The sequence below is a fragment of the Mesoplodon bidens genome (genome assembly GCF_964165515.1).
Source record: "Mesoplodon bidens genome assembly, chromosome: 6".
Taxonomy (NCBI): Eukaryota; Metazoa; Chordata; class Mammalia; order Artiodactyla; family Ziphiidae; genus Mesoplodon; species Mesoplodon bidens.
In genome coordinates, this window is record NC_138162.1 from 429978 (window position 1) to 677820 (window position 247843).

Here is a 247843-nt window from a genome sequence, read left to right on the forward strand (position 1 = left end):
CCCGAGGACATTGAGGGACAACTGTAATCATCTTCAGGAATAAGAACAAAGTTGGAGGCCTTACACTACACGTGATTCTAATATTTAAAATGAAGCTACAGTAATAAAGACAGTATGATGCTGGCATAAAGATAGGCAAACAGATCTATGGAAAAGAAGAGCCCGGAAATAAAGATGCACACAGCAGGTAATGGTCTACAAAGGAGCCAACACAACTCAACGGGAGAAGGAAATCTTCTCAAAAAATCAACAGCTGAAGCTGAAACAAATAGATACCCACATCGGAAAAAACAAATATTTATCTCTATCTACCTCACTCTACTGATGAAAATTAGTTTAAGATGGGTCATATGCCAAAATATTAAACCTAAAACTATCATGCTTTAGAAGCAAGAGAATATCTTCTCAGCGTTGGGGTAGGCAAAGACACTTGCTGATAGAGAGAATACTAATCAAGGAGGAAAAAATGTAAACTGGACGTGCTCACAATTTTAAACTGTTCCTAAGAAAATGAACGAAAGGTTACAGATGAGAGAAAATATTTAAGTACTTCTATGTGACAAAGGATGTACGTGCACTAGAACATATAAAGAACTCCTACACTCATTAACGGAAAGATAGGCCAATTAAAAAACGCACAAGGGCTTCCCTGGTGGCGCAGTGGTTGAGAGTCCGCCTGCCGATGCAGGGGACATGGGTTCGTGCCGCGGTCCGGGAAGATCCCACATGCCGTGGAGCAGCTAGGCCCGTGAGCCATGGCCGCTGAGTCTGTGCTCCACAACGGGAGAGGCCACAACAGTGAGAGGCCCGCGTACCGCAAAACAAAACAAAACAAAACAAAACAAAAAACGCACAAAAGACTTAACAGGCACTTGGCCAAGGAAGACACACAGGTGGACAACAAGTTTCTAAAAGGTGCCCAGCACGAGTCACCAAGGGATGCAAATTCAAACCACAGTGAGATGCCACCAGGACAGGCAGATTAAAAAGACCAACATTCGGGCTTCCCTGGTGGCGCAGTGGTTGAGAGTCCGCCTGCCGATGCAGGGGACACAGGTTCGTGCCCCGGTCCAGGAGGATCCCACATGCTGAGGAGTGGCTGGGCCCGTGAGCCATGGCCGCTGAGCCTGCGCATCCGGAGCCTGTGCTCCGCAACGGGAAAGGCCACAACAGTGAGAGGCCCGCGTACAGCAAAAAAAAAGACCAACCTGACCCAGCAAGTCCATTTCTAGGAATTTACCTGAGACAAACAGACTGGTACAAGGATGCTTGCAGCAGCTTTATTAATAATAGCTCCAAACTGGAAACAACACATATGTGCATGCCCAGGAGAATGGATAAACAAATTTGGTACATTCCTACTGTGGAATGCTCCTCAGCAATAAAAAGGATGGATGAACCGGCGCTTTATGAAATGTGAACAAAAAAACAGCTAAGCAAGAGATACTGGGCAGAAAGAGTAACCTACATGTCCCGCATACATGAGGTTTAGAACAGGGAATGCGTCTCGGAGGCAGGGACCAGCTGGGAAGGACGGGAAGAGATTTCCCGGGGGGATGGGAAGAGTCTGTGTCTCGATAAGGAATGGGTTACACAGGCAAAGGCATTGGTCAAAACTCACTGAGTTGTACGCAAAAGAGCCACCCATCTCACGGTATATAAACTATTCCTCAATTAAAAAATCTTATATTTATTATTTCAAACTATATACCAAATAAATTCCACCTGGATTCAAGAGCTAAACTTTCAAATCAAATACTAGGAAATTGTACTGGAGAATATTTTTATAATTTGGAGGTGGAGGTCTTTCTAAATACAGTACAAAATCAGAAATCACAAGACAGATTTTACCACATAAAAATTTAGGTTCAGCATGGGTAAAAGGCTACAATATACAAAGAGCCCATACAAATCAATAAGAGAAATATGAACAACACAATAAAATTTTACAAGGCAATTCACACAGGAGGAAAGCCCCACCTGTAATAAATAAGACAGACATTCGTGTTTATCAGTAACCAAACAAGTGTGAAGTAGCACATTGATCATTTTTCCTCTAGACATTACAAAAAGAAGTCTGACAGTGCTCAGTGCTGGACGTGGGGAAATTCACCCTCTTCGAAAAGGCAGAAATCAGCGCACGTCTTAGGAATGGGGTTTTGGCGACAGATTCCAAAATGTGGCTCTGCAGTGCCCTTTGGTCTCTTCTCTAAGAGGGTAATCGCACAAGTAGAAAAAGATGACGCTCAGAATTCTTCTTTCTGGCCCCATGGAAACGGATGCAGCTGTCAGGGAAGAGTGGGTGGGAGGGGCCCACTGTCTAAAGTTGGCGGGGCGGGGGACACCCCCAGGCAGGCGGGAGGAGGTGACAGGTTTGCCTTTGAGGAGTTAAGTGCAGCCGGGTGAGACCCTCACACTCCAGCCACGTGTGCCCCGCCACCGTGGATGGGAGTTCCCTGGCCTGCCTCCCACCCACCGGCCAGCCCTCCAGAGCCTCATATCTGCAGTCAGTGTCCCATGGAGCAGAGACCCAGGCCTATCCCCCAGGCCTGCCAGCAGGATTGGTGGGGGAGCATCTTGCCAGCGCTGAGGGGCACCACACAGCCCCCAGGACAGGCTGACAAAGGAAGCAGCCCAGCACCCACTGCCAAGACGGCACCTCGTGGGGGCCCCTCATCCCACAGACCTCCCCAGCACCCTAAAGGTTTGCACCTAGACTGTCTTGATTCAACAGACAGCTGTTTGGACACCAGCACTGGCCCAGCACATAACAGGTGGACCGCCAACACACAAGGCCCTTCGTCCCCTGCAGTCCCCTGGGCTTGGAGCCCGAGGGCTGAGCTAGTGGAAGGCACACAGGGCTGGCAGGTCTCAGGGCCTGAAAACCAGCTGCAGATGGGCCCTCCCCGCCAGCACAGCCCCTCCTGTGGTCCTGCTGCCCTCAGAAGAGAAAGGCAGCGAGCCCTGAGGACCCAGCCCAAGTCCTCCGGGAAGGAAGGGCTCTTCGGGCACACCGGTCACAGCTCAGGCTCCTGGCTCCGCACATCGGGCCTTATCCGCGTCCACAGGGAAGGCGCCCTGTTTGCGCTGTTTGCAAAATGCAGGTTCTGGATAAATGTCTGAAAATGTCTAACTGAATGACGTCTGTGTATAAAAAATAGAGCATTCAAGCTGCTTCTTGTGTTCAGAGGCTCCCGATGAGTTTTGGGACTGGAGGTTCTGGCAGGAGGAGAGGGCCCAGCCTCACCACGTCCAGACACAGATCTGATTCCAGACCTCCGTCAGCCTCCAGAGAGCTTGGCACACACAGACGCGCCCCCCACGCACACGCACAGGCACACACACAGGCACACGCACGCACAGGCTGCCTGGGGAGGGGCGGGCCGCGTCCTCTCCGCAGGGATGAGCGGGGGTGTCAGGTCCACCTTCTCAGACTCGGCACAGGGCTGGGCCTGCCCACTGGTCCCCGGGGCCGTGTGGGGACCCCACGAGCACCGCATCCCATGGGAAACACGGGTGTTTTGCAGAAACCAGTTGAAACATGATACCATGATGAAACCTCATTTAAAGTACTTCTTTTTTTTTTTTTATTGATTTCATTGAAAACAGAACAAGAAATGGTCTGAGCCAAAAGACTGCTCTTAGAACTGTCAAAAACATTTTAACAGAAAAAATAAACATGACTGCATTATGAATGTTTTAGAAGAGTCGCACAAAAAAACCCACTGTTACTGCACTAATTACAGTATTTAAAAAAGTATATGCCAAAAAAAAGTATATGACCTGGCAGGCCATCACACAAAAGGTGATGGCAAATTTATTCACACTACAAGACTAACATTTTAAAAAAAGTTTTCTCCTGCATTTTATTCTAAAATCACTTTGTTCTCTTTATACAGTTGATAGTTTATTTTCACATGGTGAGTAGAAACCACACCAGAATCAGCACCGTTGTCTGTGTTTTCTGTTTTTTATTTTTTGTTTGTCCTAATGTCCAATAATGGTAGAAAATAAATCAGTTTATTCATCATCAGAGCGTGTGGCTTAGAAATCAACAGAAGGTGCCGGCCTCACGGCACTCGCAGGGCAGGTGTGGGTCCTCTGTGGGCCGTGGCCCTCCTGCACCCCCAGACCGCTTCCTCGAAAAGAAACACGTTAGAGGTCTGGTATATAGGACTAGATATAGGATTTCTTTAAAAAGCAAACCCACGTTTTCTCCAAGGTCAGTGGCGGCTCGGCCCTGACCTCTCAGGAGCGGTGGGGACAGGGTCTGCGCGGCCCCAGGAGCCGGCACCAGCCCCTCGGGCCGTGGGTGGGTGACGGTGGCTTTGGCGGGGCCACACGGAGGGGTCTGGGTCGACAGGACACTGCCCACAAGCCCAGCGGTGGGACGGGAACGACGGTGAGCAGAGGGGAAACGAGAAACGTGGAAACGACAAAATCACCATCAGAAACTCACGGGCGACACCAGTGCAGAGTCCCAGAGCGCCCACCGCGCAGCCCGGTCCCGCCGGCACCAGGCTGGGGCCGCAGACGTCGTCGTGGAGCTTCTCCTTTTCTCCCCGAACCGCAGCGTGAACGGCATCCGCTTGGGCGCCCGGGCCGCGGCTCTCAGAGCGGGTCGGCGGGGGAGGAGCTGGTGTCGGGCAGCCCGTCCTCCTGCGTGGCCTGGGCGCCGGCCTGCCGCTGGGCCAGGGCGGCGCTGGAGTGCCGGCACTTGGGGGAGCCACAGCGGCAGCTGAACAGCTTGCCTTTGATGTCCCAGAAGCGCTCCCCGTAGTCAAACCTGGGGGGAGAGCAGAGCTGGGCGGGGGTCCGGGCCCACCAGCACCTCCCGGGAGCCGGGCCCACCTAGCCCCGCCCGAGCCGTCCAGTCTGGGGCAGGTAGCGCGTGCGCCTGGTGGGCACCTACCCCAGCTGCTCCCCAGCCTCTATCAGGCGGGTGCTGAAGAAGGCGATCCTGGGGAAGCGCAGGTCCTGATGGGACATGAAGACGCGCACGGGCACCAGGTTGGGCTCGCAGTGGTGGTTGATGAAGCGGCTGACGTTGCCATAGAAACGCGCATCGATGCAGTACAGCTCTCCGTCCTGGGGGAGACACGCACTGAGCGTCCCAGGAGGGCAGGCGTGGGCACCGCCACTGCCACCCAGCAGACGCTACCCTCTCCTCCCCCTCCCTCCTGGGGCTTCAACTCGGGGGGTGAAAACGAGCGCAAACATGGATAATCTATGTGGCCGGCACCGTCCCATCCGACGCTCTGATGCTGTCTGCAGCAGGACAGAGGAGGACAGCGTTATGGGAACCACGTGGGGTGGCTATGGGGCCACATGGTCCTGTAAGGACCACTGGGCAGCACAACTCCCCAGAGACCTGATGATGGAGGGGCAGGAGTACAACTCAGCAGGAGTGGGAGACGCAGGGGGCACTGGGCAGAGGGACACGGGGACGGGGGGCAGAGGGACGGGGGCAGAGAGGCAGGGGGTCACAGGGGCAGGGGTCACAGGGGCAGAGGGGCAGAGCTGCTTGGGGGCTGAGGGGCAGTGGGGCAGCGGGAGGGAAGCTGCCAGGTCGCTCACGAGGGCACTCAGAAAACCACAGACCCTTCAGGGCAGAGAGGAGCCCCAGGACTGGGGTCCCAACCGTGCCTCTGGCATTGTTGCCGTGGTAACAACACAGGGCAGAAGGGGCTGAGGTGACCGTGAGAAAGTGGCCTGGTCTAACCATCCGAGCCCTGAGAAAGAGTCTTCTCTGGAAAGATCCAGAGCGCAAGATGGACCCAAAGTCAGAGGGGCCACACGGCGAGGACACCCACCCAGAACCGAACCCCTGAGTGAGCAGCAAGCAGATCCCCCGGAGCGCCGCCGTGCCATCGGCCACTGCGGTGACCCTCACGCCACGCCAGGGACCAGGGGGGCCAGGGAAGGGCCTCAACTACACTGATTTTCTCCCCTTTTCTGTGTCTTTATCCATAAAGGCAAGAGTAAGAAATCCTGGAGGAAGTGAAACACGTTTTCACTTTTTCTCTTTTCTTTTTTCCTAAGCTGAACAAGAGACTAAAGCAGCAGCAGAAAGGGGCGGGTGAGAAGCAGGTTCCCGTGTGACGAAGGAAGGAGGCCCTGGGCTGGACCCCAAGCAGCGAAGGGCCCTGCGGACGCCTCCTCTACCACCCAGGGGCACAAAGCGGCCCGGACGCCCCCTCCCCCCTGGGTCCCTAAGGGGAGCCCCTGTAAGGGTCCCACGTGGAGACCCCACCCAGAGCCTGCAGGACCCACAGGTGGCCCCTCAGGGACACCAAGGCTTCCTGGGGGACAAGTGGGGGTTCTTCCCACACTGGTCCCTGGCCCTAGGCCCCCGCCACACCGCCCACACTTCCCACAAGTTATGTCCTGAGCCCTTGGTCACCGGCCTGCACCAAGTGGGGGCCACCCATCCTGAAGACCTGACCACCGCTTGGCCTGGTCCCAAGAATTCCCTCTATGAGAACACTGCGTCCCTCCTGCAACAAACGGCCTTTCTCGGGTCTTTAAGATGTGTCCTTTCAGATGTATGTGCTGCTTTTTTAAAGCTTCTCTGATCCAGAAACCACCCACACCTGGTTCTGAGGCAAAAATACTGTGGGGAGGGAGCCCCATGCCCACACGAGCCACCCACATGCCACCCACATGATGACTCTGAGACGCTGAGGGCGTGAGGGCGCCCAGGTCAACCACGGGACTCGAGCAGAGGCTTGAAGCGGGAGGAGATGGGGACAGAGCAGGTGTTTGGAAGGTTCCAGAACAGCAAGGAGAGGGACAGACTCAGCAGCATGAGGACAGGTGATCAGACCCAGTAAACACCTGGAAGGCAGAGCCGGAAAGTTGCCTGATACCTCAAATGGTGGGTGGGGGAGCGAGGCATGGCCAGATGGCCCAGTGGGTATGGGCACTCTGACACGCCAACACTCGGGGACACACAGGCCTGAGCTGGAACGGCCGGGGGACGCGCTGCATCCATGGCTTTTTACATGCCCAGAATGAATGACCCACGAGGCAAGACTGAAGAGGGCTACCTGCTCGGGCCCAGGAGGAGTGGACCAGAGCAAGCAGGAGACCCACACGGCTGGGGGCCAGGGCTGAGGGCCCAGAGTCAGCGGCACTCGGGTTGCCAGGACCCTCCCGGGGGCACAGCCCGGTGTGCGGGGCTGAAGAGACGGAAAGGCCAGGGGTCAAAGGCAGCGGTCGCAGCAATGGGAAGAGAGAGGGTGGCCACTGGAGGGATGTCCCTATGGGGACCGGGGGCTGGCAGGGGTCCAGGAGCTGCTCAGGGGAGGAGCCGAGAGACAAGCACAGCAATCAGACAGGGTAACTGCATGTCTTAGACTCTGATAATTAAGAAACGGACTTGGAATCTGCAGTGTTTTTACAGAAGCACCAGCCAGAGCAGTCTGGAGACAGAAAGCTCCTCCCAGACAGGTAAGCGGGGAGCGTGGAGAGACCTGTGTGGGGCCCCCTCAGGGCACCCAGGAACGCCCCCTCCGCCCCTCCCCGGATGGCGTCCGCACGTGCCCCATCTGTCAAAGGATGTTGGTGAGAATCAGGGTGCTGACCTGTGGTCAGGCAAACTGCCTGGTCTGCGGAGACTCGAGACAGCCTGACAGAGCATTTCAGAAAAAGCAACAAAGAAAACACCTCGTGAAGGAGTGGACGCTCCGGGAAGGCTCCTCCACGGGGGTCGAGCTCAGCGGCTGGCATTCCTAGCTGTGCTGCACAGTGGGCACGAGGCCGGGGGTCTAGGGCCCTGCGAACCTTCCTTGCTGCAGGTGGGACCCTGAGGGCTGCACCCCAGGGCGAGGGTCACTGCAGGGGAGGCTGGGCTAGACTAGGAGAGGCTGGCGGCTGCAGCTCAGCCCCGAACCACCCTCGTTCCCACAAATGGACAAAGTGATTCCAGATGAGGGCTCCGAAGCCTCAATGCATTTTCTTCAGGCAGGTTTGCAAATACAGAGTTTGGAACCCAAACAAAAACTAATCAGGAACAAGGGGCAATGGGCAAACAGAATGAAAATAAGCAGGAAACCCCCAGACACTAGACACAGACCCACAGGGCACAGATGCTAGCGGTGCCAGATGGTCGGGGGCAGGCTCTGGGGACACACGCAGGCCAGCCTATGGGCCAGTGCAGGCCGACCACCGGCAGCACAACGCCCCATGTTCAAGCAGGCATGGGATTACAAACCAGTAATGATGGCCCAACAATGGCCCATAAAATCAGCTTATCCACCATGTTACTACAATAAGTACAAGAGAGATTGCGGGGGCATTTCAACAGATGCAGAAAAACACTGAACACAGCCTAACGTCAATCCAGGTCACTCTTGGTGGACTAGGGACGGAGCTCTGAGCACCAGCACCCGTGGGAGCCTGGGTTCTGGAAGCTTCCTCCACCAAGGCAGGCACAGCGGCCCGGCCGGGAGGGGACTGTCTGCTGATGACACGATCGTGTCCACTGAGAAGAGAACTCACAAATAAATGCTACATCTAGTCAGTGAGTTTAACAGGTCACAGAGTTAAAAAGAATAAATATTTCTATGTATCAAGCAACTAAATCAGGGGAAAAAATGCCATTTACAAGAGCACTGAAATGGTCCAACACCAGGACCCTGTTCCCCACCACGAAGGAGCAGCCAGCACCGGACCTGCCCTCCTGCCAGGACTCTCCAGACGCGACACGTGTGCCCGGGACACGGCCGAGCCTCCCATGAAGCTGCCAGTCACCACCACGTGGCCCCAGGGGATGAGGACACATCCACCCAAAGCCTGACATGAATGCTCTCGAAAGCTGCGCTAACCGCCAACACCTGGAAACAGCCCAAGTGTGTCTGCTGTGGATGGAGGAGCAGCCTGAGGGGCGTCCACACGATGGAGCAGTGATGACCCAACCAACACAAACACGTGACGCCGCAGATGAGCCCCCAGAGGTTCCCTCCACCAGGGAGAGGGCCAGACCCAGAGGCCACGTGCCGTGGGAAACCACCCGTACGACATTCTGGAAAAGGCAAACGGCAGCGACAGAGGGGCCGGGTGTCCCCGAGCTGGTCTGCATAACTCGGTGCAGTGGTGCTCACCCCAGTGCAGAACTGGAAGAAGACCCCAGCCTCGCTCGCTCACAGAGCACCCCCCCCCGGGCAACCTGTGACTTGCTTCTCACGAAAGCCACTCCCGCGATCACGTCACACCGTGCATGGTTCTCCTGCTGGCCTTCAAGAAGGGGGCTGTGTGCTTGGGGCCCCTGGGAGCAGACAGAGCCCTGGCTGGACCTCAGTCCTGCAGCCAAGAACTGCGTTCTGACAACCAGCATGTGAGCCCGAGGACTCTGAGGTCCAAGGTCCAGAAAAGACGCAGCCGTACCATGCCTGAGTGACCCTGAGCAGAGGACCCTGAGATCACTGATGGGGCAGGAACCAGGAGGCACCTGTCAAAACCAACAGAGTTGGACACATAAATGGGTGAATTTCCTGCATATAAATTAGGCCTCAGTAAACAAATCAGCACCAGAACACTTCTACGAGGGCATCTACAAAAAGCTCACATCACACTTAGTGGTCAAAGAATGAATGCTTTTCCCTTGACAGAGACGGGCAAGGATGTCCCCTCCCACTGCTGAGACCCCAGCCAGGCTCTCAGGACAGACTTAGACAGGCAAGGAAGAAGGAGAGCTGTCTTCACTCACACAACACAGTTATGTACACAGAAAATCCTAGAGGATCGGCAAAAAAGCTACTGGAATTAATAAGTGGATTTAGCAAGGTCGATATACAAAAAACCAACTATTTCCATATCCTAGCAACAATTAGAAAGCGAAGTAAACAGCAACATTGTTCATGAAAGCATAAGAGCATGGAATACTTGGGAATAAACTTAAGGGAACATGTGTAGGATCTACACCCTGAAAGCCTGAAAGCTCTGCGGAGACCTGGAGGCGACACCAGGGGCCAGAAGGAGACCTAACACTGCAGACGCCGAGGCCCTAAACTCAGCAACAAACGGGAGGCAACCCCAGCAGGGCTCTGGCCGCGGCATCCCATACTGATGCCCTGATTCCAGAACCTACAGGGAAACGCAAAGGACACAGAAAAGGTGAAACGGCTTTAGGAGGAAACACAGGGTCTGAGCACAACGTGACCTGGTTTCAGGGTTTAGTCTCACGGCCTTACCGGCGTACCTTGGTTTGCTGAACTTTGCAGACACCACGTCCAGTGGGTCTGCGGGCTCCATTCTTCCAACAGTATCTGCTTACTTCCTGTCTCCGTCACATTCTGAAAATTCTCGTAGTATTTTAAACGTTTTCAGTACTACTGTATTTGTTACGGTATCTGTGGTCAGTGACCCTTGATATTACTACTATGACCCGCTGAAGGCTCAGATGATGGTTAGCAATTTTTAGCAATAAAGCATCCTTTGATTAATGTATCTACATTATTTTTTAAGACAATGTTATTGTACACTTAATAGCCTATAGTATAAACATGACTTTTAGATGCACTGGGACCAAAAAAAAAAAAAAAAAAAAAGTGTGTACTGTAATACGCTCTACTGTGATATGCACTATGTTGCTGCTCTGGAACCGAACCCGCAGCGTCTCCGAGGTGCGCCTGTGATCAGGACAGTGATGCAGGTTACGGACTGGCAAATAAATCAAAGGAACAAAACACAGTCCAGACAGACCTACTTTCAATGGTGCAAGTAGAGACTTTACATTCACATGGACAAAAGGGAACCTCAACCCCTATCTTACACCAAAAACAAAAATCAATGCAAAACGTGAGACCTGAAACCGTAAAACTTCTAGAAGAAAACAGAGGTGGGAAGCCCTTTGATATTGGTCTTGAATGATTTTTTGGATTTGACACCAAAAGCAAAAACAACAAAAGCAAAAGTAAACAAGTGGACTACACTGAACTAAAAAGCTTCTGCACAGCAAAGGAAACCATCAACAAAATGAAAAAGCAGGTACCAGGTGTTCCCTGGTGGTCCACGGGTTAGGACTCAGTGCTTTCACTGCCATAGGCCCAGGTTCACTCCCTGGTCGGGGAACTAAGATCCTGCAAGCCGAGAGGTGAGGCAAAAAAAAAAAAAAAAAAAGGCAGATACCGAATGGGAGAAGATATTTGCAAACCATGTGTCTGATAAGGGGTTATTATCCAAACTATATAAAGAACTCACACAACTCAGTAGCCAAAAAAAAAAAAAAAAGCCAATTTAAAAAATGGGCAGAGGAACTGAATAATCATCTTTCCAAAGAAGACACACAGATGGCCAACAGGTACATGAAAAGATGCTCAACATCACTAATCATCAGAGAAATGCACATCAAAACCACAATGATTAATCACCTCACACCTGTCAGAATGACCGTCATCAAAAAGACAAGAAGCACTGGCGAGGGTGTGGAGAAAAGGGAGCCCTCGGTGCACTGCTGGGGGGAAGGTAAATTGGTGCGGCCACTGTGGACAACAGTGTGGATGGAGCTTCCTCAAGAAGGTGCAAACAGAACTACCATGTGATCCAGCAATCCCACTCCAGGATATTTATGAAGGAAACAAAACCACAACCTTGAAGAGACATCTGCTCCCCCATGTCCACTGCAGCACTATTCACAACAGCCAAGATATGGAAATAACCAAGTGTCCACTAATGGATAAGAAAATGTGGCACACACACACACAGTGGAACACTATTCAGCCTTTAAAAAAAAAAAAAAAAAGGAAATCCTGCCATTTGGGACAATATGGATGAACCTCAAGGGCATCATCTGAGATAAGCCAGCAAATGACAAAGACGGCATGGTGTCACTTTAGGTGGCATCTTACTTTTTTTTTAAGGCAAAAACTTTCATGGAAACCGAGTAGAATAGTGGTTGCCAGGGGGTGAGGAGTGGGGGAAACAGGGAGACAGTAAATTTATAAAATGAAAAAGGTCTGAGGATCAAATGTGTAACATGGTGACTACAGTTGATGACACCTTTGTACAGCCGAAACTTGCTAAGAGAATAGAACTTAAGTGATCTCACCAAAAAAAAATGTGTTAAGTGAAAAAAACACACCATACACAAAAGTTCTTGAAACAGATCTTAGATCTAAATGTAATTTTGCTAAAATATAAAAATTCTAGAGAAAGGAGAAAATCTTCACAACCTTGCAGCAAAGATTTCTTAGGACACATAAAGCACTAAACAATTTAAAACGTTTTCTGTTCTGTGAAGAGGAAGGAAAGGCAGGAGGGAAATACTCACAACACACGTTGGACAAAGGGTACCATTCAGGGCTTGTGAAGAGCTCTTACAACAAGCGGCCCGACGGAACAACCCGCAATAATTTTTTTTTTTAATTTTTAAAACTTCTCCACAAACGATGATGTAAGGAAGCCACTAAGCCATGAAAAGACGCTGCCATAGAGTGAAGATGTGGTACATACAGTGGACTATTACTCAGCCATAAAAAGGAACGAAATAGTGTCATTTGCAGAGATGTGGATGGACCTAAAGACTCATACAGAGTGCAGTAGGTCAGGAAAACAAATATCATATAGTACTGCTTATATGTGGAATCTAGAAAAATGGTACAGATGAACTTATTTGCAGAGCAGAAATAGAGACACAGATGTAGAGAACAAACATATGGACCCCAAGGTGGGGAAGGGAGGGTGGGATGAATTGGGAGATTGGGATTGACATATATACACTACTATGTGTAAGATAGATAACTAATGAGAACCTACTGTATAGCACAGGGAGCTCTACTCAATGCTCTGTGGTGACCTAAATGGGAAGGAAATCCAAAAAAAGGGGATATATGTATATGTATAGCTGATTCACTTTGCTGTACAGCAGAAACACAACATGGTAAAGCAACTATACTCCAATAAAAATCACTAAAAAAAAAAAAAAAAAAAAAAGATGCCGCCATCATGGGGCATCAGAATTAGTGTCTGAGCTGCCCTTTGCTGCTGGCGAGTGTGTGGGGGAACAAGCCCTCCGGAAACTGTTTGCCGTTTCTTCTAAAGTCAGTAAGTGAACCCTCACCAGACGGCAGTAATTCCACCCCCAAGAATTAACTGAAACAAAGACTCACATCCACAGAAGTCAAGTCTGAAAATCCACTGCAGGTGCACTCCTGGCCATAAAAGCCAGAACCAGTGGGTCCACCCGCAGGTCAGCACACAGCCCCACACAGCGATCTGGGTCACCACTCCCAACGTGAAGGAGCGGATGGCCCAGCAAACCATCACAGGTCAACGCTATGACCCTAACCGGATTCACAGGTCAGTGCTCTGACCCTAACTGGTTCACAGGCCAGTGCTCTGACCCTAACTGGGTTCACAGGTTCAATGCTCTGACCCTAACCTGGTTCACGGGTCAATGCTCTGACCCTAACTGGATTCACAGGTTCAAAGCTCTGCCCCTAACCTGGTTCATCTGTCAATGCTCTGACCCTAACTGGATTCACAGGTCAATGCTCTGACCCTAACTGGATTCACAGGTTCAAAGCTCTGCCCCTATCCTGGTTTACAGGTCAGTGCTCTGACCCTAACTGGATTCACAGGTTCAATGCTCTGACCCTAACCTGGTTCATCTGTCAATGCTCTGACCCTAACTGGGTTCACAGGTCAATGCTCTGACCCTAAATGGATTCACAGGTTCAAAGCTCTGCCCCTATACTGGTTTACAGGTCAATGCTCTGACCCTAACCTGGTTCACAGGTCATTGCTATGGCCCTAACCTGGTTCACGGGTCAATACTATGGTCCCTAATGAGGTTTACAGGTTCGATGCCATGATCTAATCTGGCTCACAAGTTCAATGCTATGCAATCAAATCCCTACAGGAGTTTTGTGGAACTTGTCAAGCTGATTTTAAAACTTATATGGGAACTTCGAGAGACCAAGAAGAGCAGACACTCCCAAGAACCCCAAGGTAAGCAGAGGTAAACTAGGATAATCAATACAGTACAGGCTGCCCAAGGCCGTCAGCAGACAGAGGGCAATCCAAGCTCTCGTGGACACCTGATTTATGACAAAATCTGCACTGCTGAGGGGTGGGGAAAGGACAATCTTTTCAACAAACGGTGCTCAGTCACACAGATGTCAATACAGGGAAGAACATAAAGCTTGACCCCCTTCAGCAAAAAAGCAATCTGGGAAATAATATAAATGTGTATCTTTGTGACCTAGGTTTTAGAAAACTTATCTTGGACATGATAGAAACCCACCTGTATACATAAAAAGACTGCCAAGTTGGAGGATAATAAAAATAAGAACTTCTGGGCTTCCCTGGTGGCGCAGTGGTTGAGAGTCCGCCTGCCGATGCAGGGGACACGGGTTCGCGCCCCGATCCCGGAAGATCCCACGTGCCGCGGAGCGGCTGGGCCCGCGAGCTATGGCCGCGGAGCCTGTGTGTCCGGAGCCTGTGCTCCGCAACGGGAGAGGCCACAGCAGTGAGAGGCCCGCGTACAGCAAAAAAAAAAAAAAAAAAAAATAAGAACTTCTGTTCATTAAAAGACATCGTCAGGAAGTAAGCCACAGAGGGAAGATATCTGCAAGTCAAACGTCAGGAAAGAGCACTGATCCAGAACATGGAAAGAACTGCTGCAAACCAGTAAGAGGCAAACTGCTCAGCAGATGCGGGTGGGCAGGAAACCCAGCCCGGCTGCAGCGCCACACACAGGCACACACGCATGCACGCACGCACGCGCACAAACGAGCAGGCCTGTCGGGTGGCTGCCCACGGCCCTGGGCTAGAGCCGCGCCCCAGGCTGCAACCTCCAGGAACACAGGCTGCTCTTCCAGACACTTGTCTCACTAATGCTGACCCCTTAGGGTGTGGCTGCAGGGGCAGGGCGGGGGTCAGGCGATGAGCAGGGCGCTCTGAAGACACAGCCAAGAGTGGCAGGCACGGGAAGGTGAGTGCCTGGCTTCACCCGACCTACAGGTGGCTGTTCAGGGGTCTCGCAGCTGCTGCGGGGGGACACAGTACTTGTTTCCCCGCCTCCACCTGAACTCCCTCCCACTGGCAGCGACAGCGAGTTCTTAGAAGGTCTGAAGTCAGCAATTTATGAATTAAGGAGCAACCCTGGGAGCCAGGACAAGGCAGGACAGGGCAGCCTGCGATGGCTCAGAAACTGCCCTGGAAACCAGGGCCCGGAGCGGACGAAGCCAGGGTCCAGCTCTTCTACCCGCACCTGGGAGGGCACCAGGGTCACAGAGAGACGCACCCACCCTGTTCACAAGTGTGACCCTCACTCCACACGAAGGCTCGCCCCCGTGCACATGGCCCCCGAGCCTCTTGGCGGCCCTCACCCTCGCTGAGAAGGAAGGTGGGGCTCAGAGGCTGGAGAGACGTGTCCGAGGTCCCACACTCTCACACGAGGCTCGCTGGGCAAGCTCAGGACCTCTGGGATCAGGGACCCAGCGCCAGTCTGGCGGGTGAGCCTCCTTACCAGCCCGGGCCCCGCCAGCAGGCCCCTCCACGCAGCACAGTCCCTTCAGCTCTACGCCCAACCCCTCAGGACGCATTACCTTGTTGTCAAGGTCAAAGAGGTAAGAATCTTCCTCACGCACGTCAGCTTCCGAGTCAGAGATGAGCTCCCCGACATACCTGCGGGGGCAGAGGTAGACGAAACCGTGACAGGTGCATGTCACCCAGGACCCAGACGCAGGGCACAGGGGCCCTGATGGAGCCCACGTGACTGAGAATTCTGCCTGTGACTGAACAGGGACTTCATCCGGGTCCCACCCTCTATCTGCCCAGGGATCCGAACGGATCATCCCTACACGTCACAGAGTGCTGACAGGTCCTCTGAAATAAGCCATGAGCTGGTGAGAAAGTGCAGGCAGAAACGCGGAGGTGGGTGGGGGCTGCCCGCAGCGAGAACGCAAGCCAGGCCCAGGCAGCCCCTCCCCGGTGTGCACTCCTAGTCCCTCCCCGACGGCTGCACCCTCCCCCATGACAGCAGCAGCCCTGGGCTGACCGGGCCCTCACTTACTCGCAAACAAAGGTGCCCAGCGGGATGTCCTGCAGGGACCGCACGCCCCAGCCCATGTTCTGCGTCCGATAGAGCTGCAGCCTCGTCCTGGAAAATAGGACCAGCCACTCACGGCCACGTTCCACCACACTCAGCTCACACTCATGTTACCACACGAGTGACAGGAGTAAACAACACAGAAGATACAACTTTCATGTCTGGAGATGCGTTAGAACTTCGCATGCAATGCAGCGGTGACTCCTAGAGTTACCCCCCCCCAACCCCCCTCCCTGCACCAAGGTGCCCCTCACAGCGCCTTTCACACCCTCAGGAGGCAGGGCAACCTCAGAAACCGGCCTGAGGGTCAGCGCGTGGAACACGGCCCGCGGCCCTCCCTGTGCCTCAGCGTCCTCATCTCCAACGTGCGATGAGGACCAAGGGGGTTATGAGCAGGCCCGCTGGCCCCAGGCTGCAATGCAGGTGAGCTCGGGCAGCATGCCAACCACAGAGCTGAGCTGGCCCCTGGGGGCAGCTGCGGGGCCCCTCCCAGGCCCCGAGAGCTAGGGCATCCCGCCAGCCATTTGTGTGTCCAGTGGCGTGTCTGTCCTCACCCACAAGGACTTTCTGCCACACGCCAGGACACAGAGGTATGGGCTGGTCACAAGTGCTGTAAGGTTACTGATATTAATAGACCCCAAAATACCATAACGTTCATGTTGAGCTAAACTTACATAGGATACGAATCTTCCCTCATAACCTTTGATTTTCCAACTCTCGAGCATGTTCACGGAGGGAAGGTTCATGACCAGAACCCCAGGGTCTGGCTCTCTGGGTGGTCAGTGAACCAAGCGCCCGAGCACCAAGGGGCAACATGTTTTACATGAGACTCAGGACGTGGGTATGAGGGAACCACATGAGTGTTCACACCAGACCAGGACCTCGTGAGCTTGGACCACGCAGCTCTTGGCAAGCCTGCCTCTTGCCTTCGGGCCGTCTGACCTGAACCCAGGTCTGAGCGGGTAGGAAACACGGAAGGCTTCCACTCTTTTTTTTTTTTTTTTTTTTTTTGCGGTACGCGGGCCTCTCATTGTTGTAGCCTCTCCCATTGCGGAGCACAGGCTCCGGACGCGCAGGCTCAGTGGCCATGGCTCACGGGCCCAGCCGCTCCACGGCATGTGGGATCTTCCCGGACCGGGGCACGAACCCGTGTCCCCTGCATCGGCAGGCGGACTCTCAACCACTGCGCCACCAGGGAAGCCCAAGGCTTCCACTCTTTACGTCAGCCTCTAACATCGGTAGAGGTCAAGGGCTCCGAGGAAGCCACCTCCACGTGCAAACACACATACGCTAAACACACGCTGCTCCCGTTTGTGGACACACACGTGAAACTAGAGAGCTGCCCAAGGGACTTGACTGCTTTCAAACTTTACCACAGAGGCCCTGGCGCAGCCCGCGGCACCTCACCTGAGGCCGTTTTGCACGACGCGGTTCCGGCAGGTCCTCCAGCAGGAGCAGGCATGGTTGCACTCAAAGAGCAGGGGCGGCTCCGCCATGTTGAACTCGGGCAGGAGCCGGCCATCCTGCGGACAGACGCGCAGCGAGGGCTAAGTAACTGACACCAACATGCCTCCTCAGACCAAAACACTGCCCCAGAAAGCATGGTTTCTGGCCAAACTCTACACCTGGGAGGACAGGGTAAGGCCACACACTCACGCTTTGTCCGAGGCCACGCGAAGCCTCTGGCCAGCAATCTGCATGGCTTTTGGAAACCTCTGGGACAGCTCTCCTTGGTCCCTGACTGTGGCCAGCCTCTCTGCCCCAGTCGACCTCCCCCCATCCCCGTCATCCTCTCTCAGCCTCCCTGAGGCCATCAGCTCGTGGGCCCCTGGACTCCTGCTCTGCAGCCTCCAGCCTGGACCACCTGCCAGCACTACCTGCCACTCTGCAAACCCCTAAGGCAGGTCCCAGAGGGACCTGCCACCGCTTTTCTGTCCGACACCCGGAACGCAGCAGAGCCGTTGGGCTGAGCCCAGGCTATGCAGCTGAGTCTGAACAGTTAAGAACTTGCCCCCTCTCAGCACGGCCAGGCTTTGCAGGAAACACCAGGAGACCTGAGCCCCGCCAGTCCTGCCCACGACACCTGAGCCTCGCCTCGTTTGGACAACACTCTTGACGCCCCCTTTGCTGTAATGTTGACGCTGTGCCAGTGGCCTCCACGCCGGGCCTGTGTGCCCTCTCCACCCCAGGACACCCTGGCTCCTCCCCCAACAATGACCTCTGAACTCCCCAAACCAAAGCCAGGGAGGGCTCTCGTCTCAGAAACTGGCCTTGGGAGCCCTTCTCTCGGCTCCCTCCAGGCCAGGCTCAGGGATGGCCACCTCTGCCGCCCAGTCAGTTCCGTCTGGCCATCCCCAGGGCCCACAGAGAACGGTGGCTCCGTCCCCAGTACCCGGCCTCGGTCCCGCCCCCGTCCCCTGGCCTCTGTCGCTCCTCCCCAGCCAGGCCCCCACGCAGGCTCACCTTGTCGTACCAGCAGCGCATGCTCAGCTGGCCGCACATGCAGTTGCTGGAGGAGCAGTCGTCGATGCACACGCAGTACTGGGGGGAGGGGCGTGTCAGATGGAGCCCCGCCCCGCCCCCCAGTGCTGTTCACAACTCCAGTGACAATCCTCAAAATTCTGACTCTTGAGGACACCGGGGGCGTGCAGCCCCTCAGGAAGGAGGGTGTGGAGAGAACGCTCAGGCACGAGGCCTTGGGGGCTCGCAGGAGGGGCTGGGGAGGGACCCAAAGGAGGAAAGGAGGCTCAGACACCGGGCGGGCACAGCCCCAGGAGGGGAAAGACCGGGGCAGAGCCACTGCGGCCGAGGGCACCCCTCCCCGCTGCCCAGGCTGCTCTGGGGGCCGCAGAGGCAACACCCCACAGCAGGGCCCCCCCACCGCTGACCTGCAGGTGGGTAATGTTCCTGTCGATGTTCATGGGGGACGTCACACAGTTCTGAGACACGTACTTATAGCTGCTGGGGCACGGCTCGCCGTCCACACCGTTGACACACGGGATGGGGATTCGCTCATAGCCCCGAGCGATGTCTCTGCCGCAGGAAGGGGGCGTCAGCTTTCCCGCTGAGCCCTGGCCCAGCCAGAGAGGCTTCCGTTCCAAGCCTCAACCCTGCCCGGAGGCAAGCCCTGGTCTCCTCACCTGCTCACTGTCTTCTCCACCAGGGCGGGCCTGTCGGGGGCCGCGTCGCGCAGCGCCTGGCTCATCTGCAGGGCGCTCCACACCTGCGAGTTGAGGCTGGCGCACTGCAGGGGCGTCTCCCCCTCCTTGTTCTTTAGTGTGACATCGGAGTCCCGGGACAGGAAGAGGCTGGAGGGAAACACAAGTCCACAGAACATTCAGATCTTAAGTCAAAAGGTACAAGGATGAGATTCGCACGATGACAACAATCAGTAAAAATAAGGAGGAAACAGCATCCGCTTTCAGATGAACCAGCTGACCGGCCGGTGCTTCCGCTCACATCATTACTCTTCTCCCCCGTTTACTGTCAAAAGTCCTCTTTTTCCTTGAAGGGAAGAGCATGTAAATAACTAGGGATGGTATTTGATTTTTCTTGGCTTTTCCATTCAAAGTCACCCTCAGGATGAAAAGGGCAGCAATGCCTAGCCGGCCATGTACTCAGTCCACGCCCAGCAGGCAATCCGAGGCCTGACCCAGTCAGGGCCAGACGGTGCGCCAGAGCCCTGTGCCCCCAAGGTCCCGATCTGAGAGGCCGAGGGCCCCACCGCAGGGGCATCCCCTAGTCCCAGGCCCCTGTGAGATGAGAAGTGGGGGCCACACCTCCCTGAGCTACCGCCAGGGGCAGAGCAAAGGCTCCGGACCTGATGGCAAAAGTGACGCAGGAGGGGCTTCCGGTGGTGGTGGGGGGGGGCTCCCAGCTGGCCCTCCAGCCCTCCCGTGGGTGCCGCTCCTCTGGCCCCGAGCGGAGGTGTTAGGACAGGGCTCCTCTCCACGTGTGACCTGGGTATTTGGGGATTTTCACCACGATCCTCCTGGAGCCACGCTGACCGCAGGCGTGAACAGGAGAGCCTAGTCCGCCGCAGGAAGTCCCCAGAGCACCCGGAGCCACTCACACAACACAGGCGTAGCGGTCCTCCCTGGCGGCAATGTGCAGGGGCGAGTCTCCATGGATGTTCACGGCGTGGAGGTCACACCTGGCGGCCAGCAGGATCTCAGCGATGTCCACACAGCCCGAGAAGGCCGCCCAGTGCAGGCAGATGTTCTCCTCCTGCATGGAAGACACGAGCGTGTGAGGCCGAGGGGGCGACGCGGCCCACCTGACAGAGGCTTCCTTTCCATTTTGTCTTGTTTTCGTTATAAAAGTACATTATCACAGTACAGAACACGTTAGAAATAGAAGGAAACATCAACTTCAATTAGACCACTCTAAACCCGACACGTAAGTAATATAACATCTAGGGGTAGTTTATTTTTTAAATTATATTGGCTTTGGAACACAGTTATGATTGCAGGATAGAGTAATACTTGTACAAGATTTGAAAAAGACAAATTTGATTAATTAAAATTTTATTTCATGAAAAACTAAAAACTTTAAATGACGCAAGAAAAATTAGAAAAATATTTGCCATATGTAAAATATATGATTTACCAGGTATAGATTATATACGTGATAACAAAACTTTCACATTGTTTATTAGAAGACTACAATTTTTCTTTTTAATAAGACTACAATTTTGAACAAATAAATGTGGAAAGAGAAGGAAAATAAAAAACAACTTACATAAGGTAACAGTGAAGAATAACCCTAAAAACAAGAAAATGTCTGCACGAGAACCACCATACATTCGACCTGCCACACTGGGGACACAGCGTGAGGAGACCCACGCCCACCCACGCGGCCGGCTGGACAGCCCAGGCGGCCGGCTGGACAGCCCAGGAGCCCGGCCGCCCAAGGAGCAGCACCCAACCCCCCCACCCCCGCTCCCTTGCTCACCAGCCCCCTGTCTCCCTTCCTCCCTCAGGGACGTAACCAGTGACACTGTAGCAGTTCTCTTCCTCTGAGTTATTAGCCTCAGAGATGGGGCTGCTGCCTGTTCTTTCTGCTCTGCGGACAGGTCGTATGCTTGGCTCACACAGCCGATCCCTTGGGAACCACCGGGACCAAAGCGCAGCCTGGGTCCCGGGGCGCCGCCCACACCACCAAGGGGTGCAGCACGGCCGGGCGGCCGGGGCACCCCCTGCACTGCCAAGCGCCCCATCCCAACACCCATGTACATCCCACGCCTCCAGCTCAACCAACTTCAGGAAAGACAGGAGCACAGCAGGAGCTAAGTGGTCTGTGTCTGTCACCCTCGACATCATCGGTGTGTTTCCAACAGAGAAAACTAAGGGCTGGCCCTGCCGTCAGCCCCGGGTGTCCTGAAAAGCCGGGGCTTGTCTGGCCTCCCCTCCTGGGCGTCACTCTCAGAAGCTCTCTACCCTCTGCTTCCACCTTCTGCACATCTGCGAGCTCCCAGGTGAAGCCGCAGAGTCTCCTGAGGGGCCTCTTTCTCTTTCCTTCATCAGAACGGTTTGTGACTTTATCACCAGAATTAGGTTCTGAGAACTTCCCAGGCCCCTAAGCCCTCCTGCCGGGGGGACTGTGCCGTCTCCCAGCCTCTCTGAGGTCCACCAGCTACGTTACGACAGGCCTACACGTCTGATGGGGCTTCCAGCAAAGACAGGGCAAGAGGGACCACACTGGGTTTACCCCCCTCCACACCTGAAAGAACCAGAGTAAGACCAAACAGTCAAAATGTGTGAAATAACAATTTTCAAGAACTGGACATCAGGCAGTGAAAGGCTGTGCCCCCGAGAGAGGAGCAAGGGGGCCTGTGGCCACCTGCTCACTGTCCCTCTCGGGCTCCAGGCCAGGGCAGCCAGGGCTGCAGAGCAGGCTGTGGGGCTGGGAAAGAGGCCTCTGGAGGGCTGTACGTTCCAAACCTGGACCTCCAGGAGGACACACCCCCGAGGCCAGGTGTAGAGGGCTCAGCACTGGCCCCACACAGGAGGGATGAGCGGCCTCGGGCCGAGACCTGCTCTGACCACCTAACAAACCTCGAAAGTGAAACGCAAAGTGACCAGACCACTTCTAGGTCACTTTGCTGCACCCAGAGTAAGGCTCACGAGAGTTCCAGGAACACAGAAGTTCCCAGCAAGGTAGATCCGCAACGTCTCGTGTCCAGCACAAGGCCACCAGGAGTGCAAAGACGCAGGAAATGACCCACAATGAGGAGCAAGACCAACGAATCAAACCCAGAAGTGACACAGACCAGCAACGAGGGCGTCAGAGCAGCTGGAATAACTGCGCTCAGGAGAGACACATTTCAGAAAATACCAAGAAGACCCGAGCAGAATGTTCAGAACTGAAAACCATGACGACTGACGTGGAAGCACGCTGGATGGAATTAACAGCATAACTGACGCTGTGGAGGAAAAGGCTAGTGAGCTTGAACACAGAGCAATAAAACCAGCTGAGCAGAAATCCAGAGTGTAAAAATAATTTTAGAAAATGAAAAGAGCTTCCGTGAGCCATGGAACAACTTCAAGCCCCCTGGCACACGTGGAACTGGGGCCTCGAGAAGTGGGGTGGGGGCAGAAGCAGCACTGGAAAAAATGACTAGGGAATTTCCAGCTTGATAAAACCCCACACGCACAGACCCAGGGAGCTCCATGAAGCCTAAGTGCACATGTGCACACACACAGCACCAGCCACCTCATAATCAAACTGCTAAACTCCAGTGATAAAGAGACAATCTTAAAAGCACCTGAAAGAAAAAAGACGTGGTACGTACAGAGAAATGAAGACAAGGATGCCACCAAGACTTTCTCACTAGAAATGCATCGAGTGAGAACGCAGGGAAGCAGAATGTTTCAGGTTCTGACATTAAAAACTGTCATGCAACAATTCTATACCCAGCAAAATATCTTTCAAAAGTGAGGGAAAAGGGCTTCCCTGGTGGAGCAGTGGTTGAGAGTCCGCCTGCCAATGCAGGGGACACGCGTTCGAGCCCTGGTCCGGGAAGATCCCACATGCCGCGGAGCAACTAAGCCCGTGCGCCACAACTACTGAGTCTGTGCTCTAGAGCCCGTGCGCCACAACTACTGAGCCCACATGCCACAGCTACTGAAGCCCATGCGTCTAGAGCCCGTGCTCCGCAACAAGAGAAGCACCACAATGAGAAGCCCGCGCACCGTAACAAAGAGTAGCCCCCGCTCTCCACAACTAGAGGAAGCCCGCGCACAGCAACAAAGACCCAACGCAGCCAAAAATAAATAAATTTAAAAAAAAAAAAAAGGTGAAGGAAAATAAGGACTTCGCAGGCATTAAAAAGCTGAAAGAATCCATCACAAGCTGCCCAGCACAGCAGGAAATGCTAACGGACATGAGACGCACAGAAGCAAACAGCAGTGGATGGACGGACCTGAGGAAGAGGTGACCACGGGAGCTGACACGCCAGGATTATTATAGCCTTTTCCAAAGTCACCGTTGTTTAAACAAACAACACTGTACTGTGGTGTTTATTTAGTAAAATGCACGAGAGGAACAGCATAAAGTTGGGGAGGGAGAAATGGAAGCTAATACTGTAAGGTTCTCCTTACAGGTCCTGAAGCTGCACTCAACAAGAGAGTACAACCCCAGCACTAAGACAGACCCCAGGTCAAGGCCCAGAAGACTGAGTCCGGCCACAGGGCAAAGCCAATCTAGGGAGAAAGGCTGCTTTCTAAACAACACTGCTGGAGCAGCTAGAGGTCCACACACCAGAAGAAAGAGCCTGATCCCTACCTCACACCACGTATGAACATTAACACCTAGACCTAAGGAACTGCGATCAAAAACACAGAGAGTCTCCAGGGTCATGGGTTTGGCAGTGATTTCACATGATTCATACAAAAAATAACTGATAAACTGGACTTCACCAAAATTAGAAACATGTGCTCCTCCAAAGACAATGGTTAGGATTTATGAAACACATTATCTGGTAAAGGACTTGTATCCAGAATACACAAAAACTCTCCAAGCTAGAGAGTAAGAAAATAAACAATCCAGTAAAAAAATGAGCAAAAGACCTGAACAGATCCTTCACCAAAGACGATAAAGACCGACTACATTAAGTGCTGGGGAGACCGTAAAGGAACCAGACTCTCCTACCCTGGAAACGGCTGCACCCACAGGAGTGGCAGCACTTGAGCAGGAAGGTCACAGCCCCACCAGGGAGCCCGGCCATGGTCCACAGGCATAGGACAAGCAAGCGGACGGCCTCTCACAGCAACAGAAAGGGAGGGGGGCCCAAGCTCAGATGGGACTACAAGAAGCGAGGCGGCGACAGGAAGCAGGTGGGCTGGTCACGTCTCGTTAAGGGGGGCTGGTTAGGAGGCACAGGAGGAAACCTAGGGGTAAGTGACATCCACTGTCCTGGTTGTGTGATGGTGGCTGGGGTTAGAATTTATCTAACTGTACACTTTAAATAGCACAGTCTGCCAGTCATACTTCAATGAAGCTACTGAAATAAAACAATGACGCTGTTTCATCATATAAATAAAAAACACACGACTCCATCAGTTCTTCCAATCCCTCAGAACAACCAGAACCTACACTGCTGGATGCTGCAAGGCCATGCGCTGCCCACGTGCCCAGACGGTCCAGTCCCACCCAAGCACCCAGGGCCGAGGCTGCTCCAAACCACGACCCCATCCCTCGAGGAACAAGGCAGAGTGTGACTGCCGTGTGCTGTAGCTTCCCCGGACCTTGTCGCCTCCCTCCGCACCACCCTCACCTGAAGCCCCCAGGGTTTCCCGGCCCTCAGCTGCTCTCATGTCCCAGGGCCCAGCTCTGTGGAGTTGGCAAAGACGTCCCCAACCAGCTGTGCCCGGCCCTCGGCTGGGAGCTGCTGCTCCTGTTTTCTGGGTGTGGGAGGGTCCTCACGCGGAGCACCCAGGAGGACTGACCAGTCACTGCTCCCATCCTTTCTTCAAACAGTCCAGTAAGGGCTCCGAACTGAGGGGTGGGCATGCCTTCCTGCCTCATTCCATTATCAGTTTAACGAGTGTGTGGCTAGACTTCCTACTTATGGCTTGGGTAACGCTGTAAAGGTGGACACAGCTCCACAGGCCACACCCTGTCTGTGTCCCAGGAGCCCTGTCCCTCCACCTGGGAAGCAGCACAGGGGCTTGTGCCAGAGCAGCCCCCCAACTCTGCCAGCCCTACCACCGCACCGGTTCTGAGGGTCTCTGAAGCCCGCCCGAGAAATTCCCCTTTGAGTTCATCAGATGCGCCTGGTGCTGCCTGTGACCAAACAGCCCCACTGATACACAGCGGAGGGCTGTTCCCAGAGGGACTGGTGAGTCCCCTGACCTTGGCCCAGGTGTGGGGTGGGCCCTGGGGCCTCGGACGTCACCACAGACATGGCAGGCAGTGTCTCTAAAGGCCTCTAAAAATGCAGCTCTGCCCGAGGAGCAGGTCTCAGGGACCTGTGCCCCTCGGTTCACATCCAGCAGCTGGCTGACACACAAAATAACCACTGGAAACCGCACTGGGTCAACACGTGGCTGGCGACTCAATGGGAAGAGGTCAGAGCCACAGGCAGGTGCTAGGACACTGCCACCCGACACACCCGTCCCCAGTCCTCCAGGGTCCGCCTCCCCGGGGGGAGACTCACGTTGTCCCGGATGTTGATGTCAGACCCCTTGGACAGCAGCAGTTTCACAAGGTCCACGTGCTTATACTCAGTGGCCCAAATCATGGGCGTCCAGCCGCCATCATCCTAATTTCAAAAGAAAGAAACAAACATCCATCACAGCTCCTAGAGACACAAGACGTGAGGCACCTCATCACTCAGGACCTGCAAGGAGGCCCCGGGGGGCGGGAGCCAGCCTGAGTCCCCATTTTGTTGGAGGAAACTGAGGCTCAGAGCGCTGCATGGGGATCTCGGGGATCTCAGCGAGCAGGCAGGGCCCACCGGGCAACTCGACACACCTGTGCGCATGTGACAGAGCCACCTAAGAAAAAGGCCAGAAGGCCACAGAGCAGACCCAGCTGCAGAGTCCGTGCCCGGCTGGCGGGAAGCACTGACCGGGACGCGCCTGCCCACCCTTCTGATCCCAGGACAGACTCCACGCACGAAGCAGGAGCAACAGCCAAGAACTACAGACAGACAGACGGATGAACATCAGGCCCAGAGATGAATGGAGGCCATGAAAAGTCCCAGCCCCTTCTTTAAGGGCCGGAGCAGAAGCTCACCGGGGCTGAACCCCCTGCAGGCTGGACCATGGCTGTGATGAGCTGGCTGTGTGCCGCTCTACCCCGGAGGCGACTCTTAGGAAATGAGTATTACGGTGCCAGTTCCTACTCTGCAAACACTCCAGCACAACATTCTCCACTTTCCAGTCGCCACATTTTCCTGATGGATGCACACGGCCTCCATGACTAAAGCGAGATGGTCCCTGCAGGCCTACCACGGGCACTGGGGACACGGCAGGGGCAACACAGCCCAGCCTGGGGGGAGAAACTCACAAAACCCGACCGAGTGGGAGATAAAAACCCAAAACAGGGGAAGGAGGCCCATGGACCCCACTAGAACAGAGGTTGGACAAACCACAATGCAGGGAGCTGCATTTCTGGTCCGTCTGGGAGGGTCTCACAGTCAGGGTGGTGGGCACGGGAGCTGGATTAGCAGCAATGGCTGGGCCAGAAGATGGGGGTGCCCTGTGATGGGAGATGGTCATCCCAGAGCTTCAAGTCATGTGCGGGCGGGGTCCTGGGGAGCGGAAGGGGGTCTCGGAGAACAGGAGGGGTCCCCGGTGAGTTAGAAGGCCCCACCCTCACTGGCTCTCCCCAGGCACTCACTCGCTCAGCAGACATGCACAGGACCTGCTCTGTAACCAGGCACTGCAGGTCACACAAACACCACGCCGGGGTCCTGACAGCAGGTGGACAAGAAGCAAACACACAGGGAAAGAGGTGGAATGTCCAACAGTGGCCAGTGCTGGGAGGGACGATGAGGTGCCACGGGGGTGGCATGGCACACAGGCCAGAGACCTTGCTCAAGTAGCAGCATCTGAACACAGGACACAAGGAGACCAGGGCAGCCCAGGTGGACACCTCAGGACAAGCCTGCAGCTGGGCAGCGGCACAGAGCTTGGCGAGCGGCCAGTGGGCAGGCCAGGAGGGAGGTGGACGGGGGCAGAGGATGAGGCCAGGCCTTCCAGGACCTGGCAGGGGTGGGGGGGTGGGGTGCCTCGGAGGGTGGAAGGGGCCAGGATCACCACGAAGGAGGACCACGCCTCTGGCCAGCCCGTCAGGTGCCATCACGAGTGGAGGAGGTGGTTTACCTGACAGTTGATGTCCATCTGCCCATTGGACAGCAGGTACTGAACCACATCATAGTGGCCTTTCTTGGCAGCCAGGTGCAAACAGGTGGAGCCCTCTGCGTCCTGCAACACAAATGCATTTAGGTCCCAAGAAATCACAGCGTGACGGGGCAAGCTCGCCGTGCAGCCTGACACTCGTCACGGCGGCTGACCACCTCCAGGTTGCGTCCGCTGGCCGCCGGGCACACCTCCTAGATGGCTTTTAGCTCCATCTTCTCAAGGACACTAAGGGTGCCACGTTAACTGAACCGTCTCAACAAAAAGGCTCCTTCCGGATCGCCGGTCTGAATGCAACGGCTATTATGCTGACACCGCTCTTGATACTTTTGCTACATGTGTACGTATCCACAAATGACGGTTTTATGTTTTTAAATTGTCTATAAATAACATATCATATACCTGTCTGCAATTCATATTTAGTTCAACATTATGGTCTGGAGATTTCACTTTGTAGAGAACACATAGCACTAGTTCACTTATGTCAACTGATGTAAAACTAGCCCAGTTTGTGCATTTGGTCGAGGAAGACTTGTTGTTTTTCACCAATATTCACCAAACATTGCAATACGTTTCCCGGATTCCTCGTGCAAGAGTTGCCCACGGGGTCCCCCAACACCGAGACCTCCCCCCAACAATGACATGCGTGTGCTGCTCCCCCAGGTGGGCTCAGCTGTGGGCTTCACGGGATTCTACGGCCAGGGAATGGGGCGTCTCGGGTGCTTGAAAGGCAGGCGCCTTCCCGGCACATCCCGGTCACACATCTCCTCTGCAGGGAACTGCCTGGTCACCTTCCTCACCCACTGCTTCCGGTTACTTTCCTTCATCTGTAGGAGGCCCTGACGCCCTCTGGCTGCAAAACCCTCTCCCGGCTGTAGCTGCCCTTCATGTACCTTGTGACACCTTTTGTGGATCAGAAATTCTGAATTCTAATGCATTTGACTTTATCAATCATTTTTGTACTTTTGTCTTGTTGAAGAAATCTTTCCCGATGCTGTAATCACAAAGCTAATCTTCCCTCTTAACCTCCAAAAGTTCTGTAATTTTGCCTCTTGTGTTTGATTCTTCTGTTTGCCACGTGCCTGACGTGTGCCCTGACCCTGCTCACTCAAGCCTGGTCCGTGTGTTAGCGTGTGTTCTCCAGGGAAGCAGAGCTGGTTCTCGCCTGCTCACTGGCTCAGACAAACGTCTGCCCTTGGCTGGAGGGCTTCGTCCTCTGACACTGGATGTAATTACGACATGGTTTTAGGGTTAGATGACCACCTTCCTATTTGTCCTACCTGCTTCTATTCCTCTTTTCCTGCTTTTTTAGTTACACAAGTATTTTTTAACATTCCGTTTTACTTCTTCTACTAGCTTTTTAAAAAGTTTTCCTTAAAGCTATACTCCTTTGAAATTATTGCCTTAATGTTCTGTAGGGATCACAATCTTCACCTTTCCCATCCACTTAGGTCAGTACTTATTCCCTCCCAGGAAAGAACTAAAACCCGAGGACCCTGCTCACATCCACCACTGGCTCCCCCTGTGCTCCTGCTGTCCTGTCTTACTTCCAAGTTTGTGTAAACTCCATCTTACAATATTCTTCTTGCTTTAAGCAGCCTTTGTCTTTTAAGAAATTTAAAGAAAACAAGTATTTACCATTTCTAGTATTTTAATTCCCCAAGAACGGGATTTTCCTCCCACAAACTTTAGTGTAAACCTGCTGGTAAGTCCTATCAGCTTTTGTGTACCTGAAAATGTTTTATTTCACAAGTGCTTTCTGAAGGACGCTTTTACTGGCTGTAGCATTCTGGGCTGACAATTTTTTTGAGTTTTTTTTCTTCCCTTTTAGCACAATAAGAATATCACTCCATTGGCTCCTGGCCTCCGTCGTTTCAAATGCAAAGTTGGCAAATTTTCGTAATGTTCACTTACACGTATTGTGTTTTTTTTCTGGGGCTGTGTTAAGGTTTTCAACAGTTTAACATGATGTATTTAGGTGTGGCAGCCTTAGTATTTATCCAGCTTGGGGTTTGTTGAGTTTCTTGAATCTGTAGGTTATTTTTCACCAAATTTGGGAAATTTATGACCATTTTTCCTTCAATAAATTTTTTTCCACTGGGTTTTCTCTCCTTTCTGGGACTCCAATTACACATCAGACAGCTCAATGTTGTCCTACAGTCTGCTTTTCAGACAGAATGGTTTCTCTGATTGGTCTTGGATTTCAAGGACCCTTTCTTCTACAGCACCCAGAGTGCTGCTAACAAGCTCATCGGTGAACTGTCTACTCCAGACCTCCTCCAATCACTTGTCCTGCAGGCTCCAGCTGCTTCTGTAAAGCCCTGAACACTGACCTCTTGCCTCTTCAGTGGTGCTTTGCTTGGGCGCTGGCTCCTGTGACGAGGCTGGGAAATCGTCCCCTGGCCGAGAACTGGGCAGAACTCACCCACCCATCCTAACGGAGAGGATTAATAACAGTTATCTATAAATAGTCATAGAAAAACTAAAGGTTTCCAGATCTCAAAAACCACCAAAAGCAAAGGACTAAATACCAGCTTGAAAAAATATTCACAACAAATGTAAATAACTATACACAAAAAAAGTTCACTTTGAGAGAAGCAAATTAAAATAGTAAAAAACAAATAAATAATCATTTTTGCATATCAAATTGTTAATTTTTTTTTTAACTGTAACGATCGGCACTTGTAAGAGTACAGGGAAATGAGTGCTCAGACACTCCCGGATGCAATTCAGAGAGAGGGATCAAAAGCCTTAGAAATGATTATATATTTTGATCTAGCAATTCCACACACACACCCAGAAATCTGTCTTAAAGAAATCAAACGTGCAAAGATTTAGCTATGAAATGTCTGTTGAAGCACTGTGTACAATAAAAACTGAAAATAACATAAATATTAAACAATCAGCAAATCTAAAAAAATGATACAAATTATATCATGAAATACAACACAGCCACTTGAAATAATGTTATAGAATATTTAATGACATAGAAAAAAGAGTGAGAAGTTAATTTGATGGGAACAAGGAGTTAATAAATTAGTATGAACAGAACGATCATTTTTTTGTTGGAAAAAATGTGTATTAATTTGAAGGGCTGTAGGATTTAGCATTTTTATTGTTATTGCGTGTGTGTGTATATGACATAAAACTTGCCCTTTTAACCATTTTAGAGCGATTCAGTGGCAACATGAATTGCTTTCACAGACCTGTACCATCACCACACTCTATCCTCAAAGCCTGTCCACCAGCCCAGGCAGAAGCTCGGTCACCACTCAGCAACAGTATCCCCCCCTCACCCCGGGTAACCTCCAATCTACTTTCAGTCTCTAAATCTGCCTGTCCCAGGTTCCGCACATAAGTGGAATCATACAATATTCGTCCTCCTGTGTCTGGCTTCTTTCACTCAGCATGACGTTCTCAAGTTCACCCGTGTTGCAGCCTTTGTCAGAGCTTCCTTCCTTTTTGAAGTAAGGCTGAATAACACTCCATCGTATGGATGGACCACATCCGGCTTATCCATCGCCCGTCAATGGACACTGGGTTGCTTCCACCTTTTAGTTACTGTAAACAATGCTGTGAACAAGGTGTGTACATACCTGTCCGTGTCCTTGCTTCCTGTTTCTTTGGGTACATACCCTGGATTGGAATTGCTGGATCATACAGTAATTCTATGTTTAACTGTTTGAGGAGCCACCAAACTGCTTTCCACAGTTAACTGCATCATGTTACGTTTCCACCAGCAACATATAAGAATTCCAATTTCTCCACATCTTTGCTAGCACTTATTTTCTGATTCTTAGATGACAGTTGTCCTAAGGGTCTCACCATGGTTTTGATTGCGTTTCCCTAATGACTAATGATGTTGAACATCTTTTCACGTGCTAACTGGCCATTCACATATCTTCTCTGGAGAAATGTCTACTCACAGTCTGCCCATTTCTGAGCTGGGCTGGAGTTTGTTATTGAGTGGTAGGACTTGTCAATATATTCTGGATAGTAAAGCCCTATCAGAGCATAATTTATGAATATCTTCTCCTTCTGTGGGTTGCCTCTTCACTCTCTTGAATAGTGTCCTTTGATGGACAAAAGTTTATTAATTTTGATGAAGTTTAAGTTACCTAGTTTTTCCTTTTATTGTCTGTGCTTTTGGTGTCATTACCCAAGAAATCATTGCCAAATCCAATGTCATATAGATTTTCCTGTCTTCTTCCAAGAGTTTTACGATTTTAACTCTTAAGTTTAGGTCTTTGATCCCCTTTGAGATTATTTCTGAATACATTGTAACCTCAGCCTTCTGCATGTGGAACAGTTTTCCCAGCACTTGTGAAAAGACACCCTCTCCTGCCATTGGATGCTCTGGGCCCCCTTAACAGTAATCACTTGATTGTATCTGCAAGGGTTTATTTCTGGGCACTCTATTCACTGTTCTATACGTCTGTCTCTAGGCCGGTACCACATGGTTTTGATTACTGTAGCTCTGTCATAAGTTTAAGTCAGGAAGTGTGAGGCCTCCAGCTTTGTTCTTTTGCAAGATTGTTTTGGTTGTTCAGGGTCCCTTAAGGTTCCCTATGAATTTTAGGATGGGTTTTTCTATAAGCTGTAAACAAAAAATAAGGCATTGGGATTCTGATAGGGATTGCACTGAATCTGGAGATCGGTCTCGGTAGCAATGACATTTTAACAATACACTCGGCACTCAGTATCCACGGATGCAGAACCCACGGATATGGAGGGCTGACTGTACTATTAAGGGACTCAAGCATCAGCGGGTTGTTATCTGCAGGGCTCCTGCAATCAACCCCCCGCAGATACTGAGGGATGAATGTACTGTCTTCTTCCAATCCATGAACACCATATAATTTCCATTTATCTGTGTCTTCTTTAATTTCTTTCAGCATTTTTTAGTGCACAAATCTTTCGCTTCCTTGGTTAAGTTTATTCCTAAGTATTTTATTCTTCTCAGTGCTATTGTAAATGGAATTGTTTTCTTAATTTCCTTTTCGGATAGTTCATCACAAGTGTACAGAAATACAACTGACATTTCTGTACTGATTTGGTATCTTACAACTTTCCTGAATGTATTTATTAGTACTAACAATTTTTTGTGTGGACTCTATGATTTTTTACATATAAGACCATGTCATCTGTGAACAGAGATCATTTTTCTTCCCCCTTTCCAATCTGGATGACTTCTATTTCTCTTTCTTGCCAGAAGAGAGAAGGTGTGCCTATCCAAAGAAGGAAGCTGAACACCTCTGCACACAAACTCCTTATCAGATGCCTGACTACCGTCAGGCATAGTGGATCCCGTGCTCACTAGTATTTTCCACAAATAAACCGGTAACCAAGTAAGGTGAACTACCTACTTCCAGACAACCCGGTGGATGCCTGGTGGCTACCAATTTCTGAAGACGTTCCAGCAGGAACCGGCCCTGCTCCTCTTCACGAGGAGCTTCTACATGTGCTTCTGAGCAGTGAGTACCTTCGGATCCACGAGGGCCCCGGCCTTGATGAGGTACTTCACCGCGTCTAAGTGGTTGTTTTCTGCCGCCTCCATCAGCGGGGTCCTCTGGTCCTCTGAGCAGGTGTCGATGTTGGCGCCCGCCTGGTGAAAGGAGGGACAGCTCAGGTGTGACAGCTGCCACCGTAGCCACACCCAGTGAGGAAACGTTTCCCAGGCTCAGCACTTGGAAACAGAGGGGTCTCAGGGGCTACATTAAGTCTTTCTATCGACTAAGCCTGAATCTTCCAAAGCAGAATTCAGAGACATGATTATTCTATAACTATCAAACCTTTAGTTCAAGAAGAGCATTTCATTTCTAAGCTAATTGGGTAAAAATGCTTACAGTAACGTTAGTGACAGCACCTTTAGAAATAAGAAAGAAGGTGAGACCCCAGAGCAGGCAAAGAAAGGGTGCGGAGGGGGACTCAGCAAGGCAGGGCCAGGAGGCAGGCAGTGGCCCAGCCTGCAGTGACCGTGGGGCCCTAGCTCAGGGGCCTCAGAGACCTCTGTCTCGGGCTGTTCTAAACACTTGCCAAAATAAACTGAACAAAAACTCATTTCCAGGATGTATTTTCCAATGGAGTATGTACTTGAAAACCAATGAGCCAGGAGGTATACTTGGGTAAATCGTCTGTTTGAAACTGAAACGCCCAACCTTAAAGTGGGTTTTCCACTAACAGCAAAGCAAGTGTTTGGCAGTTGAACATTTTAAAAGAGCTAGTACTTATAAGGCTGAAAATAGTATTGTTTTTACTACTAGCAAGTAAAAAACAAAAGTAACCCAGTTTAGTAAGAAATTTAAAAATAGACCTAGAATGGTACACATGGAAAGCCAGGGGAACTGAGGTGGTCAGGGATGGAGAAGGAGACTCAGCTGTTCCCATGGAGCAGAGCTGATGTCGGAGAGCAGGGACGTCCAGGTAGGAGACGAGTGGGGGACACAGGCCAGATGGCCCAACCTGAGGGCGAGGTAGAGCCAGGACTCCACAGCAGCTAACTTTAACAACGAAACTTGGAAAACCACACAAGATAAAGGTGCGGGGTGGGGGTCTGCGTAGCGCTAACAAGGCCAGCGTGGGGTCGGCCACGCTCCGCCAGGCTGCACAGGCCAGGATGTGCCCTCTGCCGGTGAGAGGCCAGGCGCCGCCTGTAACTGGGTGCACACACTTAGCAAGACCCCCCCACCCCCAAACCACCCTGAACACCCAGGGGTGCGAGAGCCCGGGCCACAAGCCTGCCTGGGGGACGGTCTGGAAGGGAGGAGCCCACAGGCCGGGCAGCCCCCGACAGGGCCCACGTCTGAGAGGCCCAGACGGGCGGATGACCAAGAGCAGAGCCATGGGCCGCACGGTGCAGAGGGTCGGGGTTGGGGGGCCAGGCCCCGCCACCCGACACCCAGGTAGAGTGTGAGGACGGCTGCTCGGTGTGCTTGTCTGAAATCTGCACCGGCCAGTGACGGCCCCAACCACCAGCACGGAGGCCCCGCACAGGGCCATGTGGGCAACCCAGGACCACACCAGGGAAGTCAGCCCAAAGGCTAGTGATCATCACCAGGAAGAGGCAGGGGTGGCCAGGAGACAACGTGGAGAGATCTGAGACACGGAAGGAGGCGGGAGGAGGGCCTCCACCCAGAGGGAACAGAGGGCCCAGGAGGTGCGGGGCGAGCACAGCCCACGGCACGTCCTGGGCTCTCAGGGGGCAGGGCAGCGGTTGTCGCTCTGTCCCTCCGCTCTGGGCCCATGACTGCTAGAAAACACACCTTTTCCTATTAGAAGATGCCTCCTGGGCTCACGGCCTGCAGAGCAGGTAAAAGCAAAGCTGGCGAGATGGACCCCAGATGCAAGCAAACACTAACACAGAGGGACAGGACGGCGACAGAGCCGGGGAGCAGATGGAGGCCCAGGTAGGAGAAGTCAAAGCAGTGACCACAAGTGGGGACACACCCAGGCCCAGGCCCGGAGAGCTGCGCGGCAGGTCACTCTGACCACGGGCATGCCCGGTGCTGGCCAAAGGTTGGGGCTGGCCAAGGGTACCGGAGGGTGTCAGTGGCAGCGACCAGCACAGCTGCCCCTGACCTCGTGCTCCCACACACCGGACGTGCACCCGAGCGCCCCAGAATGCGTCCTGCTGGGGTTTCGTTTAATGTTGTTATTTAAATTAAGTGTCCACCTGTGGCAGGGCCACTGTGCCGCAGTTGCCTGGATGGAGCTGTTTCCAGCGAGACCTCGGCATGAAAATTAAACAGGCTGGGAAATACCCGAACCGCTCCTCACAGGGGCTCCTCCACTGACCCCAAGTGTAAGCGAGGGTGCCTGCTGCCTGGGGCCAGGGCCAGAGCCCAGCCGGAGGAGGGCACGTGAGGTGGGCACCCACCAAAGCTGCGCCTCCAAGAAACAATACCCTCGGATTCGGGGCAAAGCAGAGGAAATCCGTCCAACATCGGATGGGTTCTAGGGGAGAAGAGGACACAAGAGCACAGCCCCCAAGTCAGGAAGTCTGCAGCCTGGGTCACCAAGTTAACCACCAGGCTGACAATCCAATCTGAAGTGGTGTCACACGGTCGCGCCTCCAGGCTCCGGGTAGACGGGACAGAGTCATAAAGATCGCTGATGTATAAAGCGTCGGTTTTTTCCAAAATACGTAACATTTTATTCTGCAATAGCTTACAACTCACAAGAAGCTGCAAAACAGAACACAGAGCTCCTGTGTTCTTTGCCCCAGACAGTCATCCACTATCACGGCCAGTGGGGAGAAGCAGGAAATGGGGCAGCGGATCAGTGAATGACTCTTAGGCTTTTGCTCTTTGAATGAAAGAGGCAGACAAAGAATTCACACTGTGTGAGGTTTAGAAGTGGACAGAGCTGAGCCATGGGGTTGAGGATCTCTGTGGGGCTGTGAGCGCACAGAAACACACACACCTGATCGTCACAACACAGGCTAGGAGAGCTGCCACAGGGGAGGGACACACGGTGCTTCTGGGGGGCAAGCAGATCAGGCCAGGTCCTTTAGAACCATTCATTAACCAAGATGTTTACGTTTCAGTGATTTTTCTGTATGTATCTCACACACGTTTTTGTGTTAAAAAAAAAAAAAAGTTGGGGGGTGGGGGGAATAGATTCTTTCAAAGGAGTGTGAAACTACCTTTTCCAAAGGAAGAATAAAGTCAGAAGACCATCAATTGTTCCCCCTCCCCCTCCTCCTCCCTGTCTCAAGACTGGGCAAGAAACGGCCACTTGTTAGAACCACAGAGTGACCTCTGGAGGCAAGAAAGCAAAGACTATAACTTCCAAGCAAATAAAGAGAAAGGAAATGAGACAAAACAAAAGTCAACCCAAAAGAAGGCAGCAAAGGAGAGGAAAAAAAAAAAAGAAATATTTGTTTTAAGAGGCTGAGAATCAAACTACAATATAAGAAATCAGAAATAAATTTTAAATGTCAAAAGTTACAGTAAGCATACGTATATTGAAGATTCCTATGAAAATACCAAGGCTCTCAGAGCTTTTTAGAAGCTGGCTATATGCTATTTAAAGAGATCTGTCCAGGGCTTCCCTGGTGGCGCAGTGGTTGGGAGTCCGCCTGCCGATGCAGGGGACGCGGGTTCGTGCCCCGGTCTGGGAGGATCCCACATGCCGCGGAGCGGCTGGGCCCGTGAGCCATGGCCGCTGAACCTGCGCGTCCAGAGCCTGTGCTCCGCAATGGGAGAGGCCACAACAGTGAGAGGCCCGCGTACCACAAAATAATAATAATAATAAATAAATAAAGAGATCTGTCCAAACAGAGCCTCTGGCGTGAGCCAAAGTTGGGAGGGGTCTGACAAATGGGCCTCGGGTGTTAGAAATCTAAACCAACAGGTAACCCCACTGTAAAACACCAGTGCAAAAGCAGGCTCCACACTTCATACAATCCCATCTTAGTCTGTGCATACAGCACAGGTGAGAAGAGGATGAAGCAGACACTCCAGGCCGACAGTGACACAGAGCAGCTGTGACTAGACAAGAGACCTGGGGGAGGGGGGTGTCCGCCCAGGGTCCCAACAGAGATGCCCAGAGGACGGCTCTCTCCAGACACAGCCATCCTGAAACCCACCCGACACAAAAACCTCCAGCTGACGGGCCCCAGCCAAGAGCCCACAACCGGCATTTCAGTCCCTTCCTTTACAAACAAACAGGATCCACCAGGCATTTGAGGGAAACCTGAAATAAGAAAGACCAGAATGAACAGACCAGTATAAAGCTTCCAAACACTGTGGGAAGACCCAGAGGCTACAGAAAAACGTGGCAGCACAGGCGAGACCCCGAGAGGAGCCGAGGGTGATGCCAAGAGCGCCGCCCAGAAAAGCGGGACAGAGTGCGAGTCCAGAAGCTGCAGCAGGTAAACACAGGTGCTTGCAGAGGGACCTGGAGCCCAGACAGAAAATCTCCCAGACCTGAACCTGGGCTGTGGGGAAACCCCAGACCCGCGGGTGAAAGGAAATTTCCTGAAGGGTCCAGAGATAAACACCTGGCTTAAACGTGGCCTCCGAGAAACAGAGGCCCCAACACAGGCCAGGGGAGGGATGTCCCAGAGCAGCGGCACCGAGAGTGGGGGATGTGCTTCCCAGATGACACAGGGCCAGTCTGTCTGCTCGGGGTGGATTGGGGGGCGGGGTGTCCAGGACACATTTACACGACCACGGAACGCAAGCTCTCAGTGCAGGGCGGGGGGCAGGAGGAGGCATGTGCGCATGCCTGAGCTAACCCCTCCCACGCCAAGAAGTCGGTGACACTAAAAACCCAAACAAACTAAAACAAGTCAAACAACGAATCGGCAGTGCGTCATCACCAGAGGCGGCGTAACTGGCAGGAGAGGCAGCGGAGGGGCTGAGGGCACTGGTCAGAGCCAGGGCGGGTGGGCCTGGGAGCCTCTGGCACTACTGGGCTGCCCGGCTCTCTGGACCCAGGCCAGGCTGTCTTGCTTTGGTGGCCCCAAGAAGACCGCGTCTGACCTGAATCAGCATGTGACAGATGTCCACATGGCCGGCCTCCGCCGCAGCATGCAGGGGTGAGCGCTTGTTCTGGTGCTCCATCTTGAAGTTGGGGTCGATCCCGTCAACTGCAAACAAACAGGAGGTGCCAGTTACTGCAGGTGCAGCCCCCAGAGCCCGGGATGGCTCAAGGGCTGGCAAGGCTCCAGGCAGAACCGACAGGCAGGCCTGTGGTCAGAGACCCCCAGCACCTGCGCTCCTCCTAGACACCTTCATTTAACTCTGGGCTCCCCCGTCTCTCCCGTCCCCAGGCCCGGGACCAAGCGTGAGAGTGGAGGGGCCCCAGGATGGATGCTCCACAGGGAGCAGGACCCCCAGGACAGGCCCAAAGGGAAGGCGGTTGCTGAGCACAGCTCCCAGCCTGGAATGGAGACGGGCTACAAGGCCAACGACGGAGCGGCGAGGCGAACTCAGCATCGCACAAGGTCCACGAGGAAAATGATTAAAATCGCCATTTCGGTCAACATAAAATAAAACCTTTGTTTTTTTCAGAGCAAACCGTTAAGCTTCTTTCTTGACTTACCGTCAAGTAAAAGGATTCTTTTTTTTTTTTTTTTTTTTTTGCGGTACGCGGGCCTCTCACTGTTGTGGCCTCTCCCATTGCGGAGCACAGGCTCCAGACGCGCAGGCCTAGCAGCCATGGCCCACGGGCCCAGCCGCTCCGCGGCACATGGGATCCTCCCAGACGGGGGCACGAACCCACGTCCCCTGCATCGGCAGGCGGACTCTCAACCACTGCACCACCAGGGAAGCCCAGTAAAAGGATTCTTAATCAGCCTTTTCTTTTCTTTTTTTTTTTTTCTTTTTTTTTTTTTTTAGAAGATGTTGGGGGCAGGAGTTTATTAATTAATTTATTTATTTTTGCTGTGTTGGGTCTTCATTTCTGTGCGAGGGTTTTCTCCAGTTGTGGCAAGCGGGGGCCACTCTTCATTGCAGTGCGCGGGCCTCTCACTATTGCGGCCTCTCTTGTTGTGGAGCACAGGCTCCAGACACGCAGGCTCAGTAGTTGTGGCTCACAGGCCTAGCCACTCCGCGGCATGTGGGATCCTCCCAGCCCAGGGTTCGAACCCGTGTCTCCTGCATTAGCAGGCAGATTCTCAACCACTGCGCCACCAGGGAAGGCCCTTAATCAGCCTTTTCAAGCCAGAGAAATCATACCTACGCTGTGAGCTCAGAATCAAAGCGCTGTCCCTTGCTCAGCAGGAGACGGAGCTGGGAAGGACCCGACCAGTACGTTTTCAGGTGTTAAAAACCCACAAAGGGGCTTCCCTGGTGGCACAGTGGTTGAGAGTCTGCCTGCTGATGCAGGGGACATGGGTTCGTGCCCCGGTCCGGGAAGATCCCACATGCTGCGGAGCGGCTGGGCCCGTGAGCCATGGCCGCTGAGCCTGCGTGTCCGGAGCCTGTGCTCCGCAAGGGGAGAGGCCATAGCAGTGAGAGGCCCGCGAACCGCAAAAAAAAGAACCAAAAAAAAAAAAAAAACCACAAAGGCAGGTACACACTGAAAACACAAGTGCCAGGTGGGCTGTACCCTGAACACAAGGGCGCCAACTCCATCCACACGTCACAACAGCCCAGCTGGCTAACTCTGCTTTCATGGAGTCGACATATCTTCTTAATCTAATAATCACATACTTAATTCCTGTTTAAAAACGGGGAATTCCTGGGACTTCCTTGGTGTTCCAGTGGTTAAGACTCTGCACTCCCAGTGCAGGGGGCCCAGGTTCGATGCCTGGTCAGGGAACTAAATCCCGCATGCCACAACTAAGAGCCCGCATGCAACAAAGATCCCATGTGCCACAAGTAAGACCCGTACCAAAACAAAAAACAAAAAACAAAACGAGGAATTCCTAGAGAATACTTCCACTGCCGTGACTGAGCATGAACACTGTGAACGGGCTGAACACCAGGGGCGGCCTGTGTGCACCAACCAGAGAAACCAGACAGAGCAGGACATGGTGGACAGTCACCGAGAGGGGCTGACAGATGCGGCCACCTACCCAGCATGAGCAGCACCTTCTGTAGCTCCCCTTGCCGGGCCGAGAAGTACAGCTGCTTCGGGTGGAAGCGGAGCTTCTTGGGTCTGCGGAGAGAGCACGAGACAGCAGTGAGCACAGTCTACACACACACACGCATGCACCATACACACACGCGTGTGCGCACACGCACGTACACACACACACACACACACGGCACCTGCAGGCTGGGAAGGCCTGGGTTGGGCCCACCTGCCCAGCCTCAAGGTCAAGGACGCCATACCCACCAGGCATCTCACAGTAAAAATAACCAAAATTAGTGACCATCTCCTTCAGCCACAGCACGGGAATGGTTCCTGAGGTTCTGCATTCTGTGCAGGGCACAGAGTGAGCTGCTTCTCTATAGCATGAGGTCAAGGGACCCCCCAAGGTGGTGGAGGCAGCGTGTCACACTCAGCTACACCCACCCTCTTCACAGTACAGAGTCTGGACCCGGTGAGTAGGGCAGGGGACCGGACAGTCACCATAAGACCAGGGCCAGAGACCAGGCTGGAGGCGGACAAAGAGAGAGCCGTGGGGACTCAGGAACGTGTCCCAAACACTACAACTTCCCGAGAAGCAAGACAGGAAGGTGAAGCTCTGAGGGAGGGAGCCGCGCGGCCTGTCCGGAGCCCTGACCGTGGAACCCCATGACCAGTAGACACCTGTGGGGTCATGGGTCAGGGCACCAGGCCCTCCTACAGAGCCACAGGTGGGCTGCAGTAATGGGAGCCGCAGGGACAACCGAGGGGCCACCTGCTCCAAACTCCCCTTTCACAGACGAGGAGCCACAGAGTGGCACTGGCTCTAACGTCCTGAGGTCAGAGCCACGGTCAACATGTCCAGGGAAACGTGTGCCAGAGCCTCCCAGGACTGTCCTCGCTATGCCTTCAGAGGATCACTTTGCTCTTAGTGTAACGGACAACAACCTGCCATCGTTTCCCAAAATAATGGAAAAGAAGGTGCACGGTCCTGATGACCAATGTTAGCAGGAGACCTAAGGAAGGCCTCCGCAACCTCCTGGGAATGCCATGGCCCTGGGGGCACAGACAGCTGGGACCTGTGGCCCTGGCCAGCACCGGACGCTGCAGGGGGACAAGGACGCGTGCGGAAGTGCCGGCAGCTGACTCATGCAGGAGGACACGGAGGGGAGGAGTCTGCAGGAAGGGAGCGCCAGGCCAGGGCACGGCTGGGCCAGGCCTTACTTCTCCGAGTCCAGGGCGATGAGCGCGCTCTCCAGGGTTTCCTTCCCGGGTCCCTGGGAGAGGCCGGGCGCTGGCTTCCCCAGCCCGGCTGGCCCCATGGGGTCAAAGGCCTCGGGCACCTGGGGGGCTGTACTCTGCGGCTTGTCATCCTCTGAGAGCGGGGGTCCAGCAGTGCTTTGGGGAGGAAGAAATAAGTGGAATTCTGAGTTTTAGAGACGTGGAACTCTCCCTTCTTGTGGAAACCAATGAAAACACAAAACATGATTCACTCGGACCCTCCAACTGCGCTGCTCTTCTGAGAGTGAAAATGGCCTCAGGTTCACTGACCATCTGTCTGCTCAGCCCCTGGAGGGAAGAGCCCAGACTCAGAATCAAATCCGAGAGAAAAAGGGCATTCAGAAGTGAGGGCGGCTTTCCCAGGACTTTTGGCCAAATGTTCAAATATGCTTTAGTGAATGAACTTCAGGTTGAATCTAAAGTCCACTGCCCTCCCAACGCAAGGGACACCTTGGAATTTTGACTCAAAAATCATTAAATTTAGGGCTTCCCTGGTGGCGCAGTGGTTGAGAGTCTGCCTGCTGATGCAGGGGACACGGGTTCGTGCCCCGGTCCGGGAAGATCCCACATGCCACGGAGCGGCTGGGCCCGTGAGCCATGGCCACTGAGCCTGCGCGTCCGGAGCCTGTGCTCCGCAACGGGAGAGGCCACAACAGTGAGAGGTCCGCATACCGCAAAAAGAAAAAGTCATTTAATTTATAGATTAATACGATTAATACAGAATAATATGAAGGAGTCGACACCATTCCAATATTCAGTTTTGAATGTCTACAATTCGAGTCTCTTAAATGACCTTCAGTGAAGTTTTATAGTTTCCTTTTTTATCAGTGTGGTATCGCTTGCTTCTTCCTAGGTAGGTTACGGGTTTTGCTGCTGTTTTGAAAGGCTCTCTCTCCATCACCCTGGCTTCTAGCTGGACACGCTGGTGGGGACGAGGCTTCTGACACCTTTTCTTACCTGATCCTCTGGCTGACTGACTCCATTTAGCTTTATGAGTTCTTCAGCTATTTCTACTGAATACTTTTGAGAAGAAAATTATATGTTTCCAATATCAATCCTTCTCTTTTAAAAACTGTTTTTCCTGTGTTCAGCTAGGGCATCCAAAACATGAAGCAGTAAAAGCAGACTACAGCAGCTGACGCTCATGTCTCATATCATACACCACACACAGGTACAGATGTGTAGGGACAGTTACAGACGTGTAGGGACAGGCACACACAGGTACAGATGTTACAACAGCTGACACTAATGTTTCATATCATACACTACACACAGGTATAGATGTGTAGGGACAGGTACACACAGGTACAGATGTTTAGGAACAGGCATACACAGGTACAGATGTGTAGGGACAGGTACAGATGGGTAGGGACAGGCACGCACAGGTACAGATGTTACAACAGCTGACACTAATGTTTCATATCATACACTACACACAGGTATAGATGTGTAGGGACAGGTACACACAGGTACAGATGTTTAGGGACAGGCATACACAGGTACAGATGTGTAGGGACAGGTACAGATGGGTAGGGACAGGCACGCACAGGTACAGATGTTACAACAGCTGACACTAATGTTTCATATCATACACTACACACAGGTACAGATGGGTAGGGACAGGTACACAGAGGTACAGATGTGTAGGGACAGGCACGCACAGGTACACGTGGGTAGGGACAAGTACGCACAGGGACCGATGTTTCAGGTGTATACTAACAGTTACCCATGGGAGTACTATGCTTCGACCGAAAATACTGTGATACCTCATCAATTAGGATGGTGTGATACTGGTTCAGAAACAGGCAAAGAAATGTACAAAACTACACTGAGTGCAGAAGAGACGTGTGCACAGTGGCAGTGAGCAAACGGAAGTCAGCGTGCCTCATAGCCTCACGTGTCAGAGATCACAGCGAGCATGGGCCAGCTGGGAGACAGACGCTGGCAAGTCGGACGACGTCAGCAACAATTAAAGACGGGCATCGTCAGGTGAACCCTGAGGGCTCGGGGGACGCCGTACCTGCCTGTGGTGGTGTCGGCCCTGCCCTCCACTGTGGAGCTCTTCTCCTGCCCGGGGGCCAGCGTCACGGTGGAGGTCGTGTCTGCTTTTGCGATAGTCACCTCTTTGGCCTTGGAGGTCTCCTCCCCACAGTGGGGACAGTAACTGGCATTATTGACGCGAGAGGCACAGGCTTTGTGGAAACGGTGAGAGATGCTGCTCTCGGGCTGACATTCCATAAAGTTACCCTAAAAACAGGAAGGCGAGAAATCTTCTTTTAATTGGGGCTAATATGCATAAGAGCAAGCAAAGCCCAGAACTGAGCTCTGTGTGGGGGCAGGAAGCCAGAGCCCGGGGGACTCCCAGCCCCTCTCCGGGTGAGAAGAAATCATGCCCTGTGTCCACGGGGCCCCTCCCAAGGCATGTCCACACACGTGCTATTTGAAGGAGAGAAAATCCCCATCCCCACGCCCCGAGGAGGCCAAGGCCTCACTCTCCAGCTGCTCTGACCAGGGGACGGGCTGCATATAAGTCCAAAGACGGACCCACGGAAGACACACTCGGGAAGAGACTCCCAGAAGCAAAAGCCCAAGGAGGGAGGTCCCGCCAACAGCCCTTGGCAGAGAGCGCCCGACAACACGCCCTTCAGGCAACCCGACCTCAGGCCAGGGCTCTGGGGTGAGGAACAGCCAGAGCAGCACTCTCCCCGGGAACCTCTTTTCAGCAGAAGCAGAAATGGATGATGAGGATGGGGAGGGCACACAGGCGTGACGTCCGGAGAAGCCCCTGGGGGAGAGGCTCTGGGCCCAGGAGCACAAAGGGCCACACAGAGACCAAGTAAGGGCCGTGTGAGCCACGTGAGCATCTGCGGATGAAGTCACTGATGGAGAAGATCCCGGAGGCACTGGCGAGCAGGACGCAGTGGAGGGCCAGACGGCCCTGCCTAGGTAGACACGTGAGCGGCAGGAAGGGAGCCGGGGGCCCAGGTGCCCCCAGAGGCCAACTGCAGGAGAGAGGGAGCCGGGCACTCACGGCGGTGCAGAAGTAGCCGCAGCCAGGACAGCACTGGTGCTTCACCATCCGGCCCCGGTGGTCTTCACACAGCACCAGGAGCGGCGCCTTGCTGGATGGGCGCATCAGCTCATGCTTGACCACGCTGTTCGTGCACCTGCCCAGCTGCAATCAGACGAGACCGGGTCAGCCGCTGCCATGCCACAGGGCGGGGGGCGGGGCGGGGGGGCGGTGTCAGGAAATCAAAGCAGGAAGGCAGCCGGCTCCTCCGTGACGTGATGAGGGGCTGTGCCGCCAGTTCACAGACCAGGGGGTCACGGCGGCCGCATGAGGAGAACAGCCTGGGCTGGGGGCTGGGGCATCGAAGGGAACAGGACACATGCCAGGCGGCACGGCCAGCAGTAGAGAGCGCAGAGAATCCGCAGGACCCACCAGCACTCGGGCGGCCCGCCCGTGCCCGCTGTCGCCCTGGCGCCTTCCAACAAGGACCCTCGCCTCCTGGCAGCTGGTGTGGGCGACGCGCCCCCAGCCCCGGCTTCCTCCTCGCCTGTTCCTCAAGGGAGCCCATTCTCAGAGACTCCATGGAGCCCAGAGATGGGGGGGGATGGGGCCAATGCCCCCAGGAAAGGGGCCCAGGCGGCTCTGAGGCTGGAACAGGAGGCCACAAGGAGGGGAACAAAAACAAGCTCTCAGAACCAGAAATAGGAGGGAGAAGTGAAATTTCCATGGAAGCGCTGGGAGACAGAGGGAATTTTCTAAAGTAAAGCAAAAAGTCAAAAATGTGGAAAGTGGAGAAGAGGTGAGAAGGCTGGAGGCTCCACAGAGAGGACCCAGAGCGGGGGCCGGGGCTCCCGAGACGCGGACGGCCCAAAGCAGACGGGGATGTGACCAGGACCTGAGAGGAAACTGCGCCCGTGAAGCCGCAGCGACAGGAGAGGATCGGCCCAGACCTTCCCCCCAGGAACCTCCCTCAAGGAGCTGCTGAGGCAACGCGCCCCCTGCTGAGAGGGACCGATGTGTCCGAAAACCCTACAAAGTGAGCAAGTCCATCAGTTTGGGGTGGAATCGGTAACAGGCACAAAGAAAACAATGAGAAACGAGGTAATTACTAAGTCTGAGAAAAAGGAAAGGTTGCTCAGGAGAGGAAACCCCTGGCTCAGCTGTGGGCGCTTCCACGAAAACAGCAAAGAGGCTCCCACCTCGATCGACGGAGGGAGGGACAGACAGATGCAGACCGCGGTGCGGGGGGTGGGCGGGGGCACCCTTCCCACAGTAAGAGCCCTCAGACAACACCTCAAAGGAGAGGTCAGGAAAGGAGGATAGAAAGCAGGTATTTGAGAACATGGAGAAAATCCCAGGAGGAAAAGTAAAAGGAGCCAAACGGGCTTCCCTGGTGGCGCAGTGGTTGAGAGTCCGCCTGCCGATGCAGGGGACACGGGTTCATGCCCCGGTCCGGGAAGATCCCACGTGCCGTGGAGCGGCTGGGCCCATGAGCCATGGCCGCTGAGCCTGCGCGTCTGGAGCCTGTGCTCCGCAACGGGAGAGGCCACAACAGTGAGAGGCCCGCGTATCGGAAAAGAAAAAAAAAAGAGCCAAGGGTTGCTTGCGGGGAGGGACCCTGAGACCCACCCGCAGCCCACGTCGTGGACATTCAGGATCTCCAGCAGCGGGTGGGGGGAAACAAACAGCCACCAGGACGCCCACCACCACCACCAGGACCCGCGAGGCCGTCAGGAGACACAGGTGGAGGCCTCTGACTGGCTCAAGTACACTCAGCAAGGAGGAAGGTCAACAGAAACCGTCGGACCCCAAAATGGGAAGGGAATGCAAGTGTGGAGCCCCCATCAGTTGTGAGATGACATCCTATGAGCCCACGTCGAGTGACTGGTTTTGGAAAGAGAAAAAATAAAGAGCCGCCGGGCAGGAACTGATTTTCTAGGAGAACAGAGACATCAGGTACAAGTCCAAGAAGCTCAGAGAAACCTAAAGAGGACAAACACCAAGAGAGAGCAGCACAACCCCACACCTCAGCCTCAGAGGTCAGCGCAGAGGACCACAGCGACAAGGGCCGTGGCCTCTCCTCGGGACTTTTGGACGGCAACACCGACCAATGTCTCTAAGTGCCCAGAATTCTGTACCCATCAAAGTGTCTCTCAAAATTGGAAGCGAAACAGGACTTTTTCAAACAAACAAAAGAGAATTCATTATGAGCAGACTTGTGCTACGGGGGGAAGGGTCCTCGAGCACAGGGACTGTGGTATCAGAGAGAAATCAGATCGGAACAGAGAAAGAACGCTCTGGATGCAGTTTAAATAAAGGGAAACAAGAGACGATTACGGTTACTCAGTCTAAAAGATGAGTATGTACAAAAATAATAGCATATATGAAACTGAAACATATGACAAAAGATGGGAGACAGGATTTGGGCCCACGCATGTAAGAGTCTTACATTACATGTTAAGTGGTATGATATCAATTCAAGCAAGACCGTGATAAACTAAGGATGTATGTTACAAACTCCAGAGCAACTGCTGAAAACGTGAGGAAAATACGTAAAAAATAAAGCCAACAGTGGAATAAATTGGAATCATAAAAAATTTCAACCTGGGACTTCCCCGGTGGTCCAGTGGTTAAGAATCCACCTTCCAATGCAGGGAACACGAGTCCGATCCCTGTCCGGGGAACTAAGATCCCACATGCCTCGGGGCAACTAAGCCCACGTGCTCCTGTGAGCCACAACAAAGACCCAGCACAGCGGGGGGGCGGGGGGTGGAATTCAATCCAAGAGGCAGAAAATGAAGAAAAAGGAAGAACAGATGGCATAATTCTTAGCACTATTAAGATGTCAGACTGTAACCCAACTACCCTGATAAGTGCAATGGGGATGCTCCAAACACACCACTGGGAAGACGGAGACTATCAGGCCCTGTGCAGGACATGCTGTCTAAAGAGACCTCCAAACATACAGGCAGCACAGGTCCAGCGGCGGGGGGGTGGGGGGTGGGTGGGGGGTGTCCTGTGTCAGCACCAGACACCCCGAATCCCCAAGGGCACAGTGGACCCCCAAGAAGACAGGAGTCACATAAAAACGGCCCGAGCTGAAGAGTCGACACCCCTCCCTCGCACAGAAATCAGAGGAGCGTGTTGGTCACACGATCGTGTGCATCTGTCACACGTGTCACTCGTGTGATGAGTCACTCATGTGACTCAGAGACACACACGCAGAAAGGTGACCTCAAGTGTGTGAATTATGCCTCAATAAAGCTGATGGGAAGGAGACACAGGATGAAGGAGCTATTAGCTCTGAGGGGCCGTTGCCAGCTAAGGCCGAGGCAACCTGAGCATCGAAAGAGAAAAAATATTTTTGGGAAAATAGCAGCAGCTTAAGAATTTCCTGGAATCCCACAAAAAAACAGAACAACTAGACAGCAAAACCAAAACCCAGAGACAACACTTAATTCAAAACCAAAGCCCACAGGATGCAAATGGGTAAGGGTGGGCCTGCTAGACGCTGGTGCCTGGGCAGGAGGAGGGGGGAGGATGGGGGAAGAGGGACACAGCGAGGCAGTGTCTTGTGGACCCAAGGACAGGTGGGAACCAAGATACCAAAAGGTCCTCCCTGGGGCTGAGAAGAGCAGGCGACCTGGGAGAGACCCTGCCTAATCCCAGCAAGTCTGGGGCTGCCTAAGACCTGGGGCCAGTGCGGGCCAGCCGCCAGGAACCCTTAAATCCAACCTGCCTGGACCCCTTCTAGTTTGGGGCACAAGGACACCAGGACAAAGCTGAGTTGAAAGTGAGCAGGACAGGGACAAGAGAAATGAAGAAAAGAGAAAATCAAGAACAGTGGTTCTCAAAATCTCCGGGTTCAGTGTTCTTTTATATTCTTAAAAATTACCAAAGGTCCCAAAGAGCTTTTGTCCAAATGGGGTACGTCTATTAATATTTACCATGTTAGAAATTAAGAGAGAAAATTTTAAAATATTAATTTATTTAAAAATAGCAATAAACCTATCATGTAAAGAATGTATTTTAATTAAAAAGTACTTTTAAAAAAGTTAATGAGGGCTTCCCTGGTGGTGCAGTGGTTGAGAGTCTGCCTGCCGATGCAGGCGACACGGGTTCGTGCCCCGGTCCGGGAAGATCCTACATGCTACGGAGCAGCTAGGCCCGTAAGCCAGTGTGTCTGGAGCCTGTGCTCCACAATGGGAGAGGCCACAACAGTGAGAGGCCCACATACCGCAAAAAAAAAAAAAAAAAAGTTAATGAGAAATGTCATTGTTTTATATTGTTCACAAAACTCTTTAATATCTGGTTTAATAAGACAGATGAACCTCATATCTGCTTCTGCATTCAGAGCAGACAAATGTGGACGTTCTTCTCTGACACCACAGCAAAACTCTACAAGGGGTAGTTTCTCGAAAGATTTGCTGCAATGTAAAAATCTCAATCCACTGTCCACAAGTTTAGTACCTTTAAACTAAAATCCATCCATGTGTCTTGCACTGTGAACGATTTTGTAACACCATGAAAATCACTCATTCCCTGAGTTATACAGGTCTTGCAAACGTACAAAATGCCACTGTACACTCTGTGAAAGAGTAAGTGAAAAGGCACTTAACTTTTTAGTATCGTTATAAAAATAGTTTTGACCATGCATATCCCCTAAAAGAGTCCAATATGAAGAGGGTCCTGCAGGCCAGGGGGTGGGGGTGGGGGTGGGGTGAAGCTTCAAAAAAAAAAATAATAATAATAGTAATAATAACAACAACAACAATACAAAGATTAGAACCCGTCAAATCTGTTCAAACACATGAGTTCATAATGATATTTTAAAAGTAAGAGCTGGCCAACCTCAGAAGATGACAAAGAACAAATTCATTACCTGAACAACTGGGAAATAAAGAGAAAGGCTCAAGCACCAGCGAGGTCCTTCCTCTGAGATGTTCTGCTGGGTAACAAAAGAGCAGACGAGATGACGAGGCTCTTAATGAAGCCACCCAGCTAGTAAATGAGCAGTAAGCGACACAACATCACCGTTTTGGAACCTCTGATGAATTAATAAATACAGGCATGAAGACTCAACAGCTGCCAACATCAGAAAAAGAGAGGCAACCAGATATCACGAGCCTTTATCTTGGACTAAACTCCCCTCGGCTGAGCCAGGTCCACCTCTGTATGAACTGCAGACAGAGGCGCTGGAGGCCCCGTGAGCATGGGAGCCACTGCTCAGACCACGGGGTCAAATGGCCCGGCTGTTCCACACATAAAGGGAAAGGAAGACAAAGGACAAATGGGCAACAGCGTCTAGGGACACCTGTACGGCTGGTGAAACCATTTAGAAAGCAGAAGCCAGGCGGCAGCTATTTGGGGACAATCCCATTTCCTGACCCTGGGAAATGGTTACCAGAGTGCCCACCCTAGACAGACTCATCAGGCCAAACATTTGTCTTGTATTGTTTTCTGGGTTTGTATTTCATTTTACAACAAAAAATTTTATATGTAACAGGTTGAAAAGAGAGAAGACCGTGAGTTCCTAAGATGAACCTTGGGGAGCGGGTGGGAGGGGCCCCGGACGGCGTCAAGGCACCAACTAGTTACTCGGAAGAGCAGCAAAAGAGACCACGAAGTCACTGGTTGTTCTGCGAATGCAGGATGAAGCGTGTTTCAGGGGCACAAACAGCCCCAGATGGTGAGGAAGTTCTGTTCCAGAGACACCGGAGAGTCACTGCAGGAGGAACAAGAGAACCGTGGAGCCGCCACCCCGCAACCTCTCACCGGACGATGGACCGAGGGCAGGAACTCGACCTCACAGTGCCCCCACCAAGGCCGGCCGGAACGCAGTGACAATCTCAGCACCTGGACGAGCTCCGACCTCCAGTCCTAAGATTCGGGAACTAAAGGGAATGACCGGCCCCGGGCCAGTGGCGGGGCCGCAGGAGGGTGGGCAGAACCCACCCGGATTCAGCCAGAGCAGAGAACACAGACGTCTGACCACCAGCTAGGCGTCACGTGATAGTGGGAATTACTGTTACTTCTGTTACAGGAGACAAGCGCTCAACGCTGGCTCAAAGCCAAGCGAGCAGAGCGGGACGGACCCAGGTGCTGGCGGCTCGGACGCCGAGCAGCAGGTTCAGAGGTCAACTGTAACGCTTTCATCACGGACAGCCCTTCTAAAGAAGGGGACGGGGCCTGTGGAGGGGCTGCGAGCAACCTCAGGTGCAGCTCTGCCTCTCACCCATCCACGTCCGAGTTCACAGCAAAGTAGAAAAGCCTTTGGGAAAGCGTGACCTCAGCGGAGCAGCGCCTGCAGCCGTGTCGGCTCCCAACCACCACTCCTGCCCGGCCGCGCACACAGCACCGTCCTCCTGAGCAGCACCGGTGCTGCCGGCCGGGGCCCCCCTCGCACAGGAACGCAAACCCGCTCACCTGGTGGTCCACGCTCTCTGTGGCCATGCACTGGTTGTTGGCCAGGGTGGTGATCTCCCGGCTCTTCGGGGTCTCCATCCGGCAGCTGCAGAGGGGCACCTCCTGAAGGCCGTCCGTCTCGCCTACGTCGGGACCGTTGGCCAGCCCTGCGGTCACACACAATGCGTGTCGCCGCCACAGCCCAGAGAGCTTTGCTACACTCGGCCCCGCCCCCGCCCCCCCCCCCCCGCCTCCGCAGGGCAAGAAAGCACGGACACAGTCCCTGCAGACATGCCCGCAGGCAGCCGCCCAGAAGCCGAGGTCCAGGAGCCAGACCGCCTGGGACTTCGTTTCCCACATGCTTCCCATCCAGAAAGCGCTTGTCTTCGTCACTTGGTTTTAGAATTGCAGCCACGAAGCAAACGTTCGGTTCAAGCTGAAAGGGTTTGGAGGCAGCCTGTCTCCTGATCACCTAGAGCGTTCCTCACCCACTACAACAGCGCAAAGAGCCTGCTCATTAGGCCGAAGGAGGAAAGAAGTGGGGAACACGAAGAAGAAAACCAGGATCATGAAGAAAGTGTTGGGCGCAGCACATCACCGCCTGACCCGACTTACAGGCCGGGCAAGGCAGGCAGCACTGGGAGGAAGGCAGCCCGTGGCTAGGCCGGCTTGCAGTAGGGACAGAGGCCAGTGGCCAGAAAGACCCCCTGACCCAGCCACGGCTTCCAAAGGAAGGCGCGTTTCATGTTCCTTCTCGTGCAACGAAGTAGGGGTGTAGGGTAAGCGGGGGTCCCTACAGACATGGCAGGCCGGCTCGCCTGGACCCCCACAAACCAGGACCCGTCCCCACCCTCTGCACCCATCCAGGTCACATGGCCCTTCTCCAAGGAGCCCCAGGCCCCCTGCCCTCCTGCCCAGCCTCAGGCCCCACAGCTGCCCCCCTAGAGGGTCTGGAACCCTAGCACTAAATGCACACAAAACTGGGGGACCTGACTCGTCCTTCCAAAGCGCTGACACCCCAGGCCCTGCGTGACTGGACACATCCACGGGTCCCTCCAACGGTGGCTGTCAATCCAGGGAACACCCTCAGGGAAGCACCTTACATGGCGCCCCACAGCCTCTCCTCCTCCTCCAAGGGGCTCCCCCCAGCGTGGCCCTTACTTTTACCAGAAGCTGAACATACACATTAAAGGCAGAGGCCACCTCCCTCACCCTCCGGGGCTCAGCTCAGACAACAGACAGGGGCAGCAGGCGCCCCTGCTGTGCTGCCCTCTCACCTCTGACCCCAGGCAATGTGGCAAAACGAGCACTACTTCCTGCTGGCGTCCAAGTCGGCACCTTCCTGAGACAAAGCTAAGAGCAGGTTTAGAAACAGTAAACACAGACGTCACTTCATCGGGAAGGAAGGCATGAGGTGATGACTGGAGAGGGTTTCTGCTGTGTGCAGCAAGAAGAGCGGCTACTTCTCCGACACACAAGCCTACGATTTTCGTCTTAAGCTAAAGATGTGATTTCCTAAACTAAACAAGTAAACCAAAAGTCCTCTAGTGTTCAAAACGCTAAAAGCCGGTTATTTGTCCTTTAAAGAATGATTGGTTAAACCCCGACAGCAGCAAAATCCATGGTGTGTAAGTAACAGGGATTTTACATTTTCCGCATGTTTCATTTCAAAGAAATTTTTCAAAAGAGCCAAACAGCTATTAATTAATATCCACTGGTAAAGATTTTCAGATAGCGAGGAGTGTGTGGCCCCAGCCCCAGAGCCAAGGACCCCCAGAGCTTCAGTGCCAGGGACTTCAAGGCCCGGCTCCAGATATGCCACCATGGGGCACCACCAGCTCAACACCGACGAGAAGACACATTTCCACCAACATTGTTGGAATCAGGGATCGTAAAAAAGCCACGTTGTGCAGAACGACGCCACTTGCATGCAGCCAGGGCACAGGGTCACCTCCCACGGGGAGCCCCATATAAACACGCATGGCTCGCAGGACTCCTGACCTTGGTGGGCAACTGCACCCGACCCCTGGGGCCGCCTTACTAGAGCGCCACAGGGACACAGCACACTGGCCCGGTGTCCTGCCCACTCGACACCAAACGCGCCCTCCCCCACCCCCGCCAGCTGGCCCTGGCCACGCGTGCACTCACCTTCTGTGTCGGAGGCCAGCGTGCCCTTGACTCGGAGATCCAGGGAGTCCAGCGAAACCTCCATGTACCCCGTGCCGTCGCTGGGTGCCATCTGCTCTGCGCTTCCTGAAGACGATGCATACGCTTCGGAACCTGCGTTCAAAGGCACACACGTCAAACACAGTGTGCAGGGGCCTCGCAACCCATGGGAGGCGCCATGGGATGCTCACGAGCCACTCAGACAACAAACACACATAGCACCCGGGCCCCCATCCTGCACTTCTGCTGGTTCCCATTTCCGCACGACCTCCCTGGGGAGAGGGCAGCCATGTCGAGGAAAGCAAAGGTGTGGGCACGTGGAAACACCTTTCTCTACAAACACACCAGCTAGATAAAAGCTGATCAAATAATCAAGGACACATAAAAAGGTCGTGCACATACGTTCTGTGAATACAAGAGTAAAATCTGAATGGCGGCTTTGAAAGACCAGCTGATGTACAGCAGCTAAAGAAGCCCCAGACGTGCAGCGTTGCTGTGGAACCAGCCCAGCCTCAGACACCTGGGCTGCAGGATCCACAAGGAAAGGCTGCAGGGCCGCAGGGAGCGTCCTCCTGTGAGAAAGGGGTTTACGAAGCACATCACCCACCAAAGGGCAACACAATCTGAACAGGCCAAGGAGAGGAATGTGTGTAAGTGAGGAGCCCGTCAAGGGAGGGGGCTCCTGTCCACAAGTCCCAGGAGGCCCACACGGGTAACTGCCATTCTAAGGGCATTTCACTGAGGAAGCCTGTGAAAACATCCATTTACACAGGATAATAACACCACCAGCAAAGGGCAAATGCCCATAGTTCAGAGCCAAGTTTTAAATACTTGTCATCGACATTATTCAAAGATGGGAAATGAACGAGCCATAACACAGAGAGGTTTGGTGCCCAAAGACTCTGAATTCAGGCCACAGTCTCAACCTAGATCTCAGACAGGAAGGAGCCAACCACCAGCGAGAAATCATCACCTATCTGAGGAACTGAGTAGCCTTTGTGCGATTTTAAACACTTTACAGGAGGAAATAAAATTCAAACTCCCATTTAAATAATTACTTAGGGCTTCCCTGGTGGCGCAGTGGTTGAGAGTCCACCTGCCGATGCAGGGGACACAGGTTCGTGCCCCGGTCCGGGAGGATCCCGCATGCCGTGGAGCGGCTGGGCCCGTGAGCCATGGCCGCTGAGCCTGCGCGTCCGTCCGGAGCCTGTGCTCCGCAACAGGAGAGGCCACAACATTGAGAGGCCTGCGTACCGCAAAAATAAATAAATAAATAAAATTTAAAAAATTAATTATTTAGGCAGGCATCCTACACATTACACACAAGATGGTGAAGATGAAGCCTCTACCCAAAACAACTTTTAGTCTTGGATCTACAAAGGCTTTTGTCAGCCGACAGCAGAAACCACATGGGGTATTCTGATTTTGGCTGATGATTCCTGGTTGAGAGACAAGGAAACATGAGCGAACGGGACACACACGTGTGCCTGGTGGGTCAACAAACCCCACCAGCCACCTGACTCCAGTCTGAAACTGACTGCCTCACATGGGTCTCCAGCAGCCCTTTGCATTTCAGGGACAGCTCTGTAAACCTGCTTTTCTATCAGGGGAATCTAGAAGAACGCTAAAATAACTGTGTAAGACAGAAAGAAGTCCTGCAGCTTTGCGGTGCTGGTATAGAGAAAAATCAATCAATAAAACAGACTAGAAAGTGTAGAAACAGCCATACAGTGACTGTCAACAAAGTTTCGAAAGGTTAAGTGAAGAAAGAAAAGTCAATGCAACTAATGGTGCTGGAACAGCTGGAAATGCACAGGCAAAAAAGTGAGCTGCCCGACAACACACACACACACTCACACACACAAAGTGGATCAGAGACCCACATGTACGGGCTAACTATAAAACTTCAAGAAGAAAACATGGGACAAAATCTTTGTGTCGTGGGTTGGTTAAGTCGAAGATTTCTGAGATCATGAAAAGCATGAATTTTAAAAGAAAACAATCCATAAATTAGACTTCAGCAAACATTTTTTAAAACTTTTAGTAGGTGCACATACTTGCAAACATCTATCTCGCAAAAGACTTGTATCCAGAACACTGAAAGGAGTCACAACTCAGTGAGAAGATATACGTTCGGATTTTAGAGTGAGCAAAAGGTATGAGCGCATTACGAGGAGATAAAGGCTAAGCTGTGCAGCCTCATTCTCGGGTAGGTGACCGCAGTGAGACAGCTCCACACACTAGCCAGCCCCACTGGAATCAGAGACCGACCGCGCAAACGCTGCGGGGGCCAGTGCGGGGCTGGGCCGCTCCCGTGCTGCGGCGGGAATGCAGAGCAGGACACGCACTTCGGGAAACAGCTGGCAGCACTAAGAGGGGAGACACACAGCATGACCCAGCCACTCTCCACTCCTAAACGTTTACCCCAGGTAAACGGAGCATTTGCTCTAGAAACACATGTACATAAACTCCGCAGCAGTTTATCTGTAAGGGCCAAAAACTGGAATGAGACCAAATGTCCAACAGGTGAGGGATAAACAAACCACAGATAGCTGCGCGTGGAACACCTCCCGCCAACAACATGGACGACCCTCCGTTACTCTCGGAGAAGCCAGAGAGAAGGATCCACCCGTAAGCATTCTCCACAGCGCTAACCCATCTGCAGAGACGACGTGGAGCAGAGGTGCCCGGGCCGGGGGAGGGCTGGCTGCGGAGGGAAGGTCTCCATCGCGCAGCGAAGGTGGCAGGGGTCTCCTGTCACACGCACGTGGTGAGGGCCACCAACCGAACACCTCAGCAACACACACTTCATGCTACGCCAAGTCCTCCATGGCAAAGCTGCAAAGACGGGGCCCCTGGGCCACTAACTTGGACATCATGCCCTTCCCAGCTGTCCCTTTAACAAGGCTACCTCCACATCAAGGGAATCTGAGCAAAGGGCTGAGAGCCACTGTGTGGACCAGGGGCCGGCCCGCACAGGACAATGAGGGCGGGACGCAGGGAAGGTGGGGGCGGTCAGCGTGTGGCCATACCACGGGGGCCTGCTGGAAGGAGACCCCCTGGCATCACCTGGGGGTCTCTAATAAAGCTGTTTCTGATGTTTTTAGTTTTTTAAACAGTGGAGTCTTCCGTTCAAATGAAGTCCTACACAGAACCCCAGCCCCAAGCCCCCCACGGCCCGCTTCTCCCCGGGGTCCTGCATGTGGCTCCGTGTTTACCTAGCACGGAGCAGGGCTTCTTTTTACTTCTCCGCCTCCTCTTCCTCGCTGGCTTGATCCAGGGGCTGTCAGGCTTCCCTTTCCTCTTGAGAAACTTCTTCTTGATGCTGGATTCAGAACTCTGAGAACCAAGGGAAAGGAACAGAAAGAGCAAAGCATGGGCGCTCTGGAAGCAGAAGTTCTGTTTTCTTGCTGTATCGTGATAATTCAACTAGAAGATTAATTTCACTTTTAGACATTTTTCTAGGTCACATTCTTAAAGACACTCCTGCTTTTCCCTAAATATCACTCTAAGCTCAGTTACTTGAGTTTGGCACAAGAAAGAATAAGTGAAAAAGTCCTACCAGTAACTAAGCAAGTTCAGTAAGAGAATCCCCCCTTTAATTACATGCACCCATTCATCTCGCTCATGAGAAAAGGAACCATCAAAGCCTCAATGTGCTTCAAATCTATGTCCAAATTAGCCGTTACATGGAGCACAAGGAAAGAAATTATCATTAATTTACAACATTTCAAGATTCCTGTGAGTACATGTGTCTCAAATCTAGACGCAGAAAGGGCATCTAACTGCCACGAGTTACAGGAGATGCAGAGCATGAACCACTAGCCTTTCTTAACGACTCCACCACCAGGATCTCACAACCCCTGTTAACTATGGATAGAAAAAGAAAATTTAAAATGTGTGTTCATGAGATAAAAAGATACACCAAGGGCGGCTCACTGGCCTTTCCAACAGTTACCCTGGAGCCCGAGCCCTCGTGCTGGGCCCCCTGAGGTGCCCAGATGCCCTGTGCTCCCTCCAGCACCTTGTTCCTGTGCCCCCTTCAGAGCAAAGCTCCGGGAAAAAAGTCTGCCAAGAACAGCACCACAGCTCCCTGCGTTTCAGTCTACGACCCCAAAGGAACGCGTTTATCGCCAGACACAACAGCCCCTCCCAGTGCTCATCTCCGCCACCCACGTGGCCACTTTCTCCTTCTCCCGGCACAGACTCCCTTCCCTGCCCTGCCCTATGGCCTGGGCGGCCCGCAGGCTCGCCAGGCTCCGCCCTCCCCCCACAGCCCCGCCCTCTGACCCTGCCCCCACAAGGTCGCCTCGCTCGCACCCCTCAGCTCTGAGCCACATCCAGCCCGCGGAGGGCCTGAGAGTCCACCTTGGACGCCTCGATCTTCCCTCGCCCAGTCCACCCGGCGGCTCCTCCCTGGCTCTCTGCTCGGGCCGCTTTCTCTGCGGCTCCCATGTGGCTCCTCTCTGCCAGGAGCCCCGCGTCACCCGTGCACAGGTTACCAGATCGGACTCGTCTCCGTCCTCCTCCTCCTCCCCGGTGCCGGCCGACTCCTGCTCCTCTTCAGATTCGCCCTCCATCTGAGCAGCCCCGCCAGGAGCCAAAAAGAAAACAAACCAATGAGACCCGCTGGTGGCAGGCGATCTGACCCGACACACCTTGGAGATGCCCCCGCTCCCCAAGGGCCCGGCCCGGAAGGGCTGCCCCCATGCCAGGCTCCAGCGCTGACCTGGAGCACCGATCCGACGTGACTCGGACGTATGCAGATCAGTGCGCATGAGAGACTGCGCTCACCGCAAAAAGGTTTTCAGAGGCCACAGACTAATATAAAACACAAAATTTACCCCCCCGTGACCCGCGAGCCCGCCCAGCCCCAGGGCCTCGACCTACTGCCAATGCTGGGCACCCGTGGGCGAGCACGGGAGTGTCTGCCTGCAGGGGCAGAGCGCCCAGCACGCTTCTGCGTCTTACTCTCTTCTAATGAACAGTACGCCGTGGGATCTTTCCGTAACAGAACAGCAGAGGCACCTGGGTTCACCTTCTCTACCTACACAGGAGCCGCGCGCCCCCTCCGCCCCTCCCCGCGCACCAGGCTGCGGCTCCTCGAGGGGCCACGCGGTGACCGCACCCTCACGATCTCACAGGAAGGGTTAGACCCTCCCACCCGTGCAGGACGCTCCGGGTGTGGGGCGCCCACAGGGCACCCCCAGGCCCTCTGAGGGGCCACACCACCCTCCGAGTGTCTCCCACGCGTGCTCCTCCGTTTCTCCCACTGCATATTGCGTGACCATAGCCCCAGCCCGTATTTCCACTGGGTCCTTGCTTTCTTAGTAACTGTGGAAGCTACACACACACTGTCTGTTAAATATGTTATAAACATTCTCCTATCAAGCTCTATAGGCTCTGCTTCTGCTATTTCTTTTTAAAGTAAAACTTCTGGGGTTTTCATCTGGACAAGTCGAACCTCCCAGTCTCTCCCTTCGTGGCTTCTAGGTTTGTGTCTTACAACAGAAGGCCTTCATTTGAGATTAGAAAAACGGTTTCCAACACTTTTTCCCACAGTTAAATATTTTGTGTTGACACTTTAAATCTTCTGGAGTTTGCTTTTTTAAATAACAGCTTTACTGATTTATAATTCACCTACCCTTAAATTCACCCTTTTAAAGTACACAATTCAGTGGTCTTGCGTGTATTCAGAGTTGTGCACCCATCACCCCCACCTATTCCAGAATGAAGTGTACATTTGTTGTGCACCTTGATCTAAGGGTCGGCCTTCACTTTGCCCCCAATTTTCCCAATAACATTTATTGAAAGTTCATGATCCCTTGCGAACAAACTGAAAACCCAACCCTTACAACAAACTGTATCTCTGCAGACAGACAGGTGCACCGTGGCCACCCTGCTCCGCTCTCTCACGGCTCTGCCGTGCCTGCACGAATCCCCGCTTGAACCCCCTCCATATCTGTCCTGCTAACCTCTCCCCCACCCCCCAGCCCGTTCTCGCCGTGAACGACTCCCATTTCAGCTGGTCCCACAGAAAATCCTGTGGGAATTTTGATGAGAACAGTTCTGAATTCATGGGGAAAGGGAGATGAAAGAATGGATCTTCTCAATCAGACAAATAATGGGTCATTCCATGAACTTACTCTTTTTTTTAACCTCTTTCAGTAAAGTTTTACTATTTTTCCTTATAGATAACACACATTTCTTGTTAAATGTATTGCTAAGCACTGTGGTGACATTAAAGACTTACAGCTAATTTCTAGGTGTGATATTGTGGTTTTGTTGTTCAAACAACCCTTACCTTCTAAGGACCCACACTGATACACCGGCCTCAAGACCGTCCAGGTGGAGCAGGGACTCTGACAAGCACCAGTGGCTGTGCATATGCACAGCCTGACGCTTTCCATTCAGGAGGTTAACAAGTGTTGTCAGGTGTTTACTGATACTATGGACAAGCTGTCCTTATATTTTCTGACTGGCAGGACCACACAAGCTCAGCTCACTGGCTACAGCAGCCGCTCAGCTGGTTTCCCTAGATTTTTTTAGATGGATGATTATATTCCCAGCAAACTCCCTTGTCCTTTAAAATATTAATGTTTCCTTCCGGTTTTCACCTTAGAGCATCACAGCAAGAATGACCAATGTGGCATGCTCGTGTGAGGGAAGGAAGTGGCAACCCGCACTTTTTTCTTTCTTTTTTTTTTTTTTGGCTGCATCAGGTCTTACTTGCAGCACGTGGGACCTTTCGTTGTGGCATGCGGGCTTCTCTCTAGTTGTGGCGTGCAGGTTTTCTCTCTCTAGTTGTGGTACATGGGCTCTGTAGTTTGTGGCACGCGGGCGCTCTCGTCGAGTCGTGCGGGCTCAGTAGTTGTGGTGCACGGGCTTAGTTGCCCCGTGGTATGTGGGATCTTAGTTCCCCGACCAGGGATCGAACCCACATCCCATGCACTGGAAGGTGGATTCTTTACCACTGGACCACCAGGGAAGTCCCAACCCGCACTCTTTTTATCACTGGTATTAGCAATGGTTTAAAACTTTCACCATTAAATACAACCTTTTTTTGTAGGATTCTGATATCTTTATAATAAGCTTTATTTAAATGTTATCTTTAAATTTCATTGGGTAGTTTCTTATTTTAAAAATACTGAGCAGTGAAACTACCCATCAATGTGGGCAGATTAACAACTTCCGAAACTCCTGTGACCGTAAAGGGAGGAATAAGGAATAACTCCTTATAAGGAGTAAGTACTTGAAAACTGCACACACAGCAGCTACAGGAACAGGCATAAGGCGCTTGGGGAGAGAAGGGAGGGGAACACCACAGCTGGCATCTGAGTGGACAGACGGTGTAGTACTAAGCCAGGCAGAGGCCACACAGGGTGGGGGACCCGAGCCAGCAGGCCCCGTGAGCGCCCAAGACAACCCACACGCACATGCCCCATCCACACCAGTGCTGAGACAAGGACACCGGTCATCAGTGAGGGGTCAGCCCCCTACACGGAGAAGGAGGCACCGTGCTGGCCGCGTACACACAGGGCCTCGCTTCCTACAAATCGACTTTTTAAAAGGACAAATAACTACACAGATAAACAGCTGAGTCCCAAACAGGCACTACACAAGAAAAGGCATCCAAACAGCAAATAAACATACAAAAAAGTACCCAAGCTTCTCAGAAACCCGGGAAACGCAAATCAGAACTGCAGTGTGAGAGCGCTCAGCCGCGCCAGGAGGGCATCCCACCAGGTTCACAAGCCCGTGATGCACACGCAGGACGTGCAGCTCCCCTCGCAGATGTGCCAGACATGGGCAACAGCCCCACTGGAGCCCCGCACACACCCGTCCAGAGGGGTGCGGCCCCGCTTGGCTCCCAGCACTCTGGCCTCAGGGCCCCTCCCTCTCGTAGAAACTACCGAGAACAGCCAAGGGCCGTGGGGGCCCGTGAGTCCGTGAACATGCGCCGCTGCAGACACTTACACCTGCGGCGTGGCTCCCTCAAAGGAGAGTGAGAAAGGCAGGTAACATCCCAGCATTATTATAACCCTGGAGGGTCTCAGAGACCCTGGGCCACCTTAAAAACCACTGTCACACAACAGCGAAAATGAACTAACAGCATAAATCAATCGCACAAACACAACACAGAGTAAAACGAGCCACACTCAGAAAAAGAAGTGCCTCCTGTGTGACTGCACCGAAGCCCAGACCAAGAGCAGAGGCAACTCTGCCACGGGGACCGGAGGGGGTCGCCACCTGCACACTCCTGCCCTGGGCACTGCTGACCTGTGCCCCGTCCCCAAGTCCACACGGCAGGGAGCTGGACCCAGTGACATGCCTTCCAGTCTCTCTCCTTGGCTCCGTTATCTCAGCAGGTCCTGTGAAGAGCTTTCCTGGAGGCCGCAGCCTCCCCTGCCCTCGTCCCCTGATACACGGTTGTGTCTGGCTGACTTTAAGGCAGGTTTAGCCTCAGAACCGGCTGGCGTATCTCCCATCTTTCTTGTCTCCGGAACAGGTCACATAACAAATCCAAGACTATTTGTTACTATCACTGATCTGTTTAGATCTGCTCCTGCCATCTTATTTTGTTTTCCACATTTTCTTCTTGATTCTGCTTTTATTTATTTCCTGATTCATTTGTTAGCTTGATACCCATTTAATTTTCTTCCTTTGTATCAGTATCTAGACTAACTCAGTGTTATTCAGTGTCTAGATTCTTTCCGGAAGACGAGGACCTCCATCAAAATAGAGAATCCAGAGATAGACTCACATTCAAATGCCGCGTGGTATGTGACAGAGGTGGCATTTTAAATCAGCAAGGAAGCAAATGTCAGTCAATAAACAGTGCTGGCACACACGGCTCACCATGTGAGGGAGGCCACACAACCCTGACCTCACATTTTGTTCCAAAAGCTTTACTGAGGTATAATTTATATAACATAAAATTCACCCGCTTTGACTGTCTCTACCTCACATTTCATCAAAAATTCTCTATGAATCAAATGTTTATACATAGAGAATGAAGACCATGAAGAATTAGAAGATAGCTTACGTCAATATATTCAAAATCGTCACAGGGAAAGGTCTGTGTATTGTAATTAGAACCCCGAACCCAGAAATCATACAGAAACAGACTAGTATCCATGAGCTCTGACATTGCAGCCAAGGCTGGACAGCACACACCTTCGAGCAACAGGTCAGCTCTGCGCTCACATAAGGCTGCCCAGACCACATGACCCAGTGGAAACGGGGTCGCTAGACAACAAATCCTGACAGCCAGTCGTGTGAGAAGCTGCTCGGCACATTCAGACCTGCAGCAAAACACTGAGTTGCAGGGATACGCAGATGAAAACCTGTCCTTCCCAACTCACTGCAGCAGGGGCCTGGAGATGCCCACATTCCACCTCTCAACAAAGTGCACACTACGAGCCCCGAGTGTCGCCTCTAACAACAGGAAATGGCTTTACGGGGGGGGGGGGGCACGCACACCCACTGAGGGGCCCGGCCAAGAGCAGCTTGTGGAGCCACAGGCAAAGCTCCTCAAGGAGACTGGACATCCAGAGTCAAGTCCCCACTGCAGGCAGCGGGGAGTACAGGTCTGTAAAAATCACCATTCAAAATACCACCGCAAGAATTAGGAGACTGCTTCCTTCCTACACGAAAGGGAAAAAATAATAAAAGATGGAAGAGAAAAAAATAGCAAATGATATCTTAAATCATTTCAAAATTTCCTTTAAATCTCTAATGTTAGCGTTTTCTACCAATTTATTTTTGAAAAATTATATCTTAATATCTGGGCCAACATTTAAAATTTTGCCCCAAAACCTGCTAAAAAATAGAACTGGCATAAATGGCTAATATGAATCTGAAATTTAAGCAACACTAAGAAAAAACACGGCCCAAACTCCAGAAGCTGAAAGAAAATGCTTTACACATGTCAAAGGCTGTACCCACAGGGCTGATGCAAAGTGCAAAAAGCTAATCAACAAAATCATACACTTCAAACAAGTCACTGTTGCAGCAAACTCACTGGAACGTCTCTGCCCACCCTTAGTTTCAGAATAACTCGTAAGGTGTAATGGTCCATCTTAAAGATGCTCCAACGCTTTCTCAGACAAGTCTGATACGTGGACAGCAAACCCACAGCTCCACACGTCTGCCTGACTCTCAGCCACAGTTTCGCCTCCGTGTCTAACTCACCCCTCCCCCAACCAGAAGGGCCCCAACAGCAACAGCTGCTCTGCTCAGGTCTGCGCCCGGCACCCCTGGGCCCCCTGAATCACTGAAACCGTACAAGCCCCGTGTCCCTGTCATGTTGCGGCAAAGATAGAAATGAGGGTCTTTTCTTTTCTGACAAACAAGGAAAATAAGGGAGCCATGGGCAGGCTATGGAAACAACATAAACTGGCCTGAAAGAGTTAATCAATCCTAGCTTTTCTCTTTTTTTTTTTTTCCCCTTGGCTGCATTGGGTCTATCATTGCTGCACGCAGGCTTTCTCTAGATGTGGCGAGCGGGGGCTACTCTTCGTTGCGGTGCGCGGGCTTCTCATTGCGGTGGCTTCTCTTGTTGTGGAGCACGGGCTCTAGGGCATGCGGACTTCAGGAGTTGTGGTTCATGGGCTTCAGTAGTTGTGGCTCACGGGCTCTAGAGTGCAGGCTCAGTAGTTGTGGCGCACGGGCTTAGTTGCTCCGCGGCACATGGGATCTTCCCAGACCAGGGCTCGAACCCGTGTCCCCTACACTGGCAGGCAGATTCTTAAGCACTGAGCCACCAGGGAAATCCCAACGCTAGTTTTATTTTAACTGTTACTAATCTGTAGTGTCTGTAACTAGACTTATCCTTCACAAAGCTAACCTCTAACACTCTTGACACTATGTGAATTACATCCTGTACTCCCCTGTAGGAAATCAGCCCTTGTAGCGTTCTGCATTTTAGAAAGAAGGTCACAGCCAATAACCCAGCCGATAACAAACGGACCCAATTACCGGGCTGCCTGACACCAGTGGTGACTGTTTTGAAATAATGCAAGAAGAAGAAAAATTCAAGACCTTCATTACTTTGATCCTTATCACCTATCCCCAGACTGCAAGCTCCATCTATAAGACCTCTCCTGATTCCCCGGGGAGGGGAGGCACAGTTCTTGAGGCACTAGCCTGCTGTGTTCCCTTTTTGCCTGGTAAAGAATAAAGCTATTATTTCTTTTCCTCCAAAACTCTGTCTCCGTATTTCTGTTCGGCACCGGTGCACAGAGAACCAAGATAAGGTATCACCACCCCCAGACGGTGCCAAGCCTTCAGGGCCAGCACACCGCCAACCCCGAGCTCGTCCTGGGTGGACCCGGATGAAGCGTCCATAACGAGGACACGCCAGCACATGTACCACCCCACAGGCCTGTCAGCAGCCCTGGGCGCTCACCCCACCGGGAGGACAGAGGCCTCGCCTGCAGAAGGACCACACCAGTGCCGGGTGACTGGGACACCGTGCCAAGGCCAAGGGCAAGCCGTACTGGCACCTGGTCAGCCACGGTTAGCAGTTTGGGTTATTAATGGTATTATTCCCGTCACTCCCAAGCCTAAAAATGCTCAAGCCGTTTACTTCCATGAACGCTGCACAGGAAGACAAACACTTCTCTGATGAAAATAAACTACCTAAAAATTCAAGAGAAATAAAATACAAGAATCCCAGCCAGAAGTAAACAGGGGGCTTTATTAAGGCCCAGAAGCGCCCAGCCACCACCCCCACCCCCGCCAGGACCGAGGTCTGCAGTGTGCGTCCCGCCCACCTTCTGGCTGCGGTCAGGCTCCAGCGCACCGTCCTTGGAGGCCCTGCTGCCCTCGGCAGGGAACGCGGTGGCTGGCTGGGCGCCCTGGTCCTCGTCCTCCTCCAGCTCCTCCGAGTCGTCCTCCTCAGAGTCCATGTCCAGGCTCTCCCCGTTCACATGGAGGGAGCCGTCACCCAGGTCCTTCTCACCCTGGAACACGGCAGAAGCCCACGTCAGGACCCCGCCAACTCCTCCGGGCAAGGCCCACGGGGCGGGGCGGGGGAGGGGGGTGGCTACTGTGCCGGAAGATGAGAGCCCGGGGCAGGGGTGGGGCCCCCCCCCCGGAGCAGAGATGGAGGGCAGCCCCCGCAGCCCGGCCCGCAGCCTTACCTTGGAGCCCACCGTGGAATGAGTTATGCTCTTAAACATCTCAATCACCGTCCTCTGTTTTAACACTTTGGTCTTTTTCTTAGGAACCAGGCTATAGGTTCCCATTCTTCGTTTTTTCTTCCGAGATACTGCAGCTGCTAAAACAAAAGGCAAGCAAGCTAAAAAAAAAAAAAAAAGTCAAAAGGGACGAGAGAAGAAAAGAAATGCCATTCAAATGTTTTTAGAGGTAGGTGACAGTTCACAAACTCTGATCACCAAAATCATTTGCACTCACGACAGTGTCTTAAGTTGCACAGAGAAAGCTGAACACCCATCACGGATACAGGATTTGTTCACAAGGAGACACCGAGCTGTACGGAGGGCAAACGTGAGCACCCCCTCCCAAGCAGGCAGCACGACACCGGGAGACCCACAAGCCATCAGGAGCGGGCCCTGGAGCACCTGGACAGCCTCTGAGCAGGGCTCTCCGAGGCACTGAGAAGGAAGGGCCTCCTCCAGACGCCCTCCTACTCATGTGTCCAGAGGGTCCACCGCTGACGTGCGGCCACTGAAGAGTGGCCTTACACCACTGTCACCTGGACCCTCCATCCTCACTCAGCACTTCACGGACCAAGGGGAAGAATACTGGAAACAACGGCCCAGCGAGCTATCCCTGCACCCAAGGGCCAGGGAGGGAGAGGCCTGGGAGCAAGGTCTCCTGACAAGCGCAGCAGTGGAGGGGTTACCGAGCAGGGGCTTGGGGGCTCGTGGCCCCTGACGCCATTCTGGGCAAAGCAGCCCCAGGTTTACTGCTTTGACAGAATGAGGATCTCTGTAATGTTTTATTTTTGTAAAAAGTTCCAGGGTATTAAAAAAAAATCTGAAAACCACTGCTTTAACACGGAGGAACTCCACGAAAGGGCTGAAAGAAATACCTTACGTTTTATTTCTACAAAATGCAGAGAAGGGATATGGGGAGAAAGGACGCACGTCGGCCATGGGCGCCGGGGGTCAGGATGACACCCCCTCGCAGGTGCGTGGTGACGCCAGGACACTGAGGACAATCGCCACGCGGGCCACATGCGTTTACGTGGAAATGCCGTCCGTCCACGCGCTGAATGGAGCACAGGTGAGCTGGCGGAGGTGCCCCCCCAGGAGGAGGCGGGTGGGTTGTGAGCTCCATGCAAACCTGCCATCTCGTCTCCACCCTCGCCGCAGCAGGACGGCAAGAGCAGGCCCTCCGGGGTGGGGTTGTCACCACAGTGACAAGAAGAGATGGCCCGAAAGCGTGCACTTCCTGTGATAGCCTAATGCACCGGCCGGGGGGAAGTGCGGAGGAGGAAGGTTTCAAGAACGAGGCAGGCCGTTCCCGGTCCACAGGGACGCTGTCACACAGGGCCACGTCCCCACGGGCGGGCCCCTGCTCCCCCCGGGGTGGGGACGCTGCAGGCACAGCGAGAGGGGCCTGCCGCCTCCCTGGGGAGCGAGCCGGGCAGCTGCTGCAGGAGCACCAGGCCATTCACGCTGCCCTGAGCCCGCAGGCCCGTCTCCGCCTCCGGCCCTCAGATAAGGAAACAGAGGCAGAGAAGGACCCATGTGGGAAACTGCTAAACACACTCAGCATTTCTGTTTAGAAAACTTGGATTGAACAGATAAGGAAATAATAAAGCTAAAATAGGAACAATCTTAACTTTTATTAAGATAAAAGATCCTTGCGGCTTGCAGGATCTTAGTTTCCTGACAAGGGACTGAACCCACACCCATGGAGTCCTAACCACCGGACTGCCAGGGAATTCCCCAACCTTAACGTTTTAACAGAAGTACCGACTCCTGACATTCCTCGCCAAGCCCTACACACAAGGGTTTAATTCCACAGAGACATGAAACTCTGTCCAGCTTTAACTCTTTGAGACAAGTAATACTGAGTTGAAATAGACCAAAAGTTGGAGGTGGTGGGGAGACAGACTGACCCTGTTTTCTAACCAACCACAGCGCTCCAACAAACAGAACAAGGACTCCCTGGAGACACAGCTGGTCCCAGGACTGGGGAAGGACAAGACGGGCTGGGTCCACCTGGTGTAGCCAGGAAGTCCTCACAAAGTGATGGGGTCACATCGGAGGACTCAGGAGCCAGCCTAAAGGGCAAACTTGGGACAATCTGAACATGACGGTGATGGACTGGAGCCCAGAGACTCACAGAAGGATCCATGAGTTGAGACAGAGGCAAGGCTGAAAAGGGGAGGGCCTTCATTCCAGCAGAAGCTCCACTGGGAAGTAAGGACGGGGCGATGGAACTGGAAGCCATCCTGGGACGACCAGTCTGGGAGTGGGTCCCTAGATGCTCAAGCTGCCAGGTGGGGCTGTGCAACCCTCTAAGCCCCGCCTCCAAAGACACCAAGGACGAGGACCCAAGGACCTGCAGACCCAGCCCTGCCGCAGCAGGACCAACACCCACACCCCACTCCCAGGGGACGCAGCAAGGACACACGGCCCTCGGGGACGGCAGTGACCCGAGCCTGACCCGGGAAGACAGCAGTGCCCCCAGGGGGACGCTCCAGATGTCAAGACGCACACTAAGGGACTGCAGGAAGCCGGCCAGAAATGCCTCCTGCGACGACTGACTGGCAAAGGCGAGTGGGGCCTGAGGCCTGGACGACACGTCACATGGGGGGCCCTTCCAGGCTCTGACACTACAGCGACTGCCCGAGAGGGCGCCACGCATGACAGGGACGCGCCCAGGGCCCCATGTCTGCAACTTCCACGCACGTTCAGAAGTAAACGTTACACGCTGGGCGGGAGAAGGATATGCGACTGTGCACGGGGTGGAATGGGGGGAGGGGGACGGGGGACGCCACAGGCATCCTCTGCAGAACCTCTGGTCTGAAATTACTGAGAAGCAACAAGAGTTCTGAAAGTCCTGAGGAAGACAGGCCCCAACCAGCACATTACCACCCCAGAGCAGCCCCTCAGGGGGCCGCCTCCCCCTCGTCTGCGAGTGCTCAGCGATGTGAGCCGGGCCTGGCGGAGAGACCTGTCTGCACTGGAGGGGTCTGCAGCAGAAGCAAGCTCTACGGGCGCGCCTGCCACGGCAGGCTCCCTGGGGGCCGCTCACCAGCTCCCCCCGCTGCGAAAGGCCCCACAAGGCACCCGATGCTCCTCCACGCCCCCAGGTGAGCGTGAGGAGAGGTGGCTCCGGGTGGGAGGGGGCCGCCCCACGGCCACCCGCACCTGAACCACGGTGCCCCTGCAGCACTGAATCCATGAGCTGGGAGGCTCCTCAAATCCAGAGCCCTCCACCCAATCAGACCAAGGCCGCGGACTGTCGGAATGAAAACGATCTTCATCTGGAAGCTGAAAACAAGCGGAGGACCGACACAGCACCGGGTGAGGGTGGAGCGGGGCCCGCGTCCTCTGCCGTGCAGGCTCGGGACACACCCGAGAGCGAGGCGGCGGCAGGTTCCCTTTACCTGTCTGTGCCTTCGTGGTGGCCACGTAGCACTGGTTTTGAGGTAGCGACTGGTGAAGGGGCGGGAAGGGGGGTAAAAGCTGCTGTCGTCCAAAATCCGAGGCGTTTCTGCTCAACTCCTCTTTCGGCTCCTCAGGGTCGCGGGCGTCCCGGCCTTCCCTGGGGTCCTTACTGGCCGCGTGCTTCAAAACAAAGACAACGTGACAATGACGCACAGGCAGGCGGCAATGAAACAGCGTGCCTCTCCCACCAAACCCCTCCCCCGAGAGATGTGCGCCGAGGAGAGCGCGGAAACCCGCTGCCACCAGAGCGCCTGTGACAGGCGCAGGTCGGCGTCAGAGGCCAAGAACAGAGTCTGCATTTCTGCAGGGAAGTAGCAGCGGCTGTGACACGTGCGGCACCCAGAACCAGGACCGTCTCCCACCTGGACCTTTACAGAAAGCCAGCCAGCCTGTGATTTAGGTAATAAGCTATGACGACGTTTGCAAATACCCAGATGGAGCACATTCCAGGTGATCACGGCTACACCGTGCACATCCCCCAAGTGGTTTTCACGCCACAACAGATCATCATGTTACACCTTTAAGACGCTTTTGCTCAGTTTTACCCATTTCCTCAGGGTCTCGGCCTTAGCCTTCTGAGACCACAACAGCCTGTGATGTGGACGTCAAGCCCCTGGCACTGACCAACAGCCCTGTCTTTGCTCCAGACACCACTCAGCACCCCCCACCACTTGCTTCCCCAGAGTCACCTACAGCCTGAGACAGTCTGATCTCAAACCCGACTCCACTGAACCACATTTCGCTGTGCACAAAGTAGGTGTGAGATCCTTCAGTGTACGGGGCAGGGAAGCTGGACAGCCACCTGCAAAAGGAGGGAGGTGGACCTTCACCTTATACCACTGACAGAGATTAACTCAGAACAGATCAAAGACCTAAAATTGTGAAACTCTTAGAAGAAAACAGTGGGAAACTTCATGACATTGGATTTGGCAATGAATCCTTGGATATTACAACAAAAGCACAGGCAACAAAAGAAAAAAGGTAAATTAGACTTTATTAAAATTAAAAATTTCTTATAGGGACTCCCCTGGTGGTGCAGTGGTTAAAAATCCACCTGCCAATGCAGGGGACACAGGTTCGAGCCCTGGTCCGGGAAGATCCCACATGCCGCAGAGCAACTAAGCCCATGCACCACAACTACTGAACCTGCGTTCCAGAGCCCGCAAGCTACAACTACTGAAGCCCGCGCGCCTAGAGCCCGTGCTCCACAACAAGAGAAGCCACCGCAGTGAGAAGCCCGTGCACTGCAACAAAGAGTAGCCCCGGCTCACTGCAACTAGAGAAAGCCCGCGCGCAACAACGAAGACTCAACACAGCCAAAAATAAAAAAATTAAAAATTTCTTATAAATCAAAACCACAATAAAATATCACCTCACACCTGTAAGAATGGCTATCATCAAAAAGACCACAAATAACAAATGTTGGAGAGGGTGTGGAGAAAATAGAACCCTAGTGCACTGCTGGTGGGAATGCAAACTGGTGCAGCCACTATGGAGGTTCCTCAAAAAGTTAAAAATAGAACTACTATATGATCCAGCAATTCCACTCCTGGGTATTTATCCAAAGAATACAAAAACAATAGTTCAAAAAGATAAATGCACCCCTATGTTTACAGTAGCACTATTTATGATAGCCAAGATGTGGAAGCAACCTAAATGCCCGTCAACAGACAAATGGATAAAGAAGATGTGGTGTATTTATACACACACACAATGGAATATTACTCAGCCATAAAAAAGAATGAAACCTTGCTGTTTGTGACAATACGGATGGATCCAGAGGTACTACACTAAATGAAGTAAGTCAGAGAAAAAGACGAATACCATGATTTCACTTATATGTGGAATCTACAAAGCAAATGAACAAACATAACAAAACAGAAACACTCATACATACACAGAATAAACAGTGGGTAGAGAGGTGGGGGAGGACAGACAAAACAGGTGAAGGGGATTAAAAAGTACAAACCATCAGTTATATAACAAGTAAGTCATGGGGATGTAATACAGCATGAAGAATATAGTCAACAATACTGTAATAACTTTGAATGAATGGTGACAGATGGTAACTAGACTATCCCTTTTGTAATATATAAAGATATTGAATCACTATGCTGTATACCTGAAACTAATATATTGTAAGTCTATTAGACGTCCATTAAAAATTTTTTTAATTTCTATGCATCAAAGGACAAAATCAATAGAATGAAACGGCAACCTATAGAATGGGAGACAATATTTGCAAATTATATATCCGATAAAGGAATCATACATAGAATATATAAAGAACTCTACAGCTCAACAACAACAAAAAAGCCCAATTTAAAAATGGGTAAAGCATCTGAATAGATATTTCTCCAAAGAAGACATACAAATGGCCAAAAAGCACATGAAAAGATGCTTAACATCACTGATCATCAGGAAAATGCAACTCAAAACCGCAATGAGACCACCTCACACTCCTGGGATGGCTACTATCAAACCAACAGAAAACAAGTGCTGGTGAAGGTATGGAGACACTGGGGCCTCGGTGCACTGCTGGGGGGAAGGTAAAATGGCGCAGATTCTGTGGACAAGAGTGTGGAGCTTCCTCAAGAAGTAAACAGAATTATCCTATGGGCCTGCAATCCCACTTCCGGGTACACTCTGAAGAATCAAAAGCAGGGACTCCAAGAGCTCTTTGTACAACTGTGTTCACAGCAGCATCATTCACGACAGACAAGGGGTGGAGGCAAGTGCCCACTGATGGATGATGGATAAACCAAATGTACATGTGTGTGTACGAACACGCATGCAATGGAATATTATCCGGCCTTAAAAAGGAAGGAAGTTTTGACACAGGCTACATTGTCTCGAGGACACTGTGCTGAGTTAAACAGGCCAGACACAAAAGGACAAATCCTCGTATGAGGGGCCAAGCGTAGGCAATCTGAGACAGAAAGGAGAAGTTGGGGCCCGGGGCTGGGAGTGGGGAAGGGGAGTGAGTGTTTAATGGGGACAGAGCGTCAGTCTGGGGAGACGGGAAAGTCCTGGGGAGAATGGTGGCGACGGCCGTACAACAATGTGAATGTGCTTAATGCCCCTGAGCTGGATACTCAAAAATGGTTAGAATGGTAAATTCTACGTTATGCATATTTTAATACAGTGTCCGCATCTCCGGGAGTCGACATCGGGGAGATGCCAACAGGCCTGCCAGGGGCAGCCCTGGACTCGGCTTCTCCCAGCAGGACCCATGCTCAGCCCTTTGGCTCCTCTGCCAGGCTCCCTGCCTGGGCCCCACACGCAGCTCCTCCTCACAGCGCAGGCCGAGGCCTCCTCCGTGGTGTCCACCGCTAACGTGCCCCGGCACAGACAGCCCTGGTAAAGGTAACCTGTTAGCTGGGTCAATTCTCCAGTCCTTCTCAAATACGCGGGCTTTGTCTCAAGGAGGTCACTGCTTTGGCACGATCGCTCCCTCACTCCTCCCACGAACGACCTCAGAGACCACGCAGCTACCACCTCCACCAGCGCTTGCAAGACAGACGTGACACAGGAGTTTAAAGGATACATGGATGAAGGCAGAAGCTAAATCTGAGAAGGAAACAGCCACATGAGGCTCGTCCTCACTCGGGCACAAAATCCATTCTTTGATTCAAGTTATTGTTTTTGAAAATCTAAAAAACAAAATTAAGAACTGCTGAACTTGAGTGAAGACCCTAAACTCTGTTAGGGCCTTATCATCTGACAAAGCAAACCCCCGAGGCGGAGCGGCTGGCGCCTGACCTCCCGGCGGGGCACCGCAGAGCCCCAGCCGGTCCCCCACGTGGAGAGAGGACCCGCGCCAACACCTACCTGCCACGCGCCCAGGTCACAGCGTGTGACCCAGACGCCCGAGGGCAACCGCGCCTGGCCCCCGCTGGCCTCCCCACGCCAGCGCTCGCTCTGCTCAGTGGCTCTCCCTTCCTCGCCCCAGCCACCGTCGGGCCTGGCCCAACCGGGGCGAGTCCTCACACCCGGTGCCCCCGCTTCTGGGTGCAGCAAACACCCACCTGCACCCCAGCTGCAGGAGGACCCGCCCCACCCAGACTGAGAGTACCCAGCCAGGCCCGCATCTTCTCTCCATCTTCTCTCCAGAACCCAGGGACTACTGGGGGGCCGTGTGGAAGGAGCCAGGGAGAGCGCAGGGACACAGCCACCCAAGGAGAAGCCGGAGGTCCCCGTGAGGCACCTCCAGGAATGAGCACAATTCAGTTAGGGAGACGGGTCTACACTGGCGTGCCAATGCGGGATAAAAGGGTCTCCTTCCAGAGGTTCTCACTTCCTTTGCGTGAACAGTGGCTGAGTCTAACCCTGTGTCGGCACCTTCTGACGGCACAGGCACTGGGTCCGAGAGGCAAACTGGCTCTGCCCTGCCTGGGGACGCGAGGCCACCAGGCTGTGAAAACCCCTGCATTTTTAAACTCTTAAAGGACAATGGATTTCTTGCCATAAGCGTGTAACATTCTTTCTATCATGGGGATGACTGTTATCAAAACGCAATTTTCAATAAAACATGCTTTCCTAAGAAAACTAAATAAGACTAAACTGGGTCTGGGGAGAAGAGAAGCCAGAGGGCAGGAGAGGCCAGGTCTGGACCTGGGCCGGGAGCCAGGAGGGCACCCAATCTCCACGTCTCCAATCCCCTCTTCCGGCAGGGGTCCCAGGAGCAGATGAAGTTTCCAGGGTGTGGAGCAGATGGGCTTGGTCTTCAGGAAATCAGGTTCCAAAGCCTCAAAATCCTTCCCTTTTCTTTCGCTACAAATGACCAGCCTGGGAGTGCTCAGTAATTTCCAACAAAATATGTGTTGCAATTGACTGCATGCTACTACTAATTACGATAACTCCATCCAGAACAAAGCTAACCCTGGGATAAACCTTATGGTCAGAGATATTTCTTGAAACTAAATTTCAGATTGCTTCTTTTTTTTACTCCCTAGAGGGATATAAAAAAATGTTTGAGAATAAAATTCCAGAAGTGGGGATGGAATAAGAGTATAATTTCGAGGAGATAAATAAATAATGTTGTCTGACATGCATTTTAAAATCAATAATGCTGGGCCAAAAAATGGTAGGTAAATAAATAAATGAGCTTCCCCCTAAGCCTCAAATCTAATACAAAAATTAATTCACAACAGGTCATACATTTAAAGTTCACATAAAACTAAAAAACTATGAAAATTAGAGAAAATCTTCAGGATCTAGGGCTGGGTGAAGAGTTCTTAGGCATAACACCAAAAGCACAGTCTTAAAAGAAATAAACTGTGTAAGCTGGACTGCATCAAAATGAAGAACTTCTGCTTTAAGAAAAGCCATAGGGTCTGCAGTAGCGAAAAGATGAAGACCAGCTACAGACCAAGTGAAAATATCTGCAAACCAACACTTGACAACGGTCCATATCCAAAACTCTCAAAGCTCCCAAAATATTTAATTGTAAAGTGGGCAAAAGATATGAAAGACATTTCACCAAAAAGGACATACAGATGGCAAATAAGCACATGAAAAGTTGTTCAACACCATCAGTCTTTAGGCAGGTTCAAACTAAAACCACGACGAGGAATCACAGCTACGACAGAGAAGAGGCAACACCAAACACCCCTCTCGAGGACGCAGAGACAGAAAATGTAGCAGTCTGTGCAGTGCAGTTTGGCAGTTACTTATAAAACTAAATATCCAATTACCACATAACCCTGCAATTGGGCTCCTGGATATTTTACCCAGAGAAACGAGAACTTTCATCCAAACAAAAATGTGTACGTGAACGTCCAGAGTAGCTTTAATGGAACACCCCAAAGATGAAAACCCCCAAATGTCCCTCGATGGGCGAGCGGTTACACACGCAAAACCTGTCGACATGCAAAGGAGGGCCCTGCAGACATAGCCTGGGTGGGGTCAGAGGTGCGGAGTGAGGGAAGAAAGCCCCCGAACTCTGCCATCCCGCGTTTCAGAACACCTGAAACAACACACTTCCAGAGATGGGGGACAGGGTCAGGGACGGCCAGGGTGACCACAGAGGGAGGCTCGCAGTGCTGGGTGGGCACGTAAACCCACACTGTGGTACCCTGGGAGAAACCGGCTGGAGGGGACATGGGCTCTCTCTGTACTATCTGTGCAGCTTCCTGTGAACAATTATTAAAAAGTTTAAGTTTCGGCACGTACATAAAAATACTACGAAAGGCAGAAGTCAGGCCAGGGCTGGCCAGGCCAGGGGCATCAGGGGTCCCACGCTGCGTGGGTAGTGGGCCGCGGCCCAGCTTCCAGCACCCGCCCCGGCTCCACAGTCACAGCAGGCAGGCGACAGCCAGGCAACAGGGAAGCACAGAAACAAAGATGAGCACGCTCCTGGCGGAAAGTCATTTCAGGGGAAAAATCACCCGAACAAGAGGTGCCAAGGCCAGACAGAACCCCCACATGAGGAGACAGGAGCTATAACCAAGACCATGCAAGGGTTATAACTGTCTTTTGAAGGATAAGACAAAGATGTAACTAAGAACACAGGTATTCTTAAAAAACTAATCCGAGACACTGGATATGAAAAATATAACTGTCAAACTGAAAACATCAACATGTGGAATGACCAGCAAGACCTAAGTGCTGGGTCTTAAGGGACAAATGAGGGAGCTGGAGCAGAGGGGAGCTCCAGGGAGCGAAGCCGTGCAGATCCTTCTAGAGCTGGAGAAACACACGGGTTAGGCCGCGGGGCCCCTGGGGAAGGGTCCGACCCGCACCAGCAGCACCAGCACAAGCAATGCCAGGCATCTGACTGCACACCCGGACTTCGTGCAGGAAGCGGGGAGCAAACCACGCCCTGTGTCTGCAGCGCGTCACTCCCAGGCCCCAGCCGCCCTCCCGCCTACTCACTCCCCAGAGAGACAGGCGGGTGCTGTCTCCCAAGCCAGTAACTCCCCAAAGCAGACGAGGAGCTCCCGGTGAGCCCAGGCACCTGTGAGGAGAAGCCCAGAAAGCAGGCTGCCGGGTCACGCTCGGGAACCCTACAAGGCCCGCAGGCAACCGTGGCTGACGACCCCACCACTTCCCGGCCTCTCCCATCCACGCACAGAAGTCCACTTGCCATCCACACACGAAACAAAAGAGGAGACAGACAGGAGAGTGGCCCCACCCCGACAGGGACGCGTTACCAGGCCCGGGATGGACTTCGGCATGGTCTTCCGAGCCCTGTGGACCTTGACATCAGCGCCCGGGGCCTTCTTGTCCTCTGTGTCCTTGCTGCCCTCCCCGGGCTTGGCTGGCATGGCAGCCGGCGGCTGGGGAAAAGCGCCAGGAGTCCTCCCTTTGCCAGCCCCGCCAGGGAGGGTCTTCGCAGCATGACCGGGCAGGGAGGAGGCCAGGGCGCCAGCCACCCGCAGCGGTGGCTCAGACAGGGGGGCCTTGCCGAGGAAGTAGCCGTTGCTCCCGACAACGGGAGTCTGAGTGAAGCCGTCGGCTCGGATGTGGTTCTGCTTCCCCACCTCAGTGTCTCTGTCCAAAATCCCATTTTCCGCTATCCGGGCCACCGGCCCGGCTCCTTCCTGCGGGCTGACTCTCGTGCTCTCCTGAGTGTGCTTCACAGCGGCCGGGTGGCCGTTGGCATCGCTCTTGTCGCAGGACCCGTTGGTTTCCCCGTCTGCAGCCACATGGGCCTCCCCTCCCTGCTGCTCTGCCGAGCCTTCATCAGCAGCCATAGGTGACCCTGCGGACAGAGGAGAAGAGTCAGTGGCTGCCCCGCCTGCAACCCCAACACGAGAGCCCCCACTGCCCTGCTTACACAAAACTGTCTGAAGAAAAACCACTTTATTTCATAGACAAACATTTGAGTTCAGACGGATTAAATACAAAGTATGTCGCAGACACTATCTCAACAGTGAGTCAGTTAAGGGGGGAATGACCCCATCCCCAGCAGGGCGGTCTGCACCCCGCCCCTAGCGAGGTGTGGGCGGGACGTGGTCCTTGAAACAAACACCCGGCTCCTCCAGTGAATTCTTAAAAGACTTCCAACACATTATGCAGGATTTACATACCCTCCAGGAACAAATTCACCGCAGGAAAACAAGACTGGGTAGGATTCAGAGACGGGAAGCAAGGCCTCGGGAGCAGCTTCCCAAAAACAGACGTAAAAAAAACAGGGCGAGTTCTCAGTCTGTCAGCCAGAAGCCTCCTTACAAACCCCTGGTCTCTGAAGCGCGTCTCCTCCACAACTTGATAAACAAGAAACACACTTCCCACCAGCAGATCGACACACGCGGAGCCTCACTACAGACCCCAGCAGAAAGCTCACAGTTACAGAGCTGGGTGCAGAGGGGCTGTGGTCACGTCCAAGACCCCACCACCCATCGCCCCTGTACCCCTGTTTACAGCACATCACCTGCCATGACTCCATCACTACTGTACTGGCCCCTGGAAGGAGAGGTCCATGTTCACTACTGTACCCTGAGCACAGAAACACGAGTGCAGTAAGTACTGTCTGAATGAATAAACAGCTATTAATTTTTTTTAAAACCCTTGGCAAAACAGAATAGGTGAAAACCTACTCAACTTGGACAAGGCCGCATGCCAATCTGCAGCAAAGATACACTTATTCAGAAATGTTGCATGAATTCCACGTAAGATCAGAAACATCAGGACAACCATTAACACCACAAAGGTTCACACAAGAGTGGGGTCCCAGAGGACCCCACGGGAGAGAGAAACGAGGAGCAAGGCCTGGCGACAAGGGTTGGGCTCTCCTGCACACCTGGTCCGTCAGCAAGTCAAACACGAGTGCAGCAAGGCTGCCAAATCTGAAATCAAGTACAAACACCAAAGGCATTTTTCTACGTTGCCCTTAACTTTTGAGAAAACATAAGAAAAAAAAAAAAGATAGTATTCACAAAAAAGCAGGGAAACTATAAAGGATATAAGACTTCAACCAAGATCATGCAAAGTCTCTGCAGAGAAAAAAAATTTTAATAGAAGTATCTCACGACCTTGAATGTGATGGCAAAAATACAAGATGCAAGTCGCCTCAAACTGACTCTCTAAGTTCAATGATACCCTAATCAAAATTCCAATCAGTGTATTGAGGAACTCCATAACCTTATTCTAAAATGTGCAGGGAAAATAAATTTTCACAAACAGCAAAGTAAATAGTGAAAAAGCACAGCAAAGGAAGGGGAAATGGGCCTCTCCCAACACAAAGGAGGACGGGGATGCGGACAGTCACAGGGCGTCGAGCACAGCCACCCGGGGGTGGCTCAGAAAGGCAAGCTCCTAGGACAAATGCATCTCAACTTGCAAAAGAATAAAGTTGGACCCTTACCTCACACCATATACAAAAAATAACTGAAAACGTTTCCAAGATCTAACTATAAGAAGAAAACATAGGCATAAATCTTTATGATCTTCTATGAAGCAATGGTTTCTTAGATGCTGTAACAAAACCACAAGCAACCAAAGAAAAACAGATAAGTTGGACTTTATTTTGTGCTTCAAAGGATACCATCAAGAAAGTGACAAGACAACCCATAGATTGGAAGAGAGTATTTGCAAATCACGCATCTGATAAGGAACTTGTACCTAAAATATATTTTTAAAAACCTCTGACAATGCATTAATAAAAATCAACAACCAATTTTAAAAACGGGCAAAGGATGTGAATTGACACTTCTCCAAAGAAGATACAAAAATGGCTAATAAGCACATGAAAAAAAATGCTCAGCATCGCCTGCCAGTAAGGAAATACACATCAAAACCACAACAAGATACCACTTTGCACCCACTAGGACAGCTGTAAGCAAAAAGAAGGTGCCCACGAGTGTTGCCGGGAGCCACCCTTGCTGACGGTGGCCGTGGACGTGGTGCAGCTGCTGCAGGAATCAGTCTGGAGTTTCCTTGAAAGGAGGGCCCAGGCCTGGGCTCAGGGGCCATGTGCAGAGGAGACTGGCACCTGGCATCACTCATCCACAACTTCTTTTAGAAAAGGGCCCAGGAGGGCAGACAGGGTGGGAGCCCAAGGAAGGGAACATTTCAAGGAACAGGGAGGAGGACAGCGCCAGAAGGAAAACGCTGAGGCAGGTCTTCAGAGGTCCCACCACTGTGAGCAAAGAGACAGGCAGGACAGCGTGCGGGGCAGCTCCGGGAGGGAAGCGCCCCAGGGCCAGCCGGGGTGCAGCAGAGAGGGGCCGGTGGGCCGGATGAGGCACCCTGAGGTGCAGGGTGAGGGCAGAAAGCAGGGCAGGGCCACGGCCTTCGGTCCAAGCTGGGCCGTCTGGAGAAGATGCCCCAGGGAGAGAGAGGGTGAGGCTGGAAACAGCCCTGGGAAGCCAGGCAGGCAGCTGCCCAACCCCCACCCCACCCAGCTCCCTGAGCCCCAACAGCTCTACTAGAACCTGAAGCATTTTGGTCACATGCTAAGTGACACACTCACAGGTAAGACGGTCCTGCCCTGTGGACTGGGCTGCTGGGTCCCTTATCTCAAGCAAGGCTGCCCTGCCACCAGCCCCAAGCCGGGGGCCCATACTCTGCCTTCACCCACCGTCATCCTCGGGTGTGCACGGGGCGGTCACAAAAGCAGAGGACCCCGTGGATGTGAAAAGGTGTCAGAGCAGCATGTGGGCGCACCAGGGAGGCAGGGCCGCGGCAGTTCCCGTCGTGGGGGCCGCACCACAGCTCGGGGAAGACACAAAAATTGGCTGCCGGCCTAGGGCACAAGGTAGTCCCTGCCACCAGGCTACTCGAGGTCTCGTCCTGGGAGGCTCAGGGCCGCCCGCACCGAGCTCACAGGTCTACCCAGAACACTGGGGCACAGGCCTCCGTCTCCCTGCAGCACCTGGAAAGGCGGGGCCCTCGCCTCCCACTGCTGCACACATGGCAACCTCTCCAGACTGGCCTCCGCCACCCATGGGCCACTGTATGTGTGTCTTCAGAGGATGCAGGGCCGGATGGGCGTCTGACAGCCCGGGTAAGCTTGCCTGACCTAGGCCCCGAGCCAGCCTCTTCCCCACCCAGCTGAGAAGCGGGTAGACATCGTCCAGGGACCAGGCTGGGGCGGTGGCGCGGGTGTGCGGCCGGGACCAGGCGGCAATCGCCGTCACAAGGGGCAGGAGCGCGGTGCGGGCGGGTTTCCTCCCATGTCAGTGGGGACAGCGCCACACCACCGGCCAGCAGGACGACACTGAGACACGCTTCTCGTCCGCACGGTCCTGCTGCTCGCACAGGAGGCCCCGAACAGACACGGCCAGGCGGACACCAGCATCTGAGGCTCCCAGGCGCCGGCCTCATGGTATCCAGCCAGGACGCTGCTCTCCAAAGGGGCCTGGCTGGCACCCCCAGGCAGCTTGGGTGGGACAGTGGGGTTTACCTGTCATGGTCTGTCCCAGAGCCAGCACCTCCCAGCCCGACTCCGGGCCCGCCCCTCCAAAAGCTCCCCTATGTACCAGCCCCTTGCCAGCCTCCCTCTACCTCCTGGCACCTCCGCGGCAGCTTCCACACCCCAAGACCTGGTGCGGCCGCCCCCCTGCTGGCCTCACGGCGCCCTGAGGACCAGGACGCACAGGGCCTTCACCCTCCCAGAGGACCATGAGCCCGGGACCCCACAGGAGGAGGCCACATGGCAGGCCTGGCCGAGGAGGGGTGGCCAGGCAAGGGGCCCCGGGCGCCCTTACCTTCACTCGGCAGCTCGGCTCCCAGGCCACAGTCCTGCTTGGTCTCCCCCTTCGCCGGAACCGCCTGCTAAAGAGAAATAAACGTCAGCCGGGCGCCGCCAGCAGGACTCCTGTCCGTGGGCATCGCATCCAAACCAAAACTAAACCACCAAGGACAGGACGGACAGGGAACCTCAAGCCAGTGGAAAATGCTCTTGACACCGTCTCTTCGGGAGGAGGACCAGTCAACCACAGTCCCAGGAAACCTCTACTTCAACTGTATTGGGGGGATAGTCTTTTAATAACAAGAATGCATGGCTTACATAACTAAAATTGCAAATGTTTTCTCTATTATAGGAATGCTACAATTTATTTCAAAGTGCATTCTGCTGCTGACAACAATTCATCTAAGTATTTCCAATGTCCAACAACCTACAGAAAAGTTAGAGAAATGGCTAAATCAAGAAAATTCAATAAAAACCTGAATCACTAAATATTTGAGTCTACCATACAGAGACATGAATTACACGATGCCTCCTGCAATGGTTTTAAGACAAAGATCTTGCCTTCGGGAATGTGAGAGTCCGGTTAGAGAACGAACAGAAACACACAACACACCCTTAAGTTAGCGGGGTCTCTGCAGGCGTCCGGTCCACAGGGGGAGCAGCTGACGCAGACCCTCTAGGCATCTCGCTTGGACATCCAGAGTCTAGGGGCATAGCTCCCATAACACTTGCGTAACGTTCTGGAATGTCTTCTTCAAGAGACACCACAACATATTCCCGGAACCCTCCTCCTGAGCCTGGCTCCCACTGCTAATTTCACTGGGGTCAGGCAGCTCCCTGGAGCAGTGCCCACCCCCACCCAGACCCCCACCCCCACGGCGCCCTCCTTCCTTGGCACCTCCAGAAGTCCCCACCCACTGACTCCACCACCCCAGGCCTGCGGGCCAAGAAGGGGCACAAGCACAGCCAGCTCCCTCCGGCCACTTCCAGGCTCCACTCTCCTACCTTCCCAGGGCTCCACGTCTGGCCTGACCACTGGTTTGAAACCCAGTGGTTTTCAAAGTGTAAGCTGAGGATCCCTGGGGCCCCTGAGAACTCCTCAGGGGACCTAAGAGGACTTGTTTTTTGAGGCACGTGTGCATGCACACACACACAGGGGTAGGGTCTCACTGGCACTACCCAGTCCTGGCCCCCAGACCACAGCCAACGGCGCCTGGGTGGACATCCACTCCTAGCTGGTCACACAGGGTCCCTTGTTCTAGGAGCTGAGGAGCTCAGTCGTGTACGTGGCCACGTGGATGAAGGCCAGCCACCGTTCCTGAGCACCTGTCGTGTGCCAGGCACCTGCCAGCCCAAGGGGAGGCCTCAGTGGACAGCAGGGTCCAGGCCACAGGGCCAGCTGACAGTGTTTTTTATATCACCAGAGGCCTGTGAACAATAACAGACAAGAGTGACAGAGACCTCTGTGGTCAAAGCCATGTGTGGTCCTTTTCAGAAAAGTCCTCAGAGCCCTGTTCCAGTCGGGGGATAAGAAACAAACACACTAACTGCAGCGAGAGTGTGGGGTGCTGTGACGTTATCAACAGGGGGGCAAGGCTGCAGCGGTGAGGGGTAGCCAGCTGGGGGCTCTTCTCCAGCCCCTCCCAGTGGCCTTGTGTTCATTCCATCCATGGGCCTGGATTAACAGTCCTGCTCTGTTGGCACTGGCCAACTAACTCCCTGCTGCCCCTTCTGCAGTTAGGAAGCTGGAATTTGGTGCCAGGCACTACGGGAAACTCTCGAGGCCTCACAGCCTTCCTCCCAGAAAGAGGGGAGTACTTTCTTATGGAGTCAGACCTGACACATCCCTCCTCATCAAGGAGAAACAAGCCTTCATCGTGGACGGCAAAGCCCAGCCTCTGCTCCCCTCGGCACCCCTCCCACACCCTGATACCAGCCTCTGGCCCCTGGACCCCGCCACCCCTCAGCAGGCCGAGCTCCACCTTCTCAGACAGGCTCACCTGGACCTCGCCTTGTGGCCCCGCTGGTCCCACCACCACCAGGCACACCACCAGCCTGTCTGCCCTGCCAGCACGAGCACTCAGGGTCCAAAGGGGGGAAGCTGTCCTGTCCCCAACCCGTCGGCAGTGCCGGGCAGGAGGAAGGAGCTGAGAAAGAGTGTGGCAGAGAAAAACAGGGTCTTCCTAGGGGACCGGGTGTGGCGCAAGCCTGAGGGGCACTGGAACAGCCCAGACGCACAGTCCACACGTCACGGTGCAGCCACCCTGCTCCTTGCGGGCACCGCCAGTGCCACGTCGGGAAGCCTTGACTGAGGCTGCGGGTGAGCTCGGCCCACGACCAGGGCAAGAAAGACAGAAATCTCCTGAACCCAGATGCTCTGTGAGTTGAACCTATATGTACCTAGCAAGAGGGAACATGGTTTTCGTTGCCTTTTCCAAAGGGCCAGCAACCTACAAAATCGACATCAACCAGGAAAGGATTACAGGTGGAACACGTAGCTCAAACCACTAACAAAACCAGAACCAAACAGAACTGCTGGCAGACACCTGAAACCCCTGCCAGCTCTCCCGCAGGCAGGGGCTGTGACAATCCCGACAGTAAAAGGTGGATGGGTGACCTCAGTCTCTGCTTTGCAAGAAGAGCCTCAACTAACCCCAGAGTGAGCTTGGGATATGGGGACACAACAGGAGGAGGAAAACCTCCAGAGAAGATGCGAGCCAACGGCAGTGCGCACAGCAGAAGCTCTGAGCAGCGCGAGGGCCCCTGGGCGGCACCAGCACAGAATCTCGACTCCCACGTGCCACCTCCACGGAGAGACTGAGGCTCCTGGCAGAGAGGACCAACTCCAGGCAGGGCAGGGGCACAAGAGGAGCTTAGAACCTCGGGTTGTGCCTGAGAACGAAGCACTCAAACTGGCAGGGCGCGTCCAAGAACCAGGACAGACCCAAGGGATGCTCATTCCGGAGTTTGCGACACTTGGAGCATCAGAATGAATAATGACAGGAACAGGAATGGTAAACCAGTGAATAAACACCAGCATTAAATAAATGAATGGATAACAAATAAATCCAACAGGGAAAGCTCCTTATCCTAGATGCCAACAACTGAAGGCAGAGAGAGGGCCGGGAGCTGAAGCCACCATTACAACTCGTGGAGGAAGTTTCGTAAGAAACGGGATCTTACAGAATCTCAAAGTATCTCGCCGCAACACTGTCCTCAAGTACAAAGGGAAGAGCAGTGACCTTCGTGGAGAAACCTGGAGCCTCGCCCATGGGACGGTCACAGACAAAGCGGCAGGTCTCCTGATGGGACGCACCCTAACCCTAACCCTTCCTGCCACCAGGGTTTCCAGAAAGCAACGTGATGTGCCCTTGGAAAAGGAAGACCGAGGAGCTGGAGTCCCCTCAACTCCCCGTCCGGAGTGGGAAAGCACTGTGAAGGGACTACTGTGACAACTGCACGCACAGCGACCGGGCACCGTGTTCACGTGTGATTACCGTGACACCTGTATGCACTGCAGACCAGACGGTTGTGTCAATATCGGATATCTTGATGGTTATGCAGAGAAATGTCCTTGTTTGTAGTAAATAAGAACCTGGACTTAGCTCCGTGCGGGACAGAGGAGACAAGGTGCATGTGTGTGCACACATGGGCACATGTGAAGGACATAACAAGTGGAGTCTGGGTGAAGGGTAGACGGGAGCCACTGTACTAATCTTGCAACTTTTCTGTATGTTTGAAATTATTTCAAATTAAAGTGTTTTAAAAAGGAAACGTTAGGCAAGTCTTCAGACTGGAAGCACGCTGTGCGGCCACGGGGCCCACAGGGTAGGACTGCAATGACGACAGGGCGTCTTGCAGGGAACAGAGAGGCAGCTGCAAGGACCTCCCAGAGGGGAACTGGTCCACGGCAGAGGCGCAGAAGCACAGGCGTGGACCCTGAGGACCCGGGCCCTACCCGGCTCCTCTGTCCCCTTGCACCTTGCCAAGGTCACCTGGCTTCTGCAGCTGCAAGGCAGGGACCACTTGTTCCAGGAGCTGCTTTGAGGACGGTGGACCTGGTGCCTGACGCGGAGCCAGCAGACCCGCAGCCCAGGATACGCGAGGACACAGAACACGCGTGCACTGGGGGCTCCACACACTGCTGCGCCTGCACCCCGTGTCACCGGGAGCCCAGGACTGCGGGCAAACACAAGGGTTCCGGCACTGGCTGTGGGACACAGGTCCGGAGAGAGCAGGAGAACCGAGACATAAAGACAACTAGTGGCGGGGTGGGGGGAACCCCCAAAGGAGCAGCAGGCTGAGGAGCCAGATGGCACAGCTGTTTCCACCTTCAATGAACTATCAACATTTAAAAAGTAGGAGAGCGTACAAAAAATCTGGGTTTCCAGAATCTGAAACAGTGAGGAGCTGTGGCGACACTGGTGGGGTGCCTGGACAGGCTCCCGGGGGGTGCCCCACAGAGTTGGCCTCTTGACACCCGGGGCCAGCACCAAGTCAGATTCCACTTACTCCTGCATGTAGGTACTGACCCTTAGGGTCTAGACCGGAGAAAACGCCCTCCTGCCCAGGCCTGCTTCACTCATCTTAACTCATCCGCCTGCCCCCTGACCTCACTGGCAGCACCTGACTTGAGGCGTCACCTCCCAGGACCTGTCCTGGCCACATTTCTCAGTAATGATGCCATGACCTGTCCCCACCGGGTTGGGCAGTGGGGCCGGGATGTCTGATCCCAGGCCCCTGATTTCCCACCGTCCATCCAGCGCCAGGCAGGGCTGTGCCTCATCTTTACCCTCAGCCCCACGTGGCCGGGCCTCACTGCCTCTCCCAGCCCATCACAGCTGCATCCCAACTGCCAACCACCTACACCCTTCAACCCCCTGAAACAGGAGTTCTCTGGGGTCCCCAAGACCCTTCCAGAGATCAAGACTCTTTTCGTAACACCAGCAGGATCCCACTCACCCGTTTCACAGTACTGACATCTGCACAGATGGTGCAAGGGCAATGCTGTCGGCACCTTAGCAGGAATCAAGAGGGTGGCACCAAACGACACGCTTAGTGACTGAATTCATCCTCACTCTGGGGCCACCGCCCCACAGCAAGGACACCGGGACCGCTGACAACACCTCTGGGCCCCAGGCCCTGACTGGTGACAACGGGTGCCCGGAGACAAGCTGGGCGGGCACAGCCCCCAGGACCCTGTGAACTCAGCGGCAAACCAGCTGCCTCCTGTCACAGCACCAGCCACATGTCCACCCACAAAATTACGGTTCATGACCTTTCCCCCAAAAATGTCTGTTTTAAGAATATTATGGGGCTTCCCTGGTGGCTCAGTGGTTGAGGGTCCACCTGCCGATGCAGGGGACGTGGGTTCGTGACCCGGTCTGGGGGGATCCCACGTGCCGCAGAGCGGCTGGGCCCGTGAGCCATGGCCGCTGGGCCTGCGCATCCGGAGCCTGTGCTCCGCAACGGGAGAGGCCACAGCAGTGAGAGGCCCACGTACAGCCAAAAAAAAAGAATATTATGTAACACACTTTCAAATAATGCCAGACTGGGCCACCATTTTGCTCTGTGTCTACCCGAGTGCATTCAGGAACCCGCTGACGTGCTCACAACACACCAGGCCCTGGGTGAGCATGAGACCCGGCAACAGAGCACCGCCATCTCTGCCTCACTTCTGTCTCCTACTTAAAACCCAAGCACCTCCTCACTCGTTTCTCTGAGTGACTGCTGCTGGTGGCACAGGGTGGAAGAGGAGGGCCGGGGGAGGGGGTGGCACGGGGGAGGAGGGAGGGCAGAGGTCAGGCAGGGGTGGGCAAGGAGGGGCACACCCGAGCGGCTGACACCTGTAGGGCAAGGGACAGTGTGCTGGAGTCAGGGATGCTATGAAGTCTCCAAATGAAGGACACATTAGCTTATCAGATGAATATGAAAAACAAGTACCAAAGAAAAGGAATACTCTCTGGGTCTGAAACTTCTGTACAAGCCTCTACCTGACAAAACCTGCCCTAGGGCTCTGCTCTAACACTTGCTGTGCCTCATTTAAGACACGGGCCCCGCCAGTGGCCAATTTCTCTTGCATAAAAAGGAAGAGCAGCACATATTCATGAAGCTCACAATAAAAAAATGTTATTACTTACCTCAACCCTGTCTAGCCTAGCAGGTTATTCTTTCTCCCTGATCGAAGCAAAACAAAACAATGGGTTAAAACAAAGTTTTGAGGTAATTACTCGACTTCAAATCAAGACCTTTCCATTTACAACCGTCTACCTAGTTGTATGGGAGTGAACCACGTTCATGTGCATGAACAACAGGCCAGCAATTCAAGTTCTCAATTAAGTCAACGTGACCGCAGAGGCACAGAACCCAAAGGCCAGTCTCTCACTCACACACAGACAACAGAATCGACACCAGTGAAGGTCCACCAGTGGCTAACTCGTGTCCCAAAAGCCTGGTCTCTCTCCTGACAGAACTGCCAAGAGAACCATCTAAACTCTCCCCCAGGCCACGTCGCTGACCAAGGTCACTGGCCGGGCGGAGGCCTCCCCAGCCCGGCTTCTCTGAAGGCACAGCCCCCGCCCCACTGCTGGCAGCTCACCCTGGTGGCCCTGCCCGTAGCCCAGAGAGCCGTGGCCCCCGTGGCCTGAGACCCCAACACCCCGCCCTCAGGAAGCCAGGAGGTGAGGGAGTGGGGTCCCCCCTCCAGACGACCTGCCCCACTTCCCATCCCTCCTTCCGCACGGGCCAAACCTGCTCACCCTGCTCGAGTACCACGGCCACCGCCTAAATCACGCGGTTTCAACCGCAAGGCTGGGCCCCATCTCCTCCCCAAGGCCCATGCGTCCCAATGAGGAAGGACCTGTACCTCCTTCACCTCCTCCTTGGAAGACAGACAACCCCAGAGTCAGACCCCACCCGCAAAAGCACCGGGAACCCGGACCAGCGACCTCATCCGTAAACATCAGGCACTCCGTTTTTCAGATGCCACAAACTTGGGCACGACTAAGAATCCACAGCTTGCAGCGGGAACCAGCGGGGGCCATGTGAGCTCACCAGGTGTACACAAGGCACACACGCCGTGTAACTCTCGTCCACTGCACCACCGAGACACGACAATTCCAGAAAAACAGCTCCTTCCAAGGCTTTTTGTCCTCTTTATCCTCAGCACATCTGCCCAAACTCCAGAACATTTCAGGAGCAGGCTTCATATCACACTCCCACACCCAGACTGAAAAAGGGAATCCTCTCAGAGCCTGGGATTTGCAGAGATTCTGGGGCTCCTTTCAGTCAAAGAGCCTTTTACATACAAACTTCTAAATAAAAAGACATTTACAGGGTGAAAGCAGTGAGGAAAAACTGAAGGGAGGTGTGGGGTCCTGAGGGGTGGGGCTACACCCTAGGACACCCCTCTCTTCCCAGAATCAGGAATCTTTACAGTCCTAAACTCAACATTGCGTGTGGGTTTTAGTTCCCGGACCAGGGATCTAACCCAAGCCCCCTGCAGTAGAACCAAGGAGTCTTAACCACTGGACTGCCAAGGAAGTCAGGCTCAACTCTTCTTGAATATGCAAAAACAAAGCGCTCCTGCCTCGAGTGTCCACATTCCTTAAACAGAACAGAAACCATAAGAAAACCCTCTGACTCTGCACCATGTGGCTAAGGTTCTCAAGTCCATCTGTCCACTGGAGAACAGGCCGGTCCCCCTCCAGCCTTGTCCTCCATCAATGCCCTGCAGGCTCAGCCCTGCCAGCTGGTCCTAACCCTCCTCGCGTCCTCACATTCGGTGACCTGCCGTTTTTCACAGTAAAACTGGAGCTGGGACCCATGATGCCAGAACTGCTCACAGTAAGAGTCCCTCCACCAGCCTATCCAGACCCTCATTCGACTTCTTCACCGCCTCTGATAAAATCCCAGTTAGACCCAGCTGAAAGGCACGGGGGCGGGGGTACAAAGTCTGCCCAGGAGGTGGCCAGAATGGCCAGTGAGCGGCAGCGGCAGCACGCCCCTTGGGGAGTGCGACAGCCACACGCTCACTGCGAGCTGGGTCTGACCACCCCTCCCAGAAGAACAAACTCTACCCTTTGGAGCATCAGTTTTCACATCCTAAGGAGCTGATGTGGCTGGAGAAAAAAGAAAGAAAACTTTCCAGTTTGTGAAGTTTTTTCCTTAAATGCAAATTGGCAGATTTTAATACACACAAACCCTAAGGGAAAAAACACATCCCAAGACGTGAGGTAGAATCTGACCCCGTGCTGGATGTGTAAGGCCAACACAGGGCAGTGGGTGCAACAAGCTGCCCAAGACATGGACGTCCAGCGACATCTGAAGTTCAGATAAATGACAAGCCATGTTTTAGCATAAGTATGTTTACCTGAACTTTAAATGTAACTGGGCATCCTGTATTTTTTTTTTAATTTTCTTCATAACTTTAACATGCATCAGGCTCTGGTTTTCTTTTCTTTTTTTTTTTTAAAATATTTATTTATTTATTTATTTATTTGGCTGCGTCAGGTCTTAGTTGCAGCGCACGGGCTCTAGAGCAGCAGACGTAGCTGCCCCGCGGCATGTAGGATCTTAGTTCCCCAACCAGGGATTGAACCCGTGTCCCTTGCATTGGAAGGCGGATTCTTTTTTTTTTTTTTTTTTGCGGTACGCAGGCCTCTCACTGTTGTGGCCTCTCCCGTTGCGGAGCACAGGCTCCGGACGCGCAGGCTCAGCGGCCATGGCTCACGGGCCCAGCCACTCCACGGCATGTGGGATCCTCCCAGACCGGGGCACGAACCCGTGTCCCCTGCATAGGCAGGTGGACTCTCAACCACTGTGCCACCAGGGAAGCCCTGGAAGGCAGATTCTTAACCACTGAACCGCCAGGGAAGTCCCGCATCTGGTATTCTTATTTGCTGAACTTGGCCACCCTACACTGAGTCTGTGAGGATCGGCAAAGGACAGAAGGACCCTAGGTCTCTGTAATTCTGGAATGGCAAATGCTTACGTTTCAAAAGGCAATATTCTCTGCCCTGTGAAATCATACTCCTAAAAAGAAAAAGAATTATTAATCAAACAATTTCTTCATAAGAGAAGAGAACACAGAAGAAAATAAAATGCAGAGGAAAAACACCAAAGGAATTATGAAGTCCTGCTCTCACACCATCTCTTATGCCTTGGCATGGGAGGCCTTCCCGAACTTGGCTCCCTTTTACCACTTGGGAGACTGCCTGCCCCATTGGGGTGTTTGGCCTGACCCATCTCTGGGGGAAGAGGTCCCACCTGCACCACAGGGAGGTCGCTTGTTACCCATACCATATGCATTTCAACAAAAACATCTCAAGGTGGTGAAAAAAAAAAAAGTCTTGCTAGGGTCTTCAGGTATCCTTAAAAAGAAAGAACGCACCCGCGCCCACCACCCGTTCTACAAGGGTTAAGTCTGAGCCAGTGCAGTGCTGACTGACAGTGCACCCTGAGAGGCTCTCTGTGCTTTGGAAAAACAGGCCCCTTAGAGAGTAGATATCTCAGAAGAATTTTAATGAACCCAAATTCCTGCCTCTTCCCATACACAGAAAAAAGGGCTAAAATCATTAATGGAAATACCCCTTCCCCGTGACTAGCAGTTACCTTCTACCGAGATGTGTGCGTGGCTGCACACACACCCTGGCCCAGACCACACAGATCCTGGCCACTCCCCCACTTCTTCAGAGCAGCCCCTCAGAGCTACTGAGAAGCTGTCTCCCAGGCTACAGTCCTCGGTAAGATCCGGAATAAAACTCAGCTCACGGCTCCTACGTTGCGTATTTTTCCTGTTTCAGTCAATGCTCCTCAAGTTAACTTCCAATCACACAGCCCTCAGTGTGGTTGCGGCCGCTCAGACACCAGACTCCCACCACCCCGCAGCTGCCCCGCCAAGAACCCGCCCTGCCTCGACTTGCTCTGGACCCTGCCTGCTCCCACGTGCGGGACAACAGGGCACCCTGCCGCACAGGGCAGTGGCCAGGACCTGTGCCAGCGACACAGACCGGTCTCAGATCCCACAGAGCACAGTTGTGCAGCAAAGACCCCCCAACTCCATGGTAGATGAGAAGCAGCTGAAGTACACTCAGGCAACCAATTCCGGCTGCATGATATTACAGAGAGTATTTCCCAAGAAAAAGTGTAGAGTCGTTTGTTTTTTAACAAAAAAGTGGAGGAGGGGGGAAATACCCAGATGTAAAGACCAGAGAAGTCATATTCTAAAGTCATCTTTAGGTGACACTGGCGGGTGGCTGTGTTCACTGTAGTGACGTCACAGGACAGGAGACAGCGACCGCGTTTCTATGACAGGGATGCAGACTTCCATCTGCTAAGTCTCACTCGGATTTTCTTAGTGAGTAAAACAAATATCTTGTACCAGTTCTCACAGCAGCACCGCTTATTTGGTGTCCCTCCCGCTAAGTGTAGCCACAGAACAAGCACATAAGAACCACCTGCCGCTCCAACAGCGCTATCTGTAGGTGACGTCAAGGTAGCCTGCATCCCCTCCTCAAGGCCCAGGGCCTCCATCCACCCCCACTGGCCATCACTGGACATGAGAAGAATGAGCACCAAGTGCAATCTGTCGTGGTGCAGTTAGCCTCAGTTTACAACGTTTGCTTCTACATGCTTTTCAAAAAGACAGTTTTTGTTACACACACAGTCGGCCCCCTGTGTCAAGGGTTCCACCCCTGCAGACTCAACCAACTGCAGATCAAGTATATTCAGGAAAAAAACTCCAGAAAGTGCCAGAGAGCAAACCTTGAATTTGCCAGTTTGCAAGGCACCGGCAACTATTTACATAACATTTACAATGTACTTAGAACTGTTTACACAGCATTTACACTGTATTCGGTATTATAAGTAATAATCAGAAGGTGATTTAAAGTATACAGAAGATGTGCTTAGATTACATGCAAACAACAGCACTGTGTTTCACATAAGAGACTTGAGCATCCACGAGTCTGGTATCTGCAGAGGGTCCTGGAAACAATCCCCAACAGCTACCAAGGGACAACCGACAGATACCAAGGGACAACCACACAGCACAGATCATTAAGGTTAGGATTCTACGAGGAACCTCCACTAACTCTCCAGGAAAATTACAAGGAATCCTTTGTACTTAACTGTCAGACCCGTGAGCCTCCTCACTGGCACCTGCACCTGCTCACCTGAGAGGCGAGGGGCCTTCCCACCCAGGTGACAGCCTTGGGCAGACCCAGACTCTCACTCCCCGCACAAGAGGGTCCCACGGCTCTGCCTCCCAGGTGCCCACCCAACGACTTCTACCACACTGCTGACTTTTTTCTTTTTTGTTAAATAAACGACAGATGGTGGGAGAATGATCATAGAAATTCTGACATTACCCCTTAGAAGATTCCTAAAATTCAAAGGTAAGTAAGGGCTAGATATATTTTGGATAATGTGTATTAAAAGGACAAGCCTATAGACAAATTATAGATTTCAATAACTTTCTCAATTTGAATGCTGAAGACAGGGACTTCCCTGGTGGTCCAGTGGTTACGACTCCATGCTCCCAGTGCAGGGGGCCCGGGTTCAATCCCTGGTCAGGGAACTAGATCCCGCATGCCACAACGAAGATCCCCTGTGCCGCAACTAGACCTGGCGCAGCCAAATAAATAAATAAATATTTAAAAAAGAAAAGAAAAAGACAATGTGGTCACGTCCACAAACCAGTAACAACCACCACGACAACGACCATCACCAGGGAGCTCAGTTTCTACCTCCCTCTGCGTCTGCTGCCCTGCCCAGGAGCTGAGAGTAAGACCCCCACCCGCTCAGCGGGGAGGGGAAAGGCCTCTGAGGGGAGGGAGCACAGGGTCCCGCCCTCTCCGGGCTCCCACAGCGGGCGGGACGGCTCGGAGAGGAGACCCGACCGCAAGCTGCCTTGGAGTGAGCGGCCCCCACACGCTCTCCCTGCACAGAAGTGCTAACCTCAACAACAAGGTTATAGTCACAGAAGTACCAGGAAGTTAAAACTGCCTCCAAATACTTCATCTTCAAAATGGTGTGCTGGGGACCCTGGACCACCCCCAGGGCCAGGCCAACCCCGAGGGCGGGGCAGGAGAGCCAGCTCCAGAAAAACACAAAAGCTGACACAGCGGCTCTCAGACCTTGCACTCGCTGTGGGGCCAGCTCTGCGGTCGGGCCTCAGGCCTGAGAGCTGCAGGACTGGAGCCCCCGCCTCCAGCCAGAGCTGACGGTTTCCTCGGCCTCCGCAGGCCCAGGCCACTTGGCTTCCACGCATGTCACATCACCCCTGCATTTGCACAGAACTCCTGTCTCAAGCACAAAGGTTGAGAAGGTTCATCTTTAAGTGCTACACGCACATTTTAAGTTTAAAAGCAGCAAAAGCCATTTCGGAAAGAATTTGAGATGAACTTGACTAGAACCATGTAAAACAGCTCCATGTGCTGGGGAGGCGGGAAAGGATGCAGTCAGTGCCCCCAGGGAACTGCTGCCCTCCCAACTTGGCCACCAGCATTTCTATCCTGGCTCCAGAGGGCTGTGCGGCGCGTGTGCTGGATTGGGGGAGGGGGTGTCAGCTTTCAGGGCTTATCTACCTGAGCTATAAAGAGGCCCAACAACAGCACGGTATTAAGAGAAAGGAGGAGAAACCCTCTCGACACTCATCTTCGCGGCAGGCGTGGCTCGCTCAGCTCATCTGATGACTACTGAAAGGAAAGCCCCTCCTCCACACTGGCCACCAGGTTTGCCTCGGCCTGTGCCCTGGAGACCACTGCACAGCACCCAGCACGGGACACACAAAGGGGACCTTCTCTCCCACAAAGAGGGAGGTTTTGGTTCTAGCCATAACAGGAGATGCCAAACCCGACCTGCCATTTGCCCCTCTCTGCCCAAGGCCTGGACCAGCAGTGGCATCCCCTCCCTGAGAACCAGAGGGATGCCAACGCTGGGCTGTAAGCAGCAAACAGGTTCTCAAAGATGGGATGCATCTGCAGTCCAAGAAACTTCTGAGATGTAGAGCGCTACCCGCCCACCCCCTAATTTTAAACTATTTTCCACATACCAATTTCACTAGCTAATTATCAAAAGGGGTGGGGAGAAAAAGAATGAATCCTTTCAATATCTCACAGATTTCCTTGTCCCTCTTTTGTCTTTTTGTTTTTCCCCTTGGCAGAAAAAGGAGAGTTAGTTCCTAAATTTGGAAAACACAATTAATATCCAAAGTGGCCCCATACATTACGTCTAAGGGATTTTGAAATATCAGAACAAACTCCCTTTCCATCTGTTACTTAACCCTTAACTGGCCTCTCTGCAAAGAAGAAAACCAAAGGCGCTACCTCCTCGCTGTTCCATTGATCTAGAACTCTCTCAGCTACTATATTTTTCCAAAGATGGCCAGACCGACATGTCTCCCATCCTCCATGCCCTGCTACTGGATGGTGCTCACGTTTCCCCCCAAAAGGTGGGCTCTGTGTGCCCTGGCCGCTCACTGGGCCTGGACCCTGAGATGCGGCTGAAGTGATGTCCCCCCTGATATCTGAAGTCAGGTCACGCAGGAGCCCGGACCACAGGAGAAGCCGAGTGCCAATGCGCACGTGAGTGAAGAGCCTTCAGATGCACCCACTCCCAGTGCTGCGTCTTCCAGCTGAGACCCCAGACTCCTGGGCCAGAAAAGAGCCATCCTCTAAGCTCCACCAGAATCGCTGGCCCTCGAGAGGGACAAGGATCGCTGTTGTCCTAGGCACTGAGTTCCGGGGCACTGTGCCCGGCGGCAGCAGGCAACTCAGGGGGCGCGCTCCTCCTTCTGCTCTCCCAGCCACTGGGAGGCCCCCCACCGGGGTCAGGGCAAGCCCAGCCTGGGCCCCACAGCCGAGGTCTCCCCACAGGACCCCGATCCACGGGGAAGACATGGCAAACCAAGAGATGCGCCAGGTGCTGTGGAAGCCCCCCCGCCCCCCGGAGAGCACGGGCCTCGCCACTCGGCACCCCATGCCCCAAGTTTCTACGGATTGAAACCCGCTAACTGGACCTGACTGTGGAGGAAAATGAGAACGAGCCACCAGCTCCCGAAGTGGCCGGCAAGCACTGGGCTGGAGCGGGCATCTGTCCCAAAGACACGAACCCGGGAGCGGGGCACAGAGCGCTCACCCGCAGTGTGACTTCCCTCGCAGCGGACAGTCACACCACAAACACGCCGATGTCCTAGTTCACACGTCAGCCTCTAAGGAATCTGGACAGTCCCGTTGCCACAATGTGGTCTGCTGACAAAATCAGGTTTTCGGACCCTTCCGTGTGGAGCACCACGCTGCCGCTCCCACTGTACATGACAGCGCCCTGGGGCCACGTGGCCGGGGGGCGGGCATGGGTGCCCACAGGCACACAGCCCAACAGGATGCGGTGGAGATTCAGGACCCTACCCCAGGGCTTAAGGCTGGCCAACTCCCAGCTCCTGTACTCCACGGAGCCTGGACGACATCAAGGTGAAAACCTTGGACGCCCTGAGAAGTCAGAACGCCTGGCTGGCAGAGGGCACAGTCAGCTGCGTGCCTCACTCAGGCCCCGCTTGCACCACAAGGACTCAGCACACTGGGCGCCACCCTAAAAACCAGGGTCAGTCAGTCCACTCCAAACTCCAGGTTCTTACTGACTCAGTTTCAACCAAAGTTTCGGCAACATAAAACCATCACAGGGGAAATCACTCAATATCACGTCATCTATCACACTTAGGTTATCAATATAAAGAGCAAAGTGGGCAGCATGGCTCATCAATACACTGGCCCTAAAAAAATCATTAACAGAATTCCAGAAAGTGGGACATTCTGCAAGACCACTGCCATAGTCTCCTCACCAGGCTGATGGGAGAAGCTACAGCTGAGAAAGAGATGGCTGCGGCCCTCGGACTTCAACAGAACAGCCATGCAAGGTGCAGGCTATGCTGGGCCCTAATTCGAACTAATCAACTGTAAAGTGACGTTCTGACATAACTGGAGGGAAATCTTAAAATGGCTGGATGATACTGAATTACTGTGGATTTTGTTAGGTATGAAAATGACATGTAGTTATGTCAAAAATGTCTGTATTTAAAAAAAAAAATACACAGAGTGTAGAGGTGGAAATTTCATGACACCTATGATGCGCTTTGAGAGACCAATCAGCGCACAGGCCCAAGCTGTCTACTTTTGTATGTGATGGAAACAAATTCTTCAGAAAATTCCAGTGGAAAACTAGATCTAAGATACAGAAGATACCTGTATCGAAAGAGAACAGTACACGCCCCACCCCTTCGCGGGTGCCAGCGCCAGGCACCAGCGAACCTGAGCCCTGCCACCTGCCATGTCATCGTGTGATCCCGTCCCAGCTCTTCCTTTCTCCACCCGTGTGGTCAGGTCACATAAACCTCCTGCTGCCTCGCTGCTTTCTCACCTGAGGACAGTGCAGAATGCTTGAAGCCATTGGTGACACATCAGTGCCCAACGGACATCAGCTAGCCTTACTGTTCAATACACGTAGTAAGTGTATCACGAAGACATCTGTACCATCTGCCACACGCCAAACTCCTTCTTGACAGTCACCCCCAAATCCAAACGTCCAAAGGCAAGCCCAGCCTGGAGACTGGCCCGAGCCTCAGCCAGCCCACGCACACCATCTCCCCACATGAACAGCCACCACCAGACCTCTGTCACTGACCTCTTCCTCCAACCTCCCTTCAACCTCTGCTGGCCCCATTCCCGAAGGCACGGACAGGGTGAAGGAGGGCAGAGCCGCAGCCTGGCTCTACCCCACCCCGCCAAGCCCACCCAACCCTCAAACTTCAGGCTGTTCTGGAGTCTACACAATCCCACGACCCCTTTTGAAAGCCACCCTGGCCCTGTCCACACACATCCATTCCCTCTGAGGCCAGCTTCTCCCCAAGTGCCCGTAGCCTCACATATGGGGCCTGAGAGCATCACTAGCCGTTTCTTTTTCTTTCTTTCTTTTTTTTTTTTTCATAAATGTATTTATTTACTTATGGCTGCATTGGGTCTTCATTGCTGCGTGCGGGCTTCTCTAGTTGTGGCGAGTGGGGGCTAATCTTCGGTGTAGTGCACAGGGGCTTCTCACTGTGGTGGCTTCTCTTGTTGCGGACCATGGGCTCTAGGTGCACGGGCTTCAGTAGTTGTGGCACGCAGGCTCAGTAGTTGTGGCTTGTGGACTTAGTTGCTCCACGGCATGTGGGATCTTCCCGGACCAGGGCTCGAACCCGTGTCCCCTGCATTGGCAGGCGGATTCTTAACCACTGCGCCACCAGGGAACTCCACTAGCCATTTCTAACACACACGGAGCGGGTACAGTCCAGGTGAATGTACAAGGTCATCTGATTCTTTCCTAGACGCAACAGACACATCTAAAAGAATGTTTTCTCATTTTTTATTGTTGTAAGAACTCTTTTCTAAAGTAAAAAAAAATTTAAGTTGAGTAGAAAAAAAATATATAGTGACGAAAGGCCATTAGAAATATCCAAAGGTAACACAGGATAAGTACACTTCACAAATACCAATAGAGGGCCCTCTCCTGACAATATTTTGGCACCTTGAGTGAGATCGGCCTGGTGTTTTTTACATTCCTCATTTCATGCCATTTCCAAATTCTCCCAGAGTCCAGTCAAGCTTCTCATTAGTTCTGCCTATTTTGCACTTCAAGAGAATCACCAATTTCCTGTGAAATTTTAGTAAACTGTGCTTCATTTATATTTCAGGGAAAGAAACAATTTTAAGAGCTCCCACATTGAAGGAGTCAGGGCACAAACACCTGGAGTCCGGGAGGCAGAGGGACATGGTCCTAACTGGAGAGGGCAGGGCGGCTGGTGGTGCCACAACCGCTATTCCCACGATGGGAGCCATGGGCACCTGCCTGGGGGCTTTCATGAGGAAGAGGGGCCAGAACACATGTTGGTGAGCATGTGGAGAAACTGAAACACGGCTAGTCGGATGCAAAATGATGCAGCTATTGTGGAAAAGAGTTGGTGCCACCCCCAAACTCTAAACACAGAATTCCCAGATGGCCTGACAATTCCACTCCTGGTACACACCCAAGGAATGCCTGAGACTCCTGTCCAAATATGCTCAGAGCAGCACTATTCAAAATGGTCAAAAGATGGAAAAAACTAAGGTGTGCATCAACAGATGAACACAAAATGTCATTCAGCCAGAAAAAAGAATGAAGTTCTGACAAATGCTACAACATGGGTGAACCTTGAAAACCTGGTGCTAAGTGAAGTAAGCCAGACACAAAATGACAAATATTATATACTTCTACTGATACGGAACATCTAGTTTAGGTAAATTCATAAAGATAGAAAAGGAAAAAGGGAAACTTTTGCTTAATGGGTACAGAGTTTCTTCTTGGGGTGATGAAAATATTTTAGAAACAGTGATGATGGTTGCACAACATTGTGAATGTACTTAATGCCACCAAAAAGCACACTTAAAATGGTTAAAATGATAAAATTTATGTTTAAGTATATTTTACCATTAAAAAAGAGAGAAAAAAAGATTGAGGTGTGCAAACCTACCCTTATAGATGCAATCATGAACTTCTTTAAAAAAACCAATCCAATTACTAGAAAAGAGCCCTTTAAAGGAGAGATGTAATGTATTTACAAGAACAAAAATCAGAAAATACTACTTTGTGTAGTAAAAAAAGAAAAAATAGGATGTAGCCTAATAGTGCTAAATGCATACCATCATATAAATATATGTTGAGACATATATTATTACCTTCCTGATGTTGATGGTAGAGGAGTATCTGTAGGAAACATACACCACCACATCTAGGAACCATGGGGCATCTACGAAGCAAGGTGATCTCAAACGGCTCATGAAAAAAATCTCTCGTATTGTACTTGCAACTTTTCTATTACATGTGAAAGTATTTCACAAGAAAAAGAAAGACAGCTTTATAGTCCAAAAAACAGGAAACAGATATAGAACAATACTGCATTGTGGGTGGGTTCAAACACCTCTCTGTAAAACATACGGAAAGATCTGGAAGGACCCACATCCAACTCATCACGACAGAAGATGTGGGCTGGAGTGTGAGGGGCAAACAGGGGAGATCCTGCCTGAACAGGATTTGACTTTCAAAAGAAAAATTAATATATCACTGTATAATTTTATTCTTTAAGTAAAGGAAATTAATTGGGAAAAATTAAAAAGTGAAAACTACCCATAAGCCAACAACTTTAACACTGCTGTATAACCTCCCAAACATTTTTCTGTGCAAATATGCTCATAAAGCTATAACTGACACAGATTATATAAATGGAATTCTACAAATACTGTTAGAGAACCACTTCTCCCTTAACCAATGTGAACAAAAGAATCTACCAGGGCCTCCCTGGTGGCGAAGCGGTTGGGGGTCCGCCTGCCGATGCAGGGGACGCGGGTTCATGCCCCGGTCCGGGAGGATCTCACATGCCGCGGAGCGGCTGGGCCCGTGGGCCATGGTCGCTGGGCCTGCGCGTCCAGAGCCTGTGCTCCGCGGCGGGAGAAGCCGCAGCAGTGAGAGGCCCGCGTACCGCAAAAAAAAAAAAAAGAATCTACCGCACTGTCACTCGGGGGACTCACAGGGTTGGTGAGAGACCACCCACGTAGGACCCACTGAGGGACTCGCAGGGGATTTGCAATGGCACCATCTCCACGTAATACACTCCTCTGTATGTAGCTTTTTGTAAACTCCTCTAAGAAACAGCCATAAAGGTAAAGGACAGAGGGACTTCCATGGTGGCGCAGTGCTTGAGAATCCGCCTGCCAACGCAGGGAACACGGGTTTGAGCCCTGGTCCGGGAAGATTCCACATGCCAAAGCAACTAAGCCCATGCGCCACGACTACTGAGCTTGCCATCTAGAGCCCGCAAGCCACAACTACTGAACCCACGTGCCACAACTACCAAAGCCCATGTGCCTAGAGCCTGTGCTCTGCAATGAAGAGTAGCCCCCACTCACTGCAACCCGCGCCCAGCAACGAAAACCGAACGCAACCCAAAAATAAATAAATTTATATTTTTTAGAAAAAGATAAAGGACAGAGCTGGAGATTAAAGGTCTTCATTCCCTTACACAAATGATGTGCCCTGTGCCTCAGCAAGGGTCCTAAACAGACAGGTTTTCTCCTTCTAAGACTGAAACACTTTAAAAAGATTTTTGAAGAATAACCCCAGATCCTTTTCATGTTAATCTGTGTAAGAGAAAGGAAGCTCTCCCTGACCCAGGTCCCCATTACCTGGGGCAGGACCCCCAGGATAAGCAAGCTCAGGAGGCCAAGCTGCAACGCTCAGCCTTTGGAAACCATGTGTCCTACACACCGGGGGACAGGCCCATGGACTGAGGCCACACACCTAGGAGCTGACACACAACTAACTTCACACGGTCACTGCATGTTACCAGTCCTTAGGCTAAATAATTAAATAGCTACTACTGACTTGATTCTTACTATCACAAAGTAAGTGGAAAAAAAAAAAAAAAACCATGAAAGCACATGAACCTTCACTGTTGCTCGAGGTGATGGCGCCAGCACAACACAACTCTCCTCCATACAGACAACATCTGATTTCTGAAGTCCGAACTCCGGCCAAGGAGGTACATTACCAAAAAGACATCCATGTGACATACCATCAGCCACAGCATCGCTCCTCCTCCTGAGGACAGCGGCACCTGCCACAACTGGAGTCCTGGAGCTCCTCGGAGGGGCTGCAAAGAACACGGACAGCAGTTCTTTCTACAGAGACGGCCCCTCATCTAGAAACACCCCATTCAAACTGGTGGAACAGGGTCCGTATCCCAGCTTGTAACCCACAGTAACAGCTTGACTGCTCTGATTTTAATAACGTCTACTTGGGCTTCCCTGGTGGTCCAGTGGTTAAGAATCTGCCTGCTAATGCAGGGAACACGGGTTCGATCCCTGGTCTGGGAAGATCCCACATGCCATGGGGCAACTAAGCCCGTGTGCCACAACTACTGAGCCCGTGAGCCGCAACTACTGAGCCCACGTGCTACAACTACTGAAGCCTGCGTACCTAGAGCCCTGCTCGGCAACAAGAGAAGCCACCACAATGAGAAGCCCATGCACCACAACGAAGAGTAGCCCCCACTCGCCACAACTAGAGAAAGTCCACACGCAGCAACGAAGACCCAGCGCAGCCAAAAATAAAATTAATTAATTAAAAATAAAAAATAAAGTCTACTCAATGAGAAGCCTGCCAAACGACGAGCTCCCTAATCCACAAAAAGTAAATCTATGTGACATAAACATGATTTTGCCTTGCATGCTTATTCATGTAACTGTATCGAGTTTCTATGTAGAACTGGAAAATGAATAAAAACGGCCTGAGAAGCACCAAGAATCCACGCAGTGGTGAGGTAGGGGCACGTGCAGTGTGAGGGGTCACCATGCTCGGGGGACCCCGCTGCCCTGAGCTGCCCAGAAACCACCCCTCTCTTGAGCCCAGGGGCCTGAGGGTCTGCATGGGCGCCTCGGCCTCCAGGCACTCCCCCAGGGTGGCTCCAGGCCGAGGGAAGGAGGCCAGGCCAGGGGAGGTCCTAACCCCTAAGCTCCTGGCAAGCAGCGGCCGGGCCCAGGACACAGTGGAAGCAGCAATAGGAACCATGGCCACCAGATGGAACTGCATAGACACAAGAAGACTCAAAGTAGGCTACTCAACAGAGAACAATACCATGACGGCTAGGACATCCTAAACTTCCTACCAAAAACAATAATAAACCATTATTTCCTCACAAAACACAAAGAGGTTAATATTAAGGAAAAAAGTTCACGTGAAATTTTTAACTGTTTAAGATTTTTAATATATTTAATAAATCCCAAACCCGTGACTCTTTTAAAGAAAAATGGCTTTTACGTCTCGACAGCTTTCTACAGCATAGAAACTAATGTCAACTCAACGCTGGGGTCATTCTTCAGTCCCAGACGTGGAATGTGAACTTTCCAGGGGGCTGAATGGCATTGCGTCTCACTATCCACACGCCCCCGGGGGGCACAGGGAGGTGCCAAGGTCAGACGCGGTGGGTCAAAACCGCATAGGGGAGAGCAGGGTGAGGGCCCCCCACATGGAGGTCACCCTCGCCCCGAGGCTGAGACTGAGGACAGGAGGGGCACGGTGGACACTGAGGCTCCAGGGAATAAGGGCCAAGAAAGGACCGGAACAAACCAACACCTGGAAGAGGAGGGAAGTGAGGAAACGACAGGGTAGAGGCTGGTCCTGAGTTTCTGGAGAGAAAGCTGACCTTTCCTACTACCACAGATAACGAAGGAATTTAGGTAGGAGCAGTTCTGTACCGATTTTATATGCATAATACATTAAATCAAATTACAGTTCCTCAGGAAGACCAATTATTTGTAGGACAAAAGAATTTGCAGGATGTGTGATGCCGATACTACAAAATTGTAGCAAAATCCTGCAGCTTCAGGCTGAATACAGTTCTCAGGATTCCAATCCGATTGCTGCACAATTCAGTGCTGATTATACATATGCAGCAAAAACAATGAACACGGGGCATGTTTCTGACTAAAAAGACATGGCTTCACGTGTCCCTCACACTGGCAGCACCTGTCTCCCATCACCTGCCTCGGCTGCTCAGAAAACCTGTGAAGGATAATCTCATGATGGCAAAACTCGTAGTTACGAACACCAGTGCCTCACGGAGAAGAGGAACAACGCAATCTCTACCTTTCTCAATGGCCTCCTGCTTCAGTCCGTCTACGTGTGCTACTGGTGACCAGCCTGATGTTTTTAATAGTCTAAGCAACAAAGCCCCACAAGTCAGACCATCAAACATCCAGGAGGATACATGATAATTACACTGATCAGTCATGACATGATTCTGTGAAAGAAAATCTACTACTGCCTATGAAAAACTCTTATATTTTTCATTAAGAACATTTGAGAGACTAGAAAAAGACATGTAAAAATAAGAATATAGTACATAACGAAGAGCCATTTCAAATCAGTAGAAAGAAAGAATAATTAATAAAATGGTCACTGAGACAATGGCTAACCATGGGTGAAAGGTTATCATAAATATAAATCAATGAATGAAACAAATATAAATTAATAAAACCATAAAAGCACTAGGAGAAAATACCTGATACCCCTGAAATGAGGAACTCCTGATTCTAAGCATAACACTAAGACCAGCAGTCAAAAAATAAAAACTACAGGGCTTCCCTGGTGGCGCAGTGGTTAAGAGTCCGCCTGCCGATGCAGGGGACACGGGTTTGTGCCCCAGTCCAGGAAGATCCCACATGCCTCGGAGCGGCTGGGCCCGTGAGCCATGGCCGCTGAGCCTGTGCGTCCGGAGCCTGTGCTCCGCAACGGGAGAGGCCACAATGGTAAGAGGCCCGCGTACCGCAAAAAATAAATAAATAAATAAATAAAAATAAAAACTACAGATTTAACTACTAAAATATTTTAAACATTTATGTGGCTAAATAAATAAACTTTAAAAGACAAAAAAACTGGGACTTCCCTGGTGGCGCAATGGTTAAGAATCTGCCTGCCAATGCAGGGGACACAGGTTCAAATCCTGGTCCAGGAAGATCCCACATGCCACGGGGCAACAAAACCTGTGTGCCACAACTACTAGCCTGTGCTCTAGAGCCCACAAGCCACAACTACTGAGCCCACGTGCCTAGAGCCCGTGCTCCGCAACAAGAGAAGCCACCGCGATGAGAAGCCCGCGCACCACAACGAAGAGTAGCCCCCACTCACAATTAGAGAAAGCCCACGCGCAGCAACCAAGACCCAATGCAGCCAATAAATAAGTAAATAACTAAATATTCCTTAAAAGAAAGACAGAAAAATTATATGCAACGTATGTGGCTAAGTATAATACCCTTGATATTATTCTTAACTCTAGAAGGAAGAGATAAATAATAACTACAAACTAAATTTTTAGAAAAGACAACCACCGAGAAAATGGGCAGAAGAATTAAACAGGCATTCCTAAATAGCCAACAGACATACAGGAGACGTTCAGCCCCTTAGTAACCGCGGATCAGTGAGAACTTGTTCCACAAGAAGAGTCTTACACAGAAGACAAAGTGAGTCAAAGACACTGTACGAAAACTACAGCTCAGTCCTCTCACAGACACAGACTCAAAGATCATTAACTGAATATTAGCAGATGAATCCAGCTACACATAAAAGGAATCACACATCCATGAGCAAGTAGGATTTATCCCAAGAATGCAAGGTTGGTTTAACATATGACAATCAACTGATGTAACAAATATCAGTAGAATCCAGGACAAAAATCATGATGACCATTTCAATACATGCCGAAAAGACATGTGACAAAATTCTTTCATGACAATAACTCTTAATCTGATAAGGACATCGATGAAAGACTCATGGTTGACACCACAGTTGCCAGTGAATGGCCAATGCTTCCACCAAAGATCGGGGACAAGCCACAAAGGTCCACTCCCGCTGTTTCGCCTCAACACTGCAACAGAGCACTGGGGCTCTGGCCAGCACAGTGGGGGTGGGAGGACAATACAAGTAAGAAAAAAACTGCCCACAATCCTACCAGCAATAGTAAACATCTTAGTATAGCCGGTACAGGTATTTTACATTCATGGATAAGATACTATACTGGTTTTAAGCTATTTTTTTCACTCAACCTGATGTCTGTAACATTATTTTTAAGATGTGCAGTAGTGTTGTGTCATGTGGTTACAACCGACTCCTTTTCGCTGTTGCAAACCCCGCTGCAGCCATCTCTTTGCAAACCCTTATTAAGAATGTCAGTCACACTTCACTCTTGGTGCATCACCACCAAGCTCAACGCCTCCTCCACCGTCCACAGACTCTGCTGCTACCCTCTTATTTTAAGCCACATCACCCCTGAAGTCACTAGTAGTAGGAACAGTCTATCAACTCATTTTCTCACTCCAGTCTCTCCCCTCTTCAGTCTAACATCTATTCTGCAGTTAAAATCACCTTCTAAAACTGTGATCTTCCCATAATCTTCTCAAAACATCCAGTGCTCCCCGTCCACAAGCTCACATTCACACCTAACAACACAAAAGATCACAAACTGGCCAATGGCCAGATCTAGCCCAAGCCCATTTCTGTGCTTCCCACCAGCTAAGAATGGTTTTTGTACATTTAAGTTAAAATATAAGAAAGAACATGCATCAGAGACCGTGTGCAATGTGCACAGCTGGCCCTTTACAGAAAGTCTGCTGACTCTTAACCCAGCCCAACAATTTTCGGGTCCAAATTAGCCTGTCAAACACCCTTAGGTGCCAGTCTACAGTATCAAGCTACTCAGAGTTCCTGGGCCGGGACCCTTGGTCTTGGGCCGCCGCATGTGTCTTCCTCCCAGCTTTCACCCCTGAAGGTCCAGCTCTGCACTGAGCCCTGCAAGGTCCCACAGCCCTAACAGCTTCTCTGTCCTCTCGGGATGTGGAGTCCCCAGGAAACTCTGACTTAGACTTACTCATCCAGGCAAACCCCAGCACCCAGCCTAACAACTGCCCCATGACACACATTCCATGACGTCTGAAGAGCACATTTAAAGGGATGACTGACTATAAAGTGCAGGCCTGTAACATCGAGAGATAAGTCACGGAGTCACAGAAACACTGCACAAAGGAGAGCCCCATAGCGCCACCCTGATCTGCACTTGCTCTTTAAGACTAGACAGAAAAACAAAGGGAACAAAAGGAAAAGCTCTGGAGCCGGGAGCCAGGGAGCATTCTAGGCTCTCTGCCAGTATGAAAGTGAGTCCGGCTGCACTGAGGAGACTGGGAAGGAGAGGGAGCTTGGAGGGTTACCACCGTCATGTTCTTTGATAGATGCCAGTCAAGACTGTAATCCTGCTTAGCTTCTTCTGGCTCCTAGAAATTGCTTCGTAAATACGGCTCCGTGAAGAGACTGGCGCCCAGGAGGTCCTGGGGTTTGCACAGGTTACAGATGCAGCGTGGTCGTCCCGGCTTCTGCCACCGTCCCGTGGACAAAGCCACAGCCGTCAGGCCCCACATCTCTGTGCTCCAGGACAGGGACCCACATCTTCCGAAGAAAGGACTGGGTGTTTCAGAAACTCTCCCACCGGGCGCCCCACCTCTGTCACCATTTCTCCTAGCTGTACGGCAAACTGAGTGGGGATGGCGTGGCTCTGGCCCGTCGCCCCTGCCCCCGGGGCTGGTCAGACTGCGAGCTCGATCCCAGACCAAGGGTGGTCCTGCTCCAAACGCACGCACAGCAAACATGGAGTCACCTCCAGGGCCCGCTCGGTACGGGCCGGGGGCCGGGTGAGCAGTGTCACCATGCTCACGAGCTGCTCCTTCACGCAGGCAGTGTGACCAGAGTCATGGAATTGTGTCGTTTCCTATCCTCTCACTGGTACATACTTTTCACAATGACTAACGTGAGAGGAAGGGCCTTGAAGTGTTTTTGATGAGAAGAAAGCTTTCAATCCGCTGAAACACGGTGGATGTGATACAGGCTCCCTGAGGGCAGCATGCGTGTCTCTTCCTGGCTGAAGCGCAGCCGGTTTAACTGTGGGCTGAGCCCCGGGCACAGTCCTGGCCACCGGTCAGGGGGACCCCAGCAACTGACCACGTCCCCAGGCCGGAGTCCCCGTGGCCCCGCGTGGGAGGGAAAGCGACGCTAGACGGAATTTATACACCAAGAAAAAGGAGAAACCTGTTCCCCTCTTGAGATCTGAAGAGCAGCACCCCTCTCCGAAGCACCACAAATAAGAAACGGGGTGGGGGGGAGGGAGATGTCAACCCCTGAGGGCACGTGGCCATCTGCCAGGCACCGCAGAACCACCAGGCTCCAGCACGCAGATGATAGGCGGCTCGAGCATCTGCTGGGCAGGTGAGCCCCGAGGCTTCCTGCGACGTTGTCCAACAGCCACAGTCCTGAGAGGAGGACCAGCCCTTACTGAGCAGGGACTTAACGGATCGGCTTCACTGGCAAAAAAGGCAGCCCCCGGCTCATCGGGACGGGGCGCCATCTGGTGGTGAAAAGCGTAAGTGCAGGCTACGTGCAGAAAACCAGAGAAATTCATTAAAAAGTTGTCCTTCTAATCAGAAAGGTTCTTGGGAGAAGACTATATTCCTAATATTATCAGAGGTTTTTAAAAAAATCTTTCCATAATACTACCCTGTAATAGGATTGAAATACCATGGGAAAAACAAGCACAGTCATAGCTGAATTTCATTCAAAACCCCCATTTTGACAAAAAGACTGAGCACGGTAACAATAGTAAACCAAAGGAGGTGAATATTTTGAAGCATGTACCACAAAATCTGAGATCTGTTCCCCATCAGAATGAAAGCTCTGTGAGCAACAGGGATTCTGTGGGGTGCTGATTCATCCCTGTCCTACCACGCCCTCCAGCAGCTCTGAGAACGGCTCAGCCCCAGAACCAGGTTACACCCCAAAGAGCACGGAGCAGCCCAGAGGTTTTGCTCCCCTGGGTTACAGCTGTTATCTACCATGTTAGAAATCAAAACTGAGACAGTCCATCACTTTCTTTCAAAATAACAATAAACGCATTACATGTTAACATATATTTACGAAAAATAACGACTTTTCAAAACAAAAAAGTAGAGACACGAGTGGCATTGCTTTACTTGTTTACAAGTGTCTTTCTTGGCTTAACAGAGCAACGCTCATATCCTACACGCGGCCCAGGGCCTGTCATGTCCCAGGCTGCTCTAGAAACCTGTGCCCTTCCGCTCAGGACTGGATGAGAGGGGAAAAGGCAGATAACAGTCTGACCTGACAGCCCTGGAAGAGCCTTGGGGCCCCTCTGCTATGGTGTCCACTACACAGTAGGTGCTGATGGCGCTCTCCTTAGTGGAGGGACAGAGGCTGAGCAGGGACTGGTGCTGAGGAGCCGGTAAGAGAAGGGCAAGGGTGGGGAAGATTGAGGTGCAGCCCGGTGGTGTTGGGGGGAGTGTGAGGCCTGGGCCCTCGCACTGCAGGGGGAACTCTCATCTGTATCTGATTACAAGTACAGGATGCAACTCTTTGGGGCAGCTTTGTTTTGACAGAGCATTTCAATTCAGGGTCATCTTCTCTTCAGGATTTTAATGCTCATTACTTTTTAAAAATACAGTAATCATGAATCAAAGTGCATACAAATGAGGGTTTGTATTAATTTGTTTTTACTGTAAAACTAATACAGCCTCATTATTTTTAAAAAACTTATATTCCATAAAATATTTTAAAAATCACTGTCAATCTCTGGGACTTCCCTGGTGGTCCAGTAGTAAAGAATCCGTCTTACCATAGAAAGGAGGCAGGTTCAATCCTTGGTCAGGGAACTAAGATCCCATATGCCGCGGGGCAACTAAGCTGCGTGCCACAACTACTGAGCTCTCACACCTGAACTAGAGCCTGCGTGCTGCAAAATACAGAGCCCACGCACGCTGGAGCCTGCGGGCCACAACTGAGAAGAGAAAACCTGCAGGCCACAACTAGAAAAAAGCCTGCGCACCATAACGAGAGATCCCTCATGCTTCAGTGAAGATCCTGCATGCTGGTACTAAAGCCCGACGCAATTAAAAAAAAAAAAAAACTCATTGTCAATCTCAATCCCATAATTCAGAATATCCAAGTTAACTACTGGTATATTTCCCTTTGTTTTTTTCCCCAAACTTAATAAGAAACTTAAATTTAAACTCATGCGTAGTATATACAATTACTAACAGAATAATAATAACTACAAACAGGAAACCCTCACTAACCCATCATTTAAATTCTACAAGGGATCCAGGGCCTGCAGCAAACACGGGGTGGGCCTCGCAGGGGCTGCCCCCACGCACTCGGCCACATGCACCAGTGCCAGGTCCGCAACCCTCACAAACAGTCGTGAAAGATATAGCTGGAGAGGAGCTGCCAGCCAGATACAGGCCTGTCGCTGTCCAGCCCTGCCATCGCCAAGAATGTACCCCAAGAAAGATGTCCTTGGAAGGAAGAGAGCAGCAAACACAAGAATGGAAGGACAGCCCTCCCCTCCCTGGGCGCTGAGACCAGGGTAACGGGCAGGGGAAGAGCCGGGCCAGCTGCCCCAGGACAGCACCTGCCCTGCCAGCACACCAGAGATGATCAGGACACCAGTCGAGGGGCAGGAGCATTTGGACGGTGGGAGAGGCCGCAGGGGGTCGGGGTGGGGCAGGCAGAGGTCTGTGGGGCAGCACAGAAGGCAGCGCTGGGGAGGCTTCTCTCTGCCCCAGGTTCTCCGTGGAGCTGGAAGAAGATTCCAGTGGACCATGAGCGTGGGGAGGCAGCAAGGACAGTGTGACGGAGAAGACAAGGTGACACCAGCTCCAGTCACCTTCACCCCTGCTCTGATCCTGCTGGTCTCCCTGGGTCAGCTGAGTGAGGCCTGGAGGCCTGATACTCTCCAAGAGCTGACTCCTTCCAGCACCCAGGACTCCTCCACACCAGGCAGGCTCCCACCTCTGGGCCTTCCATTGCATCACATTCCTCTCTCCAGGACCCACACCCTCACCTCCTTTAAGTCTTTGATCAAATATCACTTTCACAGGGACTTCCCTGGTGGCGCAGTGGTTAAGAGTCTGCCTGCCAGTGCAGAGAACATGGGTTCGAGCCCTGGTCCGGGAAGCTCCCACATGCCGTGGAGCAACTAAGCCCACGCGCCACAACTACTGAGCCTGCGCTCTAGAGCCCACGAGCCACAACTACTGAGCCCGCGAGCCACAGCTACTGAACCCGCGTGCCTGGAGCCTGTGCTCTGCAACAAGAGAAGCCACCACAATGAGAAGCCCATGCACCACAACGAGGAGTAGCCCCCACTCGCTGCAACTAGAGAAAGCCCACGAGCAGCAACAAAGACCCAATGCAGTCAAAAATAAATAAGTTAATTAATTCATTCATTTTTTTTTAAAAGGCTGCTGCTATTTAAAAAAAAAAATCACTTTCACATAGGGAACAACAAAAAGACTAGATAAACTGGACTTTTACAAGAAATAAAAACTTTTGTGCTTCAAAGGACACTCACAAGAAAGTAGAAAGTCAACCCACAAAATGAGAAAAAATATCTTTTCACATTAATATCATAATGCCAATATTATTTTTGGCATTATTCATAATTGCCAAAAAATGGAAATAATCCAAATGTCCATCCACTGATGAATGCAAAAACAGTGTGGTCTATCCACACCATGAACAATGGTTCGACTATAAAAAGAAATGAGATACTGATACACACGAGGACAGGATGGTCCTTGAAAAGAGTAAGATAAGTGAAAGAAGCCAGTCACAAAAGATCACATACTGTATGACTCTGTTTATGTGAAATGTCCAGAATATGCAAATCTACAGAGACACAAGGAGGACTAGTGGTTGCCAGGGGCCGAGGGAGGAGGAAATAGAGAGTGACAGCTGATGGGAAGAGACTTCTTTGAGGGATGATGGAAATGGTCTGGGTTTTTTGTGCTCCACTGATTGACATACCCAAGCTTCTGGACTAGTAATTCTGGTATATAATAGGTAAAAAGTATGTGATGAATGGAGGGGTGAGAGGGTGGAGGGGAGGTGGAGGGGGGAGGGAGGGGAAAAGGGAGAAAAAGAACGGATGGAGGGAGGGAAGGATACCCCTCCTCTGGAGGGAGCCTGGAAGTCCCTAGAGGTGGACAAGGGGGCACCCAAAGCCACCTCCCCTGCCGGCACCTCTTCCTTCCTTGGGCTTCCTTCTGCGTGGCTGTATCTCGATCGGCCCTACCTCTTCTCCAAGGCAGAAAACAAGAAGTGAGGTCTTCGAAAGTCCATAAAGTAGATATGAGCTCTCTCCTGTTCTTAGCACTCTATCACCTTTCTTTTTAGAAGCAAGTCTGTGAGGGACTTTCCCTGGGGGTCCAGTGGTTAGGGCTCCGTGCTTCCACTGCAGGGGGCACAAGTTCGATCCCTGGTCAGGGAACTAAAATCCCGCATGCCACGTGGCCAAAAAATAAATAAATACAAAAAAAATGTTTTTAATTAAAAAAAAAAAGTTTGTGAACTGGAAATGTGTTGTAGGAAACGGGCCTCCAGGAGGTCCCACATGCCATCTGCCACAGTTCTCAAAAGTGGTTTATCTTGAAGGTGAGGACAGTTTGGACGGGCTCTTTTCTGGATCCCATGAAACCCACCAAGCATCATACACTCTACATAAAACAAATTCCTACGCGATGCCAGATGCCAAAAGGGTTGGACCACCGTGATAAGCAGCACGACAGTATACCTTTCCACCCTCAGTTCTCTAAAGAGAAGATAAAATGCTTAAAGGAATGTATTTTTAATTTTAAAAACCCACCAAAACTTTTATTTCACTTAAATAAACTTTTTCGCTTTGGTTATATTGTTCTTATTCTCTTAATGCCATGATCCAAAGACGATTTCATACTGCTTTAACCAGAAGATAAAAATCTTAAAAAAAAAAAAAAATCGTATATACCCTTTAAAAAAAAAAAAAGCCCATCTCTAAATTTCTCTTAAAATGAAAAGCAAAAGCCTACCCAAGCAAAGACCTCCCTGCCCCTGCCCCTGCCCAGCCCCCACCTCAGGGCTGCAGTCTGCACCTGCCAATGAATAGTCTCTCTTGGTCCACCCTCCCCACAAAGGGAGCTTTCTTCCCAGGAGGAGGTGGGGATAGAGGGGGAGGGGGAGGAGGGGGAGGGGATGTGGAACCTGCCCTGTGGGCAGGACCTCACAGCTTGGGAACTATCTCCTCTAAAAGCACATTTCTGACTCAGAAAAGACGAAAATACCTCCTTTAAGGGCTGAGCGGCTAACCTTCACCAGCAATGAAATTTACAAAGGCACCCAGGTAGAAGGTTCCTCTCAGAACCCCACACACCCCCCCACCACCCCCACCACCCAGGCAGCCCACCTGGGCAGCTCAGAGGAGCCGCCCCTCTTGTCCCCTCTTCCTCATCTGAGGGCTGAGCTGGGGTTTCCTCAGACCCAGGAGAGTGGCCTACCCTCCCCCACTCTTTTGTTCTAAGAACAACTTCTAGAACAGGCTGCCTATGAACCAATCTGCTCCAATCCTACTATTGCTGATATATTTACAATAAATAAAACCTGGTCCCTCACTAGGTCGCCCCCCAAGGTGAATCTAACCTTCTTAACCACTTATACGCCGTCTTGCTTTCCTAGGGAATCACCTAGAAAACCCAAGCGGAAGCTCTGTGGCCTCGGGTCTCTGCCTCTCTCCCTGGCCTCCTTGCCTCCTGGCTGTCAGGCCAAGGGAAATGGAGTCTCGCAGGCACCGAGGCGGACAGGGCACTCCTGTCGAGGGTCAGCGCCCGTCTCACGCCCACCTGGCTCCCACAGGCATCTCAGAGCCGCAGGAGCTCGGCCAGCCTCACCCCAGTCACCCCGAAGGCTCCCAGGCGGCAGGGAAGGAGAAAACTAGAAAACATCAGCAAGAAAGCTCCAGTAATCTATTTATAAATGTTCGAGCAAGAGAAAAACTACTGGGTTATCGTCGGGCTGAGAAGTCACGAGCTCCTCATTGCCTTACCTGGTTTTCAACACCTGCAGCTTTGGGAGGACCTCCCACCCCACTCCCAAGACATCAAAACAGGATTATTTTGCAGGGCTGGGGGCAGGGGTGGGGGTGGTTAGGTGAGGGACAGGGCGGGAGGTGGCCCCACCAGTACAACAGACAACCTACGCTCCTAGGCCCTGACCAGGTAGCCTACCCGAGCTTCAAGCCCGCACAGCACAACCCTCATTGAACAAACATTTGTAAACAATCAGTTTTCTTGGAAGGAAACTGACCGACTGTACATTTACTGTCTTCACCCTAAAAATGGTGAAGGTCCTTCTACAGAAACCATCAATACAGTTCATTCCGCGCCCCCCCGCCAAAAAAAAAAAAAATCGCTCCTAGGAGGGTCTCTCAGGATCAGCTTCACTTAAAAAACTTAACAAAAACCTAGGAAAGGACTCTAAGGTCCAGTCTAAGAGAACAAGAGCGGCTTGACCAGCCCTACCTTAGAGATTTACCTCTAGAGCCAAGAGCCCATGTGACTAAACCTCAGAGAAGCAAGGCTACAGCTCACCCACCTCACCTCACCGCAGGGCTTCACTCCTCCTCCCAAAAGCCTGCAGAGGGGCAGGGTCTCAGAGCCCCAAACTCACCACGGCCACCTGCACAGCCAGCCTCCACCCCCAAACATCTCCACCCATCCCCCACTCACAAACTTCCTCTCACAGAGACCCTTTTACAGCTGTGCCAGCCCTCCAGTCAAGTCCAAGTTGTAGCTCTTAACACAAAACAATAAATATTTGAAGTCCTTTTTTTAAAAGGAGGCAATAACTCAATAATAGTCTATTCAGGTTTCATGCAAACTGCAAAATAAAAACACAAATAGGGACTTCCCTGGTAGCACAGTGGTTAGGAATCCACCTGCCACTGCAGGGGACACAGATTCGATTTCTGGTCTGGGAAGATCCCACATGCCGCAGAGCAACTAAGCCCGTGCGCCACAACTACTGAAACCCGCGAGCTTGGAGCCCGTGCTCCACAACAAGAGAAGCCACCGCAACGAGAAGCCCGCTCACCACAACAAAGAGTAGCCCCCGTTCACCACAATTAGAGAAAGCCCGCGCACAGCAACGAAGACCCAATGCAACCATAAATAAATAAATACATAAAAATAAAAACACAAATATAATTTGCTATTGTTTAGGTTATATGAAAGTAAATACTACCAACCTTTCATATAAATGCTCTTCTTTAAACCCCCCACCCACTTTCAGTCTTTTTGGTTGGATGCTGGTGTTGAACTTGGGCCTCCGGGCTGTCACGGGGATCATGTCAGAAAAATGAATAACAAGTCGTTCCCTCTTAAGTGCCCGGATTCCACTCAGCCAAGAGCAAACCAGGTGCCGGACTTGAACTTCAGATGCAAAAAACAGTGTTGACAGACCCAGGTCATTTACAAACCTGTTCAGCTCACACAGAGCACAGAACCATCCCACCCCAACTCAGATAGAAAAGGCATGCACGTGCTAATAGAAATAAATGTAACTGTTCACTCATTATTAAGAAAATGCATTTAAAGCAACAAAAGTTATCATTTTCCACCTATCAGACTGGCAAAATATTCTGAAGTCTGATATATGAGAGTATGGATAAACAGGCAATTCTCATTACTGCTAGTGCAATAAGATTAATGAAACCTCTGTGGGGCAACTCGGCAATATTTGTAAACTTTAAAAGCACACATAACCCTTGGCAAAGCAGTTCTACTCTTTAGTTTACTCTAAGATACACTTGGAAAAGCTCTCCAAATCACAGTAACAAGGAAATTCACTCGGCCTTCTTTCTTCATTAGACAATCTAAATATCCAACTAGTTACAGAAATTGCTACATCCCTACAAGGCAATACTAAAAGGCTCCTGAAAAGTCTAAGAATAAGCCATGTGCTACTGTGGGAAAATCATGGTGACTAGCCAAAGGTCAGGTAAAGAATGGGGCGTCTGCGAGATCCCCGCAAGAATAGATGCCAGCATGTGAATAAAAATCTTTTTGGAAGGAATTATAAGGAAGTATTAATAGCGCGACCTTTGTAAGTAAGATTAAAGCAGAAAGGGAGACGGAAGGTTACTTTGCAATATGCCCTTTTTACTAGTTAACTTTTTTGGTTCTTGTTTCTTCTTTTGGACCTCAAATGTACTAGGAATTCTGATCAATCCAACTCCGTAGATGACGCACTGTCACCACCAGACCATGCTTTTCTTCACTCATTCAATTATTTTTAATTGTGTAGTAAGGACCCATGAGCCCACCAACCACAACAAAACTAGGACCTTGACAATAATCTGTCTAACCAGCCACATGGTCTCCTCACCTCATTACCCCTGCCTCCTCACACCCAAAGAAACTACCACAACAGAGCCTGTGGACTGCAGCTTCATGAAAAAAAAAGTCCCCAAATTAATGCGCTAATGACAAATTCACCTAAAGAAGGTACAAACGAACAATAAAATAAATCTAAGAAATGAGAAGGAAGAAAATCATAAAATGAGTGGAAATTTCTATTATAAATACAGATGAAAGCTTCTATATCAAGTATGATTTTTAAAACTCAATATATCAGGAATAGAAGAGAATCTTCCTTACCCTGATAAAGAATATTAAAAACTAATAGAGTAAACATCATCCTAAATGAGGAAATACTGGAAACATTCCCTTCAAAATCAAGAATGATCATAAAGGGGGATTCCCAGGCAGTCCAGTGGTTAGGACTCCACGCTTCCACTGCAGGGGGCATGGCTTTGATCCCTGGTCGGAGAACTACGACCCCTCAAGCCACACAGTGCAGCCAAATAAATAAATAATATAAAATAAAATTGTAAAAAAAAAAAAAAAAAAGAACGAACATGAAAAGCAAATAAAAACTAGACAGAGGGACAGAATGATAGAACAAATGTGGTAAAATGGCAACACCTGGGGAATCTGGGTGAAGGGCATATGGAAATTCTGTGTATTATTTGTGTAAGATTTTTAAGTTTGAAATCATCTCAAACTGGACAGTTCATTAACTAATAAAAATAAATAAAACCAAGAACAAAGACCTCACGTCCATTCACCATTGTACTGGGAGTCCTAACCAACACAGTTAGACAGGAAATTTGCAGCCTGAGGACCAGAAAGGAAGAACTACAACTGTTATTATTTGTTATTATATGACCTACAAATTACTAGGAACAACAGTAGAGCTTAGCAAGGTGACTAGATATAAGGTTAAATCATCACTTAGTGAGTTGCCTTGCTATACACCATCAGTGAACAATCAGACATGGTAATTAAAGAGAAGACATACATCATTTACAATGGCATCAGAAAACCATCAGTTATCTAGAAATAAACCTACAAAAGATGGCAAGACCTATACAGGAAAAATACAGTTTCACTGAGATTTTTTTTTTAACTAAATGAAATAGTGAGATATACTATATTCACCAATAGTAAGGCATAATACTGGGAAGATGTCAATTCTCATCAAATTGATCTACGGACTCAGTATGCAATTCCAGTTAATATCTCAACATAATTTTTCATCAAATTTGATGATCCTAAAGCTTATACTGAAGAATAAATGGCCAAACACATCCAGGATGCTTCTGAAGGAGAGGAGCATGGGGCAGTGGCGCTCCCAGGGTGTACGGAAGGCCTAAGTCCAGAAGGAGCCTCAGGCTCATGTGAGCTCTGGGAGGTGCTGTGTCAGATTCGTGGAGAAAGGAAGACTTGTTCAATCCCTGAAGCTAAGGAAAAACAACAAAGCACATGGAAAAAGGTCACATTGAACCACTACTCATACGGTTTTTTAAAAATTTTAAATACAAGAAAAAAGCCAACTCTACAAGAAATAAGGAATTAAACATCAAAAACACAACTTAAGCTAAAAGTTCAAAATCTAAGTAAATTTCTTTTAGACTGCGAGATAAAGGCAGGTTTCTTAAAATATGAAAACAACTAATTGTAAAACTAGGAGAACATATTCACAATGCCCACACCTAACAAAGAATTAGCGCCAAGAATATACAAAGAACTGCAAAATAATAAGAAAAGCACAAAGCACCAAAAAGCAGACCAGTGGCATCTACAGACACTTCACAATAAAAGGAAATACATTCAGTCAATAAACACGAGATACCCAACATAATTCGTGATCAAGGAAATACCAATGAAGACAATAATAAGATGCCATTCACACACATTCAAGTGACTGAAAGCAAAAGGCCTGGCGTGGGAGGAGAGGGACACAGGATCCGTGCGCACTGGGGTGGGGGACCCACCAACACAACCGTTTGCAAACGGCTCTGCAATCTCTCCTGAAGTTGAACATTTACACAGCCAGTGACGGGTAATTCCACTCCTAGGTAGACACCCCAGAGAAGAGCACAGAAATGTTCATAGCACTATGGGCCACAATTTTAAAAAAGAAAAAAGAGAGAAAAAAAAAATCAACCCTGGAAACAACTGAAATGTCCCTCAAAGGGAGAGTGGATGGAAAAACTGGGGTGTTTTCACACAGTGAAAGATTAGAAAGCAGATAAAATAAATCAATTACAACAACATGCAATATGAATAAATCTTAGCAATATCACATTAAGTGAAAAAGAAAATCCCAGAAAATTACTGTCGTTATAAAATTTAAAACTATTAAAATAGAAATACCTACATTTTAAGAATACAAATTAGTGCAATGAAACTGTAAAAAGCACAGGGAATGCTGAACACAGATTCAGAATGACATCCGAATTCTCCAGAGATTTATAATGTAATTATATATATTTCTTAAATGTGTCAAGAGAGGTTATCTGGGTCATGAAATTATGAGCAATTTTCTTTGCATTAATATAAAAAACAAATGTTACTTAAATATCTATTTCTTTCTTTTTCTTTTTTTTTTTTTTTTGCGGTACGTGGGCCCCTCACTGTTGTGGCCTCTCCCGTTGCGGAGCACAGGCTCCGGACGCGCAGGCTCAGCGGCCGTGGCTCATGGGCCTAGCCGCTCCGCGGCATGTGGGATCTTCCCGGACCGGGGCACGAACCCGTGTCCCCTGCATCGGCAGGCGGACTCTCAACCACTGCACCACCAGGGAAGCCCTCTATTTCTTTTACGTAGCTCTTTAAGATTTCTTTCACACAATCTTTATAAAAACTTACATGGCAATTTCTGAGCATTCAACCAAATATTTATAATGAAAATGTTTGTTTTATGTGAAAAAATGTTTATATATTTTGTTTCAATTCAATGACAAATTTGTTAGGCCTTAATTTTCAAGAAAATAACATGACATTAAAATTTCTAAATGTTAGTTTGGGATTAACATATACATACTACTATATATAAAATAGGTAACCAACAAGGACCTACTGTATAGCACAGGGAACTATACGTGATGTTTTATAATAACCTATAGGGGAAAAGAATCTGAAAAAAAATAGATAAACATGTTATGTATAACTGAATCACTTTGCTGTACACCTGAAACACAACATTGTAAGTCAACTATACTTCAATTTAAAAAAATAAAGGGACTCTCCTGGTGGTCCAGTGGTTAAGAATCCACCTCCCAATGCAGGAGACACGGGTTCGAGCCCTGGTCCGGGAAGATCCCACATGCCGCGGAGCAACTAAGCACGTGAACCACAACTACTGAGCCTGTGCTCTAGAGCCCGTGAGCCACAACTACTGAAGCCCACGCACCTAGAGCCCAAGTTCCACAAGAGAGGCCACCACAACGAGAAGCCTGCGTACCGCAACGAAGAGTAGCCCCCGCTCACCACAACTAGAGAAAGCCTATGCGCAGCAACGAAGGCCCAACGCAGCCAATAATTAATTAATTAATTAATTAATTTAAAAAAAAAAAAAAAACTATATGGGACTTCCCTCATGGTCCAACGGCTAGGACTCCACACTCCCAATGCAGGGGGCCCGGGTTCGATCCCTGGTCAGGGAACTAGATCCCACATGCATGCTGCAACTGAAGATTGTACATGTTGCAACTAAGACCCAGCGCAGGCGAAATAAATAAATAAGTAAATAGATAGATAGATAGATAGACAGACAGTAAAAAAAAAAAAAAACTATATGTACTATATACTAACATTTACATGTATAATGCATAATATAGTCTACATATGCATGTAAAGGTGCAGAAAAGTCTAGGAGATTCATTCCTATTGGAGAGCAAGTCCCTCACCACAGGACAGGCTTTGAGGCTGCAGTGGACGGACAAACACACAAGGTACCCACCCAAGCTGGTGATCTCCCCAAACCATCTCCTCCGGGGTGGACTTCATCTCAGCTCAGGCCCACGACCCCAAGATTCTGATTTCCTCTCTTGCATGTCACAAATCACAACCGATCCATCATGTGGCTCTACCTTTAACATATTTCCGGAATCTGACTTCTCAAGCCTTCGTCCTGACCTTCCCCTCAGTTCCCATCTTTAAAATAGATCCTGAAACTGCCCTTTCTCCTAACTCCCTCACCAAGCCAGGCTTGTGCCCTGAGCCACGCAACAGCCTTTCCTCTCTCCCACCGGCACCCTCACCCCCTCAGCCTAGGCTCAAGCCACAACAAGAAGGGCCCTGTCCAAGTGGAAGGTAGTACCTCCATCCCACCCAGAGAGGCCAGGCCACAGCCTTGATCCCCACCCTCACTCCACTGCGGCAGCGCTGGCCTCCCCGCTGATCCCCGAGACCGCAGGGCCACCTGCCTCCCACCCTTCCTGTCTGCTGTCCCTCGGCCGGGTGCCCTGCTGGGATACAGGCATCTATCCATCCAGCTCACTGCTATGCACCAAAGGCAACAGGGTACGGGCAGGCTCCAGGCAGGCACTTGCTGACTGAGCAGAGGAAGGTGGAGGACGAGCAACCAGAGGTCCAGTGGGACCCCTTCCACAACCCTGCCTCGGGGTGTGGTCCAGTGGGACCCCTTCCCAGCCCCCACTCTGGGCCAAGCCTGGGGCCAAGGCGGTCAAGGAAAACAAAGCCAGTTTGAGCTCCTTCCTACAATTAGTATGGAGCCGATGTTTTTGTTTATTAGGAAGGTAACAGTAAAGGGAAATTTTGAAACAACCATCACCACCTTAACTCAAAATTTTTCATTTCCTTCCAGTTTCTCCTCACACGTACACAATTCACACGACCGATCCGTACCAGTGATTTTCCCTTAAACATGCATGACATCTCCAGTCACCACGTTAACGGTCGTAGAACACTTCATCAAGCTTCTCTATCATTGACCATCTGTGATTTTTCAATTCATCATTACTTTAAAAAACACTTTAATTCTCCGTAAGTGATAATAACCGTGAACTCATCCATTCATTATTCAACGATACTGAGTGAGCACTAATACATGCAAAGCGTCGTCCTCTCTTTAGGTAAAGCCCTATCAGTGAGACTCCTGGATCCATGGGTAACAATAGTTTTTGGTCTTTTTGACCAGCCTCCACCAGCAAGGCTGCCAGCTGAAAACAACTGACATGTTCCTTCCTACTGACTTCACCTCACACCGAGGGTCCCTGACACCTGCCTCTGCCCCCCACCTCACACTGGCTTGTATGACCCATCATCGGCTGCACCCACCACCCCGCCCGGACTCTGACCACTTGGGGCTCAGTCTCACGTGCTTGTTCCCTACACTTACCAACTACAAAGACACCTCCCAGGGTCTGTCTATCCAATAACACACCTTGGCCTTTACACCAGTCTTCAGGTCTGTGTGCCTCCCTCTCTATATTCCCCAGTCTGGCCCATCCCATTGGGACCCAATCCCCATTATGTCTGTTGGTCTGCGACTCCATTTGGATATCACCAAACATTTGCTTGTGTCTCCTGACATTAGTTATATATACATGACTCCACTCAGGGGTAATTACATTTAAAAGAAAACCCAGCACAATCCCTATCATGATCTCAGATGGCTTCTTTGTAAAAATTGACAGGTTGACCCTAAAATTCACATGGAAACTTAAGAGACACAGAATAGCCGAAACAATCTTAAAAAAGAAAAACAAAGTTGGAGAATTCACATTTCCCCATTTCAAAACTTCCTACAAAGCTACAGTAATCAAGATGGTGTGATACTTGCATAAAGACAGACATTTGATCAACAGAATAGAGAGGGCTTCCCTGGTGGCGCAGTGGTTGAGAGTCCGCCTGCCGATGCAGGGGACACGGGTTCGTGCCCCGGTCTGGGAAGATCCCACATGCCGCAGAGCGGCTAGGCCCGTGAGCCATGGCCGCTGAGCCTGCGCTCCGCAACGGGAGAGGCCACAACAGTGAGAGACCCGCGTACCGCAAAAAAAAAAAAAAAAAAAAAAAAAAGACAACCTAATTTTATAATGAGAAAAGGATCTGAACAGAAATTTCTCCAACAAATACAAATGACCAATAACCACATGAAAAGATGCTGAACATTATTAGTCATTAGAGAAACGCAATTCAAAACCACAATATACAGTCTCACACCCACTAAGATGATGATAGTGAAAAGATGCACCATAACAAGAGTTGGTGATGACATAAAGAAATTGGACCCTCAGACACTGCTGATGGGAATGTAAAATGAGACAGTTGCTGTGGAAACTGTAAACAATCCCTTACTGAGATAACTGTAGATTTACATGAAGTGTAAGAAATAACACATAGACCTCCTTGTACACTCTGCCCAGTGTATTAGTTTCCCAGGGCTGCCGTAACAAAGTACCACAAACTGGGTGGCTTAAAACAAATCTGTTTTTATCCTTTCACAGTTCTAGGGTCAGAGGTCCAAAATCAAGGTGTTGGGGACTTCCCTGGTGGTGCAGTGGTTAAGAATCCGCCTGCCAATGCAGGGGAAACGGGTTCGATCCCTGGCCCAGGAAGATCCCACATGCCGTGGAGCAACTAAGCTCCGTGAGCCACAACTACTGAGCCTGCACTCTAGAGCCCACGAGCCACAACTACTGAGCCTGCGTGCTGCAACTACTGAAGCCCGTGAGCCTAGAACCCATGCTCCGCAACGAGAAGCCACTGCAATGAGAAGCCCGTGCACCGCAACGCAGAGTAGCCCCCACTCGCCGTAACTAGAGAAAGCCCGCGCGCAGCAACAAAGACCCAACGCGGCCAAAAAAAGAAAAAAAAAAAAAAAAAAAGCCAAGGTGTTGGTCGGGCCACACTCCCTCTGAAGGCTCCAGTAGCTTCTGGTGGCTGTGGCAACCCTCGGCATTGCTCGGTTTACAGAGGCATCGCTCCAATCTCTGCCTGTGTTGTCACATGGCCGTCTTCCCTGTGTCTGTGTCACTGGAGTTAAGACCACCACCCTAAGTCCAGGATGATTTCACCTCCAGATTCTTAATAAATTACATTGGCAAGGATCCTATGTCCAAATAAGGGCACATCCTGGGATTCCAGATGAACATGAATTTAGGAGGACACCATTCAACCCACTAACATCCAGTTTCCCTAAAGGTACCATTTTGCAAAACTACAGCATAATATCATAACCAGGCAACCCACCAGCCTTATTCAGATTTCCTCACTTTTACTTGTATTCGCACGTGAGTGTGTGTGTGTGTGTTAGGTTCTGCACAGTTTTCTCACCTGGTTAGCTGGCCAATCTGCTATCACAGTGAAGATATTGAGCAGCTCCAACATAATGTATGAAGGATCTGTCTGACTGTGGGGCAAAGAATGGATGGGGTAGGTACAGCATGGGAAGCAGAAAAACTCGGAAGACCAGTTAAGGGGTGACCACTACTATCCAAGAAAGGTACCATGGTGAACTGGACCCAAGCAGTGATGCCGTGAGAGACAGTGGTGAGAGCAAAAGTTGTTCTGAGGGCACAGCCAGCAGGATTTTCCGATGGGCTGACATGAGATGTGAGGAAAGGGTAGAGCCGTCAATGATTCCTTGTCAGTATTTCCACAAGGACAAAGGCACACCTGTATAGTAATTTCAGAGAATTAACACTTCCATAATGTCCAAGAATAAGAACTGTCTCTCCAGGGTTCAGGTCTCTCGTTGTGGGAGTGCTTTACACTATTCCTCATATAAATTCGGCACATTATTAAACTCATTTCATTTACTTTATCTTTTGTGTTGTTATAAATGGGTTACTGTTTTGTACATATGAAGGCTGTTGACTTTCATATGTCAATTTTATACCCAGTTCCTTTAGAGAACGATTTCACTGTCTACATTCTAGCACTGACTCTCTTAGGTTGTCCAGGTACAGTTGTCTCACTTACAAACAGTTCTACCACTTACTTTCTTAGTTTTCTTCTCCAATAGCTCTCTTAACTGATTACATGGCTTAATCCCAACAACAAAATGTTAAAGATTCGTGGAGATGATAAGCAGCCTAACTTTGTTACTGACCTTGGAGGGAATGCCTCCAGGGTTTCCCACTAAGTAAGAGAGAGAGAGAGAGGGAGAGAGAGATAGACAGACAGACAGATAGGGAAGGAAGAATGGATGGGTAGGTTTAAGACAGACAAACTACAAGCTTGGAAGCAGATCCCAGCCTAGTTGAACTCAGACAGCTCTTCCTGTTTGCAGCCTGTTTAGGAGACCCTGACCCAGAGGGCCCAGCCTAGGGTCCTGACCACAGAAGTGTGAGATAACAAATGTGTGTTGTTCTAAGCTGCTAAATCTGAGGAAATTTGTTACACAGCAATAAATAATTGACATGCTACCTTTACTAGAGTAAATTTTGGTAAATTATATTTTCCTAAGACAGTCTCCATTTCATCTAGGTTTTCGTATTTATCTGCCAACATTGTGCAAAATAGGCTCTTATAATTTTGTTATCCCACAAAGTAAGAAGGTGCTCAAAGACTAATTGGAATGTTTAGAAGACAAAGAATCTTGGGACTTTCCTGGCGGTCCAGTCGTTAAGACTCTGTGCTCCCGGGACTTCCCTGGTGGCACAGTGGTTAAGAATCCGCCTGCCAATGCAGGGGACACGAGTTCGAGCCCTTGTCTGGGAAGATCCCACATGCCACGGAGCAAACTAAGCCCATGTGCCACAACTACTGAGCCCACGCTCTAGAGCCCGTGAGTAACAACTACTGAGCCCACGTGCCACAACTACTGAAGCCTGCGTGCCTAGAGTCCATGCTCCACAACAAGAGAAGCCACCACAATGAGAAGCCCACGCACCACAACGAAGAGTAGCCCCCACGTGCCACAACGAGAGAAAGCCCGCTCTTAGCAATGAAGACCCAATGCAGCCCAAAAAATTAATTAAATAAATAAATTAAAAAAAAAAAAAAAAAAGACTCTGAGCTCCCAACGCAGGGGGCCTGGGTTCGAAACCTGGTCAGGGAACTAGATCCCACATGCTGCAACTAAAGATCCTGCATGCCGCAACAAAGATTCTGCACGCAGCAATGGAGATCCCACATGCCACAACTAATACCCAGTGCAGCCAAATAATTTAAAAAAAAAAAGACACAGAGTCTTGCTTGAAGGGCTCAATTGGCCAAATCTGGGATAATTTCAACATCAAAAGAAAAACAATAAAAAAATAATTATAACATGTTTAATAAATACTCTGTAGCAATACCAAAAAAGTGAGGTACAAAGAGGGAAAGAAAGTTCTTCTTAAAGAAGACCGTCAGCTGATAAATGAGAAGGAATGAGAGAATTGGTTTACTGATGAATCATGAAGAAGAAAAGAGATAGCAACACCCTCTTCACCAACCAAGGAAACTGCGGGGTCAACAGGATCAGGACAAACTGACCTGTGACCCCCGATGTAACAAAAAGTCCACAAGGTCACCTGTGTAGTATTATAATCAAAACTATTTCACCTGAATCTAACACCTGATGGTTAACAGTACTGACTAACCATCTGTTAAATTTCCTGAATTTAATAACTGTGCTGTGGCTATATGAGAAGTTCCCTGTTCTCAGGAGATACACACTGAAAAACAGGGTGAAGGGTCATGACATCTGCAACTTACTCTCTGATGGTTCATTAAAAACAACAGCGGGCTTCCCTGGTGGCGCAGTGGTTGAGAGTCTGCCTGACGATGCAGGGGACACGGGTTCGTGCCCCGGTCTGGGAAGATCCCACATGCCGCGGAGTGGCTAGGCCCGTGAGCCATGGCCGCTGAGCCTGCGCATCCAGAGCCTGTGCTCCGCAACGGGAGAGGCCACAACAGTGAGAGAGAGGCCTGCATACCGCAAAAAACAACAACAACAACAACAAAAAAAAAAAACAGCATGTCCCAGAGGGAGAGACTCGTGATGGAGTAAGCGATGAATCCAGGTGAAGGGTACGTACATGAGTGCTCACTGAACATTCTTTGACATTCCATAAAGGTCTGAAGCTTTTCAGAACAAAAGTTGAGAAAAAACCTTTAGCGTTACTACTCTGATGTACAATTAATTTTTAGCTTTTTAATTACCCAAGTTTACATTCAAAACTGTAAGTAACTTTCTTGTTGTTAGAAGAGCTTGGGTTAAGAATGAAAGACTTCACTGTAGGAAAAGATTACCTTTGTTTTTAATCAACAGATTCAGCAGGTCAGGTCATAAAGGTTTAAAAGCTGACAACAAACAAAAAAACAGGTCAAGTCCTATTATAAAAACTCCTACAACTAAAGTGTCAGCATGCAAATTTCTCATTAGTCACATTTCTGCCAACAACCTTCAGAGACAGCCTCTAACCAACAAGCAGAAACAGTCAAGGATTCTAACTGAAGACTCCCAGGGCCAAGGCAGCGGCTGCAAGGGCCGCCTCAGAGCTTCCCAAGCACCCAGCTGGTCTAGGTTGGCACAACTCGCCAGGCCCGGAGACCCAGTTTCCCAGCACACAGCAACTACACGGGGTGAGAGCGCAGTCAGGCAAAGGAAGCAGGAGACGCTGGAGCAGGCAGGGCAGGGCCGGGAGGCCGCCGGGCCTGGAGTGCAGAGAGTCGGGGTAAGAGGCAGGAGAGATGGCAGGCGGCCTAGGGCCAGATGCCACACAAGGCCTTGTCAGCCCTGGTGAAGAGCATGGAAGCCACAGGAAGGCTACCTGCAGAGCAGAAACACGACGAGGACACCCAGGCCTCTGAGCAGAGCCCAGGCCATCGGGAAGCAGGGAGAAGAGGTGGGCTGAGACCCCAGTGGCAGCCCCCATGAGGGCAGAGGATGTGCTAAAGGTGGACCCACTGCATCCCTGAGGAACAGGTGGCACCGGCCACAGTGGGACAAGCAGAGCTCAGAGGTCAGGGAGTGCTGGCGTTTCACGCTGGGCTGCAGGTGCCCACCCGCCCTCCAAGCTCTCAGTCAGCAAGTCCCCAACTTGGGGGCAGGCAAAGGTGCGGCTTGGGGTCGGAGACAGCTCGGCGTGAGGACACGGAACCAGGGCACCAGGACAGATCCCCAGGGCCCTTCAGTATCTACAGGTCAGGCTCAGGGCATGGGTCCTGCAAACAAGACCAAAAAGAAAGGTTCAACTGGTAGGAAAAACCAGCAGAGTGAGGTGATCTGGAAGCCAAATGAAGATAACTAATCACTCCCTTTTTCTTGAATTTGAATGTCAAATGCTGTCATGAGGGCCAATAAAAAGAAGGAGAACCAACCAATGGATTTGGCAACACCTAGGTCAATGGTGCCCTGCTTGGAACCGCCTCAAAGGGCAGGCCTGGGAGGTCCTGGAAACAGCAAAGATGGAATGAAGTCTGAGTAACTGAGATTTAATTTACAGAAAGGTCAAGAAGCACGTGCGCACAAATACCTGCATTTGAGAATGCGGATGTCCAAGGATGACAGGATGTTCAAGCTGAAAAGCAGCTGAGACGTCTCCTTTTCCAACCTCTCAGCGCTCAACACCAGCGGCAATACAGGACCAAAAGCCCCCACTCCCATCACATGCACCTGGAAGGGCTGCAGACACAGACAAGAGAGCGGCACACCGGCCCCACATTGCTCTGTTCCAGCCGCTCTGACCCCCACTTGAGCCCTGACCCAGGCCAGGCGGCCGCCACCAGCCCACATCCTAACTGCCAGCTTCTGCCCAAGCCAGGGCTCCCCTCACCCCAACGGGCGCATTCCTCCCACCTTCCACTCAGAACCCTTACTCTTTAGCCCTCTTCCTGGAGAATTAACCTGTCATTCTCCCCCTAGACTGCAGGATTCTTGTCCTAGATGGGCCAAAGTCAAGACAAACTCGAAAAGTCTTCAGCCCAGGGCAACACTATCCAACGGTAACACAGTATGAGCCACAAGTATACTTCTACATTTTCGAGCAGCCATGTTACAAAGTAGAAATAGGAGTAATTAATTTTGATATATTTTATTTAACCCAGTACACATCCAAAATGTTACCAGTTCAACATGTAACCAATTAAAAAAACAACAAAAGAAACAAACAAAAAAAAATTACCCCCGAAAAGCACAAAACATCTCAAAAGCCTCTGAAATCCAGTGTGCACTTCACACTTACAGCACATCTCAGTTTAGTGCGGACAAATGTCAAATGTTCACAAACCACACAGGGCCATGGCCAGCTTCTTGGAGGTAGGTGGCAGCCACCTCTCCACTCCAGTCTGAACACATGCAGGAGGCAACCCTTCGCCAAGATTCCATCTGGATTCCTGAGCCAGAGAGCCATGGTCTCAGCCTGAGGCAGGAATGAGCACACGGGAGCCCTCCCTAAGCACCCCAACAGGAAGGCATTTCCCCTAGGCTGCTCCTACACCTTCTCTCTCTTGAGAGCAATTTTAATAGCAATTATCAAACCGTGTAACTTTGTGTCTTTCTCAAAACTAGAACACAAGGACCTCCATACAGACAAGGCACCATGTTTATTCTCATCTGACTCCCAATTCAAAAGCCGACACACAGAAGGCATTAAATGTTTGTTATAGGGCTTCACTGGTGGCACAGTAGTTGAGGGTCCGCCTGCTGATGCAGGGGACACAGGTTCGTGCCCCGGTCCGGGAGGATCCCACATGCCGCGGAGCGGCTGGGCCCGTGAGCCATGGCCGCTGAGCCTGCACGTCCGGAGCCTGTGCTCCGCAACAGGAGAGGCCACAACAGCGAGAGGCCCACGTACTGCAAAAAAAAAAAAAAGAGGAAGGATAAGAAGACTCAATACTATGGGCCATCCCACCTGACACACCCAGACTGCAGAGTCCACATTCTGATCAAGTGTTCACCAAACATTCCCCAGGACAGAATATAATATAACCATTAAAAAAAAAATCTAGCAAATCTAAACAAACTAGAATTAAAGTATGTCCTCTGACCATAGTGGAATTATATTAGAAATCAACAAAACAGGGAAATCCAGGAAATACCTAAACATTTAGAAATTTAACAACACAATTCTAAATAACCCATGGGTCAAAGAAATCACATGGGAAAACAGAACATATTTCGAACAGAAAAAAAAAAAGAAAACACAACATATCAAAATTTATAGGAAGCATCTTGTTTTGTTTCTTTTTTTTTTTTTTTTTTGGCTGTATTGGGTCTTCACTGCTGTGCATGGGCTTTCTCCAGTTGCAGCAAGCAGGGGCTACTTTTCATTGCAGTGTGCATGCTTCTCATTGCAGTGGCTTCTCTCGTTGCGGAGCAAGGGCTCTAGGCTCACAGGCTTCAGTAGTTGTGGTGTGTGGGCTAAGGAGTTGTGGCTTGTGGGCTCTAGAGCGCAGGCTCCGTAGTTGTGGCACATGGGCTTAGTTGCTCCGCGGCATGTGAAATTGGATCTTCCCAGATCAGGGCTCGAACCTCTGTCCCCTGCACTGGCAGGTGGATTCTTAATCACTGCGCCACCAGGGAAGTCCAGTATCTTGTTTTGGTTTTCTAGGGCTGCCATAACAGAATACCATAAACTGGGTGGATTAAAACATCAGAAATTCATTGTCTCATAGTTCTGGAGGCCAGAAGTCCAAAGTCAAGATGCCAGCTGGGCCATGCCCTCTCTGATGGCTCTAGGGGAGGCATCCACCTTGCCTCTCCAGCCTTTGTGTTCACCAGCAATCCTTGGCATTCCTTGCCTTGTAGACACTCACTCCAATCAGATGGCCACCTTCCTCCTGGGTATCTTCACATCGTCTTCCCTCTGTTCAGGTCTATGCTCACAAAGCATTCTCTCTGATGCTGACACCAATCATACTGAATCAGGGACCCACCCTACAACCTCATCTGAACTCATCTGCAATGACCCTATTTCCAAATAAGGTCACATTCTGAGATACTGGGAAGTTAGGACTTCAATGTACCTTTCTGGGGAACATAATTCAACCTACTACACAGGAAAGAAACACTTTGAGGGAAACAGTATAGATTTAAACTCCTGTATCAGAAAAGAACTCATGCCAAGATCTTAAGCTTCCACCTTAAGAAACTAGAAAAAAGAAAACAAAACCCAAAGCAAGCAAAAGGAAGGAAAAAAAGATTAGAGTGGAAATAAATAAAATAGAGAACAGAAAAACAATAAGGAATCAACAAAATCAGAAGTTACTTCTTTGCGGGGACTTCCCTGCTGGTCCAGTGGCTAAGACTCCACGCTCCCAATGCAGGGGGCCCAGGTTCGATCCCTGGTCAGGGAACTAGATCCCACATGCCACAACTAAGAGTTTGCATGCTGCAACAAAGATCACACATGCCGCAACTAAGAGTTTGCATGTGGCAACAAAGATCCCACATGCCGCAACTAAGATCTGGTGCAGCCAAATAAATAAAAGTTACTTCTTTGCAACTTCAAAATAACTCAAACCTTTGACTAGACTGACCAAGAAAGAGAGAAGACTCAAATTATTAAAGTCAGGAGGGAATGTTACTACCAACCCTCTAAAAAATAAAAAGGAAATACTATAGGAACTACTATAAGCAACTGTATGCCAAAAAAATAGATACCCTAGGAGAAATGAACCAATACCTAGAAGGATACAAAACACCAAAAATGACTCAAGGATAATTAGAAAACCTGAACACCTATAAAAAGTGAAGAGATTAAATAATCAAAAAACTTCCAACAGGGAGTTCCCTGGTGGCCTAGTGGTTAGGATTCGGGCTTTCACTACCATGGCCCATGTTCAATCCCTGGTCAGGGAACTGAGATCCCACAAGCCGTGAGGCACAGCCAAAAAAGAAAAACATTTCCAACAAAGAAAAGCCCAGAGGACTTCCCTGGTGGAGCAGTGGTTAAGAATCTGTCTGCCAAGACAGGGGACATGGGTTCAAGCCCTGGGCCGGGAGGATCCCACATGCTGCGGAGCAACTAAGCCCATGCGCCACAACTACTGAGCCTGCGGTCTAGAGCCCGAGAGCCACAACTACTGAGCCCGCGTGCCACAACTACTGAAGCCCACGCGCCTAGAGCCCATGCTCCGCAACGAGAAGCCACAGCAATGAGGAGCCCACACACCACAACAAAGAGTAGCTCCTGCTCACCGCAACTAGAGAAAACCTGTGCGCAGCAATGAAGACCCAACGCAGCCAAAAATAATTAATTAATTTTTTTTTTTTAAGAAAGTCTAAAAAAGAAAAGCCCAGAACCAAATGGCTTCACAGGTGAATTATACCAATTATTTAAAGAACAAACTCTTCACAAATGCAAAGAACAGAAGAGAAGAATACACTTCCCAACTCAGTCTATGAAGCCAGTATTACTGACACCAAACACACGAAGACATCACACAAAAAAGAAAACTATGGGCCAATATAATACCCCTTATGAATACAGATGCAAAAATCCTCAACAAAATACTAGCAAACCAAATGCCACAAGATGTAAAAAGGATTCATTACCATGACAAAGTGAATTTACTGCAGAAACAGGGCTGGTGCAACATATGAAATCATGTACTATATACCATATTAAGAAAATAAAAGAAAAAAATTGTATGATCAGCTCAAAAGATGCAGAAAAAGCATTTAACAAAATCCAATATCCCTTTCTGATAAAAACACTCAACAAATTAGGAATAGAGGGAACTACCTCAAACTGATAAAGGGCATCTACGAAAACCCAAGGCTAATATCATACTTTAATAGTGAAAGACTAAATGCTTTCTCCTAAAAATAGGAATAAGACAGGGATGACTACTTTCACCACTTCTACTCAACATTTTACTAGAGGTTCTAGTTACAGTAATTAGGCAAGAAAAAGAAATAACAGGAATCCAGTTTTGAAAGGAAGAAGTAAAACTAGTTCGATTCCCAAACAACATGATCTAGTATACAGAAAATCCAAAAGAACCCACAAAAAAACTATTAGACCTAATGAACAACCTCAGCAAGGCTGCATGATACAAGATCGATATATAAAAATCAATCAGATTTCTATACACTAGCAATGAACAACCTAAAAATGAAATTAAGAAAACAATTCTGTTACAAAAACATCAAAAAGGGACTTCCCTGGTGGTCCAGTGGGTAAGACTCCACGCTCCCAATGCAGGGGGCCTGGATTCGATCTCTGGTCAGGGAACTAGATCAGTCATGCTGCAACTAAGAGTTCGCATGCCGCAACTAAGACCCGGTGCAACCAAAATAAATAAATAAATAAATATTTTTTTTTAAAGAAAGAAATTAAAGACTTAAGCAAATGGAAACACATCCTGTATTCATGGATTGGAAGACTTAAGATGGAAATATCCCAAATTGATCTACATATTCAACACAATCCCTATCAAAATCCCAGAAGGCTCTTTTGCAGATATCAACCTGTTCCTAAAATTCATAAGGAAGTACAAGAGTCCCAGATGAGCCTAAAGAGATCTTGAAAAAGAAGAACTAAGTTGGAGGCCTCACACTTGCCCATTTATTTTACTTATTACATAACTACAAAAACCAAGAGAAGGTGGTACCGGCAGAAGGACAGACATATAGCTCAATGGAATAGATCTGAGAATCAAGAAATAAACTCTCACATTTATGGTCAACTGATTTTCAACAAGGATGCCAAAACAATTCAATGGGGAAAGAACAGTCTTCAACAAATGGCGGTGCACCAACTGGAGAGCCACACACAAAAGAATGAAGTTGTGCTCTTACCTCATATCATACACAAAAAGCAACTCAAAATAAGAGTAAAGACCTAAATACTATAAAACCCTTACAAGAAAACAAATTTCATGACATACATTAGGCAATTATATGGCACCAAAAGTATGAGCAACCAAAGGAAAATTTTTTTTAAATTGGACTTATCAAAATTAAAAACTTGTGCTTACGCTCCAATAAAGATGTAAAAAAAAGAACAAAAACAAAAAAACTTGTACTTCCAAGGACACCATCAAAGAAAAATTAGAAAGTGAAAGACAACCACAGAATGGAAAAAAAATTTTTTTGCAAATCATATACCTAGTAAGAGACTTGTGTCCAGAATACATAAAATCTCTTACAACTCAATAATAAAGACAACCAAATTAAAAGTGGACAAAGGATCTGAATAGACATTCCTCCAAAGAAGATACATGAATGGCTAATAAGCTCCTAAGAAGATACTCAACATCACTAATCATCATCAATGCAAAATAAAACCACAATGAGATACCACATCACACTCACTAGGATGGCTACTACCCAAAAGACAGACAATAAGGAGTGTGGGCAAGGATGCTGAAAAGCTGGAACTCTCACACACTGCTGGTGGGTGTAAAATAGTCACCTGCAGAATAGTCTGATAATTACTCAATCAGTAGTTGCCATATGACCCAGCAATCCCAACACTAGGTATACACCCAAGAGAAGTGAGCAGAGGTCCACCAGACAAAAACTTGCACTCAAATATTCACAGCAGCATTATTCATAATACCCAAAAAGTGGAATCAACCCAAAAGTCCATCTACCGAAGAACAGAAACAAAATGTGCTATATCCACACAACAAAATGTTATTTGGCCATAAAAAGGAATATGCTGATACATCCTGCAACATGAATGCCCCTTGAAAACATTATGTTACATGAAAGAAGATGATCACAAAAGGCATTTATTGTATGATTCCATTTATATGAAACATCCAAAATAGGCAAATCCATGAAGACAGAAAGTAGATCAGTGATTGCCAAGGGCTGGGGGGAGGGAAGAATAGAGAATGACTGCTTATGGGTATGGGGTTTCTTTTCAGGGTGATAGAAATGTTCTGGAATTAGACAGTGGTGATGGCTGCAAAACTCAGGAAAAAGTACTAAATAGTACACTTTAAAAATGTGAAGTTTATGATATATGAATTACATCTCAAGTTTTAAAAAAATCATATACTCCTAGACTGATACTGGCATTTGGCAATACTTATCAGTGTGAAGACATTTTCAGAGATACAGAAAACTGTATCAAAGATCAGCATCAACAGATGAACATTTCCAATAGATTTTGATGACAAGGAACCAACTCTAAACCCAAATTTAAGTAAAATATCCTTCCAAAACTTCCATTCTTCTGATTAGTAGATCTGTATTACCAAGAAGGGGGAGAAAAGCAGTCAATTATTATTATATTTTTACTTTTGTCAATAAAAAATTATGAAATTATCCTTAATTTTGCTTCTTGGTGCACAAAGCCTAAAATATTTACTCTCTGACCTTTGCCACCTCTGGAACAAATGACGCCTGGAGCTGACCTGAGCATGTCTGTGCCTGTTTCAACGAATGGAACCACCATCCACTCTGTCGTTCAAGCGGAACCCAGCATCCGGCCCAGGCCTGGTCGCCAGGAACCATCCTCACTCCTGCCTCATCCGCCACATCAAACTGGCCACCACAGGGAAGGGGCATCACCCATCTCCTCGAGGACTGCTTCCTCCACTGCTGTTGCTCTACAATCCATTCCTTACACAACAGCCAGAAAGACGTTCCTAACATGCACACCTGGCCACGCCACTCCCATCCCTAAAGCTCCCCCACTGCCCTTAGGATAAGGGCAAGAATCCCAAGCTTGGCTTCTAACCGCTGGACCAGCTACCTCAGCTGGCTCCTTGCCCCACGTTGCACTACACCCTAGGAGGATGATAAAAGAAACATCCACAAAGCACTTAAATAAGTGGTCTCAAAACATTAATACTGGGGCTTCCCTGGTGGCGCAGTGGTTGAGAGTCCGCCTGCCGATGCAGGGGACACAGGTTCGTGCCCCGGTCCGGGAAGATCCCACATGCCGTGGAGCGGCTGGGCCCGTGAGTCATGGCCACTGAGCCTGAGCATCCAGAGCCTGTGCTCCGCAGCGGGAGAGGCCACAACAGTGAGAGGCCCCTGTTCAGCAAAAAAAAAAAAAAAAAACATTAATACTCATAACTGTTCACACTGCATAAGGCTTATTCACACACACCATCTCGTCTGACTCTCAAAACCACCAACCAAGCAGGGCAGGCTAACCTTCCCTGGCGGGGCTGGGGTTGCGGTCAGCAGGACTCCCCTCCCCACCAGCAGCGGCTCTATGCTCTGCACCCCACCACAGAGACTCAGGCTTCGTCCTGGCGACTCAACTTCTCTGCATTTTCCAGAATTAGGGTGGAGGGTTGATTCTTCGCACTGACATCTATGATGTACCCTCTGTGATTTCTTCGTGACCTAGAACGCCCCTCCACCACAGCACCTTCCCATGTGTGCCTGGGCAGAAGTGGCTCTAACACTCGTCAGCCATGATGGAAAGTCACCGAACATCTAGAGAGCATGACAATGCCTGCCACATACAGGCGATGCTGAAGTTATGTCACCTACAGAAGACAGGAAGACTGGGGGTTTCCTAAGGCCCCCAGTAAGCCACACACCGTCACACGCAAGAATCAGCTGTGAGTGTCCATCCACCTGCTCTCAGCAATGGCAGACAGACTGGCCACCTGTGTTCTCGCACCACTTCCTCCACGTTCTCCACTGTTTCCCTCTCCTTCGCTGGCTTCCCCTGGGGTCCCGTGGCATGATCTTGGGGGCCTCGGCTCCACAGCCCTCTTCAGCACCAGGTGCAGGCCCGGCCTCTCTTCTAGACTCTGTGGACCCACCTTCTCCCTGTTCGACGATCACCTCTGAAAGTCTACCATCTCAAGAAATGACAACTGCATTCTCGAGGGTGCTCAATTCTTTCACGCCCCTCCCCTTCTGCTCTTCCTTCAAACACACATCGACAGTCTGACCTATTCTTAGCACCTCAGCTGTTCCCACCCTCGCCCAAGCTCCACCGCTCACCAGCATACCTCAATGCCTTCTGGCCGTGCCCCTCCACCCCTCCACCTGAGTCCCTCCAGAGGCTGCCCACCCACCTGAAGTACAAGGCCTCACCGGGCCCGCCCTCCTCACTCCGTCTCTCCGTCCTCCATGTCTCCCCTCGGCCACGGTGCCCCAGCCTCCTCCAAAGAACAGGTGACTCGCCTCCAGCCTGAGCCTCACCTGTAAGGCTGACGGAAGGCCTGCTTGATGGTAAACAAATGAACCAGGTACAGTGCTCACAGTCCACCCACCTCAGGGAAGGGGAGCGCTCTGCAAGTGGAAGGGCCCTGCTGCCCTGAAAGTGCCAAGCTACCCATTCATTGTCTCCATTGGAACTAACAGACGGCAGCGTTTCTTGCAAAGTGGTAATAATCCTGGATATGGTACAAGAGCACAGAAGAAAGAGCAAACACAAAAGCAATATTCCAGGAAAGAATACATGTGACAACCCACAAGGGCAATTTGTTGATTCCCTCAACACATTCTGAAACCGTTCACACGTGTTCCAGAATATCAGGATCTAAAAGTTCTGATCCTGATCTTAAAACCATGCTTAAAAGTTCTGGGACTTCCCTGGTGGTCCAGTGGTTAAGACTCCGTGCTCCCAATGCAGGGGGCCCGGGTTCGATCCCTGGTCAAGGAACTAGATCCCGCATGCATGCCACAATTAAGACCCGGCACAGCCAAATAAATAAATAAATATATTTTTTAAAAAAAGTTCTACTTCCATTGTAGCAACCAAAAGAGTTTGCGCTCATTGACTAATTGCTCGTAAATTAGAACAAATCAAAACAAGGCAATCCTTAAAATAAACTGAAGCAGCCAAGGCCTAGCAAATGAAGTTTCTGTCACTTTTGAACAGTCTTATCACAATACTGCCACAGAGTATTTTATTTTCACACACCAGACAGGTAATAGTCCATGGCTACAAATTCCATCCTAAGACACAAGGCCGGGTAGATGGACTGGGTCCCGATGCCCAGTCAGCCTACGTCCATCCTCCCTTCTGCTGACCAGCCCTTGAAGCGCCGGTGGTGGACAGAGTAGGCCCTGCCTTCCTCTGGGCAGTGGGAGAGAGCAGGTGAGCTCCTCCCTCACTCCCGTGTCCCACTGGGACCCCAGCACCAGAGCACAGGGACCGCCTGGGTGGGCCCACCAGCATCCACCACACTTCCAGGGAAGGGGAGCCCCTCGCACCACTGACTGGAGGCAGCCTCAGTCCTGGCCCTCAAGGACCTCAGAGACCCTGGTTCTCTGCCCAGCAAACATATGAATTCTTTCAGGTCCTGCCCAAACAGCACCTCCCAGCAAAATCCTCGTTCACCCCAGCATCCAGCACCTCTGGACAGCGGGATGACGCACACGATCCCTGCTGCTGACCCTTCTGGAACACCTGCCGGGCCGCTCCACCCTGGGGTGCCAGTGCGCACAGGTAGTGCCACAGAGATCTGAACCAGGAAGGGGAGGCCACCCCAAATCTCAGTTCAACATGCTGAGTGCTGACTGACAAAACCCAAAGCAAGGACCGCACACCTGAGGGAGAGAAGTCTCAACCTGAGACCAGGGAGGAGTCGGTCTATACGGCGGCACAAACAGAACAGGAGGGCAGAGTGGCCACGAGGGTGGCATTATACTCACAAAGGACTTTCCGACCAGGTCTCTGAACACACCCCAGGGGCGCTGCCGTCCTAGTTCCCCACACACGGACAGTGAAGGCCGAGCACCCGAGGCAGTGCGACGGTGTCCGTCGCCAGGCTGGGGTCCTTGAGAGAGAGACCCAGGCCATCTTCCTACAGCAGGCGCTCAGCGGAAGCTTCTCTGTCCCAGAAGGGAGGAGGGAGGGGGGACAGAGGCAGGAAGGAGCCTGGAGCCCACCCGTTTCCTTTATACATACAAACTTTATAGAGCAAAAGTATATGACCTAAAACAACAGAAACTAGAAACATAAAGGGTAAGAATGAAGGATAAACCTGTATCTCGACCACAAGAAATACCAGGCACTGCTTTGCACAATGATCAAATAGTTCACAGCAGACAGGCCAAAACACGGAGACAGAAACTCGACGAGAGAAAAGACAAAGAAGGAGCAGGGGTTACACGCTCCGCGCAGAGCTGCCTCAAATGTCCCAGGACCACACTGTGCAAGGGAAACCCAGCGAAGCCCAGCACCTGCGGGCAACCTGCCTTTCCCACATGCTGGATGGCACGCACGCACACACAGGATGGATTGTGCCTCCCCGTTTCGTCCCGGTTTGCAGGTAAGACAGTTTATGGGTAGGAAACCTGAATTTACATGCTTCTCCACCTTCAAAGAGGTTTTACTGTTTTGCTATCCTTTGGTCTGAACTTCACACTGCCCGGCTAAAGGCACAGGCAGAACTCCACATCACCTCCTTTTCCTCCTCTGTGAAATGGAGAAAGTGGGACGGTAACCCTATCTGATAGGGTGGTTGTTGGGATTAAGTGAAAAACCCCACATAAGTCACTTAGTACTTACCTCTTAATACACACTAGAAAAAAATCACTAGACATTATCATGATTATTGACCTGCTGGGTCCCAACAAGAGCCTTTTTAAAAAGGTAAAAGTGCATCCCCGTGAATAAATGGACCCTTGCAGGGGCCAAAGGCAGCGTCCACCCGACCAGACAGGACTCATTTCCAGAAAACAGCAACTCCATTCACTGACGGCACTTGAGACGGGCTCCCGAGCGGCCCCCATTCAGTGTGTCCCCCAAGCAAGAGTCCACTGCTGAAAGTTCCAACACCACAGCCCCACACTGTAAACTGTCTCACAACAAAGCACCGCGGCCGCATCAGCAGGGGTTCCGCCAGTGCTGCACACGCTGCCTCCTCACCCCAGCCCTACCTGCCCGGCCAGCCCCCCTCCTGGAGGCACCCCAATGCCCGGTGGGCTTCTCCCATGGCTCTCTCTCTGCCAGTGCGTCCTTCAACCCGAACACTGTGCCATGCACATCGCAGGATACCAAACGACGTGTGTGAAAGAAAAGACTGGAGGAGGAGGAGGAGGGCACGATCATCTAAATACCTGCTCTGAGCCAGGCACCCGGCGTGTGTTGTCACCACGAGCCCACGCGACAGGGAGAGGACTACAGGGAGCTACAAGATGTGCCGAAGGTCAAGGTGAGGCTGGCAGGTGAATGCTGACTGTCTGGCAGGCAGTCCACAGTCTCAACACGACACCTGGTCTCACTCCTACAGCGAACAACCACGATGATGTCCAGGTGTGGGCTGTGAGACACACCATCCACCTTCCCCTTCCCCACTGTATCCCGTTACATGGGCAGGGAAAACAGCCTGCACAGGGGGACTGAACACACAGCTTCAACCCTAAAGAAAACGTCACAGGACTTCAACTATTTAGTGACCTTCTACCTGTCATCAAGGCTGACAGCAGGGACTTCCCTGGTGGTCCAGTGGGTAAGACTCCGCCTTCTAATGCAGGGGGCACAGGTTCGATCCCTGGTTGGGGAACTAGATCCTGCATGCCGCAACTATGAGTCCGCATGCCGCAACTAAGGAGTCCGCATGCCGCAACTAAGATGCAACGCAGCCTAAATAGATAAATAAGAATATTCCTTGTTTAAAAAAAAAATGCTGACAACGGAAGATAGTAAGGACTTACTACAGAAAAAGTCTATTCTAGAGCCTCACATCTGTGGTTTTTTCTCATTTATGGCAAAAGCAACACTGAAGTACAGTGGGTAAAGGATGGTCTTTTTAATAGATGACGCTGGTTCAAGTGCACATCCATATGAAAGAAGATGAATCCTGATCCCTACACCTCACGTTTTACACACAGAAAACGATCCCAGAAACTGCAAACTATACCCAAAGGAAGCAGAAAAAATAATATAGAGTGGAAATTTTAAAATAGAGAATAGAAAAACAGAGACTGGGAATTCCCTGGCGGTCCAGTGGTTAAGACTCTGCGCTTCCACTACACAGGGCACAGGTTCAGTCCCTGGTCGGGGAACTAAGATCCCGTATGCTGTGCAGCACGGCGGCTCCCCCCAACAACCTAAAAAAAGAAAGAATAAAGAAAAACAGAAACTGTCAACAAAACCAAAAGTTGATTCTTTGAAGAGATAACAAAATTGACAAAACTCTAGCTAAACTGACTACGGAAAAAAAAAAGACATTGAAAGAAGGTAAAGCAGACCTAAACAGATGAAAAAACACCCTGTGTTCATGGACTGTTAGACTAAATATAATTATGACGATAGTGCTCCCCAAAGTGAATCACAAAATCAAGGCAATCCCTATCAAAATCCTAGACGGCTTTCTGCAGCTATAGACATGCTAATCCTAAAATTCATATGGAATTGCAAGGGACCCAGAAGAGCAAGAACAAAGTTGGTAAACCCATACTTCCCAAGCTATAGTATTCAAGATCGTGTGGTACTGACATAAGGACAGACATATAAACCAATGTACTAGAACTAAGAGTCCAGAAACGAGTCCTGACATTTATGGTCAATTGATTTACAACATAGGTGTCCAGACAAGCCAGTGGAGGAAAGAACAGCCTTTCAACCCGTGGTTCTAGGACAACTAGATCTCCACTTGCAAAGAATAAAGTTAGACCCCCTACCTCAGACCATACACAAATTTAAGTCAAATGGATCACAGCCCAAAATATAAGAGTTAAAACTATAAAACTCAGAGGAAAACACAGTGGTAACTTCATAACAATGGATTTGGCAAGGGACTGTTAGATATGACACCAAAAACACAAAGAAGAAAATAGATAAACTGTACTTCATCAAAATTAAAAACATTTAAAAAAAATTAAAAACATTTGGCGCTTCAAAGAACACTATCACGAAAGTGAAAGGACAACCTACAGAATGGGAAAAAATATTTCCTAATCATATGTCGATAAGGGATTTGTATCTACAATCTTCATATACAAAAAATGTTTACAACTTACCACCGAAACAATCCAACTGAAATGGGTCAAGGATTTCTATAGACATTTCTGTAAAGAAGATACACAAATGGCCAATAAGCACATAAAAAATGCTCAACATCATTAGCCATTAGGGGAAATCCAAATCAAAAGCACAGTGAGATACCACACCACATCCAACAGAATGGCTATAATCTAAAAGACAGTTAATAACAAGTGTTGGCAAGAATTTGGAGAAACTGGAATCCTCATACACTGCTGATAGGAATGTCAAATGCTAAAGCTGCTACGGAAAACAGTTTGGCAGTTCCTTACCACAGAGTTAACACATGCCCAGCAAATCTACTCCTAGGTACACACCCAAGAGAAATGAAAACGTTATGTCTATACAAACACTGTTCATGAATGTTCATAGCACTATTAGTCATCATAGCCAAAAAAACGAAGCAACTGATAAAGGTATAAATAAAACACAGTATATTCATACAATGGAATATCATTCACCCACATAAAGGAATAAAATACCCCCCCAGCAGGAAAAAAAAAAAAAGTTTACGTAGGCACATCCCAAAAGTGTGTAAACAAAATAATCAAAAAGCATACTGGTGCTTAACATCAACAGTCAACAGGAAAATGCAAATTAAACCACAATAAGACACACTACACACCTACCAGAATGGCTAAACAGAAAAAGACAAACAATACCAGTGTTAGCAAGGATTTAGAGCAACTGGCGCTTCCCTACACTTGTACTTTGGTACAACCACCTTGGATACGCACGCACATTCCATGTCTCAACACCCCCACTGCTAGGCATATACCCACAAAAACATGCACCTATGTTCACCAAAAGACACATATAAGAAGGTTCACATCACCTTATCTGAATACCCCAAAACTTGAAACAACTCAAACGTCCATGCATAGTACAATGAATAATGAAACTGTGCTATATCCAGACAATGGAATATCATACAGTAATGAGAATGAACAAACTACCACAGTACACAGCAACGCAGATGAATCCTAGAGACAAAATGTTGATCAAAAGAAGGCAAACATAGGGCTTCCCTGGTGGCGCAGTGGTTGAGAATCTGCCTGCCAATGCAGGGGACACGGGTTCGAGCCCTGGTCTGGGAAGATCCCACATGCCGCGGCGCAACTAGGCCCGTGAGCCACAACTACTGAGCCTGCGCGTCTGGAGCCTGTGCTCTGCAACAAGAGAGGCCGCGATAGTGAGTGGCCCCCGCTTGCCACAACTAGAGAAAGCCCTCGCACAGAAACGAAGACCCAACACAGCCAAAAATAAATAAATAAATATTAAAAAAAAAAAAAAGAAGGCAAACATAAGTACACCCTGCATGATGTCCTTTATACAAAGTTCAGAATCAGGCAAAATGAATCAAGGTAACAGAAGTCAGAATAGCAGTGACCTTTGGGCAAGTACACGGCAGACTGCAAGGGGCCAGGGGGGCTTCTGTGGTTCTGGTAATGTTCCCTGCTTGATCTAGGCTCTAGAAACATATATGACACTAGACACATAATATGTGCATGTTTCCGTAAGTATGTCATATATTAATACAATTTCCAAAAAAATAGTCTTCATGCTTTGGTTACATGTCTTATTGCTATTGAATCTGGTAAAGATACGGTGACAGATACTACAGAACCATAATGACAGATTCGAGCAGACCATTTCTACAAGAGAAGGAAACAGAAGGGTAGACTGAGCCAGAGGTGGGGGAACTCCTGACCATTCACTGGCCCATATGACAACTGGCATTTTGTTTCACCCTAGTGTTCAAGGAGTTCACAGAACACAGGCAAACAGCAAGGATGAGGAAGTAACCAAGACTCTCTAAGCTTAAATGCCAGCCTTGGAATCTGATGGAGAGGAGAGGACCTAGACTCCAAGGAGAGAAATCATCTTAACAACCAGCTTAGCAAACCACTTTCAAACTACACAGGACAGAGAGCTCTCTGGCCTTTCTTAGGCTAGCATTTATTAGGAGGCTACTGGGTGTCAGTCCCTCTATCAATAGTATCAAGAATCTATACCTCCTGCCCATGAGTTGTACTTCATGTAACTAAACAGTTTTTCTTTGTATAAGTATTCCAGCTAACGAATAAAGATTTCCATTTTGCAACCCCTAATGAGTTAACGATTCTGAGCAATGAATATTGATGACTGTTAATATCACAAAGCAAGATTTACTGTGCCTGATAAAAAACTTAATACCAGTTATGACATATTCTTGCTAAAATTTTTTAAAAGACAAACCTATTATACATTTGATGGAGCCCCCAGCCCAGAGCTGTCTAACAGAAACATAATGTGAGCCACGTATGTAATTTTTAATTTTCTAGTAACCACATTTAAAACAGGAATTAGACGGACTTTCCTGGTGGTCCAGTGGTTACGACTCCACCTTCTTTTTTTTTTTTTTTTTTTTTTTGCTGTACGTGGGCCTCTCACTGTTGTGGCCTCTCCCGTTGCGGAGCACAGGCTCCGGACGTGCAGGCCCAGCGGCCATGGCTCACAGGCCCAGCCGCTCCGCAGCATGTGGGATCCTCCCAGACCAGGGCACGAACCCGTGTCCCCTGCATCGGCAAGCAGACTCTCAACCACTGTGCCACCAGGGAAGCCCACGACTCCACCTTCTAATGCAGGGGGCACGCGTGTGATCCCTACTTGGGAAACTATGATCCCACATGCCATGCCGTGTTGCCAAAAAAAAAAGAAAAATTAGAAGCACAAATTACTTTTAATAAATGTTATTTAACCTAATACATCCAAAATATATATTTCAACAATATTTTTTAAAGTATTAACATGATACTTCACATTCTCTCTTTCACACTAAGTCTTGCAAATTCTGCATGTATTTTGCACTTACAACACATCTCAATTCACACTAACCACATCTGGACTGCTGAAGAGCCACATGTAGCGAGTGGATATCATACTGGAAAGCAGTAGCTCTAGATCTTAAATATGAATGGCAGGAAGTAGAGGACAAAGGAACATGTTAAACAACATGGTAAGAATGTCAGCAGCGAAATCAAGGTTATGGGAAACTTTGGGACACATAAACCATTAGCTTCAAAACTTAATTACAGGGACTTCCCTAGTGGCACAGTGGTTAAGAATCCACCTGCCAATGCAGGGGACACAGGTTCGAGCCCTGGTCCAGGAAAATCCCACATGCTGCGGAGCAACTGAGCCCTCGCACCACAACTACTGAGCCTGCGCTCTAGAGCCTGCGCACCACAACTACTGAAGCCCACGCACCTAGAGCCCGTGCTCTGCAACAAGAGAAACCACAGCAATGAGAAGCCCGCGCACTGCAACGAACAGTAGCCCCCGCTCGCCGCAACTAGAGAAAGCCTGCGCACAGCAACGAAGAGCAAACGCAGCCAAAAAATTAATTAATTAAAAAAACTTAATTGCAGGACCTCCCTGGTGGTCCAGTGCGCAAGACTCAGCACTCCCAATGCAGGGGGCCCAGGTTCGATCCCTGGTCGGGGAACTAGATCCTGCATGCCGCAACTAAAAAGTCCACATGCCACAACGAAGATCCCTCGTGCCACAATTAAGACCTGGTGCAGCCAAATAAATAAATATTTTTTTAGAAAAAACTTAATTGCAAGAGAAAAATAAAGACATGGAAACCAATATACTGAGAATTAAGAGATACCTATCAAGGGCAATGAACAGACCATATTTTGAAATGAAATGAAAAACCTGAACAGTGGCTGAATATTTATTGACTGAAATACCGATATTAACTGAAATACAGATGAAATATATCAAAGAACTGCTTCAAGACATTTGAGGATGGATTGGGGAGCGGCCATGAGGAGACAACTGTTGACATCGGGGGACAGGAACACGGGGCTCATTCTACCACCACATCTACTTCTGAGAAGGTATGAAAAAGTTCCACAATAAATATTCTGAAATATCTACATATGCATCTGTCTGTATACGCTCAATCATTATAATACTGGTAGCCTGCCAAACGGAGAATTGAGTGGTTAGAGGACAAAGAGGCAGATGTTTCAGTTTATAATTTTATACTTTTTGAATTTTGAACCATGTAACTAACTCATCTACTCAAGATAAATTTAAACACACATGCCTTGACTCAATCCACCACAGGGCCCAAGCCTACTCAGTGGTCTCCCTGCTTCCATCATCTTTTTAAAATGTGAATCCTTAAAATAATCCCTCACTGACTGTCTATACTGCTCAGGAGACCATCAACTTGTTACCACAGCGACAAGGCCCTCAATGACCCGACCCCACCTGTCCAGCTTCAGCTCGTGCCCCTTCTGACCCATAATTCCACCGTGTACCAAAGGCTTCAGTGTCACAACCCATAACCAAGGAAGCTGGGACATCTATAAAACAAACACCACGTGGCTACTGAAAATGTTAAAAGACACAGAAGCACGTGAGATGATCCGTGAAAGAAGAGTGCAGACAGCACGCACTCACTGATTACAGCCGATTTTAAGTACGAACGTGCACACTCAGATCAGAAACAAACAGATGACAAATATTTGGCATTCTTAGGTTTCTAGGTTTCAATTTTCTACATTTTCTAAAATGCCTGATTTCTTTTTGACATGTACAATTATACCTTGCACTTCCATTTCATGTCTTATCTCCTTTAGGACCTGGACTAACTTATTTTCCTCAAGCGGCCTTTCCCAACACAAGTCTGCCTGCAGCAATTAGCGCAACAGCAGGGGCCTTTTCTTGTTTACTTTGAACTGATACCATCTCAGTTCCCGCTTGGTAATATTTGCTCTATCACACTCTTTAAATTTTGTGAAATCAGAGACCAATCTCGTAAACTTGCATATCCTCTTACACAGTATCTAGAATAGCACCTCATAAAGAGAAGGGGCTCAACAGTGCTTATAGACCGCTTGGAAAGAGCATTTTAAATATACTCTCATCAGAACTTACAAACCTATTAAAAGTGGGATGCAGAAAGCAGTCCAAAAACTTTTCCAAAGTAAAATATCAACTGACAGTGATGTTAAGGGGAAAGTGACTTCTGACTTCTTATCTAGAAAGACACCACTTCAAAGGAAATGCCACCTTTGAAGAGTTAAAGGAACCACTTCAGGGACTTCCCTGGTAGTCCACCGGTTAAGACTCCGCGCTCCCGACGCAGGGGGCCCGGGTTCGATCCCTAGTCGGGGAACTAGATCCCACATGCCACAACTAAAAGAGCCCACATGCCGCAACGAAGATCCTACGTGCTACAACTGAGACCCGGTGCAGCCAAATAAATAAATAAATATTAAAAAAAAAAAAAAAAAAAACACTTCATCTTTTGTTTTAAAATCCAAAACCACTGAAAACTTTTTTGTTTTTGTTTTGTTTTAATAAATGAAAATACTAGAAGTTAAATAAAAGTGGGACAGTAAGTGGGAGAACTTCTCAACTCTAGAACTCATGCCCTTTGTACCACGCTGCGGTAGGCCAAAATAACTGGGCTCCAATCACCATTCCCTATGTGATTTGCTGAGCAAGCAATGTAAACTGAAACCAAACTGCCCACCTACTGTAACATAACGGCATCCATCAAACATGCTAAGTCCCATGAAATAGCAAATAACATAAAGTTCCTAAAGGGAAGAGCCCAAAATATGGTTCCCATAAGCTAAATTATCTTCAAAGACAAACTCAGTAAAACGTGGTCAAACATACAAAACCGTTTTGTGATATGGCAGTAAGCGGGGGCTCTGGCCCCCATTGCGGCACGGACCACGTGTCAGACCTCCAACAACTAAGCTACCCACAGATGTCCTTTTGGGCATCAGGGCTGAGGTACATTTACTGCCCTTGCTAACCTGTTATGACTCCAGAACCTTCCCTGGTTATGATCCAGAACCACATACTACATAGTAAGATCTGAGATGGGCAGCCCTTTTCACAGGATAGCTGTGCTTTTAGTGTGGGTGAAAATCTGCTTCTCAAGATGTATAGCAAATGCTTCTGATTTCTGGATGCAGAAAAGACTTTCCACTCCCTTCTCTTATCAAAAGATCAACAAAAGACAAGAACAGGAAAGAGAAACATGCACTCCACCTAGGAAACATTTCAAACCCCTACACAAAACATGAATAGGAAGACGGAGGCTGGAGGAAACCTTGATCACTCCACAGAGCAGAGGAAGGGGAAACCTAACAAGGTAGTCACTGCTGAGGATCAGGCTGACTGGCCCCACAGAACCATGGAAAGTCTCTAAAGCCGGAGGTGATGCCTGAAGCTGAAAAGGGATGTGGTGTAAAACTCCAAGTAAGGAATGTTGGACTCTCAGGTCCCCGGGCCCCTCCTGCACACTCAGACAAGCACTCTTCTATAGCCACAAGCTACCAGAATGTACCACACTTGGGGAGAGCAGCACGAAGAAAGACAGGAGTAGGCACCTCACTGAAAGCAAGGGAATTAGGCAAAGGCTACCCAGTGAACCCTGGGAAGACCCTCTCCTTCCCCCTGCCCTTTAACCTAGCTCCAACATCCATCCCACAAGGCAGAGACTGAAGGCTCCCTTTCCAAGGAAACCGAACCAGAGAACAGTAACATTTGGAGGAGAGCCACTAAAAAAAAAAAACATTAGTCATGACCCTCCAGTGAAAGCAACAAGTAAACAAGCCCCCCAATACACTCAGCTTCCCATTTTTAGTACTTTATTCATAAAGATGAATAAACAGCCAAGGATCACCGGACATTGGAAGAAGGGTTTCCAGCACGAATCAAAGAGACCAAAAGATACAACAGCAAAGAGGAATGCACAGGAAACAGAAAAAGTGCAGGAAACAAAATTTAATTTTATTTTTTTAATCTTCTTAATGTTTTAAAAATTTAACTGTAACTTTAAAAATTTAACCGAAATTAAGAGATACGCAAAGATACCGTATACATAAAACAAGAAAAAGAGGCATTAAAAAAGGAACAAAGAACAGTAAAGAACATGAAAATATGAAAGAAGTTAAAAATTCAGTAACAAATTGGAAAATTGTCAAACACACTCCCAAAAAGTAGAACAAAAAGATCAAGCCATGACGAGGAGAAAAGATTTTTAAAAATTAGAATATTAAGTACAGGAAGTCCAACATTCAAATAAAGGCACTGGGGGGCTTCCCTGGTGGCTCAGTCATTAAGAATCCGCCTGCCAATGCAGGGGACACAGGTTCAAGCCCTGGTCCAGGAAGATCCCACATGCCGCAGAGCAACTAAGCCCGTGCGCCACAACTACTGAGCCTGCACTCTAGAGCCCTCAAGCCACAACTACTGAGCCCACGTGCCACAACTACTGAAGCCCGTGCGCCTAAAGCCTGTGCTCTGCAACAAGAGAAGCCACCCCAATGAGAAGCCCGCGCACCGCAATGAAGAGTAGCCCCCGCTCACCTCAATTAGAGAAAGCCCGCGCACAGCAATGAAGACCCAACGCAGCCAAAAACTAAATAAATAAATAAAATAAGTTTATTAAAAACAAAAACAAATAAAGGAATTGGAAAAAGAGAACACAGAGAAAATAGTAGAGAACAAACTATCTCAAATACATAATACAAAAACTCCCTATAAACAAAAGGACATCAATCCCCAGATTTCAGGGCTACTTAGTACCCTGTATGATAAATGAAAAAAGGCTACAGCTAAGGCCTATGAAAATTAGGAAAATCAAGGATGCAAGAATCCTAAAAGTTTGATGTGGGAATAATGCTTACTAAGGATTAAGAATCAAACTGGGGAATTCCCTGGCGGTCCAGTGGTTAGGACTCTGCGCTCTCACTGCCGAGGGCCCGGGTTCAATTCCTGGTTGGGGAACTAAAATCCCACAAGCCGTGCGGTGTGGCCAAAAAAAAAAAAAAAAAATCAAACTGGACTTCAACAGCAACAACAAATACTAGAAGATACTGGATCAATAACTTCAAAATTACTTGCAACCTGGAATGCCAAGCCCAGCCAAACTTATGCTTTAAGTGCGGTGGTAAAATAAAAACATTTTCAGACATGCAAGTTCAAAAAGTCTGCCTCCCAACAAACTACTGGGAAGCTACTGGACACTGAGTTCCACCACCATGAGTGAATGAACACACAGAGTGGAGCATTAGAGGCAGGGAAGGGGCCAGAATCTCCAGGATGGGAACGTGCACAGGCCCAGAAAACAAGCATCCCGTCTGGGCTGGGGTGCCTGAGGAGCACTGTGGAACCAGCTGGGGAGCTGACAGGGCTGAGTGGTAAAAAGTTAAATTGAGAAACATTTTACAGAATGAAAGGTGCGGGAACATTATTCCGAGGTTCAAGGGGAACCAGGCCAATGAAAAATAAAGCAATTACTAACTCAAGGGAAGTGAAAAAGTCTGCCCAAGAAAAGAAATCCAATTGTGGTTTACCATCCAGCTCAGCACGGCACAAAAATGACCTGAACAGACTGACGAAGATTCTAATATAGATTTAACCACAACTGTGAGTTACCTACATGAGAGACAGAGTATGAGAGAACTGAAATCGTCATCTACCATTAGTGGAAGCCAACAGATAACGCCTAAAATTGGTCAATGAAGGCGTGACAACACAAGCGTGTTATTTAGAAACATGGGGCAAAGGCTAAGAGTGGCTGCGGCCTCTCCTGAAAAGCAGGAGAGGACGGCAGCTTCTTTACTGCCTTTTAGCACTATGTGACTTTCTAAACTCTGTGCATGTGTGTGCATTATATTAAGAAACACAAAACAAGGTTAAAGAAAGAGACACGTAGTAGCCACCCTGCTAGAAAAGCACAGAATTTGCCTGGGAAGGCCCTCCCGCTGAAAGCTAACGTCTTGCTGGGTCAAAAGCCTTAGGTGACCCTGAACATACATTAAACCCCAGGAGCCCCCACTTACTAATCCACAAAACAGGGGATGCATTTCATTACCTCAGCAGTTCTTTTCAGTGTGAAAAAGTGGTGACCTCTTTCTAGGTCAAGGAAAAGAAGAAAAAGTAAATATACAGTCAGATAAATTTCAAGTGTCCACTTTCTGGTTTAATCATCTGGCAACTGGGAAACCCTGACCCAGGAACCATTTTGCCGATTTGGTGGCAACAGATGACCTCATGCCTACCCACTGTCCAGGAGGCCCCTCACCTAACGTGCACCTCCATAATAAACACTTAGGATCACGAATCTAAGCCCAGAGTTTTCATTAGCTTAAAGTGACCGCCACAGACACAGCTCAACAGTCTCTGGAGGCAGACCACCTGCATCCATCTTCTCCACTACAAGCTCCGTAACCCGGGGCCACACTGTGCCTGTTCTCCTCCTGTGCAAATGGGGATATAACAGTACCCACCTCAAAAGATCGCTGTCAGGCTTTAATGAGTGAATTCACGCAGCTAACGCAGCACTGGACACAGGTAAGGGCTTAGTAAACAGAAGCTGTCATTGCTGTTGGCTCAGTCAAGCCCTCTATTCAAGGCTGCCTGTGGAATCAGAGACATCTGGGGCGATTTGTTCATCAATTATTAATTAAAAACCTACTATGTGCCAAACACCAAACAACTGCTAATCCTGTAACTGGCTAGGCCAAGTCATTCAATCGCTTCCAAGTCTTGTTTCCCGCATCTGCTAAATAGAAAATAACAGTACCTGCTGCACAGAGCAGAGAAAGCTAAAAGAGAAGACTTACCTAAAGGGCTTGCAGTGCCCGGGACCCGGAAGTTGCTCAATAAACGATATCATAATCACTACACATCTTCTCTCCTACAAGTGACTTGGGGTTATCTAATTCACCTTTTCTGTTTTTCTGAGCCTAATACACTCCTTGAGTGTTGAAGGTGCGAATAAACAGTCCTTGCGTTGAATTTAGGAACTTCCCTGCACCTTCCCAGTTTACCTACATCCACAGCCCCCAAAACTGCAAGAGAAAATTAAAGAAATGTTAAAAGATTGTGCATTACCTGGATAAAAAGTATACTACGTCTACACACCAGGTTATTGCAAAAGGGCCTTAACACACACCTTAGCTTTCTGATCTTTAGAAGTCCCCGCAGTTATTACACATGGAGTAATTTCACAGAAAAACTGCTAGATCATCACTTTTTTCCAAACTGGTCCCTCGTGTCAGCCCGGAGAGCGCACTGTTTCTGCACTTCCCCGGGCACACCGCCTCCCGCCTGCTTTTCCCGTCTGCGGGAAGTTAGTGGCCCATCTCACAAGAGTTTGCTTTCTCTGCTGCTACAAGCAAGGGAAAAACTATCCTTGAGGACGAGCAAAGGGGAGGCCAGGAACAGTAACAAAAGCATGGGAACTTTTTACATCCAAAGCCCGCGTGAGCGGTTTGCCTGCAAATCAACCGAAGTCGTGCATTCCTGCTCCTGACAGCCACCGGGGCCGGCAGCATTGTCCGGGGAGAAGCGCGCCGGCCCGGCCAACTTTTCCTTCAAGACCGAACCATCCTCTTCGGAACAAAGTGAAAGGTCAGCGGGCGCAAGAGCGGCGCCGGGAGCGCACAGCCTCGCCTCGCTCGCGCCGCCAACTTGGCCGGCTCGCCCCACTTTCCCTTTTGTCCTCCGCCCCTTCCGCGGGGCTCCCGGCCGCGGCCCGGGGGCGGGGGGCGGGGGGCGCCGGCGGGGCGGGCGTGCGGGAGGGGCGGGCGGCGGCTCTCCTCGCCCGCGCCCCCGCCTCGCCCGCGCCTCGCCGGCGCCTTCACCTCGCCCGCCAGCCCGCACAAAGCGCGCCCCGCGCAGCGCGGCCCGGACGCCCGGCCACCTCGGCCCGGCCTCGGCCTGAAGCCCGGCGGCGGCGGCGAGGAGGCGCCGGCCAGCCCGCCCCCCGCCCGCTCGCGCCCCCGCCCGCGCGCCCGCCCCGCCCGGCCCGCCGGCCCGCGCCCGCCCCCGCCCCCACGCCCGCGCCCGTGCCCGCGCCCGCCGCCGGCCCGCTCCTCACCTCAGCATCGGCGGCGGCCATGGCCCGGGCCCGCAGCGTGGCCCCGCCCCTCCCGCGCGCCATCGCCCCGCCCGCGCCTCGCGGCCCAGGGCGGGGCGGGGCCGGTCGCGAGCGTCTGCGCCTGCGCCCGCCCCCGCGCCTGCGCGCTGCAGCCCGAGAGCGGCGTCCGCGGCGCGGGCCTGTCCCGGCCGGAACCGGAGTGCGACGGCCGGCCGCGGGGGTGGAGCCGGGCGCAGCGGGCTTCCGGAGTCGGCGCGGCGCCGGGCGTCGTCCTCCCGTAGTCCTCCAGTTAGCACTATATTCTCTCACTCTGCGTAGGCACTGTAGCGGACCGGCCGGGGTGGGAAAGGACCCCTGACCTCTAACCCCGGACACACATCGATTCCGTCTGCCTTCACAGAAGGCGGACTTGGACTTGCGTCCTAGGGCGGTGCCCGGGTGGGGCTTGTTCCCGGTTGGGAGGGGTGCCCCGGTTGCGGCTGCATCCGGTTAGGGAGAATGGCCCAGCTCGGGGGTGGGGGTGCTTCGGTTACGAGGTGTGCCTGACGGGGGGCGATGTCCTGACCGAGAAAGCTGCCCTGAGGCGGGAGGGGGGATGTCCCTTTGGGGAGGGTTGCCTGCGTTGGCGGTGCTCCAGTTGGGGGAGGTGCCCCAGTTAGAGTGACTGCCCCAACGCTGGGGTGCTCGGCTGGGAGTATGTCCGGACTGTCGGGGAGGATGCCCTGATTAGGGAAGGTGCCCCGCTAGGAGGCTGTGCCCTGGCTGGGGACAGTGTCCTGGTTGGGAAGTGTGGGTGGGGTGGGGAATGTCCAAGGCGGAGGATTGTCCCTGTTGGGGGGGGGGGGTGCTCTGGTTAGGGAAGATGCCAGGCTTGCCGGGGGTGGGGTGCTCCAGTTAGGAGGTGGCCCCAGTTGGGCAGCCTCTCGGGTCACCCCAACCTCCTGCAAGCCCCCCAGTTATGCACAGGGCGAGACCTTTCCTGCATATCAAGCAGCCTTCACTGAACAGCACCACGTAGACTGGCTTAGGCCACCCACTCCCCATAGCCAGACGTGTTTCTGCCATCCCCTGGGAGTTGAGAAAAGAAGCATAGACTGAAATTGGGGTTCTCTGGCCAGTCTTCACAACAGGAACTGGGGAGGCCCTGAGTCAAAGGGTAATCTGGGCCTCACTCCTGTGAGGGTTCAATCTCGTGGAACATGAGACTCCAGGAAAATTCCACTAAGTGCACTGACGGTGCACTCAGCTGCAGAGGAGGCAGTGGACGATCCTAAGTACCAAGGAAGCCTTCCCAGGTTTGGGGGGACAGCCTGAGTCAGCTCCTGACAGGCCGGGAACCCCAAGCTCTGGAGCCTCAGGACGGGAGGCTCAGGAGCGGTCCTTCTCCACAGCCTGCACAGCTCCACCAGCTTTCACCCGCACCTACTTCTCTGGCACCAGCCTTTCTCTCTCCACTCTTGCCTTGGGCCCTAGTCTGCCCCTGCTCTGAAACACTTTTATCTCAGGTATCTGTGTGGCTCACTTCTTGACAATCCTTGGGTCTTAAATACCACCCCTTCAGGGAAATGTCCCCTTGCCCCTATTTTAAAACAATACTGCACCCCAAAACTCCCTTGCTTTCTTTTACTCCATAGCATTCCGTTGCCACGTTGCCTGTCTGCACCACTAGAATGTAAGTCCAAAAGGTAAGGGATTTTTGTTTTGTGTGCCCTAGTACCTAGAACAATGTTTGGCATGCAGGAGACAAAATATTTGTTGAAGGAATAGATGAGTTAAGATGTGAAAAAAAGTCCTTCATTAGGCAAAGACCGACTGTAAATGAATGTGTCAGAAGTAGGCGATGTTCAATTCTGCACCATCAGCCCGACCCACCCTATGCTGGTATCATCGCCGACCAATGATGTTAGGTGCTCTTCTCGGCACATGATGTGTTACGTGTTGACTCAGTGACCATCAGGTCAGTCCTGGGAGGTGGACGTCGTTTTCATCCACATTCTGTAAGTAAGCAAACCAAAGCAGGGGAGTGCCTTCAAGGCCACACACTGTCGGGAGGCAGAGATGGGATTTGAAACAGGCAGAGTCTCAACTATGAGGCTACAGCTTCTAGTAGATGTTTCACAGGTTAGCCTGCTTGTGGCATGCTTTGTGTTTTTGTCCAATATTCATCCTCTCCTTGTCCCACAAACAATAAAGTTTTAGGGTACATGACTGCCTGTACAGTTCCAACTGTAAAGGGTGGCTAGTGGGATGTGTGCAAAAGTGATACAATTTACTTCTCAGCCTGTCCCCAAAAAAGTTGGAGGTTCAAGACCAGTAAGCTGGGTGATGGTGAAAATTGCAACAGCCATCCTCGACCCAGGGGTGGAAACCTCGACTTGACTTGAGAATGACCGCTATGCCACCTCTGGACTGTTAAATGTACAAGAAATAAACTTCTATCATGTGGGACAGGGCGCTCGACCCGTCTCCTCATAGTCCTATGAGCTTATTATAGATTAAGGTAACTGACACACGTAGCCAGGGTCCCCCCTTCACCATACGGCAGAGCTGGAATTTGAACCCAAAGTCTTATCTTAACGCCTCCTCCGAGGTTTCCCAAAGCACGCCAGGATCCCGGCCCCGCAAGGCGTTTAAGGGCCCTCTGGAACGTCTGCAGAATGCCTCTTCGGGAAACGCTGCTCTCCCGTACCCTGACATTTTATTTGCTCCCGGGTTCCTTGTGTCCTAGACAACAGTCCTTTGAATTATAGACCTCGGGAGCGGGCTTGTGTGTTCGCACTTGGATGGGAATCAAGAAGCAGCATCCCTCAGAGCCAGACGTGGCAGTGGTGACGACAGGGGTAGGAGACTTGAGGCCAAGGGTAAAGGACTTGGGGAAGCCTGCTCCCTCACCCCGACCGGATTATCGTCTGGCACACGAAGTCTAAACTGCGTTGCCTGGAGTGGTGGGTGCCAGACAGCTAGCCCAAGGCGTGTGCTAACGAAATGTAACAGCGGTGGTCTTCTCCCCGTCACAAGGCCACTTAAGTTGATGCTGAGGCTCCAGACACGCAAGCCCGCCTCCGAAGGCAAATTCTGAAGCAGAACCGGGAGGCCAAGCGCCTGCCCCGGCCCTGATTAACCGCCACGGCCGGTTCCCAAAGCTGGTTCTGCTCCCTGCCCGGCTCGCTCCCCCACCCACCTTCCGGCCCAAGACGCCCGGAAGGAGAAGGGACCCAGAGCGGAAGGGGGGGCGGGGAAAACGACGGCAAGGGGCGGGGCCTAGGAGAGGGGCGTGTCCCGCGGGGAGGGGCGTGCCCCGCAGGGAGAGGCGGGGCTGAAAGGGGCGTGCTCCGCAGGGGGCGTGTCCTGCATGGATGGGCTAGGCTAAGACGGGGGTGTCCACGGGGAGAGGAGGGGGCGTGCCCTATAGGGAGGGGAGGGGCTGAGAAGCCCGGGGGCTTGGGCACACCCACATCAGCCACTACCCGAACACGCACACACACCCGGCAGAGGAGGGCGCCCCACAGGCCACTGTGCCCAGCCCTACAAATGAAGCTTTTTATTTACACCAAGTCTCTCTAGGCCCCAACCCCCGGGCAGAGGCCGACTACAGGGGGACTGCGGAGGCTGGTCGGGGCAGAGGCTGGTCCGGAGGCAGAGGCCGCAGGGAACGGCGGGCAGCGGCGGGTCCTGAGTGGGCCGGGCTAGGCCGGGAGCGAAGGCACGAGGCCCTGGGAGCCTAGTCCCAGGGCGTAGGTCTGCCCGTCCGGAGAAGGCGACATGGGGTCAGCTCCCTGGGGTCAGGCCAGGGTCCACACCGCCACAGCTCTGCTCATAGGATGGCGGGGCCTCTGCAGGGAGAGAGCCAGGTCTGCATGGGGCCCGTGGCTCCCCCTCCCTGCCAGGCCCCAGGCCCCCACTCACCATAGGGGTAGCCCCACGAGCTATACTCAGGGGGGAGGATCAAGGTACTGGTCGTGGGCACCGGCCCTCCAGAACCCTCTGCAAAGTAGGGCACGGTGGCACCTGTGGAGATGCACAAGGGAGGGGGCAATGGGTGGGGGGCAGGGCTACCATCCTGAGGATGGGGTTCAGGGGCGCCAGGCGCAGAGCCGAGGGCTGCAGGTGGCTGCTGCTGCTGTGAGTGGCTCTTGGTGGAGAGGGAGACAGGGTCCGAGAAGAAGTGGGGGCCACCAGCCACAGCCTCCGCCTCCTCCTGGGGTGGCGCTGAGGGCACCACCAGGCCTTGGCCTGGCCGGGGGCTCAGTGGGACATGGTTCACAGCGATGTTGCCGATGAAGACCGGGAGGGTCACGATGGCTTCTGGCGTCTTCAGGGAGACCTGGGGAGGGTATGCGAGTGAGGAGCCAGGCCACCGGCCCCTCCTCCCACCCCACCCCTGTATCCCTGCCACCTGCAGGTAGTAGTCCACGTGGATGAGGCTGCAGCCCGGCAGGGCAGACTGGGGCAGGGCGGGCACCAGGATCTGCTCCTGCCACTGAGCCCGCCTCCAGGCCTTGACGCCCGCACCCTCCACCTCGGCGATGGTCCGCACGTCATAAATCCAGCGCTTGGCCTTGTAGGACACTTTCTGGGGAAGGGCCAGCCTGTGAGCCTGGGCAGGCCAGCCACCTACCCCTCCTCTGCCCCATGGGGACAGGGCCCAGCAGGCGAGGGGACTCTGACCTGCAGCAGACTGGCCACCACAGGGCTGGTGTCCTTGCCTGACTGGTTCTCAATGTCAGCCTGCAGCCGCAGCACCTGCCCCACCACGTAGCCTCGGAGGTCGGTGCTGGCGGTGAGGACTACGCTGCCTGTCTTCACCAGCTTGTAGGAGAACTTCTTGGTGGTGGAGGCCACATTGGGTTGCTTGGGAGGAGAACAGGGAGGCGGGTTGGCAAGTGTGGGCAGGCGGGATCCTCGGGGTCAGCTCAGGACAGAGAGGCCGCTGCTCTTCCAGGCCCTGGCCGCCTCACCTGTGCTGGGGACGGCGTCAGGCAAGGGTGGGCCCACCCAGGAGGCCACTGCCCCAGGCTCACCTCGATGTCTGGGATGCTATTCAGGTTCAGGGGGCTCAAGATGTAGAACACGAGGCTGCACTGGTGATCCTTAGAAAAACGTGGTGTGTCGATGGTGGCCCGTACCTGGTGCACAATCTTCCCAAAAGGGCCCTCAAAGGACGTGGGAGCTGTGGCTGGAGAGAGAGCAGGGACTGGTACCCGGCTGCCCCCCACCCCACCTCCCACCCACCCTCGCCAACAGGCTGGGCTCTCACCAGGAAGCAGGAACTGGAAGGGGAAGCTGTGCTCTCCAGCAGGCAGGCTCCCTGCAGAGACAGAAGGGAGGTAGGGGAGAGGGGACAAGGTGGCCTCACAGGGCCCAGGACAGAAGCAGGCCCTGCAGCCAACCAGCTCACACTGCATCTGGCTGCTGGGCTCCCAGCCTCTGTCTCCAGCACCTCAGCAGCACAGGGCTGTGGCCTGGGCAAAGGATGGGGGATGAGAGCTTGGCTTGAACAGGAGAGGGGGCAGGGCTGTTCCGGGGGCCGGAGCCCATCCAAATCCAGGAGAAGCTGGCCCTCTTCAGCCACCCAGCCCCCATCAGGCAATGCCCTGTGCCTGCCAGGGAGAGAAATCCAGCAAGGTGCACAGTCCTGGGAGAGGGTGGGCTAGCATGGGGATGCCAGAGGCGGATGTGGAAGTCAGGTGGACAGACCCCACTCTCAGTGGGGTGAGGTGAGGGAAGGGTTCCCAGACTCACCCTTGTCGGCCAGGGACAGAGCGCTGTTGAAGTAGCCCTCCTCCACCACCCACGCTGTGTCATTGGCCTTGCTGGAGACCTTGCAGGACCCTGTGCAGGTCACCCGGATAGCTGCAGGGGGGGGACAGCATGAGCCCCAACCAGGCTGGCCTGGGCCCCTCCCTAGCCCCAGCACAGGGATTCAGGCAGGACTGGCAGCACCCAGGACCACCCAGCTAGGCCCTGGGAAGGCCAGCACATGGCCTGCTACCCTCCAGAGGACACCTCCTGTCCGTGCCACATCTTCAGCTGCTCTCAGCGAGCCAGGGTGGCAAGGCAGAGTTCCACCTGTCGTGCCGTCCAGAACATGAAGGCCCTGACGGTCACCCAGATGACCCCTGGGCAAACCCCCAGCTCCAGCCCCCGCCCAACCAGACCTGTGAAAACCCAGCTCCCTACAGGGGATGCTTGGGAAACCCTAGGTGAACAGAGGCCTTTGGGGCAGCTGACCTCCGACCCCACCCTCCTGCTGCCTCTCAGGCACGTCAGTTAGGCTGGGAGGCACCCCTTCAGGCTCCAGGAAGCTACCTATTAGCCCTCATGCTGCAGGAATGTGGTCAGACCCGCCTAAGCAGATAAGGAACCCAACAGTCTGGCACACCAGAGGGTGGGGACACCGTGGCTTCCTGGGCCAGTACTGCCCAGGAGCGCTGATTTCTGCATCGAGATGGCTTGGTCCTCCCCCCTACTCCCCAGGGGAAGCACGCACACCAGGAACCAGGCAGCAGGGTTGCTGCCGCCTTCCGTCCTGTGATCACGAACTCAAATTCCTCCGTCCAGAGCCCACTGCGGTCAGAAGGCCATGGCTGGACCAGGCCCAGCCGAGGCCGGTCACCAGAGGGGACACCACGGCTGGAGACCCAAACAGGGCAGGGGGTGGGAGCTCAGTGACAGGTAGCCCTGTGGCTCCCTCCATTCCTTCCTCTCCCCGCAGGGCTGAGTCAAGGCCAAAGACTTTAGCCTGCCTGCCCAGCTGCCCGTCCTCCCCTGACCTGATGGATCAGTGAAGGGAAGGTAACTCGGAATCTGACACCCTCCTGACAGAGCCATCAGGCAGGAAGAATGCAGTGTCTCAAGTGCCCAGGGCCGGGGGCAGCCACACCAGGTCTGTCTGTGGTCTCCCCAGGCAAGCCCCACCTTGCTGATGCAGGCCTCCTGTTGGTCCCACAGTGCACTGGGCTGCCCTCCACAAACCCGTGACTCGGCCTCCGCCCCATCGGCACTGCCAGTGACCGGCCCTCAGCCTCCGTGCCAGCCCAGCCTCACCACCCGGACCTCGGCCCTAATTTCTAATCCACACTCCACCCGTCATCCCCTTCTAGGGCCAGACCTGGAACTGTTCCCACCCTGGAGGTCTGGGACACCAGCAGTGCTCCTACAGACTAACACATCCCAAGAGAGGCACAGCGTGGAACGAGCAGAGAAGGGGAAGCCTGACTGTAAAGCAACTCGAAGACGTCCCGGTGGATTGCAGGTATCACACCGCTGCAAACATTCCTCGTGGAGAGGGTGCGACCCCCCTTGAATCCGGCTGCCCTGGGAATGCTGGGAACAACGGAGTGTGCTGGAAGGGGTGCAATGGTCCCCAGACTGGCCCAGTGACAGCTGAGCACTGTGAAGTGACCCCAGTGGATGGGACACGGAGCTGAAGAATCACCCTGCCAAGCTCTGCCCAAAATCCTAACCCACAACAGCACACATTATAATAAAATGGTTGCTTTAAACAACTTAGTTTAGGCGTGACTTGTTTACTTAGAGGTGACTTTCACACAGCAGCAGATAATGGAATAGCTGTCTAACCTCACTAGAATTCACAGAAACTCATATGACTTACCATTTAACCCCTCAGATTGGCAAATATTAAACATTCTGATACGTGTTGTAGAGAAGGTAGAAAAACAGACACTTGCTTATAGCAATCAACCTGTCGGCTGATACGACGGAGGCCCTGGAGAAGCAGCAGACAGATCTGCTGTAATCTTACACACGCGTTCCAGGGGTCCGGCAGATACCCTTAGAATCTCACCCTCTTCACCCTGTTCACCACTGCTCCTAACAGCAAACAATCTAGGCATAGCCTATGCGTCCAAAAGCAGGGCGGCTGAAACAGGCACACACTCAGCCAGGACCCGGCCACACAATTAAGGTGAACAAGCCAGGGTGGCACCTGCCCCAGAAAAACAAACCGGCCCTTGGTTATCCCAGGCAGGCTCGAACTCTGTGAATTCCCAACGACTGTGCCAGGGCCCCCTCTGCACACATTCTGTGAGGCCCCTTCGGGGACCCTGCCTGGATGAGCAGCCTCCAATCACCGACTGGAAACAAACTCCCATTCTTGTCCAATCTCTCCTCCGCAGGGGAATAATGGAGGCGCAGGGGGAACTGGAGGTTTGGGGCTGCTCCGGTTCTCTAAGGAGAATCATCATGTGGATCCTGTGCCAGAGTGGCTTCTGGAACTTTTCTCTTGAACCAGCACTCTCACCTGTCCAGCAGCCCTCCTCCTATGTACCACCTGCAGTCTGAACATGAAGACTTCTGCTTGCTCCCCCTCTGGTCCCAAAGGTCTGTCCCAGCCTCCATCAGCTCCCTCAAACCCGGGGCAGCCCAGTCTCTGCCACATCCTTTCACTGCAGCTCTGGCCTGCAAGCCACTTCCCTCTGTCCTGTTTCCAAATCTGTAACACGAGAGGAATGACAACGCCCACCTCCCCGGGTTGCTATGAAGACTGATGGACTGGTCCTTGGGAAATGGGACGGCATCTGGCCCGTGGTGAGAGCCCAGGGAGCCGGCAGAGCTGGGCGCTGGCTGCTACTGTTGTCCGGGCATCAACCTCCCTCGTGGCCCACCTCGAGAGCAGAGCACAGGGCAGCCCCGCCTGACCCCCAGCCCCCGGCTGGGCTGGACCCGTCTCCAGCTCCTTCTCCAGCTTTAGTCCACATCAGCTCCCAAGGCAGCCGGCGTCCCCAAGGCTGAGTGCAGACCATCACGGACACTCCTCAGTCAAGTGTTTAGAGGCCTGCTGCCCCCCACCCTCCATGTCCTACTGGGGGCCCCCCTATTGCATCAGTGGCTGGTAACAGGAGCTCAACAAGTGTCTTTTGAGGGAAAGGAAAAACAAGAACCATGGTCTTTCCTCTCTCCCACCCCGGCAGGGCCGGAGGCCTACAGAGGCCCCAGCACCAGCATCCCCCCTACCCCTGGGGTCAGCCTGAAAATAATACTCTCTCTGGCACGAGGCCAGTCGTTGCTGGACTCTCCAGCCTGTAACCTGACTTGCTCCCCGCCCCCTCAGGGCTCTTACAGTCAGGGACTCCCTGAGGAAGAGGGCCTTACAGCCTCCTGGTGCCCAGCTGTCCATTTACCCACATCCTACCCACCACGTGGAGGCTGCGGGGCTCTAACCAGCCCAGGTTAGTCACACACAGCTCAGGCCACCCCTTCACTGTGGTCAACAACAGCCTGTTCGCCCTGGGCACCGAGCTACAGGGGGTGACAGGGCAGCGAGCCAGGAGGAGAGCTCTGCGTGAGGTCTCTGTGGTGTCCGGCTGTCCTCCAGCCACGGCCCACCCCTCCTTCCTGTGCCCTGCCAGCTGCACTCACCTCTCACTTGTGCCCCAGAGCAGAGCTGCACTGTCCCCCCGGTGCCCCTGCCACAAGCACACCTACCCCCACCCACTCCAGACTCCAACTGGGGAGACAGGAAAGAGGCGACACGTTACGGAGGTGGGCAGTGTCACCGGTCCGGGACGGAGGAGGCAGCTGCCCAGAGAGGACGGTGGCTCTGCATCCTCAGCGGGCACCCCAAGCGCGGAACGGTCAACCACACGGGGGCCTGGAAGGTCAAGGCCCAGAGGGAAGCCCGGCAGCTGTGGTTCTGGCCAAGCACCCCAAGGTAGAGAAGCGCCCCAGGATGGACACACCACATAACCTCACACTCAGAGCCGGGGTCAGGAGAGAGACCCCGCCCGGGCTGCGGTTCGCCCACGGCCCAGAGGGACCAGGTGTGATGTCCCCCGCAGGGCCCGGTTCACACCTCAGGCAGCAGACGAGGCCAGCGCCGGCAGGGAGCCCTAGCTAGGAGCGCCGCAGCAACCGGATCCCCGGTCTCAAAGTCCCAGATGTCTGCGCCAGCAGAGGGACCGGCCAGGAGGGCTCAGGTTCGGCTCCCAGATGCCCGCTACAGCGGGGGCCTACGGCACGCAGGGATTAGCAAGATCCTCCTAGCCCTTAGGGACTAGCCTCGGGCTGGGTGTAAGCAGTGCCCTGCAGCCCCCCCGGGGATCCGCACACTCGGCGGGGCTGCCTGGGTGTATGGGAGAGAAAGCCCAGCGCGGGCTGGTCTCCAGGTGAGGGCCCAGCAGCTGCGGGGCGCAGCGGACCGGAGACCCGACAGGGAAGGTCAGAAGCGTCGCGGGTCCAGGTCAGAGTGGCCTTCGGCGAAGTAGACAGGCTCGAAGCCCGCGCCCCGAGTCTGGACGGCCCTTGGCGGAGAGGACAGGAAAGGCAGATGCGGAAGGACTGGGCCACCCGGGCCTCCCTGCTCCGCCCCGACCGCCGCCGGCCTCCCACCCCCGCGGTCCGCCGCCCGGCCGGCCGCCCCGCGGCGCTCCCCGCAGCCGGACGCGCGCCCCCGGCCTCGCGGGTCCCGGGCCCAGCGGCCACGCGCCGCTTAGGAGCCACGCCCGGCACGCCGCAGGTGCGGCCCTTCCCGGACCCCGCGCCCACCTCGGAAGGGCAGCGGCGCCGCCAGGCGCACGCGCACGGCCCCCGCCAGCGGCTCCCCCGGGCTGTAGACGACGCGGCCGTGGCTCAGGCGGACCTCGAAGAGCTGCACCCGTCCCATGCCGCGGCCCTGCGGGGCGGCCGCGCGCTGCCGCCCCCGCCGCTGCCGCTGCCGCTGTCGCCGCGCGCCCAGCCCCGCCCTCGCTGCCCCGCCCCGGCCTCCCGCCCGCCCCCGCCCCGCCCCCGCTCCCGCCTCGCCCGGCCCCCTGCTCCCCCGCCCCCTCCCTCTCCCCTCTTGTCCCCACCCGTCCCCGCCCCCCTCGGCCCCCCAGCTCCCCACGCTGGCTCCTGCCCGCCCCCCCCAGCCCCGCCTCGGTCCGTCCCCCCAGCCCGCCCTTCCCCGCCCCGTCCCGGCCCGTAGGGTGGAGCTCGGGCGCAGCCCGCGGGAACCCGGCGCACCTGCGCCCCCTGCTGCCTCACCTGTGGAGGGGGCGGGCCGGGCCGACGCCCCCTCTCAGGCTCCGCCCCGGGGTCTCCACCGTGCCGCGTCTCTACACTGAGGGAAGTCTCCAGGCTGGGCTTGTGTCGGGGCGGGGAGCGCTTGGCCTGCAGCAGCGGGAGGGAGAGGTGAGGGGCGGGGCTCGATACCCAGGGGCGGATTCGAGGGCAAATCCGAGAGCCTAGGAGAGGAAAAGCCGTGCTTGGCTTAGAGAAGGTGCTGGGCGCCTACTGGCAAGTTAAATATGGGGCTGCTTGAGGAGGGCGTCAAGGTGAGGCCAGGTTTTTGTCCAGAACAGCTGGGCGAATGGGGTGGCATTTTTTTGATGGAGACGACCGGCCTAGATACAAGTTGTTTGGGGGGTGGGGAAGGGGAGAAATCGTGACCGGCAGAGTCAGAGGTGCCTGTTAGGCACCCAAGTGAACTGGCACTTCTAGGCATGAGTCTGCGGGAGACAGAGGACGAACGATTTGTGAGACCCTTGTTTGTAAATGTAACTCTATTCAGGACACTGATGACGTCAGAAGTGGGGGTGAAAGCCACAGAGACCTCGTCTAGCCCTCCAGCAAAAGGAGAGGGCCTTACAGGCTGAGGGGTCCACTGGGCCAGGCTGAGGAAAAGGAGCAGCCAGGAAGGCCCTGAGGGCCAGGGCTATGCAGCAGGCGCCAGGTCCACCTGGTTCACCGGGGATTCTGATGCTTCAGGAGGGAGGGTCTGACTGGCCAGCTTGACACTTTCCTGTCAGGACTGTGCAAACTCCCTGAACAAGGAGTTTGGGGTGCCCATGGGATGGGGGAGGATGGTGGGCAGCCCCCAAAAAACAAGTGTCCATGGCAGAAATCAAAAAGGAAGTGTTTGAGGACGCAGGGAGAGACGCTGTGTTGGCTGCTGCTGAGATGGAGGAGATGGGGGCAGAAAATGGGTGACCTTGCCCCAGGTCACACCTGTTTCCCACAATCGCACCCTATAGGGCTCTGCACATCCTTTCCTCTGACCCCCTCTCCCCTCTAGAAGCTGTGCTGGTGTGCCCTCATGTCCACCATCATCACCACCCTGACTTCGCTCTTCTCTAAACATTCCTTTCCTCATGCTCTCATGGAGCCCGGGCTTCCCCTGGAGGCTCTAAAGTGTAAATGTTTATTTTCGTACAACCCCTGTACCTCTGGGCCTGCAGGTAGGGTGGATGCTCTCCTGACTCCTTATGACCACTTCCAGACCATTTTCCCCTTTGCCCTAATAGCTCCCAGCCTTAACTCTCATTTTCTCAGAATAATAATTCATTCTCCCCTCCAATCCTGCTGTTACCTTCAAAGCCGAGGCCCGCCCCCCTTATTCTTTGGGGATTTCAGCTCCTGACTCACTCACTATCATTCTCTCCAGTACCACTTGTGCAGGAATTCTGACTTCAGAATCCATATAGGTTTCCTTCCAACCTCAACCTCCTGGCCTCTGTCTTAACATGAACCCAGGATTTGTTTTAATCAGCTATGGTAAGGTGACAGACACAAAGCCAACTGCCTTGAAAGAAGAGTTTAGAACTTACAGTTTCCAAGTGGGGCACGCCACACCATGCAGGGCCACACGGGGAAGCACCAGTGCCATCAGGAACAGGAGGGAGAGGAGAGCTCGGCCAGAGCCTTTACCATGTTTTCAGTGGGAAGGAGGCAGGGTACGCAAGTTTGAGCAAGTTTAGGATTGGATAGTTTGAATAATTTCAGTGGTCTCTAGTGGTCCAGTACCTGGCCCTGGATGATTTAGGCAGGAAAATACTAGCCTGGTGTGTTGGTGACAGGAGGTGGTTGGGGTGTGGGCTCTGGATCGGTTGGTTTGCACGTGAAAGGTGTGTTGGTGGGTGAGTTGTTTGCTGTCTCTAGGAATTAGCCAGCCTGGGAAGGGCAGTCTCTCCCCAGCCAGCAAGGCCCTCAAGATGTCAAAGCATCAAAGATCTAGAAAATAAAAAACATGATCAAAGCAGTGCTCATTGCCTTGACTCCTGTCCTCTGAGAACCCCCCCAGCTGGCCTCAGCAGCCCCTCTTGTGGCTTTAGGTTTGTCTGAACAACGTCACCCAACAACTTCTCTCACCCCTTTCCACTCACGCTGTTACTCCCATCAGCAGGTGGGTTCCACCCCTCCCACTGAATGGGGCGGCCCCTTGACTTGCTTGAACTGCCAGAGAGAGAGATGCCATGCCAGTTTCAGGCTCTAAGAAGGGCTGGCAGCTTTTGTTTTCATTCCCTGACAGTCCTGAGCTGCCATGTGACAATATCTGGCTACTCCTCTGGAGAGATCACCTAGAGAGAAAGGGAAAGCCTGGACGTAAGAGTCTCAGACTTCTCGCCTCACTCACACATCCTGACTGCGGCTCCGTGAGGGACCCTGGCTGTTTCAGCTGTCTATTGCTGCATAACAAACCACCCAAATTTATTACTTACTCTGAAAACTAGGCTGCATTCAACTGGGAGGCTCTTCTACTCTGTGTGGTATCTACCTGGGTTAGAATGTCCAAGATGTCCTTTTTGCTGGTGTCTGGCACCTTGACTCGGGTGGCTGGGACAGCTGGGGGCTGCTCAAGTATCCCTTCCCTGAGGCCTCTCCACATGGTTTGCTTGGGGTTCTGCACAGCATGAGAGTCTCCAGGTAGTAAGACTGATTACCTGTGAGCAGGCCCCCAAGAGGGAGGAAAGTAAAGCTGCCAGTCCTCTGGCCTGGGCTTGGAAGTCCCAGAACTTTCTACCAGATTAAGTGCATCAAAATAGTCACAGGGGGCTTCCCTGGTGGCACAGTGGTTAAGAATCCGCCTGCCAATGCAGGGGACATGGGCTCGAGCCCTGGTCCGGGAAGATCCCACATGCCGCGGAGCAACTAAGCCCATGAGCCACAACTACTGAGCCTGCACTCTAGAGCCTGTGAGCTACAACTATTGAGACTGCATGCCACAACAACTGAAGCCCCTACATCTAAAGCCCGTGCTCCGCAACAAGAGAAGCCACTGCAATGAGACGCCCGCACACTGCAACGAAGAGTAGCCCCCACTCGCCGCAAGTAGAGAAAGCCTGCGCACAGCAATGAAGACGCAATGCAGCCAAAAATAAATTAAATAAATAAAATTAAAAACAAAAAACAGTCACAGGAGGGAGATTCCTGGCAGTCCAGTGGTTAGTACTCAGTGCTCTCACTGCCGTGGGCCAGGTTCAACCACTGGTCGGGGAACTAAGATCCCACAAGCTGCGAAGTGTGGCCAAAAAACCCCCCCCAAAACAGTCACAGGACCAGTGAGGATGGAGCATCACACCTGACAGGGAGGGAAGGAATTGATGGTGACAATTTGAGACAAACTACCCACCAGCCAATAGCAGAAAAGTCAACCAGCTGAGCCCAATCTCATCACGGAATAATTAGAAAATCAACACTGTTTTAAGACATTATTATGCAGCAGCACATACGTGGAACAGACACTGACACTTAAAAGTGAGATGCTGTCTCGGAAAATCTACAAACAACAAATGCTGGAGAGGGTGTGGAGAAAAGGGAACCCTCTTGCACTGTTGGTGGGAATGTAAATTGATACAGCCACTATGGAGAACAGTATGGAGGTTCCTTAAAAAACGAAAAATAGAACGACTACCATATGACCCAGCAATCCCACTACTGGGCATATACCCAGAGAAAACCATAATTCAAAAGGACACATGCACCCCAGTGTTCATTGCAGCACTGTTTACAATAGCCAGGTCATGGAAGCAACCTAAATGTCCGACGACAGACGAATGGATAAAGAAGATGTGGTACATATATACAATGGAATATTACCTCAGCCATAAAAAGGAACGAAACTGGGTCATTTGTAGAAGCGTGGATGGATCTAGAGACTGTCATACAGAGTGAAGTAAGTTAGAAAGAGAAAAACAAATATCGTATATTAACGCATAGATGTGGAACCTAGAAAAATGGTACAGATGAACTGGTTTGCAGGGTAGAAATAGTGACACAGATGTAGAGAACAAACGTATGGACACCAAGGGGGCAAAGTGGCGGGGGGTGGTGGTGGTGATGGGATGAACTGGGAGATTGGGATTGACATATATACGCTGATATGTATAAAATAGAGAACTCACGAGAACCCGCTGTATAAAAAATAAAATTCAAAAATTCAAAAAAAAAAAAGTGAGATGCTGCCATCACAAAATTCTGAAATGTGGCCCTGACTTTGGAACCAGGCAGCAGGAGGACCTGGCAGGCAGTGAGGACATTGCTGGTGGAGGCCCGAGAAGGGCGGAGCCCAGTCAGGTATTGGTGGAAAAGTGGGACACCATTGCCTGTGGTAACGGGGAAGGCAGAAAATATATCTAAGGATCTGATTTTCCTGGCAGAAAGCGTAAAGGGCCAACTGGCTTCTTTCAGTCATTTATGCTAAAGTGAAATAAAGAAAAGAGAAATGAACTAAAGAAGTAATGTTCCATGTTCCAGCAGAAGTTGGAGGAAGTATTTCAAGCCAGGTCCTGCAGCTGGAAAATAAAAACTATTTCTCAGTCTCAGCCTTTCCAGGCAGCAAAGGTCCTCAAGGTAAGAAATGGCATCGTGGGGAAGATCAAATCCAGGACACTGCAGCAAAACATGACCTCAGGGTTAAAAGAAATCCAAGGGCATGGCATATGACCCCTTGTTAAGACCTCTGACGATTCCCAGGGGACGGGACCCTCATAGATGCTGTCAGCCATACAGAAGCGCCTCCAGGCGTCTTGAGGTCTTTGTGCCACAGCACGTGGCTCAACGTCCACAGCAGAAAGGAGCCGCTCAAAGATATTTGCAGTGTAGCTTCTGTCTAATAAAATGTGTTATAATTTGATACCTAGAAAATCCACAAAGTTTTTTTTAGGTGTTGTATTTGCTTGAACTACAATATGGACAAAGTTCAAAATAAAAGAGGCCTCTGGGCTCTCAACTGTCTCAAGGCAAGAAGCAGGCTGAGGAAGCTACTCAGCAGCAAACAGGGCCCATTTCCCATGGAAAAGGGAGGATGACCGAGCATGCAGGGCCAAGAGGCAGAGGGAAAAGCCACTGGGAGCCATAAAAAAGGGTGGGTGGGTTAGGGAGCCACTGGCCGGGAGCAGACAAGCCCTTAAAGGCGCACTGCGACAGCTGTCTGCTGGATTTCAACATTGCTGTGCACCCGTGGCTGCAGGGGGCACACCCCCTTTTCCTTTTTGAACCAGGTGTCTATTCACTTATCCTGTGCTTTCCCTTGGAACGTTGGGTCTTGCGGGGCAGACACCTTGCCTCTGGCCTTGTTGCACATCATAAGCCAAGAGCCACGGTGAGGTGGTGGTTCTAGGCTCTTCCCGTGGGAGGAGCATGAATCATTAGGGGTCAGAGGGTGGACGGGTGGGGGGCAGGCTGTTCCACTGGCAGCCCCCACAACGCGCCACACTTTCAGGACTCATGCTCTTGTGCACACCCCTCCCACACGGACTCCAAGCTCACCTGCATGACTTGCTTTGGCCAGCGGGATACTAGCAGGTGTGATTCAATCAGAGGCCCACTGGGACCTGTCACTTACAGCAGAGCCTCCACATGGTAAGCAGTCCAGCTCTCCTGCCTGGATAATGGTACACCACACCCAGGGTCACATGGAAGAAAATGAGGTGCTCCAGGCAAATTCCCAGCTGAGTCCAACCAAAGGAGGTATCTGGCTGACACAGTGTGGAACAGAAGATGCCCAGTCAGTCACAGAATTGTGCAAAATAATAAGTTGATGTGGTTTTAAGCCATGAAGTTTGGGGGGGGGGGTTTGTCACAGGTCAGCAGGTAACAGAGACACGATCACCCCTAGCACCTGCAGCCCCTTGCAGGAGTCTCTGAAGCACTTCCCGTCCTCGCTCACTGCCTCTATCCGCAATCCTTTGAACCCACCGGGACCTCCACCCTCAGATCTGCCCCCTCTGGTGTCCTCTCTTCTTTACTTGCTGAGCTCAGATGCCCCGGGGAAGCATCCCTCTCTTAGACAGCTCGCTCTCTCCCCCTCACCTCACCGCACTCGCCCAGCATAACCGCAGTCTTGGCTGAATCCAACACTTCTTTCTCCTTGCCTTCTCGGGAGCAGCCTAAATAGGCTGGAGAAAAACACACTGTCACACGGGCTGGTCCCCTTGACACTGCCGGGCCACCCTACTGTCTTTTCCTAGTTCCCTCCTGGTCCTCCTGGTCCTCTCTCCTTGGACCACACTCCCTTCTCACCTTCAGCTGATGGCCTCGTTCTCATCAGAAGAGAACCCCCCAGATTCCACATCCACATCCACTCACCTCTCAGACTCCTCTTCAAGCTGTGGCTGAGCTGAACCAGCCAGGCTCCTGTCAGAGGCCGCCCCTGCCCTCCCCTCTCAGGCGATTGCCTCACCTCTTTCTCCTCCATGGGCTCATTCCCACTGGTGGACAACATGCTGCTTCCTTTCCCACTATAAAACCAACACTTTCTCTGGACTTGCCTTTTCTTTCTCGCTTTGGCCGTTTCTCTGCTCCTTTTCAGCCAGAACACCCCAGAAGAGTTGTCAGTCTCAAGGTTTCCAAGCCTTTCCTTCCACTCACCCTTAGCCCGTTCAGTTGGGCTTATTCCTCCATCACTTACTTGTCAAGGTGACCAGTGCCCTCGTGCTGTGTGCTCTATTGACTAATTCCCAGTGCCCACTGACCAGGACCTCTCAGCAGCATCAGACAAGGCTGATCCCTCCCACTCACCCTAGCACTGTCTTCACTTGGCTCCTGGCCCACTGCCCTCTCCTGGTTTCCCTCATACCTGACGTCCTCCTGCTGTTTACCAGCTCCTTCTCTTCTCAAATACTCTCTTAGTATGAGAGTACCCAGGGCTCAATCTTTCCCCTCTCTTTTTCTCTATTTGCATTTCCTCCCATGGTGAGCTCATCCAGCTGTATGGCTTTAAATACGACAAATATGCTAATGAACGCCAAATCTGTACCCCAGGCTGGACACATCCCTGAACGCCATATTCACATATTCAACTGCCTTATCACCTTAACGTGCAGCCTGAGGGAGAAATACATTTTTATTTTGCTAAGCTGCTGAGAATTGAGGGATATTTGTTACTGCAGCATAACCAGGGCTATCGTGACTGCTACAGAACACGGCCACCACAGGTGTCCCGACATCATTGCTTCTTGGGTGGGTGCTTGCGTTAGCTTCCTAAACAGCCTGCCTGCTCCCACTCTTTCCGTCATTGTCTCCACCAGCCAGTGTGATGCACTGAATAGCTATTCCTCTGCTCCAATCCTCCAGTGGCTCACTTTTCTGAGTGTAAAAGTCAGAGTCCTCACGAGAGCCTACATGGTCCCCTTCCCGTCCTCCACGTCTCTGGTCTCGTCCCCTGTTGCTCTCATGCACTCCTTTGCTCACAGTGGCCACCTCCACTTTTCAGACGCACCAAATGTGTTCTCAGTTTATGGCCTTGGCACTGGCTCTTCTCTCTGCTGGAGATGCTCTTCCCCTAGAGCCCACATGGCTCACTCCTCCTCCTCCTCCCAGTTTGTTCAAATTACTTGGCAATGAGGCCTACCCCGCCCACCACCTTTCCTGGATCCCCAACTCCCTAATGCTGATTGTTTCCCCACAGCACTGATCACTTTTTAACATGGCATATAACTCACACGTCACGGGCCTTTTCTGCCTCCCTCGCTAGAGCAGGGGTTTGCAATTTGTTGGGTGCACCGGTGTAGAGTGGTTTCATCGGGCGCTGGGGGTGAGAGCCCGCTGGAGTGGTTGCCAGGAGACAGGTAAAGCCCCGCCAAAGTCCTCAGCCCTTGGAGTTCCAGTTCAGGAAGGACCTGGCGCAGGCTGTTCAGCGCCCCGGCTCGAAGCCCAGGGGAGGCTGGTGCAGCCCGAGAATGGGCTATAGCGGCGGTCCCAAACCTTTTTGGCACCAGGGACCAGTTTCGTGGAAGACAGTTTTTCCACAGACCGAGGGCGAGGGCGGGGGCGGATGGGGGGGCGCGTTCAGGCGGTAATGCGAGCGATAGGGAGCGGCTGATGAAGCTTCGCTCTCTCGCCCACTGCTCACCTCCTGCTGTGCACTCAGGCCGCGGACTGGTACCGGTCCACAGACTGGGGGTTGGGGACCCCTGGGCTACAGGGTGCTAATCCGGGCCCCTGTGTGGAGACGGCCAGGGAGGAGGAGGGCGGGCCTGTCGGCAGTGGACCCAGCCCCTACGCCACAGTGGCCCCTGGGCTCCGGGTCCCTGTCCCCACTCCGGCCTCCTGCCCGCTGTCCGAGGACGGGGTACGGTTTACTGGCAGCCGCAGCCAGTCCCGCAGGGACCCCGACCTGTAGAGCCCGGAAGGCCCGGGGCGCGGAGCCAGGCCGCCCTCCTCGAGGGGCGGGGGCCGGGTCAGGGTCGCGGGGGCGAGGGCGGAGGCCGGGTCGGTATCGGGGTAGGGGGTCGGGGCCGGGAGCCTGTAGGGTAGCCTCCCGCACAAAGCTTCCCGCGAAACTGACGTGCGCCGGGCGGCCGCGAAGGCACCGCCCCCGACCGCGCCCCTCCCCCACGCTGGCCCAGCTCCTCAGCGCGCTTGCGCATCCGCTCTCCTGCCATTGGCTGCGTCGTGGCGGCGCGCGCCGGCCGGCGCACTGCGCGTCCCACCATTGGCCGGGCGGCGGCGCGCGGGGGTGTGTCGGCGTCGCGCTCCGCCCCTGGCCTCGCTCGCTGAGGTGCGCGCGGTGGCGGCGGCGGCGGCGCGTGGCAGGTCCGGCGGGCGCCAGGAGGCGGCGGCCCGACCCCGGCCCAGCCTCGTCCCGCCCGCCCGCCCGCCCGGCCCCGATCCTGACCCCGACTCATCCGACTGGCCCGCCCGGCTCGCCGTGGCCCCGCCCCGGCCCCGGCACCTCCTGAGGGAGAGGCGCCGCCGGCCGAGCGCAGGCCCGGCCATGACCGACTTCAAATTGGGCATCGTGCGGCTCGGCCGGGTGGCCGGGAAGGTGAGCGGCGCGGGGCTGGGGCTAAGGTCGGGCCGGGGGACTGGGGCGCTGGGCCGGGGGCCGGGCCGGCGCTGGGAGTAGGCGGCCGGGGTGCGAGGCAGGGGGCCGGACCGGAGCTGGGGGTGGCGGGCGGGGTCTGGGAGTCGGAGTCGGGGGTGCGAGGCTGGGGGTCGGGGGCGCGGGGCTGGGGGCTGGATCGGGGGCCCGACCCGGGCCGGGGCACGGGCAAGGGCCGGGCAGTTTGCGGGCGGCGGGCCGGCGGCCTGGCTCCCGGGGCAGCCCTCCTCCGGTTGCGGCCCGGGGCTCCGACCATGCGCCGTGGCCGGGGAGCAGGGGGCTGTGGCTGCGCCTGAGGACGCGGGGAGCGCAGGCCCTTCCGAGGCGGCGCGCTCGCTCCTCGCCGAGACCTGCGTGTGCGCGCCGCCAGTGCCTGCCGGTCCGTAGTGAGCTTCGGGCAGGGTTCGTGCTGCCAGCGGCGGCCCCGTCTGGCTGAGCCTCAGTGGGCCTCGCCAGAGCAGGGCCTCCCTCTGCTTCTCTCCCTTACCTGGCCCCGCCCTCCGCGTGTTCGAGGCTGGGGCTTCCTGGCACCTGTGGGCATTGAGGCTTGGCTGTTTCCAGGAGCCGGCCGGCCGTGCAGCTGCACCAGCCACGGACCTTACCCTGGATGGGAACCCTGTTCCCATCACCAGCGGCGGAAGCTTCTGGTGGGAGAGAGGAGCAGAGGCAGTCAGATAAAGGTAAAACCGATTCAGATGCTAGAAAAAAGCTTTCCAAGCGAGAATGACACTGGTCCGTTTTGGGGACCGTTACCTGCCCTTCCTGCAAGGGGACATGACTTTCTAACTATGGAAGGGTGGGCTCCCCATCAGCTCTGAGGTCCCTTCGAACTCAGTGACTGATTGCACTAATGTCATCCCTTAAAACTTTTATTTGGAACATTTTAGACAGACAAAGAGGTAGGAAGGACGATTCAGTGAGCACCTGTGTGAGGACCGCCTGGCTTAATAAATAAAATAAATGTTAACTGAAACCTTCTGGATATTCTGCCTCAATCCCGGCCCCCTCCCTCTACTCCAGTGACGTCATACTCTTGGACTAGGTTTATCAGCACATTAAAATGCACAGCTTAGTACCTGTCCAGTCCTGTGGCACTTCTTTTGGTTCTTCGCGAGGAGATGGGAAGTGAAGCCTGATGCCGCGACTCTGCGCAGTCGTGAGTGGGGAAGGGCCAGGCTTTGGCACCTCTGCCTGCTTTCAGGACAGACGGCCCCTCGCCTGCTGACCTCGCTTAGTCTCAAGGGGCCGCTTCTGCTCATTATCGGTACCTCGTACTGATTCCAAATGTAACGTCTTGAAACGTTAATTTCCAGACCAAGTACACACTGATAGATGAGCAGGACATCCCGCTGGTGGAGGGCTACTCCTTTGAGGTAAGGACGCCGTGCCTTTGCTGGCATGCCCTTAGTCATGCCCAGGAGGGTCACAAGGGGTGGGTTTTCTTCCCTGTGATGTGAGGGCAAGACCTGGTACGTGAGCATCTCCAGCTGTCTGTCTGTCACTGCCCCGTGGAGCCCCCTGCCGCCTCTGCGATGCTGGTCTTCCCCCACTTCCGCCTGGTTGCAGGCTCTTCCTGAAAGGGAGACAAATTGTGTCATGTTTGTGATTGAGTTCAGTTGTACAAGCTTCTGTGCCCTGGGAGACTCTCCAGGGCTGCCCCCCTTCTCTCGCCCTCCGCTGTTCCTACCTGATGAAGCTGTGCGGGCTCCAGTCCGCACCCGCCCACTCCTCCTTCCACGAGTCTGTGGACCCACTCTTACCTCAGCTGTCACCCTTTTACACTTACTTGGTCTAGGGCTTGTCTTTTTTTTACTGGGTGGGTTTTTTTTTTTAAAGGTAGGAAGATTTATTTCTCTGTGTCCACAATGTTTTGCAAAGAGTGGCTCATGACCGTGTCTTGCCTCCACAAGAGGAGACTGCTTCTTGGTGCCACGTGTCTGGGAGACTCCGGAGACCCCCAGGGTCCCAGGAATAGGCCTGGGATTGTCCCTCTGGCTTGTTTTTTAGTTTGGAATGTTGTTGATAATCAGAGCCTTTTTAACAGAGCTTTTTCTTGTTTTTTCTCAGGCCCGGATGGAAGTAGACGCAGATGGAAATGGTGCTAAGATATTTGCATACGCCTTTGACAAGAACCGAGGAAGGGGGTCGGGAAGGCTCCTTCATGAGCTGCTGTGGTGGGTGTTCCAAGCTGCTTGTTTCCCCTGTCGGCTTTGCACAAGCCCTGAGGTGCACGGGGCTCATGGAGCCAGCAGACCCCTTGTTGACACGTGGTGCCTTCCCCAGGTCTCCCAGTTAATTGTGTCATTGTCACTATCCCGGAGGGGTGGCTGCTTTGCGACCTGTGGCACTGGCAGTGCAGCCAGAGAGTCTGCAGGCTGAGCCCCCTTTCTGCTCGGTGTGTTTGGGACACAGTCTCCTCTGGGGGTGGGTGGGGTCTGGCCCCTCCTCTGGGTTGGGGAAGGGCCCTCCCCTCTTCTGTGTGAACAGCGAGGTTCCAAAGTACTTGGGACCACGCAAGTGGGGTGTTCTCCAGGCTGTGTGTGAGATGGTTTCGGGTTCCCTCCTTGGCTCCCTGCAGCCTAGCTCTTAAAATCCAGGGGCTGGGCTGTCCACGTGGCCTGTCCTGGTTGGGCCACAGACTGACATACTTGGGTTCCTCTCCGCAGCCTTGCTCCTGATGGGTCCTGTCGGTGTGACAAGGGACCAGTTCAGGGCACATGGCTGAGGCGTTCAGGAGGGTTGGGAGCCCATCTGGAGCACTGTCTGTTTCCTAGGGAGCGGCACAGGGGGGGCATCGCCCCTGGGTTTCAGGTGGTGCATCTCAACGCTGTCACTGTGGACAATCGCCTGGACAACCTGCAGCTGGTGCCATGGGGTTGGCGGCCCAGAGCCGAGGAGACCTCCAGCAAGCAGAGGTGGGTCTTCTTGGGGCCTGGTGATGTGACCGAGATGCCCCTGAGGGCGGCCCCTCCAAGCTCACTGCCAAGAGGGTCCCGCGTCTACTCTGTGCTCTGAGGCTTCTGTGGGTTTGGTGACCTTGGCCGTTTTCTCTCAGGGTGCGGGGGTCCTCTTTTTCTTCACTGGGGGAGGAGACCGTTTGGATGCTTATCTTTCTGGACTGGTCTTCTGAATTGGCTCTCGTGGGGAGAGGGGTTGTGTGGGCCGGTCCCCTGTAGGTGGGCAGGACGCCCTTGAGATGTAGGAGCCGTCTTCATCTCAGGGATGCCCCTGTGCACACAGATAGGTCTTGCTGTCATGCTCTTTTGTAAACAGTTTGTCTGGTCAGTGGTTTAAAGGAAGCAGGACAGTGTGGCTCGGGGGTTGGCCGCTCGGCCTCCACCTTTCCTTGGTCCTGAGGACTTGGGTGGAGGGGATGCTCCGAGGGCAGTTCCCGTGGCCCCAGGAACAAGCCCCTCTGTGACTTCATGGAGCCCTTAGAAGAGCTGGGGGACCAGCAGGATGGGAGCCAAAATGAGCCAGGGTGTCCCTGGCCACCTGTGCATCATTTAGGGGCTCCCTAGGGCTTCTGTGCATCTCCTCGGGCCCCTGGGCAGCTTCTCCTGACTTTGGCGGTGCTGGTGCTGACTTCCCCTACAAGCAGAAGTTGGTGAGGTCGGTGCAGGGGTGTCAGTGTTTCTTAGGATGGAGACTGGGTGGATCCTTTGCAGTGGTCACCACTGGGGTCTTGGTAGAGCCCCATGCACTGGAGGTAGTAAATGGCGGGATTGCCCGGCCAGCTGGGCTTGCTGGTGGGGGATGGTCCCCAGGTGTAAGAAGGCCACATCCAATCCGATGCTGCTGCAGCTCTGGAGGGGTGTCCGTAACTCTGTACGAGGGGAGGGGGTGGGTCTCCAGGCGTAAGTGGTCTCTACTCTGTTGTTAGAGGCTGATCCTAAGACACCCCTCCTGAGGGAGGCTGATCCTCTTGTGGTAGCTGGGTTAGGATTTTCATCTTCCTGGAGGTTATGTGAGTCTAGACTTCTGGTTGCAAGTGACAGAAACTAAGCCCAATTTGGCTGAAGCAAAGATAGGACCCTTAATGGCTCCCCTGCTGAGATGTGGAAAGCCACAAAGCCACCTCCAGGTCTCAGGAGCAGCTGCCAGGGCTGCACACCCGCTTTCCTCAGCAGTGTCTGGCGGCGTGGGGGAGTCAGCTTGTTTTGAGTCACTTCTGTCTCCGTGCTGGGGGCAGGAGGGTTCTTTCATCAACAGAAGGAAGCTTGTGTCATCAGGACAAGTGTAAGGGCGGCTGAGCGGAACACCAGCCTCCGTGGATTTCCCCCAAGTTGTCCAGCACTCACATGGGTTCAGGGCAGGCCTGAGGCTCACCCTCCCTGGCTCCATGCAGGTCTGCTGCTGCCCATTGCAGACACTGGAGGGACACTGCCCACCGTGTCACCCAGTGATGGGTCTGTCTTTCTGGGATCTCAGCATTTGTCCATCTGAGCACCACGTATTGTTGTGAGATGAGGCGACCACGGTTAAGAAGACCTGTTTGGAAAAGGGTCTGTTACACCCAGGGCTGCCCCACCGGTGGTCTTCCCCAGGCCATGGCCCAGCTGCCCCATTCTCCTTCAGACCACTCCCAGGAGGCCCAGGACCACCCCAGGGGCCTCTCCCTGCTGGTTGGCCCAGGAGCAGATGGGTTGGGGTTGGCCTTAGTTTGCCAGCCTGGGGTCGGCTCGCCAGCAGTCCTCCACCTGTCGGGGCAGAGCCAGCCCAAGGGTGGCCTGAACTCCCCGCTGGCCCGGCGTCACGTATCCTTCCATCTCACTCAGTGGCCTCCGCATGGCGGCTCTTTGTAGTAATCACCCCATATGTGAGGCGGGCGGTTCGGCAGCACAGCTCCTGCCAGGCATGTACCTTCTGCTCTGCTTTCCTGGCGTCACTTCAGTGGGGCCACGAGGGCGGCCCAGCCGGGTGGAAGGTGCTCTTTGCAAAGGTGCATTTTCCTCCCTTTCTGCCTTCAGAAGCCGGCTGGGACTGAAACTCACCTCTGTCTTCTAGGACTTCATTGAAGGGCTCAGAAAGTAGCCAGTTTTCTCCCACATCCTGACTTTCACCCTTTCCTTCTTTAAAAAAATCTTTTTATTGTGGCAAAATACAGATAACATTTACTGTTTTAACCATTTTTAAGTGCATGGTTCCGTAGCATTAAGCAAATTCAGATTGTCACGTACCCTCACTACCCTTGTTTCCAGAACTGTCTCATCTTCCCAAACCGAAGCTCTGTCCCCATTAAACACTAATTCCCCACCCATCTCCTCTGCCAGCCCCTGGTACCTACTGTTCTGTGAATTGACAAGTCCTTGGACCTTATCTGAGTGGATTAATATGGCATTTGTCTTTTTGTGTCTGGCTTGTTTCACTTCGCCTCATTTATGTCTTTGAGGCTCATCCATGTCATAACGTGTCAAAATTTCCTTCGTTTTTAAGGTTCAGTAATACTCCATTGAGTGTGTGTGCGTGTGTGTGTGTGTGTGTGTGGTGTATGGCACATTTGGTTTATCCATCATCCATCAGTGGGCACTTGGGTTGTCTCCACCCCTTGTCTGTCGTAAATGATGCTGCCGTGAACACAGTTGTACAAAGAGCTCTTCGAGTCCCTGCTTTTGATTCTTCAGAGTGTGTACCCAGAAGTGGGATCGCAGGCTCATAGGATAATTCTGTTTACTTTCTGAGGAAGCTCCACACTGTTTTCCATAGCATCTGCGCCATTTTACCTTCCCCCCAGCAGTGCACGGAGTGTACTGTGTGTCTCCATACCTTCACCAGCACTTGTTTTCTGTTGGTTTGATAGTAGCCATCCCAAGAGTGTGAGGTGGTCTCATTGCGGTTTTGAGTTGCATTTTCCTGATGATCAGTGATGTTAAGCATCTTTTCATGTACTTTTTGGCCATTTGTATATCTTCTTCGGAGAAACATCTATTCAGATGCTTTACCCATTTTTAAATTGGGTCGTTTGTTTTTTTGGTTGACTTGTAGAGTTCTTTATATATTCTGGGTACAAATCCCTTATCAGATATATGGTTTGCAAATATTTTCTCCCAGTCTATAGGTTGCCTTTTCATTCTATTGATTGTCTACTGATTGTCTCTTTTTTTTTTAAGTTTTTATTTATTTGTTTGCTTGTTTATTTAGGCTGCATTGGGTCTTCGTTGCTGTGCGCAGGCTTTCTCTAGTTGCGTTGAGCAGGGGCTACTCTTTATTGCTGTGCGCAGGCTTCTCACTGTGGTAACTTCTCTTGTTGCAGAGCATGGGCTCTAGCTGTGTGGGCTTCAGTAGTTGCAGCATGTGGGCTCAGTAGTTGTGGCTCTCGGGCTCTAGAGCGCAGGCTCGGTAGTTGTGGCCCACGGGCTTAGTTGCTCCGCGGCATGTGGGATCTTCCCGGACCAGGGCTCGAACCTGTGTCCCCTGCATTGGCAGGCGGATTCTTAACCACTGCACCACCAGGAAAGTCCCTGACTGTCTCTTTTGTTGCACAAAATAATTGACTTTTCATGGAGTCCAATTTGCCTGTTTCTTCTCTTGTTACTGTGCCTTTGGTGTCATATCCAGGATTAATGCCAAATCCGATGTTGTGAAGCTTTTGTCCTATGTTTTCTCTGAGAGTTTTATTGTTTGGGGTCTTACATTTAGGTCCTTGATCCATTTTGAATTAATTTTTGTCTGTCACATTAGAAGAGGGTGACCCTTCCCTTTTTTTTTTTTTTGGAAGTATAGTTGATTTACAGTACTGTGCCAGACACTTCCCTTTTTTATCCAAGACCGGCCCGGTCTCCAGAGAGGGTGGGTGGGTTGAAGGGGATGGTCCACCCATCCGTTTGCTCTCGAAGTGCGGGAGGTGCCTCCTTTGGAGGCCAGCCCCAGAGCGGGCCGCTCATTGCCTTGTGCTCACCCCACCGCCTGTGCCTCTTGTGGGGCAGGTGCGAGCACTTACAAGCTTCTGGCCCCAACCAGCAAGAGAAGTGTTCGGGGGGTGTAGAGCAGCTCACAGCAATTGGGCAGGCAGGCCAACCAGGGGCAGATGTGGGCGCCTCTGGGGCCGCGAGCACGTGATCTCCGTGCCTGTCTTGTGTGCAGCCGTCCCAGGCGTTGGGGAGATTGACGAGCAAGGCAGACAAAGCCCTGCCCTGTGCCTTTTAGTGGGAAGATGAAACAGGCTACATACTGGATGTTACGGAGAGGTGAGCCCAGGCAGTGCGGTGGGCCAAAGGAGAGTCAAGCTGCAAAACTGGGGGCGGGGCAGCCTGAGAAGAGGAAGCAGCTGGTCCACCCTGGGGTCACTCACTGTCACCTCCATACCTTGACCCTTCCTGGCCAAGGCATCCTGAAGCGCCTGCTTCTCTTTAAGGGAGCAAAGCTTATACTGGCTGGCGATTCAGCAGCTGCCCACGGACCCCATAGAGGAGCAGTTCCCCGTCCTGAACGTGACCCGGTACTACAACGCCAACGGGGACGTGGTGGAGGAGGAGGAGACGTCCTGCACCTACTACGAGTGCCATTACCCGCCCTGCACCATGATCGAGAAGCAGGTGCGCGGCGGGGGAGCCCCGGGCCTCCCCTAGGACTGCCCTCTCGTGGCTTCTCCCCTGCGGTGGCTGTTCCTTTGTCACTGCCTGACCGGGGCCCAGACCCTCCGGCCTCGGTGCACGGGCGGCCAGGTCCTCGCAGGTCTGCCATGTGACCGGAGCGCCGCTCTTCTGTGTCCTTTCAGCTCCGGGAGTTCAACATCTGCGGGCGCTGCCAGGTGGCGCGCTACTGCGGCTCCCAGTGCCAGCAGAAGGACTGGCCGGCCCACAAGAAGCACTGTCGGGAGAAGAGGCGCCCCTTCCAGCACGAGCTTGAGCCGGAGCGATGACCGGGCGGTCACGGGGCTTCTCATCTCCCCGGGCTGCGGGCTCGGCGGGCGGCTGGACCGGGGCCACCAGAGGGGCTGTTCCTGCACCTGCACCTGCTCCGCCACCGGAGGCCCCCCCGCACCCCGTGGAGCAGAGACAGCTGGGAGGCCCCCCGGGACGCTTCTCATTATTTATATGTTAATATGTTTGTAAACTCATGTACAGTTTTTTTGGGGGGGAGGCAGCGGGAGGGTTAGAAAGTACAAATAGGGTCATTTGCTGTAACACTCACTTTCCGGGCGGCTGAGCCGAGGAGGGCGGCCCGCCCGGGTTGGGGCAAAGTAAAGGGTGGGACCGCCCGGCGTCCTGGCTGCTGTCTGCTCTCCGCCTCGGCCGGCATCCGTGGTGTGGGTACGGGTGCGAGGGCTGCCGTCCCCACCCCCAGGCTGCGTGGGAGCGTGAGGGAGACCCAGACCTGTCCCTGTCCTGCAGCAGGAGCTGCTGAGGGTGGTTAGTTGCTCGGCCCCCGTTTCGGCCCCTTTGAGCTCATGCAGTGGGTGCCTGGGAGCTTGGGGTGGGGCGGGGCGGGGCAGGGTGGGCCTCTCCCAGCAGGACTGCTGAGGTCCACCTGCAACTTGGAGCAGCCCGAGGGGTGAGAACTGCTTTCCTGTGCTCCTTCTGGGAGCTGCAGATCTCAGGGCTGGGCAGCATCTTGTACACCTGGCCAAGCCGCCTGGGGGCCGCAAGCTGGGTGGTGTGGCTGGGAACTTGCTGGTCTCCGGGGAGAGTGAAGGCTGACATCCGTGTGGGGTCATCCCTGGCCCCACGTTGGCCCTGCGGGCTCCTGCCACGCCCTCCTTCCTGCATTGTTCCTGCAAATCTCCCGGGACACCCTGTGTGTGCTCTGCTTCCCTGGCTGGGGCCAGCCCCTTTGTGGCCTCTGGTCTGTGAACTGAGCTGAGCTTCCGTAGCTGCTTTTGCAGAACTTGGAGGCCTCCTGGGCAGGGCGTCCTGGAGAACAGGACTGGGGAAATGGGTGATAGCAACATGCGGGGAGCAGGAGGGAAGGCTCAGTTCCAACCCCGAGGGAGGGGTTTTCTGCAGGTGAAGGGACTCCATGTGCCCACACGGGTTTTTGCTGAGAAGACCTTGCTACCGTGCAGGTCAGCTGTGGTGCCTCTTCCAGGCTGGGGTTTTTTGCTCCGGGTTCCCCCAGACCCCAGGTTGAGCACCAGTGGGGGCTCAGAAAGCTGTCAGAGAAGAGGCTGTGTGATCCTGAGAGACTGTCCTACCGACCACAGCTGGCCCGAGCCCTCGGGACGTTCCCAGGGCCAGGATAACTCCCAATTCAGAGGCCAGCTCTGGCCAGGCCCATGGGGGTGGGGAATCCGATGTAGACCAGCGTGTTGAGGTTTGGGTAGTCTTCCAGGCATGGGGCCCTGAGTGTGCTCAGTCTGCTTTTAAAAACAGGCTCCTGGGATGAGGAGGCCCTGGGCTACAGGCTGTGTGTCTTGCCTGTGTCCTTTGGGGAGTGGCCAGGTTGGCCCTCCAGACTTTTTACGTTCCCTGACGAGGACTGTCTTGTGGTCAGCTATTCCTCGGAAAATTACATTAAAAGGGAAGTGTCAGAGTGTCGGCCGACCCATAGGATAACACGCTGGGTCCTGATTCCGGGTGCTTGCCGCTGTGGCTCATGGCTCATCTGGAATAGCCTTGACCTGGGGATGGCTGTCCAACATGGCTGTAGGAGCTGGTGCTGTAGCTGGTGGCTGTCCCCTCCTGATGGTGCTGTGTCTTGTGCTACTTGTTAGAGACTGAGTCTGGCCTGGAGCTAAGAGGGTGGTGGCCATGGGGGCCTAGGGTTTGCTCATATCAAGGCTCCTGGAGTGGATGCCCTCGTGAAGCTGCCCCAGGGTCCACACAGTGTTTTTATTCCCCTTTGCTTCCCTTGTTCTTTATTTGATACCCAGCCCCTGGTTTCCTTTCTCTTCTGAAGGCCCTGAACCTCTTGATTTTTGTAGCCACACATCTGAGAGCGTCTGAAAGTTCAACATTCATTCATGGTTAAAACGTGGGCCATGTTTCTTACCTGTTTGGAGCGAGGTGTAGGGGGCTGCTTGGCCTGACTGCCTTTTGTACCAGATCAAATCAAGATGTGTGGCTCAGCCATTTCAGGGTGTCCTGTTGCTTCCTGACCAACCTTTCCTGCTTCTCTCCTTCAGCTGCCATCTGAGCTGCTGACTGGTATCTGTATTTCTCGCAATAGAAACCACTTCAAAAACCACAGGCTAACTACCCAGGTAGCCACGTGGATTTGTCTTGTCCCATTTCCTGGAGCTGCCATAACAAATTATCTCAAGCTGGTGGCTGAAAACAATGTATGGTCTAGGTCCTAGAAGCCAGAATTCTCAAATCAAGGTGTGGGCAGGGCCATGCTCCCTCTCAAGGCTCTAGGGAAGGTTTGTTCCAGGCTCTCCCAGCTTCCGGCAGCCTCAGGTGGTCCTTGCCTCATAGAGACCTACCAGTCTTTACATTGTCTTTCGTTGGTGTCTAACAGACCACATCTCCCCTTCCAAAGGATGCCAGTCATATTGGATTAGGGCCACCCTAATGACCTCATTTTAACTGGATTACTTCTGTTACTAAAGACTCTGTTTCCAAAGGTCACATTCTGTGGTACTGGAGATAAGACTTCAACATATCTTTTTGGGGGACAACAATTCAATCCATAACAATATCAGACACTTGCCTTCCCCAAACCTGTTCTGTAGAGTTCACGGACTTTATGGAATGCTGTCGGCACATACCCGGTTTACCAACTCAGATCGTGGCTGTGCTGGGTGTCCGCCCCTTCATCCTAAATCTAACTGGCGCAGAGACCCCTGCCCCTGGGGCTCAGACGCTGGCTCTTCTCCATGCCTTCTGTCCACCTTCCCGTCCACCACCCGTGCTCGGGGCCCTGTGGCCGACCCTGTCTCCTCTCTCTGCTGTCCTGGCAGGCAGATGTGCGCCCACCGATGCGCCGCGCTTACTGCCCTATGGGCAGCTCCTTGGGGTGGACATGACCAGGGAGAGAGAGAGGGCAGGCCAGGCCCAGCCCTTTTGGGTCAGACCCTGGACTCTGCTCCCTGGACGCCCAGGCCCCTTGCACACCCCACCTCCATGCCCTGCTCTCCTCTGCGCCCCCTTAAGAGCCCAGCTCGCCCGTGACTCTGTGCTGGACGCTCGGCTGTCCCCTCCCAGGCCCGCGTCTCGCCGCCACGGCAGGGGGCGCGCCGTGGCACGTGGGGCCAGTCGAGGTCCGCCGGCCGGTACTGAGCGTGGGATCTCGGCCTCACGCCGGCGTCCACGGGGGCCGGAAGTCCCTCCCCGGAAGAAGCCGTGGGGACGACGGCGGAAGTGGGAGAAGTACCGCCCCTTGGGCTGTGCACCTTTTTGGCGCCGCGGGCCCGGGCACCCTGCTGTCAGCCTGGCTTCCTCACTTCGCCGCCGCCCGCTGTCCGCCACCCCGGTCGCCGCCGCGTCCTCCTCCGAATGCTGGGAGGCCGGCAGTCGCGTCCGGCTGTTGCAGGCGGTGGACACGGAGCACACCGTGGACTCGGTGGAGTGGTGCCCGCTGGAGGGCTGCAGGCACTTGCTGGCGTGCGGCACCTACCAGCTGCGGAAGCCGGAGGACCAGCCCGCCGACCCGGAGAGCAAGGTGCGCGGGGCCATCGTGGCCTAGGGAGGTCTTCACCGTGGGTTTGCAGGTCTGCGATCTCAGGTGGCATTTCCCGAGCACCTAAAGCCTCAGACTCGAACTCCTCTCTCAAGAAGAGCGAGAAAAGGCTCTTGAGAGGCAGAGCCGACCACAGGCTTTGAGATCTCTGTGATCTGCTGCGGGGGAGGCTGAAAGGGAAAAGTCTTGTGTGGGGTCGTTCAGGAGGTGTGGATGCGACCTTGGCCTTGTGGCCAGAGTGTAGGTTAGAGACAGGGCATCCTGAAAGCGGGATGTCGTCTCTCTGCAGGCGTCGTCAAGGTTATGGATGAAGTCTAGAGCAAAGAGAAAATGGGATTTCATAGGAGCTGTACGTAATCTCTTGAAGGCATCTAGCTATGCGGATCCAAACCAGGATACTTTTAAGAGTGAAAAATGGCACCGGAGCAACAGGCCTAAGCCAGGACTCTCCCAGGCAAACTGTGTCCTGTGGGGACCCTAACTGTAGCTCCTCCCTATTGGCCCATTTAGAAGGAGCATCCCATCCTGGGTCCAGCAGGGTTTATCCACCTACTCATTAATCACGTACAAGAGAAGAGACGTTTCTCCAGCTCGGAAAATCATCCGTGCTGCTTCCAGGCAGAGGTCCGGAGTCTTGGCAAACCTCTTCTTTCCCTCAGTCCCTTTTCCCATCCCTTGGGTTCCTCAGTATTTATTAAGGTAATCAGAGAACACATTTGCATTTTTTGTAGAGTGGACTGGATGTTGATGAGCCTCAAATTCGTTTGGGTCGCCTCTACCTGTATAGTTTCAGTGAGGACAGCTCTCCTTGCCCCCTGGTTGAGGTCCAAAGAAGAGATACTTCGGCGATCCTGGACATGAAATGGTACAACTTTGATAACCGTTCCCCTTGTTTGGAATTTGTCATGAGCACCTGATTGTTTGGTCAGAGGAGCCTGATGCCTGAGAGCATTCAGCAGGGCGGGGGAGTGTCTGAAGTTTGGGTTCGTTTCTCTACTGTGCTGTCCTGCCTGCCTGTTGGCGCTTGGAGGATGCTGTGGCCTCGGGGCTCGTTTCCTTTTTTCAGTTTCCAAGCCCTACAGGTACTGTCAGTCTGGGAGGTGAGGCTAGTTTTCTGCTTCCTAAGCTGAGTGATCTTGTTGGAACGGAACTGTAGGCTCCAACCTGGTTTTGGAGCTGAAATAAATACATTTATTTATTTATGGCCGTGCTGCGCAGCTTGTGGGATCTTAGTTCCCCGAACAGGGATCGAACCTGGGCCCTCGGCAGTGAAAGCGCACAGTTCTAACCAGTGGATCGCCAGAGAATTCCCTGGAGCTGAAATGTAAACAATGAGTCTCGGGGACGCATAGTGTTCTCCTGTACTCTGGCACATCCTGTGTTGTGACCGGCACGTGTGTTATCTCCTCAGGTGCCCCATTGCGGTGGCCGGCCATGCACTCTTGGGAGTGGCAGATGCTTCTGGGTCCATAGAGCTACTCCGCTTGGTGCGATCCGAGGTCAGTGACTGGGGCCAGGCTTAGTGGAGGGTGGAAGGAACCTGCATGGAGGGGGTTTGGGAGGGAGGCTGTGCTGATACAAACATTTTTCTAGGATAGTTTTCTGTTCAACGGTGAACTGTACCATAAAACATTCTAAGGTAGCACATGGTCTATTTTGAGTTATTGGGTCCTGTATCTAACTCCAAGGGGAGGACACCTGTGTGTCATCAGCAGAGGGGCTGTCAGTGGACCTGAAAGTCCTGTAAGGAAAGCCTGGGCCAGCATCCTGGGTTGATGATGTTGGGGCTAAGAAGAGCAGCGCATTTACTGGGTGAAAGTGGTGTTTCTCATTGATAATTTGGAGAGCACGTGATTCCTACGTGTATTTTCCCAAGCATCTGACAGTGATCCTGTACTGTGCATTTGTAAAATGACCACGTGTTGGGGGAGGGAGGGGACAGGGAAGGCATATAGTGGGTTGAAGGCAACAGCCCACAAGACCGTGCCCTGTCTGTGGGGGAACCCACTCTAATGTAGGTGCTGCAAGTGGGATTGGAGCAGAGGTCCAGCTGGCCTTGGGTTCATGGCACCTGAGGGCTTGTATAGCAAGGTCCTTGCTTCAGGCCAGCTGAGAGCAGCAGCCCTGTCTTAGGAAAGAGGGAAGAAATATCTGAGGAGGATATCTAGAACCAGAGCTGGAGGCAGGAACGGGTAAACCCAAGAGAGGATACAGCTGCTGGAACCCTGTTGATCGAGTTGAGCACCGTCTAGGTTGCTTAGATAGTAAAACTTAGACCTCAGAAAAGAGAAGCAGCATTTGAATGGCTAGCTGTGGCTTCTGAAAGAGAATCAGAGGAAAGTTCTCCTTGTCTCTGTCCCTGGAGGCCTGGGCAGTGGGGAACCCGCACCAGCGGTGCTCCCTGGAGCCTGCAGTAGTCTCGAGGAGGGCTTGGACAGCGACGAGTCTGAGAAGCAGAGACCTGCTTCCCCTGGGGTCACATGTGTGGGAAAGTCCTCCTTCAGGTGTGAGCGCTTCTGGAGGGCCTGGGCCGTCTGCAGTGTCCTCAGGTTCTTTTTTATTATTATTATTATTATTTTATTTTTTGGCTGCATTGGGTCTTCGTTGCTGCGAGCGCGCTTCTCATTGTGGCGGCTTGTCTTTGTTGCAGAGCGAGGGCTCTAGGTGCGCAGGCTCAGTAGTTGTGGCGCACGGGCTTAGTTGCTCCACGGCACATGGGATCTTCCCGGACCAGGGCTTGAACCTGTGTCCCTTGCATTGGCAGGTGGATTCTTAACCACTGTGCCACCAGGGACGTCCCTGTCCTCAGGTTCTGCTGTGAGTGAGTGACTGACACACTTTGTTCGCCGAGTGGATGAGGAAAGCAGGGCGTACCCGAGCCAGGGGAGTAGCCTTCTCAGGGTTCCGGGGCTGCTCCTCTGTGATGGCGTCCTTTTCTCTCCAGCAGAACTCTTACACACTACAGCCGTTCTCCCGCTTTGCCCTGGAAAAGCAGTGTCTGGCCTTGTCCTTGGACTGGTCCACTGGGAGAGCCGGAAGGTGAGGGCCAGCGGTGACAGGCCTGGGTCTTGCCTCTGAGGGTCCCTTCCTATTTTCATGTGAGAGAGAAGGAAAGCCACCTTGTGCTAGCCTCGACTGTGGCTCCCCAAGCCTGGGAGTATCACTGCCAGTCCTCATCTAAAAAGAGTGTTTTCATCAGGAGAAGCGGACCCTGGTTTATTTTGACAAGCTACTGGTAGCTTTGGTCTCTGCCCAGGCAAGCCTCTTAAGAAGCGTGTCCCCGTATCAGGTCCTGGAGAGCCTCTCTGTGACATGTCTTGGGGGCATAAAGGGCCACTGGTTGGGAGCCAGAAGAGGCGATGAGTTTGGGTCAGTGGATATATTTCAGCCAGATCTCCCCACTGCTTCCCTGTGTCTAGGGCCAGTGACCAGCCCTTGAAGATCATTAGCAGCGACTCCAACGGGCAGCTCCATCTCCTGCAGGCGTACCAGGCAGGGCCGGGAATGCAGGCTGTGGGCACGTGGCAGGCCCATCACTTTGAGGCCTGGGCTGCTGCTTTCGATTACTGGCAGACGGAAGTCGTGTATTCAGGTTGGTACTCCTCCGCTGGGCGCCCCTCTATGAAGATTTGCTGAGGAGGTACAGGCCAAGGGCATGATTCTGGCCACGTTGGGATCTCAAAGACCTTTTCCGAAAGTCTGTTTTCTGGGGCAAAAGCTGTAGTTGGTGTTCACTTAGCTGCTCCTCGGAGACTAAAGTGCAGTTTGCTGCAGGCACTGCAGGGTCTTGGGTGGCAGTGCCCCCAGTGTTGGAGCAGCCCCCTTGGGAGCCGCCGCCCCCCTCCATTGCTCTGAGTGTTGGATGCTTCTGCTCACGCTCGGAAATCCAGTCGGAACTCCTTGCTTTCCACCTGGTACTTTGGGTCCAGTAGTGACTTGTCATGCATTTCAGGCTTGTCTGTTCCCTTTTGGAGTAGTTTATCTTCCTAGGGAAAGGGAAGCGTGAGAGAGAGAGGGTTGACTTTCTGGTATTGAGAGTGGTGTGTATGGAGCGGGATGCTGACGTGGGAACAAGGTAGTTCAGGTCAACTCCTTTCACGCTCACGGCAGAGGAGGGCATGGGTCTCTGAGAGAAGACAGAAGAGGAGCTGCTGAATTTGCAGAGGCAAGAAACCATCTGCGCCCGTATCCCTTTCTGCGTCCAGTTGCTGGTAGTGTTCTGAGCTCCAGGGCGAGACGGGGAGGCCAGGGCTGCAGGGGTGTTCTGCTGGCCTGTCAGGATGCTGCACAATCTCACTGGGCCCCCAGAAGCTCCTGCTGAGGCCCTGAGGGACAGCTGTGGTGCTCAGTCCAGGAAGCACATCGGCCTCTTCTTGGCCTCTCAGCAGTGTTCACATGCGCGACCCCTCACTCCCCGCACATTCTTTTCCCTGGGTCATCAACGCCATGCCATCTGGACTTTCCCCTTCTTTCTCTGGCTTCTTTTCCGTCTGCTTTGTGGGCTCCTTTCCCTCTGCACCAAAGTGTTCACCATTCTCTGACCTCTGGATCTTCCTCTCACTTCGCATTGCTGCTCTCCTGACTTCAGTTACTGTGTCTCTTCCACAAACAGTGTGTTTAACCAGACCTTGTGTCCTGAGCTTTTCTGCATTGTCTTGCCAGCACCGCAGCGCTCGTGCAGGGATGCTCCCAGCGCCTCACTCCGCGGGTCTCCAGCTGAGCCCCGTGCTCCCTGTGTTGCCCTGTCACACACCTGCGCCTGCCTCATGTCCCGGCCCCAGGACAAGGTCTGCTCACCCAAATCACACATCTCTGTCCGCTCACTGCTCCCCTGAGTCTGTGTCTTGTTGGCTTTCTCTTCTTCTTTTTAAAAGTTAATCAATCAATTGATTAATTTTTTAGGCCACGCTGTGCAGCCTACGGGATCTTAATTCCCTGACCAGGGATCGAACCTGAGCCCGCTGCATTGGAAGCGTGGATTCTTAACCACTGGGCCGCCAGGGAAGTCCCGCTCATCCTGATATGATTTTGTGTGCTTCTTTTCCCCTGACAGAGGATTCTTTCTGGAGTATTTGCTGTCGCACCCTTGAACAGACTCAGGGAGAACGATAAAGATTTAATTTTTTGAGCTCTCATTTGTAGATTAGTTTTTCTACCTGGAGGCTTGGCTAATTCAGAGCAAGCGTGTAGTAGCACAGTGATTTAATAATTCAACACCAATTCATTCATCCAACAAACATCTATTGAGCACCTACTGCGTGCCAAGCACTGTCCTAGGGGTTCGGGAGGCATCCGTGAGCAAGAGACAACAGTCCCCGCTTTCATTGCACTTTCGTCACTTGGGGGGAGATGGACAGTGAACACTAAGCATAATAGGCACTGTAGGTGACAAGTGCTTTGGAAAGAAGAAAGCTAGAACAGGCTGAAGGCATCAGGTGCTGCAAGCAGGTGCAGGTTGTCCCATTATAGAGCCTGGTGTGTTCAGAGTAGCGAGTGGCCAGTATGGCCAGAATGACATGAGTGAGTGGTAGAATAGAGAAGGCAAGATCAGGAGTCACAGAGACAGGGCACGGGGCCTTGCGGGCCACAGGGGGGCCTTGGGCTTTTGCTCGGAGTAGAATGAAGCCATTGTAGGATATTGAACAGAGGAATGACATTTCCCGACTTACATTTTAAAATTTAAGAGAATCTGGGACTTCCCTGGTTAAGAATCTGCCTGCCAATTCAGGGGACACAGGTTCGAGCCCTGGCCCGGGAAGATCCCACATGCCGCAGAGCAACTAAGCCCATGCGCCACAACTACTGAGCCTGCATGCCACAACTACTGAGCCCGTGCACCTAGAGCCCATGCTCCGCAACAAGAGAGGTCACCACAATGAGAAGCCTGCGCACCGCAATGAAGAGTAGCCCCTGCTCGCCGCAACTAGAGAAAGCCTGCGCACAGCAACGAAGACCCAATGCAGCCAAAAAAAATAAAATAAAATAAATAATAATAATAAATAAATTTTAAAAATAGATTTTAAAAAATTTAAGAGGATCCCTTCAGCTAGTATGTTGAGTATAGATTGCAAGGGGGTGAGGGTGTAGGCTGGAGACCTGCCATGCAGGTGAGGTGTGAGAATGACTCAGGCCAAGGTGGGAGCAGTGGAGAGCAGGAGAAGTGGGAAGACCGCCTTGTGTGAAGGTCGATCAATAGGATTTCCTGGTGGAGCAAATGTGGAGTGTGAGAGAAAGAGGAGAGACCGGTGTGTAAAGAAGCCACACCAGTTCTCTTCACAAACTTGCCACAGAATGGCAGCTTGTATTTGAGGCTCACACACAGGCTCAGTGCCTGGATGGACTGATTCTGCTGATCCACTTTGTCATAGATCACGTTCATCCCATATCCGTTTTGTCTGATATAGGGATCTGTAGTGTGCTCAGTAAGTACCTGTGGGTGGGTGGATGGATGGTTTATGGATGGGTGGTGGATGGATGGTTTATGGATGGGTGGTGGATGGATGAGTGAATGGATGGTGGATGGATGGGTGAATGGATGGTGGATGGTGAATGGATGGTGGATGGGTGGGTGGGTGGTGGATGGGTGGGTGGATGGGTCGGTGGGTGGATGGTGGATGGTGAGTGGATGGTGGATGGGTGGGTGGTGGATGGATGGTGAATGGATGGTGGATGGGTGGGTGGGTGGGTGGTAGATGAGGGACGGATGGAGTTTCAGGCAGACGTGGTTGTTTTTTTGCTCCTTTTTGTCCTCTCTGTAGGTCTTCCTCTTCAGTGTTTCTTCCCTTCCCTCGAGATACCATGACATTCTATCTTCATGTTGCTTTTCTTCAAAGACTGGTTGTGGGTCAGGGCACCAGCTCCCTTGTTCTTTCTATCCTTTCAGTTTCCCCCAAACAAGCACAGGGCTCTTTTACTGTAAGGTTACAAAGGGCGTTTCTCTTTAAAACACATGGCGGTGTGTCCAAGGTTCCAGAACCTTACAAAGCCTCCCCCTCTGATGCCTCCTGCCTGCAGGTCTGTGCGGAGCACTTCGACGGGCCGCTCTGGTTCCTGGCATCTGGAGCCCGAGGGGTTGGGTCTTGTGTGACCTGGTCCCTCTGCCCCCATAGAAGTCTGCCCTTTTCCTGCGGGTGTAGCCTCTGTCTTTCCCTTCTTCCCTGCAGGTGTCTGAAGACACGGTTACAGCACAGGGGTGACTGTTTCTGGGGCTCCCCTGCCTGTGGCAGCCTGAAACCCGAGAAAAGCCACCCATGAGAATTTCCTCACAGACATAAACCCACTCCCTGAGAAACGGCCAGGTCCTGTTGTCAGTGCCCTTCCTCATCAGTGGGTGTTTCTGTTTCCATGCAGGTGGGGACGATGGCCTTCTGAAAGGCTGGGACACCAGGACCCCTGGCACACCCGTGTTCACAAGCAGGAGGTAAGTCACTGAGGGGCCAGTGCTCGGCGTGGGGGGCCAGCCCTTCCCGCCCCCGCCGCGGCCTTCTGCGGGAGAAGCAGCGCTGCCGGGCGCTTGCTCAGGCTCATCCCTCGCTCTCAGACACTCCATGGGCGTGTGCAGCATCCAGAGTAGCCCCCACTGCGAGAACATCTTGGCCACGGGAAGGTGAGTCCCCTAGGGTCCGTGCACGTGGGTTCCTCCTGCACCGTCACTTCCTTTCCCCCTGTTGGCCATTGTGATGCTTGACTGGGCCAACTCTCCACCCAGAGTGCGGGCGTCGGGGTTTGGGAAAGGAACCGTGTCCTGGAGGGGAAGTGAGCTGGGTCTTCGGGAGGTGACCCCTGCTGCCCCGGGGCCTTGCTCTCCTGCATGCTCTCTGCGGTCGATGGGTTTTAGCTACGACGAGCACGTTCTTCTCTGGGACACTCGGAGCATGAAGCAGCCGTTGGCGGACGTGCCCGTGCAGGGCGGGGTGTGGAGGCTCAAGTGGCACCCTTTCCACACCCACCTACTCCTGGCAGCGTGTATGCACGGTGGCTTTACGATCTTCAACTGCCAAAAGGCAATAGGTGAGTGGGGGGCCTGGGCGGGGGCTCCCAGTTTCCCGCCTCCTCGCCTCACCAGGCTCTTCTGCACGCTCCGCGCGTTCCCAGGGTCACCCCCTAGGCCTTGCCATGACTTGCACGTCTGCCGACTTCAGAATCTCGGTTTCAAGCATGCTGCTCTCCAGCCGTGGTTCTTCCCTGACCATCTCAATTATTTTGGTACCTTCTGCATTCAGCAGTCTGCTGGCCCTATTGGGACCTCTCCCCCAGAGGTGTGTTAACCACTGGTCGCTTTCATAACCGTCCTTGTCCCACCTTTTGCCAAGTCCTCCTGCTTGCGGACGGCGTAGGCTCCGCGGCGTCGTGTTCCAAACATCGTTCAACTCTTCCCCTCGCTCCTTCCTTATTCTCTCTGGGCAGAATCCAGTGCTGGTAAACCCCGGTCTGCTTGTGCCTGAGCCACAGAACGTGGCTGGAGGGAAACAGCCACCTGCGTGATCTCACTTCAAGTTTATGCTATTGTGGGTCCCTTGCCAGGCAAACCTTGACCTTTCTTATCTTTTCGTATTTTGTGGTGGCTTCTCTTGTTGCGTAGCACAGGCTCTAGGCATGCAGGCTTCAGTAGTTGTGCACCGGCTCAAGAGCACAGGCTCAGTAGTTGTGGCACATGGGCTTAGCTGCTCCACGGCATGTGGGATCTTCCCGGACCAGGGCTCGAACCCGTGTCCCCTGCACTGGCAGACAGATTCCCAACCACTGCGCCACCAGGGAAGCCCTGTTCCTGACCTTGATAGGGTCCCTGCTGGTTCCCATTTGGTTTGATGATATATAAGGACTAACGTGTGTGCTTAGTATTCATCAATCCATGTTTTCATGAGTATTTTTTAAAATCAGGAATTGTTGATTTTTTTGTCACATGCTTTTATAATATCTACTGAACTGTATTATTTTTCTCCTTAGATATATTAATATGGTAAATTTTGTTTATGGGTTTCCTAATATGGAATATATTCCTGGAGTAAATCCCATTTGTGTATGGTTTTGTTTTGTTTTAGTTATCAAAAACTTTTTTTGAGGTATAGTTGATTTACAGTATTATGTTTTAGGTATACAATATACTGGTTAACAGTTTTTAAAGGTTATATTCTGTTTATAGTTATTATAAAATATTGATTGTATTTCCTGTGCTGTGCAATGTATCCTTTTCTTGTTTTTGTTTTTGGGTTTTTTTTTTGGCCACGGCATGTGGGATCTTAGTTCCTCAACCAGGGATTGAACCCATGCCCCCTGCAGTAGAAGCACAGAGTCCTACCCACTGGACTGCCTGGGAAGTCCCTGTACAATATATCCTTGTAGTGTATTTATTTTATACATAATAGTTTGTACCTTTTAATTCCCTACCTCTATCTTGCCCCTCCCCCCTCCCTCCCCTTACTGGTAACCACTAGTTTGTTCTCTACATCTCTTTCTTTTTTGTTATATTCACTAGTTGTTTTATAGTTTAGATTCTACATATAAGTGATATCACATAGTATTTGTCTTTCTTTGACCTATTTCACTAAGCATAATACCCTTCAGGTCCATCCATGTTGCAGATGGCAAAATTTCATCCTTTTTTATGGCTGAGTAATATTCCGCTGTATATATACATCACATCTTATTTGTCCATTCATTTGTCGATGGACTCTTAGGTTGCTTCCATATCTTGGCAATTGTAAATAATGCTGCTCTGAACATTGGGGTGCATATATCTTTTTGAATTTTTTCATTTTCTTCAGATACATACCCAGCAGTGGAATTGCCAGAGCATACAGTAGTTAGTTCTCTTTTCAGTTTTTTGAGGAACCTCCAAACTGTTTTCCACAGTGGCTGCACCAATTTACATTCCTACCAACAGTGTAGGAGGGTTCTCTTTTCTCCACATCCTCACTAACATTTGTTATTTGTGGTCTTTTTGATGATTGCCATTCTGACAGGTGTGAGGTTATATCTCATTGTGGTTTTTATTTGCATTTCTCTGATGATTGATTATGTTGAACGTCTTTTCATGTGCCTTTCGGCCATCTGTGTGTCTTTGGAAGGTATGTTATTTTTTTTTAGCGTGGTATTGGACTCTGGTAATACTTTATTTGGGACTTTCATTAATGTTCAAAGGAGACACAGACTTTCTTTTGTGCTATTTAGCAGCATTATGTTTGGTTCATGTGAGAATCAAAACCAAAAGTGTGAAAAATTTTCTTCATTTTCTCTTGAATAATTTATATGCCATTTGGATTTTCTTTTCATTCAAGATTTGGTAAAAAAAAAAATCTCATGTGAGACTATCTGGGCCTGATATATTTTTCAGTGATGGTTCTGTGTTAACTTTCTCTATATTTTTCTATGGAAGTTGGTTTGTTTATGCTTTATGTCTCTACTGGGGTCAATTTTGTTCTCTTTATTCTTTCTTCTTTTTTTTTTTGGGCCACGCCAGGTGGCATGCAGGATCTTCACGCCCCCTGCAGTGGAAGTGTGAACTCTTAACCACTGGACCACCAGGGAAGGCCTGGGGTCAATTTTGGTGAACTGTATTTTCCTAGACAGCTATTCATTTCATCTACATTTTGAAATTTATTTGCCCAAAGATGTGTAAAGTTACTTTGATTTAAAAAAAGAATTTCTTCTCTAATAGTTATTTCCCCTTTATCATGTTTTACTTTGTATACTTATGCAAGTATACAATATTTTTTATGTCTTTTTCCTTAATTAGGTTAGTTAGTAGCATGTATATTTTACTTCTTTTAAAGAAGCAGGGTTTTACTTTTTTATTATAGTCCTGTGGTTTCTGTTCTCCACCTCATCAACCTCTCCTTTTATCTTTGTTGTTTCTCTCCTTGTGCCTCCTTTGTTCTTTTTCTAGCATTTTGAGTTGGGAATACAATTCACTTTTCTTTATTACTTTGCATTAAGTGTTTTTATGTCTGAATTTTTCTCTGATTTAAGCACATTGTTAGGTTCTGATATGTAGTAATTTCACTTTCATTTTTATGAAGAAATTCTATGACTTGAGTTTGTATTTCCCCTTTTACCCAAGTGTGGTTTAGTAGAAGGTTCTAAAATTTCTAGGTGGAAGCAATTTTTCGTATTTTGACCACATTATTTATTTTGTTTTATTGCGTTGTGATCAGAGTGTTGCTTGTACTGTTTCTACTTTATGGAACTTTGTGACTTCTTGTCGCCCAGCGTGGTTGTTCAGTTCATGCTACACCTGCGCCTGAGTAGCGGACGTGCTGTTACTGTGTGGTAGGAAGGCTGCTGTGTCCACCTGGGCCACGAGCGGGTACTGCCACTGGTTGGATATACGGCTACAGTGCGCCTTTATTGTCCCAGTGACCCTCACCTCCCGGTACCCCAGCGTGCACACCACGGAGCAGGAGGTCTCCTGGGAGCTTCCTTCGGTGGTGGTGCCGGGGCGCCTCTGTGCTCTCAGGGGAAGCTTGGTGTCCAGCTCCTCTCTGGAGCTGCCTCTGCTCAGGTAAAGCCCTGGGTTATGGAGGAGGATCTCCAGGGCCCTGGTTGTATCCTTGGTGTGTTTCCTGATTCCAGCTGCAGCCTTTCCACATCCCTGCTCATTCTGGTCGTGATTCAGATTCTGATCACAATTCAGAGTGCAGTGGCATTGATCCCTGCACTTGGGAGGTGGCAGTGGCATCCAGGCTAACTGAAGATTGAATGGCCGGCCACTGGGCCTTCCGGCTGGTGACAGTTTTCTAAGCCCACATCCCCAGCTCACTGGCCACTAGTTTTCTGAGGCTGCTCTTGCCAGCCTCGGCCTTGCCCTGGATCCTTGACCATCTCAGGTTTGGTGACACCTCATCATTTCTTTTTCTGGTCGCATATTACTTTCACACTTTCTCAGCCGTGTTCTGTCCAGAATAAGGCCGGGCCTTTGCCCGTCCTGCCCTCTTGTCTTCAGAGTTGCCATAGCAACTCACCATAAGGAAAGCTGCTCACGCTTCAACTCTTCAGTGAGTTACTCCCTTTCCAAGCTCAAGTCCAAACTCTAATGCAGCACTCCGAGCTCTGCATCACAGGACCTTCTGACGTGTCGCCAGTTCCTGATGACACCTCAGCCACATCCACTCATGTGTGGTTCCTCACGCACACCAGGGTCTTTCCACCTCTGTGCTTCACACGTGCTGTTCGCTTTATTTCTCATACACCCCTCTCCCTCCATTTGGCTCACTCGTTTGTCCTTTGCTTTTAAGTCTTAACGAGGAGCTTCTGCCAGAGTCCTAAGGGTTCAGGTTCGGGTTAGGGTTAGGGTTAGCTCTGTAGGGTTAGGGTTAGGGTTTAGGGTTAGGGTTAGCTCTGTAGGGTTAGGGTACAGGTTAGGGTTAGGGAACAGGTTAGGGTTAGGGTATGGGTTAGGGTACACGTTAGGGTTAGCTCTGTAGGGTTAGGGTACGGGTTAGCTCTGTAGTGCAGACTGACTCCTCTCTCAGGAACACAGAGTGCATTCCCTGCAGGATGATGGTCTGTGCTTCTCTGCTTGTCTGTCCGTGTCTTGATAGTCCTCTGCGTGACACACAGTGGTTGCTCTTGGCACATTGTCTCGCTTCAAGGGTGGGTAGGGCCATCGGGTGGGGGTAATGAGATCAACCCTGGGTAAGTTCCCCGTGTCCTCCTGTCTCTCGCTCCAGAGGAGAATCAGGAAGTGTTCCCAGTCACTCTGTCCTACACCTTGCCCAACTCGCTGGTGTATGGAGTCGACTGGTCCTGGCTGTACTTCCGCCACTTGCCACAGACCCATCCGTCATGCTGCTTGGGGTCCTCTCCTGGCAGCGACCCAGGAGCCAAAACAGCAGACCCAGCCTATACCCTGAAAGTTGCGGCCCAGTCGCCAGCACCCTGTTTTGAGCGTCTAGCTGATGCTGATGGAGAGGGTGGTACCAAACACCACAGTGGAGGCGGGCTGAAGACTCCTCTCCAGCCCTTTGCAGAGGACAAGAACGGCGGCCGGCTGCATGCCTCAGGGATCAAGATCTGTGACTGTGACCAGTATCTGGAGGCAGCTACCTTTGACGTCAGCCTTCTAGCCACTTGCTCCTTTTATGATCATGTTCTTCACCTCTGGAAGTGGGAGAACAGCTAAGCTAGGGAAGTTACTTGGTTTGACATCATAAAGACCATTTCTACCAATAAAACCAAGAGTATGTCTTCATCTTTTCTGAGAATGAAGTGTCCTCAGACCATCTCACTGAGATTCTGGCTGCATGCAGTTTTTCTGTATAGGGCTCAGTGCATCTTATGGAATCTCCAGGTAGGCAGTCAGAAAAGCTGTTGGCCTCTTAAATAAACCTAATCTGCTGGGGCCCTTCAAAATGGTGAATCTGTGGCAGCAGGGGGCAGGGTGTGGGTGGGGCATGGTTCCCAGCTCTGTCTTGTCAGTTTCCTGTTTCTGACTTTCAGTTCTTCATACTTATTTAAGCAACTATTTATATTAACTAAAAGGAGTGGCTTTTTTTTTTAAGCTACTTTAAAACACCAGAAGTAGTTTTATATGAACATTAAAAAAGCTCATGTCGGGGCTTCCCTGGTGGCGCAGTGGTTGAGAGTCTGCCTGCCGATCCAGGGGACACGGGTTCGTGCCCCGGTCTGGGAAGATTCCCACATGCCGCAGAGTGGCTAGGCCCGTGAGCCATGGCCACTGAGCCTGCACGTCCGGAGCCTGTGCTGCTCCACAACGGGAGAGGCCACAACAGTGAGAGGCCCGCGTACCGCCAAAAAAACCAAAAAACAAAAAAAAACTCATTTCATGGCACCAGAAGTGCTTGTATAGCCTCCTGTGTAGATAAGCAAAAAGAAGTGTATACACGTTCTGAGTTGCTTTAGCACGTCATAAACTTGAAACACGTTGTCATATGCTGAATTAGTCATACTTCCTCACTATGGCTTCAGTAAACCAAGTAGCTTCCAAACCTGGACACGGTTTAACTCCAGAAACATAACTGGGTTTGTGACTGATCTGATTCCCATAGATCAGCTCCTCCTTGTCTCTCTGCAAGGAACAGATGTTGAAGTACAGGCCACCGTGGTCAACTCCTCAGCATCCACTAATAAATACAACAGATAGGTGTTCCAAGTCAGAAAACACAAACCTCTATCCTTCGCTTTCTTAGTTTCTGATGGTACAACACTGTGTGGTCAGAACGTGTTAATGTTGAACCCTCCTCCAGAGTTTATTTTAGGATATTTCACTTAAGGGTCAGTTAAATATGAAACAGAATTAGAATCTGAGGGATTATGCACCGAAACAGGAAAACACAAGGAGGAAGGAGACTATAGATTACTAGGGAAATACGACTTTGGCATCAACTTCCTGTGTGGTCTTATCTTTAGGTTTACCCCAAGGGGGGCTGTCTCACCTGACTCCCCAAAATAAGCTGCTTTGGAACCCATAAATATTCTCATTGGTGGTTCCTTGGGGTGAATTTTGGGGGATGAATTAACCAGTGCTGTCATGCGGCTGGATCTGCCTTGTGAATTCTCTTTCTCCTCCTGCAAGCTAAGCCACGTGTTCTTGCCTACTTCCCAGAACCTGTTGGCTGGGGTTCTGGTTTGGCTGGAACCTCAGAACTTCGCCTCGGTCACTACGCCCTAGCCTGTTACGTGGCACACTTTCCTTTTCAAAATGACCAGTTGCGCCGAACAACACTAGGGTAGCCAAGGTCTTTAATAGAAGCGAAACGAGGGCAACGCCTCCCCACCCGCCACCCGGGAACTAGGCTCGGCGAGGAGGATAGGTCGAAGTCCTCAGTCGCAGGCACACCTGGCCGCCGCCGCCTGCTCCTAGCGCGGGTAGTTCTTGGGGTACAGCTGGAAGAGCTTGCCTTCCTGCGTGGGCTCAAAGCCGTACTTCTCCAGGCGCTCAGGGTCGAAAGTCCCGGCCTTGAAGTCCTTCTCGATAGCAGGTGCCGCTGTCTCCAGAAAGAGCTGCTTGGCCGTCAGGGGAGCGTCTGTGCCCTCCGGGGCGCGGTAGTTCACGTACGGCTTGAGCTTGAAGCCGGCCAGATCGGGGACTACCAGCTCCGGGACCATTTCCTTGACCTGCACGAACTTGCCGTCGCGGCCGTGGAAGCCGATGCCCTTGGCGCCGCGGCTCTTGTAGAAGGTGCGCGGGCCCCGCTTGCTGGTCCACTTGCTCATTCGGTCGGCGCCCCGCACCAGGGCGCGAGCCGCCCCGCTCAGGAGGCCCATGCCGGGGCCCCAACGACGTGAACACTCTCCGACTCCCGCGCACAGCCACGCGACCCCCGGCACCGCAGCGCTCCGCTTCCGGCGCCCACTGCAACTTCCGACACCCCCTGGCCCCCCGCGCCAGAGCAAGAGCAGCTCCGATTGGCTGCGACGCGTCCAATGTGCAGCCTTGGCCCTGCGGGGGGGCGGGACCTGTGGGGGCCTGGCCAATGCTCGGGGAGATCCCGCGTCCGGGCGGGGCGTCAGGATCGCGGCCGTGGGGGGCGGAGCTTCGAGGCGCAGTGCCGGACGCCGTGAGTGCGGACATTAGGGGCGGGGCTTCGGGAGGAGTGACGGGAGTGCCGGGTGTCGGGGGCGGGGCGTCAGGGTGGAGTGACGGGAGCGCGGGCGTCGGGAGCGCGCGATCCCGGTGAGTCGCCGCCGAGCGCCCCGAAGTGGCAGGCCTGGGGGTCCGGTTCTGTGAGCAGAGGTAGCCATCCCCTCCCCCATCCATCGCCGGGACGTACACTGCCCCACAGGGCTGTCGCCGGCGACGCACCTCAACCCAACTGCCCCCAACCCCTACGGCCCCCAACCCGACGCCTCCCAACCCTACTGCCCCCAACCCCGACTGACCTCAACCCAACGCCCCTCAACTCGACGCCCCCCAACCCGACTGCCCCCAACCCCGATGCCCCTGCAGCTGAACGCCCCCCAACCTGACTGCCCTCAACCCGACGGCCCCATAATCACTGCTCTCCAGCCCTGCGCCCTAACCTCCACGCCCCCCTAACCACCATCTTCCTAACCTCGATGCCCCCAACCGCGCCGCCCCCGGCCCCCCAGTTCTCCTGCGCTCTGTCTCCTTCCCTCCCGCCCCCTGCGCTGTGGAGCACGTGCAGCAGCTGAAGGAGGTTTGGTTGTGTGGCAGGTGCTGGGGGCTTGAGCTCTGTCGCCTGTAAGCCTGGGAGGCGTGGGGAGACCGCCCTGGTCAGGGCTGGGCCGCAGAGCTGGGGTCAAGGCGCTGCTGGTCCTTGAGGAGACATCTGAGAAGAAAGGGTTTCCCACGGGGCCGGCAGGGACCTTTGACCAGTGAGCAGATGCAGGTGACGCTGCATCTGCCTTCTGCTCCCTGACTTCTCCCGGTGGGATTTCGGAAGAGACAACCCTCTCTTACTGTTGCCCTTCCAAGGGACCTGGGAGCCACAGGGTGAAGGCCCTAGACGGGGCTCCTCCCTGCGGCACAGAGGCCAGGTGAGCAGGGCTGGTCCTCAAGTTCACTACACCCCAGACCAACACACCCACCTCCAGGGCTCAGCCACACTGCGGGGGAAATCCTGTGCACAGGCCACTAGGGAGGGTCTGGCTCACAGCCTGTAGTGGCCACACACCCCTCCCCAGGGTGCTGGAAATCCCTGCTGCACTAGGCCTTTGCCCAGCTGCCCACACTTGCCCTTGACTGGCTGGGAGAGGAGCCCGGGACTTGGCTGCAGTTCTAGGTTCCTGGGCAGCCACACGAGGGCTATTTACAGAGAGGGAAGGGGCTCCGATTGCTTGTGAAAAGAGCTTCTCTCCATGGAGAACACAGTTTTTCATCAGGGTTTTCCTGTCAATAGAAACATAATTTAACGTGGACAGGAACCTGGGGAAGGGCTGGGAGGCACTGCTTTGCACGTGAGCATGAGGTGGTGGAACATGTGCCCTCCTCGGAACCAGTCTCTCTTCTTTTGTTTCACTTTTAGCCATGGAGCAAGAGGGGGACGCCGGCCCAGAGGTGCAGAACCTGAGGATTCCAGTGAGGAATCAGCCTTAAAATTCCCAGTTATGGCCACTTCTGGACAAGGAGAAAGGGTCCTTTTAACATCTGCCCCGCAGCAACTCCTTGAAGCCTGCTGCATGTGGGGGTAGTGTGTGGGGCCTGTTTTCCCCTTGTCAGGGCTGAGGCACTCCCTCCTCTTCCCCAAGGTCACTCTTATAAGTTCCTGCTTCCCCTTAGGAAGTCTGCTTGCTTTGACTTAGGGCCTTTTACCCGTGGAACATATATAGCCACATTACAAGGGCCTTTATCTCTAAACCAGAAATTTAGATGCATTAAAACAACCGTGAAAAGCTGGAAAGTCTGAGATGCCTAACCACCAGAGACTGTATAAATAGGCCTGGGGCATCCCCGTGACCCTTCCTGTGGACAGCCTTGGCTGCCCCCCAGGGGGTGGCTGAGCTCGAAGAGACACACTTAGGAGGAGGGTGCTGCCTGGTGGATGTGGTCTTTAGCCAAGCACGCAGTCTGGGCCAGGAGGGCCTGGACGCCTCACTGTGAAGCAGAAGCTCCCACTGCTTCCATCTGCCTCCTGAGCTGAGTTCAAAGGGTTGAGTTTTCTGAATCACTTCCTTATTCTGTCTTGATGCAACATTCTGCTTTTGAAATGCTTTTCTGAGTGCATTGATTTCCTTGGGTTTTCTGGCATCGATGCTGTGTGTGATCCTGGCTCTGAAGGATCAGGCAAGCTGCTTTAGTCCTTGGCACTTGTGTAGAAACTTGAAAGGATTAACAAGTCCCCCCACCACTCCCCCAAACCCATCCTGTTCCTGGCTGCTTGGAAGGAGGTATGTGGGTACCAGGAGGAATGGAGTGTAGCTACTTGTTTGGCTGGTTTCTTCAGCTTTGGGGGGAATCTGCCAGCATCCTGTGTATGGGCGGCCCCAGCCGTCTGCCCGCTCACCATTCCACACTCACTGTTCTCTCTTTTTTTTAATCAATTTATTTATTTTTGGCTGCGTTGGGTCTTCACTGCTGTGCCCGGGCTTTCTCTAGTTGCGGCGAGCAGGGGCTACTCTTCGTTGCGGTGCGCGGGATTCTCATTGCGGAGGTTTCTCTTGTTGCGGAGCATGGGCTCTAGGCGTGCGGGCTTCAGTAGTTGTGGCACGTGGGCTCAGTAGTTGTGGCTCGCAGGCTTCAGTAGTTGTGGCACACGGGCTTAGTAGTTGTGGCTCATGGGCTCTAGAGCGCAGGCTCAGTAGCTGTGGTGCACGGGCTTAGTCGCTCCGCAGCATGTAGGATCTTCCCGGACCAGGGCTCAAACCCGTGTCCCCTGCACTGGCAGGCGGATTCTTAACCACTGCACCACCAGGGAAGTCCCTCACTGTTCTCTCTTACCTTCCTTTCTCTCTCCCTGGGGTCTGGGCTTCTGAAGCCCCTTGTTAACTCCCTCCCTGGGAGCCCTTCTCTGCTGTGAGCTGGTGTTTAATGTTCTCAAAATCCAGTTGGCTCCTTAGGGTTCCCCAGCACTGCTGCTGTGTGGGCTTCTGTCTGCCCCGAGGCCAGCAGCACGTGTTTCTGTTGGTGATGAGAGGGCACTGAGGTGGCCTTTGTACCCACTGTGGCCAGCCAGGCTTGCTCCTCTGGACTTGCATCCTGAGGAGCAGGAAAGCTGAGGATTTACGATTCAGGATTCAGATGCGTTAATGATGCCTGGAGCATTTGTTGTCAACACAGCACAGCTGCTGGCCCTGCCCAGCCATGCTGGGGGTGGCCCTGCTCCAGAGCAGGTGGGCTCAGGGGACCTCAGCATCCTGGAAGGTCATTTCTTTCTGGAGGTCTCCAGGGCTGCTGACTTGTCCCTGACCCACAGCTCTGTTGTCACTCCCTGGGAAGCCAGGTCCATGCCCATCCTGGCCCTTCCCGACTGCAGCCTTCCCCCCTAGGCGAGCTTCTACCTGGCCACCCTTCGGTCCTGGGGTCTGCAGCTGACGGAGCAGCATTCCCAGTCCACCAGGTGACCACCTCACTGCCCCCGGCTAATGGGCGGGCCCTAGGATCAGTGGCCTATTGCACCCTTGGCTGCCCTGGGTCCTTTGTGTCCAGCCTGTGTCTGGGCTTGGGAGGGGCCTCATGGCGCCTTGCTGACAAGTGCTCTATCTGTGACCTCGCCCAGCTGATGGGTGCTGCAACTGGAATCCTCCTGGCCCTGGCCCTGGCCCTTATTGGCATGACCATCTTTTTTGTTGCGGAGCACAGGCTCCGGACGCACAGGCTCAGCGGCCACGGCTCACGGGCCCAGCCGCTCCGCGGCATGTGGGATCTTCCTGGACCGGGGCACAAACCCACATCCCCTGCATCGGCAGGCGGACTCTCAACCACTGCGCCACCAGGGAAGCCCGATGACCATCTTTTTTGTGTATAGAAGGGTTAACTGATTCCGTGATATCTTGCTTCAGACTTCAGCCCTCGGGGGGCCGGGAGGAGGGCTTGAAAGGGTGGGGGAGGCTCGGGTGTTTTGAGCTCCCGGGAGCAGCTCTTAAGCCCGCGGTGGCTTTTGTTGGAAACTGCTGGCCTGTCCACGAGGCCGAGCTCGTCGGATCCATGCAATTCGAGTCTGTTCTGAACTTTCGTGGCTCACATTTCCAAGAAGAGTGAAGTCCTGCTTCCCCTGCAAGGGTCTGTCGCAGCCCTGGGACAAGGTGCTGTGTGACTGGGGGCGGGGCGGGGCCGGGCGGGGGCAGGACAGCTCAGTGTGTACGCGTGGCCGCCTCGCGGGTCCCAGCCGTGCTCAGGCAGCCCCTTGGCTCCCTTTGCAGGACAAGTGCAGCCCACTCCTCAGTACAGTTTTCGGAAGAGAGACAAAGTGATGTTCCACGGTAGGAAGATCATGAGGAAGGTAGCTCGTGCTGCAGGCCCAGGCCTCCTCCCCCTCGGAGGGGTCGGCACCAGCCGGCCTGTGCCCGGGGGCCGTGCAGGGGCTCTGGGGCTCAGGGAGAGCATGGCTGGGCGGGAGCATCGGGGGAGGAGGCCCCGTCACACCGTGAGGTGGACGCGAACTGGAAGGGAGGACAGGAGCCCCTCCCTGGAGTGTGGCGGGCAGAGGGTCCTGGCTCCGGTGCTGAGACTGCTGGTCCTCCCAGGATTGGGGGCCAGGCTCCACGAGGGGGAAACTGCAAGGCCTCACTTGCCAGTGTCAAGACCCACCTTGAGGAGGAGTAGCCGGTCCAGCCTTTGCTGGCCGGGCCCCCCCAGCGCCTTCCTCCGCCTGAGGGCAGGAGGTCTCAGCAGACTGCCGGAGGCTGACTGGGCTTCAAATACATGCTTGAAGCGTTTGCTGATATTTAAAAATACCTTCTCTTTGTTACTTTTCTCGAGTTACACAATTGATTCGTGTTCTTCGTGGAAAAGCTTGAGCTGTCGATGGGGAGTCACGTGGGTGTCCTTACGTGGCTCTTCCTCCTCAGTGTCAGGTGCTGTGAGAGGGCCGGTCGGTTGGGGCTGCTCTGTCTGGCGGGCGGGCGCGCAGCGACAGTGAGCGGGCCCCCCGCAGTCTTGTGCAGGGCCACGTGGAGTGACTCCCGGCAGGTCTCAAAGGCACTCACGCATGTGTGGTTGGGTGGGGGGCTGTCCACTGGTGATCCTGCTGAGGACTGGGCAGTGGCAAGCTGGACCTGGGCTAAGGACAGGAATGTGGTCCAGTGAGGCCGGGACACCTGGGAGGGAAGGAGGGGTTGTGGTGACCGCCCACCGACCACCACAGCTGGCACCATGGGGCAGATGCAGCTCGGGAGCTGGGGGACAGCAGGGGGCAGTGGCTGCCCGAGGAGGCTGGCCGGTGCCCGGCTAGGAGCCGGGCCCTCTGTGCTCCTCGGCACCTCTGTTTGGGGCAGTCCAGTGGGCCTCGACTGTGGGGGAGGGTGAAGAGCCTTCCAGACTGGGAGGACTGTGCAGGCACTCGGGTTGTCGTGTGTGCCAGCATGACAGGTGTGGGGTGGAGAGCGTCAGCCTCCTGTGGCAGGGTGATGCCACCACAGCCTCTCTCTCCTGCTGATTACAACAAAAACTCTAGCAAAACGCAAGAAGCAATTACCCAGGAATCTGAAAATGAAAGTGGGTAGACTGGGCTTCCCTGGTGGCGCAGTGGTTGAGGGTCCGCCTGCCGATGCAGGGGACATGGGTTCGTGCCCCGGTCCGGGAAGATCCCACATGCCGTGGAGCGGCTGGGCCCGTGAGCCATGGCCGCTGAGCCTGCGCGTCCGGAGCCTGTGCTCCGCAACGGGAGGGGCCACAACAGTGAGAGGCCCACGTACCGCAAAAAAAAAAAAGTGGGTAGACTGTGGGTGGGACCTGAAACAGGACAAGCAGCCCAGGAGCGGTGAGTTCCCCGGGTTTCCTCTGCTGTCTCACTGCTTTGCCTCAGGGGCAAACCAGTCACGGACTTTCTCAATGTGGGAGAGAGTGTGGGTGGATCCTGCAAGTGTCAGTGCAGACGGAGAGCAGCACAGCACAGACCGTGAGAGCGGGGCTAAGGTTCAGCCTCAGCCCAGGTCTCAGACTAAGCCCCGAGGGACACCTGTGCCAGCAGGAGCCAAGCATGCGAGGCATTGCCCCAAAATCAGAGACACTGGCACCCAGCCCCACGGAGGGTGGGTCAGGGGGAGTAAGACAGAACTTGTGGTCTGAACCCAGCCAGCTTGATAACCTGCTAAAAAATTCAACATTCCCCAGAAAATTGGAGCCTAAACCTAGCCACGTCAATAATAACATTGAATGTACCAATTAAATGGTGATCAGATTGGATGGAAATACCAACATCTAGCTATATGCTGACTTCATGAAACCCACTTTAAATATAAAGACTTAGGTAGATTAAAAATAAAAGAATGTGAAAAGCTATACCATGAAAACTCACAAGAAAACTGAAGGGCTACATTAATGTAGACAAAGTAGTCTTCCGACCACAGAGTGCTTCCAGGGGTGAGGAACAGAACTGGTCAGGAAGATACAACAATCCCAAATGTGTATCCTCCTAATGGCGGAATCTCAAAAGTGGAACAGAAACTTACAGAGGTGAAAGGAGAAACGGATCCGTACTTACAGTTGGTGACTTCACTTTTCTCTCAGTAATCGACAGAACAAGTAGAAAGTCTGCAAAGATGTAGAAAAATCTAAACAACACCATCAACCACCTTGATTAAGTGAACATTTATTGAACACTGGTCCCAACAACAGCAAAACACATTTTTTTCACATGAACATGGGACACTCACAAGACATACTATATTCTGGGCCATAGAACAAATGGTAATAAATTTCAAGGACTTGAAATCATACAGTGGAGATCGTTTTGTAATGTATGGAAATATCAGATCACTGTGTTGTGCACCAGGATCTCACATCCTGTTGTAGGTCAGTTATACTTCAAAAACAAACAAACTCATAGAAAAAAAGATCAGATTTTTGATCAGAGGCCGGGGTGGGGAGGGGGCATGTCCTGCCAGGAAAGGCTGGATTCCTCCCAGCTCCAGGCCTCCCTGGGGGACTGCAAGGGATGGCCAGTTTGCACGATGGTTGTAAACCAGGAGCCAGACCTGCAGGTATCCAGCTGAATACACCAAAAAGACAGCAGGTTGTCTGGCGATATTGCTCTAACCAATGCACTTGCTCTTTAGTTTTATGTCATTGGGTCTCTACTTCCCCAGAGGCATTTAACCACTTGCAGCAAGAGGGGTTTGCTGCTGCAGACACCTCCTTGCTCAGCAAGTAGGTAATCGCAGTCTCGTGGTTATCCGAAACCACCTTGGCAGATGAGTTAAACGACCATCGCTGAGCTGAAACTGTTGTCTCTGGAATCAGCTAACTTTCCCTAAGTTCTCTTGGAAACCCAAGAAAGTTCCCAGAGTCCTGGCCCAGATTCCAAAAGGAATAAAACACATTACTGGATTCCAGTTAGCTCTATGTTCCAAAAGAACGTCACTGTTGCGCACTCCAGAAAACAACTGAGTACTCACCAAGGATGAAGCCTTGAACCAGAAAGGATGAAACCTTTCCCCTGAAAGGACAAAGCCGTTCCAGATCTCAAATAAAGTCAGAGAACTCAAAATGCAAAAAGAGCAGAGATTGGAATCCAAGACGAGACTCAGGAAAGTGATGAGCATGACGGGCTCACAGTGTGGGTACCTCGCTCAATTCCAGGGCCCGTCATCTCTTGGGGTTCACCTCCTTCAGATCCCACTTCTGACACCCTATAAATATATCAAGTTTAATAAATGGTAGCCAGTTATTATCAACAAAAGCGAGTTTATTCAGGAAGAGCAGAGGAATTGCAATTTGGGATATGGAAACTATGGCAGACAAAAAAGCCAAACCCAGAGAATAAGGAGGGGGAACTTGCTTTTATGGGGAAAAGGAGGAGTGGGGGGGGGTGCTGTGATAACCAAAGATTTCCTTGGAGGAGCTGGGGGTTCAATGGAGGCTTCCCATTGACTGGGCCCCTGCAGTCTCAGATTGGCTGGGCTGTCGGGGGTGGAGGGAAGTTTCCTTCCTCCTGCCTGATGGTAAGTAGAGGCACCTTTCTGTCCAAGATGTAGGCGGAAATCTCTTCCTGTTTGGGGTAATTGACATGCATGGCAGGCATGAGACCTCCCCCTACAGGCCAGTCCCCGCTCCAACTTTAGCTGAGGTTTTGTTAAGTAATTCCACAATACTTAGCAAGAGAAACAAAAACTCTGTTCATACAAAACCCTGTATGGAAATATTTACATTATTTATAATTGCCAATACTGGAAACACCCCAAATATCCTTCACTTGCTAGATGGATAAAGAAACTGTGATGCATCCATAAAATAGACTAGTTCTCATCAATAAACAGTACAAACTACTGGTACGTGAACAGCATGATGACCCTGAAGTGCGTAGTCTCAGTGGAAGGGCCCAAGCCTTGTGTGATTCCATTTATGTGGTACTTTGATGAAGGAAAACCATCAGTTTAGAAAAGAGCCGGTGGTTGCTGTAACTGGCAGTTGGGGGAGAGGAGGTGGCAGGACTCCGAGCTGCGAACCAGAAAGGGCCAAGGTCACTGCCTGGGCGTGATTCTGCGACTGAAAAAGTCATCTTTTCTCTCGAGCACCAGCCAGTTCCCAGAAGAGAGAAACCACATGCTGCCCACCGGGTCCTTGGCCGTGTGGAGCTCCGTCGGTGGCAGGGCAGGGCTCAGCGGGGGTTGCTGGGTGGGTGACCCTGGCTCCAAGTGGCCTTGCAGTAGGCCTAGGAGAGTGGGCTACTGAGCGCTGTGATGCTTGAGACCGGAGTGGGGGCTTGGAGAGCCAGGCTCCGGGGTCTCAGGACAGGCCAGAGCAGACCAACCGGGGCTGTCGTTACAGGGCCACACCGCACCGTACAGAACGGTGTCTGCCCACACTGCTGTCCCTTCCGCCATCCTCCGGCTTCCAGCTGTGGCGTTTCAAGGAGTTTTTGTGGAATATCCTGAAGCCCTGGTGAGGGTGGTGCAGGTGGGTCGCTTCTCTGCAGTGCTGTGGCCATCTCGGTGGAGGGCGCGGGGCCAGCACCATGAGTGTCTCACCATCGGTTTACTGAGTGCTGTGGCCACGAGGACGTGTCCGCAATAGTGGAATCGACTTCACTGGCAGGACAGTGCTGGTGATGTGGGGTTCGGGGGTGATGTGGGGTTCAGGGGGGTAGGAAGAAGGAAGATGGTTTTTTAAAAGTTTTGTAATACATATTTTGCTGTAAAAATTAGTATTGATAACCTCAAAGGGGTCTTCAGATCTCCCACCATGCCCCCAAAGAGCTCTTTTTGTTATTATTAAACTTCTTGATTTGCAGTAATTTTACACTTACAGAAAACTTGTGAAAACAATGCAGAGTTTCCTTGTGCCCCTAGCACTGACACCTTGCCTGACGAGGGTGAGTTGTCTACACCAGGGGCTTTCCCGCCCGCGAGGCCAAGGCAGGCTCAGCAAGTGGAGACACAGTTGGCCTGTCTCTCTCCAGATCATCATGGTGCGGCGGCAGAGGGTCACCTTCCTGCCTCTGCACAACTACCTGGGCCTGACCACGGAGCTCTTCAGCCCTGCGAGTGTTCTCGGCGCCCTAACCGTGGGTCCTCAGGACCCGGGGCTTTGAGAGGTGACGACGGAAGAAGTTTTCTACCTCAAGGCGATGGCCAGCGCACGCACCAGTGTGGGGTGCCCCTGAGGCCTAGTGCTGAGCGCCTGTCCCATCAGTTAGGTCTCAGGGGCCTTTCTGGAGACGTGTGCCTGTTTGCCGGCCTCCTGGTCGTGCCTCTGCGGTTCCCTTCCAGGAGGGTCTGGGGTTTGGCCCGAATTAGCTTCTCTGATCCCGTTGCCCCGTGAGCGCGCCTGCCCCTCACCGCTCCTCCCCTGACACGCGTCCAGCGGAGGCTGTCCCCCCAGGCCCTGCGGCCCTCCTGTGGGGCTTTTTTTTTTTTTTAACTGGTTCACTTTTCTTACTGGTTATAGGTCTATTCAGATTTCCTGTTTCTTCATGGTTCAGTCATGGTAGGTTGTGCATTTCTAGAAATTTGTCCATTTCATCCAGATGATCCAGTTTGTTATATGCAACTGCTCACTGTACTCTCCTGTATTACTTTTTATTTCTGTAAAATAGCTAATGTCCCACTGTTATTTCTGCATTTAGTAATTTGAGTCTTTTCTCTTTTTTTCTTTATTCCTCTAGCTAAAGGTTTGCCAATTTTATTGATTCTTTCAAAGAACCAACTATTGGTTTCATTGATTTTCTCTGTTTTCCTATTCTCTATTTTATTTATCTCTGTTCCGATCTTTATTATTTCCTTATTTCTGCTAGCTCTGGGTTTACTTTGAGATTCTTTTTCCAGTTACTTAAGGTACAAAGGCGCTTGTTGATCAGAGATCTTTCTTCTTCCTCAAAGGAGGCATGTGTAGCTGTAAACTTCCCTCCTAGCTATGCTTTCGCTGTGTCCAGTACATCCGGGAATGTTGTTGTTTTTGTTTTCATTTCTCTCAAGATATTTTCTCATTTCTCTTGTGATTTCTTTGACCCATTGGTTGTTTATGCATGTGTTGTTTAATTTCCATATATTTTTGAATTTTCCAGTTTCATACCATTGTGATCAGAAAAGAAACTTCGTGTAAACCCAATTTTTAAAAAAAATTTTATTGGAGCATAGTGCTTTACAATGTTGTGTTAGTTTCTACCGTACAGCAAAGTGAATCAGCTTTACATATACATATATCCCCTCTTTTTTGGATTTCCTTCCCATTTAGGTCACCACAGAACATTGAATGGAGTTCCCTGTGCTATACAGTAGGTTCTCATTGTTATCTATTTTATTTTTATTTTTTTAAAGAAAGATTCCATTTTCTCTCATTTCTTTTTTTTTTTTTAATTAATTATATTTCAATTTGGTTGCGCCGGATCTTAGTTGTGGCAGGCGGGCTCCTTAGTTGTGGCCTGAGGGCTCCTTAGTTGTGGCGTACATGTGGGATCTAGTTTCCTGACCAGGGATTGAACCCAGGCCCCCTGCATTGGGAGCGCAGTCTTAACCACGGAGTCTAACCACTGCGCCATCAAGGAAGTCCCAGTTATCTATTTTATACACAGTATCAATAGTGAATATATATCAATCCCAAACTCCCAATTCATCCCACCCCCCACCCCCGCCTTGGTATCCATATGTTTGTTCTCTATATCTGTAAATCCAATCTTTTTTTTTTAAGTCTTTATTGAATTTGTTACAATATTGCTTCTGTTTTATGGTTTTGGCTTTTTGGCCCCGAGACATGTGGGATCTCATCTCCCTGACCAGGGATGGGACCCACATCCCCTGCATTGCAAGGAGAAGTCTTAACCACTGGACCACCAGTGAAGTCCCTGTAAATCCAGTCTTCAAAGTTCTTTAGGAGTTATCCTGTGGCCTAACATATAGTCTGTCCTGGAGAAAGGGAAGAGTGTGTGTTCTGCAGCTGGGTGGGTGGCCTTTCCTCTTTGTGCATTTTGGTGAGCGTGCAGTGGTATCTTGTTTGGGCCTGAATTTGCATTTCCCAACAACTAAGAAGTTTGTTTGTTTACTGGCCATTGGGATACCTTCTTCTGCAAGTGCCTGTCAAGTTGCCCACCCTTTTTATTGGTTTTTTATCTTTTCCTTGTTGATGGGCAATCTGGATACAGTCACTTTATTGGATGAAAGTGTTGCAGATATCTTTCCCTCTGTGGCTTGTTTTTTTTATTCTTTTAATGATATCTTTTGACAAACATAAGTTGTTAATTCTAATATAGACCAATTTATTTATCAGTTTTTTTCCTATATTGTTACTGCTTTTTGTGTTTTATTGAAGAAATTTCATCCTGCCCTAAAATCATGAAGAGGTTCTTCTAAAAACTTTATGGTTTTACCTTTCAAGTTTACAATTCACTGGAGATTGATTTTGGTGATGATATGAGGTAGAGTCAGGATTCATTTTTCTAGAGGATCTTCAGCTGCCCCAGAGCCCTCGCTGACCCAGAGCCTTCGCTGACCCAGAGCTCTCACTTAGAAGGACTGGACTCTGCCCTGCAGTGCTCTTTTGCTGAAAGTCAGGTGACCACATTTGTGAAGGGTGTTTTTAGAGTGAGGATCTAGGCCAGTGGTCCTTTTCTTCCACCTGTGAAGGTGTCAGTCCACTTCCTCTGGCTTCCAGAGTTTGGGAGAGAGGCTGTGTAACAGCCAGGCTGACAATGACTATCCAGGCCAGATCTGTCCTGGAGCAGCAGCCGTGCCCCACAGAGCCAACATATAAGTGCCTAGGCGTCCCCCTGTGTCCACGCACTGCCCTGGACCTGCCCATGACGTGGGCCCTAAGCAGACCCTTCCAGGGACGGAATGGTCACCACATTCCTGACCAGCTGGGGCTGCAGCCCGCACCTTGAGAGCCCAGAGCAGCACCTCTGGGGGGGCTCCACACTTTCCCAAGGGCCTCCTCAGAACCCTCTGAGTCCAGGCAGGCGGGCCCCGAGCAGGAGACGTGCCCTGAGGGCGAGATAGAGCCCAGCCTGGGGTCGGCTGAGGACCTCAGGGCTGCGGTCCTCTGTGTTCCTGCAGCCAGACATGGCCTGCCTGTCCCGCCTCGTGCTAGACGCCCAAGAGGTGGACAGGTGAGCCACTGCAGTGCCCAGGAATGCCCGCCCTCACAGGCACGTGAGGCATCAGCCCCGAGAGGACTCCCTCTCTCTGTCAGACCCATGCGGGGTAACCAACTAGAGCTTGAAGCTCTTCCCGGCTTGGCCCGACCTGGCCTGACCCCCAGAGCAGGACTGCAGCCCCCAGGGGGGTCAGCGCCCTTTGCCCTGAGCCCCCAGAGGAGTTGCTTCCCCGCATCAACGGGCTTCTGCCATTTGAGTCAGAGCTGCACAGACGCACAGGTCAGTCCAGCAGCCACATCAGAGGGCACCACCCTGTGAAATGCACGCTTATGCTTGTGCCTCCAAGAAAGCAGATGCTGCCAGTTAAACACAAGGCAGTGATTTCTTGTCTCTCGCCTTCTGATTACAAGCCTTCAGGGAAGCTCAGGTGTAAGCGCGGGTGTAAGAAGGAAGCCATGGGGAAGAGCCCGGCTTCTCCTGCAGCAGCGGGACTTCTGCATCCTCAGGGCGGTCCAGCAGCCTTCCTGACACTGAGGGCCGCTGGCCTCTCAGCTTTTGTCCCTGCCCCTGGCGGCCCTCTCACATATTCTGACGCTGGCCCTCGTGGCTGAGAGCAACTGTGTCTGTGTGGACAGCAGCTCTAAGATCCTGTAGATGGAGGAAGCACGCTGATCCCAGAGACACAAAATGTGAAAACGTGTGCATCTAGACCCTGGTGAACTGCACCTGACTGGAACCCAGCCAGCCGGGCTGCCTTGGATTTGGGAAACTGTCTAATCTCGCACTTTACAGGCTTGTGCTTCCCTGCCCCCATGCACACACAGTCTCAGTGCTGCAGAGATTCAACCCCTTCATGTGTAGAGGAGGAGACTGAGGTTCCGAGAGGCCGCCCCGCCCTGTACTTGGTGCAGCCCTTCCACCGCCACACCTGCAGCCTCACCTGCCCAGAGGGTCTCCTTCAGGGCCACAGGCACTTCCTCATGAGTGGTGAAAGGCTTATTGCTTCCGCAGGAGCAAACTTCCAGGAGAAGGGAGGGCCTCGCTTGTCCTCCAGTGTGAGCTGCCAACTGTCCTCTGTAGTTGGTGGTTGTGTCTTCAGGCCCTGCTGCTGACCGACCAGCGCCTTGGCTCTGCTGCTCCGGACAGGTACGCCGGCCTCCACGTCGGAACAGCCTGGCCGAGCTTGGCTTCCTGCTCGCAGTGGGTCCCAGCCCGGCCTTGAAATGCGCCCCGGCATCTGCGCCCCTCTGTCTGTGCCTTCCAGTATCCACGAGTACCGGCTGTCCAGCTGGCTGGGGCAGCAGGAGGACATCCACCGGATCGTGCACGCTCACACCCTGGACCCAGCGCTGTATCCGGCAGGCCGACTGCATCCTTATCGTGGGCCTGGGTGAGAAAGAGCCCACGGTGGGCGAGGTGAGCCGGCCTGCGGGACTGGGGCAGTGGGCAGAGCCTCAGCAGGTGGGGTCCATGGCCAGGGCTCGAGGGGAGGGGCCCGGCCGGCTGCTGGGTTGGGCCAGGCAGTGGGCGTGGTCAAAGGGCTGCAGGCTGGGCAGGTCTTGGCGGGAGGGGGGCCCCACTCTCTCCTCAGGCCCCTTGTTTCTCTCTTTTCCTCTGAATGAAGTATTTCAACAACTCAGGAAGGGATGGATAATAAGAGCAGACACCCAGGTATTTGCTCTACACATTTTGGAAACATTTTGCCGTGTTTACCTGTGACGGTTGTTTTAGCAGGTACCCCGGGGCAGGCAGGTCCCCCGAAGTGGCCAGTGGCCACTTTACAAGGCAGAGCCTCTGTCCGTGTTTCACATTTTTACTATGTGTGTATATGGCACTGTTTTTTTTTATATAAATAGTGTTCTAGTTTATACCATCTTGAAATTTCCTTTTTCCTCACCACTTACACTTTTGAATTTTATCCATATTGTTTCACTCGTCTTATGGCTGTTTAGTTTCTATTTGTGAACGCCCCACCATCTGTCTCTTCTCAGCCAACGGACTGTGAAGTTAGTTCACTACACGCGTGTGCAGGGGTGTCTTCAGGGCACCACCTGGAATTGCTGCCGAGTGGCAGAGGCTGTGTGTCTTCAGGTTCGGAGAGCTGCCAGACTGCACTCCTGTTGTGCATGTGATGTGGGCGAGGTCTGGGGCTCCGTGCTCCCTGCTCTGCACTGTCAGTCCCCTGTGTTCCCAACTTCCTGGGTGTGAAGTGGAGTCTCGTCGTCCCTTCGCTTTGTGTTCCCCACCTCCTTCCTCTGCCCCGTCGTCTGTTCTCATTTCACGCTTCCACCCCGGTCCTGGGACAGCTACAAACTCGTCATCTCCGATGTGAGTTCCTGTTCTTACCGGGAGTGATGCTCCCTTGTGGGGGAGTGTTTGCAAAAGAAGGTTGCAGTGTGTGCGCCACCTCCCTTCCTGCAGGCCCCCGGAGCTCCCTTGTGCCCCCGCACCCAGCCCCGCACCCCCTGGGTCACAGCTCCACAGAGGAAGGGCCAAGCACACCACAGCCGGGTCGGTCTTCAGAACCAGGGTACCACCCGCCAAGGCCAAGACCTGTGTTGGGCTGGGGCATGAGGCGTGGTCCCATCCAGCCTGGGACCTCTGTGGACAGCCCCGCGCTGGCCTTTGGCTCTGTCCTGCTCGAGCCTGCGGCCTCTGCTAGGCTGCCTGACGCGGGGCCCCGCTCTCCCTCAGCTGGAGCGGGCGCTGGGGACCGCGGCTGTGCATGCCTGGAAGCAGCTGGTCCTGCTGCACTGGGAGGACGGGCCTGCACCGGCCCGCACTGTGCAGCGGCTCAACACGCGGGGCTGGTGCTCCGGCCACCTGCACCTGTGCTGCCCTCGCCGCGTCCTCTCCAGGAGGAGCCTGCCCAAGCTGGCGAGGCCCGGGGCGGCTGGGGGCCCCGCCGACCTGCTTCGGGCCCTAACCCTCTGCCTCCGCTGAGCCCGCCGGCTCTGACGAGGGCGCTTGTTCTCCACGAGCTCCCACTCCTGTGCACTCACATCTGCTTGAGCTTGGTCTTCGGATACCCGTGGCCACAGGGTGACATGCCCCCCGGATGGGGGAGCCCCTGCGGGGGGCCAGAACCCCAGAGCGACGGGCCTGAGGTTCCCACCTTCAGCTGAGGCCTCAGAGAGCCCGGTGGCCTCAGGTTGGCACTGCTTCCTCCTTTGGACAGAAAAGCACGCAAATCCTGAGGCGCCTCCTCCTCAGGGGTCCCCAGCCCTGGTGGCTGGGCGCGGGCCGTGGTGGGTGCGCAGGGGCCGCCGGCTCGCCACAGCCCACCCAGCCCCGCAGCTTGGTGGAGGCACCCTGCCAGCGGCGTCTGTGCCCAGGTGTCCAAGCCCCGAGCGCCCTCCACCTCGGGGCTGGTGGGCTTCGGCGGGGCCCGTCGGTATGTGGCCCAGCTGCCGGCACTGCCCGCCCCACCCCAAGAGCCCTCCCAGGTGAGCCCGGGCGCCGAGGTGACGACTGGGTCGGGATCAGACCCACCGGCCGTGTCCAGGAGGTGCTTTGGGTCAGGAGTTGGGGAGAAGAGCCAGGCCATGACGGGTGTGTGAACTCGGCCCGGCCCTCCGCGTCTGCCGGCCTCTCTCGCAGGTGGGGCTGTCCGAGCGGGTCTGCCAGAGGCCCCCAGACCGGCGCTCGGACTTCTCCCGCCTGGCGCGGGTGCTGACCGGCAACGCCGTCGCCTTGGTACCCGTGGGAGGGGGAGCGAGGTGAGTCCCGCCCCTTCCCACGGGCGACGCGGTACGTGTGCGCCTGCTCCGATATTCCCCGGGCTGGGCTGGCGCACGTGCCCGGCAGTGTTTCCCACGGGCAGGTGTCACCTCCCTCCACAGAGACAGTGGAAGAGAATGTATTCCTCGCTCCGATTGTCCCCTCTTCTGAAAACTCCGTTCTCATCCTTTGCCAGTCTTTCCGTTGGGCTGCTGGTGAGTTTCTTTCCATTTTAATGCACGCTTTATGGAACAGTGATCTGCGCTGCTCACGACCCTCGTGAAGCAGCCTTTAGTTTCTTGGGCTGGTGGGTTCCTTTAAGGACTTTTAACCCAAACCACTTGTCCCCCAAGTTGTCCTGACGCTTGCTGCCCTTCTCCTGACCTTGGTTAAAGAGAAAAATACACGTAGGGGCAGAAACGGAGGGGCAGGTGTGTGGTGAGGGTGTGACAGGCCAAGGCCCCCGGGTGAACCGGTCGGCGCGAGGAGGGGCAAGGCAGCACCTCCTGCAGCATCTGTGCTGGACCCCCGCCCCTCTGAGGGCCAGGTCCCAGGGCCAGGGGTGCCCTGTGGGGTGGAGCCCCTCACACCCCTGGCCTCGGAGGACATCAGGCCAGTCGCTGGGCTGGCGGGCTTGTGCCGCTTCCCCGGCACTGCAGCGAGGCTCCCTGAGTGCCAGGCCTGGGTGCCAGCCCTGCTTACCGTGCTGGCCACCTGTGCCCAAGGCCTGACGGAGGAGCCTGGCTCGCCACCTGCCTTGGCCCGAGGATGTCCCTTCCAGAGTGAGCTGGAATCACTGTGTGCGTGCACCCTGCAGTCGGGGCTGTGCTCGCGCCCGGCCCCTCCACTCCTCGGCTAATTGTAGCTGGAGAGGGTCAGAGAAATGATGCACATGAGCCTCAAAACTGCTTGTCTGGCTGGATTCACGTTCCTTACTTCCCCACTATTGGAGACTCAGAGGCTCCAAGTTCTGGCCTGAGACCCTTCCAGCCAGGAAAGTGGGGTGGGCACGGGAGGGCCTGCCCTTCTGAAGACCCCGCCTCCTCTCCCCCAGCCTCTTCACTGGCCTCCTGTGCCTTCCCAGCGCACATTGTGGCCTCTCTCCGAGGGCTGCGCTGCAGGGGAGGGACCCCACGGTCTGCAGGCAGCGGGCCGGGGTGGAGCGCCCTGCACGTGTTGACCCTGGCACCCTGAGTGCGGCCTGGCCTGGGTGGTGAAGTAATGAGTACTCTGCTCGTTTATTTTGGGTGATTTGGGGGGCATCGTGTAGTGCCATGTTTTTACCTGAAAGCTGAGCCAGTGGGCCTAGAAAATCAGGTGATTTACCCAAAGCTGCCAGGATGGGGGAGCACTCAGGCTACTTTCTGCAGGGCTGGGACTGTGAGGTGCCCTGGAGCAGCTGGCCCAGACTTGGACCTTGCTTGCAGCAGCAGTTTTAATGAAAATTTCTTTAAAGTAATAGTTTAAAAGCCACGTGGCCATTCTGTCAGGCCGTATGGTATTTGTATAACACACAGCAGTCCTCTGCCCAACCTGCCCCACCAACAAATCCAGAGATATCCCACAGACAATATCCCACAGACAGTCACTTCCAACTTTTCTTCAGCTGTTTCCTCATTTACGTTTCTTTTTTTTTTATTGAAGCATAGTTGATTTACAATGTTGTATTGGTTTTAGGTGCACGGGAAAGTGATTCAGTTTTGTATATGTGTGTGTGTGTATGTGTATGTATATATATATATAGTATACATATGTTGTTTTTCATATTCTTTCCCATTATGGATTATTACAGGGTATTGAATATAGTGCCCTGTGCTATGCAGTAGGACCCTGTTGTTTATCTGTTTTTTCATTTTTTTCAGTTTTAGATGATTAAGTTCCTAACCGCCCCCGCATACGCGCAGGGTCAAAGTCTGTTTGTCTGTCTCTGTCGTGTATCCTCTGTCTGTCCTCCTCCTCAGCACAGGATCCCGCTGTGGTCCCCTCCCTAGGCAGCCATTGCTCACTGTTTGCCTTACAGCAAGGTGGGTCTGCTTTGGAGCCAAGCCTTATCCTCCTGTACATATGGCTGTGTCTCCCGCCTCAGAGCAATCATTGCGGCAGTTGCCGTTTGCTCAGCAGTCCGCCCCAGATGCTGCTGGAGACGCAGCCCCGCTCAGTGTGCTCAGACCACCAAGCCATCTCTGCTGAGCTCACTCTGGAGCGGCCTCCTCTCAGCTCTGCTGGTCGCTCCCCAGTCATGGTGCTGGGATGCTGCCTTGGGGTTTCCCTTCACCGTGATCCTGGGAACTGCCTTTGTCTCTCTCCTGTGTCCAACTCCACTTCTGGATACCACGTCTTCCTCTTTCTTGATACATTCCTGATTTTGGTAGAGTTCATACTCTAGACATTTCCTTAAGAGAAGATGCATGGGAGGGAAAAGTTTCAACACCATGCTTAGCAGGAAGTATCTTCATTCTGCTCTGACACTTGCATGACAGTTTGGTTATGGAATTCTAGATGGAAATAATTTTCCCTGAGAATTTTAAGGTGTGGTTCCATCATCTTTTTAGCTTCCAGTATTGCTGTTCTGAAGTTCAGTGTCATGTTATTCACGAAGCCTGTTCCTTCTGGATCTTGTAGGAGACTCTCTTCACTCTCGTGTTTCTGGAAGTACTTGAGGATGTGCCTGGGTGTCGCTCTTTTCCCGCATTAGGCTGGGCAGAGTCCCGGTGGGCCCTTTCAAATTTGGAGATTCATCACCTTCAGCCCTGGGGGTGCTGGATGAGGCCCACACCCCCTGCCCCCTGCTGTCTCTTCTGGATCACAATACAGATGGCCCCTCATCCTCTCATGCTCCTATCTTTTCTTTTCTCTCCCAAGTTTTCCACCTTTGTCTTTTTGTTCTACTTTCTGGGTGATTTTTCTCAAATGTATCTTCTAATTGATCTTTCTTTGCTAAGATGTTTCTAATGTCTGAGTGCTTTTTTCAGTTTTTTTTTTAAATTAATTAATTTATTTATTTAGGGCTGTGTTGGGTCTTCATTTCTGTGCGAGGGCTTTCTCTAGTTGTGGCAAGCGGGGGCCAGTCTTCATCGCAGTGCGCGGGCCTCTCACTATCGCAGACTCTGTTGTTGAGGAGCACAGGCTCCAGACGCGCAGGCTCAGTAGTTGTGGCTCACGGGCTTAGTTGCTCCGCGGCATGTGGGATCCTCCCGGACCAGGGCTCGAACCCATGTCCCCTGCATTAGCAGGCAGATTCTCAACCACTGCGCCACCAGGGAAGCCCCTTCAGTTTTTTTTTGTTTGTTTGTTCTAGTAGTGCAGTTTGAATTTCTCTGAGAATAATAATGTTTGCTTGTTTAGTTTTCCGTTCCATTCTGTTCCGTGCTGGCCTGTGTCGGCTTGGTCCCGTGAACTCCATGTCTCTGAGGTTGTCTGTGTGCCCTGACTGCACCTGTGGCGTCCCCGCATGGGACCCTGTGGGCCCCAGGCTATGCTAGTCCTCCTCCTGTTGACAGACATTTGGGTTATTTTCTGAGTTTGTTTACTGTGCACAAAACGGCTACAAGCATTCTCGTACAGATCTTTCCTGTGGACATACGTGCTCTTCTCTTGGGCTAATACCTAGGAGTGGAATTACCTGTCCACGGGGTAGGTGAACAGTTTTACACCCCCACTGGCAGTTTTGAGAGTTCGGGCTGCCCACATGTCTGTCACCCTTGGTGTCATCCTGGGTGTGAGTTGTGGCCACGCCCCTGGTGGGAGGCCGGGCCTCACTGCGAGTCTCATCTGCATCCTGGACTCAGGCACCAGGTGCCTCTTGGTCATCAAGTTCCACATGCCTCTCTCACAGGTGGCTTGCCCTCTGCTATTTAGTTAGAGGAGTTATTTATATAGTCTGAATACAAGTCTTTTTTTTTAACTTTCTTTTTTAAAATTAATTAATTAATTTTATTTTTGGCTGCGTTGGGTCTTCGTTGCTGCGTGCGGGCTTTCTCTAGTTGCGGCGAGCAGGGAGGGGCTACTCTTCGTTGTGGTGCGTGGGCTTCTTATTGCGGCGGCTTCTCTTGTTGCAGAGCACGGGCTCTAGGTGCGTGGGCTTCAGTAGTTGAGGCACGCGGGCTCAGTAGTTGTGGTGCACGGGCTTAGTTGTTCCGCAGCATGTGGGATCTTCCCAGACCAGGACACGAACTTGTGTCCCCTGCATTGGCAGGTGGATTCTTAACCACTGTGCCACCAGGGAAGTCCCTGAATACAAGTCTTTTGCCAGATATATTTATTACTAATATTGTCTTCAGTCTTTGACTTTTGTTTTTGTTGTAATGGCATGTAATGGCATTTTTTGATGAGCACGTTTTAACTCTGATGAAGTGTGATTTCCCAGTTTACAGTTTTTTTTATTTCTGGTGCCCTGGGGGCTCTTGCCTAGGCTACATCTTCTCGAAGCTTGTACATCTGGGCCTGCAATCCACCCACAATTGTTTCCTGTGAGTGGCGGGGTGTGAGGTGAGGGTATTCCACATGGTTACCTAGTTGAAGACTTGCCCTCCCTGCTGAGCTGCTGCGGCGTCTAAGTCAAGCAGCAAACCCCTGCCCAGGTGTGAGCTGCACTGAGGCATGGTGCTGTCCTAGCCACCTCTGCACTGTCTTTGTTACTCTAGCTTTATGGGAAATCATCAGGCAGTGCCATTCCTTCAAATTCTTTTTCTTGAAATTGTTTGGATTGTCCTAGGTCCTCTGCATTTCTGTGTAAATTTTAGAGTCAGCTAAGTATTTTAGGAGATTTTTGCTATTGTAAATGGTACGTATATATTTTTAATAAATTTATTTATATATTTATTTTTTTGGCTGTGTTGGGTCCTCATGGCTGGGTACTGGCTTTCTCTAGTTGCGGCGAGCGGGGGCCACTCTTCATTCCGGTGTGCGGGCTTTAATTGTAGTGGCCTCTCTTGTTGCGGAGCACGGGCTCTAGGCACGCGGGCTTCAGTAGTTGTGGCACGTGGGCTCAGTAGTTGTGGCTCACGGGCTCTAGAGTGCAGGCTCAGTAGTTGTGGCGCATGGGCTTAGTTGCTCCGCGGCATGTGGGATCTTCCCGGACCAGGGCTCGAATCGGTATCCCTTGCATTGGCAGGTGGATTCTTAACCGCTGCGCCACCAGGGAAGCCCTAAATGGTATGTTTTAAATTTCATTTTAAATTGTTTGTTGCCAGTATGTAGAAATACAAATGATATTTGTAAATTGATGTCATGACTTACAACCTTGCTAAATTCACTTCTTTCAGTACCTTTTTTTTGTAGTTTTTTTGCATTTTATTCTTCTGAGAATAAAGACAGTATTTTCTCTTTCTTTCCAAAATACGTAAATGCCTTTGTTTCTTTTTCTTGCCTGTTGCACTGGTTAGAGCTTCCGGCACAGAGCTGAGCAGAGGTGGTGAGTGTTGGGGAAAGCATTCCCTTTAAGCGTTAAGTGCCATCTCTGCCATCTTGGCTCTTGGGTTTTGTAGATGCCCTTTATCAGACTGAGGAAGTTTCCTTCTATTCTTAGTTTGCCGAGTTTTTATCACGGGTGGTTGTTTTTATGGGTCTGTCGGGATCGTGTGATTCTGCTTCTTTATTCTGTTAATATGGTGAATCACACTGAGTGATTTTAAAGTAACATCAAACATCACCTTCTTGGGATTGACTCATTTGCCTGTGGCATGTGGCCCTGTTCCTGTTTCTGTGTCACCTGACCCCCTGGGTCTGAGCAAGGTGGGCCATGCTTGTCCTTTCTTGAAATGTAGGCAGGTTTGTTTGCTGCTTTCAAAACTGAATTGGAAGGTGCTGCTGCTTTCCCTGTTCTCTGGAAGGTTTCAGGTGGTTTGTGTTGTTTTTCCTTATATGTTTAGTACAGTTCACTAGTAAAACCATCTGGACATGAAATGTTGTGAGGATTTGAAAATTAAAGATTCAGTTGTTTTGATGGTTATTGGACTCTTCAGGTTTTCTACTTCTAGCGTCAGGTCTGGTAAGTTATGTTGGTCTAGGGATGTGTCCATTTTATCTGATTTTTCCTACTTAAGGCATGAAGCTCATACTAGCTTCTTACCTTTTTAATTGGAGCATCTGTACAGATGTTCCCTTCCTCAGTCCTGATACTGGTTATTGAGACCTCCTGTCTCCCTCCTCCTCCCTCTTTCTCTCCCTCTCCGTCTCTGTCTGTGTCTGTCTCTTTCTCCCTCCCCCTCCACTCCCCGACGCTGTCCGCCTCTCTCTATCCCCCGCTTTTTACTTTATGGGTCAGTCTTACCAGTCTTACCTGAATTAGTCCTTTCAAAGCACCAGCTTTTACCTTTGAGGATCCTCTCTGTAATGTGTTTGTCTTCTGGTTCATTAATTTCTGCTCTTTATTATTTCCTTAATTTTACTTTCTTTGATTTAAACTGTTCTTTCTTTCCTAACTTACGGGCCAGCAGACATTGTCTGTGAAGGGCCAGATGGTAAGTCCGTGATCTCTGCAGCCAGCGCAGGGCAGGGGAGGTCAGCTCTGTGTGTGCTGACCCTTTGGGGGCAGCATGCCTTTTTGTTCTCAGCCTGGTCTAAAGTTCTTTCATCTTGGGTTTTCAACAATGTAGGAATTTTTTTTTTTTAATTTATGCTCAGCCTTTAGAATGCTCCTTGAACCCGAGGCTCAATGTCAATCATCCGTTCTAGAACTTGGGTGTTGCTTCTGTCCACTTCCACTGTGTGTCCCTCCTCCTGGCTACAGTCACACGCTCTCTTCTGCTCACACATGCTATTTCTGGTTGTGTGGTGGACATCACACACGAACAGTGGCCAGAATGGTTTCAGCCCGCACTGCTTTCCGGTGGTGGCTCGTCCGGCCCTGGGGGCTACGCTGGGGGCCTCCACCTGCCTCCCCACCCGCCCAAGTCTGTTCAAAGCCTGTTGTTTCGGCTTCACAGCCTCCCAGACGCCAGCGGGTGGAGGAGGCTGAGTGCTGGCTGCCTCTCGGGAGCATCCCACTCCCTCTCTGAGTTGGCATCTTTGCCCCTCTCTCCGTGGCATGTGCAGGACTCGGGCACTGAGGGGTGGGTGGGGTGGAACGGGACGGCCGTCCCTGGGGTCCTGGCAGCCCGGCGGCGCTGCCTGCCTGCTCCGTCCTCCTGTTGGCATAGAGGGTGTGCCCAGGTGGGCATCATCGGGGCCCTGACGGAGTGTGGCATCCCGGTGGACACGGTCGGAGGGACGTCCGTCGGGGCCTTCACGGGCGCCCTGTGCTCTGAGGAGCAGAACTACAGCCAGATATGGATCCGGGCCAAGCAGTGGGCTGAGGTGAGGGGCCCTGCAGGGCCGGGGACGGCAGGAGGGCATCGAGACGGACGTGGCTCTGCGGGGCTCTGGCCTCAGAACGTGGCTTGTTGGGGCAGGGAGGGCACAGAGGAGCAGGGGCGTCAGTGTTGTGGGATGGGCTCCGGCTCATGCCTGGTCTTAAGTTGTAAAGGTGACTGAGGAGAGGTTAGTGCACCCACAGTTCCCCGCATTTCCACGCTCACCCCACAGGGCCATGGGGGCACCAGTGCCGGTAGGCAGGCAGGGGGCAAGGCCTAGGTCAGGGCCCTTATTGGGGTTTCTGTGGGAAGGGCAAGGCAGGGCAGGGCACACAGCTTAAGATCTGCCCGTTCGAATAATTCTGGTGGGTTTCTGGGCATAGTTGCCTGGCACCTGGCCCTGGGTGATTCAGGCTTGGGGTGTGGGTTAGACAGAGGTGGTCGGGTGTGGGCTCTGGAAGGGCTGGGTGAGCCCAGGTCTGTCTCTCTCCCCCAGTATGCGGGACCCCAAATGCCAGAGCATCAGGGACACAGAAAGTAAGAAATATACATTGTTGGTACAGTTGGCCCTGCAGTGAATGGACGCCAGGGGACAATCCAGGATCTGGGGACCCACCCGGGGCAGGCGGGCTGTGGCAAGGGATGGGACGGGCTGCAGTCTGCCCTCTCAGGGCTCTGCTGGGTTTTTGTGGAGCGGAGTGGAGCCCTGGCTGAAACCAAGAGTGGCCTCAGAAGTGTTGGCATTCTCATTTTTAAAAGAAAAGATGGGCCTCCTCCGAGCAGAAGCTCTCCGAGCAGGCCATCTGCCCAACCCACACATCCCCAAGGCGCCCAGTCTCCCTGGGGGCTGCGGGCTGCTCGGCTCTGGTCACTAAGGACAGCCTCCGAGGGCAGTGGCCGCGGGGGATGGTGCTCTAGCCTCAGCAAGGGTCTGCGTGCAGGTCGGGCAGAGCTCTCCCTTCCTCACCCCTGCTGGTCTGGTACAGGTGTGGGAACAGCCAGGGAGCTTCGGGTGTCATGTCCTGCCACCCTGAGTTTGTGCTGGGCCAAGGGAGCCCACTGGGCAGCCACCCTGTGGGGCATGGGGGATGGACCCCCCCAGGCTGCTCTGTGGTCCCACCTGTTGGCACGTGGAGGGGGCACAGTGGGGTGGCTGTGGTGCTGGGCAAGGGCTTCCTCGGGAGTGAGGGCCTTGCTGCCTGCAGAGGACACCGGGGACGTCCCAGGCTGTCCTGGTTCCCTGTCCTCCAGGGGCACGTGTGTTCTTTCTGCTCGTCCACGAGTCTCAGTGGGAGCGGCTGGGGGCGCATGACTCACCCCCAGCTGGGGGCCCACCCCCACTGACAGCCCGTCCCAGCGTCTGCCCTCACAGAGGCAAGGAGCACCCTTTCTCTCCATCCCTGACCCCTGAGGAGTCAGGCATTCTTGGTCCTGTGTCCTGTGCTCGCAGGTCTCACTGGCCCCCATCCTCACTGGGGAAGGATGGGCCTCGGTCCTACCAGAGATCATGGGGCTTTGACAGCGAGGGCCCTTGGTAGGGCTGCTGCTTCCCAGGATCAGAGGGATGGAGCGTCTGCCACGGTGGAGTGTGAAGGCCAAGCCCGGGCCAGCCCGGAGGGGCAGTGGTGGACACTCAGCTGGCCCTGGTCCTGGATGAGCCTTGTCCCAGTGAGCCTTGGGCCATCCCCACTGAGCGGGCGGTGAGGGCCCAGCTGGCCAGGCCTGCCAGGGGTCAGCAGGCGTTCCCCTGGGACCTCCAGGCGCTGCCATTCAGGCCGCAGTGTTTGCTCCCCACGGGCTTCTGTTCGCAGAAAGCACACGTGTGTGCCCAGGTCCCTGTCCCTTCTCCTGACGCAGGCTCTTGGTGGTCCCTCGGGGTCTCCTGCTGCCAGTGCCTGCTGGGGAGGCAGGGGGGGAGCCCCTTCTCCTCTGCGGGGGCCTCACACGTGCCCCCGTGTGCCACCCCCCAGGATGTGATGTCGATGGTAAAGACCATGCTGGACCTGACCTACCCCATCCCCTCCGTGTTCTCGGGGGCTGGTTTCAACAGAAGCATCTGTAGCGTCTTCAAGGACAGGCAGATCGAGGTGCACCCCCTGGCAGGGACCACCTGGGGAGCCCCAGCAGAGCCCATGGCCTCAGCCTGCCTGGGTCTGGACGCCCTGGGCCCACAGGGTCGAGGGCTGGCAGCCGGGGGTGGTCCCTCTGAGTCCCGTTCCCCTCAGGACCTGTGGATCCCCTACTTCACCGTCACCACGGACATCGCAGCCTCTGCCATGCGGGTCCACACAGACGGTGAGCACCTCCTCCCGGGGTGCAGGCTCCCCAGCGGGGGCAGAGTAGCTTCAGGGGAGGGGCGTTAAGGGGCCAGTTCCAGGCCTGGCCCAGGGAAGCCCCAGGATCTCCCAGAGGAGGCAAGAGGCTCGGGGAGATGTGAACAGAGATGACTCTGCTCTGGGCCCGAAGGCTGAAGGGTGCACAGGGAGAGGTAGAGATGGGACGGGGGCAGAGCAGCAGACTGAGGGCCCACGTGGGTCACAGCTGCGCGTGGGTTGGAGCAGCATGCCGAGGGGAGAGCCCACCTGTGGGTGGGCGGCTGAGGCCCTTCTCCAGGCCAGAGTGTTTGGGGAGCCCCTTGAAATGTGTCTGCTTAGAGGTGAGTGGGGTGGCAGGGCTGGCAGAAGGTCACGGCAAGGGGAGATGTGGGGAGGCCCAGAGCAAGCCCGGCCCCTCGGGCTCCGTCCGAGGAGGAGGATGTCCAGGAAGGGTGTCATCTGCCCGGGCCTGGTGCTCTCCGCCGGAGGCCAGATGTGCAGGGCTCAGGACCCATGTCGGCGAGGCTCTGAGCCGAGGGTCCAGGGCAGGAACTCACCTTGGGTAGCGAAAGGCTCCTTTCCTCTCCCACGATCCCTCTGGACCTCCTCCCAGGCTCCCTGTGGAAGTACGTGTGTGCCAGCTTGTCCCTGTCGGGCTACACGCCCCCGCTCTGCGACCCCAAAGATGGACACCTGCTGATGGACGGGGGCTACATCAACAACCTCCCAGGTACTGTGGCGGATGGGGAGCGGCCGCCCGGCCCCGCCTCAGCCCCACGGCTCCTGCGCGCCGGGGGTTACAGACGTGCGCACGCTCGGCGCCGCGCGCTCCCAGCAGATGGCTCCATTTGTCGGCTCAGCAGTGCTCAGAACCAGGCCAGGTAGAGGGCCGCCGCAATTAGGGCCCCGTCTGTGCCCACAGTCAGAACTAACAGCCTGCAGGTGTCGGGTCTGCTGAGGGCAAGGCCCCTCCTGGGACACACCTGTCACCTGTTGGACAGCTCTGTGCGCTTGGCCGACCCCCTCCACAGGCCCAGGTGTGAGGGTGGAGAGGAGACCCTCCCCACCCTCCAAACCCTCACCCCCATTCCCCCACTCTCGGCGCCTCTCAGGCAGGCTCTGCCCCCAGCCCTGGCTCCACCCCAGCTTCCCCCAGCTCTGACCCGTCACCCCAGGGCCTCGCTGAGATCGTATCAAGCCTGCCAAGGTGGCTGCAGTGGACGGTGAGTTGGACCCCGGGCCATATGCCCACACAGCTGAGGATGGTAGTGGCAATGTCCCCTCCTGACCCTTGACACTCTCAATAAGACGCCCTGACCACCAGGATCCCTCTAGCAGCCCCTGGACCCGGTGGGCTGCATATGTGGACCCGTGCCGGCCCCTGCCCCTGCTCTCAAGAGGATACCTGCGTGGCCCTACTGTCTGCCCAGATGAGTCTGACTACCAGACCGAGTACGAGGAGGTGCTGCTGGGCGGCCCCAAGGACTTCCAGAGTGCCCCAGCCGACCTGGGCTCCGACTCAGTGAGCTGCCCGGACACCCTGTGCTCCCCAGCTGAGCTGCCAGCTCCAAGGGCTCCAAAGCAGGCCAGCTGCTCCCTCCCTGCTGCCCTCCTGGCTTGCCCCCCCACCTTGACCTTGACCATGTGCGGTTTGCCTCCAGGAGGACGCGCCCTCGCTTCGGCATCGGCACTCCCGTCTGGCTTCCCCCGAACCATCCCAGGCCTCCTCATTCCCCCTGGCTCTCTGACCAAGATGGGTAGAGGTCTCTGCTCTGATGCACCCTGAAGCCAGCATCTCCTGTGGGTGGGTTTCAGAGAACCAGCTGGCGCAGCTCCTGCAGCTCTTCCCCAGCCTGCCAGGGAGACCCTGCTGGGGCCCAGGGCCCTGCCGGCCGGTGTTGGAGTGTCTGGGGCCTCTCTGTGCTGGCCGCTCCTGGTGGGGCACTGGGTCCTGGCATCCCCTGCACACACAGCAGTCCTGGGGGGCTGTGTCGGCCCCTGCGGGCCCCCTGAGGCCTCTGAGATGTCAGAGCCCCTGATGCTTCTGCTTAGCCTGTCAATAAAGGTAGATATGATTGTGTGGGACACGTGGTCCCTGTGCTGAGGTCCCCGGGGCAGGGGGCAGCACCAAGATGGGCAGCCCCACAGTCCTGAGGCTGCAGGGCGGAGTGGTCACCATGTGGGGACTCGAGGACCCCAAGCCAGGCAGGCAGGACACCCAAGGTCTGCGGTGCAGCTGGGATCCCCCCAAACCAAGGATGAGGCCCTCCCGAGCTCTCAGGCATTGTTTCCATTCTGTACACACAAGAGTCTTCCCTAAGACGAGGCCCACACCTTACTTCTCAGATCATTAAATAGCGCCGGGGGGTCCTTTTGTACAAAAAAGGAGACTTGTCAGCTCTATGACTTCGGAGTCCACGATCCCTGCAGGTCTCGGAGCAGGGCACGTGGGTCTGCGAGAGCAGGGAGACCCTTGACCGGAGGGCCTGGCACCCTGTGGTCAGGGGACCGCAGGCCTCGGTTTCCCAGCTCCAGAGGCAGCGCTGAGAGGGCGGAGAGACGGTGGGTCCCGCCCCCTGCCGCCCCCCGTCGCCCCCCGTCGCCCAACCCGGCCCCCTGGCCCCCCACCTCCCCACCTCCCCACCTACTGCCGGCGTGGTGGGCGGGGCTTCAGCCTAGTCCTTTCTGGGCCCCGCCCGGCTCAGACGTTACGGTGGGCGGAGCCTTCCTCGCCCAGCCGTGGCTGTGGACGGCCCGGCCCCAGCCCTGACGTAACGGGGGTGGCCCCGCCGAGCCCCGCCCCTTCCCTGACGTCGCGGTGGGCGGAGCGCCACCCCGGGGCCTGGCAGTGCTGTTCGGTGCGGCGGGGCGCGCGGAGGGATCGGTGTGGCCATGCGAGTTCCGAACCCGAACCCGAGCCCGATCCCGATCTCCGGCGCGGCGCGGCTCCCCAGACGGAAGCGACGGGCGCGGGGCGCGCTCTGAGGCCTGGGGATGCGCCGCCGCCTCGACCATGGGCGCCGTCGCCTCCCGGAGGAGGGCGCTGCGGAGCGAGGCCATGTCCTCGGTGGCGGCCAAAGTGCGGTGAGTGCGGCGGGCCGACCGCCGGGGCCAGCCGCCCCCGCCCCCGCCCCCGCCCCCGCCCTCGCCCCGCAGCGTGCTCGCAGCCTGCGCCCCGCCCCCACCTCCGTGCGGCTCCCTTCCCTGAGGCTGCGGTGGGCGAGCCGCACCTCACGACCCTCACACACACTGGGTGGCAGGGGCTGGATGGAAAGCAGACCTGGGCCCCGCCTGCAGGTCCGGCCAAGGTGCACCGACACCCAAGGGTCCCCGAACTGCGACCTGCCAGCCCTGGGCATTCTGAGGTGGGATGGGAGTGCTTGCTGCGGTGACCCCTGAGCCCTTCCTTGCTGGCGCCGAGGGCCTGGGTGGGGTGGGGACGCCAGGGTGGGTGATGTGCACTGACGGCGCACCCCGCTGTCACCCCGCAGAGCAGCCCGAGCGTTTGGCGAGTACCTGTCCCAGAGTCACCCTGAGAATCGAAACGGTGCAGGTAAGGGCACGTGAGGCAGTGCCGGTACGGGGTCCACCCACAGCCCCCCAACCTAGGCGAGGGAATGCTGTCTCCTGTCCAGGTCAGGCCCAGCCCCTGCGCACTGTGGGGTGTGAGCAGGCAGCTAGTGCCCTGCTGGGCTGGCTTCCTCACGCCCCCTGCCCCGCCTGGCCCAGAGCGCCAGGAGGAGCTCCGAGCCACTCATCACCATGGCACCCACCCAGCTTGGGCCGTTGGCATGGCAACAGGCCTCCTGGCACCCCCAGGACTGGCACCACTGTCTCTGGGGGCCAGCTGGTGGGGGGGAGGGGAGAAGTTGGCACTGGGCACATGGGCGTGGTGGCAGGCTGGGAGGTGGCCTGTTTCTGGCCCCCACCCCCCATCACCCACAGGTAGCACAACCTGTCGCCCACACGCACGTAAGAGGGGCTTGGGGCCATGATAGGCGTGAGACGTGAACCTCTAGGGGGAGTGCGCAGCTCAGAAATACCTCTTCTGAAGTCATCAGGGCCCACGGTTTGTTCAGTGGGCCAGGCACCCGCTGGGTATTCATTCCCTGCCTTCAGAACACCCGGAAACTGGGAGGGCAGGGCCAGCAGGCCGCAAGCTCACCTGGTGCCTCTCCCCCAGACCACCTGCTGGCTGACGCCTACTCTGGCCACGACGGGTCCCCCGAGATGCAGCCTGCCCCCCAGAACAAGCGCCGCCTCTCCCTCATCTCCAACGGCCGCTATGAGGGCAGCCTCCCGGAGGAGGCCGTCAGTGGGAAGCCTGCCGGCGAGGGCCCCCAGCCCCGTGTGTATACCATTTCCGGGGAGCCAGCCCTGCTGCCCGGCCCGGAGGCCGAGGCCATCGAGCTGGCTGTGGTGAAGGGGCGGCAGCAGCGGGAGCGGCACCCCCGCCACCATAGCCAGCCCCTGCGCACCAGCCCGGGCGGCAGTCGTGAGGACGTCAGCAGACCCTGCCAGAGCTGGGCGGGCAGCCGCCAGGGCTCCAGGGAATGTGCCGGATGTGCCCAGCTCACCCCGAGTCCTTCCCCTCAGGCCTTTGGGCTGGACCAACCGCCTCTGCCTGAGGCCACCAGCCGCCGCAAGAAGCTGGAGAGGATGTACAGCGTTGACCGCGTGTCTGGTGAGGGGGCTCACTGGGGGCCTGGGCAGCTTCAGGCAGGATGCTGGTGCTGGGGTCGGCCAGCAGCCAGCACTGTGAGGTTTGGGCAGAGCAGGGTGCCCAGGTCACGGCCTGCAGGTGGCGACCTGCCGCCACATCCCGTGCCCCACCTCAGGCCTCACGGTTGGCTTTGGCCTTGCCAGCACCAAATCATCGGAGGAGTGCTTCCCCGAGGAGGGGGCCTGGCCTGAGGGTCTTAAGGGTTGAGCAGGTAGAAAACCTGGCTGAACGGAAAGATCAGGCTGCCTCCAGGGAGTCCTGGGGAACAGTCCCTTCCCTGGGGCCCACTTACCAAGGGAGGCGCGTGATTGCCTGGGGCTCAGCCAGCTAGTGGGGCCCTCCCCAGGATGGTCGATCTGTGCCGGTGGCTGCGGAGCCCCAGAGGCCTGCTGTCGGCAAGATGCCTCCCTGGGACATTCAAGTGGCCCCACGCCTCCTGGCTCTGAGGTTGTCATCTCCTGAGGGTAGAATTCTACCTAGGAGACCTGGTGCGTCCTCTCAGGGCACCTCTTGGGCCTCCAAATCAGCAACCCAGCTGGGCCTCAGGGCACAGGCCTGGGGTGTGGGCAGTTCACCTCCACGACCTCATGCTCCTCTGATGCACCCAGGCCAGGGGCTGGGACAGGGGTCAGGGAAGAGAATAGAGTGATCTTCACCCACTCTGTCTAGTGGCTATAGGGGCCCTGGGAAGGGGCAGTCTCCACGCCCGGTGAGGGCCTCCGCCTCGCCCTCCGAGAAGGGTCTGGGAGAGGGGAGGTCCAACCAAGTGGACGCCAGAGTGGGCCGCAGAGAAGGCCCTGGAGACCCCAAGGAGAGGCTGCAGCCATTGTCCCTGCCCTTCCCCTCCTGCTTAAATGGAGACAAAGTCAATCCTTTCTCTGGGCACCCTGGAGGCAGGCTGTGCTCTCAGAAGAACACTCGTCAGCTGTGGGTAGCAGAGGGAGAGCTAAGCAAAGACAAGCGTCACCAAGCCGCCGAGCTGTCGTGCCTTGAACAGCTGAGCGGACACCCGAGCCTGCTGGCCCTGCGCCGGCCTCCCGACCTGGGATGGGGCTGGGGAGCCCTGGTGCTTCTCCTCCACCGTCTGTGGCAGAAGCATCTCCTTCCCCGACAGGTGGGGGTAAAGACTTCAGGAACCCCTGAGCCAGCCTAGTCACTGCTCCTTTGGTCTCTTCCAGATGACGTCCCCATCCGTACCTGGTTCCCCAAGGAAAACCTCTTCAGTTTCCAGACAGCAACTACAACTATGCAAGCGTGAGTCATGTCTGATGTGTGCTGGGCCCAGGCCGGGCGCCCTCTTCCTGGTGCTCAGGAGTTACTGCCGGATCCTCTCCCGTCCTCTGAGCCCACCTGCGTGGCTGCTTCTGAGCAGCCCCGTGTGCCATGTTCCGCCAGCTCTGCCTGAATGTGTCAGTCTGAAGGAAGGCAGGCCTGGCTGCTCTTAACGCCACTGCCCCTCCCCCGCCCCATCCCTTCCCCACTGCCCTGTCCCTCACAGTCCCTCCAGTCCGTCCATCCTGTCCTGCGGGGACCTGGGTGGGGGCTGCAGCTGATGCAGTCACCAGCAGAGATGGTTCGCTGCCCCGTGTCACCCAGCTCCGCCTTCATGCAGGCCCCAAACAGCAGCCTACTTGTGTTTCATGCGCATTGCGAGTGATCACAACTTAGTCCCCTGGGGGGCATGCTCTTGACCTTCGCACGGCTGGGTGTTCTGTCAGGGCTTCCTTTCAGGGAGGGACTCTGCTGCAGTGTCCCCGATACCGAAGAAGCTGCCTCCTGTGTATGCTACCCTGGGGAGCGCACCACCACCCTTGGGCTGGATGGGGGCCGCTACCTTCGCTGCTGGACCCAGGGTCAGCAGGGCACAGTCAGGCCTCTGTGCAGCCTGACAAGGTCACAGCATCTGGTGGCCTAGGCCACGGTGACTTCCGCGTCTGCTGCCCTTTCAAGGGCTGGCCTGCGGCATAGCCGGCACCCTGCTGGTGCCTGGGTGCCTGTGAGGGACCCTCCAGGTCCATGACAAGAAAGGAACTAACTGAAGGGCGGTTGGGGGTCCGAGGGTCTCCGCTCACTGTGTCTTCTCTCTCACGCTGCCCCTTCCCGCCTCGACTGTAGCATCTCGTAAGTACCGTGTGGACCTCGAGCCTGAGGGCATGGCGGTTGTCCCTGGGGGACTCTCCCACCCCCAAGTAGGTTGGGGCAGGCCAGGGACCTGGGCCTTGACCATGAGGGCGTGCTGGGTCCCAGCGAGCGCCAAGGCTACAGCAGGGCCTGCGGAACTGGGCCGAGGACAGGGCGAGGCAGGCCAGGACCTTCTGCCTGGCCCAGCGCCCTGGATGCCCCGCTGGGCCCTGAGCTCGAGCCTCTGTCCCCACGTCTCTGTCCCTCTTGCCTTCGGCCAAGGGCAGTGCTGACTCGTGGCGGTTTCCCAGGGTGTTCAGGGGCTACGCGGAGAGGAAGCGCCGGAAACGGGAGAATGATTCCGCGTCTGTAATCCAGAGGTAGGGCCTGCCAGCCACTCGCCACCAGGGTCCGTCTCTTGTCTGTCCTGGTCTAGCCTGGGCCCACCCAGCCCAGCAGACCTGATGGGGGAAGGGCGGTGGCGAACACTGGCCTGGCCCTGCTCTGGGGACGCGGCAGGCAGGAAAGGTCATGTGGCCTGAGCCCCTAGGCCTATGTTTTGGGGGTACAGTGACAGCTGAACTGCAGCCAGCTGGCCCCCTGTGCCTTTTTCTGGCCCTTGAAGCCCAGAGCAGTGGGGTCAGCAGCCAGGCTTACCCTCCCTAATCCCCACCCACCTCAGAGATGTGTCCAGGAAGCTTGTCTGGCCATCTTGCAAGTTGGGCCTTGGCAGGGCACAAAGTTTGGGGTGAAGGAGACCTGATTCTGAGGTGGCCCAGGGACACAGCGGCAGGGGAGGGGCATCTGCCAGCCCCAAACCCACCTCACGCTTGGGGACAGTTGTGCTGCCCTGGCCACCATGTGCAGGAAGCAGGAGCCCTTGACCACGGGGGGAGGGAGGCTCCCGGGGTTCAGAGTGCCTGGGCGCAAGGAGAGAAGGGAAGCGTGGGCAGCGAAGGTGGGAGACCCGAGTGCACAGGGTCGCCGAGGGCGCTGTCCTGGGAGGGGGTGGGGCTGCAGGAGGAGGCTGGCTTATCGTGCCTTTGTACTGGCAGCAAAGGGGGAGCCCGAGAGGAGTCTCAGGAGGAGAGGGACTGGGTGGGATTTGCCTGTGGGAGAGCTGGGGGCGCCGGGAGGGCATCCCTCACGGCAAGGGGCAGTGTTGGGACGGTGGCCAGCAAGCAGTGGGGAGGGGAGCGCGTGGGACGGGGCGCCACCCTCGCGGCCCTCACCAGCCCCCGGTGCTTCCGCCCCCAGGAACTTCCGCAAACACCTGCGCATGGTCGGCAGCCGGCGGGTGAAGGCCCAGAGTAAGGCCCGGGAGCGGCGCGGCGGGCGGGGGCGCGCTGTTCTTGGCCGGCTGGGGCTTCGCGTGCTGCGCTCTGCGCCCCAAAGGCCCGCGTCCCCAGGCCCTGCTGCAGGGCCCCGCTGCATCCCCGCTGCACCCCCGCGGGCACCTTCCCACTCCCAGGCTCCGCCCCAGGACAGGGCCCCGCCCCTGCACTGAGACTCCGCCCATGTCCGCCCAGCACTGTCCTTGTCCGCTGTCGACCGGACGCACTCCCCACTCCCGCCCCTCCCGCCGCAGTGGCGTCTTCCACTCTCCGGACCCCCTCACTGTCCCCACGTCCTCCCCAGCCAGCCCCTGTCCCTGTCCATTTCGTGCGGCTGCAGGCCCCGCCCCTAACGGGTTCTGCTTTCGCTGCAGCGTTCGCCGAGCGGCGCGAGCGGAGCTTCAGCCGGTCCTGGAGCGACCCCACCCCCATGAAAGCCGACACCTCCCACGACTCCCGAGACAGTAGGTGCCCGGCGGCGCAGGCCAGCGCACCTCTCCCAGAGGCTCCCCTAGGCCCCCAGCCCTGCGCTCCCTGCGCCGGGGGAGCAGCTAGGCTTCTGCGCCTTTGCTGAACCTCGGTTTACCAGACTGAGGGGGGCCCTCCGGCACCTCCGATCTTCTGGGCAGGGGTAACTAAGGGCTGCGGCTCGCTGGCTGCCCTGGCCTGGTGCCGCCCTCATGCCCGAAGCCTGAGGAGCAGTTCCAGACTCCTCCTTGGCCCGGGCGCCAGGCACGCCTGGCTGGAGCTGACCCTTGCCCTCCGGCTCTCACTGGCCTTGCACCAGGGTCCACCGCCTTCCCAGTCAGGCTGGTGGCAGCTGCCAGTCTTGTCGGGCTGCTGGGGTCCTCAGCTTGGCTCTCGCCCACCCTGGGTTTCTCCCTGACCTGGAGGACCCTCCGGGACGTGGCTTGCTGGCTCTGGCCTCCACCCATCTCTGGGGGTTGCAGCCGGGACAGGAGGCGCTGCAGATGATCCTCAGGCCCAGTGGCACATTCTGCCCTACAGGTAGTGATCTGCAGAGCTCACATTGCACCTTGGGCGAGGCCTTTGAGGACCTGGACTGGGAGACGGAGAGGGGCCTGGAGGCTGTAGCCTGTGACACTGAGGGCTTCGTGCCACCCAAGGTCATGGTGAGGCCCCACACAGCTGTTGCAGGCTGCTCAGCAGTGGGGAGGGGGGTCTCAAGGGGGCTCCTGCTGCCCACTGGCTCCGAGGCGGCCAGGGCGCTGAGTGGCCCCCCTGTTGTTCCCAGCTCATCTCCTCTAAAGTGCCCAAAGCTGAGTACATCCCCACCATCCTCCGCAGGGACGACCCCTCCATCATTCCCATTCTCTATGTGAGTGCCTGCCCAGCCCCCCTCGCGGTGTCGGGTGGGGGGTGCTGCCTGAGAAGGGCTCTGACGTGGGGCTGGCTTCCATCTGTCCCAGGACCACGAGCACGCCACCTTCGAGGACATTCTGGGTAAGTACTCCGCCGCCCTGCCCTCTGGTCTTGGGGCCGCTGGGGGCGGCACTCACACCTCTGCCTCCGCAGAGGAGATAGAGAAGAAGCTGAACGTCTACCACAAGGGGGCCAAAATCTGGAAGATGCTGATTTTCTGCCAGGTAGGGCTCAGCCCTTCCTGCCCAGGGGTGGGGGGTGGAGGGTGCCACCTTCCTGGACATGCACGTCTGCATCTGCACGTGTTGGGGGCAGCGGTGGTTGGACACCTCCGGTGCGCGGCCCCGTCGGCTAACTGCAGCCTCTCACAGGGCGGCCCAGGACACCTGTACTTGCTCAAGAACAAGGTGGCCACCTTTGCCAAAGTGGAGAAAGAAGAGGACATGATCCAGTGAGCTGGGGGGGTGCCTGGGAGGCTGGGGGGCTGGAGGCAGCATCTGCTGGGGCACCGTGTCCCCGCAGTGCCTCCTGTGATGCCCCCTCACACCTGGGGGTCGGGCTGGAGGCCACCTGTGACCATCCCTCCCCCGCCAGCTTCTGGAAACGGTTGAGCCGCTTGATGAGCAAAGTGAACCCGGAGCCAAACGTCATCCACGTCATGGGCTGCTACGTCCTGGGGAACCCCAACGGGGAGAAGGTATGGGGCCCAGGGCCCAGAGCCCACACCAGGCTGCAGACCCCAGACCTGTGAAGGGTTGATAGAACCCCGATTTCTCTCCAGATTCCCTTTCCCTTCTCATTCTCCCAGGGAAACCCCCATGCCTGGGCCTAACCAGCTGGGGGGGTCCTGTTCCCCAACCCCCCATTCTCCTCATCCCTCTGTCTTCCCCTGCCCTGAGCTCATGGCCCACCCCCTCTTTTCAGCTGTTCCAGAACCTCAGGACCCTCATGACCCCTTACAGGGTCATCTTTGAGTCCCCCCTGGAGCTGTCAGCCCAAGGTGAGTTTGCCGGGCTGGTCCCCAGTTGTGGGGTGGGTTCTGGGGGGCGGTGGCCTGAGCCCCGGCCTCGCCCCTCCTGCCTCAGGGAAGCAGATGATCGAGACCTACTTTGACTTCCGGCTGTACCGCCTGTGGAAAAGCCGCCAGCACTCGAAGCTGCTGGACTTTGAGGATGTTCTTTGAGGGGCGGGTCCACCACCTGGCCGCTTCTTCGGACCAGCGACGGGGGCTGGGCCGCTGTGTGCTGCCCAGTACCGTGTGGGTCCTGGTCTTTACGGCCACTTCAGGGCACCCTCAGACGTCGCTCAGGTTCCCTCCCAGGGGTCTGGTCCTCAAGGCATCACGGGTCAAAAGAGGTCCCAGCCCCTGCGCCCAGGAGGAGCCATCGCGGCCGGTGGACGTTGACCGGGTCTAGGCCTCGCCTGGAGGCTGCAGCTCTGGGGCGGCTCCTGTGCAGGGTCATAGAAATAAGTGCAATTTTCTACCACCCCTGAGACGATTCAGAGGGAAGCAGCATTGCTGGTTAACTAGTTAAGTGCTACGTTACTAGTAACGGCGTAGACCACCCGGCTCAGCGTGTGTTCAGGACCTTGTCTGCCCCGCGCCCCAGCCCTGCCGTATCTGATCACCAGCACCAGGGCGGCCCGCCTGCCCGGCCTGGCTCCGTCCCTGGCCGAGTCCCTGATTGTCTGTGCTTGCACTGCTCTCGCCACCCCTGCTTACCTGGCCTCGGCCGTGCCGGCTCGGCAGGGGTGCCTGGGCAGCAGCTGGGGGGCACACCTTCCTTTCTCTCAGAGCGCGCGCTGGGTCGAGCCAGGCCCCGCCTGCTCCCCGGTCTCCCAGGCCCGCCCAGCTCCCTGCTGCTGTCCAGCTCAGCTCTTGGTGGCCGAGCTCTGAAGTCCTCTCCTAGTGCAGAGGCCTGGGCTCTTGGCGGGGCCTGCCGGGGCTGGGTCCTGGTGGGGGAGAACCCTGCTGCACCCTGCTTAGGGGCCTGGACCCTGCAGCCAGGGCCCGAGAGCTGGGCGGCCGGTGTGCTGTGGGCTCGAAGCCTGGCCCGCGGCCCAGTGGGTGAGCTCTCTTGTACATAGCTGGGGCTCGGGGGCTGGCCCCCCTTTGCAGAGCCTGGTCTGAGACACCTGGCTGTGCCCCCAGCCAAGGGGGGGCGGGGGCTTGTGCCGGGCTCTGAAAAATGTACGACTTCCCTTAGAGTGACTATTAAATCTGACCCTTTGCTGCGGCCGCTGCGTGGGTCTCCTCTCTCAGCACCACCGTCCACTGCCTCCCTGGGCCCAGAAGGTTCTGGGCCCGCTGGTCTGAGGTTGTTGCTGTGGTGGCCGCCTGGACCGAGGGCGCTGGAGCCGCTAGGCCTGCCCTGCCAAGGGCACTCTGCGAGAGGTCTGGGGATGGGGCTCCCAGGGCTCCGGGGAAAAGAGCAGGTCCTTGACAGGGCTGCAGGGTGTGGTCCTGCAGGGGAGCCAGGTGAGGTCAGGAGGTGAGGGCAGAGACACCCTCCTCCTGTAGCCTCTGCCCCACTCCCGGGCACAGAGCGGAGGGCCATTCCTTCCCTCAGGCCATTCTCTGCATGTGGTCAGCAGCGTGGCCACAGTGGGAGGCTGGGAGGTGACCACAGGACCAGCTGGCCATCACTAGCCTTAGTCATCCCCAGATGTGCCCATTGCCGCCACCCTCCCCTCCAGTGGCCAAGGTGCTTTTGGGTCCAGCCAGGCTTGGCTACCCTGGTGGCTCCTGTTCCAGTTGCCTGGGGCAGATCAGCAGGTGCCAGATGGGTGCATCCAGGGCCACCAAGGGCTGAGGAGGGTGGGGGGCTGCCAGGGGATGGCATGGGTGAAGGCTGGGAGGCCTGGGGTTCTGGGCGCCTGGAGGCCGGCAGCCTGGCATCGGGGGCTGCTGCCAGGAGAATTCATGTCCAGAAGAAAGCCCACCCAGGCCACGAGGATAGCTCTCCAGCGTGACCCATCTGCCCTCACCGTGTGCTTCGAAGGCACGATTACCATGTGACCTGCAGGCCTGACCCCGGGACTGCCAGAAGCTTTGTCGCGTGCCCCTGCCCCTCCCCCAGACTCTGACGGGGGACCCTGTAGTCGAGGGACTGGGGCTGTGGAAGCAAGTGGGCTTGCCCCACAGTCTTTTGGGTCAGCCGCTGTGGGTAAGGGCTGGTGAGGTCCGCCCGCGGGAGGCTTGAGGTCTTGCATCTGGTTCACAAGGTTCCTTCCCTCATACCCCATAACCACCAACCAGCGTGATGGAGAAAAGACATGAAACCCAGTACAAATGAGGAAGGCGTTTTGGGAAAAGAACAAAACCGAGGGGAGGGGTGGCAGACCCGGAGGCAGGCTGGGTGGGGGCGGGCCGGGGCAAGCTCAGGTCTCTGCTGCCTTCCCCGCACGCCCAGCCAGCTGGGAAACCGCGGCAGCAGCAAGCGAGGGCTGGGAGAGAAGTATTGGCAACTAGTGTGCGAGGAAAAGGGTTAAGGTCCTTAGCATGCAAGGAGTTTTTATGTATTGACAAGAAGGAGACAAAAGCCAGCAGAGAAGAGTGAGTAAAGGGCTGAACTGACAACTCACAGAGAAGAAAATCAAGTGGCCGATGAAAAGCCAGTGAAGGGAAAGAGGTGCTTGCTGCCTGTTTGTTTGGCAAAAATTTAAAGGGTATGAGTCACCCTGTGCTGGTGACTGTGTGGGGAGGAGATCATGTGAATTGCCACAGCCTTATTGGAAAACAGTCTGGCAATAGCTCTTAAAATATAACTGGTAAACACTGAGCCAGCACCTCCCACTGGGGCCTTCTGCATGGACGTCCATGTCCCACAGTTCATGCCATTAATTGGGGCAAGGCCAGATCATGTGGACGGCTATCCTGGAAGAGGCAGATTGTTCAAAAGGCTTGTTGTTGAGGGAGAAGTATGGTTGGGCCTGCAAGAGGCCCGAATACTCTCTGTTTAAACTGATGAGGTCAAGCTCACACTGATGAGGTGTGTTCTGCTCACCCATGGTGACACACACGCCTGTATAATGTCTGATGTCCAGTCCTCACCTCCTGGTGACAGCGTGGACAGAGGTGGCCCCGGCCTGCCCTGTCTACCTGTGCTGCTCTCTCCAAGCCTTGCAGTGTGCATGCCCCAGCCTACGTGGCCAGGCTCACCCCCTCAACCCCAAACAGCCACCCCCCATTCCCCCCTGCCCTGGATGTGTGCCCTAGAGGGACAGACCCCACCATGGGGAGGACAGACTCAGGGCGTATCTGCCTTGTCTAGAACCTTCCATCACCATTAGGATGAAACTCAGATCCACTGTTTGCCCTACTATCCGGAAGGGACACGTTGTGCCTACAGCTCCTTTAGTAGGTCTGTGTGGGGGGAAGAGAGTCGCACTTGAATTCCCAGGGGGGGGTCTCCAGAGACCAGGATTAGGAGGGAGATCGTCAAAGCCACTGTGGAGGCACCCTCCTGCTGGTCCCACCCCACGCAGCTGTCACCCAGACAGGGCCAGGGTCTTTTTGGGGACCCCAGGAAGGCAGTCGTGGACTAGACATGCTGTATTCATTGGACATGGCTCAAGGGCCAGGAAGGGAGACCCTGGAGGGGGCTGGGAGCTAGGGACCTGGAAAGGTCAGGAAAACCACCTGCAAAGGTGTTTATGAGCCCCTGGACCTGCTCCCAGGCCTGTGTGGACCTGACCCAACCAGCGCCCTCAACAGTGGGCCAGCCCATTCCCAGACCCACCACTGGGGGTGCAGCTAAAACCCCAGCATTCTCCATAGGATGGAGGCAAGACCCCAGTCTCACAGAGTGGTATTCAAAATACTAGAAACCAGAAGAACTATGGCACTTGAAGAACCATGAAGATCTTGCCCAGCAGGTACAAGCCACCAGCAGGTACCAAGGATGAGAAGACACAGGTGTTGAAATTATCTGACCAAGACTTGGTAGAGCTGTTGTAAAGATGCTCACATGAGCTGTTGATCTAAAATAATAAAACAACCAGTTATTTTACCAGCAACCTGGGTTTATTCGGGAACAGTACAGAACTGGAATTCAGGACAAGCAGTCTACGGTGAACCACAAGCAAGTGCAGAGAACAAGGGAGCAGAAACTCTTTTGTAGAGGAGAAGGCAGAGTTGGGAGGGGCTGTTCTAAACAAAGTGTCCATTGGAGGAAACTGGGCGTTTGCAGTGTGGTGGCTTTTCATTGGCTGAACTGTGGTGGTCTCTCATTGGCTGGGCTGTTGCTGGGCGGGGAGAAAATCTTCCTTTCCCCTGCTGGGTAGTAAGTAGTAACCTTCCGGTTGGGCCTGCAATTGAGGCTGCACGGTAGGGTGTGAGAGCTCCCCCTTCTGGCCTCCTGTTAAATAAGGTTTCTGTTTATTAATTTTCACATTTCTCCTCTTTGATCGAGATTTTTCTCTGAAAGCACTGCTTACCAAAAATCAGTTTTTTATGGATTCAGTGACTTTTTGTCCATCAATGCCAGGGAGGACCTTCCCTGGGTACCGTGTGCCTCGTGGAAGGGAGAGTGCACAGATTGGAAACGTCTTGAGGTCACATTCAAGTAACAAGGAGGGGTAGGAGGGAGATCTCTCAGGAATTTCCCATCTAAAGTCTGTGTCTTAGAACAGTGAATACAGCAAGGGAACAGTCAACACAAAGAAGTAAGCACTTTGAGAAGGCACAGTGCAGGAATAAACATGAAGCCATAGCTGATAAATTTTCCCCCACATAGCAAAACTTCAAGGACTTTTGTTTATTAAAATTGAAGTATAGTTGATTGACAGTGTTGGGTTATTAAAGACATTCATTTGAAACTAAATGTTTGTCAGCAGTATAGCCTGTAGGTTACAAATTTAGACCATGAATTTGGATAAGAATCCGGAGTCAGTTAATAGTCCAGATGAAATAGAGAGACTTGTGTGAATTTGAAACCTAACAGGCCTGGTTCTGACATCTGGTCAGATGTTGTCTTCTTCAATTCGGGGAAATCTTTACTTTCAGGTCCCCAGTCGGTGTGCAGCTTCATTCAGGCATGAGTCACCTGAATCCAGGGGTCTATTCCTTGGAGTTGGACAGCACAAGGGTGGGTTAGCAGTGCCTGATTCGGGCCTTTCCAGTGAGGGTGAAGGGGGTCCTTACTCAGGGGTCTTTTCCAACAAAGTCTCTGGGTTGCAGGTGTGATGCTCAAGCTCTTCATCTCGTGGGAGCGTGCTGTGAAAAGATCGCTCTTCCAGGGCATGATTATTTTCAACAGAAGCAATCAGGCCTCTATAATATTGAAGTATATCTCCCTTTACCAGCAGTGGATCAAAAGAGGCAGGTCTCAGGTGCATCCGAGGTCTGGTGACTGTCTCAGGGGTGAGAGTTGATGAGTTCCAAAGGGAGTGGTCTGAGATTTAGAAGGATAAACGGCAATGCTTTTGGCCACTGTAGTTGGAGAGTGTAAGTTTTGCCAGTTGGGTTTTAATAGTGCCCTAGTGCATTCGAGTAACCCTGTGGATTGGGGATGGTAAGACAGTGAGAGTGGAAAACCGGCCAAACAGTACAGACTAGTCGAAGTACCGGACCAGTAAAATGGGTTCCCCGGTCACTGTGAAGGACTCCCCAGAGAAGGGGATTAGGGATTACCCAGGGAAGGATAATCTTTTCCAACAAAATGTTAGCCTTGGAGGAAGCAGTGGCCTGTCTACAGGGGAAAACTTTGGTCCAGTGAGAAAATATACAGCTCATGACTAAACATGTTTGTATCCATGTGGTGGGGAAGCTGTATGAAATCCGTCTGCCGGACCTCCAGTGGTACGTGAGGCAGTTCAGTGGCTGGGAGCAGTGCAAACGGGTTTCCCTGGATTGTGTTTTGTTTCTCGTGGAGGTGTTTTTGGCCCCACCGTGTGGCACGTGGGATCTTAGCTCCCCAACCAGGAATCGAACCCGCAGCCCCTGCATTGGAAACGCGTAGTCCTAACCACCAGACTGCCAGGGAAGTCCCTGCCTGGATTGTATTTGGACAGGTGAGACAGGTGGGACGAGCCAGGTGGACACTTTCTGCAGCCTTATGAATGTTTCCCCACCGATGTTGGTTCGTTGAAGGCTCTCATTTTGTCAGTGGACCTGTGGTTTAGCGCATGTCCAATGGTGAGGAGTGAGAACCTTAGAATTTCTGGTGGAGGCTGGATTGTTATTTGGCCCAAGCTAGAGTTCTTTTTATCAAACCAACAGTCACTAGATTTCCAATATTGTTTTTTCTTTTCTGGGGCCAACTGTTATGCATTTCTAGTCAATTTTTCCAGATTGTCATCTTGGGGAGCATGTCTTTGGACCATGACAGAAGTTTGGCCATTGGTTCCTTTGAGAGCAGTGGTTTTGGAGGAAATATCAGTGACGTGGCTTCCTTTAGCCTCTGGGGGGTCGAGTCTGGAATGCCCAGGGATCTTAATAACCATCAGGGCGGCTGCGAGAGTATGGTATCTGTTAGATTTGGAAATGGGAGCCATTTTTAATCTTTCCCCATTAGAGGTAAGGAACCTCGTTGTTTCCATCAGCATCCCAAGGTCTTGGGCTGCCCCAAAGACATACTGACGGTGTAAATATGGTGATTTTGCCCTTGGCTGAAGCACAAGCCGAGTGAGAGCATATAGCTCAGCCTGTTGGCCCAAAGTAGCCAGAAAGTAAAGGTGCTGCCTTGGTGACTTCAGGGGGGCATGTAACAGCACAGCTAGCACAGTGTTTACCATTGTCACCTTCAGCAGGAACCGTCAGTAAACCACGGGAAGTCCGCCCTGGTTAGAGGAGCCCCCTGTAAAGCGGCATGGGGCATCAGCAGGTGCTCTGTCGGTGTGAGGCAGTCATGAGGTTGTCAGAGAGGCAGAGAGCAGAACAGCAGCGGCAAGGTTGCTGCAACGGGGAGAGCTGTGTGAGGAGCTGTTAGCAGGGTTCCATGGGAGGTGGGGTGACTAACTGGAAAGCGTTGAGTGTGTGAGAATTTGGGAGGGCTTCTACCGCGTGGGGTGCAAAGATGGTGAAAACTCTTTCTCTGGTGATGACTGTTTCTCTGGTGGCCTTGACTGGAAGGGCAGCAGCAGGAGTGGCTCTGAGACAAGGGGGTATCCCCGTGCCGCAAGTCCAGCTGTCGGCTGTAATACTCAGTGGGTCAATGACAGTCCCCGTGTTTTGGGGCACGTACTCCAAGGGCGTACGTAGGGACAAATGATCAGCGTCTCCCGAATCAGCTCCAGGACCATCAGAGACAAAGCAAAGCAAAGACAGTGAAGGGTCACTTAATTCACCTGGTTGGCTATTTTGACTGTTACTGTGAAATTCTAGAATTATTTCCCCTTTCGGGAGAAAGAAATTCCAGCATGATATTTTCTGAGCCGTCTCAGCCTAATAAATGAATAGGGGCGGAGAGACTAAGGAGGGAAGTGTGGGTATCTCTCAAGGGCCTAAACGAAAAGGAACAGGTTCAGAGACAGGACCCTCTTGAGGTTCATCAGAGACCCCCACTATTTGGATCACTTTCGTGCTCCGAGGCAGGGGCTGCTTTACCGCAGTTGAACTGAGAGTGTGGCTCTGGTGCCAGAAGAGATTCATTCCCAATCTGGAGAGTTGTTTTTCTGAGCTGATGAAGAGGGAGGGTTGGGAAGAACCCCCGTGGTTCCTTGGAGCCCCATCGTTGGGGGTGAGGAGGGCGTTGGAAAGGCTGGTTAGAGGGCTGAAGGCACTTGAAGCACTTATGATTGTGACAATTTTTTTCCCAAAGTTCTGGCTTTTTGCGATAATAGCAGGACCTAGGAGGGTTGGGGTTTTGTTTAGGGACCTTCATTTGCTGGAGTTGAAATTAATCTTTTTTTTTTTGGAAATTAATCTTTTAAGTGACTCATCTAGGGTGTGAGTGAGCTGATCTGCCAAATTAACTAAATCTGGAGTGGACATAGCTTCCCATTCCATCCTGGTCCTTTTAACTAAAAGGAAAGATCTTCATTCAGCCCATTAATAAACAGAGTTAAAGGCTCTACCCTAATGGACTCAGCATCTGAAGGAAGACCAGAATTTTTTTTTTTAACTATCTGAAGTTGTAATAGTCATGAGGAGGTTCATCCGATTTTTGTGCGCAAAAAGCCTGAATTTTGTTCACAACAGCAGGCTAAGGACAGGCTACTATAATTGCTTGGGGGAGTCCTCCAGCAGGTGTTCTCACCTCCTGCCAAAAGTTGGAAGATGTTTCTCTAAATCCCTTTCAGGATGTTCCCATCAGGCAAGTTTCATCCAATGTTTGGCTTGACCCCTGTCCACAAGCATATAGATCTGGGGAAACCAGGCTGGTATGTTTGGATAATGATGTTAAATTCTTCAGCAAACCTGTGGGGTTCCTCACTGACTTTAGGATACTCGCTTAGGGCTCTCAATTTGGTCTTAGTCTAGGGAACGTAAACTTGGGGTTTGTTGGGATCCTCAGAAGACTTAAGTTTAAAGGGGCTGGTCCTAAATTAATGGTTACCAGGGGGAAGGACGGGGGAGAAGGATAGATTGGGAGTTTGGGATTGACGTGTCCACACGGCTCTATTTAAAATAGATAACCAACAAGGACCTACTGTAGAGCACAGGGAACTCTGCTCAATGTTCTATAATAACTTAAATGGGAAAAGAACTTGAAAATGAATAGATACATATATATATAACTGAATCATTTTGCTGTATACCTGAAACTAACACAACATTGTTAATCAACTATACTCCAATATAAAATTTTAAAGAATAAATAAAGAGGCAGATTCTAACAGGTTCAGAGAAGAAGTTGAGAGAGGTTTAGGGAAGCGCAGTGAGAGAATTAGAATGAGACAGCGGAGGGCAGAAGGAAAGAGGAAGATGAGGGTGGCGGGGGGGGGGGGGTAGGTGCTGAGCACAGGGGCTGCTTTGTCCAGAGACAGGGGATGGGGGCCAGGGGGAGAGTCCTCAGAAGCCATTTTTTCTTCAATTGTTTGTTTGCCTCAGTTAATTTAAAAATTATATTTTGCTAAGTGGCAATTTCAGAATCTTCATAATGTTTAGAAGCCTCAAAATACCAATCAAAATAGGAATCCCATTTAGTTTTGAAAAATTTTAGAGCCATGGCTGTCCAATTCATCTTTAAGAAAAGTAAGCTTGGAAAATTTTAAAGTTCCCCATAATGACCATCAGTGTTATAAATTACTTTGGGTTAAGTTGGTCCATTTAATTAGAAATGTGCATGAGAGGGAATTCTCTGGTAGTCCAGTGGTTAGGACTCTGTGCTCTCACTGCCAAGGGCTTGGGTTCAATCCCTGGTCAGGGAACTAAAATCCCACAAGCCACACATGGCACGGCCAAAAAAGGAAACCCCCAAACCACAAACAGACAAAAAAAGAAATGTGCCTGAGGAAGGACCACAGTTTTTAAACATAAAACTGGCTGAAGGGGGTGGAGGGGGCACTGTCAAAACATTTAGATTGTTGGGATCCCTTTTCTTAGAGGTTTTTCTCTAGAGCAAAGGAAAAAAATTTTTAAACAGCACAGTTCCTATAGGAATAACCCAGTTCCAAAGGAATTGGACCAAAGGCTTAGCAGTGCAGTTTCAGTAGGAACAGCCTTATTTCAAGAGACAGGCCAAAGTGCCAAACAGGTACTCTCAGGAAGGACAAAGCCTTTAAAGAAAGGATGAAGTCCTCCAAAAAAAGCAGACCTCAAATACAGCCTGGAGAGCCTCAAAACACAAAAAGAGTGGGGTTTGAATCCTGGAGAAAACTTACCCTCAAACTCCAGGGTCAGCAAGAAAGTAGTGAGCTCAATAGGCTCTGCAAGCCCACACCTGTTTGCTCACTGCCTTGGAGTTACTAGGGGTCTTCTCTGGATCCCTCTTCTGACACCAAGTAATGTTGACCTAAATCAATGAAACCATCAGTTATATTACCAGCAAAAATGGTTTATTTGAGAACAGCAAAGAATTGCAATTCAAGGTACGCAATCTATGGTGTACCACAGGTAAGTTCGGAGAACAAAGGAGAGGAACCTTCCTTTATAGAGGAGAAGGAGGAGTTGGGAGGGGCTGTTCTAAACAAAGAGTCCATTGGAGGAAACTGGGAGTTGGAAGTATGGTGACTTCTCATTGGCTGAGCTGTGCTGGTGAAGTAAAGACAGTCTCAGGTGAAGGAAAACTAAGAGAATTAGTAGGCAGCAGACCTGCTCTAAAGGGACAATTAAGGGAGATTCTCCAGACAGAAATCAAATGATACCAGAAGGAAACTTGGAACACCAGGATTAAGGAAGAGCAACAGAAGTGATACATATCGTAGACTATTCTCCTCTCAAGTTCTTTAAAATATGTTGGACAATGAAAGCAAAATTTACAGTATTGTCTAGGGGGGATTTCAATGTCAGTGTGATGTATAAGACAACTATAACGTGAAAGGTGGGGGGAAAAGAGACCAACGTGGTGTGAAGTGGTCTCCAACTGAAGTGGTAAATACTGATTACAAACAGACTGTAGAAAGTGATGTATGTATTTTGAATTCCCTAGAAAAACCAGTAAGATTTTATACAAAACAGATATAGTCAAAATCATAAGAGAAAAATTGTAACGGCAAATGAAAAAAAAAGTTCAAATAACACAAAAGAAGGCAGGAAAGGGGAAAGGAGGAATGAAAAAAACACCAAAATAATAAAATGCTAGACCTAAATTCAAATTACCATTTTGAATTGAATTGCCAAATACCAATTGAATTGCCAAATTCAAATTATCCATATTACACTAGGTGTAAATGGATTTCTCTCATAGCCTAGGCAAGTGCAAGGGTTTTAGGAACTGAGAACCAGAGACAGATGAAGACCAAATATATATTTCTCATTATAAATCACAATATCTAAATCTGTTTACAAGAAACTTACTTCAAATATAATGATAAAGTAGATTAAAGTAGAAGGATAAAAGATGATATACCATGCAAATACTAATCAAAAGAAGACAGGAGTGAGTGGTTTTGTTAATATCACACAACGTAAACTTTAGAGCAAAGCGAATTACCGGGGATAAAGAGGGACATTACATGTTGAAAAAAGGGACAATTCTTCAAGAAGGCATAGCAATTCTAAAGGTAGGCACCTGAAAACAGAGCTTTAATAGAAAAAAATTTTTGAAGCAAAAATTGACAACTGAAAGTAGAAATAGACAAATCCACAGTTAGAGTTGGAGTCAGCAGTACTTCTCTCTCAGTAACAGATAAAACTAGTAGACAGAAGATCAGCAAGGATATAAAATAAGTGAACAATACTATCAACCAACTGGACATAATGATATTTACAGCACACTCCACACAACAGCAACAGAATGTATATTCTTCTCAAGTGCACATGGAACATTCACCAAAATAAAGCACAGCTTGATTTAAAAAGACAAACCTTAGCAAATTTAAGATAATTGAAACATACAAAGCATGTCCTCTGACTATAATAGAATTAGAGTAGAAATCAATAAGAGAAAAATGTCAGGAAAATCTTTAATCACTTGGCAATTAAACACCACAATCCTAAATCCACGGATCAAAGAGGAAGTCTTAAGGGAAACTTAAAATATTTTGAACTGAATGAAATTAAAATACAGCATGTAAGAAAATTGAGAGATGCAGCTAAAGCAGTGCTTAGAGGGAAATTTATAGTACAAATGCTTACATTAGAAAAGAAGAAAGGTCTCAAGTCAATAATCTAAGTTTCCATCTCAAGAAATTAGAAAATGGTGAGCAATATAGACCCAAGTCATGCAGAAGAAGGGAAATAAATATAAGGGCAAAAATCAAAAGAATGTGGAAACTAAAAAACAATAGAAAAAAATTGTGAAAAAGCTGATTCTTTGGAATGATCAATAAAATTGATAAACCTCTAGCAACACTGGCAAAAAAAAAAAAAAAAGTGCAGACACAAATTACCAGTATCAGGAACGAAAGAGGTCTGTCACTACAGACATCACAAAGGATAGGAAAGGAATGCTCTGAATAACTCTGTTGACATAAATTCAATAGCTGGAGTGACATGGACCAAGTCCTTAAAAGCCACAAGCTACCAAAACTCACTCAGCATGAACTAGATAGCTTGAATAGCCCTATCACTACTAAAGAAATTAAATCTATAGTTAAATATCTTCTGAAAAAGAAAGTCTCATAGTTTCACTGGCAAATTACACTAAATATTTAAAGAAGAAATACAAAGTCTACAAATCCCTTCCAGGAAATAAAAGGGGTAGGACAACTTCCCAATTCGTTTACCAGTCCAGCATCACCCCAGTACTGAAACCAGCACTAAAAAGAAAACAACAAACCCTTGTGAACATAGCTGCAAAAACCCTCAACAGATACAATTATTCTTATTCTCTGAAGTAGTTCTGTTCTATGAAGTCACTGCAAACTCCAAGTTAGCCAACACCGAACCACTGCTCCCCAGGGCAGATAGAGGCTCAGATTCCTGAAAGCACAAAAGCACAAAAAACATGGCACGAAACAGACCGTGAAAAGGACGCTTGTTTACAGCAAGAGCTGAAACAAGAAGGCAGTGTCGCCTTGTTCAACCTCAGCTGAGGACGTGCACATCAAGCCTCTCAAACTTTTTGCTGCTCTGTTCATGTCCACAGATGACCACGGAAGTGCTACAAGTATTGATTTGGGGATTACAAAAAAATTTTGAGGTTAGTAAGCAAAATTGCGAATACAAAATCCACAAATAATGAGAACTGACTGTGTTAACAAATAAAATCCAGTGATATATAAAGAAAACAATGCACCACAACCAAGTGAAGTTTATCCTGAGAATGTATGGCTGGTTCAGTATTCAGGAAAATCAGTCAGTGTATATCACCACACTGAGTGTCCAAAGAAGAAAAATCACATTAACATATTAAAGGATGAAGACAAAGCACGTGACAAAATACAGCGCTCATTCGTGACGAAAACTCTAGCAAACTAGAAGGGAACTTCCGCACCCTGACAAAGGGTATCTGCGTAACACCTACAACTAACACCGTGCTTCATGGTGGACGACAATTCAGGCTGGGAACAAGGCTCACGTGTGCAGTCATCACCCTACTTCATGCACCTGGGAGTCTTGGCCAGGGCAGTAGGTGAGAAAGAGGAAGAAGAGGCACACACGAGAGGAGGAGATGCAGCTGTCCTGTTTACAGACCACACGACTGCGTCAGAAACTCCAGGGAATCTACACACACTCCTGGGGCTAATAGGTGGGCTTAGCACAGTGGTGGGTACAAGGTCAACCACAAAGACCAATTGCATCTACTTACCACCAAATGAACAATTGAAAACTGAATTTTTAAAAGTACCATTTACAATAGCTCCCCACAAAAATGAAATACGTAGGTATAAATCTAACAAAACATGTACTGGATCATTGTTCTGAACACTAGAAAAATGCTGACGAAAAAAATTTTAAGACCTAAACACTAACTAGAGAGAAGAGAAATTGTGTTCAGGGATTGGAAGACTCAAAATTGTAAAGATATCAATCCTCCACAAAGTGATTATATAACGCCAATAAAAGTTTCAGGAGAATTTTTTTGTACATAAAGAGGGGCTGACTATAAAATTTATATGGAAGGGCATAGGAACTAGAATAGCTAAAACAATTTTGAAAAAGAAGATTGAAGTTGGAGGACTCATACTGCACAATATTAAGGTTTACTACGTGGGGGCTTTCCTGGCGGTGCAGTGGTTAGGAATCCACCTGCCAATGCAGGAGACACAGGTTTGAGCCCTGGTCCGGGAAGATCCCACATGCCACAGAGCAACTAAGGCCGTTCTCCACAACTACTGAGCCTGCGCTCTAGAGCCCGGGCTCGGCAACAAGAGAAGCCACCGCAAAGAGAAGCCCACACACCACAATGAAGAGTGGCCCCCGCTCGCCGCAACTAGAGAAAGGCCGCACGCGGCAACGAAGACCCAACACAGCCAAAAATAAATAAGTAAATAAGTAAATTTATTTAAAAAAACCCACATCTTAAAAAAGAAAAAAGACTTACTATGTGGCTGCATAATCAAGACAGAACTGGGGACAGAATTCCAATAGAATGTCCAGAAATGAGCCCTCACAAATATGGCCAGTCATACAGAGGTGCAGAGGGGTCCACAGAGAAGGGATGGTCCTTTCTTTTTTTTAAAATTAATTAATTAATTATTTATTTGGCTGCATTGGGTCTTCATTGCTGTGTACAGGCTTTTCTCTAGTTGTGGCGAGCAGGGGCTACTCTTCGTTGCAGTGCACGGGCTTCTCATTGTGGTGGCTTCTCTTGTTGCAGAGCGCAGGCTCTAGGCACACGGGCTTCAGTAGTGTGGCATGCGGGCTCAGTAGTTGTGGCTCGCAGGCTTAGTAGCTCCGAGGCATGTGGGATCCTCCCGGACCAGGGATCGAACCCGTGTCCCCTGCATTGGCAGGCAGATTCTTAACCACCAGGAAAGCCCCCGTCCTTTTTTCTTTTTTTAAATTTTATTGAAGTATAGTTGACTTACAATGTTGTGTTAATTTCTCCTGCACAGCAAAGTGACTCAGTTATTTATACACACACATACACACACACACATATATTC

At 52.6% G+C, this 247843-nt stretch overlaps 7 protein-coding genes and 1 long non-coding RNA gene across 34 annotated transcripts; 5 read left to right on the plus strand and 3 right to left on the minus strand.

Moving 5' to 3' along the window:
• Positions 1 to 3284: 3284 nt before the first annotated feature.
• Positions 3285 to 149736, minus strand: EHMT1 (euchromatic histone lysine methyltransferase 1). 8 transcript variants are annotated; one of them, XM_081237347.1, is made up of 27 exons: positions 149653 to 149735; positions 80112 to 80178; positions 75612 to 76162; positions 68397 to 68577; positions 64951 to 65084; positions 64582 to 64770; positions 57307 to 57384; positions 56023 to 56143; positions 52787 to 52918; positions 50660 to 50805; positions 44255 to 44398; positions 43244 to 43470; positions 41167 to 41340; positions 39947 to 40029; positions 37908 to 38014; positions 32903 to 33025; positions 27385 to 27486; positions 25713 to 25817; positions 20127 to 20281; positions 19195 to 19362; positions 18943 to 19087; positions 18518 to 18595; positions 17462 to 17577; positions 16019 to 16105; positions 15552 to 15630; positions 4913 to 5088; positions 3285 to 4786 (listed from the first exon to the last, which is right to left on the minus strand). In XM_081237347.1, exons 1-27 carry the CDS (start codon positions 149713 to 149715, stop codon positions 4612 to 4614), a joined length of 3906 nt encoding a protein of 1301 aa, XP_081093473.1. In that variant the 5' UTR covers positions 149716 to 149735; the 3' UTR covers positions 3285 to 4611. The 8 variants fall into 8 exon arrangements, with proteins under 8 accessions (XP_081093473.1, XP_081093470.1, XP_081093471.1 ...); XM_081237344.1 differs by having other exon boundaries at positions 64951 to 65108; XM_081237345.1 differs by having other exon boundaries at positions 64951 to 65108; positions 80112 to 80175; positions 149653 to 149729.
• A 3442-nt stretch (positions 149737 to 153178) lies between these two features.
• On the minus strand, positions 153179 to 160327 carry ARRDC1 (arrestin domain containing 1). 2 transcript variants are annotated; one of them, XM_081237353.1, is made up of 8 exons: positions 160159 to 160327; positions 155395 to 155505; positions 154910 to 154960; positions 154674 to 154828; positions 154321 to 154503; positions 154049 to 154225; positions 153559 to 153976; positions 153179 to 153485 (listed from the first exon to the last, which is right to left on the minus strand). In XM_081237353.1, exons 1-8 carry the CDS (start codon positions 160274 to 160276, stop codon positions 153421 to 153423), a joined length of 1278 nt encoding a protein of 425 aa, XP_081093479.1. In that variant the 5' UTR covers positions 160277 to 160327; the 3' UTR covers positions 153179 to 153420. The 2 variants fall into 2 exon arrangements, with proteins under 2 accessions (XP_081093479.1, XP_081093478.1); XM_081237352.1 differs by having other exon boundaries at positions 153179 to 153976.
• A 9078-nt stretch (positions 160328 to 169405) lies between these two features.
• On the plus strand, positions 169406 to 177896 carry ZMYND19 (zinc finger MYND-type containing 19). 2 transcript variants are annotated; one of them, XM_081237470.1, is made up of 6 exons: positions 169406 to 169636; positions 171007 to 171066; positions 171761 to 171867; positions 172468 to 172608; positions 177048 to 177228; positions 177411 to 177896. In XM_081237470.1, exons 1-6 carry the CDS (start codon positions 169586 to 169588, stop codon positions 177552 to 177554), a joined length of 684 nt encoding a protein of 227 aa, XP_081093596.1. In that variant the 5' UTR covers positions 169406 to 169585; the 3' UTR covers positions 177555 to 177896. The 2 variants fall into 2 exon arrangements, with proteins under 2 accessions (XP_081093596.1, XP_081093597.1); XM_081237471.1 differs by lacking the exon at positions 169406 to 169636 and adding an exon at positions 170283 to 170373.
• A 2361-nt stretch (positions 177897 to 180257) lies between these two features.
• On the plus strand, positions 180258 to 194567 carry DPH7 (diphthamide biosynthesis 7). Of its 5 annotated transcripts, none has more exons than XM_081236894.1 (9): positions 180258 to 181234; positions 181984 to 182117; positions 182664 to 182751; positions 184197 to 184291; positions 184645 to 184844; positions 188603 to 188672; positions 188793 to 188858; positions 189090 to 189262; positions 189347 to 190104. In XM_081236894.1, the coding sequence occupies exons 1-9, from the start codon at positions 180320 to 180322 to the stop codon at positions 189517 to 189519; spliced, it is 1914 nt and encodes a 637-aa protein (XP_081093020.1). In that variant the 5' UTR covers positions 180258 to 180319; the 3' UTR covers positions 189520 to 190104. The 5 variants fall into 5 exon arrangements, with proteins under 5 accessions (XP_081093020.1, XP_081093016.1, XP_081093017.1 ...); XM_081236890.1 differs by lacking the exon at positions 189347 to 190104 and adding an exon at positions 193921 to 194567 and having other exon boundaries at positions 180263 to 181234; XM_081236891.1 differs by lacking the exon at positions 189347 to 190104 and adding an exon at positions 193921 to 194567 and having other exon boundaries at positions 180264 to 181234; positions 184200 to 184291.
• Positions 194568 to 195935: 1368 nt separating this feature from the next.
• On the minus strand, positions 195936 to 196601 carry MRPL41 (mitochondrial ribosomal protein L41). The gene has a single exon (XM_081236730.1). The coding sequence runs from the start codon at positions 196475 to 196477 to the stop codon at positions 196070 to 196072; it is 408 nt and encodes a 135-aa protein (XP_081092856.1). The 5' UTR covers positions 196478 to 196601; the 3' UTR covers positions 195936 to 196069.
• Positions 196602 to 196866: 265 nt separating this feature from the next.
• LOC308618615 lies at positions 196867 to 198674 on the plus strand. Its single transcript, XR_014016039.1, has 3 exons — positions 196867 to 196946; positions 197388 to 197710; positions 198199 to 198674. It is a non-coding gene; the product is annotated as an uncharacterized lncRNA (long non-coding RNA).
• Positions 198675 to 199918: 1244 nt separating this feature from the next.
• On the plus strand, positions 199919 to 224713 carry PNPLA7 (patatin like domain 7, lysophospholipase; the record flags this gene model as incomplete). Its single annotated transcript, XM_081237065.1, is given in 23 exon segments — positions 199919 to 200002; positions 200159 to 200225; positions 200228 to 200229; positions 200389 to 200457; positions 200998 to 201111; positions 205599 to 205727; positions 206230 to 206334; positions 209318 to 209370; positions 209523 to 209637; positions 209911 to 210008; positions 210370 to 210504; positions 210623 to 210682; positions 210684 to 210774; positions 212053 to 212235; positions 212959 to 213077; positions 220218 to 220374; positions 222341 to 222457; positions 222596 to 222665; positions 223299 to 223566; positions 223717 to 223724; positions 223873 to 223908; positions 224116 to 224207; positions 224347 to 224713. Coding segments are annotated over 23 exon segments (2259 nt in total). The 3' UTR covers positions 224434 to 224713.
• A 796-nt stretch (positions 224714 to 225509) lies between these two features.
• NSMF (NMDA receptor synaptonuclear signaling and neuronal migration factor) lies at positions 225510 to 237214 on the plus strand. Of its 14 annotated transcripts, none has more exons than XM_081237638.1 (15): positions 225575 to 225769; positions 226177 to 226238; positions 226869 to 227369; positions 228587 to 228662; positions 229817 to 229909; positions 230787 to 230839; positions 231238 to 231327; positions 231872 to 231996; positions 232119 to 232202; positions 232294 to 232327; positions 232400 to 232470; positions 232618 to 232697; positions 232841 to 232943; positions 233171 to 233246; positions 237074 to 237214. In XM_081237638.1, exons 1-15 carry the CDS (start codon positions 225699 to 225701, stop codon positions 237106 to 237108), a joined length of 1554 nt encoding a protein of 517 aa, XP_081093764.1. In that variant the 5' UTR covers positions 225575 to 225698; the 3' UTR covers positions 237109 to 237214. The 14 variants fall into 14 exon arrangements, 13 of the variants coding, with proteins under 13 accessions (XP_081093756.1, XP_081093757.1, XP_081093764.1 ...); XM_081237633.1 differs by lacking the exon at positions 237074 to 237214 and adding an exon at positions 236927 to 237041; XM_081237628.1 differs by lacking the exon at positions 237074 to 237214 and adding an exon at positions 233332 to 234483.
• Positions 237215 to 247843: the final 10629 nt, after the last annotated feature.

What these genes read in the sequence shown, in the direction of transcription:
- MRPL41 (XM_081236730.1), bottom strand. Translation starts at nt 196,477, where the DNA reads ATGGGCCTCCTGAGCGGGGCGGCTCGCGCCCTGGTGCGGGGCGCCGAC.
- ARRDC1 (XM_081237352.1), bottom strand. Translation starts at nt 160,276, where the DNA reads ATGGGACGGGTGCAGCTCTTCGAGGTCCGCCTGAGCCACGGCCGCGTC. An exon ending in TCTGTCCCTGGCCGACAAGG is followed by an intron (nt 154,961 to 155,394) that starts GTGAGTCTGGGA and finishes CTGTCTCTGCAG; the next exon opens with GGAGCCTGCCTGCTGGAGAG. An exon ending in CTTCCAGTTCCTGCTTCCTG is followed by an intron (nt 154,829 to 154,909) that starts GTGAGAGCCCAG and finishes CTCTCTCTCCAG; the next exon opens with CCACAGCTCCCACGTCCTTT.
- EHMT1 (XM_081237344.1), bottom strand. Translation starts at nt 149,715, where the DNA reads ATGGCGCGCGGGAGGGGCGGGGCCACGCTGCGGGCCCGGGCCATGGCC. An exon ending in GAAGGTGCTGCTCATGCTGG is followed by an intron (nt 38,015 to 39,946) that starts GTAGGTGGCCGC and finishes GTTTGTTTGCAG; the next exon opens with TTGACGGGATCGACCCCAAC. An exon ending in GTGGAGAAGACAGTGAGCAG is followed by an intron (nt 19,088 to 19,194) that starts GTGAGGAGACCA and finishes TTCCTGCGGCAG; the next exon opens with AGACATCGCTCGGGGCTATG.
- NSMF (XM_081237630.1), top strand. Translation starts at nt 225,699, where the DNA reads ATGGGCGCCGTCGCCTCCCGGAGGAGGGCGCTGCGGAGCGAGGCCATG. An exon ending in TCGTGCCACCCAAGGTCATG is followed by an intron (nt 231,997 to 232,118) that starts GTGAGGCCCCAC and finishes TGTTGTTCCCAG; the next exon opens with CTCATCTCCTCTAAAGTGCC. An exon ending in CCTGGAGCTGTCAGCCCAAG is followed by an intron (nt 233,247 to 233,331) that starts GTGAGTTTGCCG and finishes CTCCTGCCTCAG; the next exon opens with GGAAGCAGATGATCGAGACC.
- DPH7 (XM_081236890.1), top strand. Translation starts at nt 180,320, where the DNA reads ATGGAATGCTGTCGGCACATACCCGGTTTACCAACTCAGATCGTGGCT. An exon ending in GCGATCCTGGACATGAAATG is followed by an intron (nt 182,118 to 182,663) that starts GTACAACTTTGA and finishes TTATCTCCTCAG; the next exon opens with GTGCCCCATTGCGGTGGCCG. An exon ending in CCCGTGTTCACAAGCAGGAG is followed by an intron (nt 188,673 to 188,792) that starts GTAAGTCACTGA and finishes CCTCGCTCTCAG; the next exon opens with ACACTCCATGGGCGTGTGCA.
- ZMYND19 (XM_081237470.1), top strand. Translation starts at nt 169,586, where the DNA reads ATGACCGACTTCAAATTGGGCATCGTGCGGCTCGGCCGGGTGGCCGGG. An exon ending in CTCCTTCATGAGCTGCTGTG is followed by an intron (nt 171,868 to 172,467) that starts GTGGGTGTTCCA and finishes TCTGTTTCCTAG; the next exon opens with GGAGCGGCACAGGGGGGGCA. An exon ending in GAGACCTCCAGCAAGCAGAG is followed by an intron (nt 172,609 to 177,047) that starts GTGGGTCTTCTT and finishes CTTCTCTTTAAG; the next exon opens with GGAGCAAAGCTTATACTGGC.